This window comes from Notechis scutatus, chromosome 5 (genome assembly GCF_049901735.1).
Source record: "Notechis scutatus isolate UNSWTSFEM ecotype Mainland chromosome 5, rNotScu1.2, whole genome shotgun sequence".
Lineage (NCBI taxonomy): Eukaryota > Metazoa > Chordata > Lepidosauria > Squamata > Elapidae > Notechis > Notechis scutatus.
In genome coordinates, this window is record NC_142013.1 from 52,977,864 (window position 1) to 53,266,221 (window position 288,358).

At 36.2% G+C, this 288,358-nt stretch overlaps 6 protein-coding genes and 2 long non-coding RNA genes across 17 annotated transcripts; 4 read left to right on the forward strand and 4 right to left on the reverse strand.

Moving 5' to 3' along the window:
* Nucleotides 1-4,365: 4,365 nt before the first annotated feature.
* LOC148130478 (uncharacterized) lies at nucleotides 4,366-80,868 on the reverse strand. The gene is made up of 3 exons (XR_015749822.1): nucleotides 79,932-80,868; nucleotides 77,881-77,991; nucleotides 4,366-8,199 (listed from the first exon to the last, which is right to left on the reverse strand). It is a non-coding gene; the product is annotated as an uncharacterized LOC148130478 (long non-coding RNA).
* Nucleotides 64,981-72,147, reverse strand: LOC148130479 (uncharacterized). Its single transcript, XR_015749821.1, has 2 exons — nucleotides 70,285-72,147; nucleotides 64,981-68,737 (listed from the first exon to the last, which is right to left on the reverse strand). It is a non-coding gene; the product is annotated as an uncharacterized LOC148130479 (long non-coding RNA).
* Nucleotides 80,869-88,956: 8,088 nt separating the features above from the next.
* Nucleotides 88,957-119,222, reverse strand: SETD4 (SET domain containing 4). 6 transcript variants are annotated; one of them, XM_087966749.1, is made up of 12 exons: nucleotides 118,900-119,222; nucleotides 118,632-118,780; nucleotides 110,861-110,963; nucleotides 110,227-110,322; nucleotides 107,876-107,913; nucleotides 105,110-105,198; nucleotides 101,174-101,603; nucleotides 91,490-91,664; nucleotides 90,754-90,835; nucleotides 90,086-90,166; nucleotides 89,843-89,966; nucleotides 88,957-89,144 (listed from the first exon to the last, which is right to left on the reverse strand). In XM_087966749.1, exons 3-12 carry the CDS (start codon nucleotides 110,931-110,933, stop codon nucleotides 89,010-89,012), a joined length of 1,323 nt encoding a protein of 440 aa, XP_087822875.1. In that variant the 5' UTR covers nucleotides 110,934-110,963; nucleotides 118,632-118,780; nucleotides 118,900-119,222; the 3' UTR covers nucleotides 88,957-89,009. The 6 variants fall into 6 exon arrangements, with proteins under 6 accessions (XP_087822875.1, XP_087822876.1, XP_087822877.1 ...); XM_087966750.1 differs by having other exon boundaries at nucleotides 118,706-118,780; nucleotides 118,900-119,025; XM_087966751.1 differs by lacking the exon at nucleotides 118,632-118,780 and having other exon boundaries at nucleotides 118,900-119,000.
* On the forward strand, nucleotides 111,826-117,486 carry LOC113409903 (carbonyl reductase [NADPH] 1-like). The gene is made up of 4 exons (XM_087966753.1): nucleotides 111,826-111,912; nucleotides 113,083-113,373; nucleotides 115,264-115,371; nucleotides 116,622-117,486. The coding sequence occupies exons 2-4, from the start codon at nucleotides 113,088-113,090 to the stop codon at nucleotides 117,056-117,058; spliced, it is 831 nt and encodes a 276-aa protein (XP_087822879.1). The 5' UTR covers nucleotides 111,826-111,912; nucleotides 113,083-113,087; the 3' UTR covers nucleotides 117,059-117,486.
* On the forward strand, nucleotides 118,874-168,939 carry DOP1B (DOP1 leucine zipper like protein B). 5 transcript variants are annotated; one of them, XM_087966745.1, is made up of 38 exons: nucleotides 118,977-119,116; nucleotides 124,105-124,274; nucleotides 126,127-126,308; nucleotides 126,879-127,049; nucleotides 128,397-128,586; nucleotides 130,723-130,821; nucleotides 132,024-132,147; nucleotides 132,514-132,623; nucleotides 133,373-133,487; nucleotides 134,393-134,513; nucleotides 135,648-135,767; nucleotides 137,767-137,866; nucleotides 139,068-139,259; nucleotides 140,797-141,487; nucleotides 142,125-142,396; nucleotides 143,562-143,714; nucleotides 144,494-144,594; nucleotides 144,770-144,960; nucleotides 145,639-147,259; nucleotides 147,839-147,950; nucleotides 148,168-148,353; nucleotides 148,727-148,846; nucleotides 150,990-151,124; nucleotides 151,701-151,756; nucleotides 152,335-152,439; nucleotides 152,522-152,588; nucleotides 153,200-153,344; nucleotides 154,373-154,452; nucleotides 154,744-154,853; nucleotides 155,486-155,632; nucleotides 156,296-156,357; nucleotides 158,440-158,568; nucleotides 159,868-160,004; nucleotides 160,119-160,168; nucleotides 163,390-163,548; nucleotides 164,115-164,244; nucleotides 165,107-165,374; nucleotides 166,073-168,939. In XM_087966745.1, exons 2-37 carry the CDS (start codon nucleotides 124,137-124,139, stop codon nucleotides 165,371-165,373), a joined length of 6,888 nt encoding a protein of 2,295 aa, XP_087822871.1. In that variant the 5' UTR covers nucleotides 118,977-119,116; nucleotides 124,105-124,136; the 3' UTR covers nucleotide 165,374; nucleotides 166,073-168,939. The 5 variants fall into 5 exon arrangements, with proteins under 5 accessions (XP_026519997.1, XP_087822871.1, XP_026519998.1 ...); XM_026664212.2 differs by having other exon boundaries at nucleotides 118,874-119,008; nucleotides 165,107-168,939; XM_026664213.2 differs by having other exon boundaries at nucleotides 165,107-168,939.
* Nucleotides 168,940-171,381: 2,442 nt separating this feature from the next.
* Nucleotides 171,382-213,924, forward strand: MORC3 (MORC family CW-type zinc finger 3). Its single transcript, XM_026664217.2, has 17 exons — nucleotides 171,382-171,486; nucleotides 182,274-182,346; nucleotides 183,538-183,670; nucleotides 184,139-184,353; nucleotides 186,897-187,044; nucleotides 191,436-191,586; nucleotides 192,735-192,866; nucleotides 194,233-194,352; nucleotides 199,194-199,291; nucleotides 200,133-200,234; nucleotides 200,341-200,463; nucleotides 200,550-200,618; nucleotides 203,836-203,878; nucleotides 204,555-204,724; nucleotides 208,082-208,937; nucleotides 211,655-211,815; nucleotides 212,650-213,924. The coding sequence occupies exons 1-17, from the start codon at nucleotides 171,445-171,447 to the stop codon at nucleotides 212,801-212,803; spliced, it is 2,790 nt and encodes a 929-aa protein (XP_026520002.2). The 5' UTR covers nucleotides 171,382-171,444; the 3' UTR covers nucleotides 212,804-213,924.
* A 5,046-nt stretch (nucleotides 213,925-218,970) lies between these two features.
* On the forward strand, nucleotides 218,971-238,072 carry CHAF1B (chromatin assembly factor 1 subunit B). Its single transcript, XM_026663905.2, has 14 exons — nucleotides 218,971-219,054; nucleotides 221,103-221,229; nucleotides 221,551-221,683; nucleotides 222,946-223,066; nucleotides 223,660-223,763; nucleotides 225,425-225,521; nucleotides 226,855-226,939; nucleotides 228,217-228,310; nucleotides 228,563-228,632; nucleotides 228,723-228,814; nucleotides 229,495-229,651; nucleotides 231,415-231,819; nucleotides 237,170-237,234; nucleotides 237,439-238,072. The coding sequence occupies exons 2-14, from the start codon at nucleotides 221,104-221,106 to the stop codon at nucleotides 237,513-237,515; spliced, it is 1,626 nt and encodes a 541-aa protein (XP_026519690.1). The 5' UTR covers nucleotides 218,971-219,054; nucleotide 221,103; the 3' UTR covers nucleotides 237,516-238,072.
* Nucleotides 238,073-243,217: 5,145 nt separating this feature from the next.
* CLDN14 (claudin 14) lies at nucleotides 243,218-243,925 on the reverse strand. Its single transcript, XM_026663906.2, has one exon. The coding sequence runs from the start codon at nucleotides 243,923-243,925 to the stop codon at nucleotides 243,218-243,220; it is 708 nt and encodes a 235-aa protein (XP_026519691.2).
* Nucleotides 243,926-288,358: the final 44,433 nt, after the last annotated feature.

A 288,358-nucleotide genomic window follows, 5' to 3' on the forward strand; every position in this document is an offset into this window, starting at 1 on the left:
GAGGGGGGCATGCAGGCAGGGCATCCCATTTTTGGCCTGGACGGCTTCCTGCAGCACTCTGCAAGCCAAACAGGGCACAGCCGGCCCACGGAGAACTATAATGCTGAACCGGCCCTCAAAGAAATCCAGTTTGACACCCCTGCATTTGACAGTAATCAGGGTGGGAGGTGGCAAAAACAGATGATCCCTTCACCAGAATATCTTCTTCCAGGAAAGACCAGAAAGATTAACATCAGAACTGTGACATGTTTTATTTTCCAGGCTAGAAATTTCATGAATATTTTTGATGGGATAAATTTTTTAAAAAAATTTAAGAGTTAAATATATATTTTTAAAAATGTGACTGCATTGCAAATAGACTGTAAACATTAAGACAGGCAGGACCTCAGTGCTAGTTATCCTCTGGCTATAAAAAGGCTTTGTAACCTGGGGAAGGGGGGGGGAACTCCTCTAAATTTGCATCTTGAAAACAAGAGCAGAGGCAAGGACCAGATGCAGCAGTGGGCCTTTTCCAAATGAACTCTTTAAAAATCCAGTCTTCACAGCACTATCATGCAACCAGAATATGAAATATTTTTTTAATATGCTATATTTTTAGACAACTGATAATAGATTAAAAAAGAAGGAAATATGTCACCAAAAATGACATCCCATCTACAAAACATAAATTGGAATAATATAATATGAATTTAAAAATACATACATTAATTTGGAATATTCCTCATTACTGCACCCAAATAACCTTCTCATAACCCATATTCTCTTCTTATGGGTCTTTCTAGGCAAATATATCTTCAGATAGAAAACTATCCAAAAGGTTTTCAATAAAGTGAAAAACATGGGCAGGATAGGAAAAATGCCTAGAATGGGAACTGTCTATAATGCAGGTAGTTCTTGCTTAATGGCCATAATTGGGATTGGCAACTCCATCACTAAATGATGCTGTCATTAAGCTAGACATCACATGACTGCAACTTGCCATTTTACTGCCAGATTCTTCATTAACTCTGCTTGTCAGAAGTTGATTATGAACTGCTATGATGACATGACAATGGGATGCTGTGAAGGTCATATATATGATCATATATGCCTGCCAGTTGCAAGGCAACCAAATCTCGATCATGTGGCTATGAGGAGGATGCAACAGTTTTTAAGTGCAAGAACTAGTAATAAATTTACTTTTTTCAGTACTGATATAACTTCGAACAGTTGCTTAACACAGAATAGTTAAGTGAGGACTTGTCAGGGAGGCAGGCAGGAAAACCAGGACCACATGTGAAGTTCTAATTAAAGATTTATCATGTTTGTTCATAGAAATCTATCCAACGTATGGTTAGTGCTATATTATCATTAACAGAATTGAAGGGGGGTTGGACTTAGTTTTTCTTTATGGCTATGGAAAAGTTGTAGGCTGATTCCTCTTTTGACTCTGCCCTTAGGTTGTGCCACTCTTTCTTCTAGAGGACTACCTGCAGGGGTGGGCTGCTACTGATTCGCCCCCACTTTGGGTGAACCAGTAGCTAATTTTATCATTTTTAATTACCAGTTTGCCGAATTGGTAAATCCCAACCCTGGCTGGCCCCACCCTGCCACCCCTCCCAGGAGTCTCCATGCAGCCCAGTTTGGATGCCAGGTAAGTACAGGCCCTGCGCAGAGGCTCGGGGAGGGCAAAAAATGGGCCTCCCGGAAGTTCTGGAAGGCTGGAATTGGGCCCGTTTCCAGCCTCTAGAGGGCCTCTGGAAGCCAGGGAGACCATTTTCATCCTCCTGGAGGCTCAAGGAAAGCCTCCGGAGCACAGGGACGGTGAAAACACACACACACCGCCGCCATGGTACAGGAGGCCAACTAGGCCACACCTACCATGGCCACGCCCACCCAGCAACCAGGCAGAGAACCGGTTGCTGAAATTTTTGAAGCCCACCCCTGACTATCTGCATGCTCATATAATTTGTTTGGGGAGATGTTGATGTGAATGAATTATTCAGATCAATTTGCACATGAATACTTTTGAATATACCAAATCAACATAGCAGAAGCTCAGCACTCTCCACCAACATGACAGAAGAAAACAACACAACACAAACCCCTATATGGGTATCCCATGTTTTCTACTGACTACCTTTTAAACCTTGTTTGCTTTACTTTCCATTGTTTCCCTGTCACAGCTGTGATGGGTGCAAGTTTTGTTTCAATGATTGCATTTTTCTAAAAGCTTCTAATTCCCCATTTTTGTGTGGAAGCTGAATCCATCATAAATTTTTCTCTATCTTGTAATGGCCTGAGTGCCATTTCTTCTAAAAGAATTAAAAATGTAAATTTAATCTCATAATTGTGTAATATGATCAGCTTGGCAGGTCAATCAATACTCTCTCCCACTGTCAATAATAAGGCTATGATGTATGCTTGTCAGAACTGACCAATCTCACTTTATCACTGGCAATGTGGTCCAGCCCATCAATAAAAGACCACATTTTATTAGTGGCTCTTGTCAATCAGCTGCAACTGGATGCCCAGAAATTCCTTGCAAACTGGCAGCATTAGATAGCTCTTAGAGCCAGATAACAGAATTCTGCAGCCTTTGCCTTCACACCATCCCTTGAGCTATAGCCAATCTGGGATTGTTTCTGACAATAGTACACTAGGGTGTCTTCATTTTTGAGCCACAAATGACTGGGGTTAGCAGAAAAGGATGCAATCAGGAACTGCTGTGGTAAAGAAAATACCCAGATCAATATGAGAAATGTCCACCGGTGCTTATGCACTACTGCACATTTCTTTAAAGATTAATATAGTGTATTTTTATGCTGCTTCTACAAACAACCACTAATAAAGAGAATTTTTATCTTCTGAAATACTTTTACAAAAGTTGAACTGGAACCTCAACATTCAACACAGTAAGTACATGTTTATAAAATACCCTTTGAGCCTCCCCGCTACAGAATAAGAACTTGTCCAGTGGAAAATTCATGCAAAAGGAAAACAAACTGAATGCTTTTCAGGAGGGAAAAAGCAAGGGCACTTAATCCTCTTAGTATCAATGGATCAGCAGCCAGTTAAGTGTGCATGCTGGTGTGAAAATGAGCAGTGAAGTTGCGTAAATCTGCCAAGTTGAGCATTTTCCTCCAGATGTAGCTTAAATCAACCAGGACACTTTGCATCCTGCCAACAATTAGACTCAGATACTCACTGCATCTCAGGCAAGAGCAATCTTTTGGACTAGAAAAAGAAGTTGGGCATTCTAAGAGTTTCTCACTCCCAGCTATTTCTCCTTCTAGAGAAGTATCCAGCTAATAAGTGACCGTGATTCATTAATTTTGGAAAATCCCTAAAGAGAATCACCTTCTCTCCTTATCAGAGGACTTTTTGGAAGCTGTCCTAAGACCCATCTTTGCTGCAACCTCCCCACCCATATGAATTTCAAGTTCCCCTTGGCCAAGCATTCTAAAGTGAAACAAACCATCATCTTCACACTGTTGTACAGTCTTCTTAAGCTCAACCAGATGCCTAACTGCTACCCCCCTTTCCTCCTTTATCTCCCAGCATTCCCTCTTTGCTGCATTTTCTGTGCTGAACAAAAAAAAATCCTTCCCAGTTACAATCCAGTAAATAGCTGTTCAGTTGCAGGCCTTGAAATAAAGTCACCTTGAGCACCACTCAATATGGCTAAATGTTTGCACTGAGGACAATGGGCTGTGTATGTTTATTTATTTTATTTATTTTTATTTATTTGTCAAGATAATAGGTATAAGCATAAACATAGTTATGAATACATGAAATGGGTACATAGAAGAAAAATTTAAAAAAAATAGGACAGGGACGGGAAGCACGTTGGTGTGCTTATGCATGCCCCCTACCTCTCAGGAAAGGGGTGAGGTCAATAGTAGACAGTCTAAGGTTAAAGTTTTTGGGGTTTGGGGAAGAAACCACAGACTCAGGTAAGGTATTCCAGACATTGACCACTCTGTTGCTGAAGTTGTATTTCCTGCAATCTAGTCTGGTGATTAACCTTGAGTTTGTATCTATTGTTTGCTCTTGTGTTGTTATGATTGAAGCTGAAGTATTCATTGACAGGTAGGACATTGCAATGTATGATTTTATATACTATATTTAGATCGGACCGAAGGCGGCGTAGTTCTAGGTTTTCTAGGTCTAGAATTTCGAGTCTGATGGCATAAGGTATTCTGCAACGAGTAGGAGTGGAGAACTCTTCTTGTGAAATATTTCTGGACTTTCTCAACCGTGTTAATATCAGATACGTAATGTGGGTTCCAGACTGATGAGCTGTATTCAAGTACTGGTCTAGCAAATGTTTTATATGCTCTAGTTAGTAGTGTGATATTTCCAGAGAAAAAGCTACATCATCAACAAAGAGAATGCAGTTGCTCTTAATATGATCACAGTGATATGTTATGCTGTCCCTTTTTCGGCAGGCAAATAAAAGGAAGGGGTGCATAATTGTGTACAATGTTTCATACAAGTGTTATTCTAAAAGTTATTTGGTTGATTTTTTGACCCTTGGTGTGCATGTAAATTTTCTGCATACTTTTGGGTTTTGCTGAGGTTGAATTTTTGAATTAAACATGCAAAGGTTTGGGATGGTTTACTGAACTTAGTGGTATAGGTCTGCTCTGTGCATGGTTTTGGCCCTGTTGATGTTGTTGAGTTTTAAGCATGCCTTAAAAATACAACAACTGTTGCTTTTAGCTAATTTGTTGAGATTTAATGTATGGGTGCACATTGTATATACTCTTGTAACTTGTATGTTATTCTGCAATTAAGTAGTACCAACAGACCCTTTCCTGATTTTGGAGGGGCGGCAGAGGGCAGCCAAAACAAATATAAATATCAGCAAAAGTAAATTTAATGTTGTAGCATAATCTTGATATATGGCTTTGATATTAATGGTGTCTAAAGTAATGACTGTTTTTTTTTAATGTCACAATTAAGAATTTTTCTGGTAATAGAAAGAATTGCAACTTGAGCTTACCTGATGATTTTCAAATTCAGACAGTTGCTACCTGTAAGGAAGACTTAAGAGATTTGCTGTTTGCCCAGATATATTTTTGTTCAAAGTTTCTGAGTAAATAAATCAGCTAAAACAAAAACCTCTGTTGAAATAAAATGGAGAGGAATATTCTAAACTAAACTATTTTTCAGTTGGTAAAGGAAGGTTTGTATTTCCGTTATTCCCTATGGAAATTTAATTAATTTTTCCAAATTTTTTCTGAATATTGTACAGTTGGTCATATTTCTTCTGCAAGCACTAGCAATAGGGGTTGCTAGTACAACTACTATTTTGGCCCTACAGTAGAATGAAAAAAAAGCAAAAAGTTCTTATAAATTCCAATCTAGACAAATCAAAAACCCAGCTCTCAAAATATTTTGAGCTTTGTTTTGTCACAAAATGAAACACTTGATTGTTCTGATCTGTTAGAATTCAGTCAAGTGAAAACACTTTGATGAAATATTCCAAGCATAAAATAAAACACATTTTACATTTAATATCCATACATAGCTTCCCATTGGGCTACCTTCGCTGAGAGCCATATAAGCAGATTTTTTATAAAAATTAAATTTCAAAAGTTGTCATATTATATGGCTAAAGAAGGTCTTCCACTTCTGTTTTTTTTTTTTTAAAAAAAAAACAAGACATGATCAGAATAAAAAATACAATTGCTAAAAAAATACCGACTGATGGGCATTACTGAGGGATGAAACTGACCACATGAAAACTCCATGTAAAAGAGCTCCATATTTAAGCATTGTTTTTGTTAATGGACAATGCCAGTGGATTTGTGGTGCTGCATTTTAATCTGGTCTGAATTTTTTCGTGTAAGGTAAATGTCTCGTTATATAGGATTCTGTGTATAATTTTCAGAACTGCTGAGGCTTTCTTCATTCTTGGACTGCTGCCTTCAGTATCTTTGTCTCCAGCCCATTTATTCTGGAGAAGAGCATTACCAAACCTGACAGCATTGATTTTCAAATATATGATTGCTGGTGAAATATTAAGCCCTATTGATTTGAAATTCAGGATCAGTTTGCATGTTAGATACTCTGCATACTTGGGATGGACAGTTTCATTTATCAGCTCTTCTAACTGCAAGATAATTAGAATTCCATCAGGTTTCCAGTTTGAGATGTAAGGATTCATGTCAGATTTTCCCATTTGCATCCTTAAATAGAGTATATATATTACATTTACTAATCTATCAATTTATCTGCTTTTAGAAATCATCTAATTGAGTTAGATTTGTAAGAGAAAGATATCAATCTTTGGGGTGACTCCATTGTTCCAAAGGAGCAGGAATTACTGGGATAAATCCAAAACAGTATAACTACTAATATCTTGAAAGTATTCAAGAGAGCGAACACTGTGAAGCAAACATATATATTGTTATGCCAATATCAGACATGAACAGCTTTTTTCCACCATGGGGCTTTAGGGCAGTAATAGTTTGAGAGGGCAGGGCAAGCCTTGGTCTACATTTTCCACTTTATGGGTTTTGTAGGAAAATAAGTACATTGAACCTTCTAGAAACTTCATTTCTTTTATCTACAAGTAAAGAAAAAAAGACAAAATCAGTGCCCCCAAATGGTGACATTTTTCTGTTAAAATTCAGTGACATGATTGGAGAACATGGATACCATGGAAATGGAGCTAAGAAGTATGTTAGTTAACCCAGGTTTATGTGGAGCTCTTCCTGTACATGAAGCCCTCCATATTCATCTGAGTAACAAATCATGTTTTAATACACAGAGAAATGTGTTCAGACAAAACTTCTCCAACAAAATGAATGGATAAATATTTATAAATATGATATTTATGTATTTGTTTGTTTGTCAAGCATGCATGAGAAAACAAGTATAAGTATGAATATAACATATAAATATATAAGTATAAACAGATATAAGTATATACATAATAAATGAGTACGAATAAATGTATAAATGGGAACAGTAGCACCGGGACGGTAGGCATGCTGGTGCGCTTATGCACGCCCCCTTACAGACCTCTTAGGAATGGAGTGAGGTCCACGGTAGAAAGTTTAAGGTTAAAGTTTTGGGGGTTTGAGGATGTAACAATATATATACTTTTTGTATATATCAAATAGATTTTAATAATTGTATTCTTAACATACAGTGCATAGTTGTGATGACCCGGGGCGTGGCACAAAGGCAACAGAGTCAGATAATCAATAAGAGTCCCTTTATTATCTCCAACTTTGCCCCCAATGTCCATGTTACCTTCTGGCTGGAGGAAAAACTCTCCCAGAAACAGCATTTGACTGCAGAAAATTCAGTCCAAAACAGGGTAAACACAAACTGTAACTTAAAAGTCCAAACAAGCCAAATTGAAGTAATTAGTTTGGCAGGGCAGGAGCAAGAATTTCAGGCTTGAAAGTACAGCAAAACTCACACAGTTGGGAAGACGCCAGGAACACAAATAAGCTAGGACAATACAAGATAAAGTCATGTTTGCTCCCAACGGCCTGCTGCACGCAACTTGCCTTTGTTATAAACTGTGTTCCCAGTTGCAGCTAATGAAGGGAATCAGGGCCCTTTCCTCCCACAAGCCACGCAACTCACGTTGCTCTCTTCTCCGTTCCTTCCTGCGTGCCCTAGGATGAAGAGGGGGTGGGCCTGGGTCTTCCTCTGAATTCTCTCTCCCTTGTTCTACCTCTTCCCTGTTCTGTCCAGCCGGACTGTGCCCTTCCCCAGTTTCCTCCACAGCCAACAGAGCCAAACTCCCACTCCCTGTCAGCTGTTCGGCTTCCTTCTCGGATTCAGACTCCAACGGGCATGACAATAGTTTTGATAACATCAAAAGACTAAAACTTCAGCTAAAAGATTAAAATACTCCAGAAGCATGTGCCCAAACTGGGGAATTTTATAAGTTATGATAGCAATAGCAATAGACTTCTATACTATTTCATAGTGCCTGACTGCACTCTCTAAATGGTTTACAAAGTCAGCATATTGCTCCCAACAGTCTGAGTCCTCACTTTACTGACCTTGGAATGATGGAAAGCTGAGTCAATCTTGAGCTGGTCAGGATTGAGCTGGCAGTCAGCAGAATTAGCTTGCATTCTAACCACTGCACCATCACGCTCTTTATGATGGGATGGGAAACACTTTTTAATCTGGGGAATACATATGACCCTGGAATAGTTGATAATTGTAGACACTGTGATATCACTAGAATGGAAAGGAATGTCATTTTCAGTATATTTCTGTGGCTGCCTTGTTGCAATCTCTTGTTAGGGATTTGCAAAAACAACAAGTTTGTCCTTTGTAAAACCAATAAAGACACTTGACCTGCTCTTATGGTTTTGAAAAGATACAGTGGGTGGCCTTGAACTTCTACAACAATGTTTCTATGAAGCAATGAACAAACATGGAATACAAAAGCACTATACTTTCCATACAGGTGGAATCCGTTTGTTTAAAATATTTGCTATAAAATTATAAAACCTTACATGAAATGTCATGATAAAACCTAAATAATGAGTCTGCTTTTCAATACAACTAACTATCTCAAATTAGACCACGATATAATATAAATACTTCTTTGTATTTTATACATTAATAAAACAATTAAAAAATTAAAAAGAATCATGTGCCCCATATTAACTGGACAATTTTATAAGTTATGATGGGGTGGGAAACACTTTTTTTAGTTTGGGGAAAGCTTATGACTCTGAAATGGTTGATGGTTGTAGGCACTGTGACATCACTAGAGTGGGAAGGAATGGCATTTCTCAGCATGTTTCTACGTCTGTCTTGCTGCAATTTCCTTTTAGGGGTTTGAGAGCAGAACATTACCTTAGCAGAAGCTTAAGACAACCAATAAAGACAATTGACCTGCTGTTACGGGGAGATGGTTTTGAAAAGATACAATGGGTACCTTGAACTTCTACAACAATGTTTCTATGGAGCAATGAATAAACATGAAATGCAAGAGAATTATGCTTTCCATACAAGTGGAATCCATTTGTTTAAAACAATTGCTATAAAATTATAAAAACTTGCATGAAATGTCATAATAAAACCTAAGTAATGGGTGTCTGCTTTTCAATACAACTTAATATCATATGATCTGGTTTATAAATCACTTTTTTAAAAATTGGAGAGGAAACATTTCAAGATTTTAAAAGGAATTCTAAAGCTTTAGAAATAATTGACCAAAGACAAATGTAGGTAGAGCAATTTATCACTCATGATGTCATTTCTCTGTTTAGCTCTATAAAATATTAATGATTCCTTCTCAAGCTTGCTTTGCTAGATGCTGACAATAAACCTGTTCCCTGGCGTACAGAGAAGCTAAGCCTGTAAGACTGCAATCGGAATTCAGTCAATCCTTTACTTCAATGGATTTGATCTACTGTGCGAGAGAATGGGCTAGCAGATTAGTTATAATCAGGAATGGATGAATCAATCCATTTAACAAGAGTATACCTCTACAGTACAGACTAATGCCATCCTCTCTAAAACATGTGAAAAAGTAATACTGAAAAGAGACAGTAATTAGGCAACCACAGAATATGCTATCATATGAAATATTATTCTAAGAAACAAGCATTCAAACAAATGTTTGAAGAAAACTAGGTCAGGAATGCACTATTTCATCCAGCTATATATTTGATTATTTGATATACAAAGGCAAAGCACAAATAATAGATATCCTCAAAGATCTTCATTAGTATTTATTCTTTATTATTTATCACTCAGTTCATATATCAATATGTGCCATTGATAGTATTCATCTCCACTGTTAACTGAAACACAAGACAGTACAGAATTTAAGAAAGGAAGATTTTTTTAAAAAACTCTATAAAATAGTATTTAAAAGGTTGAACTTCATGTTGTATCTTAATGTTTTGGTCCCAGATTTTCATTAATGAGAATTAGCAAATTTATCAACCTGCTAAGTAGGAAATAATAATTCCATATTCCAAGTGGAAACTAGTTTAATTATTGTGTTAGTAACAACTTAGATGATCACGATAGTTTCAGGGAAAATATGGGTATCAGTTCCAAGAGATTGCCACCTTAATGTGATCAGAGATGTAGCTTCAATGATCTTAAAGAATGTCAGGGGTAATTCCTGGTAGGATCGATCTTGCTAGTGAGTTAAAAAGAAATGGGAGAAGCCTATAATAAGTAACAATGAGGACAGGTGATTTCTGCAGGTATGAGGGAACTCAATGCATCTACAAGTAGGAATTCTAGAAGTAGCAAGGGCAAATGCCTTTTGTACTGTTGTCAAGAGAAAGACTTTGATTGAGTAAAGATAATATTGCTAGAGATAGTTAATAGAGTTTGATTAATAATGCCCGTTCAGCAACATAAACACAGACTTTATACATGCTCTCCACTTGGAGGACAATACTATAATCAAATATAGTTTGTATTATGTTAGTAAAAAATATAAGATTGAGAAGGGGAATTAAATCATCTAGGATATTTTCAGATGCAAACTCCAGATGGAACAGATAGTATATAACTGACTAAATAAAATATATGGTTTAAACTTAGAAAATTAAAAAGAATAAATAGGTTACAAATGTATAACTTGGAAATATATAGTCAGGATAAAATCAATTGTAAGACTCAACTTGTATGAAAGTGAATCTGAAAAACTATAGAGATATGAGATATGAAAATTGAAAAGGGGAAAAAGCTAAAATAACATTAAGCCTGAAAAATCCAAATGCTTCAGTACAATCATTATGCTACCTGGTAAAATATGCAGTATGAAAGCCTTGCAATAAAAAGGATATGTGACGATTGAATACAAACTTTTATGCTGAGTAAGAAAGGATCAATGAGAGTGAAGATCATGAAATACAAAAACATTTCATGACAACAAAGAGCAAATAATGAACGTAATGATCTTTCCATTGATGTATGATTATGAAAACTGGATAAAGAAGTACTAGGAGAAAGTAGGTAGACACAGTGAAATTATGAATATTGAATATGATTGCTAAGAGTGCTATGAAGTGAACAATCTGACCAGTTTATCCCAGACCAAATTAAGGCTAACTACTAACTTGATGCAATGAACAACCAGCAGGAGCTCACACGTGATGCAAGCAGATAATGGATAGGAGAAAAGTTGATTAGGAAGCAATGAAGAAAGTGTTTTTTTAAAAGAGGAAAATAACAGGCAGGCTGACAGAGAGAATCAAAGAAACTACTGGGATGTCTTTATAACAGTAATAAGTTGCTATTGGAGGTAGGTCAAGGTGGTGAGCATTTGTCCATTCAGTCTCTAGGGATCAAGCCTGACTTAAGCGCACCAACGTGCCTACCATCCCTGTGCTATTGTTTCTTTTATTTTTCTTATATGTACCCATTTCATGTATTCATAACTATGTATATACTTATACCTATTATCTTGTAAGCAATTGACAAATCAAAATAAATAAATTAATACACTTAGCTAATAGAGCCAGGCTGGTGCTTTTGGCTTCGTGCTTGTGCGAGCGGAAGCACGAAGCCGAAAGCACCAGCCTGAAGATGGCGAGTGGGACCTCGTCGAAACATTGCCAAGATACTTTCTATCTTACATGGGAAAAGACCCGTACACGCCAAGACCTACACACACACACACACACACACACACACACACACACACACACATATATATATATATGTTTTCTTAAGTTTACACGGGTACTTACATGTATGGTATTCAGCTTTGTTCGGGTATTTTCCCACATCATTATAGTTGTGCTTTTAAAGTTGTAGCAAGGTTTCGCAGAATCTCATCTGCCATCATCAGGCTTCTGTATTGTGTTCGTCATGAGTCAGACTTTCACAGCCGTTTCAGTTTTAAATTTGGGGCTAGCCTACTGCTGTGTCAGAATGGTTTTTTCTTCATCCTGATTGGTTGGGAGTCTTGGTCTGTGTTTATTGGTCTTGGAGTTTGCTGCATTCTGCTTGATTGGTGTTTCTAATATCTTCTGTCTGTTTTGTGGCTTTTTTTGTCTTGATTGGCTGGCAACATTGTGTTCCTGTATTGGAGGCTTTTAGTGCAGCTTGGCTCCGAGTAAATGGACGGCTATCTTTTATTAGGAAGCTAGGTTTCATCTGGGTGCCTGGTTGGGGTGTGTTTGAGCTGGAGGTATCAGGGGGGATCCATTTGTGCCCAGGTGTTTGCCTGGCTTGTGGTGTGGAGATTCTTTTGTTTGAGAGTGCAGGCTTCCAGATAATTGACAGTCTGGTGGAATCATCTCTTCTGTTCATGCTTTCAGGTCTTTTTTCAATCTCCACACACACACACACACACACACACACACACAAAGAGGGACACACATACAATAAATACATCTTCTGGTTTATGAACTGCATAAACAGTTATAACTGCTATACAAATGTAAACCAACTTAGTGCAATACTGGGGAATTCTGCAGTGCTTTTCCCATATCATAACTTCTTTGTCAAAATTTTTAAAAATCCCTTTTAGAGGAGATGAATGTACTGACCTTGAGATCCATAAAGGTTAACCTACTCTGATTAACTTTTCCATGTTATTTCATTAAATAAAAACAGTTTTGACACCCAGAGACTAGGGCATCCTAGAGATAATACAATAATTGTAAGCAATCATTCCAAATTGAATTGCAATAATTCACTTAAGTGACCATATATATTTGTTATGTATAATATGAATCAGAGCCAAATAAAATCAATGGAAATGTTTCTTGTTAATGAAGATATACTGGACTGTTATATGTGAGTTTGGGGCTCGATACCACAGAATCAGTATTTCCATTCTATATTTCATGATCTCATGGGAGTTTTAAAACTGAAGCTAGCATTAGTTAAAGATGATATGGTTGGCCATCTGGAACATTATGTCATACATTTTATGTATGCTTTTGTGTCAATTTACAACCGGCACTTTATTCTAGGGTGGGAAGGGGTGCATGTTTTGTTCTGGGATGAGGGCCAGTGGGGAATACTGGATGAACTATCAAGAATACAAATTAATTTGCACATAACCACAACTCAGAGAGTTTACTGTGGAGCAACATACAGAGCATCCAAAGTAGGATGTTGCTCCAGCAAAGGTGTAGAGACAATATATCATCAGTGCGGGTATCCTGCATATATGTTGGGATTGTCACTTCTAGAATTTTTAAATCCATTGGTTTTTTGGTCATGCATGTTAGGAATTCTGGAAATTGCACTTTTTAACCAATGTTACATGGGATGACAGTCTACTATATATACACATTCCTAATATTGTGCTCTTTATTTTCAGCAAGTATTCTTTGAAATCTATTCTGCTCTAGCTTAGTAGAAATTCAGTTATTCAGAGCGTTGATTTAAGCAAAATATCTCAATATGTAATTTGTAAAGGAATTTAGAGCTGATTTTGGAGAAGATCTAAAGAGGGAAAGAAGGAACTAGCGGTTAGGGAGGAATTGGGGCAAAAAATTACATAGCCCAGCAGAAGTGGTATTCAGCAGGTGACCAGTTCTGGAAAATGGCAGCAGAAATTTTGAGTAGTTCAGACTCCAGAGAATTGGTGGTAACCTTCCCGCAGGAGTGGGTGGGAATGAAGATTTTGCAGTATCCTTCGCCTGCCATGCCCACCAATCCACACCCACCAAGCCATGCCATGCCCACCAAGCCACGCCCACAGAACTGGTAGTAAAAAATTTTTGAATCCCACCACTGTAGTCCAGTAAGAAAAGGAACAGCTGATTTTGTCTGATACTAACCCAAGTGCTTTCTCTTTGTAACAATGGTATATGAACATTCAGTTCCAAGATCCCATTGAAAGGTCACTTTTGAATCCCAAAATAGAATAACCTTTATAATTGGCACATTAATTTGAATCAAACCTTCAAATCAAATGTATCATTTTCTGCCCATTTCAGCACACTCAGAAAGACTCATTTCATATTGACTTTTCAAATATAGTTATAAAAATAATATGTTTGATTCAGAAATTGTTAAATTAATTAATGGGTTGTGTGATGGGCTTGCGAGTTCTTTTGTTGTGGTATCCTGGGTCCTGCGTTGTAATCTCCTGGGTCGTTTGTGTTTTGATCTCTTTTCCATTAGCCTCCTGTGTAGTAACGGCTTGGGTAATGGGTTGTGTGATGACCTTGTGAGATTTATTGCTGTGGTATCCTTGGTCTTGTGCTGTGATATCCTGGGTCATTTGCTGTGTTGCAAATTCTTGAGTTCTTGTGGTGTAATTTCCTGAGTTTTCTGATGTGATGTCCTGAGCGGGTGGCTGTGATTTAGCATTCTGGGTTTTAGTCTGGCTTCAATTTTGGGGTCTGGGTCTATGTTCTTGGCGTGTATCAGCTTGTTGGGTTTTGGGGTCGGGGGATGCGACAGCTGGCGAAGCAGCCGTGGTCTGTTTTCTGGATGGTGGTTGTCCTTCGTTTATAGGATGGGCTTGGGCCTGGGTCTGATGAGGGGGATTGGCGGTGGTGTCCCATGTTGTTTTGGGTCTGGTGTTGGTTTTTGTGGCTGGGACTTGTTTGTTGGTGAGGGCTAGCTTCCAGATGTCTGGTAGGCAGGAGGTATCATCCTGTCTATTCATGTTATGGGGGTGTTTCTCTATCTGGATGGCTTCCCTGATTATTCTCTTGCTGGAGTGTTCAGTGTTGGATATTAATTTGGTTCCTTCGAAATTAATTTCATGTCACACACCCCGACCCCAAAAACCAAACAAGCTGACACACGCCAAGAACACAGACCCAGACCCCAAACTCGAAGCCAGACTAAAACCCAGAATGCTACATCACAGCCACCTGCTCAGGACATCACATCAGAAAACTCAGGAAATTACACCACAAGAACTCAAGAATTTGCAACACAGCAAATGACCCAGGATATCACAGCACAAGACCAAGGATACCACAGCAATAAATCTCACAAGGTCATCACACAACTCATTACCCAAGCCGTTACTACACAGGAGGCTAATGGAAAAGAGATCAAAACACAAACGACCCAGGAGATTACAATGCAGGACTCAGGATACCACAACAAAAGAACTCGCAAGCTCATCACACAACCCATTACCCAAGCTGTTAAAACACGAGAGGCTAATGGAAAAAAGATCACTACAAAACAAACGACCCAGGAGATTACAGCATAAGATCCAGGATATCTCCACAACAAAACTCACAAGGCCATCACACAGCCCATTATACCAACATCAACTCCATCAACCAATCAAGAGGCAGCAGCGCAGCCAACCAGCCCAGCACACCAGCCCCCACCACCAGTATTTATAGAGAGACAGCAGCTCCGATCACACACTGCTTGCACTGGCACAAAGCCGAAAGCACCAGCCTGAGAATGGCGAGTGGGACCTCACCGAAACGTCGCCAAGATACTCTTAATCTTACACAGGAAAAGACCCGAACACACCTAGACCTACATACCTGTACCCATGAAAATCTATATATATGAAAACATATATATACATATATACATATACATATACATATACATATACATATATACATATATACATATACATATACATATACATATACATATACATACATACATACATACATACATACATACATCATACATACATACATATATATATATATATATATATATATATATATATATATATATATATATATATATATATATATATATATATATATTTGTTTTCTGAGGTTCTCATGGGTATTTGTATGTGGATCTTTGGTTATTCGGGTTTTCTCCCGCGTAAGATTCAAAGTATCTAGGCAACGCGTTTGGGCGAGGTCCCACTCGCCATCTTCAGGCTGGTGCTTTCGGCTTAGTGCCAGTGCAAGCAGTGTGTGACCGGAGCTGCCATCTCTATATATACAAGTGGTGGGGGATGGTGTGCTGGGCTGGTTGGCTGTGCTGCAGCCTCTTGATTGGTTGATGGAGTTGATGTTGGTATAATGGGCTGTGTAATGGCCTTTGTTGTAGAGATATCCTGGATCTTGTGCTGTCATCTCCTGGGTCGTTAGCCTCTTGTGTTTTAACGGCTTGGGTAATGGGTTGTGTGATGGGCTTGTGAGTTAAAAACCCAAAATGCTACATCACAGCCACCCGCTCAGGACATCACATCAGAAAACTCAAGAAATTACACCTCAAGAACTCAAGAAGTCACAACACAGCAAATGACCCAGGATATCACAGCACAAGACCAAGGATACCACAGCAATAAATCTCACAAGGTCATCACACAACCCATTACCCAAGCTGTTACTACACAGGAGGCTAATCGAAAAGAGATCAAAACACAAACGACCCAGGAGATTACAACGCAAGACCCAGGATACCACAACAAAAGAACTCACAAGCCCATCACACAACCCATTACCCAAGCTGTTAAAACACAAGAGGCTAATGGAAAAAGATCACTACAAAACAACGACCCAGGAGATTACAGCACAAGATCCAGGATATCTCTACAACAAAACTCACAAGGCCATTACACAGCCCATTATACCAACATCAACTCCATCAACCAATCAAGAGGCAGCAGCACAGCCAACCAGCCCAGCACACCAGCCCCCACCACTTGTATTTATAGAGAGATGGCAGCTCCGATCACACACTGCTTGCACTGGCACAAAGCCGAAAGCACCAGCCTGAAGATGGCGAGTGGGACCTCGCCGAAACGTCTCCAAGATACTCTTAATCTTACACGGGAAAAGACCCGAACACACCTAAGATCCTACATACCTGTACCCATAAAGTATATATATAACATATATATATATATATATATATATATATATTTCTTAAGTTTTCGCATATATATATACATACACACACACACAGTAGAATATAAGGAAATACAAGGAAAGTTCATGTTTTTAAAGATGTCTAAATCTTTTAACCTAATGTTTTCCTTAATATTGTGACAAATGTATTTTAATTATATTGAAATTGTGTTTTGAAATGAAACTTGATCAAAAAATATTTCTATTCTTAACACTCAATCTTTTAGAATTTATTTTGATGGATGTCTGCAAGTTAATGTCATTGTTACAAGATATAAAACAATAGTTCACTTTTCTTTGCTCTGCAGTTTTGTTGATTGGCCATGCATTGGACTGTATACACCCAACAGAAGTAGTTCTCCCATGTACCTTGGAGATTGCTGCAGAGAACTGAAAAGATAGTAACTCAATGAAAGACACACATACATAGTTTATACACACTCAAATACACATAGTTGAATAAGGACATATGGTAGCCATATTTAAAGTATGGAAGGCTGAATGAAATAAGCCCATTTTCTTTAGCTTTCTATTCAGCACTGGTACTATGCTGAACAGTTCCAGTTAACAAGCTGCTCTGAATCAGCCTTGATTAGATTTAAGATTTGAGAACAATCCAATTCAATGTGATTCAACTGCTGAGACTCCATATTCAGTAGAATTGTATTGATGGCTGGCAATTAGCTGTTGTTTCCTTGTGCTGCCAAGTTCTCGACTCCTAAGTACTTGATAAGCTGGTGGTAAATCAGCATTCCTGTTGACTGACAAGGAGCCCATTTCCCAGGCTTCAATCATTTCCCCGCACAGCCAACAATCTTCAATGTATGTCCTTGTGTCAGGATATGAAAAATTATGAGCTGGGATTAGTGGTGGTATCCTACTAGTTCAGCCTGGTTCAGGCGAATCAGGAGTAAAAATGTTACCTTTCGGCTGAATCAGTAGTAAAAAAACAGCTACTGGTTTGCCGAACTCGTATTTCTTTTTTTTTTTCCTCCCAATGATCAGCTGTTTCGAGGATCAGCTGTGCTGGGATCCCCCTCATTGTCCTACTGTTTCGCTCAGGAGGCTTCCCTGAGGCCCAGGGGGCAAAAAAACAGAGCATGGGGGGTGCTGTGCTCCATTTTTGGCTTCCTGGGCCTCAGGGAAGCCTCCTGGGAGGCCATTTTTGCTCCCAGGAGGCTTCCCTGAGACCCAGGAGGCAAAAAAATGGAGTGCAGAGAGGGGTGCTTCAAAAAAAAGAAGCCACGCCCACTCAGTCACATGACCGTGCCCACCTAGCCATGCCCACCTAGCCACACCCACAGAACCAATAGTAAAAATATAACAACATAGATATAAGAAGAAGTCAGCCAATGGGAACTGTTTGGTGACTAAGAAACAACACTTCTTGTGAGCCACGCCAGATGGCTTGGCGGCTGGGATTGGCTTAGAGTAACTGGTCTGTATAAATATAGAGCTTCTGAGTTCTGGTGATTCTGATTGCTTCTGCTTTGTGTTCTTGTACTTGCTGCCACGCTGCAAGAACTGCATGGGTATTGTATACATGCATCATGTTTTATATTATTGTATATAAACAAGTTTCTTCAATAAATGAATCCTGCTGAATTATTTACTTGTGTGCTGGTTGGATTGCTGCAAACTCTGACACTTTGTTCATTGCAATGTGAGGCTACCAATGAGTTCAAATCTCCTCTTCTGATTGCTCATTTGTGTTCTTGCTTCTTCCCCATCTGTCTACATAATCACAGGGAAAACCCATGCAGGGGATCTGGTAGATTTCATTAGAATTATCTCCTACCTCCAAGCGATCTTTGAAATGCATGATTTGTCCTCTAATGGTAGCCTCTGGGTTGGCTGTGATGCCCACTTGCAGATCAAAAATAACTTGAAGGCTATATGCATATAAGTGTGTATGTGTAGGCCATAGGAGAAATAGGGGTTCTTGAAACAGATGAACAGAGGTTGAACAGAGGTTTGTTCAACTTTGCTATAAGTAGACATTACATCATCAAATAGGGTCTGGGTAGAACAATGAAATGATGAGAACCTGAATATTTATAATCAGGTGTTCTTCAATCCATTTGTTGTTTTTCAGAATGTTAATTAATGTATGGACAGGATAGAAGAGGAAAGTTGAAAATTAAGGATTCAGGGATATATTATATATATTATATTGTATTAACTTTTTTTTAAAAAAAATAAACAGAATTAAAGGAGCAGTACATTAGAATATAAAGGTATTGTCTATGAATATCATGTCTGCAAACTACACTAAATGGAAAAGTCTGAAGTGTCTGTTGCAAAGCAGTTTGGAGCATTCATTTCCTCCTATGGTTTATCATTTGAAAGTCAACTACTATTGTGCTTCCTAATTTGACTGAGGCAGCAGGACAGGCAGTCTGACTGAAGTCATTGTAAGAGACAGCAATAACAGCTTACAACAAAATTGAATAAATTGGATTGCCATGAAGAATTGGCCAGTCTCAATATTTTATGTTCTGTGGCTCTCAGGGAAGTTATCTCATCTCTTTTTTTTTTTTCATTCTCTCATTCCATCCTCCATTTTAAAACAGATCATTGCTATTATTGGGGAAGGCACTAAGAATTAGACAATAAATGCAATGTGGCAAAAAATGGCAGAGTCAAAGGATTTGATGAAATCTAAATTTTTGCCTGTAGGATTTCTGGACTCCAATTATCAATGAAGCATCTACCTGGCCTTTGTAATAGTTAACTCCCCTTAGCAAGGAAGCAAATGCACAAGGAGATTTAATATTTTATAACTTTGTTCTACACAGCATCCAGAGTCACTTTTCACAAGATGGGTGGCCATATAAATTTGATAAATAAATAATATGTTAAGACTGCACCTCCCAGATTCTTTCTGAAAAACCTTCTGAAAAATCTATTAAAAATAAGTTTAGGGTTGGTTGTGTAGGAGATGACCAAGCTGAGTCCAAGGGTGGAGTCAAATGCATCAACAATTAGGAATCTCTACACCTCCATAAGAGTCCAAAGTCCAGCCTCCCTTGAAGTTGACTGTTTTCTGGCACCTTGACCTTTAGTAGTTCAGATTCTTGTGTATGGGTAGCATGAAATAAACTTGTAATACTTCTTCTATTGTATTTTACTTCTATTCTGGCTCCTGCACCTGACAGGTTATGATGGTAGTTAGATCAATGTAGGGTCATCTTAATTTATCTACTTTTAATAAGAATTACAAATCTCAACCATCAACTATTTTGATACTGACAATATAGTTTTGTCACAGATTCATTCAATAAAGATAACCCTTGTGCATTTGTTATAATTACCTTCCTTCAGTGATGGAATTCAACCACAAAAAGTAGATCTCTTTTAAAAGCTAGTAGAGCTATCAAAGGGGAAATTAAGAGTGTCCAAGTGAATAACAGGCAGTTTCCTCAATAAGTTCCTCTAATGAAGATTGGATCGTTTGTTTCACTTTCCCTCAGTACTGCCAGTGACTGATGTCTTTAGGTCTTCAGTAAATTAATTATTAATAGAATTAATAATTCATGTTAATCAGTACTATAAGCTACTTTCTCCAACATATGTGAGAAAATATCATAATTTGTTAACAACAAAGGAGAACTATATGGATGGGTGGTTGCAAGCAAACATACACACACATAATCAAGATGCAGATGTTTATCAATTATTATTATAATTTAGCCCATTCAAACTAAACCTGGAAATAGATATTACACTGCCATCCAGTATTATTCTTTTCCTTCTTTTCTGTTATTATGAAAACTTGTGAGATAGTTCTGCTGTTGAGTTTCCCCCAAATCCTGCAGATAAGAACCAATGCAAATGGAATGGCATGTTGACATACTACAAGGCCTGAAACATCCCTCCTCAAACAGCCATCATAGGCAGGGGAGGGAGTAGCATAATGAGTGCCAGCAACCATTTTCAGAAGGAATCAAATGGGCTCAAAATGGCTAACAGTCTGATTGAATGCCACTCTTGCTGCACATGATATAAGAGTAGATGTTGCCAGTAAAGCCAGAAACCTTCAGTTTCAGGGGCATCCATATGATTACTATATTCTCCTCTGCAGCCTCAACCTGTCATTTGACTAACCCTCTCCTTTTAAAAGAAAAGAGAGAAAGACACATAAGAGTTTGCAAATTTAGAGAGAGAGAGCACATTCTGGATGCAAATAAAGGTGCTGGCTACCACCTTTAAAGCTCTTCATAGCTCTCTTTATATTTATTTCTATCCATCCTAACCAGTCCAGAAGAGTGGATAGGCTCCAGGTCCCATCAACCAAGGAATGCCAGTTGCAGGCCTGCCTTTTTTTTTTTGCCATAGCACCCACTCTAGGAAATATTCTCCTCCAGAGATTAGGATGACTTCAACACTGCTGGCCTTCTGTGAGGACTTAAAGCTTTCCTTTGGTGCCCAAGCTGGGCCCTGAATGTGTAGAGACTTCCTCAGCAGCTATGCATTTTAAAGTTGTACTGTATTGTTGCTTGTAATTGTTGTTAATTTATTTGAATGTTATTCACCACCCAGAGTCACTTGTTGAAGTGGATGGCTAGGCAACTTGAATAAATATACCAGTGGTGGGATTCAATTTTTTTTTACTACCAGTTCTGTGGGCATGGCTTGGTGAGCGTGGCAGGGGAAGGATACTGTAAAAACTCCAGTCAGAGGGGGTATTTGCCAGTTCTCTGAACTACTCACAATTTCCGCTACCTGTTCTCCAGAACTGGTCAGAACCTGCTGAATACCACCTCTGGAATATACAAATAGGAGAATGATCAGGATCAGGAATTTTTTTAACTTCATATGGATCGACATAATTGTCCAATATCACAAAATTTCATCTCTGGCCCCAGAGATGGGCCATGGTATACTGAGATGCAGTATGATTAAACCATTGAAATATTAACATATCATAGCAATCAATTGTAGCCTTTCTTCCTCTTCCTATATATGGCTGGATATCTGTCTATATCTCAGATTGTTATTGTGTTATATAAAACATGTTTATTGTTTTACATTGTTATATATACAGTATGTTATTTCTTGGGATATAAAGCAATATTCTTCTAACAAACAGCTGTCTGATATTATCACCTTCAATTCAGAGACATTTCAATATATTGAAATCAGAGGTCAAGTTTGACAAAATAAGGCCTCTAGATGCCAAAGGATTTTGAGCATCATATGGAAAGAGGCATATTATGGATAAATAATTTAAGAAATTACAGTGATGATAAGCAGGAGGGAATATATGCACGAGAATGTGGGAAGGAGAAAAATAAAAACAAAAGCAAAAGAACAGTACATCTGTGATATAATGACTAGACAGAAGAATAATTAATATGAAAACAAGAGTGCCTTTCTAAATTAAATCAGTGATCCTGAGTTGGGACTTTTTGGTCCATCTCCAACACATAAAGCACAGGACTCAGACTTCAGGACAAAAGGCTATTTTGTTGCGTGCTCAAAGCTGGTGAATCTTCTTCCTATTACCATCATTTTTCAGTGCTTGTAATATTTGCCAGACTGTGCTTGATAGCTGGTTCAGTAGCAGAGATGAGTAGTCTCTGGTGCTCCATTTGCAGCAGGGAGGAAAGCAGAGCTAATAGGTTCATGTAACAGCCTGCTCTTGGCACCGGCTGCTGCTAATTTTCTTTGGCATGCTTTGACTACCTGACTGAAATAGTGCTACAGTGCAGGAAGGAAATTTTTCAAGAGATTAAACTATTATTGTTTCCTGTGTGGCTGTCTTTGCTGCGCATGAAAAAAAAAAAAAGCTTTAGGGGCCTGGAAAAGAGATTTGTTTGAACAGCAAAGTTGTTGTAATTCGTTTCCCCACTTCTTCCCCTCAGAGGAGCTAGATTTGGCCAATTTCCTCAGGAAAGTACTTGATTAAGGCCAGTGGATTTGTCTAAGGCCTATGTATAAGATGTCATAAAGGTGATTAATACTGAACTCACCATCAGAGGAAGTTGAAAGTTTACAAAAGCTATTTTAAGCATAAGGGAGGAACATAAGACATTTGTAATCTTGCCAGCATGTTTCAGTGTTTAAATGCTTCTTTGTAGCTGCTGGTAATTAATGTTTCTACCTATTAAAGGCTCTTATATTTTTCTGGCTTCACAATTTTGCTTGACAAATTAACTCTAGGTATTTCAGTGTTTAGACTCATAAAATGGTAAAACTAATAATACAGTAATAATAGTGATAGTAATTTCTTTTTCAAGACATAAAATATAAATATATTGCTTATACTGAACTGAAGCTTATCATGTAACTATTAATGTGAATGCTTGTTATTTTCACTAAAAATTTCCACTCTAAATTTTGGAATTGAATTATTAATATGATTACCTGTTCTGGACAACCACATGACAGCAAACAAAAAATTTTGTCCTTTTTTCTGCCACCTGGTGCTTATCTGGAGTTTTGAACCCAAATTTATAATTCTAATTGTTGGAGTTTAGAATTGTGTATTTCAGATTTCAATATAAAAAGAAAAGTAATGTAGCTGGACTTGGAATTAAATATCTCAAAGAGGAAACTTTCTCTTTGGTTCACCATTATTGGAGACACATTTGGCAGAAATATTAGACTTAGACTTAGAATAACTTTATTGTCACTTTGAATGTACTCTAATTGGCATCATTTACATGAAATTTAGTTGCATACAGCTCTCAAAGGGTCACCACCTCCAAGATACACTACATAAACATGATAAAATAAATACAAAATTAGGCATATGCTCACATATATTATATGACACAGAGAGGCAACATAGTCTAGTTCAGATGTATACATGCACATGGCAAGAAAAACAAATCTTGCAAGTTTAATGAGGACATTTTTGATGGATGCTTCAAGCATCTAGAAGTCCCAGCCCAGACTAGTTCTATCTGTATTCTCACTCCTAACAGGCAAATATAGTTTCCAACAGTTATTTTTAGCCTAGCTTGTTTTCTGAGGTAAATACTACCAAATTCCATTTTTCATGTTTTTAAAATGCACATGTTCACTGATTTTTCATGTTTTACCTATGTATTTTGTGGGATAAACTATTGTTTGCCAGATGTGGAACATAAATTAATCAATAATTTAGCAGTACGTGTGGAAAAAAAACAGCTTTGTAGTTGCAAAATCAACCTTATATGCATATATTTCACCACCTGTAGATACAGTACGATGCTTAGATAAATGTCTGTCTTTGTAGCTTTTTGACAGATCAGATTTTGACATGGTATAGCGGTCTCCAACATACATTATTTCATACATTTCGTCCACCTGTGACATGCCTAAATTGTTATGGAAAAGTGATGTTTCTGGTTCCATGGATGGCAGAGTACCATGCTTAGGTGCTCAATTGACTATCCAATTGGAAAATCTGCATTGCTTGACTGAAAATTGTATCTGCTATTTTGAAAAAATTAAATGCACATGTGAGCAATTTCAATAGAAACAAAATTTCTAAACACTTCTATTGGATTTATGTTAGACAGGCAGTATTAACAGCTATCAATCAGCATAATGTATGTCTTATGGACTTATGGCAAGTTTTACAACCTTTTAGCTATTTCAACTTGACTTATGTTTTATGGCTTCTGGCTCTTCAGTGAACTTCAAGATGAAATAATAAATGTGTGGAAAATATAACTACAGAGAGTCTATTTAGAATTTCTTGGCATGAAGCAAGTAAGGGAAGGGGCAGTGAGGGAAGAAAACGATATTTATATCGAGCAAGGATTTCCTTAGCACTACATGTGAAAACATTCTTTTTGTCAAGCTTAGTTAATGGGCATCCTGTCTTTACACAAAGAGTAGCTCTCAGTAGTATAGAATCAACAGGAAATGCCTGCCAAAGGTAGAGACCCAAACACATCAAAAATGTGTGAGCAGTGTAACAGCACAACTGATGCTTGATGAGGTTTATGAAGACTATGGTGAGAAAGAGTGGCAATTTGTACTATTAATATTTTTATGCAGATATGTCATCATCATACTTTCAGTAGGAAAATACAGTCCGTGATTCAGATAGGAAAGGCAAAACAAATCCCTGCCAGCTGGAATGAAAGAAGAGTCTAAAGAAACTCTTTCAATGTGACATGAGACAAAATATTACACATAAAACCTATAACAGAACAGAAAGCTTAGAGAGTGATATATTTCCTACCCAAAGCAATGACAAGTGAATGAAACTGTATAACTCTCTGGATAGTTTAGGATTCTGGCCTGAAAATGAAAAGCAATGAGATCACCCTCGAAATACGCAGAACTGTTAATAAGCAGAGTTATATAAGTAGGACATAATTTGGGCTAGAAAGGAGATTCAGGGAACACATGGACTGAAATTGTAGATTCCTTCAGGTCAGAGTGGCAGACTTGTTCTCCCAAAGAGGTACTGTTATGTCTCTTCTTCAGTACTGTCAATGAGAAGGCTGTGATAAAGTTTTGCAGTGCATTGAACAGATCATAGTGAATAAGTAATTTGGTGGCATCAATGGTTTCTTAGTCATGGTCTGAAAGTATTGATCAATGCATTCACCGGCTCTCCTGGAGAGCTCTATCAAGCATTCATTGTCAGATTGTGGTTCTCGCTCTTGATAGCCCCACGGTGACTAGAATTAGGAAGGCACTTCGTGTTAATAGTAATATATAGCTACTATAAGCAGTCACCATTGAAGGGCTGCCCAATAGAAACCTGAAGGCTATTTGTACTGAAATCCACTCTCAATTTGAAATACTGATTAACTGGAGCCTGTTTAAAGAAAAAAAGCATAGGAATGAAACTTTAAAGTTCTCTCTAAGCAGTTAGCATCTGCGCATTAGACTGGACTGGCATACAGATCACTTGCTCTGTCTTTCCTGTTACGGTTCAGTATATTGTTTTTAAATTTATATATAAAATAGTGGCAAAAATAATACTGCTATACTAACAATAATCAATACTTAATAACATAATCCTTTCTCTAAATATGTCTTCCTTCCCCACATACTCTAACATACTCTTCCTTCAGTTCTCTCAGGTCTGAGGGAACCCAGGAAGTGTGCCTTTTCTGTTACAATCCCTGTCTTCTGCAATTATGCTGCCCACCCAACATACAGTTGTCTTCAGTGCTATTTACCTTCAGAAAGTCATTAAAAATTTGCTGCTTCCCTCCAACATCAAGGCAGGATGAATGGAAGTCTGCCTGATCTGTGTAACCTTTTAACTGCAGCCGTTATTATTTCAATTAAATAGTACTTGCTTTCCTTTCCTTTTTCTTTTCTAAAGTACAATAGACAGGGCTGGCGTGTCTGAGTCAGGTAGCCATATACATTCATAAATAAGTAAGTAAATATAATTACTTAAATATTTTTTAAAATATTCCATGTACTGTGTAGCATATTGTATGCAAAGGTTATGTAATTTGGTGCTTTATTTTGAGGCGATTTGCAAGAATCTTTCTGCCTCTTAATGAAGATTGTATAAACCCAAGATTTGGTCCTGTTTTATTGCAGGTATATTCTCTGGTGCAATAATCTGGTGCAATTATAATATCTACACTGAAAAACTGAGAGAAAATTGTCTCCGTTAACACAAAGAAAGATTTACCAGTATAAGGGCATTTATATATTGTTTATTTATATAAGCATCTTCAATGTGCAATCCAAGTCTGAACAAAATAAGAGGAATAAAAAGACATAAAAGAAAGTGAATAGAATATTTAGAGTTATAGTATGTATGGAATGGATAGAGTTGGATATGAAAAGTAGAAGAAAAGCTTAGACTTTGAAAAGTGTTTTTAAGGAAGTAAGAAATTAAAAGTAATTAACATATTCTAGATCGTAGTTTTAAGTAAAAAAAAGTCCTATTTAGATAGTCAAAAATATGATATTTTCTTCATTTACAATTTACAATCCAGAAACTTCTGAAATTGAATGGTTTAGAAGTACAAAAATAAAATGAATGAGTGACAATTGTGGATTCTGGAATTGAAGGAATAAAGGAGGATTCTAAAAAAAAGAATAAAGTGAAAAATAAGTCCAAAAATGGCTTCAAAAATAAGAACAATGAGTTTGTATAGACTGTGGAATCAAAAATAAACCTATAGAGATTATGGATAGCATCACATGGTCAAAAAGATGGCAGCAGTAAAAGAATCAAAATGAAGAAATGAAACATCAGATTGGAACAGATTATAATGATTAGTTAAAGCAAAATATTTTTAATGGGAAAACTATTTTGAAAACATAGTTATATAACCAACGCCAGTTTACTCTAAAAACCAATACTCAGTGATGTTATCTTTAGAATAATACAACCAAATCAAATTGCGTATCTAGCTAAATACCAATGCATCCAAGCAGATCTAATAACTAGACTCATTGTCAGTTTAAACTATTTTTCTGACAATTTTATATGCATGGAATATAAATACGTGGTCACTCATCTAAGTTTCTTCTAAGGAGATCTTCAGAGTGAATATTATCAGAAATATCTGTTCCACATTTTTACTGCTATTGTTGCATATACAAATTTAAGAGACCTTTGCAATATTTAAAAGCTGCCTTCTTTGTTAATAAATATTTTGCTGAAATCACATTACATTAAATATCTTTTGAAAAGGGAACAACAATATTACATAATAATTAAATGGCTCTACTTTTGCTTAGTTCAAGTCTAGTTCAACCAGGTCAATAATTCCATGAGACAGAGTGGTCAACCATTTTCATTCATCTGTTTGTATGTGTGTGTATACTTGTGGTAATGCATACATACAGTGTTGGCTTTAGCACTCAGATAAAAATAGTACACAAAGATAAATGAATTATAGATATTATAAAAATATATATGGAAAGATAACTACATAAACTCTAGCTCCACATATATTGTAATTAATGACTTTCTCTACTCACCCAACCACTAGAAAAACCGAGAAGGAATTATTGAGTTAGTATTTGTTCTAAAATTCATAAGAGAATTTCAGCACCTATTCTAATATTTTTATTATTTTCTTTTCTTTATATAAATGAACTTGCTTTGAAAAGTAAAAAGGGTTCCAAAAAACCAAATAGTTTTCAAAGGAATGATGAATGAACAATTACAGTAACATTACAACGGGCTTCTAGTTCTTATTAATTACATACTTAGGGAGTAGTCTGATGATTGCTGGGTTCCTACTTTCCTTTAGTAAACCCTAATTAAGAAAATAGATATCATCAGGAGGAAGATCTCTGGCAGCTCTGAAGAAAAGCTACGTCTTCACTTCAGACATTATGAGAAAAAAGCTGCTCTTTGGTAATAAAAGATACAAGAGTGGTAGCACTTTTCCAGTTAACTAAATCCTTTCTTTCTTGGGTCTCCCTCTTCTTTATCTGATTCCACAATGGCAAAATATACAATCAAGTCAGCCAGAGCCAAGCCTGATTGTAACAAGCTCACTTCTTTTCAGTGATTTAGTGTACATCTAAACTAAGTTTCACAACACTGTTTCACAACACAACATTTGACACTTCTAAAGTTTATCAAGTCACTTTTGAATTTGGAAATGAAGAAAAGATTGCATCTGGTAAAGCACATACCCTGTTCAAATTGATTCATTGATAATTTCTTAAGATTGCTTTTATTGACTTTTAAAGGTAAGTAGATTTTTAAAATTTTATAATGACATGCTACTCCTGTATTAAACAATCTTTGGTTTTAATAACAAAGGTTATAGATATGTCAGGGGGGAAAATAAATACTCCCAAAGCTGATTTATTTTATTAGGCAACAATTATTAAATTTGCAGTTCATTTTTATTAGTAGGTACTTAAGTTCATAGTAAGTTTAACCATATGAATTTTTAATCAGTGATTTTGGCAGTAACCAAGTGCGTGAAGAATTAACAGTTATCAAATTATGGAGTGAAAAGTATTTCTATTAAAATAAATATCTTCCAGTGATCATATTCAATGTCAAAACATGAATGTCTTGCTGGTAGCCAATAACAACAGGAGATGTACCTTTGCAGTTGTACACAATGTCCTAGAAGGACTTCTAAATATGCAGTAAACAGATCACTATGGTGAACTTTTAATGACACATGCTAAAGCGGGGACCCAGAACAACTAATAAAAAGGGCTGTGCCAGTGGACATAGTAAGGACCCCCTCACATTTCCATTATGCTTCTTTAATACATGCATTAACCACCAACACAATTTTAACATATATCACACAAATACAAAAGAGGACTGATACATATGTATGGAAAATGGCAAAAAAACCCACAGTAGATAACTTTCTCCTGAATGCTATTTTCATTTCAATCATGTTCTCCCAGATTTCCAAACAGTATCTGCAGCACATTACAATGATGTCAAGTTGAGGATACATGTATATGAAATCATGTGAATGCTATTGTTGTATATATGCTTGTATCCTGATGTTTGATGCAACTTAGTTAGTTATAGAATTTTCACAATGATGTTATTTTGCATACGTACACGTTTGCTCTCCCTGATACTAACAGCAGAAGGACTAAGCATATAAGAATTAATGTCAGGACTTGGGTTAAAATACTAGTAGTTTTTCTTACATAGTACAGTAAGCAATAATGAAGCTGTCTTATGAAGGAATTTATTTATTTATTTATTTATTTATTTATTTATTTATTTATTTATTTATTTATTTATTTATTTGATTTGCCAATTGTTTACAAGATAATAAGTATAAGTGTATACATAGTTGTGAATACATGAAATGGGTACATATAAGAAAAATAAAAGAATAAGAGAAACAATAGGACAGGGACGGTAGGCACGATGGTGCGCTTATGCACGCCCCCTACAGACCTCTTAGGAAAGGGGTGAGGTCAATAGTAGACAGTCTAAGGTTAAAGTTTTTGGGGTTTGGGGAAGAGACTACAGAGTCGGGTAGAGTATTCCAGACATTGACCACTCTATTGCTGAAGTCGTATTTCCTGCAATCAAGTTTGGTGCGGTTTACTTTGAGTTTGTATCTATTGTGTGCTCTTGTGTTGTTATGGTTGAAGCTGAAGTATTCATTGACAGGTAGGACATTGCAATGTATGATTTTATATACCATGCTTAAGTCAGACCGAAGGCGGCGTAATTCAAGGTTTTCTAGTTTTAGAATTTCAAGTCTGGTGGCATAAGGTATTCTACAACGAGTAGAAGAGTGGAGAACTCTTCTTGTGAAATATTTCTGGACTTTCTCAATTGTGCTAATATCAGATACGTAATGAGGGTTCCAGACTGATGAACTGTATTCGAGTATTGGTCTAGCAAATGTTTTGTATGCTCTGGTTAGTAGTGTGATATTACCAGAGAAAAACTACGTAGGATTAGGTTAACAACTCTTAATGCCTTTTTGGCTATGTAGTTGCAGTGGGCTCTAGCACTTAGATCATTAGAGGTGAGTATTCCAAGGTCCTTTACAGAGCTTGGGTCATCAACAAGATCTTGACTATTCAGCTTGTATTTTATTTTATGATTTTTTTGCCAATATGTAAGACAGAGCATTTGTTTGTTGAGATTTGAAGTTGCCATTTGTTTGACCATTCAGATACATAGTCAAGATCTTTTTGTAGGGTAGCAGTATTGTCTGTGGTATTGAACAGCTTTACATCATCAGCGAAGAGAATGCAATTGCTCTTAATATGATCACAGAGGTCGTTTATGTAGAGTATGAAGAGAGTTGGTCCTAGAACACTGCCCTGGGGGACACCACTATTGACAGGTACTGGATTTGATAGGACGCTCGATTTTGACCATTTGTTGTCTGTTTGACAGGAATGCTTCTATCCAGTTATTCAGTTGTCCAGAGATACCATAGGATTTTATTTTTAGGAGTAGTTTGTCGTGTACCACTGAATCAAAGGCTTTACAGAAGTCTATGTAGATTGCGTCTATTGCTTTGCCCTGGTCGAGTTGTGTCGTCCATATGTTTTTGCAGTGTAAGAGTTGCAGATTACAGGATAGTTTTTTCTGAAACCAAATTGTTTATTGGAGAGTAGGTTGTTTGTCTCTAAGTGGAGGATGATGGATTGGTTAATAATTGATTCCATGACTTTACAGGTGACGCAGCATAAGGAGATTGGCCTGTAATTTTCAACTAGGCTTGGGTCTCCCTTTTTGAAGATGGGGATGACTGTGGCTTGTGACCATAGGTTAGGCAAGGAGCTGGTCCTGAAAGATTTTTCAAAGATTATGCTTAGAGGTTTGGCTATGGCAGTGGATAGCTTTCTTAAGAAGTAGGCACATATTCCATCCGGTCCAATAGATAGAGATGGTTTTAGATTGCGTAGTGATTTTTCGACATTGTCTTCTGTGAAATCGATATGTATTAGATCATTGTTGTTATCTGTGGTACGGCTAGGAAATACTGGGCATGATCCATTGCTGTTTACAAATACTGAGCCGAAGAATGTGTTAAAGATGTTGGCTTTAATGGTGTCGTCGTTGCAGTCTTTACCATCAGGTCCTATCAAGGGAGGGATGGACCTTGAGTCTTTTAGTTTGTTGTTTACAAAATTGTAAAAAGCTCGGGTGGAATTGGTGCTTAGAAGGTTTTCCTCTTGTTTAATGTGATAATTGGTGCATTCAGTCTTTATCTGGTGGCATAAATTTTTGTATCGGTTTTTGAAATTGGCAACGTGACCAGATTTGTTTTTCCGCCAGAGTGATCTCTTTTACCATGAATATTTTTTGAATCTCTTCTGTAACTGACAATCATGTACATATAAGCCCATATGCCAAATTGTGCATTTTTTTGTTAGTTATGTACTATACCCAGGGGTGGGATTCTACCAGTTCACACCTATTAGCTAGAACCGGTTGTTAACATTCTAAGCAGTTCGGAACACCGGTTGTTAGAAGAAATTACTGGCCTAATCCTGTAAGGAAGGCAGAAAGAAAACATTCTTGTGTTGCTTACAGAAACTGCCTCTCCATTAACCCTTATTACATTCTTGGCAGGACTAGACTTCCTGTCTCAGGAATGTCTCTGGAGTTTTTTTCCCCTCCTTTGCTCGTACTTTGCTTGTGTGGAGTGACCATTCAAAGTTACAATGGCACTGAAAAAAGTGACTTATGACCATTTTTCACACATGACTGTTGCAGCATCCCCAGTCATGAGAGGCCAGGAGAGGAGATGCATGCCTTGATGTGAGTGATATTGAGTTGGCCACACCCAGCCAATAACATGACCACCAAGCCATGTCCACCCAGTCACATGACCACCAAGCCACGCCCACCAACTAAGCCATGCCCACAGAACCGGTTAAAAATTTGAATCCCACCCCTGACTATACCTATTATTTTCTATAAATATTTTCCTCCTTTACTTTTATCTTTTCCTGAAAAAAGTAAATTGTTTTCAGAAGGCAAGTAATGTTCTACAGCAGTATTTCTCAATCTTGGCAACTTTAAAATGTGTTGACTTCAAGCTCCAGAATTCCCCAATCAACTCCCAGTTGCTGGCTGAGGAATTCTGAAGTTGAAGTCCACATATGTTAAAGTTGCCAAGGTTGAAAAGCACTGTTTTGCACATATTGTAGAATCTAAAGCCTCCAAGTTCATTTTAAAATACTGGGGAGGGACCTCAAAGAATCAAAGAAGGATTCCCTCACCTAGTGCTTGGAGATACATTGACCAGATTATACCAGCATTCTACATTCAATCTTCAATAAAATACTGTAAACTGAGATGTTACGGAAAATCTCATAGGTAAGGATGGTACTGGGAGTTGTAATGCAATTCATTTGATGAACATCAAACTTGGGAACATCAAAAATTCATTATGACTGTTAAAATCTCTTTTATTTTGATATTTAACAAAGACCTTTTATTATAGGTCAAAATCAAATTACAGATCGATGCAGATTTCCACTGGATTCTAGATTATGGCATTTGCCTATAAAATGTCATAGTAGAATCTTATTTTGTTGTCACTACCAATAATATGCAAGCAGTATAGAAATTATGTATTTGACTTTGTGTGCTTACTCTTCTACATTGTCTTCTAAACTGTCTCAACAGGAAGACTACACAGGATGATCCAATTAAATACAGTTTCAGAAAGAAGCAGAAACATCATCTTTGGCCATGATGAAAATATGGGTATTGGAAAGATCATTTTTATTTAAAACAATCCATATCAAAAAGTTTCATTTATAATTTTATGAGGTACCATTTATCAAAGTTTTGCCACAAGAAGCCACAGTTATTTCATTTTTGTGGATTTTTATTAAAATTATCAATATATGCGATTCCAGAGAGTCTCAACTTAGGAGAAGACAGAAATGGTCCATAATCATATATGAAGGGAACACTCACCACATTATAGAAAAGCACTATATAATGAGGGAGGACCTTTGGTTAAAACTGCATCCAAAGATCACAAGGCTGGAGAATACCATTTTGTGATAGTAGGATTTGATTATGAAGCCTCATCTCCACATGGCCTGAATAATTAGATTTATGCAGGATTTTGTTTGTTTGTCAGCTGAAGGGAACTTTTGCTTAATTTCTGCTGATCACAGACTTTAAATCAGTTTTCTCCTTTGTCCAGTCAACTTGGAAAATGCAAATAAGCATTCTGTCTTTCGATTCAAGCCACAGACAAAAGCCAAAACTGCCATGAAAACATTTTTCTTTTCCGAAAGCAGACTCAAGTAGGAACATTAATTTAATAAAACATAAAATCAATATAATTTTAATTTTAAGAAGTCAAAGCCACTGCCAAGCTGTCTTTTAAGAATCTTGATAAGAATTCATGACCCTCTTTTCCCTTGGTTATAAAAATAAAATTAATAACCAGAATTGATTTAATGATTCTTATCTTGGCTTGTTTAGTGGTTGGATATTTGATTCAGCATTCTTTGTTCCTAGTATCTTTGCTTTTATTCTTCCAATTTATATAATTATATGTAATAGATTTACTATTATTACTTTTTAATCTGAAACTGGCAGCAAACATTCTACAGTTTTGGTGGGAATAAAATCTTCCCCCTCAAAATATGCTTATAGGAAATGTTGTTCTTGAATGCAGTCTTTAAATTGTTTGCTCAAATGGTTTCTACAGAGTACTCCAGATTAGGTTAATTACTTAAGCTACAAACAGAATAGATTAATAGGTTACATGTGCATTACCTCAGTTCATAAATGAAAGGTGCAGAGCCATGTTTCTGGCCATTTTGTTAATTTAGAAATGAAATTATATTAATAACAAATAATACCTTTGAAAAATATAATATACAAAACAACCACAATTTAGAGACATCAAAAGTTGAAGCTTAGCTGAATAGTACAGGGGAAAAAGTTTTCCAGAACAGGAAGTACTTGTTTTCACCCACTTCAAACATTAACAGAGAAAATAAAAGCAAGGATTAAACATAAAGGCTGATTCTTAATTGATCTTATTCATTTTCCACAAATCTTCAACAAAACTACTTTGGGTACATGATTAAAACACTACAATAAACTCCAGGCTGAATTTTTCGCTCTAAGATTAGAAAGTAAGGAAACATGAAGACTATGGCTTCTGCAATTCTTTCCAATACACACACACACACACACACACACACACACACACACAGAGAGAGAGAGAGAGAGAGAGAATGTTCAGTCATCATTGTCATGTGAACTTTGGGGTTTGTTTCCCTCAAGAGTTTTTAAACTTCTACAGATCTCCAGGTTTCTATGTTTCTGTTTTCACCTTCTCCTTAAGCTGCTTTATTTGCCACTTCCAGGGAAGCAATGGCAGACTAAAATGGCTTCATATTTAGCATAGCTAATACTTGCAGTGCAAATGAAACTGATGAAGGAACTGGTTTCCCAAATTCCTCTCTGGATGAAGGAGAGGACTCCGAGTTGCCCAGACTGTTCCTTACAGATGCTCACCATGACAGGACTGTAAAATGACTTTCTCTCAATAGGTTTTATAGGTTTGGGAGTTGGAAGAGACAGTTTTGCCCAAGCTACAGTTCGGTGCTTTTCAAAAAAAAAAAAGCTGAGTTCACCTACTTCCCGTCTTATTTGAAATAGCTTGTAAATTTCCCAATGGACATTAAGAACCTCCAGAAGTACACATTTTATTATACTGGGTGATTTTCCTCCAACCGACAGTGTGAAAGAAGATTTATGTAAGTTTAAATTTTAAAGAAACCCTTTTTATACTTGGAAATAAGCAGCAAAAGGGTGATTAGAATGTTGATTTTGGAAACTTTTCAAACAGACTAAGGGATTGACTGGAAACAAGATGTTGAAAAGTTATAAGAATACTTCCTGTAATTTGTTTAAAATTTTATTTAAAATAAAAAAATTAAGTTTAAGTGTAAGAAATCTCTTCCTGGGAAATGTTCTGAAATGATAAAAACATGATAAGATAAGACCTTGAAGATTGGTTATTAGAGATAGCCATAAAAAAATTAAAATTAAATTACAGATTACAGTTAAAGGGGAATTCCCATTAGCAAACTAGAGAAAAATATTTAACACTGGAATTTGGCAATAAATGTACCCAGAATTTACTTTTTAGACTGATACAATAAAATGGGTTTAAAAGAAGTGATAGAAGAGGATATAACTGAAAATCAGGCTGTTTTGGATATAGATTTAAAATTAACAGGATACAAGAAGGAAACTGACTGAGATTTTAACAGTTAAAAGGGACACAAACAATAACTCAAAAGACTAAGTTGGATACATTGATTTTAACTTACAAAAATGAGTTGGACAATTTTCTTATTTTGGATTTACAAAAGAGATGCATTACACTTATGAAGGAATTCCTGGAAAAGAAAATGAGAGAAAAAATCAACCATCTTATTGTCAATTACTTCAAATTTAAGTAGCCTGAAAAAGCTCAACAGCTACATAGTTTACAACAACCAGTGTAGATTACAACAGCGTCCCAAGGGCTTCAGATTAGAATATGTCATAGCTAAATATTTAAGCACATGCTTTACATGTAGAATATGGCAGGTTTGGCTTCTGAATATATCAGGCTACGGAAAATATATTTCTCTTCCTAAAGTCCTGGAAACCAATATGGAATATCTATGTTAAACGTCTATCTGTAACTGAGACAGTGCCATACGTGCTGCTTTGCAGAGTACTTAAAAAGTAAAGACACACTCAAGGTGAGCATAACTCCCAGTGAGTATATTAAAACATTTATGTAGTTTTCTTGGCAACAATATAGAAGTGCCATTGCTTCTTTCAGGATGTTTTTTTTTTCCAATTTCCAAGTCTAGTCTACAGTCGTGGGATTTCATAGTGGTTTCCCATTCTAATACTAAGTCTGGTTCTGTTTAAGGTTTTTTGGAGGGGGGAGTGTAGTGATCACCCAATGTCATCAGCTGTGACTCAGAATAATTTCGGACTGGATTATAATAAAATGCTTTGAAGCAAAGCTTGGATAATGTATTCATCCATGTAGTCATTGTTCAAATTTACTTCCAAGAAAATGAACTTTTTAAACACATGCCCTGGATACAAAGAAACTGCTTTCATTTCTACCTCTGGAATATGTTATTATAGCAATTAAATGGAATTTTCTGGCTTCATCTAAAAACAGCTTCCTATCAACGTGTTTATTTTAGTGTAATGGGGAGTCTGTCGCTACAATTAGCCATAGTACAAGTAACAAAACTATAAATGCTTCTTTCACTTACTGGTCTTTCCCCAAATATTAACTCTTTTCTTGTATCAGTCATCCGCCATACCACATGTAAAGTTGGAGCAGAAATTTAACTTGAATGCTTATCAAAAACCTGCTCAGAATTACATCCTAATCACAAAGACTTATTTAAATATAAGTGAATTTAAATGCTATTGAATTATCATGAAAATGATGGCCTTATTAAATCTACCAGTAAGGAGTTTTCTTCCTGACTGACTATATAAATCTCATTTAAAGTAAGGCTTTTCAAAGATTCTCATGGACACAAGGAAGGCAACATTTTTCTAATTGCTTTTGATGTAAACTACTTAAATGTAGTTATATTTCTGCTCTTCCATTAGTTACTACACTATAGAATCAGCTTTTTGTATGTCTTATAAATAATTATACATTTATCCAATTGAATGTCCATGCAGCATGTTAATTACTAGAATTCTATTGCAGTTCATAAACAGCTTAATATATTGTTTGTATACTGTTAACAAAAGACTTTCACTGAATTATGTTCTTGAACTTATTGACACACAAACATGAGATTGTACAACTAAGACTGAATAACTGAATATGCAATCGTGTGTATTTACTAGGAATTTTTGTGCAGTTGTGCTTAAGCAACTAATTGGAGAATGCAAGGCTTAAGATGCAATCCAACAGACTAATCTTAAACAGAGAGAAGGGAGCATCCACATTGAGAGAAAAAGAGAGAGAGGATTCATTTATTTATCTGTGGCAGAATTGTTTATATTTCTAAAAACTGTGTGCATATACAAATGCTTTGAAAACCAACTTAATGAAGTAGTTAAGGCATCAAGCTAGAAACCGGGAAACTGTGAGACATGAAACGAGGTTGGTGATCCAATCACTGGGCCAATCATTCTTTCTCAACCTTAGGAAACAGACAATGGTAAACTGCAAGACGTGCCCAGGCAGTGGCCTGTAGTCAACAATGATTTGATCTCTCTCTCTCTATCTATCTCTCTATCTCTCTCTCTCTCTCTCTCTCTCTATCTCTCTGTTTATGTGTTTGTACACAGATGCACACAGACATGTGCATGTTTGGATTTTTCTTATACAAAGACTGACCAGTTAATGTTCTTCTACAATGATAAAATGATAAGATGCAGTAGATTTTAATTCTATTGCAGTCAACTGACTGAAAATTTTATCAAACTTTAAAAAAACTGGAAGATAAAATGACAGGCATTAGTCAAAATGCTGCCAAAGGATTTTTTTAAATTACTGTAAGATTGTAAATTTTAAACTACTGTACTACAATAATATTAAGCTTTATTATTCCAAGTTCAATTATTAGTGACACTGCTGAAAAACTGTGATTATCTGATTTTTGCATAAAATAAACAAAAAAAATGATGTAAACCAAAGGATAAAGTTAACAAAGCTAAAAGGGGAAAAACATACAAAATACAACCACCACAATTACCCTTTAAAATTGCAAACATTTCACCACTGTTCATGTTCTTGTTATCATAGTGTTATTATTCAACCTGCCCTTTCCAAATTATCACTCCTAATCTAGCCCAAGGATCTGATTGACACCAGCTTTTTAAAGCCATGGGCACAATTGTTCTTATCATCTATTAGTGACTGCATTACCAAACAATGCAAAGGTTATATGTACACACCCTATTTCCACATGGAGAAAAAATTATCTTGAAGAGAAATTATGTCTTTTTCAAGCAATAATACTTATAGTCCTAGTTACTTCATGAGGGCATTAAAACTATAGTCATGCCACCTTATAATTTTCACTTACAAGATTTATCTTGCCATTAAGAAAAACACTATAAAGCCCCCCACTAGATGTGGTAACATAAAGAGGTGTTTAAAAAGGAAGCTAGTAATATCCCTATATTTCTGCACAAATGTTCTTTTTAAAACCACATAACAGAAAGCTGAATATTGTGAGGAACCCACATTCTCATTTAGGATAGATAACTCTATAAAAATTAAAGATAAATTATTAAAATTATGGTGCTGGCACAAGATGAAAAAAGGTGGTTGTATTGTTGAAAGTGTTCCCATAGCCTTAGATTTTGCCTCATGACAAACTGTGGTTCACCTGAATAAATGGAAGCTATTTATTGTTTGAACATGGATTTTAATATAGAACTTCCCCTTCCTCCATTAAAAAAATCTCTTTCAGTGAAGTTAATACAAAATGACTCTCACACATATTAAAGTATTGGGAGGCAGGAAGTCCTCTGACTCTAGGAAGATCAAGCAGTCCCTCTGGGCCAGCTCCATTTCTCTGGAGGAGGATTCTGACCCTCTGTTATCTCACAATGCTCAGTCTAGTCATAGCTCACAGTTTTTCATCTCAGTGCAGGAAGAAGGAACAAAGGGGAGGTGAGGGTAGCACATAGTTTTAATCCTACATAAAATGTGGAAATAGAAACAAGCAGCAACAGTCAACTTAAATGCAGTCTTTCTTCCAATGGTCATTAATATATGAGACTAAAGCAGCAAAAGTAAGAGTGCTCAAGGAAAGTTAACCAGTAGTCTGTACAGCCTTGCATTCCATCATCCAGTCAGATTACACAGTCATTTTGTTAACAACAGAGCATGGTAGTATGTATGTACTGCTTAATTGCATATGAAGGGAAATAGTGTCTTACAATGATGCAGCCTATTTAAATTATAACTAAAAGTGCCTATTTTAGAGACTACTCATTAAATTGCAATCTGTTTGTGCTTATTAGAACATCATTCTTTGGAAATAAATCCCACCAAGTAATTGGGCAAAGAATTGCTTCCCCTTATTGTTAAGTTTGTATTTATTAGTTATTCTGGATTTGTAGTTATTTGGTACAATGTGAATAAACATTTGCTGTTCATTTTCAGCATTACTGTCACCTCAAAATCACTATTGTTGTAATTAATAGGAAGTAATTTCAAAACATTTGATTATCTGCAGACTGAAAATTTGAAGCACAGTATATTTGGTGATATTGTATGGGATACAGAGCAGCTGATATATGAAGGGTGTGCTGATGTTCAGTTATTGAGAATGTAAAAGTCTTTCTTGATAAGACTGAATGTGCCTTTGGTCCTGCATCTTGTTGGTCAGGTAGCCAACAAATATTTCCAGAGAATCTGCAGCATTGTTTCCATCAAGACAAAGAATTTATAAGCAAGTAGCATTATGGGGCAAACCACACTGGAGATATCATGCTTTAAAATAAGTGACTAATCTACAAATACCTCTTCTCTCCTTCTAAAAATATCAATATAATCACTACACAGAATAACAAAATGATGACTCTTATAAAAATTAATACAACACATTAATTATAAGTCCATAATTTGTTCATTGTAGGACCTATATTAAGGCACAATTTACTGTCGCAGTTAAAGTTAGCCTCCTAATTATAGTTAAGAATGAGCTTAAAACATTTAATTTAATCCAGTCTTTTATTATTAAAAAAAATTAAAGCTTTTGTTTGGTTTTTAAAAAGTTATTTATTGTCATATTGTTAAGTATCTTTAAGGGGTCTCAAAAGTGTAGCATCCTGTGTACAATTTAAAAGTAGATAAACGATCGGACAATTGTGACAATTCAACTATTTAATATAACAATTTACTTAATAATTTAAAATGGGTTGATTAAATAAATTAATCAACAAAATTCAGAGTACATTATATATTTTGTCTTTAAACTCAACTTTTCAAGAGAGCTTTGTTTTCTTCAGTAATTACAAAATGAAGGCAAATATATGTGTTCCGGAATTAGATCCTGCAGTAACTACAGTTGTTAATGTAGACACCTATATTATTCTGATACTCATCCCAAAGAGGCAGGACCAGTGTCTGTAGTTGCTGCAACAATTTTTTTCATCACTGCCCTCCCTTGCCTCACCCACCCCTCCTCACAGATGGTCCTTTGGCCAAGACATTTTTCTCCTAGAGGTGATGGAGACACCTCTTTAATAGATATAAGGTTTCCTAATGATAGATAGATTAAGATAGATGGATGGATGGATAGATAGATAGATAGATAGATAGATAGATAGATAGATAGATAGATAGATAGATAGATAGATAGATAGATAGATAGATAGATAGATAGATAGATAGATAGATAGATAGAGTCCTACCTTATGTACTATGCAATGTTAATTCAAGAATGATTAAAAGAAGTATATCCAATACAAGCAGATAACTAACTGAAAACATTCAATCTGACTTAAAATACACATTGGTCACATTTGAGGTTTGATTTATAACCTATTCTTTTAGCACTATAATATTTTCCTCCATAAACAATGGCAGACAAAAAGATGAGGCGTATCATCTTTACCCAGAATTAGGACCTAGGCAGCAGATAAGCAAAAAGGAGTTAAACGTCCTATGAAAACTAAAAGCCAATTAAAAATTTAAAGAGTAGGGGATCCATTCCAAGTGCAGTAATTATATGTCAAACAAGGGACAATGTAATTCTTAGCACTCAAATCCACTCTACAAGCTATCTAGTTACACTGTATCACTAGGGTGCCCATTAGCGCTTGTTCATGGTAACTAGCGAGTGGTCCTCCTCTTCCTTTTGCTCTGTCTCCTTGTTTGCTTTTTTTCACAAGGTGCAGGAGAAAAAGATTCAGATTTAGAACATACAATGGATTGCAAAAATGAACGTGAAGATTCGAGCATGTCACCTTGATGAAAATGCTTGAAATCATTACATTAGAGGACAACACTTGAACAAAGAAAAAATCTTAAATCCAAATTACCCACCCAGCCATTCCTTTTTATTTGTGGTCAGCATGTCTTTTGACTGTCTTCAGATTCTACCAGATCTTTTGTAAAATGTAGTTTGCTTACTTGATGGTACATTTCCTTTCCTTTCTTTCTTTCCTCAGTCATATATTCACACATAAAGCACCTTCTGCTTATGACAAAAAAAAAATGTAGCAAAAATTCTTGTCTTGATTGATTCCAGTTTTAAACTTTATATTTTGATAAACGGGTATCGATCAGATTTTCCTTTCACTGGCACCCATCTTCGTTGGGGAAGGAGTCTAATATACGGGTAAGGAAAGAATTTCCCCAAATATAAGCTACTATGTTGTATTCTCTGAAGTGATTTTGGAGTTACATTCTGAGACGTGTAAATGATTATGACCCACAAAATATAGCACTTTTGCAGTGAATTATTTATCACTATGGAAAAGCTGCATGAGCAGATGCAAGATTATTTCTTCTTCTTTTTTACTAAAATAAGTCTTTAAAGAGGTATATTTTCCCATACTAGATGGCTTTGCAAGTTTTCCTTTAAATAAATATTCAAAATATTTCCAGAAGTAACAGAATACCAGTTTCTTTTATTCTGTTTGTTGAACAACATCTTCATCTGAATTAGGTATGTTGGTCAGGAATGTTGAGAAGTGTCTTGACATATTTATGAAAATTGTCAGGAGGGGGAGAAAGGGGACATAATACTTAGTATATAGAATAAGAACTTCAAGAAAACTACTTGGTATAACTAACCTGGTACAAATGTATCTTAATATCATACACACTGTTAGGCTTTGCTAGAAGATGGCTTACTCTACATTCTTCAGTACCGGATATACTGCATTCTTTTCTTAGCATATACATCTGGTTTGTCACGGTAGTAAGAAAATTATATATAAACTCTTTCCTATTTCCTCATGTTTTTTCCATTATTAAATTCCACTTTGACATTTTTTTATTAGCCCTGCAGGATGAAGGTACCCAACTTATGTTTAAAAATTTATTAAGTTTTCTGTCCAATCAAATAGACTAAGACGTTTGGTGTAGAAACATTTCCTGAAGGCCTCTGATGGCGAAATGGAGGCTAGGGGAGCCACATGCATTAATCTGGAGCCTGTTTCTTGGCTGTCGAGGCCTTTCCTGAAGGCCTCTGACAGCGAAACGAAGGCTAGAAGCGACACACACAAGTGGCAGCAAGCAACTGCAAAAGAAGTGGGCCGGCAAGGTGAGGCAGGTGTCTGGGTATGCAAGGCCTGGCTGCAACTGTCCAAAGGTAAGTAGTAGCGCATTTCTACCACCCAATCCCCATCCTAGCTTGATTTTTACCCATGCGCCTCGCCCCATCCGGGTCTTAACTAAGGCTTATTTTGGAGATAGGACTTATATTGGGTGCATATGTAAAAATCAAACTAGGGTTTATTTTTGCGATAATCTTATTTTTGGGAAATACAGTAGTTAAAGAATATAGGACAGCCTACCTTACAGGGTTTCTTTTATAGAGAGAAAAATGAAAAGAGAATGCCATATACACCATACTGAACTTCCAGAGCAAAAACAGAAAATAATTTAATGGATACATTTAAACACATATACTCCATAAAGTAAAAGAATTGAAATAGAAATGGGCTGGTCACATAGCAAGAACAACTGATGGCATGAGGATCAAGGCAGTCATAGAATGGATCCCATTTGATAAAAAGCATCCATGAATGAGACCTAAAAGAAGATGGATCGACAATGTCAGCAAATATTGCGGGCCAATTGGCAAAAGAAAGCTCAGGACCAAATTGGTTAGAAACTTGCAGAAGAGGCCTTCATCCTGCAGTGGCTAGACAATGGCTAAAATGATGGTGATGATGATGATGATGACGACGACTCCATAAATAACACTCAAACTTTGAAAGAGAAAATTAAAATAAATCTGAAATACCTGCCCCAATATGTTGCCTAGATCAGCAGTCCCCAACCTTTGCAGCTTGGCAGCCTGGTGATGGGGGAGGGGGGAAACCAGACCGTGCGAGTGGCGGGTTGGCATGCACATGTGCACAGCTCAACTTGCATGCACAGTAAGCCAGTATGAACATGCATATGCATGCACCTCAACTTGTGCAAGTTGCGTTGCATGCACATATGCACATGCACCACCAACCCGCCGCTCACACAAGTTGATCTTTGCACACTGGCCCACCACTCATACACCCTGGTTGCAAATAGGCCACAGCCTGGTAGTGGACTGTGGCTTATGGGTTGGGGACCCCTGGCCTGGATGAAAGACTTCAGAACCACAAAAACTCCTGCCATCATACATTTCCTATTAACGCTAAAAGATATTGAGAAACCTTATTTATCACTGCCTTTTTTTCTGGAATTAAGCAAAAATGCCAAAATAAGTAGGACAATATTTTGAAATTAAATTCTAGTCTGAATGTTTGCATCTAAATTCCAGAATTGCTTGAAATTCAGAAGAGCTCTATATTTTAGTAGCCTAACGTTTTCCACTGCTGATTTAAGAGGAATTTAACTAGAACTCCAACCAAAAAAGAGAGAGAAAAGAACTGTAATCTAAAGCTATGCTGAAAAGGAAGTTTGTGCTGCAATCCTCTGACTCATCAGAAAATGATGCAGATGTGAAAGGAAATCGTTTTTCGCCTGGTTATATTTTTATTCTATTGGGAATCTAATGTTTGGAAACCCCTGCATTTTTTCCTTAGTACTCTTAATTGTTGGTGTAAAATGCTTCATGATGTATTCACTTAATGCACATTGTAAATGCTTATAATTTTACTAAATGTATTAACACACCTCTTATTTGCACTAGGTTGAATAAGGTCAGAATTCATTTGAAAAGACATAAAATACTGTGAGTTAGGTATCAAATGTTAAAATGAACTTGCATTCTTTATAAAAATATCTCTATAAGGAAAAAGTTGGCAAAGCTATTTGTTAAATACTTTATCTTGGTGGATGGATTTATATATTGTGTTAAGTCAAAATGTATGTTTGTACATTTAGATATTGGACAAACTCTTGATTCAAAACATGTTTTATACTTTAATATCTTATTTGATTCTGCCAATTATGGTTCATTTGATGAATCAAATAAACCACAATTGGCACAATAGTGCCATATTCTGCATACAAACCTATTAATTAAATATTTAATAAAGAGATCATTAATCAAGGCATTCAAAATAATATACCCTCTTACTTCCAATGAAACATTAAATAGCTTGTAAATTGACTTGAAAAAATAATATAACCAAAATCCACAGAGAAAAATAATGGAAGGGAGGTTGGTGTCTTGAACTCAGCTGAGTCATTTTTTATTGTTTTGTTGTTTCTGTTTAATTGTTATTGTTTTTATTATTATTATTGTACCAACACACCAAATATTTGAAATAAATATGCAACTCACAATGAGCTTTGACTTAACTTAAGCAAGACTGAGTAGCTTTGGGTATTCTAGCATGAAGCTAGAAACTTCAGTCACCATATAAAACTTGCTCTCTATATTACTTACACTTAGAAGGATCTGGAAGAAATGAAATATCTGAATCCTTTACATTTGGGATTCAGGCTTAAACATGGGTCAGAAATTACTTTGATGAACAATGGTGAGATCTTGATAGAGGAAGTACAAACTGTTGGTTCTGCTGGATATTTTGTTGGCTTTGAATACCACTTCAGAAAATGGTGTGTCTATTGATTTAGAAGGCAGCTGTCTGCAGGCAGGGGTGGGATTCTACCAGTTCGCACCTATTTGCTAGAACCGGTTGTTAACATTCTAAGCAGTTCGGAGAACCGGTTGTTAGAAGAAATTACTGGTCTAATCCTGTAAGAAAGGCAGGAAGGAACCATTCTGGTGTTGCTTACAGAAACTGCCTCTCCATTAACCCTTCTTACATTCTTGGCAGGACTAAACTTCCTGTCTCAGGAACGTCTCTGGAATTTTTTTCCCCTCCTTTGCTCGTACTTTGCTTGTGTGGAGTGACCATTCAAAGTTACAATGGCACTGAAAAAAGTGACTTATGACCATTTTTCACACTTATGACTATTGCAGCATCCCCAGTCATGAGAGGCCAGGAGAGGAGATGCATGCCTCGATGTGAGTGATATTGAGTTGGCCACACCCAGCCAATAACATGACTACCAAGTCATGTCCACCCAGTCACATGACCACCAAGCCACGCCCATCACCTAAGCCACACCCACAGAACCGGTTGTTAAAAAATTTGAATCCCACCCCTGTCTTCAGGACATTATCATCTTTAATTCTCAGTGACGTTGTGTTTCCCCATAGAGAGCTGGTGCATAATTTGACAGTTTTCAGGAATTCTCAGCTTCTTCTGGAACAGCATATGGAAACTATGGCTGTGGGAGCTTTCATTAGCTGTTTAGCTGTTCTGGAATCAGAGGAACTGGTAATGGTAATGATAATTCTGCCCTCATCACATTACGTGTTGAGTATGGTAATATAATGCCCTTGAAGATCACCCAGATACTTCAACTAGTGTAATTGCTCCAGCTCATATATTAATTGGAACACAATACTCCTATGTAACCCCAGCTCTAATGACAGCTGAAATGGTTGCTGGTTTGTTTTCCGTTATAATTCAAGGAGATGGTTATCACTGTAAAGTCCAACATGGCTTGAAAGCTGGCTATCCAAATATTTGCTTATTGCAAATGGAATCTACCCACCCAAAAGCTACCTGCAGAAAGTGCTTTGTAACAGTCCCTCCCCAATAACAAACAAAAGAGGTTTCAGAAATCAGGATTTTCTGCCAAAGTGCCCCTCCCACCATAAATAAGATCCATGCCCACTCTCAATATTTACAGATTTTGTTAAAACATGGTTATTACAAGTAGCATTGGGGATTTAGGCCTACAAGATTGGTTCTTGTTATTTGTGTGTGTGTGAATAACTTAGAATTAAAATTCATGAAGCAGTATAAAGGCACAATCAATCAATCAATATGAGCCTGTTGACATCCACATTCAAAATTTAATCAATGAACATAGCGCCCATTGAAACACAGGAATCATAAATTGTTTCTCGTTTGATTTTAATAGCGATTAAATTTAACTTAAATCTTGATCAACCTTATAAATTTAATCCCACACACATTAACTCAGAAGCTATTGCTTTGAGATAAATATGTACAATGTTACAGTTAAAATTATTTTAGCCTCTGTTGAATTATAATGAACACATAATACATATCTCACTGCAACTGTTTAAAGATTGTTGTTCTGTAAATAAATAAGCAAACACTCCTCCAACAGCAATGCTAAAAAGAGTAACCACCTCACGATTTAGGCCTGTGCTAATTTCTGTTGGCCCCTTATACTCTAATTCTAACCACAACTAGCAGAGTGGGAATTATATTTCCCACTTGGGAGTTCTCTACTTTATTTTCTTTCTTTTGGGAATTTGGGGAACAGGGAATTGCTATATTGCCATGCACTTTGCCTGTGCCTGCATTATGATATTTATCTTAGGTAGCACTAAGCAAGCTTGTATAATTGCTTTTCATTAGTCAAATTCAATATTGATAATCCTAAGGGCCCGTGGAATATATTCTCGCATTTTTCTTAAGTGCTTGTGACTGTGAAAGGCATGTAAACGTTGGAAATTTTTAAAACCTGATTGCCCATTGTTCATTATCAGCACAAGAGGTTAGTTTTATTTTTGTGATTTTTTTTAATGGATTTATCATCAATTGGAGATGTTCCATTTGCTTAAAAAAAAGCAAAAAACCATATGGTACACTTTTCAATAGGTTTTTTTTTTGCTGAATACAGGGAATTCCCAACTCTTATTTCTGGTTATTTTCACATCATTCCACTTCTTTTACTTCATATTTGTCCTTTTCTCTGGGGATGAAAATTTCTAGGTAGGTTTTATAGAAAGAGACAGTTTAGTGTAATGGTTAAAGGCACCAGGCTAGAAACCAGGAGATTGGAGTTCCAGTGTCATCTTAGGAACAAAGCCAACTGGGTGACCTTGGGTCAGTCACATTCTCTCAGTCCTAGGAAGGAGACAATGGCAAAACACATCTGCATGTTTTCTGCCAAGAAAACTGCAAGGATTTGTCTAAATAGTTGCCAGGTATCAAGACTGACTCAAAAGCACGCAACAAAGGTTTTATAGAAAAATTTCCTTTGATATAGAAAACAGTTGAATTTTCTGGCAAATTTACAACTGGTGTTTTTAAAAAATCTAGACAGGTTAAGACCACTATGGAAACAAATACATAATATACTGATTGTTAACAACATCACTCAATCTTTCCAAAATCCACTGCTAAATTGCATGTCTTCAGATCTCCTATCTCACACTTGGGAGTTTCACATTTTAGTTCATGGGAGTGTTAGGCAAAGACTGGTGCCTGCTGCAAGGCAGCAAGTTTGTTTGCCTTTCTTGCTGATTTTAGATAAATCCAATAAAATTATAGATCTTCTGTGTGTTGGAACAATAAGAAACAGATTCAGCAGGAGAGTTTTGTGCTGAAGATGTTTACATTCCCTTAGGAAACCATCAGTAATCCATAAAAAGTGTTTGAAAGGTAAAGCTGGAAGGAGCCCTTTGGCCATCAAATCCAATTCCCAGCTTAGTGCAAGAATCCAAACCAAGCCATATTGAAAGTATGAGTATTTAATTGTAACTGAACACATCCTGTGAAGGGGAGCTCAACACTTCTCTTAGTAATTGGTTTCATTACCAGACTCTTTATTGAAAACTATTCAGACAAGCAAAATAAAATCAATCTAACAAAAGAGGACTCTCCTTTTGCATGATATGCAGTAGTTCAGAAAATGTTAATTCTCGTACCTAGTTTAATTACCCTTGCACAAGGAGAATACAATATACAATACAATACACAATACAGGAGCACATAGCAGATACAAACTCAATGTAAACCGCTCCAAACTTGATTGCAGAAAGTACGAGTTCAGCAACAGAGTGGTCAATGCCTGGAATGCACTACCTGACTCTGTTGTTACAACCTCTAACCCTCACTCCTTTAACCTTAAACTATTCACTATTGACCTTACCCCATTCCTTAGAGGTCTGTAAGGGGCATGCATAAGTGCACAATCGTGCCTACCGTCCCTGTCCTATTGTCCCCATTTATTCGTACCTATTTCCTGTATTCTTACTCGTGTTTATACTTATATCTATTGTAATCAATTGACAAATCAAATAAATAAATAAATTTAAAAAATAAGAATTGTTCTATATGTTGATGGTACACAAATTCTTCATTTACACATTATTTTCTCAGCGATTTCTAGTCCAAAGAGGATCTATTAATTACTACACATATAAAAGAAATAAAGGAAGTACTGCAAGGCATAGACAGACTGCAAACCCTTGATTCTAGCATACGGTGCTACACATTAATTGCTTCCATCAATCCATAATTGTACACAGGCACTTCTGATGAAACCTATTGATCTGCACTTATCTGCAGATCTGCAATTTACTGGGCAACAGAAACAAATTTTGGTGCACTTTGAATTCAGGTAAATGTCCTCCTGATTCCTTGAGTTAGTCAACTAACATCAAGAAAACTGTTCTCAACTTCAAGAAAACCATTCTTTACTGCCTTCCACAAGAACTCTTTGTAGCCTTTTTCTTATGATATAATGGAAAACAAAAGTGAAACTACACTAATATAATTTGATTGATTTGTTCTTGAACAGTAATTATGTTAATTGCATCTGACACTAGTCAAGGACAGCAAAAGGCTCTTTTCTTCTATTTTGAGCTTATAACAAAAGAAGAATACAGGTACACAAGAGATTTACATTATTATATTATATCTGGCATGAGTCAAATGAAGTTCCACTAAAAGCTCTGTCTTCTGTCTGAACATTAGCCTTTTAAAAGCTCTACTGAAAATTAACTCTGCACTGAATATATATACAATGTATGCAAATGTTTAGAAGAAGCAAAACCAGTTTGCATTCTGCTAATATAGAAACATTCCTTGAATCCACCTGATTGTTTTCTCCATAGAGAAAACTATTAGGGATAATACAAAGGGGAAATTTTTAACCAATGAAACTTCTATATTCAGTGGCAGCAATGACTGTAAATAATATTTGCTATAGAGGAGCAGCAAAGTGCTATTGCTTGTAATAGTTTCAGATAAAAATGCATACCTTCTCCTTTAACTTGAAGCTGGCAGTAATTTTGATTATTCAATTAAATTTCATGACAGCATTGAACTTTTAAACTGTATTTCATCATCATACAAATGGAAGCTGTAATTCGGGGTACATGAAATGAGTTGCATTAGATTTTGGTTCTATATAGAGGAGCTCATAACTGTCAGAGAAAATAATATTAAATTAGCAGAATGTTATTTAACCTTCTTTTTATTCTCCTTGGACTCTGGACTGTTCACAACATTAAGTGTTTCACATAAAAATGAGCATGGAGTCATGCTCATGGTCACCATCTTTATATTTTTCTTATCTCACTCACAGAACCACTGAGACAGGTCTTCATCTTTTCTTGTATATTCTTCAGATTACAATTCCCTGTGTTCAGTCCAAAGGCCAAAAGAAGTCACCCAGAGTTTTGGTTGGCCTCTAAATTATATACATAAATAATATATTAAGCAAGTTAATTAATAAATTGTGCATGGATATACCCAAGTTTTGTAATACAGATCCTGCAGGGCTGTCTTAATGCATGGACCTGATGGGCATTTGCCCATGGGGCCCACGAGCATAGGGGCCCCATACTAATCTGTGTATGTTAACCCTTCAATGAACCTTGTATCATATAAATACAGCAACATATTTATTACATTTTACTGCATTTTTATTAATACTAACATGCAAATATATGTTTACTTTTATTGACCATTTACATTTCTATTCCTGTGAGTAGTTGTCGTAGGGGCCCCAGTTCACTGCTTTGCCCAGGGGGCCCAAATGCTGTTAAAATGGCCCTGAGTCCCTGACCTTCTTCTGAGTTGCCAGGTATTTTAGGTAAGTAAATCACAATTAAACAGTGTTTTTTAAAATAGAGTGGGAGATATTCATGGTCATTAAGAAAATTGGTTTTTTTTTAAGATTCTGGAATAATTCAGTTTGTGCTATTACCAGACCCATTTTTCTTAAATTGAGAAGGGAAAATTAAGGAAAAATAATTTGTCATTTTTTTTCCTCTCTTTTCATTCTATGTTCATTCTGTGTTTTATTTTCACAAACTTGTTTAATTTGATGATGTCTGCCAGATGAGCATAAAGATGCTCCTAAAGATATTACTTTTCTTTCCTCTGACAGACTTCGTTTATTCCACTCTGTGGTGGACTTTATTTGTGGGATCTATTCCATTGAGAAATATCCATTTCCTCCTCCTCCCCAAAATAAAGCAAAATAAATAAAAATGACTTTATTTACAGAATAGTTGACTTGCTGATTTAGTCGTTTTTCGAAACTCTCTAGAACTTAATATTATTTCCAGATTAATTTATATTCTCAGAGGAATTCTTGTTCAAAAATCTGGAATTTTTGACAAAAAAAATTTTTGTTTAGAAAATTGTATGATTCCTCAATTCTGGGAATATCTTTACAAAATTTCCAATTACTAATAAATGATAGAAGATTTAGTTTCTGAATCTGGAACTATATCATCAAGCTTATCAACTGTATGAAATACTGGAAGCCAACAGTTGGTGTTAAGTTTCCAATTTGTGAAATTTTGGAATACACATATATAGCACCTTTGGTTGGATGGATAGTATTAGGATTTAAATACAATAAAACTCTAATATCTCTGGAAATAATTATATCAGTTGGAAAGCTATGGAATAGAATGTCCAATAAAAACAGATTCAATCCTTTTTATCATGCTAAATTGACTTTATGGGGAAGTCCAAAAAATAAAAGTTGAAAAAAGATGGTGATATTGAAAAACTGGATGAAAGCAGGGATATTAACTCTGGATCAGTTGATAGACAGTGAGGATGAATCTTTACCATACATTGTGCTGAGATAAAAATATCCATTAGATGTAACCAGGGGTGGGATTCAAATTTTTAACAACCAGTTCTATGGGCATGGCTTAGGTGATGGGCGTGGTTTGGTGGTCATGTGACTGGGTGGACATGGCTTGGTGGTCATGATATTGGCTGGATATGGCCAACTCAAATCGAGGCATGCATCTCCTTGCCTGGCCTCTCATGACTGTGGGGATGCTGCAACAGTCATGTGAAAAATGGTCATGTCACTTTTTTCAGTGCCATTGTAACTTTGAATGGTCACTCCACACAAGCAAAGTACGAACAAAGGAGGGGAAAAAAACTCCAGAGAAGTTCCTGAGACAGGAAGTCTAGTCCTGCCAAGAATGTAATAAGGGTTAAATAAGGGCAGTTTCTGTAAGCAACACCAGAATGTTTCCTTCCTGCCTTCCTTACAGGATTAGGCCAGTAATTTCTTCTAACAACCGGTTATCCGAACTGCTTAGAATATTAACAACTGGTTCTAGCGAATAGGTGCGAACTGGTAGAATCCCACCCCTGGATGTAACTCAGTGGTAATATTTTCCCCTACATTTGTTAACTACATTGTTTGGACAAGCAGCATTTTCAGTTTCTGAGATACTTGAGATACTAGAACAATTGGTTAAACCTATCATTAGTTTCTATAGATATTTTTTGTTGTTGTTAGTTGCAAAGTCGTTTCCGACCCATCACGACCCCATCGACAGCATTCCTCCAGGCCTTCCTGTCCTCTATCATCCCCCAGAGTCCATTTAAGCTCATGCCTACTGCTTCAGTGACTCCATCCAGCCACTTCATTCTCTGCCATCCCCCTCTTCTTCTTTTGCCCTCAACCATTCCTAGCATTAGGATCTTCTCCAGTGAGTTCTTCCTTCTCATTAGGTAGCCAAAGTATTTGAGTTTCATCTTCAAGATCTGCCCTTCTAAAGAGCAGTCAGGTTTGATTTCCTCTAGGTCTGACCAGGTTGATCACCTTGCAGTCCAGGGGACTCGAAGGAGTTCAAAGGCCTCAATTCTTTGGCGTTCAGCCATCCTTATGGTCCAACTTTCACAGCCAAACATTGCAACTGGGAAAACCATAGCCTTGATTATACACACTTTTGTTGGCAGGGTGATGTCTCTGCTTTTTAATATGCTGTCTAGACTTGCCATAGCTTTCCTTCCCAGGAGCAAGCGTCTTTTAATTTCTTGACTACAGTCAAGAAATTAAAAGATGTTTGCTCCTGAGAAGCGGGGATCTTGGAGCCCAGGAAAATAAAATCTGTCACTACCTCCATTTCTTCCCTATCTATTTGCCAGGAATTGAGAGGGCCGGATGCCATGATCTTAGTTTTCTTAATGTTGAGTTTCAAGCCAACTTTTGCACTCTCCTTCTTCACCTGCGTCAAGAGGCTCTTTAGTGCCTCTTCACTTTCTGCCATTAGAGTGGTATCATCTGCATATCTGAGGTTGTTGATATTTCTCCCAACAATCTTAATTCCAATTTTTGATTCATCTAGCCCCACCTTTCTCATGATGTGCTCTGCATATAAGTTAAATAGGCAGGGCGGCCTTGCTGGACCACTTTCCCAATTTTGAACCAATTAGTGGTTCCATTTCCAGTTGTCACTGTTGCTTCTTGACCCTCATATAGGTTTCTCAAGAGACAAATAATATGGTCTGGTATTCCCATCTATTTAAGAACTTGCCACAATTTGTTGTGATCCACACAATCAAAGGCTTTAGCATAGTCAATGAAGCAGAAGCAGATGTTTTTCTGGAACTCCCTAGCTTTCTCCATAATCCAGTGTATGTTGGCAATTTGACCTCTAGTTCCTCTGCCTCTTTGAAATGCTGCCTGTACTTCTGGTAGTTCTTGGTCCACATACTGCTGGAGCCTAGCTTGTAGGATTTGGAGTATAACTTTGCTAGCATGTGAAATGAGTGCAATGGTGTGGTAGTTTGAACATTCTTTAGCATTGCCCTTCTTTGGAATTGGAATGTAAACTGAACATTTCCAATCCTGTGGCCACTGTTGAGTTTTCCAAATTTGCTGGGAAATTGAGTGTAGCACTTTTACTGCATTGTCTTTTAAGATTTTGAATAGCTCAACTGGAATACTGTCACCTCCACTAGCTTTGTTATTGCTCAGTCTTCCTAAGGCCCATTTGACTTCACATTCCAGGATGTCTGGCTTGAGGTCAGTGACCACCCCATCGTGGTTATCAGGGATATTAAGCTCGTTCTTGTGTAGTTCTTTTGTGTAATTTTGCCACTTCTTCTTAATCTTTTCTGCCTCTGTTAGGTCCCTGCCATTTTAGTCCTTTATCATGCCCATCTTTGCATGAAACTTTCCTTTTCTATCACCAATTTTCTTGAAGAGATCTCTGGTCCTCCCTATTCTATTGTTTTCTTCTATTTCTTTGCACTGTTTATTTAAGAAGGCATTCTTATCTCTTCTAGCTATTCTCTGGAATATTTGTTAAAAATCAATTTCATATGCAGGTATTAAGAAATGAGTGGAAAAAAGAAGTAGAAGTACCTTTATTGCCTAGACAATGAGAGGATATCTCAAGTTATGTAGCAAGAGTGTCAATGAACCTTAAACTATGATTTATACAACAAAAATATTTAGAATTTATTGGACTCCATTACACATGTATAGAAAAGGATTGCCTAAGACAGCATTTTGTTGGAAATGGAAAAAGGATAATGCTTCTTTAAAAAATTGCAACAAAGTAATAATATTTAAACTTTAAATAAATTAGTTACATGGAATGCATTGCAGAAGAATGGTGCATCAGGGGCAGATGGACCTTCCATACTGCTGCACAAAACCTAGCTACATGTGCTGTAATGAAAAGTAGTTCACCTATGAGCAGCATCTGGGCATAGGTTATTTCTGGGCAAGAGCCAGCTCTGATAACTTTCCAGCTTTAGGTGGGCAGACTTGTTCCATTGTCTGAATCATTCTCAAAGATGGTGTCTAGAAGCTCAAGACATATTAGTATCTTCCTCTTAATCATTGACCGTTTCCAATAATTTGCCACTGAAAGCAGTGCCAAGTATGAAGCTGCTTTAGCAACTATGCCAAAATCTTTGAATCGTTAGAAGAAAGCCTGCCTTCTTTTTCCTCTTGCCCCCGTTTCTTTTCTTCATGTATCTGCCGCCGCCATTTGTTAGCAACAATTTTAGCAGCTGATAAAGTGGCCTACACAAGAGAGGTGCTGCTCTTTAAATTGTGGAAAGCTGTCTTGTCAATGAAAATCCCTAACAAACCAGTGGGACATAAAGGAAGAAAAAAATAAGAAATTTAACTCTGCTGCTATCCAGCTTTATTACAACGATAAGTGTTGCTGGAAAAGTAAATGACGGGCGCCATGGCCTTGCTGCAGTATGACATAGGGAAGTCTCAACTTGCGTTCTGTTTCTATTCCTCACCCCTCAACAACCTGCTCCAAATAGGTTCCTTTGTTTCCATGCTCTCTAGGGATCATTGAATTATGCAGTTGCAGTAGAACCAACTAAGACCTTGACCATTTAGTTTTGATCTCCTTGAAAACCTGTGCTAAAACCAGGAAAGCAATTTCCAAGTCAGAAGGCTCCAAGCATATGAAAGCGTCTCCTCCCTTTGTGTTTTACCCTGTTGTACAGTTGCAAGTAAACATGGAGGATCCACTGAGCAGGCTCTCCTGTTCCTGATTTTCCTCCTGAGGTTTTGGATATCAAAAGCAGGCTATGATGAATGGTAGGCCTTTCTCATTACCATCATGGAGGGGAGGCAGAGGAAAATCACCCTTTGGCAGGAGCACCCTGCAGAACATCTACTGCTCCTGATCCTCAGTCCAGAAGAACCAGGAACCAGTTTGGGCTGCCAACCTTTCAGTCCCAATAATTGTAATCCAGTCTAAGATACACCTTTTGTGAGTTTGCAGGCTAAGAAGCACTTTCTTTCCTTAGATGTTGATTTAATCTATTCAACACTGGGCTTGAATGAAGTACAGCTGTTACAAGATCACTACATGTCTCAGGAGCACTGCAATTACTACAGGGGAGGGCCAGGATTCTGGACTTAGCAGAAGTCTGGCCTCAGGCCAGTCCTCTGATATTGACCAAAACTTCCTGGGTACTGCTAGTTAAATAGAAGACCTCATCATGTCTCTTCTTTTCTTCTTTAAGCCTGTGCCAGCTATATTGGTGTTCTGATCCTTACTTGAACCCTGAAGATTCTAATATTAGAATTTTCTCTCTGGTTTTCTCTGATTTGCCCAGGCAAAGGTGAAATTAATTTTGTCCAGCTCTAAATTTGACTTTAAAAACCTAGAGTTTCAAAAGCACTGACGAGAGGGGGAAGGGAAAAGGGAAGGACTCTATGGAGATTCTCAGTCATCCAGGTCATGGTTGTCCCAAAAGAGGCAATTGGACTTTCTGGTTTTTCTTTGAAGATGTTTCGCTTCTCATCCAAGAAACTTCTTGACCTTTGGTGAGGTGAAAAAGCTTCTTGGATGGAAGCGAAATGTCTTTTTAAACAAACAAAGCAGAAAGTCTTGAAACAGCACCTTTGGGACAAAGGAAAGAAAAACCTCATTTGTCAACCCAATTAGCATTTGCTACTGAATTGTGGGTGAAGGAAGAGAGAAACAACTGGAACAAATGCTGCATCTTGGTTTAATTTGCCCAATGGGGCTTGAACGTGCATCTCATTCCTGAGATGGGTGGAGACAAAGAGTTATTCCTTTCCGGCAAGAACACATGTCTCTAAATAATTCAAGCTTTTATCTCTTACTTAAAAACAGCAGTCACAATTTTATATTTAGGCTAATGGTTTCCTTCTTGTTTTGCTTTGAGTGGTAGAAGAGAATGGCACAAAGCTGTTCCTCCTTACAATAAAGAGGCATTAACTAATGTTAAATTATCTATTTAGTAGTTCTTTATTATTCTTAAATCCAGGATTTTATAATATCATCCCTCATAGCACTAATGCTACAAAAGGCATTTTCTACTTTAGCTGTAGTCTAAACACAGACAAATAGAAAGTACAAACTGAAAATAATAAAGTTTCAAGGTTCTTACTTTAGAAAGACAAAATCAATAGTTATTCCAGGCAAGGGCTGTAAAATACTTGGCCATTGTCAAAATAATTGCCAAAAACATTCAAACAAATGCCAGCAAACTTTCTACTGATGCCGGCTATGTCTGTGCAGTGAAAACATCCTAAAAATAAAAAATACTGAATGTAGTATTTCCCCTTAATCATCCCAAACAGATCCTTTCCAGCATTATTCTAGACACAATGGTTTCACTGCCAAGTTGAAAAAAGAAGGCTTGCTATCAAAGGGCTTCTTAACAGAAGTTCATGTATGTATTTTTTACATGCACATTAAATGTAAATATTCTTTTAATGTTACATTCTGTTTTAGTTTAGAATTTATGACTCTTTTTTGTTTTGCTTTGGTATTTTTTTAAAAGATGGGGTACAAATAATGGAATCCCATCAGATTACAGTCAATGTTGAAGGTCAGAGTGCTCCTGAAATGAGTTAAATGAGTCTGAAGGTACAAACCCCTTGCTGCCACTTGTAAATGTTTGTTCAATTAAAGCAGGTCCTTTCTAAATTTCTTTCTCTAACTATTATGCCACTGGGGCTCCTATCTCTTTTGTCTGATTGTTTCCTAGGCATAATCTCTTCTCCTTGTCCCCAAAAGTCATCCACACATTCATTCCATTACACAATCACAGAAGAAGACAAAGCAATTCAGGCAAAGTTATCCACTGGTGATGAAAAGAGTCCCATTATCTTTAAAGCAAAACATCTAGTGTTAAGTATGTCAATTAATACAGCTGGGAACAATAAGACCAACCATGAAAGATCATAATCCACTGTATGATTTAGAAATCATGTTTCTACTGTGTACTGGAGGCAATAGAATGGTCCTGTCAGCAACCAGAACAAAAAATGAAGCCAAATGAGGTAGAGTGGAGGTCACTATCAAACTTGATAAAATATAAATAATGCAGGCAGAACCAATGGTCAGAATCCAGAGGCAATATAGTCAAATCTAAGAATGGATCCCAAGAGAAGAAACCAAGGCAACAGACAAATCAGATAAAAATCTTGGCTTATACATCACAATTTCCACAAATGCTAACCTAGCTTAAGCACTACAAACAATATTTAAGATATTTATTTCCACATTTCCACTACTCAAGACAGATCTCCCTTCTACTTAAAGTAATTATGTATTACAAGACAGGAATCTCTAAATACCAGAAATCACTGGATTCTTGTAGAGATCTTCAGCAGATGGCAAATTTTGTAAGATGATGTGTTATTAATTAAACTACAACTTTATATATATGTTTTCTTTTTCAATTAAAAGCCTAACAGCTTTGTCACAAAAATATCTTGGAGATATTTTTGTGGCCAAGATTAGCCAACAAATCACCATGACAGATTGCTTTCTCACAGAACTCTACAGTTACCTTTACAGGCTCTGACTGTATGGGATTAGGATTTAGGGTTTCCTAAAACTTCTTTCAAGTAGGATTGATTTCGAAGCAGTCCATTACTATTTGGGATTTGTGCTTCATATAGAGTAGTACTAGAATAAAGTATTTTTCCAAGGAATGAGATGAATTTTGTATCAAATGTAAATCGCTGAGCTTCAGAAAAACAAGCTGTTTGGATACAAATTATTTTACATTCTTTTTTCAGTATTTATAGCTTTATTGCTAAAGGAAAATGATGTCATTTTCATGTATAATCGTCCCTTTTTTATGGATAAAAATAACAATTGGTGAAAGTTGCAGAAAGTGGAAAGCTATCTTGGGAATGAAAAATGCTTGGTCTATTTAAATGCATGAATTTTAAAGCTAGATTTATTTGTTTGTATATCTTTTGTAAGGATAATATATTTATATATTCTGTGGAGATAATTTCAGACAGGAGGGTTGAAGTGTTCTTGTGAAATAAATCGTAGCAAATATTTTTATTGGAAATGATCCTAAAATCCTCCAGTGTTTTTAATGGTCATTTCGCAATAAGCCACTGCCTTACAATGGGTATTTTGAACCATCTTTTTCATGTTCCTAATCATTGCAACAAGTAAAATATTACTTCAAAGTACACTGATTAGAAAATTCCTAATAATTGTTCCCTGTGATTAGGAGATAGTCTTTGTCTTTTGGCTAAATTCCTCCCTTTCCTATGATGGTATTTTATGAGAAAATGGAAAGTGTTACAGTGTCTGTCTGAATCACTACAACTGAATCACTCACAAAGCGTTGTGTGTGTGTGCATTCTACCATTTTATCATGTACAATTGCATTGGTCCTAAAACAGACTGTTGGGTTTAATCAAATTCAATATACACTCATAATTCAAATACTTTTAGTGCCTTCTTTTTTTAAAAGTGTCTGTTTCTGCTCTATATCTGCTATTCCTGTGGAATATTTCTGTATCTATGATAATTATGCAACTTACTTTCTGAAATTTATATTATTCCACTGCTAATTATAACAAAATAGTACCAGTTTAAGATATGGAAAGCTAAAAGCTGAAATACAAATCTATTGTTTGATGGAGCAGATGTCTTTTAAAAAAAGCATTGCTTTTGTTATCTTTTTCCAACTGGGATACAATGTGTTTTTATCTGCAAAGTTGGTACAGAGTAAGTGCCACTATCTTTTTATTTGGAGATGTCCATTTACTGACTATAATGTACCTTTTCTGGTACCCTTTCTGCTTTTATGAATTCTGCTTTACAGGTAGGTCTTCCACTTATGACCACATTGAGCCCTAAATTTATGTTGCTAAGTGAGACTTTTATTAAGTTTTGCCCCATTTACCTTTCTTGCCACTGTTGTTAAGTGAATCACTGTAGATCAGGGGTGTCCAACCTTGGCAACTTTAAGACTTGTGGACTTCAACTCCCAGAATTCCTCAGCCAGCTTTGTTGGCTGAGGAATTCTGGGAGTTGAAGTCCACAAGTCTTAAAGTTGCCAAGGTTGGACACCCCTGATGTAGATGTTAAGTTAGTAACACGGTTGTTAAGTGAATCTGGTTTCCCCATTGACTTTGCTTGTCAGAAGGTCACAAAAAGTGATCACATGACCCTGGGACACTGCAACCATCATAAATATGATTCACTTGACAAGCGTCTGAATTTTGATCATGTAGCCATGGGAAGTTGCAACAGTCATTAAGAATGAAAAATGGTCATAAGGCATGCTGTTGTAACTTTGATAGTCACTCAATGATTTTTTGTAAGTCGAGGACTACCAGGATTACTTTATTACTCATTGGAGGAATGTGAAACCATCTATGAGATTTTGGGCTCTCATAGTTAAGGGAACCAAAGATGTGAGTCCATCTTTGCTCTTTCTTGCTCTTAGCTCCCAAGTTCAATACAAAACCCTGAGCTTGATATAAGATGTTGATTTAAACTTGTCTTCAAAGCCAGTTTCTTCTAGACCAAACAGAAGGCTACTTGCTTCTTCTCATTGATCTACATGGCTAGTTATACTCTTGCTATTGGCCTTAACCCAAATATTCCCCATTGTGTATAAACTTTAGCCAGTTTGAGGGAACTGAGAATATAAGATATTAATAAATACATGTTTTGTGCACAGTTGTGGAGACGCAGTGCTATGAATCAGTATGAACAGATGATCAGGGAATATCCTCTTTTATTACTTTTTGCTCAAGAATTAGAAGGAAGATGGTTTTACAGGAAAATGTTTCATGGTAGTCACCAGAAGAATTGCTCTCAATAGAAAAAGTGTGCTCATCCTTTAATGGGTGGTGGAAATAAGTAAATAAATAAGCAGTAAGGACATTTTCTACTGCTGGGCCTAAGAGGATCCTTAAGAACTTTACAAGATTATTTCGACTGGCCCTTTCCCTACTTTTGCTATCCAGTATGCTCATTTTTCCCCACATTCTTTATGGACAATGTCTTCTATTCCTACAGTAAACCAATTGTAATAGTAAACAGTTTACTCTGACATATGAACAGCTTCAAGGGACTTCATTCAAATGAAAGATTTGTCTTTTGTCTAAATCCAGCAAGTTCAAGGACAGATAGTTAGGACACTGGATAATATTTCTCCCATTGCTAAATTATGAATGTTCTACAGGTCTCTTCCTAGTACCAAAAAACCTGCCACTTTAGAACAGTATGAAATCAAATCCTGGATTATTATGCCATTTTAATGGCCAGACTTGCATAAATTGATACTCTGCAGCCATCTATTCTGCTCATAATAAAGTGTAAAATTCCACTTTTCCATGCTTTTAATCACTCATAAAAGATTTGGTGTGTGAGTTATGTTTCCCTTTGCTTTGAAAAAGGAGTCAGGGTGGCTGTGCCTTCATTGCTTCTTGCAGGTAGTTGGTGCCAGCACTCTGATCTATATGCATGAACTGAAGTTACACATAAGAGCTTACAAAACAAACTGGACAGCGTCCCAGTGGGAACACTCAAAAATGTATTAATCAAAGTCAAACAGCAGAGCAAATTGAACCAGTTCATTAATTATGAAAATTGTCTTGCAAAGTGACATGTTGTTAACTGCTTGTGGAGACTTGACACAATTTCATTTGCAAAGTATTTAAATAATTCTTTGTCCCAATATAAAACCATTTATTTTGGAATGGATCTTTCTTCATCTATGGAATTCCTTTTCTGAAAACTTGTCTTCTCTTTATCAGATCCCCGTTTCACCAGAACAAATCCATTTTGCATCCTGCCCTACTGTGGCTATTTTTGCGGCATTTGGAATTCCACCACAAGCTTACTGAACTTCATAAACTGGAATGTACATGTTTCTATTGCCCATGGTCATTGGCAAATACCACTGTTAACTATAAGGACATTTAATTTCTCTCTTTCCTCCAGCTGTCTTCATTTTCCTTCTGTAAAATATTATGCAACTCCTGTATGGCTATTAGTATCTTAGTTGCTGAATGTTCTTTGGAATCTGCCTTGGACACCTTGAGACTGACTTTCAAAATTCACAATTCGAGATGACTTTATATAATGCCATTTATGATCTTATATATATATATGTGTGTGTGTGTGTGTGTGTGTGTGTGTGTGTGTATGTATGTATGTATGTATGTATGTATGTATGTATGGCATTTAGCTTTGTTCAGGTATTTTCCCACATCATTATAGTTGTGCTTTTAAAGTTGTAGCAACGTTTCGGCAGAATCTCATCTGCCATCATCAGGCTTCTGGTTGTGTCCGTCTGTGAGTCAGGCCCCCACAGTTGTTTCAGTTTTAAATTTGGGGCAGCCTATTGCTGTGCCAGAATGGTTTTTTTCTTCATCCTGATTGGTTGAAAAAACCATTGAAAAAACCATTGAACCAATGAAAAAAACATTCTGGCACAGCAATAGGCTGCCTCAAATTTAAAACTGAAACAACTGTGGGGGCCTGACTCACAGACGGACACAACCAGAAGCCTGATGATGGCAGATGAGATTCTGCCGAAACGTTGCTACAACTTTAAAAGCACAACTACAATGACGTGGGAAAATACCCGAACAAAGCTGAATGCCATACATGTAAGTACCCGCGAAAACTTAAGAAATATATACATACATACATACATACATACATACATATATATATATATATATATATATATATATATATATATATATATATATATATATATTATATATTTCTTATATATTTCATATATATATATATATATATATATATATATATATATATATATATATATATATATATATTTATCTGACACTCAAGAGAATTTCATATATAATAGCAAATGTGCTATTTTTATTTCATAGTATTTATTGTCAAACAAAATGGACCATAGCCAACCTACATTGTTTAATATTCAATGGTGTTTAGCTGTAATATTGGTTGATAGATGATATATGGTTACATTACTGTTTGATAATATTTGAGTTGGCAGCTTATGATCTTTCTTATTTGATGAGTACAATAATATATAGCAATTGTCAGCACCTGGACTACCTTGGCTGACCTCAAACAATAAGAGAATCTGTACCCTTGGAAAATCAGAAGGCCATCCATAGCTTCAGGCCAGACCTAGTCTGGAAGTCACAAAAGCTTCCCAGAAGAATGAAGTGACCAACAGCTTCTAATCTGTTGTATCCATCAAATCACCCATGGAAGCCTTTATTTTTATAATATAATAACAAATGCTAAGTCTTAGACTATAATTCATATTTTTCTTCTCACTATTTTTTTCTAGGAGTAAGTTACGTAATACATGATGGTAATAAAGTTTCAATCCCATAATACATGTTAAAGTAAATCCTGCCAAACAGTCAGTAATTCATTTTGAAATCTTTATGCATAATTAGACCCATAATATAATCTACATACTTCTGTAAAGATGAAGTTTCATGTCGAGAATTAGAAGTTGCATTTGACTCATATTTGATCCTTCAAAAACTAAGTAGTAAAATTAGTGAATCTGGAGATGATTCACATCTTTTTCAACTGTTGCAATGAATTTCATTTCTAGAACATTATGAGGAAAGATAAAAGTGAGAAACTAATGATATACCTTTGTTTTCACAAAGGTCACATCTATAGTTTTATTTGTTTTTATCAAAAATTGCAATAACTAATTTAGTGACAATTTTCCAAAATATCTGAGGCTACAGATTAGGTTTTAAAGCTATATTGGGCCCAAACTCTGCTGTAAACTTACACAGATCAATTCAGAAGTAGGGTCTATTCAGTTCACTAAGGTTTTGCCTATATGCAGAAGGATTGCAAACTAAAAAATATTCAAAGAACTCAACTCACTGTATTAATGATGAGCAGATGCCATATCAATAGAAATTTGTCAGTATTCATGACATCTCTGTACAATAATTCATGGAACATTATTGCACAATGTACAATCTAGTTCCTAAATTAACTAACGTTTAACAGAAAACATGTAGCCTGAATACACCATGGGGTGGTATATTGTTTCTTTCAAACCCGAATTGGAATTATTGGGTCAGCACGCATAGGTGACATTCTGTGACTCATCCACTTCCACATACCATCAAAATATCTGAATAAAAAGTAACTTGGCTATGATTATTAAAATGTTAGATAAATGGAACTAGTATACTGAAAGTAAATCTAAGTGGCATCATGGCATTCTTCCATCTTCGTCTCTCTTATTATGCAACAATATATAAAGACATGAAGTGGCAGTATTTCATGCATACATTCATACTTTGATGTAATTCATATTAGAAGTTTTCTGATTTGAGACACACACACCCCAAAATTGAAGTAAATATAATGTAATTAAGAAGTACTATAGTCTTTCTACAAACATAATTTTTACAACTAATTTGAGTTAGAAACATATCGGTTTAGGACTAGATGGATAGATTACGGGGCATGGTGCTTGAGTGATAAAAGACACTGAGCTTATCATCTGGAAAGATGACAGCTTGGGTTTGAGATCTGAGTACCGCGTAATGGGATGAACTCCTATTATTTGTTCCAGCTCCTGCTCACTTACAGTTCGAAAGCATGCAAATGCAAGTAGATAAATAGATACCATTTCGGTGGGAAGGTAACAGCATTCTGTGCACCTCAGCATATAGTCATGCAGGCACATGACCACAGAAATATATTGTTCAGTGACAATGATTTAGAAATCAGGTGTGATCAAAGGGTTAAATTGAACAGGACCAAAGAGGTTGTGTTAATTTATAGTGTGGGGAATACATTAAGTATATTAAAATATATATTGTGGCTTCAACAGTGGCCATTTAGATGCTTCCAAATGATCCAGAGATATGTGTTTATTGTGAAAGAGACTAGGGTGATGCCACACTGTAAATATCTTCCTGCTAACTTCAGAAGAACATTTCTCAAAAAAGCCAAACTGACACATTTTGATGCAAGTAGCCAAAGAAGAGCAGGCTGGTTCAGGTGACTCTATGGTTCCCATAGCTTGGTTTTTTAAGTCTTCCCATTCTTCAGCATCTCTCATCTCAAGTGGCAGCATAATAAGGCTGCATCTGCCACCATTGTTTCAGAGTTCCTTTAAACAGCTAGATTAATGGCAAAATATCTACTGAAAATGTTCACTTTAAAAAATCCTCCAGTTGGTAACCTGTGCCCATAGATTTAGCATACAATGTCACTTTCTCAAAACTGAAAGCACTGATGGTTTGTTTCTAAATAATCAAACAGTTTTAAATTTTGACCATGGGCTTTCCCCCATTAAATAGGGAATGCTGGGTTGGAAGCAATGTTTAATACAGATGTCTGCTGACATCTAGTGACAGTTTATGTAATAAAATAAAATTTCTCTTCCTGACTACAGAAGAGCAGGGCCACCTCATAATCACATGAAAATTTATTGATTTATTATTAGGCATCAGAAGAAGAAAAGAGGTCATTGAGGGTTGGCAACATTATTGTTTATCAGCTTCCAGGACTATCAGCTGTTCTCATTGGGGGATGGATGGAAAAGCTAGAACTGGAACTGTTGCTGGGACTCAAAGAAAATACACCTGTATGCAACTGTGAGCAATTTCAACAGCTGTTTAAGACTCAATCATGACTGACACTCACAGCTTAGTTGACTAAGACAGCTTATTATTTATTTAACGAATTGATATGCAACTCATTCCCTTAATTGCCTAAATTAAGTGTACATTTTTACACTACTTCTTCTTTACTAGAAATCTGAGATTATAAGAATTATAATGAAGAGATTGAGATCATACATGGGAAACAGCATTGAAAAGGAATGTCACGACAATTTTGTTACCATAACCAGGTCATCACTTCGTTTATTAAAGTGTCTCTTATATAACAATGTTTAACAAAATAGAAGTCATAAAAAAAAGAACAAGGAAAAATACTAAGTAATGAGAAAAGGAAAAGGAAAAAGGAAAAAAAAGAAAGTGGAAAAAGTTATAAAGAATTTCTTGACACAGTTACATTTACATTTTGCCCTCTCTAAAGTTATGTCATAGTTATCTTATTTCTGCATGCTGCCCTTTCTAACCTTTATACACATAAATTAAATGTTTGTTTTTATTTTTTCAGCAAATGTTCCCTAAAATGTTTTCACTGACTAATAAATATAGTTATTGATTTTTCAATAATTAAACAAGTTAATTCTGTCATCTCTGCCGCTTCTGACATCTTCACCAACTATTCCTCCATTGTGGGAATTTCAGTCTTTCCCAGCAGGTCATGTGTTGTCAAGACATATATTAAAATAATCTTTCATGGCTTTTTTCTGATTAACTATTCATTAATCTAATCCCCCACCCCCAAATCTGGTTTTAGTTAAATATTTTTCTTTAAAATTCTTTGTATCATTGGGTGCATTTGAACCCAGAATTGGCATTATTTATTATATTATGTAAATGGGAGATACCCAACACATGTTTCTTGGTTAGGAATGATCCCTGAAGTTTGTTGCTTTGAGAACCATTCTGTCCATAAATAAACATCACTTCATTTAAGGGCAAAGTGGCTTCATACCACTTAGAGGTAGAAAAACTACATAAATTAAGAGTTAATATATTTAAAAAGCAAATAAAAAACTTATCTCCATATGCAAACATCTGGCCACCACTAATGTTTGCATGACAGAGATCTGTGATTCTGTATGCTTCCCAATTCCCTCCCACCCAAAAAATGGGCCCTGAATGTTTGAAAATTTCTCAGTGATTTGTTACTTTTTTGATAGAACTTTTGCCTGTGAAAATATAGTATAGTATAAAGATCTTAATGACCTTTATAATTTGTACACTAAAAGGTGCTATATTCTGATCCACAATTGTACAATCTGTACAGTATCCAGTAAATGGATATAGAGGAATCATGCAGTTACTTCTGATTTAAAGTCAGTTTTTTACTTTGTCTCACTTAATTTACATTGAGCTCCTTAATAACATATCTTGAATTAGAAGCCTGCAGTTGACTAATTTGATTCAGGGCACAAAATTTGTCTCAATTGAATTTATTGCAGGCTTGGGCCCCTGCAATTTTTATTAGGAGAGATAAATGGGATCTTGATTTATGACTTAAGAAATGTTATTTCTATAGTCTCAAAAAAAAAGGCTTGATGACATTTTGGCTTCAAAGTCACAAAGTGGTTAATAATTAAGGAGGTACATTTCCTGCGAAAGAATTTCTTTGTTCATCAGAAATACAAATATACCATAGGTCACAAAGAATAATGTAAAATTATTTCTCATTTTCTGGAAGTTAAGGTGGACTTACCACAGATAGAGCAAATTACAGAATAGCAAACATGGGAATAGCAAACATGACAATTATGCAGATAACCAGAAATAATTTAGAAATAGTTGAACAAGTGGAAAAAAAGAACAGCAGATTTAATGATTCAAAGAGAAATGTTCTAGTGGTACTCCAAGCAATACAGAGGATCTCTTCAAAATATTACACAATTTTTATGTTATATTCCTTAGTATGAGCTACTCTAAGTGGCAGACATGCATTAAAAGGCTATATAATTGTGTATTCATAAAGTAATTAATACAGAAATAAATACAGCCTCCATTCTATAAGGGTAATGGCTTGTGTTTCTAAAATTCATTTCAAATTAAACCAATTGGATATGGTCATTCAACTGAATTGTTGAATTTGTCAGTTCTTCTTGGATTTCCAAGTATTTGGAAAATTCCATTTTTGTTCAGATGCAGAATCATTCTAAATTGTAAAAGTTGATTCAGAGAAATGCAATTTTATTTAAGCATTTGAACTGACCTTCCATTTTATCTTTGGAAAGTTAATTTGACATTGAGTCTAATTTTCTTCTGGATGTGTCTTTAACATGAATATTTGTTTGGGCCTTAAAATGAATATAATAATAATGAAAATGAGAAAAACACTTCCCATTTTATATTTAAGATCTACAGTAGAATATGGGAAGTGAAATTTAACACACATCTGAAAGCAAGGCTGATCTGTAATAGTTGTGCAGACACACTTCAGACATGCCTCATGAATCTTATATTTGTCTGTTTCCTGCCACACCCTGTAATGGAAGACTGCTTGGATCTTATTACAAACACCACCCAGATCCTACGGTGTTCTTCTAACAGCTTCAAAAGTCAAGCTCAGTTGATGTGAATGACATGGATGCCTTTGATTGAAGGACTGGTGATTACTGAATGAATTTCTGTCACACTCTGCTCATCTGAATTCTCTCTAAGGAATTCTCCACAGACAAACTACTCCAGAAAGCATGGCATATAGCCGACTTTCTTTTTGATATTACATGTGTTTTTGTTCTTTTGAAAGGCTTTTAGCCCTGAGGTAAGGATTAAGCAACAACTGAGCAGACTTAAAAGACTTCAGAAAAATAACTTGACAATCTTGAATTTAAAAAAAAAATGATTTGTTTTTCAAGACTATATCACTGTTTGTTGCTACCAACCATAACTGCAAAACAGAATCAGTTTTACAAATTGAGTTAAACTTAACAAAAATTGTGATAATACCTATTGCATTTGTTTGCCTTCTGGTAATTACAGAAACTTTCAAATATAGTAGTATAAATTATTGGAGAAAATAGAGCTGAATTCAGCTTAAACTACAACCACAAATGGGGTATTTTTCTAATATATCCTTTAGTAATAGTTAATATTAGTTATACAGCGGCAGAAAATAAAATAATTCACAATTATTTTGGGATTATATCAGGACTGGATGTCATCCAACCAATGACAATATCAAATACTGATATTGTATATTTGCATTATAAATTGTATCTGGTTCAAATAAATTCATGAGAAAATAAAAGTATGTGCATTCACTCAAATCTCTTCCTATTAGCTAAATTTCCATTCTCCATATTTTCCCAACTCTAAAGACAACTAGTCACTAGGACAGGTCTGCAATCTTAAACACTCAAAGAGCCATTTGGACCTGTTTCCCACAGAAAATAAAACACCGGGAGCCAATAATTTAACAACCAGTATAACTGGGTGGGCATGGCCAACTCGACATCACTCACTCTCACCCAGTCACCTCCTGCTCTGAAATATGGAGTGAGTCTCCATCCCCCGCCATTACCTCAGGCCAGGCGAGGAGTGACAGGGAGGAGAGGGGAGAGACCAGCCAGTGGTGGGATCAGCTGACAGGGAGCCACAGCAGAGGGACAAAAGAGCCGCATGTGGCTCCAGAGCTGCAGGTTACAGACCCCTGCACTAGGAAAAGAGACATGAGGTATATATAATAGAAGTGGGGGGGGGGGCACTGGTAGTGCTTCAGTCCTTCCTAAATTTATTCGTCAACCACTTCACTGAATATACAGAGGGATGGGCTGAGTTTGCAATCATGATGATATTAGTCATGCATCTCCTGGTTCTTACTTTTGTGTGGGTAGAAGTCTATCTGTGGCTGGAGCTCTTGCATATATTTGGAATCCAGAATCCTATGGAGTTGAAGAGGGATAGAACTTCTTTTATGCATATCCAAAATATCATATGGTCTAGCCTTTCACACTGTTGTGTTTCACATTCTTCACATGGAAGCTAAAAAAAGAAAATAGGCCTGTTATGATACTTATCATCATAAGTATGATAGTTACATTTTTACACTTTCTCTGTCAGTTGATTGGTCAGCCATTGTAATTCTCACTAAAATCTCACACATTAATATGTTAATCAGGTTTTTTAAATGGTTTGAAATAATCTTTCCATATATTAAACTATTTTATGTACAAAATTATAAAGTTGGATACTACATACAGTTGACATAAAATTTCCTTCTAAAATAGAACTGATCACAACCACTGAAGGCCACTGGGATTGCTGCCACCACTGCCTTCATCTCACATCTGGGTTACTGCAATGTGCTGTACATGGGACTATTCTAGAAATGCATTCAGAAGCTTTAGCTGGTTCAAGGCAGCAAGAGCAATCTTTGAAGCCCCTAAAATCGTCCATATTACATCTCTGCTCCTCGAACTACATTAGCTACCCGGCTGCTTATGGGTGCAATTCAAGGTGTTGATTATGACCTTTAAAGCCCTTAATGGGATAGGTCCAGAGTACCTGATGAACTGCCTCATCCCACTAATACAAGCCCAACCCACTCACACAAGCAGAAAGAGGCTACTGCAGATCCTGGCAGTCAAAGAACTTTTGACTATTGGGATCTCCACCTCATTCCCTGCTTCCCCACCCAACTGTCTTTTATTCTCATATCACTTAACACTTAACATTGTTTCTTTTTCATTGCTTATTTTATGCTTCCATGACTTTATTACTATTATGTTTACATTTCTTTTCATTTTTCCATTTTTATTGTTGTAAGCCACCTAGAGTAGCCCCAAGGCCAGATAGGCAGCAAATAAATTTAACAAACAAACAAACATAGGCCTCCATTTTCTGTTAACTGTATCACATAAGAACTCTTTAAGATCCTGTGGACTTATTTCCCCTGCTAAACTTTACTTGATTGAAAATTGGCCTAAATTATATTAGTACAGATCCTCCATTTTTCCACCGATAAAGTTTAATTATGGCAAATTTGACAGTGTCCAAGGCTGGATAAAAGTGCATATACTATAGAAACATAAACAATATTTAATACCAAACTAGTAGTCACCAGTTACAAGTGACTTCTATCCAATTACAGTACCCCAGATTATGCACAATAGATTAGAGCAATGTTTCTCAAGTTGGGCATATTTAAGATGCATTGATTTCAACCCCCAGAATTCCCCAGCCAGCATGGGAAATGGGAATTTCTGGGAATTGAAGTCCATACATCATTAAGTTGTCAAGCTTGAGAAACAATGCCTTAGATTATATACTCGTGTCACTTCTCAATCAAATCAAAACAAATCTTTATTATAGTCGTATAACAGCATAAGGAAGGTAGCGTACAATTACTAGAAAGCATAAAGGATATAGCAAGAATACAAATATAAAAAATTATGAAAAATTGGAAGAGAATTCAAAAATTCTTGAGAGATAGTGGGTTAGTGCATTATTACATGGTGATATTTTTATCTATCACTATTAACTTATTTTTAGATGAATAGAAAGAAAGGGAAACGGGATTTTTTTCTTACTTAGTTGAGTAATGAAATGTCTGCAAGCAAATATCCAAGCTCAGAGAACACTAAGAATTCCACTGTCTTTTTTGCCCCCAGACACCATTACTTCTCACTTTTTGTTCATCCCTATCAGCTGTAATTAGAAAGCCTCTTGTTAACAAATTGGCAGTCAACATATCTCTTCACATCAAAGATTATTTCTGTCTAATGGCACCATTTTGCAGCAAGATATCTTCAAGTCAACTTGATGCCTTCATGTCATTCAGTTCAAATTGTGAAATAGGTTATATTACTTATGGCTCTTCTAAGAGAAAGGCATAGTTTTATTTTTATTTTTTTCAAACTAGTTCATTCCTACAGTGAGCAAAAGATATCATAACTACAGCCTTGCATTGGAGATGAATTCCAAGCTTTTCTCCTCCTTTCTGATGAATGAATGAAAAGGGAACAATTGGTGCTTTTGTTCTACGAATAGGGATTAACTGCCTGCCGCAGTTCCCAGATGTTATGCCACCATAGGGATGGTGTTTTGATAAGGATATATAAAGGCAGGAATTCCACCCCAAATTTTAAATTTTCCATAGTTTCAGCATAACAATGCCTTTACACTCTTTTAATTATATATTTTTAATGGAAAATTGTGCAAGCCAGAGAGGGCGTGACAAGCAGCCCATTACTAATGAATAACTGAGTGCCGATTGAGTAGCAGTTCTTTATGCTCAGGTATTTACACAACTCTGTGAATCTTGGGAACTGTCAATCAGGCATTTCAACTTGCCTATTCTTTTCATGATTTGATATTCTCAAATATAAAGAAAGAGTCCCAAAAATCAAAATAGTTTCATCTTGGGGCAATTTTAAACTAGATTCCAAAGGCTGGGAGAAAGACTTGTCTGGAAGTGTCCGAAGAAACATATTTATATTTATTTGGGGATTCCCTTTGGGTTGAGAAAAAGGTTATGTGAATTTTAGACAATACAGGGCTTAATTTAAAAACAACAACTAGAAACAAGAGCAGTTTGTCAGCAAGCTGGGATTTTGTCAAAATGATGAAACTTATTATGTGATGCAGACTTTGTCCCTTTCTTGGTTTTGTGTGTGTGATGTTATTGTGTGTGATGTTATTGTGTGTGATGTCACAATACCAGTAAAACTGGGGCAAGGACAAGTTTACTTTGCAAAACTGTGACACACATTTTTTTCCATTTATCCCTCCCTATGGTCCCTATGCCTAGAAAACCAGGGACATTTGTACAATATAAATAAGGCCTCCTATAACATGAGCTTAGTAAATGTCAGAAAGCACATCTATGCAGCATATTCTGCCCTAGGAAAATTCAGTAGTACTTCAGTTTTATGAAAGCAGGTATTATACTTGTTACCAAACAACAAGTTGATGCAAGGTAAAACTGAAACTCATCAGCATTGGAACCGTGGTATGCTAAATATAGTGGGCAAATAAATAAAAAATTGCCTGTGATTAAGAAGCTTTCATAGGACAAAACAACTCAGACAGTATCATCACATTATCTTTATCATTTTGTCTTTGATTTATTAATCCAGGTGTCTACATAGGATTTATTTCAATACATACTTGGAGGAAAAATATGACACCTAGTCAAGTACTTAAACAGTGGTCCATTTAACTGTAATCCATGAGATTTTCTGAATGATCCTAAAAGCTTTAGAAAGCAAAACATTTACATTTCATCACTGCACTTTGTTTCTCTTTTTAGGACTTAAAAAGTAGAGCCTCAAAAGAACTTAAAAAGAGAAAATACAACTTAAAAAGAAAACTATCCTGCACTATTTTTAGAAACACAGGTATAAAATACCAGAATTCTCCTATAATAATATACTTACTTTAACCTGGAAGACCCATACTATTAATCTGGAACTAACTAATTTGAATTTGAATTGTTGTCTGTACAGTAATTCTCTCCTAAAATAACATGAAGTTGACAGAAGTGTTTGAAATTTACTTGGTAACCAGATCATTAGATGCTTCCTAAACTGACAAAAGCTGGACAATAATTGACAAAGTAGAATGCTTAAACATTATTGAAAATACATTTAATCATTTATAATGCAATCAGGGGCATAATTTATGAAGTTCATATCATTCCCATGCTTTATTTCAGATGTGCTTAATCTTTTACTAGGGACTAAATTAGGAAACCCTCTCAAGCATTCATTGCTACTAAAGCATGCAGAGTGAACTGATGGCAGCTGACTAAACATGGCAAGTGGGATTTTGCCCAAAGCATGCAAAAGTTCACATTTAAAGGCTCAGCTGATCTTTTTGTTGCTGTCCATGGGACCCACAACAGGAGTTAAAAAGCAAGATGGGGGCCAAAACCCTGTTACTCTTTAGATGCATTGCCTATGGACAAAGCATCTACTGTACAAAAGAGACAAGTCTTTGAATGTTCTGTCATGGTCACTATCTTGACTGTTTTTATCCTTCTGTGTCCAGGATAGGAGAGAAAGGAGTAATATGAGTCACCACTTCTATGAATATCAGTTAATCAACCAGCTTCCTTGAAGGAATTGTGCAACTAGAAAATTCATTTGTGAAGGCTAACATTTCCCACTCATAAAGCTCAACATCAGGTTCTTGGGAATTCCTGAAAACAACTTGCACCATCTTCATTTATTTAATTTGAACATTAGGCATTACAAAGCTACCTTGGAAGTTTGCACAAAATTAAAATAAAACTAGAGAAATGAATATCACCTGAGTTACTTCATTCAAAATGGAATGAGCCACCCAATTTATAAAAGACAAGTTCTCTCTAAAGTCTAAATCATACTTTCTGTGTGTACACAAAAAAGACTTAGTGGAAACCAGGCCTTTGTACGAATGGGAGTCTACTATTCACGTACAATTATTAATGACACTGAACTAATAATTAAAGGGAAACTGAAGTAAAAAATAAAATATGAGATTAATGCCTTCAGCATAGAAATTAGCAATCAAAGTATTAAATAGTAATAAAGTTATCAGCAAGATTTACAAGTAAGCGTTCATCCATGAAAGCCTTTCCCCCAACCTTGCCTGGCTTTGAATCAATAGATATAGAAATTTGCAGGAACCACCTACAGCAAACTTGGGTACAATGAAACTTTCATAAGCAACTGTTGATATTTGCTCAGGTATTCTTTCTGGCCACCTGTGCTGAATTTACAAAAGGGGTGTGTGACTCTTCTATCATTTGTGCTTCCTGCTTGCATTGCTGAGATACTACATCGCAGACTCCGGTAGTGAAAATAAACTTAATTATTTTCTCTGCTTTTGGAAACTAGACATCCTCAATCAGATTGTGCATTAAAGTGATGTTAATGAACTCTGTCCGTTAGAGCTCTTTTATGTTGTTTGTCTTAGATTGCCTCTGGAAGTAGTGCTGTCTGGAGGATGTTGTTATAAAGATTTTAAATAAACAGAAGAAACCCTGATTCATAAAGATGACCAGAGTTGTGGTCAATTCCCATGTTAACTTTGATGGCAATTTTATATCACATTTATAATAGATTCATACATTTCTTGCTAAGTTTGAAATCTTGGAAGAACATATAGGACATAGAATGCCAACCAAATATAAGGTTTCTAATATCCTCATTCTTAAGAGTACCTTGCCAAAACCTTTAGCATTCTGATATGCAACTACTTTTTGACATAGCTATTCTCTGCTCCAAAACTATTTGAAGATTGGGAACAAGTTGCTAATGGAAGAATTCTACATTTGCAATACAATATGCTTGGCTTGTGCTGTGGTTATAGATGTATTTATTTAAGAAGAAATGAACAACTGCATTCATAGCTCTCTTCCCTTATTTATATTCAGAATAGTCACTAATTATTGGCTACATGGTTTGCATTAAACTACAGTTCATTTTAATTTGTTGAGCAAGCCACAATGGCCTGACCAATGTCTACTAGTTAACCATAGTCCAGGATTTACAAACTTGATACATCAGCCTTATGAAAGAAATCAAAATATACTCATGCACTGTAGAAAAACTCAACATTCTCTATTCCAGAAAACTAAACAGATATAATGGGCAAACGTGCTAACTAAAATAACTAATAAATAGCATCAGCATCAAATATATATCTGCATGATTTTCATAGGTCAAACACCAAAAAAGAAAACTTTCTGAGGCAAACTGCACATTTATAATTCTAGGGATCTGACTTGGATGCATGGTGAAGGTTGCTCCTTTCATTAAAAGGCTTCTAGGCTTGGTTTTGCTAATCACAAAATGCCCACTTACCAGAAAATAAACTGGTAAATAAATGTTAGCCTTGGCAACCCTCTAGTATTTCCTTGGGTCTTGTCTTGTTCTTTTTCTGAATGTGGACGCTGTTTATAATTACCACTTTTGCTTATCACCAATCTTTAGCAAAAATCAAGATAATACTAGAGACTAGTATTTATTTTTCAAGTATGCCAGCTTTTTGTGTATTAATTTAATTAATATTGAGAAAGTAAAATAATTATAGAGTGCCAAATGTAAAAGAGTCCAAGCACAAGGACATTGACACACACAATATATGACATGTTACTTTTACCTTAGCTTAAGGATGCTTTGTTATTTATTGATTTATTACTTAAAAGATTTATAAATCTCCCCTCTCATAATTTATAATATAAATTTATAATTTCCAGGTAGCATGCAAAAGAGAAAAAGCAGAAACAAGAATAAATATAATGCAAAACTTGACACCAACAAAATCAAAAACATAATCAATACATAACTAATAATTTGGAAATAGAAATATCCTGTACATCATAGAATGGATTCTTCTAGCATCCTAATCCAATGCACAGAAGAGTCAGAACTTTCTGGCTCTATGCCAAGTCAATATGGTCATGCTATTTGAGTTTCAAAGGGACAGTTCAGTCCAAAAAGTAGGTACAGCAGCAGAGAAAGTACATCTGCTAGATCCCACTTGATGGCATGGTTTCGGACAAGGAACCTGGAGCTTATGAAACAGAAAGATAAGGGAGCCACTATCCCACAAGTAGTTTAGTTCTGTGCAAGTAGGACTTTATAGATGATAATCACCACCTTAAATTGCACCAAGAAGCCTACAAAGAGCTACTGCAACTTGTGGGACAGTGGTATTACTTGGACATTGCCAAAACATACCATTACTACTAACAGCCCAGAATTCTGGACCACTTCCATATGGAATTCAAGGACAGCTCCACATAGAGGAGATTGCAAAAATCCAATTAGAAGGCATGGGAGACCATAAGAAGAGCCTCCAGATTCAGAAATAGGTACAGCTGGTATGAGTCTGTAGAGATTCTCAGTCATCCAGGTCATGGTTGTCCCAAAGGTACTTTTTCAGGAGGCAACTGGACTTTCTTGTTTTTTTCTTTTGAAGATGTTTCACTTCTCATCCAGAAGCTTATTCAACTCTGACAGGATAGTGGGGAATGGAAGGATTTATATTCCTTGCAGACAGCTGGTAATTTGCATCCTTCTAGAGGGTCGCTGAAGCATCCGGAGGTCCATCCTTGTACCTAAGGTCACCAGAGCAGCACTCCCAGTCCCCGCAGTCTGCAATCCCTCCTCTGGAAATCCATTCCCACTTCCACACCACTCAAAGGGCATCCATCCCAAATTGTACATCCTTTAGAGCAGGGATCTCCAACCTTAGCAACTTTAAGACTAGCGGACTTCAACTCCCAGAGTTCCTCAGCCAGCTTTGCTGGCTGAGGAACTCTGGGAGTTGAAGTCCGCTAGTCTTAAAGTTGCCAAGGTTGGAGACCCCTGCTTTAGAGGGTCGTTGAAGCACTTGGAGGTTTGTCTGTGTTCTCGGGGTCACCTGGGTGGTGCTCCTGGTTCCTGTGGCCTACTGAAAAAGCTTCTTGGATGAGACATCTTCAAAAGAAAAATCAAGGAAGTCCAGTTGCCTCCTTAAAAAGCACTTTGGGGACTATAGCTGGTATGCAAAATCATCAACCAGCTTGAGGTTCGGCTCTGCCATTTACTTAGGGGGTCTGGCAATGATGGAGAGTTTTTACAATGGCTTTATTGAGCTTGATGCAAGGATGAATTTTGGCCAATAACTGTGGTTATTTTTGTTTTAAATTGGTTACTGAAGTTTATATGTTGGTTTTTAACTTGTGGATTGTTGTTTTAACTGTTGTAACCCACCACAGTCACTTAGATCAGGGATCCCCAACCTTTTTGGCGCGCGGCCCGGTTCCGGCGTCAGCTGGCGCCATGCGGCCCGGTTCCGCGTCAGCTGGCGCCGCCATCTTTTTGACGAAAAATCATTTCCGGTGACATCACCGGAAGTGATTTTCGTCAAATGCGGCGCCAGCGCTTCTGGTGAGCTTTTTCGGGTAGAAATGGCTTTCTACCGGAAAAGCTCACCAGCGCTGGCGCCGCCATCTTTTTGATGAAAAATTGCTTTTTTACCAAAAAGATGGCGGCGCCAGCAACCAGCGGCCCGGTAAGGCTTGTTCAGCGGCCCGGTACCGGTCCGCGGACCGGCGGTTGGGGACCCCTGACTTAGATGAAGGCATGCAAAAAAATTTAAAAAAATTTAAAAATGCAACCCTCATACATAAAAAAGATGGAAAATCTGCAGAACTGGATCCTGGAGGCGCCAAACCCACAGCCAGCCAGTCTTGCTAAGATTGTGTTAGAGTCTGTTTTTCTCCATCCAAAACCCTATAGCCGTGTTGGCAAACCTATGCTACGCATGCGGGAAGTGGCACGTAGAGCCATTTCTCCTGGCATGCGAGAGGTCACCCAGAAGAGCCCTACTGCGCATGCAGCTGATTGTCGGATATCTGGTGCGCGTGTGCAGGGTGTGGAGGGGGTGCGCAGGAGATGCTTGTACATGCGCAGGGACGTGCTGCGCGTGAGAGGATCGCACATGCATGCACAGATGCGCTGCGCACAAGGGGGGAATTGCACACGCATGCGCAGGGGGCGTGGGGTGCCCCAGCACGCATGGCCTTCTGGGAGCTGGCATGCGAGTGCACGCAAGTCGGCACAGGAGCCGAAAAAGGTTAGCCACTACTGCCCTATAGCATCCATACTCTGGGAAAGAACAGATACTAAAGGCAAAGTTGTATAACCAAGACTTGACCCTATGCTGAAGAATGACCATCTCAAAGTACAAGTTTTACCATATACTTAATTTGTGATCAATTTTCTTCATATCCCATTTACTCTGGTGGAAGTAAGGAAATGTTTCCTAGGCACTAATTAACATAGACCTGTTTATTTCTTTAAAAGTTGACTTTTCAATTTGGGTATGCCCTGTCTATGACATTTCATAAAACCTTTATGGAAGAATAATTGCATGGTGTGCTGTTCTGAACCTATTAATGTCTTACCACCCACAGTAATTTTCCTGAACTTTTTTTGAGTATGCAGCCAGCTCAAACAAAGATTCTGCCTAATGCTTGCTGTTATTCAGCACTTGGATGAAAATGGAAACATGGAATGAAAAAGGGCTGGCTGGCTGTTCCTGTTGTTTTCAACTTGCATGTTTCCTGTCTTCTTTTGTTCCTACTCTCCCAAGCACATTCTTTCACCAGGTTTATTTTCAAAATTCAAATAAATCCAACAAAGCTGTACCTATGCAGAAGTACGAGGAACAGGGAGACAGTCTTAACTTCCAGTCAGGGAAAGAGTTAAGCTGCCTCTTTCCGTCACGCAGAATGAAAGACTCACAAAATTCATTTTAACCTGCAGTTTAAGACAAAGGGAGAAAGAAATGTTAGCTAATTCTCATGACACAATGGGGCATGCTTTGTTTGCTTTGGAAGGTGTTCCATGTCTTAGCAGAAGCACAAAATAACTAATCAAAAACTTGTTCTAGGGAAAAGGTGGAGATATCATAACACTTAATAGTTGACAGGAATGCATCCAGAAGAACAAATTCAATACTAACTATACTAACTAAATATGTTTATGCACACAGATAGAAATCCCTCTATCAACCTCTCAAAGGTCAGCTCTTACAATTTGGTCCCTTTCTGCAAAATGAAATACTGTATATACAATCCTCACTGTGAGGGAATAGTCCTTTATGCCATAAACATTTGTAAATTATATAAAATAGTATTTTTCAGTCCTCTAAACTGTTTCTGAATTTTGAGAGAAGAATCATATATAAAATCATATAGAATCATTCAGGAGTAATTCACTTTTCACTTGAATTTTATTCCATTAATTTTAGGGCAGAAGCTCATTGGTTGAAACACAAGGAGAAAGCAAAAATCAGAGTGAATTAGAATGAGCTGTAGTAGAGGAGTGGCTGGAATGCAGTATTGCAGGCTAATTCTGCCCACTGCCAGGGGTTCAATCCTGATCAGCTCAAGGTTGACTCAGCCTTCCATCCTTTTGAAGTCGATCAAATGAGGACCCAGATTGTTGGGGGCAATATGCTAACTCTGTAAACCACTTACAGAGTGCTGTAAAGCATTATGGAATAGTATACAAGTCTAAATGCTATTGCTAATCATCCCACTTTCACTCTGTGAAGTCATGTTTCTGTAGGAGATTTATATATAACCTGGTAGCTAGTAAGAATAATTCAACAAGCAAAGTTGCCTTTTAAAAGCTGGCTTGGAAGGAATAAACAAACAAACAAAGAACTAACAAACTAACTAAGGAGTATAAGCTTGAATAGAAGTGACATGGAAATCAACAAAAATAATATACAGGGAAAGTCAGGAAAGCATTAATGGCTTTTGTGGAGTGCAACATTTTTCACCATAAGAAAATGACATATATTGGTTAAAGCCTTTTGTTATAATTTTTCCTTCCTGCCCAAACACGATAATGATGTGCCAACTGTATGTAATTCCATTTTATAAATTCAATTTGTATGCATCCCATAGCAATAACTTTAATAAGAACCATTACAATTCACATAATTATTAATTAGGAATAGATTGCATTCAATTTTTGTTTGATTCCTGTATGAAATGAAAAGACAAAGTTATAATTATTAATAGGTCACAAACATTGTCTGTGGCTTCAGCTCTCAGAAGTATACAAGAGAAAAGCTTCAGTCTACTTTCTAACATATCTCTATTGAGGTTTTGTGGTAAACCATGAAAAGTGTTCCTAAAGTTACACTATCTAACCACACTTCTGTTATCCAGCATGGCTGTGGTTTTGTCTTCAAACATTCCTGGAGGTAGGCAAGCACCGTCATATCTTGTTGACCCCCTTTCTTACGTAACAAAGGTAAACAATAGTTTAAAATATTGAATCATGTAATGTATTTTAGGCCTGAATCAGACTGTAATTCAAATAAATCTTTACAATGGTCAAAGATCAATACTGGAGATAATCACCTCTAGAATATGGCTTAGATCTGAAAAGAGTAGAATACTTTTGAGTCAAAGCAGGAAAGCAATGGGTACAGGGTGCACTTTTAATAGTCTGGAAAGAGGACAAGGTCATCTGTTCTTGCATTCAGGAAGCAATAAATGGCCTATACTGGTGATGGGCCAGTCAGAAAATGAGATATTCCCTAAGAAACTCAGGACAAATCTGAATATATTATTTGAAAACATATATTGTATATTATTCTAAAAAACAAATAATAATAAAATGGTCACTACATTTCCAGTGTAAAGAAAAGCACATTGGCATCAAACAATAAGGATAAATACCTTGAGGGCAAACCTGTCCACAGATGTTATAAGAACTTTAGCATTCTTCAAGCTCTCTAGGACAGAATGTTTTATGACCAAGTGGCTTCTGGTAAAATCTGAAACGTCGTATCTTCCTGCACAAAACAAATTATTCATTTAGGATCACATAAGAATGATGTCGTACTTTGAGTCAATAAACCTATACAGAATAAAGATATAATGGACTATATTGTAAGATAAACATGTTCCATATTTTTTCTTTAACATACTCCACATCAGTTTACCTTTAAGAAGACGGAGTCTGTTCTTAAGCATTTGACTGAAATAAGGATTTTACAATTTTAAACATTCTCTTTCCCTGAGTTATGTAAGTGTAAGGCCAGATGGCTTAAGACCATTATTTTAAAAAACATAATAGCTACATTTCCAGTAAACATTCCTCTTTTTCACTCTCTGAAACTAAATTAAGTTAGAATGCTTAACAATAGGGACTGGCTTCAAAACAACTCTAACACTTTAAATTCTTAATCACAAATACAATATTGCCCATTATTAATACATGCAAGTAATTACTAAAGTGCACAAGAGTTTCCAAACCTATCTCTAGACTAAAATAGATTGGAAGAGAGACACAACTGACTTCCAGAAAAACAGGAAAATTGAGGCGCATAGGTAGAAAATTTAGTTTCTGCCTTACTCCTAAATCATTCTTAAGATTATCTGGAGCGAAGAATATTCACATTTGGCCCTGATGGAAAGTGCTCCTTTAAGACAGTTTCAACCTATGTAACTAGGTACCCTGTTTCTCCAACAATATGGCCTCCCCCAATAGGAAGTCCCAGCATGTTTTATAGGCATGAAATGAAATTAAGCCCCTCCCCCCCAAATTAAGGCCTATATTAAAACATGTGAAGGGGGGGGGAAATGGCGGGGGGGCTTGCTGTTAGGAAGTACTTTTGTTGCACACCCGGATATGGTGCTGCCTGCGTTGACCCTGACACAAAGTGCCCCACCAACGCCGAGGTCAACATCCAAGCCGTCGCTGCCCGCCCTAAGATGCAAGTGGGGGGAATTAAGTCACACCCGAAAAGACGGCCTAGCCGTTTTTTCAGGGCTCAAAAAAAAAATAAGACCCGGCCTTATTATATGAGAAACACGTTATCAGGGTAGTGATGTCTGTCAAGCAAAAAGCCTTTTCACTCAAGAGTCCCATTTTTGCTACCTCCACCATGCTTATTCAGCTTCTAGCAGAGCCATCTTCTGGCAAGCCCCTAGCTTATTTGCTGCATGGTCTGATACAATATTATATGTATTATAATGAGATTAGAAAGGGACTTTGTTTAAAAAAAACCACAAAGTTGGCATAATTAAAAATTTAAAAAGGGGATAAATAATGGGTAATATAAATTAATATGAATGTATGAATGATTAGTTGAATTACATTATAAATTTGTTAAATATTGCAAATATGACAATTAATATAATAGTTATAACAAAGGAAGCAATGTTAAGAATACAGAGATTGACATAAAATAATATACAGGACCATTGGATGTTAAAAATATGTATTAATATCAAACTAGGTAAGAAAGCTAATAGTACCAATATGAACCATGGTCATGTTTATTGTCAAAATGTATAATAACCTGGAACCACACTGTTCACACAATGGTGTTTGTAGAAATAAAAAATGTATTAAAAAAGAAAAAAGGTTTGTAAAATGGGCCAAACTCACTTAACTATGTCACTTAGCAAAAGAAATTTTGAACTCAATTGTTGTAAGTCAAGGACTACCTGTAGAGTCACAGTCTACAGTCCTTGGCCACAAATGATGTTCAGATTCAACTTCTGATATTTCCTAAAACTGCAAAGAGTCTGGGAATAGTTCAAAAAAGGCTTCTTGCACCTGGCCATAACTTAAAAGAAAAACCAGTAGTCAGTATGCTTGATGTGTTGAAAGTCTTATACTGACCATTCATCTTTTGTCATTGCAGTACACAAGTGCAAAGATAGAGATGATTAAGTTGGATTCAATTTGTACGAGTAAATTAAAGGTGAGGTGATTAATTGCACAGAGGTCTTAGTGAGCAGCTCATTATTCAAATAGGAAACACCCAGGAAGAAATATGTGCTTCAATAATAATAATAAAGATGGGATGGAGGAGGGGGTTAACACAGTCACCACATAAAATATATTTTTCCATCTATTGGAAACCACAATAGAACAAAATCTTTTGAAGGAAAAAAAAAGCTCAGAAAAATAACTGCATGTACATTGTGGTTACTTTTCAGACAATATTGTACATTTCTGACAAAAAAACTACTTCCTGACATTTAAAAATGAGGACTCTTCAAGCTGTGGAATGCAGACATACATCATGTCTAAAAGATGGAGGGGGGGTGGTAACAGAGGAGGAAGAGATCAAATGTAATATTTTCTTTTAGCACAGACAACTGCTTTGAGATTTTCTACCCAGACAGCCTTGAAAACTGCCTGCAGCCTTTGCCAATTACTACTGACAAATACCACTTGGTCCTGAGTGATGTTTTAAGTGAAACAAAACAGTGAGGAAAACTGAACATGATGAAAGGAGTTCTTCTCTTCTCTTCCATTTTTTCTTCCTAAGAGGCGACTACAAAGTTATATATTCACAAGGTAAGGTATATGCTTCCTGTCCATGACAAATTCCATGTGAAGCTGAGAGCCGAAGCAAACTTTGTTTGACAGTAAGAGGACGGGAAGACAAAATTCATTTTCATGACTTCTAAAACATTTTTAAATGTTAAACAAAGAAAAAGAAGGTACTATAAGGCCCTGCTCAGCATCATTCTTCACAGTATCAGTAAACTAATGGAGAAAAATGATTCCTTCCCCTCTGTGCATACAAGATCCTTTCAACTCTTGACACCCGGGCCCAAAATGCACCATTCAGCATTACAAAATGCTTTTAGTACAATAGATTAGTTAACATTAAAAGAAAATTCGTTTTGTGATTATCTTAAATGAAGATACACAAACACACACACATACACACATGTATGTTATCATACAAGTATTACTGAATGAAGTGTACACTGTATTCTTGTCACCAAGAATTCATTTCTTTCCTTAACTAAAACAAAAAATTAAACTTTAATTGTCCTACCAATGGTTGTTGTGTCCAGATAAATGTCAGAACAATTTCAAAACTGTGGATTGTACTTCCCACAATGCCTTGTCTTTTAGCCATACTGCCTAGGGATCAATTGACACTGATGTTCAAAACATCTGAACGAAATCAAGTTACCAACTTGATCATCTCTATCATCTCTCCACATTCATACAAAACATGTTTGGAAAAAATAAGCAGGAGTGGAAGAGTTGGCTAGACTAGAAGAAACTAAGAAACAATTTTATATACTTCCTTTTTTTTTTCTTCACAGAATGTGGAGCAATACAAGTAGGCCTCAACATACAACTGTAATGGAGCTAGTCCACTATGGTTACATATCATGATGGCCATTAAGTGAGATGGCCTAGCTTAAGGACCCCCACCTCATTCTTCTTTATACAAGTGAGTGTGGCATGGGGAGCCTCAGAGGTGGGAGAGGCCCCAGGAGACTAACTTTATTGTCACTTTGAATATGCACTAATCGGCATACATTAAAATAAAATTTCATTGCATACAGCTCTCAAAGGGTCACCACCTCCAATATGCATTATATAAACACATAAGGCATAGCGCAGGTCCATCTCTGCCTCCCAGGCGTGCCCCATCTCCCTGAGATCCATTGCTTTGCTCCCTGCCCCTTGGGTCCCTGAATGCTTTTCTTCCCCACCCAGGTCCACGCAGATATTTCTTCTCCAAATGGGTCCCCACAGGCCTTCCCCTCCCCCAAGTCCCTTCCCACTACACGAGGCTGCATACCCTCCTCATTTACCTTTTGAAGCTGTCCAGAGCTGGAAGAGGTCACTTTGTCGGGTAGCCACTTGGCATGATTCCAGAAGCAGATGTCATTTTCCCAAGCCCACAATTCAATGCACGTAAATATCAGATAGCTTGAAAACTCTATGGTGGGTTTTCATAGGAAAGCTGGTATCCAGTTAGATGCACAAGTTGATTAGTGAAATATTGGTTTTCAAGTTGTGATCCTGGGAAACACAATATTTTTCAAAATATAGAAACTAGGTAACCACTATGATAAACGAGCTTTGAACTTTGAAATGAGCTTGCATATCAGCTTCATTTTCCTGAGAATGTAACTACTGCTTGAATTTGGGACATTTTCCTTAATTTACAAAGCCCTAGCTGTATGAGCTCAGAATACTTCCATACTATCTAATCACATGACCTCTATGGTAAGTAACATTAAATATTACCTGGAATGAAAATATCTTTAAGAGTGATTTTGCACACTACAGGATTCATAACAATTCTGTCTTGAGTTGCAGAAAACGATCGGGAAAAGGTCATTTTAAAGATAGCAAACAAATATATATTTAGGCATTAATTTTAATATTGTAGAAAAATTGCAGTACACCTGCACCCCCTAGTGTACACTTTGAAAACATTTGAGAAAATAATTTTCACATATTTTTGACTAATTTACGTTTGCACTGTTAGATCACAGCATAAACAAACTGAAATCAAGTACTTTAAAAAAAATTTTTTTTCCTGTTCTTAGAAACAAATCCCATTTTCTTTATAATAGAAAGCCCTTTTTTAAAAAACATACGTAGATATATTACTAACACCTGTGGTTTGGAGCCTGAATTTCACTTATTTCCTTTGCCTCCTGAACTTGTAAATGCTTTAGTTTTGTTAATTTTGTTTTGTTTTCATATTAATCGATGTTGCTAATACAGATGCATATGGAAAATATCAGAATAGATGCCAAGACTGAGAACTCAATTTAAGCAAGGGTGCCTGATATGTTATATTCCCAATATGATTTCTTCACTTCTGTGTAAAGCCAATTATTGTGTTTTAAAAGCCATGTGATAGTATTGTGAACTGGGCTACTTTAGTAAACTATGTTTAAACCATGTTTTAGCCTATACGGGCCTAAAAAAAAGATAAAATATACATATCAAAAATATTTCATATTTACAGTCTGTTCTATTGTGAATGTAATTTGTACCCCACGCCTTACCAAAGGTAACTCTAAATATGCCAATACCTCAGCTGTCTATAGAGTTGGAAGAATCCTTAGATTCTCTATTCCAGCCCCCAGTCATATTCCCCCAGTATCCAATTACTACAATAAATTCAGCAGATGAAAAACTATCACCCAGGGCTAAGGTTAAATCAGTAGGTAGACAGTAAAGGGTAGATCTCTGTCAACAGGAAAAGAATTCAATGACTAGTAGAAACTGGGAAACAATAAATTCTATCCTTCCTTAGTCAGCTAGGTCACTCCCTGAATCCTATGAAGAAGACAATGCCAAAGTACTTCTAAAAATCTTATCAAAAAATACCCTACTCTTGTTCATGTAGTCACCAGAATCAAAGCTTACTTGAAAGCATAAATGTACCTGTGTGCACACCCACATGTTACCTGGAATGATTTATCATCATGCATACAACTTTTGTTTAGGCTGAACCTTACATTCATTTTTCCTGCCCGCCCCCCCCATTTTACATCCACCCATAAGCTCAGGGATTCTTTTCAGTGTGTAAGAACATTTAAGTCAGAATCTACAGTATTTTTCAAACTATCTGTGATTCTCTTGACTATACCATAGCAATATTACAAATTTTTGTGTGCAATTTATGCAAAAGTGAGAGTGCTTTAGGGGAAGTAGCCTGTAACCTGTTTATAATCCTTGTGACAACATTAACTTAGTTTGCAGTTTAACAAGCTAGACAAGTTTTACTTTGCCATGTTAACTTTTTTATATCCTTTTATTCTCTTCATCTATATTCACCAATGCTGTATAATGGGAATTATTTCATATACTCTATGCTAAGAAAATGCCCGTTTCTTATACACAGCTTCATATTTTTAAAGATTCACTTCCAAAAACACCAAATCACTGTCCACATCACTTACAGATCTTTCCCCCTAGCGAGTGTCATCTTTTGACATTTCATTCATAATGCACTTAAAAGCTTTAATTAACTAAGTTTGAAAGTTGATACTATCTTATCTTTTCCTGAATGGACAGGTCTAAAAGCACTAACCCATGATGAATGATTACCCTATTTTATAGCTGAAACAGGGAAACTAAAAACCATTCTAATGATAGCTGTAAAATGATATCAAAGAACTTCTGAGATCACCCATATTCCTCTTTTCATGAGCATCATAGCCATAAGAGCTAAAAACACAAAGACTCACAAAATAGTTTCTACTGTCATAATATGTACAACAAATATATTCACTTTTCTATACTGTTATATACAATGTATTTTTTACAATTTATTGTAAATTTACATTTAAAATTAGCATCACTCCAAAAATATTCTTTGCACTTTTTAAAAAAGTTGAAAGCAAATACTAAATCACATAAAATATATTTAGCTTTGCCATATACAAAACTCTGCTCTCTAATCTCTTAGGTGTATATACTAAAATGATTGACATTAATTTCTGTAGAAAAACTTAAACAGCTATTTGTTAGGCTTCAGAAAAGAGGTAAAATCAGGCTGCTATTTTTTACAGCAGCATTAAACACAGTTGCGAATGATCTTCTCCAGTAGTTAAAATGCAAACTGTACATCTGAACTTAATGATGCCATTAACAAATTCAAAATTTATAAAATGTGCTGGCTAGAAGAGAAGAAAACATGTTTAAATATAAAAGTGGAGATGAAGCAGTCTTAGAATTGTGGCATTTTAGGAAACCAGAAATAAAAGTAATGAGTAGCACTCTAGTCTCAGCTGTGCAAACTGCAAAACAGATAGATATGCATGATTCACTAGTTCTAAAGTGTTTGCAGACATAAGCTATTTTTGATGCAGTTACATCTAGTGTTTTTCAAGAACCAAATGAAGGCTCCTAACAAACTTCATGTAATTATTTCTCTAGTCCATATCTCTCAAGAAGTCCAGTTTATCTACTCCAGGTCAACATGTATCAAAGGGATAGCCAGAATCTAAATCCATCAGCAGTCTAAAAGAAGTTAAAATTCAGATGACTTTCCTTAATAAGTAAACAAGCAGAGATAAAAAGATGGTGTTTCAGAGGGGAAGCAATTTCCATTATTTTCCATCAGCCTTTCATATTCCATCATTGCTGAAGAAATTTTAGCTCAGGGGTGTCAAACTCATGTCATCATGGCAGCGTCACATGACATATCGTGACTTTTGCTCCCCTTCGCTAAACCGGACGTGAACATGGCCTGTGTGATGCATCCGGCCCATGGGCCGCGAGTTTAACATCCCTGTTCTACTTCATGAAAATGAAATTGATTTCTCTGAAGAAAGGTGTTGTGATCCTAAGAGTTCTGGGAGTACCCCAAGACCGTCTTAGAGATCCACAAAAGCAATTTGCCAGCCTATTCTGAAAAAGAATATTAAAATCCCATTGACTAATTGTGAGAATAGGTAGCATCAGCAAATGCATCAATTTTAATTTTTAATATGGTGAACATTGGTAAATAATAGTCCATGCAAACAAAAACTTTTTGAGGACCTCTATATTTTTTTAAAAGTGGAAAGGTTAAGAAACATTGCTCTAAATCAGGGGTGTCCAACCTTTCACCTTCCCTGGGCCACATTAGAAGATGAAAATTTGGTTTGGGCTGCACATAATTAAATAATTAAATTAAATTAAATTAAATAATTAATAAAATAATAAAATAAAATAAAATTATTTTTATTATTTATTATTAATTATTTATTAAAAATTATTTATTTTTTATTTTATAATTTTCCAGCCAAATTTTGCGGGGTGGGGGGGAGGGGGAAGAAAGCTCACCCGCCTCGCGCCTACCTCTCCTCCTGCAAATTATTTATTTTTATTAATTTTCCGGCCAAATTTTGCGGGGTGGGGGGGGGGGAAGAAAGCTCGCCCGCCTCACGCCTACCTCTCCTCCTGCAAATGCAGCGGCAGCGGTGGCGGGGGCAGAAGCAGCAGCGGCGGCAGCGGCGACGGGGGCAGAAGCAGCAGCGGTGGCGGCAACAGCAGGTGGCGGGCGGGACTTTTGGGCTGTGGCTGCCCTTTTCTGTTGCTCACCTCACCCCTCCTCGCACCTACCTCTCCTCCTGCAAATGCAGCAGCGGTGGCAGCGGCGGCGGGGGCAGAAGCAGCATCAGCGGCGGTGGCGGGGACAGAAGCAGCAGCGGCGGCGGCAGCGGCGGCGGCAGAAGCAGCAGTGGTGGCGGCGGCAGCGGCAACAGCAGGAGGTGGCGGGGTGGGACTTTTGGGCTGTGGCTGCCCGCCTTTTCTGTTGCTCGCCTCGCCCCGCCTCGCGCCTACCTCTCCTCCTGCAAATGCAGCAGCGGTGGCGGCGGCGGCGGGGGCAGAAGCAGCAGCGGTGGTGGCGGCGGCAACAGCAGGAGGTGGCGGGGCGGGACTTTTGGGCTGCGGCTGCCCGCCTTTTCTGTTGCTCGCCTCGCCCCGCCTCGCGCCTACCTCTCCTCCTGCAAATGCAGCAGCGGTGGCGGCGGGGGCAGAAGCAGCAGCGGCGGCGGCGGGGGCAGAAGCAGCAGCGGCAGCAGCGGCGGCAGAAGCAGCAGCGGTGGCGGCGGCGGCAACAGCAGGAGGTGGTGGGGCTGGACTTTTGGGCTGCGGCTGCCCGCCTTTTCTGTTGCTCGCCTCGCCCCGCCTCGCGCCTGCCTCTCCTCCTCCTCCTCGCTGGATCTTTCATGAAGGTTGGGGTGGGCGTTGGGCCGCATTACGAGGCGACCTGGGCCGCATGCGGCCCATGGGCCGCGGGTTGGACAAGCCTGCTCTAAATCATCATATCCTTTTGGCCTCATTATTGCCCTTTTTAAAATGTTTTGGTCCAACGTTTTCTCTCTGATTAATGCAGTCTTACTTAAAGGACTTTAAAGATCTATGCATTCTTGGTTTGTTTGTTTTTTCTGTTTATATTTTACAAAATGTTCACGCTGAATATTAAGTTGTTTTATTGTTGCAGGGACTAGCACAATTTTGTTTTGGGAAAATTACATGGTTGTGGAGGATAAATGCTGAAGAATCTCATATGAAAGCTGCAGGATTCTTAGATTTTCTGTATGCAATGCTTCCACCAAATCCAGTTGATTCACAAGATGTTCATAATGATTTTTTAAAACTGAAACCTGGAAAGAAAAAACAAAATTATACTTTAAAGCTCTCTGGTTGTTAAATAAATTTACTCATAAAGTCAAATTTTCATTTATTATTTTAAAATATTTATATAATACAGTAATTGTTCAGAACACACAATAATAGTAAGTGTAGGATGGCAGATTCTACTTGATTTTAGAGAAAATTGTCCAACAGTATTTGTTGTTATGATAGTAGAACTAACCACAAACACTTTTATCTGGATTACTGTAATAGAAAAAAGTTGGACTCAATAGCTTTAAATAGTCATTTCCAGCTTTATTGTTGCAGTTGCATGCTGGCTGTGATAATGAAAAGCCTTACACCTCTAGTTTTGGGTGACACTGATCTATTTCAATTTATTTTACATCTCTAGAAAAATTGCTACAAAGTCTAACTTGTTAATCTACGATCTCTAATAATAACAAGTAATTCATCTATTCCATTATTATTAGGAGTGCAGTAAACCAACATTTTTAACTGCTGCACAGTTGAAGAGTTCTTTCTTCTTGAATATTTATCAGAGCCAAACATCTTCTTTATAAATTCCTGACCTTTACTGGCTAGAGATAAGCTGATATATGGCAAGACACTTTCGGCTCTAAGAGGAATCTCTTTTTTTTTTAATCTTAATAATTTAAAACATTCCACTCTCAAATTTTACATTGGAGCAGTTAAGTATTAAAAGTACCTTCTGAAGTACATGCTGAGTTTCTTCCATCAATGACATACATATTTTTGTTGCAAAAGCCACACTCTTTTCTTCATTCTTCGTTGAAGCAACATCTCCAAGCACTACTTTTTTCCATAAAGTACTAGAGTTATAAATTTTGAATATATTTGTATGTATCAGATATTCATACAAAGCAAGAAAATGACATTTCAAGTGACATTTTCTCAAATGAATCATTTTCAGCAAATGTTTGCAACTTACAATTCATCTGCTTCAAGACATAACAATTTAAGGGCTGTAAGAAGTGTCCAAGATGGTCCATCCCAGCCAAATGTCAGATCACTAGGAAAAAAAGTATTTTAAAAAAAATCTAAATTCAATTGATTTCATATCCTAAGAGAGAAAATACTGTCTTTCTCACTTCACCAACTGCCTCAATACTCCATAGTACTTTAAAAAAAGGAAAGGAAAGGAAAAACAATATACTAAATACATTTACTTAGAGAGCTACTATCCAACTATTGCTGGAAATTAATTCTTAATTACATGAACTCTTAATATGCATTTTCCTATAAAATTTCCATATATCCCATCCCTAAATCAAAAAGTAGCAGTCCATGATTTTATTATTGTGTTTATAGAAACAAATGTATATAAAATATTGACTAACTACAGTAAAATCTGTGTCAGGAACAGGATTATAAAGTACACAAATTTCTTAAGTTCCAAACCATGCATATTAGCACAATCTTCAACTAAGATACATTGTAGGATGTGTTCCAGTGTTAAGCAAAATTCCTGTGTTTAGTCAGGATCCATCCAGAAGCAACAAACCCTGCACAAATTTATTTTCATTACTTCAAATCCACAAACAAAGTTTAATGCGAAATCTTCTAAACTTATACTATAAAGATGTAAAGATGACTTACTCTAACAACTTGTGCTCTCGTAAAATGAAAAGTTTCATAGATTTCTGTTTGTCTTCTGAATAAACATATTTAAGCAATGTATCTAAAGAAAGTTAAAATAAAGTGTTTAAAACAAATAAAAGCATTAATACTTTTGCAACGCTGATATTTTAAGCATTCTGTACTAGTTAATATTATTAACATATCTATTAAATATTAAAGAAAAGTGGTGCAGTGGCCTGAAGATGGAGCTCTCGCCTCACAAATCAGGAAGCTGTGAGTTGGATCCTAGGTAGGGGCAGATATTTCTCTCTCTGGGTACAATGAGTAAATATCAGCTGCGAACCCTGCATTGGCGAAAGGAAGGGCATCTGGCCAGTAAACACTCAGCTCCATTCAGTTGTCCCGACTCCACCCCAATGCAAGAGATTACAGGGTCATTAAAGGATCTATTAGATATTAAAGAAATGAAAATATTCTGTACACGTATTCTTGTGGACACAAGTCATAACCCACAGTCTTGAGAACCCGTTTAAGAAATTTGTGAAGGTACATAAGGATATCACAGGAAAGGTTTGAACAAAAGCAATATCACCAAAAGGATTGTGGGCTAGCACTTTTTTTTTATTCCCCAGCATCTCATCCTAGTGTATCAGACTACTTGTAGGATTCAATTGTAGGGAACTGATAGTATCCAAAGGTCTAAGAGAAAGAGATGGGCTTTCATTGTTCTAAGATTTTCTAGCCATAGTCTTACCTGTACTAACATGCACACAGCTGTGGGGATTATCAGAAGCCACAAAACCATATTCTAGAAGTAGTCGCTGGTTGTCATGAGGGCCATAAGAAATATATACTTCTTTGTATTTCTGATAGCCTAGATGTGATTTTATTTCATAACATTTTGTATTTTCATTAAATGAAGCTTTCACCTGAGTATGAGAAAAATTAAGTTCAAGAGAAATATATCAATACATTCTCATTACTGAACACATGATCCTTGGATCAAACCCTACACTTTTAAAGGCACTGGGCCCGTTAGGCCCACAAAATAAATATAATTGGGGGGGAATTAAATGTATTTACTAATAAGGATGGAAGGGATCAATTTTATGTTAATTATATCAATTACACAATAGCTTGAAGCTTTCTTTCTCTTTCTATACTTGAACAAGAATGTTATATAGGTAGTCCTTGACTTACAACCGTTTGTTTAGTGACTGAAGTTACAACAGCACCGAAAAAAATGACTTATGACCGTTTTTCACACGGAAAAGGTATCCCAGTGAAGAAGCATCCCAGTTTTTCACATTGAAGAAGCATCTGATCAAAATTCAGGCACTTGGCAATTGGCATGTATTTATGAAAGTTGCATTGTTCCGGGGTCATGTGATCACCATTTGTAACCATCCAGCCAGCTTCTAACAAGCAAAGTCAATGCAGGAAACCAAACCAGATTCATATAATGACATGACTCATTTTAACAACAGCTGTGATTTGCTTAACTGTGATAACAAAGGTCGTAAAATGGGATCAACTCATTTGAAAACTAACTTGCTTAGCAATGAAATTTTGGGCTCAATTGTGATAAGTCAAGAACTACTCGTAATCAGAGTTTTAACTGGAGTATCAATTAAGAAACTATCTGTATATTCTGATCTACAGTATATGTTCTGTTGATCTGTTGATGTGCTTTTTTAAAAAAAGTTTTAAGATTAAAATTAGTATATATATATATATATATAGTATTCAGCTTTCTTCGGGTATTTTCCCACGTCATTATAGTTGTGCTTTTAAAGTTGTAGCAACGTTTCGGCAGAATCTCATCTGCCATCATCAGGCTTCTATATTATGTTCGTCTGACGATGATGATGAGCCTGATGATGACAGATGAGATTCTGCTGAAACGTTGTTACAACTTTAAAAGCACAACTATAATGACATGGGAAAATACCCAAACAAAGCTAAATACCATACATAAAAATACCCGCGAAAACTTAATGTATGTATGTATGTATGTATGTATTTTCGTAGATTTTCATGGGTACAGGTATGCAGGTCTTGGCGTGTTTGGGTCTTTTCCCGTGTAAGATTGAGAGCATCTTGGCAATGTTTCGACAAGGTCCCACTCGCCATCTTCAGGCTGGTGCTTCCAGGTCATCATACAGTCCATGACCCAGGTCATTACGACCCAGGAGATTACAGCACAAGACACAGGATGTCAAAACAATAGAACTCAAAAGGTCATCACACAGCCCATTACCCAGGTCGTTACAACACAAGAGGCTGATAGACACACAGCCAATACCTCAGTCACACATGTTCTTACGAAAAAGCCAGCCAATCTGCAAATATCAACTCCATCAACCAATCAAGAAATGACAACACAGCCGACCAGACCCTGGAGGGCGGAGCTGGCGTCACGACGATACGGCATGCGATCTTGGAGGTCTGAGATATCTTTGCTCCTGGACGGTCCATTTGGATCTAAACCGTCCCGAAGAGATGGTGAATGCAAAGAGCGCATCCTGTCGATCCCAGGGATACCGCAAAGTCCCTGGTAGATCCAGAAGCTCTTTTTGCCAGCGGCAAAGAGGCAGCCACTAAAGCTGCTGAAGTTGGGACAGCTCCGAAACGAAAGAGAACAGAAAGAGAAAGTGTGCCGGTTTGGTGAGAACTTTTTCTTTATTTTAAGATTTGAAAGGACACCCTAAGGAAAAGAAAGAATCTGTAAAAGTTTTGACAGAAGTGATTAAGCGGCGATTTTAAACAGGAATGTCAAAATAATATTTTTTTTCTTATTGCTGGATTTTCTACATACGATTTTATATTTTGAAACTGGACTGTTTTTTCTTCTTCTTCTTCCACTTACTCTTTCTCTTCTTTTTGATTTTATAATATTTTAGGCTAGAGACTCCCTTTTAGTTATCTTTTTTAATATCTTTTTCCCTTCTTAATTAATTTTCATTATATTTTGTTTGGAAAAGGAGGGGGGAAATGAAAGCAAAAGAAACTCCGTAACACTGCCAACTAGAGGCCTGGAAATATTTTATTTCTTTTTCTTAACCAGACAAAGCTGAGAAAGAACTGAGACTTCTTTTCAAGGACATCGCCTGCTTGATAAGATAGAGGGAAGAGCATGGGAGAGCATTATTGCAGATGCTCTTCTGGATTTCTATCAACAGCTGGAGTCTGGTGTTGAAGCTTATCGGGGGAAAAAAAGTGATAAGATTCTGAAGAAGAGAGTTATAAATCTTAACAAAAGCCTTGGACAATTTAACAAAGTGCAGTGTGCTCTTTTTATCCTTTTTTTAAGCTGGGCTATTTCTTACTTTAACAAACCCCCTCCTTTCTAGTTTACTTTTCGTAATAACTATTTGGATTTTTGGCCTTTTGGAACTTGATTTTTGTCTTTCCTTTTGTCTTTTGAAGTCAAATTTTTATGTTTGCATTTTATTTTAAAGGAAAAGCTTCAGTATTTGATTTCCCTCATTTTTTTTTTAAAGGGAGTAGTCTCTTTTCTTTTTTCTCTCTCCCTCCCTTGTATTTTTTTTTCTATTTACCTTACATATTCGTGTTTTCTTTATTTTTGTGGCTTTCTTTTTTTTCTTATGCATCCTTTTATACCTGAGACCTCTTAATTGGATTAAAGCGTTCAAGAACGTGAAGAACTTTTCTTTTCTCCTTTTTAGTTTTTTACCTTTTACTTTTCCGCCTTTTTTTTTCTTTTTTGTGTTTATGCTCTTTTCTTCCATTTTTGAGTTTTTACTGCTATCTAACCAATCGATTGGATTAAGGTATACAAGAACCTGAAGAATTTTTTTTTTTATTATTATTATTGCTACTATTTGGTTTCTTTTTTCCCACTATTTTTATTTGGAATTGCAATTGGTTATTTCACAAGTGGATTAAGGTCTAGAAGAACCTGAAGATTTTGAATTGTCTGAAATGAGTAGGAAACTAACAGCCCCTGGTTCCTCAACTTCTACTTCTTCCTCTTCACCATCGGGAGGACAACGTTCAATACAGACAATGTTACAGCAAGAAAAAGAACAGGAAAAAGTGACCCTGCAGATGATTATGCAAGGACTTCAAAATATACAAATAAGAACAGAGAATATCAAAAAGAGAACAGAGAACATTGAACAAACAACAGGGAAAACTGATGAAAAAGTGGAGAACATTCAACAAATGATGATGAAGTATGATGAGAGATTCCAAAAAAATGAAGAAGATAAACAAAGAGATAAGAAGATTGGAGACATTGATAGCAGATTAACTGTGGTTGAACAAGATAAAAGTGGGATGCTGAGATGGGAGATGGACAGATCAGAATTTTATCTTAGATTCCAAAATATAGAGGAAGAAAAAGGGACAAAATCTAGCTGAGATAATGATAGAAATATTGGCTGAAGCCTTGGAAATAACTGAAGAGAAGATGATGGATGGAATAGATGAGGTCTATCGAGTCTTCACAAGATATGCAATGAGAAATAGCTTACTAAGAGAAGTTCACATTAGATTTACAAAGAAAGCCATTAAAACGCAAATACTGCAAGTGGCAAGAGAGAAAACATTGAAATATAAAGACAAGGAGATTGCAGTTCTAAAACAAGTACCCAGAAGAGTGAGAGAGATGAGAAGAGAATACCGATTTCTGACCAAAATGTTACTTAAAAAAGAGGTGAATTATAGATGGCTGATTCCAGAAGGTTTAATGTTCACATGGCAAGAACAGAGACACAGAATTGACTCAATTGAGAAAGCTGAATCATTTTACACAGAATTTTTTGGAGGGAAAGAGGAAGAGGCAGAAAAAAAAATCTCACTAATTGAATTCCAAGAGGACTGCCAAATGGCGATTGAAAAAGAAGAAAGTGCAGCAGGTGGAAAGGTGGAAGCCAAAGAACAACGTGAACCAAGATCTACGAGAGCTGCTAAACCTAACTACAAAATATAACCATGGACGAGAAAAAACTGATTACAATTAATATAAATGGACTTAATTCAAATGTTATAAGGAAAACTTTCCATAAATTAGAGAAATTAAAATTTGATATAATCTGCCTACAAGAAGTACATATCAAAAAGCAACATGAACAATTGTTGATACAGCCAAAATTAGGGAAAATATTTACTTCTTTGACACATTGCAAGAAAAGAGGAGTGGCTTTATATATTATCCCAGCGAAATTAATGTATACTGATGACGATGGAAGAATACTAATGGTGGAAATAATGGACAATAGTATAAAAACACTCCTGATTGCAATCTATGCCCCGAATGACAAAAGAAGAATTTTATAGAAAATTACATATGAAAATAATTGAACTGGACTATGCTAATATAGTTATGATGGGAGACTTTAATGGAATTGTAGATAATAAATTGGACTATACAGCACAGAAAACAACAAAGCAAAACAGACAGACTCTCCTTAAATCTTTTTTTTAAATGATAGATGAAATAAATTTAAAAGATACATGGAGAGAAAGAAATGCTAAGACTAAACAATACACCTTCTATTCAAACAGACATTTATCATGGTCCAGAATAGATATGATATGGATGTCAACAGAATTGTTAGCTAATATTCAAGAAATAAATATTGAAACAAGTACTTGGGCAGATCACAATCCAATGACAATTAAACGGAAAGGACAAAGAAGAAGATCTAGATGGACGTTAAATAATACTATATTAAAGGAAAAAGACTTCATACAGTGGATGAAGAAAGAATTGGCTTTCTTCTTTAGAGAAAACAAAAAAGAAGATACATCAATGCAGAACATATGGGATACAATGAAGACATATGCCAGAGGCTTGATAATAGACTATACAAGGAAAAGAAATACCATGAAAAGACTAGCCTCTAAGGCATTAGAGCAGGGGTGGGCAAACTTTTTGGCTCGGGGGCCGCATTGACTTTTAAAATTTGACAGACGGGCCGGGTCAGCACAAGACTTTTTGGGAATCGCCCCCCCATCCTTCCCCCCCTCTTCTCCTCCTTCCCCTCCCCTCGGAGGCCCCCTGAGTCAGGAGCTGCTACCGCCGGCGCGGCTCCGCGCAGCTCCAGTCCCGCATTGCCTCGGGAAAGGCAAAAAGGAAGAGCCGCGGTGGTGCTTTGCAACGGGAGCAGCGGCACTGGAGGCTCAGGCTCAGCGGCTCCTGGTTTTGCCTTTTCCTTCCCAAGGCAACGCGGGACTGGAGCCGCGTGGAGCTGCGCCAGCGGTAGCAACTCCTGACAGCCCCAGCCGGACACCTGAGTGGAGCCCGGGCGGAACTGCCTGTTGCTGCTGCCGGAGCATCGCCGGGTCGCCTCCTCCAAGCAGCCCGCCCGCCCGCCGGGCTTCCCCTCCACCGCGCGGCTCGGGGCCAGGCACGAGCACCCGCGAGTTAAAAGGAAGCCGCAAGTTGCTGGGAAGTTGCTCGGGTGCTGGGAGCAGGCTTTTAAAGTGCCGCCCGAGCAAAGTTTAAGCAGCCCGCCCGCCGGGTGGAACCCTTCCCGCTCCTCGGCGGGAAGACGCTCCAGCCTGCAAACTTTGCCTTTGCAAAGTTTAAGCCTGGAAGCCCCGGAAAAAAAAAGGGGGATCGGCGGGGACTCACCTTCGGAGAGGTCTCACTCGAAGGTGATTTCGAGCTCCCAGCCGAGGCCTTTGCAAAGTTCTTTTCTTTCCTACCCCGAGAGCGCTCCGCACTGTTTTGCAGCTTTGGGGGCCACGCGGCACAGGGCAATACACCACGCCCAGCGATTTTTTTTCAGGGGCGGGCCGGATTGGACAGACCAACGGGCCGGGTGTGGCCCGCGGGCCGTAGTTTGCCCACCCCTGCATTAGAGGATGAGTATAAAGGACTTGAAAAAGAGCTACAGAAAAAGGACATTAAGTTAAAAATGGATATAATTAAACATAAAATGGGACTAATGGAAAAAGAAGAACTAGCACAGAAAATCAGAGGTGCGAAACAGAACTATTTTGAAGATGCAAATAAACCAGGTAGATGGTTAGCATATAAATTGAGAAAGGAGAAGGAATCAAGGAAAATATTGCAGTTAATAGATGACCAAGGCCAAGTTTGCTATGAGAGTAAAGACAAGAAGGAAATTATACGAGACTATTATGGGAAACTATACACATAAGAGAATATTGATGAGGAAAGAGCTAAACAGTACTTACAGAATGCTAATCTACCCCAGATACCTAAAGAGATTGAAACAATGTTAGAAAGCAATATAAAGATGATGGAGTTAACTGAAGCACTTAAGAAGCAAAACAATGGAAAGGCATCAGGCCCAGATGGACTTCTGGCAGAATTTTATAAAACACTACAAGAATCGTTGAACCTTCCATTGCTAGAAGTTATGAATGAAGTTATGTTAAAGAAGAAGATACCCAAATCATGGTCAGAAGCTTATGTTACATTTGCCCCAAAAAAGGAGGCCGATCCATTACAAATCAAGAACTATAGACCTATTTTCTTACTAAACACAGATTATAAAATTTTCTTCAATATTGGCAGAAAGACTTTAAAAATACCTACATAATTTTATCCACCCTGATCAAAATGGATTTCTGCCAAAGAGACAAATAAAAGACAATATGAGAGTAATCTTATGAGAGTAATCAATTATGAGAGTAATCTTGGACACTTTGGAATATTACGAGGCACACCCTGAAAAACAAATGGCTTTGATATTTTTAAATGCACAGAAGGCATTTGATAATGTGAATTGGCGATTCATGTTACTAGAGTTGGAACAGATGGGCTTTGGTAAAAAATTTATCCAAGCAATAGAAGCTATATATCATAACCAAACGGCAAAGGTAACAATAGAGGGAGAACTGACAGACTCTATTGATATAAGAAAAGGAACAAGACAAGGGTGCCCACTGTCACCTTTGTTATTTGTGTTAACCTTGGAAGTGTTAAACAGAAATATTAGAGAAGAAAGGGATATAAAAGGGATGAAAATTAAAAAGGAAGAATTTAAGTTGCAAGCATACGCAGATGATCTGGTTTTCATTTTAGAAGACCCACTAGAAATAGCATCAAAATTGATAGAAAAGATAGAGGTATATGGAAAGGTGGCTGGTTTGAAAATAAATAAAGATAAGACAAAGATCTTGACAAAGAATATGCTATCAAGCCAAAAGGAAGAACTGACAGATCTATTGAAAATTCAGGTCACGAATAAGATTAAGTACTTGGGGATACATTTGACAGCAAGATGTAGTACACTAAAAGTGAATAACTATATTAAACTTAAGCAGCAGATAGCGTTAGATTTGGCGAAACAGGAAAATTTACAGCTGTCATTAATAGGGAGAATATCAACAATCAAGATGAATATATTACCCAGAATTTTATATTTGTTCCAAACAATTCCAATTAGGCTTGGAAAAGATTACTTTGAAGATTTAAACAAAATTGTGTTGAAATATATATGGTAAGGTAAGAAAGCGAGAATAAAGCTAAAACTTTTGCAAGATGCTAGAATATGAGGAGGATTTGGTTTGCCTAATTGGGAATTGTATTACCAAGCTACAAATTTGATGTGGGTTAAGGAATGGATACCATTAAGAAATACTAGATTGTTGACATTAGAAGGACATGATCTGCTGTTGGGGTGGCATGCTTTTCTGTGGTATAAAGGAACTAAACCACAGGGGTATTTTAGAAGACATTATATACGGGAGTCTCTGTGGTTAAACTGGGAGAAGACTAAAAGACAATGTTATTTGAAAATTCCAGTCTGGCTATCGACTATTGAAGCATTTTCTTATCCTATAACGTATAAAAAGGAACAGTTAGATATGTTGAAATATTGAATGAAAAGGGTGAACTTAAATCTATACAAAAATTAGAGGAACAAGGTATAAAGATGAATTGGTTTTCATATGCGCAAATACATTCAAGGTATGATAAAGATTCTAAAACAGAAGGTTTCTATGATAAACTGACTGACTTAGATAAGATTTTGACAGGTACTGATGAAAAGGTGATTAAAAAATTGTATGGATATTTATTAGAAATTAAACTAGAAGAAGAACAAGTTAAAGAAACTATGATTGCTTGGGGGAAGAATTTTGGATATGGGATTGATCTAGAGAAATGGCAAAAAGTGTGGTCTCAAAATTATAAAATGACAGCATATAAAGAAAATTTTAGTAAGATGTTTTACAGGTGGCATTTTCCCCCGACAAGAATAGCAAGAATGTTCAAGAACAAATCTGAAAAATGTTAGAAATGTCATCAGATTCCTGGCTCATATTACCATATGTGGTGGACTTGTGCGGATATTAAAAAATATTGGACTAAAATCCACACGTGGTTGGAAAAAATGACAAAAAAGCATATAGATTTGAAACTAGAGATATTTTTTATTGGGAATTTTACCTGAAATATATTGAAATTGAAATACCTGATTGTAAATGTATTAACAGCGGCAAGGATTGTATTTGCTAAAAATTGGAAAAATGAGAAAATACCATCACCGGAGGAAATCATTAAGAAAATATTGGAATGTGCTGAAATGAGTAGATTGAAATTTGAAATCAGAGAAAAAGATGATAAACAATTTTATAAAATTTGGGATCTATTCTATCAATGGTTAGACAATAAAACATGGTAATGAAATATGTAGTTTCTTAGGAAAATAATAAATATATAAAGAGGTTTTCTCTTCTTATTACATCTACAAAATGATTGTAGGATAGATTTGAGATGCTAATATGAACTGTCATGAAACAATTTAAGTTAAATATGATTATTTCGTAAAACATGAATGAATAAAAGTATGGTCAAATGATTAACAATGATATTAATGTATTTAATACTTGATTGAAAATATGAGAATATATACAATTGTAATTGAAGACTATGAAATGGAAGCACAAAACAATTTGTAAACCAACTGGCACACTGTATGTATATATAGGGAAGATGGCTTTATGTTTTTATGTTTTGTTTGTCTATGTTCGTTTTAAAAACCAATAAAAATTTAAAAAAAAAAAGAATTGACAACACAGCCAACCTCCCCACCAGTATATATAGGGAGACGGCAGCTCCGATCACACCTTGCTTGCACAAGCACGAAGCCGAAAGCACCAGCCTGAAGATGGCAGGTGGGACCTCGTTGAAACGTTGCCAAGATGCTCTCAATCTTACATGGGAAAAGACCCGAACACGCCACGTCATTATAGTTGTGCTTTTAAAGTTGTAGCAACGTTTCAGCAGAATCTCATCTGCCAATCTCATCTGGCTGATGAGATTCTGCCAAAACGTTGCTACAACTTTAAAAACACAACTATAATGACGTGGGAAAATACCCGAACAAAGCTGAATACCATACATTTATATATATATATATATATATGACTTCCCTTTTCTTTTTTCTTTCTATAATTCATAAAATTAATATCACCATTATTATCATCTTACCTGGGCCTTTGGATTGTGATTTAGCAGATCCAGAAATGGAGCTAGAGCATAAATATCTGGTTCTCTGGAAAAACAGTCTTTCTGTGAATGTTTCATAAACACTGTTCTTGTATTTATAGTGCACCAAGCCCACTGGAAAGCACTGAAGTTAAAAATAATCTCCACATCTTCAGAAAATAAAGGCTGCAAAGAAGAGAAAAATCGCTTTGAAGAAGCAAAAAGGTCCTGGATCAATGATCGTTGCTCGAGAGCCTTTCTTCTCAAGGGCTCAGGGAAAAGGTTCAGTGTTTCTTGTTCCAAATAAACAGGACAGGTATATGTTTCAGGTAAGAGATCCAGGTATGGTTTCCACACAGATTTCCTATGGAACCACTTCTCTGCTATTAAAAAGGAACATAATGCTATCACAGGAGAAATTGGAGGCTTCCATCTATTGAAAAGGCAAAGGGAAGCATAGTAACTACATTTTGATAATCACAGTTCTTAACCAAATTTCTGAGTTTTATCATTATACATGAAGTAAAATCAGAAAGCTCTCACCCACATGGTATGAAATTGAAAGAAGAACAGCTTGAAAATTAAATGAATGGAATATTGGGGTCAATGGTCTAATCATACAGCACCCAACCAGAGATGCCTGGGATGCCACAAGCCATGAGCTTAACAGAAGTTCTCCAATAATTAAGTAAATAGTCTCTGATAATGGAAGTAATGCATACTCTTTTAGACACTTAAGACTCTTACTAAAGATTCTTCCAGGTTGAGCTCCATTCCTAGTGATTTAATGGACATAACTGCAGAAGGCAGTTTTCCTGTCATAACGTTCGGAGGTTTGCCACTCCTGGCCTTCTAGGGCTGAGAGAGAGCGACTAGTCACACAAGTGGTTTTATGCCTAAGGTGAGACTAGACTCTCCTAGTTTATAACCTGATGCCCTAATCACTACACCAACCTCACCATTTAAAGTAATGTTTTTTCTGTCTTGAATTTCACACTATTTGCCTTCACTGGATGACTCTGCACTGTCTATTTTGACAAAAAGAGAAAAAAAAGCTCCATATCCATTGCTGTCATGTCTTGTATCAGTATACCCATTCCTATCACATTCTGCTTATTCATCATTCTTCTAATCTAGAAAGCAACAAACACTGTAACCTTTCTGCCATAAATGTTTAACCATTTCAGTATCTTTTCCTCCATCTTTTTAGGTATACCAATTAGAAGATAGAGTAGTTCAATTTATTTAGTGACCATTTTCACTGTAGGTTTTCTACTTATTACATCATTTGACTTTCTTACATAAATACCATTTTAGTGCCCTGAGACACCGCTCACTGTTGATAAAATTATCACAAGGAATGACTGAAGCATGGGAAAGATATTCCCTGATGTTGCAGACAAAGTGTTAAGCCCTAATCTTGAGGAAATATGGGAACAGAAATATGTGCAGAGTTTATTTCTTTACATAGTACAAAGTACAACATATAGTACAAATAGATCTGTTTCTGTATAAAAAGAAAAGCGTACACAAAGCTTACATACAACAATATTCACAGATGGGAACAGAGAGCTCTCAGACTCCCAGAACATTCTGGCTCTGACTTAGAAGGTCATTCTTAAACAAAGGAAATATATAAACAGATTCTGATGTAAAAAAGCTATGCTATTATTCATCAAAAGATACAATGCTATCATTTGAGAACTGGAACTTTTTTTAACCACATGCACCACGGCTTTTCATAACAAAATATGTGCTGATCAGTTCAAAAATGCAAACATGCCTCTTATCATCCAGCAAACTACTGTGAATGCCCATTTTTGATGAAGAATTTGGATTCTCTATTTTTTTTTCTGACTTCAGAGTTTAATTCCTCACTTGCATGGGGATGGAATTTATAGGTGCGTATGATATCTGTGCAAAGAGATTACTAAATCAAGATAATGCTTTATTATACAATAAATATATCAGGGATTTTATTTGTTTTGAAGAAACACATGGCTAATTTGCAACTTATCTGGAAGATCTCTTATTTTATCCTTCTAAATCAGGGATGGGCAAACTTTTTGGCTCGGGGGCCGCATTGACTTTTAAAATTGACAGACGGGCTGGGTCAGCACAAGATTTTTGGGAATCGCCCCCACCCTTTCCCCCCTTCTCCTCCTTCCCCTCCCTCGGAGGCCCCGGAGTCAGGAGTTGCTACCGCTGGCGCGGCTCCGTGCGGCTCAGTCCCGCGTTGCCTCGGGAAGGAAAGGCAAAAAGGAAGAGGCGCGGCGGTGCTTTGCAAGGGCAGCAGCGGCACCGGAGGCTTCGGGCTTAGCGGCTCCTGGTTTTGCCTTTTCCTTCCCAAGGCAACACGGGACTGGGCGCAGCGAGCTGCGCCCGGCGTGCTCCTAACAGCCCAGCCGGACACCTGAGTGGAGCCGGGTGGAACTGCCTGTTGCTGCTGCCAGAGCACCACCGGGTCGCCTCCTCCAAGCAGCCCACCCGCCCGCCGGGCTTCCCCTCCGCTGTGCGGCTTGGGACCAGGCGTGAACGCCCACGAGTTAAAAGGAAGCCGAAAGTTGCTGGGAAGTTGCTCGGGTTTCCGGGGCTTCCAGGCTTAAACTTTGCACAGGCAAAGTTTGCAGGCGGGCGTCTTCCCGCCGAGGAGCAGGAAGGGTTCCGCCCGGCGGGCGGGCTGCTGAAGCGGGCTGCTTGGAGCCACCTAAAGCTAGGCCGCTGCTGGTGGAGCCTTGCCCTGCCTTGGTGCCCGTTTCCCAGCTCGGTGGTCCTGCTCGGGCGGCACTTTAAAAGCCTGCTCCCTGCACCCGAGCAACTTCCCAGCAACTTTCGGCTTCCTTTTAACTCGCGGGCGCTCACGCCTGGCCCCGAGCCGTGTGGTGGAGGAAGCCCGGCGGGCGGGCGGGCGGGCTGCTTGGAGGAGGCGACCCGGTGGCGCTCAGGGCTTCCCCTCCGTCGCGCAGCTCGGGGCCAGGTGCAAGCGCCCATGAGTTAAAGGAAGCCGAAAGTTGCTGGGAAGTTGCTCGGGTTCCGAGGCTTCCAGGCTTAAACTTTGCACAGGCAAAGTTTGCAGGCGGGAGCATCTTCCCACCGAGGAGCGGAAGGGTTCCACCCGGTGGGCGGGTGGGCGGGCTGCTTGGAGGAGCGACCCGGCGGTGCTCTGGGTTTCCCCTCAGCTGCGCGGCTCGGGGCCAGGCACGAGCGCCTGCAAGGAAAAAGGAAGCCGCAAGTTGCTGGGAAGTTGCTCGGGTGCTGGGAGCAGGCTTTTAAAGTGCCGAGCAGGACCGCCGAGCCGGGAACGGGGCACCAAGGCAGGGCAAGGCTCCACCAGCAGCGGCCTAGCTTTAGGTGGCTCCAAGCAGCCCGCTCCAAGCAGCCCTCCCACCCACTGGGCGGAACCCTTCCGCTCCTCGGCCGGAAGCCTTTGCAAAGTTTAAGCCTGGAAGCCCTGAAAAAAGGGATCGGCGGGGACTCACCTTCGGAGAGGTCGCATTCGAAGGTAATTTCGAACTCCCAGGCGAGGCCTTTGCAAAGTTCTTCTTTCTTTTCCTACCCGAGCGCTCCGCACTGTTTTGCAGCTTTGGGGGCCACGTGGCGCAGGGCAATACACACGCCCAGCGATTTTTTTCAGGAGTGGCCGGATTGAACAGACCAACGGGCCGGATGTGGCCAGCGGGCCGTAGTTTGCCCACCCCTGTTCTAAATCAATCACTCAACTACCTCTAATTCCCCAAACATTCTCTATTTTTTTAATCGTGAAGCTTAATTAATGACATCAATTCTAACAAAAATGCATACTGTACATAATTCCCCAATTGATCAATTTTGTTCAACGTAATGGAACTGTTCAGATTAGAAGTATAAGTTTAAGTGATAAGAGCTTTTGAAATGTCAATGTGCAAATTTGAGGATTTTATTAAGTGGTGACCAACTTACTTTAAAATGTATTCTCTGAGGTAACTGTTCAGCACAGTATTGGAAGTAAGCAAGCACTTTTCAGGCAAAGAAATAATCAATTCTTCAGCCTATGAAATGTTTAAAAAAAACAGAAGGAATATACTGGAAAAAAGTACTCAAATCATACTTTATTATGCACTAAAGTTAAAAAAAAAAAAAGAACACACTCGCTATATCCAACCAAGGCACTCTGCAATTAATTAATTAATTGCTACTTTTAAAATAAGCAGATTGCACATCAATTGCAGAGGAGGCACAAGTAAGGATTAGGTCATCTTATCTTTGATGATCCTTTGGAAATTCACTTTGGAAGCAACCCTGATCCCCACCAAAGACAGGCTAAGGAGAGTTAAGACAGAAGAGTACCATTCCTTGGCAGAAGCTCTAACAGTGTAATAACCCTGGTAATCCTGTGAGAAACTCTACAAGTGTGCACCTATTATTATATCTAACTCTCAAAAGTGAAATATACCAAAGAAAGTGAAAAAAATAGCTACGGAGTCAAAACATCCCAAATCCTTAATGTACCTAAATTGTACTGCAAATCTAGCACTAATTTACCACAGCACTAACTATAAATGAAGAGTAGAAGACAAAAAACATTCAGAAACATAAACTTTGCAATGAGAATAAAGTGCTTCACAAGTACATCTCCTGTTCTTGTAAATACCGTATTTGCCGGCGTATAAGACGACTTTTTTGCCCTAAAAAACATGCCTCCAACTGGGGGTGTCGTCTTATACGCCGGGTCGTCACGTGTGGCCAGTCAGGGCTCCTCCCTGCAACCGAAGCCCTGAGGAGACACTTGGCTTCAGGCGCTCCCGTCTTCCCTTTGCTTTCAAAGGTAAAGCGGGTATTTTACAAAGCCTCCCCTGCCCGAGAGGGCAGCCCAATAACGATGGGAAGCTAATTTCCCGGTGCCTCTTCCGTTCCTCCCGACCTCCCTACACTGCGCGCCTCTGACGCGCCGGTCCCTTCAGCCCAGCGACCTTTTCCACCTCAAAGAAAGGCCAGGCGGGAGCTGCTCCAGCGAAACAGCCACCATCCTTAGCCCGGCGCGGGAGAACGGGCGAGGTTAGCGCCCGCCAGCCCGTCCTTCCTGCCTTTGGAGGCACCTGCACGGAGCGCCTCCGCGGCTCAGTTTCCCCTACCGGCGGGTCCTCCTTTCATGCGGAGGGCTGCGGGGGAAGGCGCTCGCCCGAGAGGATCTCTCCCTCTCTCTCCCCGCAAGGTCAACATCTGCGCTGCAGAGGAGAGGGCTGCAGCCGGTTCCTCCTGCTTGCTGAGTGGTGGGGAAGCCGCGGCCCGCCCGTGCGAGATTTGGCAACGAGGGGCAGGAGGAGGCACGCACACACCGCGGCTCACTTTCCCAGCTCTGCCCAACCCTTATGGCTCTGGCGCGGCCCTGGCGGGCAGCGAGCACCTCCCGCTGGACCCTCCGCTCATCCTGCCAGGGCCGCGCCAGAGCCATAAGGGTTGGGCAGAGCTGGGAAAGTGAGCCGCGGGTGTGTGCGTGCTCCTCCTGCCCCTCGTTGCCAATCTCGCACGGGCGGGCGCCGCGGCTTCCCCACCACTCAGCAAGCAGGAGGAACCGGCTGCAGCCCTCTCCTCTGCAGCGCAGATGTTGACCTTGTGGGGAGAGAGGAGAGATCCTCTCGGGCGAGCGCCTTCCCCAGCCCTCCGCACGAAAGGAGGACCCGCGGTATGGGAAACCGAGCCGCGGGCACTCCTCGCAGGTGCCTCAAAGGCAGGAAGGACGGCTGGCGGGCGCTAACCTCGCCCGTTCTCCCTGCGTCGGGCTAAGGGTGGTGGCTGTTTCGCGCAGCGGCTCCCGCTTGGCCTTTCTTTGAGGTGGAAAAGGTCGCTGGGCTGAGGGACCGGCGCGTCAGAAGCAGCAGGGGAGGTCGGGAGGAACGGAAGAGGCACCGGAAATTAGCTGCCCCCACGTTGGGTGGCTGCCCTCTCGGGCAGGGGAGGCTTTAAAATAATTCGCTTTACCTTCTAAAGCAAAGGGAAGACGGCGGCAGCAAGGGAGAAGGAAAGCAACGGTGGAAGGTCTCCCGATATGAAGTTCCCCACCAACGCAGGCAGCACCATATCTGGGCATGCAACAAAAGTACTTCCTAAGAGGCCGGACTCGCTGGCACCGCCTCCAAGTGGGGGGTCGTCTTATACGGCAAGTATATAACAAACTCTATATTTTGAGCGGAAATGTTGGGGGTCGTCTTATACGCCCAGTCGTCTTATACGCCGGCAAATACGGTAACTGGATGGACACAGCAATGTATAGGTACAATGAAGTTCAGTTTACATTACAATAACACTGGGGATATTTTAAAAATTGCTGGGCCTACTCAAAACGCTAAACCAAAATTCTATAATACCAAAACAAAAGCCATATCTAACCTGGTGTTGTCCAAATATGTTAGATTGGAGAATCTTCATCCTATCATCTGGCAATCACAGGAATTTAAATCCCAAACCAACCAGGTTTTGGAAACGTAACTACAACCACATAAATCCAGCCTACCCACAGTCTCTGGAGTCCCTGCTCATAAGCCCTTCATCAAAACCTAGATACTAGCCTAAACCACTAGTATTAAATATAATTTATAAATTCAGCATAAAGTCAGAAGGAAAAATTAAATAATATACATTACATGAAAATACAGAATAATATAATTTCTCATATCCTCATTATGGTTACATAGTTTCATCTGTTTATTCATAGAAGTACTCACAAACCTGAAGTGTTTTTGTGGTCATCAATCCCCTTCCTGTTTCTAGAAGATATAGGAGGAAGAGGAAGATGCAATTAAGTATAGTACTGTTGGTTTCTTAGACAGTTATAATAGACTACTTAACATAAAAATATGGAGTGACGAATATAGAAATTATTTAAGTCAAAACTTTTTTTTAATCTTGCAACCCCTTTTGGAAGCTTGAGAGGAAGTACTGTTGTAGTCCCCCGAGAAATACAATTATGTTGTCAATTTACAATCTTCATAATGATATATATAATTATATTCAATATAATTCAATAAAATTCAGCATAACACATAGACATATCCAAGGGCAGAAATCAAGTATGGGATCTGATCAAGCATTTTTTTGTATAGATTCAAGCATTGAGAAGATTTTTTAAATCCACAAATGAGATCCTTACAGCTACAAGTTAAGAACTTTGGTTTTAAAAAGGCTAACGCTGTGATGGTGAACCTATGGTATGCGTGCCAGAAGTGGCACACGCAGGCATCTCTGACGGCATGCAAGCCGTCACCTCAGATCAGGTACACTGCACATGTGCACATGCCTCTCGCCAGCCAGCTGATCGTCAGGTATCTGCCGTGCATGTGCAGAGGGCGGGTTGCGCAGGGGAGTAGCGTGCACATGCGCAGGGGGGTCACACGCGCATTGCATTATGGGTTCAGGTACACTCACTTTCAGCACGCAATGACAAAAAGTTTAGCTATTACAGGGCTAACTATTGCTGGGACAAAGTTGCTTCCCTGACAAATTTTCTAGCAAAAGGAAACCGAGAAAGGAAAAGAGTTCATAGTTTTAAATTTCTAAGAACTCATATTTCCGACAACCTTACTTGGTGGGTCCACACTATGGCCACTGCAAAGAAGGCCCAACAGAGCTTGCACTTTCTGAAGCTGCTGAAAAAGAGTGGTCTGGGTGAGAAGTTGCTGGTTACTTTCTACCATTCAACCTTCAAGAGCATTTTGGCATACGGTGTAACAGTGTAGTATGCTGGATAAGAAGATGCTCCAGAGAGCACAAAAAATCATTGCTCTCTTTCTTCTTTGGAAAAGATTGCGAAGATTGTGAAGACCGGACTCCTCTCTAGAGCACTAAAAATCTCCAGACCGTTCTCATCCTGGTCATTCATATTTCGAACTGTTACCATCAGGGAGACGTTATAGGTGTCTTAAAATGAGGACTAATAGACTGAGAAACAGTTTCTTTTCCAAGGCAATGTCTTGAATCAAACGGCGCATTTATGATCTAGTCCTATGTATATAGTGGCATTTTAAACTATTTAACTTACTAAATGTTTTAGATAGGTTTTAGACTAGGTTTTTAATTATTATTATTTTAATTATTTTAATTTTTAAATACTTGTAGTGTGATTGTGATATGGTGTTTGGGGCACTGTGCTAGAGTACCTTTCAAATTTCATTGTATTCGTGGAATGCAATGACAATAAAGGTAAATTCTAATTCTAAATTCTAGATAAGAACTGGCCTGGCTGCATAAAAGCTACATCCCTACATAGCCAAAAGCAGACTGCTTTTGTGAATGATTAATCCCTTTCACCTTCCTTGCTTTTAATAGAAAAAACTGAACTAAACTCAGAGATCTGTCTAAAGGTCACTGCTCTTTAGATACTGTAGGAGCTAAAACAAGACTTTGCTACTTTCTTCAGCACTGGAAATGATACTGGCATTTCTGCTAAGATCCCTAATAAATGTGAAGTACATTCTGAATTAGCTGGCAATCCAAATAATGATATGGATTCCAGCTCATATACCTCCATTGATCAATCTCACTGCTTTACCAGCCAATCTGCCTAAAATGCACATCCCACTCAAATGAGTCTCTCCATTCTTACTGAATAATACTCTCTTAAGTTTTCTAATAAAGACTATGCACAAATCAAGAACATTCAACCTGATACCTCTTCCCCCAACAAGATGATCTAAAACTCTGCCATCGCATCCAAGTCAAAAGAAAGATGGGTTTTTAGGGGGTATTAATATCCCATTATTACACATTCAAAATGTGTCTATCTTTAAACATCCCTAACTAATGACAGTAGTCTCTAACCCAACTAATTCAGTTAAATTTCTTGTGATAAAAATCTATTTTACACTGAAATAACTATATTAACTGTATTCCTCATAACTCAGGAATCCTAGAATGGAAGGAAAAAGTAATCATTTGAAATTAAAGAAACCATTACTTATTAACATCACTTGTTAATAAATGTATGTGGCTTCTTTGTGGCTGTTCACATTGGGATAAAAAGTTATCACATTTCTTGCAAACTTTCACTAATAAAACTTCTAGAAAAGTTATTAGAACATTACCTGAAAACACTGCTGGAGTTAAATTATTATTCTTGTAGCCTTTTTCTTTCAACCACTTCTTGAGAATTATATATTCATTTTTATAACTCAAATTTACTAAACAGGAAAGAAAATAATCACATATCATATAAAAAAATAAATTTTGTATTAATACATCACTGAACTAGGAGTATCATATAAACTATAAAATTAACTATGGTAAAGGCAATCCAACATCAGTGCAACAAAACGAATACCTAATAGAAATGAGATATGATTTAAGGATAAATAAAATTAAAATAATTTAAATTTTATAGACGCAATCCTGTAGAAATCATTACTAAAAAAACAAAATATGTGCGTCTGTATGTTAGTAAGAGCCTGTTTTGCCTAAATGGTTAAGGTGCTGGCTTAGAAAGCAAGAGACTCTGAATTCTAGACCAGCCTTAGGCATAAAAGCCAACTGGATGGCTTTGGTCTAGTTATGCTCTCTTAGCCCAGCCCAGCCCAGCTCACAGGTTTGTTGTAGGGAAAATAGGAAGAAGGAGTATTATTTATGTTCACTGCCTTATATTAAAGGCAGGATAAAAATCAAATACAAACATACATGTATACATACCGGTACATAAGTAAATAAAATGGTTAATTATATTACCATTACTTGAAGAAAAAGCTGTAGATTGTTTTCTGTGTCTCTTTCGGTAAGTTCGACCTCTGCCTTTCTTCATTTTAAAATTATTTGGAAATTTGTGCAGAAACTGAAAATAGAAAAGCAAACTAAATTCTTAAATCAATTATTTCAATTGCAGAAATGTCATGCCTCATTTTTACAAGTATGTCAGTAAGACACTTGCATATGGTATATTCATATGTATATACTGTATTTAACACTTGGAAAATCAAAAATGCGAAGGAATAAGAACCAAAATATGTCCAACATAATATTTCGGACAGTCATAAAATGTCAGGCAGACATTAGGTTGCTGGTGAGGATATGTTTCTAGGGAGCAACATCAGAAGTACTCTCAGTCTCCAATATGTCTATGGATCCTCAATCTGTTTGACCACTGAAGGAAGCATTTTGCCAACTTTGGCTTAGTTTGCTGTAAAATAGGGTAAAACCTATGATACTGCAAGTATCTTCTAAACGATTCCTTTAGTCACATCTACCAAGAGTTGCATAGCTCTTAATATTATTAAATGTTATTTGTGGCTTAAACAGCAAGAATTACCGAAAATATAAACTTTTACTTAAAACAAAATATATTAAGATTCACATTTGGCTAACCACAATTCCAAATGGGCTCAGAGAGGCATTTCACTCAGTAAATCTATGGAGCATTATAATCTCTTTAGGAATAAACCATCCAGAATTTGATAGGAACAATTCTTGAGTATAAGAATTAGGAACGGGCTGCAAGGGCTACGCTACCTTCAACTCTCCCGCAGCCAATTCGCGCTTTAATATCCCCAAACTACAGCCACGTTTTTCCTTTCCGACTTCAACTATCTTGTACTTTCAAACCCAGAAGTCACCAGGCTTTACTCAGGCGGCAAGAAAGCGGAAAAGGCGGTCCTCAGCCAATTGCCGATTAAGAGAAAGCAAGGTGGGCGGGTAAGTAGGTTCCCCATTGGATGAAGAGCTCGCTCCTCTTCTCCTACTCTTCTGGCGAGAACTGCTGCCGCTCTTCACCGCGGCTGAGAAAGGTAGGGGAGAATTGTGGCTAAATTCTTTTAAAATGCTTTTTCTTCACTCCCTTCCCTTCTCAACCCGCCGCAGGATTTTATTCTTCAACGCGCATTTCTAACTAAATAGATTCTTGCTTTTAAAGAATCCAGTAGTAGGTAAAAGCTTTAAAATCTGATATACCATAATTCTGGTATGTGGTTGGTTTTTCAAAATTTTCTATCATCTGCTCAAGGATTCCGACTGTTTTATTCTTTATATACACCCTTGGTAATATAAGAAATGAATGAAACGGGAGGAGTGTTGTGTATAATTATATAACCTTGCAACCCAGGAGAGTCGAGTCTTCCTTGGTGATTGGGGCGTAGATCGAATTTGCACGCTTTTATAAATTTCCGACCTTCAGGACTTTTTTTATTCTGAATTTCTCGTTGTCTTGTGTGGCTTGAGTTTGACTGGGTAGTGGTTTATAAAACGTGTTTTAATGCTGAACACATTAAATGAGTTAATTTAATTGAACTGCACGATCGCCATGGAAAAAAATCTAGGAGTCGAAAATGACTTGTTAGCATATACTGTGATCAAAATGTTAAGTAATCCTCTCGACAATCCACTGGGTTGAAAGTTCTACTCTATCTAGTCTGCCCTTTAATATTGTTAGTGAAGAATAGTTTTTACTTTAGTTTTTAATTTCACCTTTATTATTTTTACAAATAATTCCAAGTGCTACTTGAGTTATAACTAATACTCCTTCCTCCTCCCCACAATAGCAACCCTGTTAGGTGAGTTGGGTTGAGAGTGTGACTGGCCCAAAGTTACTTAGCTGGCTTTCATATGTAAGCAAACTCACTCACCCCTGGTGCCTTAACCACTAGACCAGACTGGCTCTGTAATTGAAACAAATTCGCTCAGTTTGAATAATAGTCAAGTTTTATATTGTGCACCTAAGCTGTCCTAAAATACATTTGAAACATATTACATTAAAAGTACAGTCCTGATTATTTCTACAGTTGTCCTACACCACACCCCAGATACTACTAGGCTGAGTTTGAATTAGAAGCATGGCATTGAATATTAAAACAATGTTTAAAAACTATTTAAAAATAGCAAATTAAATCACTTAAGATTTTTTAGAAAAACTTCAATTTGTTAAGTGTTTTCTATTGATACATTTTGGCATTTAATCATAGGCAAAATGTCTAGTACAAAAGTAGCTGTGGTAACTGGATCCAACAAAGGCATTGGTCTGGCTATTGTGAGAGCCCTGTGCAAGCAGTTCTCTGGGGATGTGTATTTGACTGCTCGGAACCCTGAACGAGGCAAAGCAGCAGTGACACAACTGTCGGGAGAAGGATTAAAACCACTTTTCCACCAATTGGATATTACTGATCTGGAGAGTATCCAAACTCTCCGTGATTTCCTCAAGGAAAAATATGGAGGATTGGATGTGCTAATCAACAATGCTGGAATTGCTTTCAAAGGTAACCTAAATGTAAATCATTGAATGTTGAAATTGGGTGAACAACAAGGTCAAAGGTTTTGGCTACAACTCTGTAGAAAGTAAAATTGCAACTAATGTTTTTTGCAGGTTTTTCAGGTTTTTTTTCTGTTGGGAAGGTGAATGTGTAGCAAAAATATGCTACACATTTACTATTGGAGTTTATGCATTACAAGTAATAATAAACCATGTGATAGGACAGAAAGACTGAAAAGATGAAACAGATCTCTTCAAAAGAAGAGATGAAAATCAATCAGATTTTCTGGCATTCCCTAGTTTAGTGATATAAGTTACAAATTAAAACTTTAAATCTGTCATTTCAGCTTAAAATGTTTCTGTCCTGTAATTTTATTGGAGAGCAACCATCCCAGATGGGAGATGGGACAAATCAGCCTAGATTTACATAACATAACATAAGAGGGCTTGGTCTGATCCCCCACCCCCCAAACCAGGAACCCCCCCCCCTTTTTTCCCCCCCCCCCCCCCCCCCCCCCCCCCCCCCCCCCCCCCCCCCCCCCCCCCCCCCCCCCCCCCCCCCCCCCCCCCCCCCTCCTCACCTCTTGAATGCCTTAGAGTTTTTCCCAGGCAAAAGCTGTCAGTCTGGGGAGCTTCCTGAACAGGTAGTTCTTGTCTTACAACAGGTCATTTTGTGACCATTCAAAGTTACAACAGCATTGAAAAAAGTTACTTATGACAATTTTTCACACAATTGTTGCAACATTTCCATGGTCAGTGATCAAAATTGAGATGCTTGGCAATTGGTTCATATTTATGAATGTTGCTATGTCCCAAGGTCATGTGATTCCCTTTTGTGACCTTCTGACAAGCAAAGTTAATACGGAAGCCATTTAACTTATCTTACTACTTACAATACTTGCAGCAGTGATTCATTTAACAGCTGGGGAAAAGATCATAAAATGGGGCAAAATTCACTTAAATGTTTCATTTAGCAACAACCACTTGGGGCTCAGTTGTGGTCGTAAGTCGAGGACTATCTATTATAGGCAGAGAACAATAAAATAGCTAGTATAGATGTAGGTCTGATTATTCATGCCTAACATATATACGGTATCATTTAGTTGTCTTTCAATAGATCTCTATGTATTTAGCTTGGTTTCCATTTTCAACATTAGAATATCTAGCCTGTATTAGTTTATAGGGTCACATGCATATACAGCTTGTGAGTTCCAGTAGATAACTGGCACTTCAATTTCTACCACAATTTGCAGCTAGTCCTATGTCTGCATCTTTTTTCCTTGTCCAACTGGAAGGGTTGTTATTGTACACAAAACAGAAATATTTAAAATTGTATCTTAATATAATAAGAAAATCTGTAAACCATTATTTGAAACTGAATGGTTTAGGAATTTACTAGAGATTATTTTAAACTATAGTTTTATACTCGAATACAAATTACAAATGATGGAAGGTAAAATGCTTCATGGTTCTTTCTTTTTCCAGTTGTGTGAAGAAAAGAGAAAGTGTAAACCAATGTTTGCTTGTTTGTTTGAGTCATAGAGGTTTATACTGTAATTCTGAATCCTGGCTTAATCCTAGTGCAGTATACCTTAAATTAAGATCTGTTCAATTTTAAATATTTCTAGGAATATTTTCTGTTGATTTAAAATATCAGTACATCTTTTTCCTAATTATAATTAAGAGTCATTTTTCATTACAGTATAATATGCATTTTTATCTTGCATGCAGATAAAATAGCTGGTTAGGCTCTCCTAAGTATTCACTTCAATTTTTGCCAGCATCATTCCACTCATGTAATATTTAAACTTTACATCTCTTTGTTATACAATGTTTTCCTATTTTCCTATATATTAAGACTCTTAACTTCTGTTTTCTTCCATTTTGAAAAAAAAAGTTGAAGATACAACCCCATTTGCTGTACAAGCAGAAGTCACAATGAAAACAAACTTTATTGCAACCAGGAATGCTTGCACAGAACTCCTGCCACTATTGAAACCCAATGGTAAGCACACACTGGGGCAGAGTATATTAAAGATTAATCAAGGTTTTTGACAAGTAAAATGCTAAAAAGAAACAATAGCAGAAAAATACATACGCACAACTCTTCCTAAAGCTCAGCTTTTAAATTCAGTAAATGTCCATGTTTAAGTCATTGTGCTTCTAGAAATGTTATAGTTTATATCTCTGATACTAATCTCATTGAAATGAATGGGATTTCCAAATAAATATGTTTAGCTAGTTGATAAATGAAGACACATGAACAGAAAAGAACCTGAGGTGAAGGCTGAGCAAAAACAAAAAACTGTTCAAACCCACTACATGTTTATTCCTGTGAAATAAAATCATAGAAGAAATACAGTATATTCTGCAACAAACTGTAAATCATAATACTCGTAGATCTTTTTGAAATCATTTCTTAAGGAATGTCCTTCAGGTATGGTATGTTGCTACCCAGTACCATTTTTTGAATGGACTTCGAACTATTTTTAATTGGGCTTTTGCTGAATTTTGTTCTGCTTTATAATACTGAATTATTTCTAATCATTTAAATTATTTTATATACATATGACATCTATGTTAGATGATAGAGTTTGCATGCATCTGCCCTACAGAAAAATCTCTAGGATTCATTTCAATGGATATTGAAAATTCCAGTTTATCCTAAGCTTGGGTTGTCAATTTCTGTTTGGAGATATTTTTTTTCCTCCAGTAAATTTTCAAGAAATACATGCTTTAGTTAGCTATCATAGCTTGGTAGAAATAACAGTTACAGGGCAAAACAATCAAGATTGATTGAATTGCTGCTCATTAAAATTGTCTACAAATTAACTACACCATTTGGAAAGTTCAACTGAGTTTCATTTGCATATAGATGACAACCATTATCAGTCACACACGCACTTACAGCTATAATGAAAATCTTAATTGAGTAATCATAAATATATGCATGTTTACATTTATGTAAGCCTATTTATTCAGCATTATTCATTTTCCAGCATTGAAGAAAGATTCTGTCTATTGAACATTCCAATATTTCAGGATTTTCAGATCCAAAAAGAACACCCACAAGTAAAAAAAGGTGGCCCCACATTGTCTTATCTGTAGGATTCAAAATGGGATGGCAGAGCTAGCTGATTCACTGATAATGGAGAGAATAAACCCTCCTTTGTGGGCAAATATTATATATATGTTACAAAATAGAAAAAAAATAATTCTTATCCTGTTATATTATTTTTTTTTGTCTTGGCATAGGGAGAGTAGTCAATGTATCTAGCATGGTTTCAGTTTCAGCATTGTCCAGATGCAATCAGAATCTACAGCAGAAATTTCAGAGTGACACAATCACCGAAGAGGAGCTAGTGAAACTCATGGAAAAATTTGTGGAAGATACCAAGAAGGGAGTGCATGAGAAGGAAGGGTGGCCAAGTACTGCTTATGGAGTATCCAAAATTGGAGTGACAGTTTTATCAAGAATTCAGGCAAGGCTGTTGAATAAGACAAGAAAAAATGATGGTATTCTTCTGAATGCTTGTTGTCCTGGGTGGGTCAGAACCGATATGGCAGGTCCCAGAGCCACAAAAAGCCCAGAGGAGGGAGCTGAGACTCCAGTTTATTTAGCGCTTTTACCTCCTGGTGCTACTGAACCCCATGGCCAATTTGTTAGTGAAAAGAAAGTTCAGAAATGGTAACTATGCACCTGCATTACGCTTTTGTATATAAGCTCTGGAAGTTATAGATGCTACAAAGCTCTTTGCTACAAGTATATCCTCTAGCAAACGTGCCAAGCTCCTGTGCCATGGAGGTGAGAATCAACAAACAGCGGATTGAAGTAAAAAGCATCCAGTTGCTTAGTAAGATCACTGTATAATCTTCCTCTGAGGGTGACAATTAGTGCTGCATCTTAGTACCAGCCTTAGGGATTCTCACTCTTTTCTAGATACCTAAAAGGTAGCTTTTCAATATTGGCTTCTAAGATAATTCATTCTAAAGATTTTTCAAGCACACATGCATAATCTTTTCTTTTGGTTAATATTGTTTTCTGTAATGTATTAATTGTGTCATTTTGACAACAAATCTTGACTATATAAAACAGTAAATAAAATTGATGATTAAATAATTTGGCAGCTATTTATGATTTCTGTACAAATACATTTTCACCCCATTAATCACAAACAACTAGTGGCAGTGTTCTTTTCTAGACTCAATGGGCAGTGAATATACACTGGTTTTTTTAAGCACAGGTAGGGATCTCTGGTTTTCCAGTATAGACGAACTAAAGCTCCCAACAACAGTATAAGTGTGACAAATAGCAAGAAACTATGAGAATCTGATGCAGCAAAATCTGAAGAGTTACTTGCCACCCCGTCTAAAAAGTAGGAAAATTCAAATGTGAAAAACAACAATGCACATTGTATAGAAAGTTTAGGATATACACCTTCTCTCCCATCTTTTATATGGATAATCATTTATATCATAACAAACCATATATTCCTATATTTTTAAAAAAATATATTGTACTCAAAATTATCTCAAATATCCTGCCACCACAAGTATCAAGTTCTTTTCTAGCAGTCAAATTATGATCACAACTGAGCCCAGAATTTATGTTGCTAAGTGAGAAATTTGTCCCGTTTTATGACCTTTCTGGCTGTTGTAACTTTGAATGGTCACTAAATGAACTGTTATAAGTCGAGGACTACCAGTATTTAGAAGAAAATAAATATGCTCCACAAATACATTCAAAATACTATGATTGCATAGTATTGTTCTTGGCTTGGGAATTCTGGGAGTTGAAGTCCTCCAGGCTTAAAGTTACTAAGGTTGGAGACCCCTGTGCTATATGGTAGTTGCTGGGAGGGGAAAAATCAAGTGTTTTTCTATCCTAGTCTGCAACATAACTTGCTATTTATACAAGAGTTTATGTATTGATTTTATCATCTCTCTCTAAACTTAGAAGTCACGAGACTTCGAGTAACAAAATACAAAACGTAACGTTTCTGTCGCTGTTCAAGTCCGGAAGTAGATCGGCTGGGTTTAGGGAAGTCTATTTCGAATTATACAGGCCGATACTTTCAACCCTACCTATCGAGATCTGACCTCAACTACTACCGCAGTTCTATCAAAACAACTTTTCACAAATCTGTTGCAATCTCCAATTCCGACAGTAGATGGAACCTAACAACAACAACAACAAAAAAGCCCAGATACACGCTGTACGACTGTACCATCTTTGGGGGGCAAGGGTCGGCGCTTCTTTCTCACCAACTGCTAGCGAGTCGGTCTTCGCATCATTAAATTAGGACTCGAAACGATACACGTGTAAGACACTTCCTTACGACCTTTCAAAGATTCATCCGTTTGAATCACCATCGCGTTTTCCGCCCCTCCTGACAAATGGTATTTCCCCCAACCTGGCCGCGGAAGAAAAGAAAGAGAAGCGTGTGACGTCCCCAAATCCAGCCACCCTTGAGCCGCGCTGTTCCGTACTGTACTCCGCTTTTTCCTCCTCCTCCTCCTCCCTCCCACTTACAGTATTTTCTGGCTATTGCCTCAGTCCCGCCCAGTCGTGGGACACGTCGCCCCTGCAAAAGGAGCAGCTGTAGAAAGAGCCACAAACGGCGGCGATCCTTTTTCGGACGGTGAGTCGGAAAGAAAGCAGACCGGTTGCTTGACTTGAGGAAATGCAGAAGGTGCCATTTGCTCCTCTTCCTTCTTCTGCAAAGGCGGCTGCGGGATTTATTAGAGAGGTGAGAGACGGGGCTCTCCCCTCTCCTGTGCCTTTCACACAGTGAGAAAATCTCCCCCCGCTCTCGTTCTGGGAAAATACGTCGCCTTTCAGTTCAAGGCGTTACTTCCTCTTATGGGAGCAGATGTTATCTCACTCCTGGCCAGTTGCTCCAGAGGACAAAACAAATGGGCGAGGAAGGAGATCTGGGGCGTCCCTTTTCTAAATCTGAGCTCAAAAAAGCGTCCAGGTTATTGCGGCGCATATGTATAATAAACCCTTCCATGCCTTGCCTTTTGTTCTTTGGATATTTGGTGATTTCCAAGATTGGTGATTTCCAAGATTATGCAAGGTGCCTCTTTGACGCTGCTCTGGTACCAGCTGTTTGTGATCGGTTTGTCTATATTAACAGCTGTTGGGTTTTGTTTGCTTTCTAGGTAGCAGCAGTCTGTCAACAGCAAGGAGAGGAAAGCTCATCACAGGAGGGTTGTTTTTATCTTCTTTAGGTACACACCATTGTTAGCTGCATAATTTATTAGGCTGCCTTTAAAAATGGTTAAAGTCGTTTAAAGAAAAGAAAAAAACCCTGCTCAATTCAATTAAGCCAGCTCTTTGGAGGATGTGATTTTTGCAGGACTGTTTCCTGAGTGTAAGCAAAATGGACTAAAGTGGGCAAAGAAAATATATTGCAGTTCTACCTAGATGTTAAATTATTGGTCTGCTATTATTCATGAAATAGCACTTCTGCCCTTCAGCCAAAACCTCTATTTTAAAGCAGCATTCTATGTCTCTGTTTTTAAAAAAAAAAAAAAAACAGTTCAGTGTAGTCTTCCATTTCTTCTTAGTTTTTGCCATCATTAGATAGCTAAATCCAAGATGTGTATGTAGTAGGATGGACAAGTTGGAATTAATTTGTTTTTCCATCAGTCACGCAGAATAAGTGGCCCTGGGTAGTGTGCATCAATTCTCCAATTAAGCATTTTAATTGTGAAAATCAAAGAATACTATCAGTTGTGGCTTTTCATGTTATAGTGTTCAATTGCTAAAAAAGAATGAATATTAATTTGGAGGCATCTATTTAAAATTTAATATAAAAGGTAAGTTATGTTGCAAATAAATAGGGTAATACCGTCCTCATTTTCAAAGTTATAGTTGTGCTGAAAATGAGACTTTTGACCTGACTTCACACATATATTGTTGCAGCATCCCTGTGGCCACTTGATCTGGGTACTTGGCAACCAGAATGTATTTATTATGAGGGTTGTGGCATCTTAGGGTCACACCAGTGGTGCTATTTGACCAGTTCTAGAGAGCCAGTAGGAGCAATGAGCAGCGAATAATGAACCGATTCTCTCTGCTGCTCTAATGACTCTGCTGTTGGGCCCGCCGGCCTGCCCAGGCTCCCATATTCACCTTTATCTGCTGAATTTGAAGCACAGCTGCTTTGCGCAGCACAGAAGAGTGCTGCCCAGCAGCTGCTGAAGCAACTGGGATCATGCAGGCTTGCAGGTAGCAAATTAGAACGCCTCTGCGCCTGCGCAAACGCCTCTGTGCCTGCGCAAAGTGTGTGTTTGGTGCACGCATGCACGCGAAGTGTGCACGCATGCAAAGCACGCCCACCAAGCCATGCCCACCAAACCGGTGACAACAATATTTGAATCCCACCACTGCGTCACACCATCATCATTTGTGACCCTCCCAGTTGGTTTCTAACAAAGCCAATGGGGTAAACCAGATTTACTTAGTGGCCATGTGATTTGCTTAACAACCATGGCAAAAAGGATGCAAATTCAGTCACAGTCATATGATGATATACTTAATGAACAGATCACTTAGCGACAGAAATGCCAGTCCAATTGTCATAGGTTTTCAGCTCTGGTCCCTACTCTTATGTAAGAGCCGTTCCCACACTTCTGGACTTCCAGAAGAGCCTCAAAATTTGGGTCTGCCGCTTGGCCTGCTATGTTGGGAGTGACTGATAGGGTTTAGAAGTTTCTCACACATCCCCAATATGCCTATCATATTTTTATTTTAATTTTTTTTATTCTCACCACCCTCCAAGCTGCCCATCACCTTGCTTTTAATTTTATTTTATTTTTATTCTTAATTGTGTTTGGCACCTTTTAACTTTTTACTATATTGTAAGCTACCCAGAGCCACTGTATTAGTGAGATGGGCAGCATAGAAATTTAATAAATTTACCTGTCAATAGTGGTGTCCCCCAAGGCAGTGTTCTAGGACCAACTCTCTTCATACTCTACATAAATGACCTCTGTGATCATATTAAGAGCAACTGCGTTCTTTTCACTGATGATGTAAAGCTGTTCAATACCACAGACAATACTGCTACCCTTCAAAAAGATCTTGACTATGTATCAGAATGGTCAAACAAATGGCAACTTCAAATCTCAACAAATAAATGCTCTGTCTTACATATTGGCAAAAAAAAATCCGAAAATAAAATACAAGCTGAATAGTCAAGATCTTGTTGATGATCCAAGCTCTGTAAAGGACCTTGGAATACTCACCTCTAATGATCTAAGTGCTAGAGCCCACTGCAACTACATAGCCAAAAAGGCATTAAGAGTTGTTAACCTAATCCTACGTAGCTTTTTCTCTGGTAATATCACACTACTAACTAGAGCATACAAAACATTTGCTAGACCAATACTTGAATACAGCTCATCAGTCTGGAACCCACATTACGTATCTGATATTAGCACAATTGAGAAAGTCCAGAAATATTTCACAAGAAGAGTTCTCCACTCCTCTATTCGTTGTAGAATACCTTATGCCACCAGACTTGAAATTCTAGAACTAGAAAACCTTGAATTACGCCGTCTTCGGTCTGATTTAAGTATGGTATATAAAATCATACATTGCAATGTACTACCTGTCAATGAATACTTCAGCTTCAACCATAACAACACAAGAGCACACAATAGATACAAACTCAAGGTTAACCGCACCAAACTTGATTGCAGGAAATATGACTTCAGCAACAGAGTAGTCAATGTCTGGAATACTCTACCTGACTCTGTAGTTTCTTCCCCAAACCCCAAAAACTTTAACCTTAGACTGTCTACTATTGACCTCACCCCTTTCCTAAGAGGTCTCTAGGGGACGTGCATAAGCGCACCAACGTGCCTAACCGTCCCTGTCCTATTGTTTCTTTTATTTTTCTTTTATTTTTCTTATATGTACCCATTTCATGTATTCATAACTATGTATACACTTATACTTATTATCTTGTAAACAATTGACAAATCAAATAAATAAATAAAATAAAATAAATAAAATAAATAAATAAATACCGGTAACTTGAGGACTACCTGTGTGTTTACCAAGTATGTAGAGCTTTATTTTTTTAGAATGCAAGAAACTATCAATGTAATAAAGTAAGACTATCATATGTTTACAATAGCAGGATACTAATTAAATTAAAGGCAGGTTCCAAAATCGTTTCTCAAACTTTATGCTTTTAGGGGTTCATCAGGTGGACTGTACAGCTCTTTACTAGAGCACACGATCCTGCTTCCAGGACAGTGATAAGCCTATAGTTGATCACTCAGGCTTCCACGTACTAATTTATTATAGCCATCCCTCTTCATAAGGCTCTGAAAACTTTAAAATCTTAACTATTTTATTAGCTATATCATTTCTAACTCTGCTGTGTTCTGAGGCATGGTAATGATAGTGATAGCAGCTGATATGTAAAAAAATTACCTCATTGTTTCATAATAGTTACTGTGTTTAATAATAATATTGTGCAATTGCAATGTAAAAACCCTAATAAAACCAATTATTATCAAAAGAACAATCAGTTATATCCAAAGCAGATAAAAACAGCATTAAAAACCCACAGCTGATGAATGTCATCTCAAAGAGCCTGACCAAGCAGGATTGCCAATAGAAAAGAAAGACTTGGCCAGCTTCTCTAATATCCTGAATTATTAGCAGGTCATTCAGGCCTTAGATGAATATTCTTTATTATTTTCCTGTCAAGTAGAAAAAGAACAGCCTTTCCTGAAGAATATATTGGAAAAGTTATCCCTTCAACAAATTTCATTCCAGAATTTGATCTGGAAATCAACTGGCAACCAATGAAATTGTTATAACAAGGGAGCAGTATGTAGTAAATATTTTGCCCATAAGTGTCTGAATTCATAGAAGTTTTTGAAGTTATCCAGCTATTTAACACATTGTTGAAATCAATTGATATCACCAAACCTACGTATTCCATTTGTTTTTGTTTTTTTATAAAAGCACGGACAAACTGTAAATGTGTTTTCAGTCAACCACTTCAATTGTATTCCCTCATCCAGTCAAGTCTCAGTGCCATGCCTACTAGAACATGACCATAATTCACTCATGCATGAAAATAAATAAGAGGTTCTCCCTGATACATTGTATTGATTTAAAACATATTTTCCTAAAATTCACACGAGGAAGATGTAAATGATACTTTCTTAAATAATTACATGCTGTACTATCTTAATTTAAGATGTCAACTTTTGGTATTGACATTTCATGTGATTTTCTTTAAATCAATCATTAACTTGGTAATGCAGGAAGAAAATGTTTAATGCTTATATGTAATCCATGAAATAAAATATATTCAATTTAGTGAAAATTAGTTTACTAAAATCATTTCTTTCCTCTGGATATTTACAAAAATAACGCATAGCTAGAAAATAAAATATGCATTAATTTATATAAATATGTTTTCATGTTTATATAAATAAACATCAATTTAATATGTTATGGTCATTTTCAGTAAAATAATATATAAGTTGGTCTCAAATGTATAGTTTCATATGAAAGTAAAATGAACAATATTTATATTGAGTACTGTGAATATTGAACTACAGCATACCAAATCAATGGTCCTTGAGTGTTTTTTTATAAAGTTTAGCATTTTATGCTGAGCGTAAGTTAATTCTTTTAATTTCGATTTTCTATTTACAGCCCTATCTATAAGATATAAACTTATCAAAGCTTTGCTTTTAGTTCCTCAGAGCATTTTGATATGATCATTGAAAATGGATCCAGAAGAGCAGGAGTTGCTTGGTGATCATAGGTACAGAAATTATTCTTCAGCAATTGATAAAGCTTTGAGGAACTTTGAATCTTCAAGCGAATGGGCAGATCTCATATCTTCTCTTGGGAAACTCAACAAGGTGTGGTATCTGTCTTTTTAAATTATTTGTAAGGTTTTTTAATAAGATGTTAAGAAAGTAGCAATATCATCTGTCTAAGGTATTTTTAATGAATGAAGTCTGGATAGTGCAATATATTCCAATAGTAATGAATAGCTATGAGAGTTGGATCAAAAGAAAGTCACATTTTTTGAATTGTGGTGTTAGACTTCAAGGGGATCAAATCAGTCAATCCTAAAGGAAATCAACTCTGACTGTTCTTTGGAAGGATAGATACTAAAGCTGAAGCTCAAATATTTTGGCCACCTAATGAGAGAACTCATTAAAAATACCCTGATGTTGGGAAAGATTGAAGACAAAAGGAGAAGGAGATGACAGAGGATAAGATAGATAGTGTTATCAACACAAAGAACATGGATTTGGGCAAACTCGGAGAGATAGTGGAAGACAGGAGGGCCTAAGATGCTATAGTCTGTGGAGTCACAAAGAGTCCAACATGACTTAGCAACTGAACAAGTACAATACTAAAAATCTACAATAAAATATATCTTATAATGAATAATAATGAAGAGGCTAATAAGCTCTTCAAGTAGTTCAAAACAGAACATACACAAAAATCAGACCCCAGCTTTCTCTGTATTAGATTATTCCAAGTACAATGAAGGATTTTTTTTTCAAATACTTGAAACACTTTTTGTTTTTAGGAAGTCATGTGTGCATAAGAGAATGAAGTCTAAAAAGAGAGTGAAGTTTACCATTCATAAATGTTATTACTGGGCTATTGGGAAATTGTTGGTTTTTACTGTATATATGTGAGTGCTCCTTTCCAGTAGTAAGTACAGTGAGATTAAAGTGAGAACTGTCTTTTCTACCTCTTGAATGAGTATATTGGCTACACTCATTTAAAGGTCTTTTGATTTCTTCAATATTTTTAGGCTACACATAGACACCATACATATTTTATTTCAGATTTTGTTGTTTCATTATGAAAGAACAATTCATTGTACATTTTCCATATATGTTTATTATCTTCCAATGTAGTTGCAGTTCTAAAAATGAAGCTTTCTTATATACTGTATGACTGGTTTTTTTTTTCAAATTATATTTATTTTTGTTAGTGTTGCTGGTAAAAGAAATTCCTTGGGAAGATACTTTGTATGGGATTGTAATTGATTCTGTTGGTTTCTTTAGAAAATTAACAAGTCTAGGTGAATGCACTGCCCAGGTATAATGACAAGTTAGGTTCAAAATATATGCTGTCTTGGTACTTCTTTATATCTATATCAGTCATCAATATTTTAATACTTACTTGACTGAAGAACAGAATCATTATTTTAGTAACTATTAAAAGAGAGCTCTGTAAAATGGCTATTTATTTTTATAATAGTTTCAATGAAGTGTTTCCTACCCCTGCAGAGAAAGAAAACAACATTTTTTTGTCGTAGCTAGCCTGTTTGTGTTGTATTTTTTAAACCTTTCTCAACCCCTCCCATCCCACCTTTTTCAGATATGTCAGAGTAGCTATTTTCTGCAGGTTATTATGATATTTGAAAAATGTTATCTGCAGGCAGGTAAGCATTCCTGACAGTTGCAGTATTTGTTCTTGCTGGTTTATTTCACAAAAGTTAGTATTTCTAAATCTCATAATTGGTTTAGGGATTTAATCTGGTGAAGTGATATATTAAATAATAAATATAGAGATTGCCAAAACACATCTATGGGTTTTGTGATCAGTTTTTATAAAGATCCCAGGAAATCTGTTAAAGAAAATAGCTGAATTTTAATTATCTTACATAATAATATAGCTACAATTTTGTTCCTAATTCATATCAATGTAAATTTAATATCTAATTCTTATTTAATTATTTTACAGGCTCTTCAAAGTAATTTGAAGTATTCCCTTTTACCAAGACGCTTGATTATCAGTAAAAGATTGTCCCAGTGTTTGCACCCAGCATTACCTACTGGAGTGCATATAAAAGCACTGGAGTCCTATGAAGTAATATTTAAAATTATTGGAACAAAATGGCTTGCAAAGGACTTATTTCTCTACAGGTAAACTTTGGCGGTTTTTAAAGCTTGGTTTTATTGACATTCCTCTTTCTACTTATCTTCTAAGTAAGGTCTGGCTAGTGTTAATTGCTTTTAGGAATCTTTATTAATTAATTAGTATGTAAAGTTAAACCATGCTTAGTATGGAGGACTATACGTAGTGTAGCTTTAGAAATACAAACACCAATTGCCTCCCTTCCTTCAGATTTGGCTATTTAGAAAACACCAGATCTCTTTTAATTATAGCTTTGCTTGAATTTTAATGGTGATTAATATTAACTATGAGCTTGATGAAAAGGCCAACTTAACTATAGTATACTAGTTTTGAGAAATAGCACTAATGAACAATCATAAATTCCGTGGGTTTGTGGATGAGAACATTTTGTAATTAAAATATAATAAATCTACCTATCTAATATATTGTATATATTTTAATAACAAAACTTCCAGTATTCTCAAAAAGGGGAGGAGAGATTCATTGTAGTTTGCCCTCATAATATGCTTATAATTCAAATATCCAAGATAATACAGGCAGAGACTGATTTTTCCCTATCCCTCTCTGTGTTTTTCCAGTTCAGGCCTTTTCCCATTGCTTGGAGTTGCAGCACTATCAGTGAAACCCGTCTTGCTCGATTTGTATGAAAATTATTTTCTCCCACTCCAGAAATCTCTCCTACCCAGTCTTCAGGCCTTCTTAATTGGCCTTTTGCCTGGTTTGGAGGAAGGATCAGAATTCTATGACAGGTAAAGTATTTCTTTCACGTAAAAAAGTTAAAATAATAAATACATTTTAACTCTTTTCATTCCATACCTTCAGTAGGAATCAGTCCAGGGGAAGATGAGCTACCAAAAATAAAGCCAGGAATGCAGTATTACTTACTCTTCTTTTATTTGGTCAGGGCTATGTATTAAGCAGAAACTTCAGTGCAGACAATCAGGTTTTTCCTGGTACATGCTGGAAGAAAATTCTTGGAAGATGTCTTTCCACTAGAAAAGTTCTAGCCCAAACCAGAAAACATTTTCAGCTCAGCATTTATTATCATTCTCAAACAAGTATTTTATATTCCAAACCTTATATTCTGCCTTTTTGAAGAAAAACAACAACACAAAAAAGTTAAAAGTTATGCTAAGTTACATATGCAACAGATCATAAATTGCAGTCATGATGAAGAAAAATTCAAAATGGAACATTTTAAACACATAAACAGTATAAATATAAATAAATAAATATGATCTGTATTCACACTATGGTTTATAATCCACAGTGGCTAGATTCATTCAGTATGCTAACTCAACATCAAGCAAGTTATGACTAATCAATTAAAAGCTTCACTCAGCCAAAAAAAAAATCAGTAGGTTAAGATTCAATTCTGTTCCATGTATCTTTCAATACATAGAGTAGTTTAGGAGTTAAAATCCAATAGTAGAAACTGAGACCAGTAGATCCAAATATAGATGATCCTTCAACCTAAATCTAAGATTACTTCATCTATAAGGTTCATGAAGTTGTTGAATAGTTTAGTGAACAAAATGGAAGCCTATGGGTATAGGTATAAAGCAAAGAGATTATCTCCCTTCCTTGGAGCAAGAATAATTACACAATTTCCATCCCATAATAATATGGTCAATAACACTAAACAACTTTTAAGAGATCCAGAAAACTAAAAAAGTTATTATCCCCCCCCCCCCCCACCTGACCAGGCATCATTCTACACATCCATAACCACCTTGGCCATTTCAGATAGTTTCCATCATAATATTAGACTGAAACAAGCCTTATAAAGATCTACTTCATTTACATGAAATGTCTGTTTTCAGAGTTCTCAGAAAATCTTTAGCTTTTACTGGTATATTTTTCTATGTAAAGATCTTATAAATCAAAGTTAATTTTGAACTGAAAGCCTATATCTACAATGTGGAGCCACTATAGTTTAGAGATCTCTTTCCTTTTTTCTTAGGAATTTTTCTATTTTCTAAACATTGGCAAAAAATACCTTATTTAATATGTATAGTATAGATTTCAACATCAGCTTGTACCAAATTAGTTTACTTTAATTTTGTGGCTACATAATCTCTTTTCTTGCTTTATAGGACTGATGCTTTGCTTGTGAAGTTGTCCCTTGTAATTGGAAAAGAAGTGTTTTATTCTGCCTTGTGGGCCAGTGTCTTGGTTAGCCCTTCTGTAAGACTACCTGCTTCCCTTTTTGTTGTCAGTCATATCAATAGAGCAGTACCTGGAAAGCAGCAGAATTATATGATGGGGACTGATGCTAATTTTACAGTAGGTTAAGTAACAAATAATATTTGCTTTTATGTGATAAATAAGGAAGAAAAATGGAAAATTGCAGATAAAATCATATACTTTGGGAAGTAATATAACTTTCTTCAATTGTTGCATTTTCATCATTTTCTTAGCTAACTGTTAGTTGGCAGTAACATACCTATGTATAAATCAAGGTCACTGTTATGAGATGGATGGCTCTATAAATCATATAAATAAATAATTGCTTCCTCCTCTAACTGCTTTGAAAAGAAAGCCTTTTTTAAGGCAACTAATGCAACTGGAAGCAAATTTTCCATTTTCTGTGCAATGCATAGCAAATAGGTATTCATTAAAATTAAGTTTATTACTAAAGTTACAATGTGTATGTTCTGTCCATAACCATCATGCTAATTAGTTAGTTCCCTTGACTGCATTCCATGGAGGTTTGTGTAAAAATTAAATGTTAATTCAGTGCTTAATGATGAATTAACAAGGAAGCTTAGATGGAGAATGCATTCATATGCCCCTCATACTATTCCCTTTCTGTAAGCAACATCATGGGCAGCACAGAAAAGGAATAGTATATAATAAGCCAAAGAAATGTAGAAGAGGAAAAAGAGAAAAAAATATTACACTTAGTTTATATCAGCCTCATTCACTACATTTCTGAATATCCTTCCTTGTTGCTTCCACATCCATAGGTCACTTCATAAAAGATCCTTTTTATTGATTTCTCACTTTTCTCACTTCCACACAAGCACAACTTCCTTTGTCTGTCACTTCATTTATTTGTCTTGTGATTTGATTCTCATAGTTCTCTTCAAATAACCAAATCACTGCAGCATTCTTTGATAATGATAACTTAATTCTAAATTCATTCCATATTATTTCAGCATCCCTTCCTTTCTGACCCTAATTAAGACGCCCATGTTGTTAAAAACAAGAAGAAATAGCCATTCCTATTACAACTTATTATGTTTATCCTGCCATATTGATCTTTTATTTCCATGTAATATAGTGGGAGGAAATATGCTGTTATACACAACAATTTTAAGTTCACTCCTTGTTCTAATTACTCATTACATGCAATAAACCCCATACTGCTGTCATATTTCTGCCAGCATTTTTCACTTTAAAATTCCTCCATCCATTTTAACATTTTTAGTAAACATGTTAACAAAGAACACAACTTCATCTAGTTGGTCTTAATTTTCACATTTATGTGCCATTTGCGATTATTCAGTTCATTTTGTCTGTCAAACATTGGCTTTGACATATTAATTATACATTTCATATATTTTGTTGCATCATACAGTTTGTATAACATTTAAGTAAATCATTCAGGTTTTCAGCCAGCAACTTGATAATATTGCATATAGAAGCATCCATACATTGATATCTTCAGATAATTTCACCTTAATGTTACCACGTACATTCTTTATATATTTGCCAATAAGTGCATTAAACAAGCAAGGACCATAATGCATCCTTACCTTACTCCCTGCTCAGTGTTAAATCATTTGCCATTATGAATGCTTTGCTTCCATTATAATCTGTTTTTTCTTATACATTTGGCAATCAACCTTCTATCCATATTAATAGAAAACATCCCATAATTCAAGTTTATTCTTGATGAAACTTGACTTTTGAAATTTCTAATATGTGAACAAAGAGGTCCAAATTTGCTAATACTGTTGAGAATGTTGGATGTAACATACAACTTGGCTTATTTTTTATCTCCCCTTATTGTATACCAGCTTTTTTTAAAAAAAGTTGCTAACATATTTTGTCCTTATTGTTGAATAATTTAAAATAATCCTGAGTTTAAGGTTTATCCCTTTTCCCTGAGTTTGCATTATCCCTTTTCAATGGACATACTCCTCAAATAATTTAGGGAAGGGAGTCCACAAAAAAAATCCCTGCATCATTTCATTCTTGAATTGCTAAGAAAAGATTTCTCTCTTTTTTTCATTCAGAATGTAAGCTAGTCAATTTTCTGATTAGATATGGAAAGAGATTGAAGATTGAGAATTGCTGGGTTTTACAAATAAATTCCTACCACACTTTTGTTATGAAGTTCCAGTCTACAAAGCAAAAGGAAGTGATCAGTCTACTGGGAGTTCTTATATCAAATGTTATTTCACTTTTTTTTAGATACAGGCTATTTGTGTGTCGATGCTGGATTCAAATGTTCTTGTACAAAGAAACACTTTGGAAGTGGTTCTCTTCTTTTTCCCATTATATTCTTCTTTGGTAAGCAAATTATTTTTATTCAATTAGTTTTGGCCTTCCCAAAGGTGCTTTTCAAAAAAAAATTGGATTTTCTTGGGGTTTTTTCCTTGAAAATGTTTTGCTTCTGTAAATACGCGCTCTGCTTCAGGTGACCTTCAGGGTACAGATAAATCTCCAAGTGGCCTCAATGACTCAGAATGCTAATGACCTTCAGAGTGTTAATGATCAGATAACTGCAAAGAATATAAATTCTTTTATTCCCCAACATTCAGTCAGAACGGAAGAAGCTTCTTAAATGAGAAGTGAAATGTTTTCAAGGAAAAAAAATCAAGGCAGTTCAGTTGCCTTTGGAAAAGCACCTTTGGGACAACCATGACCTAAATGATTGAATATTTATCTCCACACATATTTTGCCTTTGTTTACAAAATATCATGGAAGATTCCTGGTATGGTTATTCCTATGTATATTTGTGTTCAGTAACTAGTTGTTTACTATTTAAGACAATCAAGGTATTAAGAACATATATTTGGAGAGACTTCACTGTAACAAATCACCAGGTTCTGGTGGTATCCACTTGAGATAGTCTTAATTCATTGTTATCTTTAAGTCAACAACAAGGGTAGCGTTTCTCCAAAGCCCAATTAAGAGAAATAATAGTGGGAGAGAGGAACCTATTGACTAGCTAACTATTGTGAAAAATGATAGGATTAAAATGAATCTTGGCCCAATCTAACAAGGTACCTTTTATTCTAATGAATAATTTTGTTTGGTTCTCATTTCCCAACCCGCCATCCCCACAGAAAATGAAAAATAATTTTTAAGAAACATTCTTTTTAATACATATCTTGTTGTCATGCATTTATTTTAACAACTTTTATTTTGTATTTCTAAACTGTTTCAAGATGTGGCTTCACGAGAAACAATATAGCAATATATTGGAAAAAAATCAATAGTAATGTATTGGGGGGGAAATTAGTAGCTTAATACAAAATAATGCAGATACAAAACAATAGCTTTTTGGCAACGTACTACTGTCTAATACAACCTTTAGACTTTTTTTAAAAAAATTGTGAATTATGTATAGGAGTATGAATTGTGTGAATGATAATATTCTTAATGTTGCTGGTGTTTTACTGCCATATTTACTTCTGCATTTTCAGCTGTGCTTTAGTTTTTGTTAAAAGACATGTGCTTTCAGCTGACTTGTTGGTTCTTTGTTTAGGACCCAAATGAGAGTGCTATTCCACTGCATAGGTCTGATGTGGTTCATCTTCTGTCAGCAGCTGCACAAACTCTCTTAAGAAGAGATATGTCACTAAACAGAAGGCTATATTCATGGTTGCTAGGTATGGTACCAAATATAGTTGTTAATATTTTTGCATTCTTTAATTATTCTGAATTATTTTTCAGAATAAGGTAGGGGTTGAGATATTAAATCTCAAATAGTGGTATGGTAATCTAATTTATATGATTACAAAGAAATATCTGCTATTCTCTGTCCTCGAAATACTTCACTGGAAGGGAAATACCATGTGCATATCAAATGCAACAGAGCTATGCTGAAGATAACTGATGCAATCCTAATGGCAAGAAATAGCAGTGGAGCAATAGGAAAAGAAATGTTCATCTTTTGCTGTGATTTCTTGTTTTATTAATTAAAACTATACTGCTATGTTGTACTTTTTGTCTAGTTAACAATAATTTTTTTTAAGGTTCCGATATCAAAGGAAGGGCTTCTGTTCCGGAGTTATCTATTAATACATCCTTAGAAGATTATGCCCACAGTTTTTTTGAAAAATACTCCAAAGAACTTTTAGTTGAGGTAGGTCCATATTATACTCTTTAAAGGATGACTTCATTAAGTGGTGACAGCTTAATATTAAATTAATAAATTGTTGTTGCTACTGGTTCTGGCTACTATTATATAATACCAGCTTTCAGAATCTTACATGGAAAAATAATGAAAATTCAGACACTTGGCAACTGACTCATATTTATGATAGTTGCAGTGTCTAATATGATTACTTTTTTGACTTTCTGACAAACTAAATCAATGGGGAAGCCACATTCACTTAATAGTCATGTTACTAACTTAGCAACTGCAGTGATTCACTTAACAATGGCATGAAAGGTTGTCAAATGGGGCAAAATTAACAAATGTCTCAGCAACTGAAAGGTTGGGCTTAATTGTGATGGTAAGTTGAGGATTATCTGTACAGTGGAATAGTGTTTGAAAAAGCAAGATCAAAAAGAAAACGATGAGAAATCTGGAAACAATGAAGTGTCTTCAATTGATTTTCTGATATGGGTTGAATTAACTACAATTGTCCTTTTTTCTTCGTAAAATCTTATTTCAGTTCAATTGAAATATAGTGTTTTCCCCTCCTACAGGAGTGCTATACTATTAATTAAATCATGGGTCATTTTGAGAATAGTGATGAATTTTTCAAATTTATTGGTTATTTTAATAATAAATAATTGCTAATAAAAATTAGCTAGAATTATTTAAAAGGCAGAGAATAACTAATTTCCATAGTTATCAATGTTTTTTCTTTGATTAATGATTAATAGGGTTTAATTGAAATACTACATCAGAAATTTTCAGAATCTGACTTGGAAGAACAGCACCATGCATATTTGAAGCCATTCCGCATCCTCATAAGCCTACTTGACAAGCCTGAAATAGGTAAGAGAAAGAGAGACTTTTCTTCAGGAATTAAATATGCTAAGTGACAGTACAGACAAAGACAGGTTTCTATTGAAAAGCATGTGATAGTTTATCCCTTGACATAGATGCTGGTCAATCATTTTAAATTAATATCTAAATACAATTTCAATGTTCTTCAATATTTCTTAAATTCATTATTAATTTGAATACATCATGGAAAGAATATACATCTCTCCATAGCTTGTTTTCTGATATTCCTTTCTTCATTCAGTATAATTCACATATCATACTTAATTATTGTTAAGTATCTGTCATTGTTTGAGAAAATGGTTTAGGCCAGGCAGCGCAAGCAGTTGGCGAGCATGTGTGCTTGCACAGCTCCACTTGCTCAAGCAGCAGGCACTCATGCATGAAGCTCCATTTTGCATGCACTCACACACGTGACAGCCGTTCATACAGAATCATCCCCCCCCCCCGGCCAGTCCACCAAGCTAGGAAGATTGGGGATCACTGGTTTAAGCCTAGGATCTTTCCAGTTGTTTAATTAAGAGAAGATAGACTATTTTCTTGATCTGAGAATAGACATAACAAATGAAAAAGTACATAGAAACCAGAAGTCTGATATTAAATTAATTTCCATCATGAAAGCATATAAATGAATACTTGCATAATTCAATCGATGTATCGACAGACTGCTGCTTCTGCAAAATATAGTTAACATAAAACTGATCTATGTGGAATATTGAGAATATGTGTGAAATCCCAACAAGGCTTTTAAGATGTACTGTAATAATAATAATAATAATAATACATTGAGCTGCAAAGAAGAAATAGTGTCAATATAACTTTATAGTAAGATTTTATTCACATATGTGTATATAAGTCTTTAAATATTGAATTCCTTTATATTTCCCTTATTGTAGGCCCACTAGTCATTGCGGACTTGTTTCTTGAAGTGATCAGAGCATTCTATAGATATTGCAAAGAAACATTGGGTTCTGATCTTAAACTTAATTATAGTCAAACTGGTAATGTTCTTACAAGGTATGGTTTGTTTTCTGTTTAAGTAGCTAAATAAATAATTTTTTTTCCTGGTTGCCGGATACTGCTGCTATATTTCTGATCATGATTACATGTTTTCATGTATCCAAATCTTCAAAACATGCCTTGAAAGTAATTTGAGCATTTTGCATGCTAAGGTAATGTCCTGTTTCTACTGCTAAAGGAGACTTGCTATGGAGCCTTTGCTAAATCAGTAATTGCAAGTCTGTCAGAAATATGAATTTGTCTGGGTTAACACAAAGCCAGTTTGTTACATTGGCTAAAGGCATTGGGATAGAAACTGGGAGACCGTGACCTCTAATTCTGTTTCAGTCATGAAGTCAGCTACCGTAGGTGGTTGGGGCCAGTCACTCTTTCTCAGTTCAAGGAAGAAAACAGTGGCAGTAACTGCTAAACATGTTACCAAACTGATTGGTTTTGTCCACGAAGTCTCCAAGAATGAATACTGACTTGAGGGCAAAAAAAAAGTAATAATGGCTTAACAAGTTTATCTGGACAGGTTCATCCATAAAGCTATTGTGGCTACTGCTACTGCACATGCTTAAAGCAATTTAATCAAAACAGAGTGTATCCCCAGTAGTCGTAATAAATTGAGAGTCTTTAATGCCCTGGAAAAATGCTATAGAATAGCAGTTAAAATGTTTATGGAGATTCTCAGTCATCCAGGTCATGCTTGTTCCAAAGGTGCTTTTTCAAGAGGCAACTGGACTTTTTTGAAGATGTTTCGCTTCTCATCCAAGAAGCTTCTTCCGTTCTTCTTGGTCATGCAAGAAGAGAAGCAAAACGTCTTAAAAGCAAAACCAGGAAGTCCAATTGCCTCTTGATAAAACACCTTTGAGACTATCGGTTAAAATGAAACCCCGTAAATGCTGCTTGAATGCAAAAAGAAGAATGGTTATGTTGGAAAGGAGTGGTGCTAAACTTGATTCATCCTATAACTTAGACTTAAATTTCAGGACAGGTATGAACTTAAGTTTCCAGTTTCATTTCTGAATACCTAGTTCCACGTTTTGTACCATTACCTTAAAAATATATTTATTATTAAAATAATATGCATTACTTTAAAAATATATTTCCTCTGCATTATTTACTAAATACTATTGATTCTCTTTTTAGTGTAATAAAAGAAAACAAGAATGCATCTGAGATTGTTAAAACAGCTAACATGTTGATCACATCCTTAAACACAGATTTTCTGTGGGATTACATGACTGGCTGTATTGAGGACTGCTTAAGGTAGTTACAGATCTTGTACTTTTGCTTTGGACATAAGAGAATAATAGGGGAACAGTAACAATTTATATTAAATTCAGAATACAAATGCCAGGCAACATCACTGCTCTGCAAGCCACATTGGCTTCCAATACATTTCAGAGTACCATCTCAGGCAACTACCTGTCTCTCATCTTTTTTGCTTGCCTCTGTCCCCTTTCTAAATCCTCAAGTCTTATCAGTGCAGTATAAAGTAGTACTAAAACTTCACATGACCTTGATACTATCTGTTAATGCAGCATTGGGTTAGAACTGCATTGGGTTTTTTTTGGCAGCTGCACCACACTACTGGTTCATATTTAAGTGGTTTTCCACTAGCACTCCTAGATCCCTCTCACAGTTACTGCTATCTCATCACTGAATTGCATTTTGATGAATAAGACCCAGTGTACAAGCCAGTCAAGATCCTTCTGGATCTTGAGCCTATCTTCTAAAGTAGGAGTCCCCAACCCCTGGTATGCAGACCAGTACTGAACCATGGCCCATTGGAAACTGTGCTACGCAAATGACAGATTCACATGTGAATCTATCACCAGACCCCCACCATCCCACTGCTGCTGTCGGTCTGCAGAGGCAGGAAGGTTGCAGATCATTGTTCTAAAGGGCTGGCTTTTCCCCTCAATTAGTATCATCTGCAAATTTGATGAATTCCCCTTCTATTCCAACATGTAAATCTTTTATGAAGATGTTGAAGAGTGCTGGCTAAGACAGAATTGCATGCTTGCCTCCCTGTAGAAGTAGTTACATTGAGAACTTCATGTTAAGTGTGGTTGGTCAATCAGTTACAAATCCATCTATTGGTGATGTTTTTCCCATTATTGTGAGATGTAGTCCATCCCTGCCAGAAGCCCCTCATGTAGGTATTGTAGATCTAGGATTCCAAAGTTCTCACAGTGGCACCATCTCCTAAGCCAGTGTTTTACTTCAGAAGTTCTGTGTTCCCTCATTGGATGCCTACCTTTCGCTGGGAGTAGAAGAAAACACCTGTGGCCCTATCTCCTTGGCTTTCATGCCTAGCTGCTAGTCTCTTGATATGGTTTCTAGGCTCTTTGTCATATCATTCATTCTCACATGAAAGAGGAGAAAGAGATAATAATCTGTGGATGGAATTATTTTAGTAAGCTTCTCAGTCACATCTTTGCTCTTTGCTCTTGAGAGATGGCAAACCTCCCTAGATTGATTGTCCGGTCTATAAACTGCTGGTTCATTTTGCCTGAGCATTAAGTCTTCTGTCAACCACACAGACCGTTTTTTCTTTAAGGAAGATCTTTTTTTCCTGCAATTGGTACACTTGGTGATGTCTCCTCTTTAGGTATCTGCATGCTTTTTTCCAAGGAGAGGTTATGAAATTGATTGTTTAGCTCCAGCAGAGCTAGACTGCATTGATTTTGAGGTTGTTTTTTTCTCCCTTTGCCATTGGTCTGTCTCTAAAGGTTCATTTTCTGTGCTAGGTTAATTGTTCCTTACTGTGTTCAGTTTGAATACAGGCTTCTTCTTTTGGTTGGAATTTCTTATTTTGTTGATTGAGAGGGAGAGAGAAAGGGAGGGAGAGAGGAGATTTTTGATGCTCTTGGCCAAATTCCCACAAGGAAACTCAATGAGGAAGCCAGCAGTAAGTCAGAAGTTGCTCCTCTACCCTCAGCCTTTTTGCCCACCATAATCATTCTTTTCTGTTTATATAAGTAAATATCTATAAAATAATGACCCAACAGAGCATACGGAACTCGATATTTACTAAAATATGCTTTCTACTATGTTTTACAAAATACAGTGCTTCATTTGAAAAATAAAATAATATCTAGAGAAGTTGGGTGTTAAAAAATGTCTTTGGAAGAGCCATATATAAAAATGTAAAAATGTATGTTTTATGTGCTACCTTTTAAATTGCATTTCTAATGAAAATTGCACTATGGTCAAACTTGAATGAAAAAGTTTTTTTTTAAAAAAGCATCTTTTTTTTCAGCGACAAAAATAAATCCACACAGACACAACTGCTAACTAATGGTGCAACAATTTCGGAACTCTGCACACTAACAGTGTTTCTTCTAGATGTGATACCACTGGTAAGTCAAAATGCTTAATTTTGTCACATAAGCCATTTGTGTAAATTATTTAATCAATATGTATAGATGTATTCTACTTGCTAAGGAAGTCTTCATGCAGGGGTATAAACATAATATATTTCTGTGCTATGTTTAATTGTAAAAAAACATTTCATGTCTCTCTACAAAACAAGCAGCAATCAGCAAAAAATAAAAAAACTACAAGACAATTCAGTTAAACCAAATCAACTTACAACATAAAACTTGAGAAAAGAAAGACCACTTACATCTAAAATGTATTCTACCGTTTGTAACCAATATTTTTAAAAAGCCTTATTCTCAAGAGAGATTTGTGCCATTACCAAGAATTACATTCTGCTTCAATTTTATAGCATTTCTAAATTGAATAATCTTTATGAATGTAGACATAAATTATTATAATTCATAATTTCATTTGTTGATTTATATTGTTTTGATCATAGTTGCTAATATTCATTGTTTCTTAGAAATTAATAGCAATTTTTTTAGCCTTTTGAAACAATATATTCAGTTATTCACAAGTAATGACAGGGAAAATGGCAGAAAAATTATATTCTCCATGACATCTGTAAACCCTTTGTTTATTGATATGTATTTAATTCTTATTTTTTCCAACTGCATCTTATTTGTTTATATGTATTCAATAAAAAAGAGAAAAATATAAGAAGGAAAAAAACTTATTTTCATTAGCCAAACAAGTGTGATTTTGCAAGCAGGAATAACTAGAAGGACTTTTAATATCCAGATGAACTCATGGGGAGACAGCCAAGCCCTATGTATATTGATTGGCTTGTGTATTCTGTAAAATATAAAGCTGACATGTTGAATTTAATTCCATAATAACGAATGCCTAGTAATGACTCTGGCTTTATTAATATAATATGATCATAATACCATGCCCAGGTTAGTTCCCAACTATTAACCAATTGAAGAACAGTCTTCCACAGGATCCCAAGATATAATATTATGATATGACTCAGCAAGGTCTGACTGCCTTCAGAACATTCCCAACTGACACACAATTACACAATTGTTACTTTTTTGCCACTGCTAAAGTGCTGCCAGATCTACTAAGCTGATGCAGTCCCACCATCATGGCTTAATTTTATTTTCTCATTTTATTTGGATTTAATTTCAAGTCTTTTTAAATTGCTTGCTTCCTTGAATCATCTTGTTTTTGTAGGAACTTTATTCTGAAGTACAGTCTCTGTATCTGCCACAAATGCTCAGCTATATGGTGCAAAGTCTTCTTGAAAACATGGAAGTACTAAGTTTATCAGAGCTCACATATGTGTTAAGAACATGTTTTAAAGTGCTTAGTAAAGTGCAAATGCCATCTGCCTACCTGAGTACTGACACTGGAAGCTCAGACTCTGTAAGTATTAACGTTTTTCTGATCCATTTTTGTATGAGTTTATTTCTTACTAAGGCCATACCATATATATTTGTATTTCAAAATCACCAGAATGATTCTGGTGGCTGTATTCTGATGGTTGGCATAAAATGAAAATTGAAATGTCGGTAGTTATGTTGTTGGTTTGAGCTCCGAACTAGGCAATTTGATTACAAACGTTTCGTCCTCATTCGAGAAGACATCTTCAGTGCGCTTTGGATTGTGCTTGTTTGGGGGAGTACTGGCCTTTAAATACCTTTCTGAGTCCTGGCCTGATTTCACGTTGTATGATTGGCTGACTGTAGTTGCTTGGTTTTAAGTACCATCAGGTGTGGTGTAAATTAGTGCTGCTGGTGTTGTTCAGATGTCTTATGATGATGTCATAGTCTGATTTCGAAGCTGAAACCAACAAAATGGAAATTGTTCATTTAGCTGTGAGAACTATTAGTTCTCCAAAACAACATTTATTTTATAATAATACTACAATTCCAATATCTATATAAGAAATTATAATACAGTGTGGACTAAAATTGTGAGGTATTATTTAAATACCTCATAGGGAAAGATGGCTTCAAAACAGATTTTTACTTCTTTCTTGGAGCAGGAATTTTTTTTATTTAAAAATAATAATTGATTCTTGTTTCTAAACTTCTGAGACTAAGAGATGTACATATTCATTTTTTCCTGTTCTATTTTTGGATTATTGTGTTCGTATATTTATGAACATAGGTACAGCTATTCATGCAATCTCATATTATGCTTTACTAAGGTTCTTATACTTAAGCAAATGCAATTGAACATTCTTGTATGGTGCAAAATATAAAGCATATTTGCTGTTACACAGCAGAAAATGCTTGTGGCTGTATTAATGAAAGTCAAAGAAAAAAAGAGGCAGGACCAACTGCCACTTTCAGCAGGAGCAGACCAAGTAGGACCAAGCAAGCATTTGGCACCCAAAGACAGCACTTAACCTTCTGAGGTGGAAACTGGAGTGGTGGGGCTGTATCACACATGGGTGAGAATGAGTTGGGAACAATTTGAGAGGTCCTCTTTGTTTCTTTTTTAAACATTAATAGGTCAATTTTAGGGCTCACATTATAAATTAATGTATTTTCTACCTCAAAATGACAAAGCTCCCATATTTTGGCAGTTATAGTCCCAGAAGGCTGCAGAAGGGTATCCAAGGCCATCTGGGGCTTTGGAACTGAAAGTTGCCAATGCAAGTTCAACTGAATACTTAAACAAGAATTTAAATGTTAACTTTTAATACATGTCTTCTTAACTCTAAAGCAGGGCTGTCAAAACTCGCAACCCATGGGCCAGATGCATCATGTGCTGGCCACGCCTGGTTTAGTGAAGGAGGAAAAAGTCACAATACGTCATGTGACGACGCCATGATGATCCGAGTTTGACAGCCCTGCTCTAAAGCATATATTTATTCTTACTTAAGGTTTTCTTTTGCTGGCATGTAAAATAAATACATTCTGATGTACTGGATATACTCATTGCAATATTGCAGAGTCCTATAAAGGAAGACAGCCAGGAAATAAGTTCAGAATCCAAGGTGCTAGAAGATGAAGAACACATTCCTTTACCGTCAATAAAATCTGAAGACAGCGGCATTGCTCTTAGTGCTTCATCTCCTGAACTGTTACAGCATTTGAGGATACCTAGGATAATCCCTGACAAAGATGATGTCTGGAAAAAGGGTGGAAGCATGCAGATGACTTTGCACTATATCCAGGAACTGGTTGCCAAATTTGCCAGTAAACATATATTTGAGATTCATTTACAGAATTCCAGTAATGACAATGTTTCAAAAGTCCATGTCAGTCAAGGAAATAACAAAGAGAGTAATTACCAAGTTACCGTAAATACTGGGGACAAAAGGCACTCTTATGAATCCAGGCAGATAGTGGTGCCACAGTTGAAGCAAATGCTATCAGATTTCTTCACCGTACGAGGATCACCCTTTAAACAGAAAGGTCTGAAGCCTTGCTCCCCTTCTGATGAATGTGATATTCCAAGGGATAAAGAAGAGAAAGATTGGGACCCTGATCAAGTTACATTTGATTTGGGAGCTACACGAGAGGATTGCAGAGAGGCCTTTTCAGCTCTGTGCTATCTCTTACTGGATTGCACTACATTCCCTGTCTATCTTTCTGAAGAAGAATCTGAACGGTTGTATTTGTCACTCTTTCAAGTGTCTGGTAAGAAGAACATTCTCATTCTAGCATTCTGATAATTTACATTGCAGAAGAATGCAAAATAAGGAGACTTTCAAAAGAAATTGTTCACAAATCCTAACCTAAAATCTATACGTCTATAAATATGATTAAGGAGTTAAATACATTGGATCCTACTATTCAGTAGTTGCTTAATTTAATAATTTGTTGAATAACATAATCAGCATATTATCAGGTAAAATGCCACCACTAGTAAAATTATACAATGCATGCACCGCTGGATTAGCATCAAAGTAAAGTTTTTGAAAAATTAAGAGTTATTGGCATGTTTTTCAATAATTGCAGAAACAGCTATTTCCACCATATGTGTGTAAGCAATAGTTCAAAGAGACTAAGCATTCTTAGTAGCTTTGGAATATTGAATGCCACTAGGAAAAGAAGTATTCATAAAATTATTGGACTGTCTATGAAAACTATCTATATACACTCCCAAACAGAAATACTGAGATTTAATAGATGAATATACACTAAAATACTTAATACACACTAAATATAAATTTAATAAACACAATTCAATATGGGAATGTTATTTTTATACTTTTCAAATCACCAGTTATTGATTACTTGAGTAATGCACCAAACTCTTTATCACTTTCATTAGGGGGCAGCGAATCCAGTTTTCCCTTGTGGCTCAAGTCCTTGATGACAATATGTTGCTGTGTTAATGACTGCTACATTCAGAATTTGACCATTTCTGTGCTGCTAGAAGTCATCAACCATTCCCAGTCACTGGCATTGGTTATTGAAGACAGAATTAAGCGATATAAAATTCCTGGGCAAAACCCCTTCTTTGGAGGACTGCAGATGGTCACAATTCCTCCTATTGCTCCTGGAAGCCTAAAGCTAATTTCAGAAAAAACTGATTTCTATCAGGTGCTGTACTTTTTTTCCCCACTTAAGATATTTATGCAAATGAGACAATGGGATATTTAGAACTCATATTATTGTCATTATTATTATTATTATTACCTGAAGATAGCCAATAGCATTTTTGTTACTTTCCTTACTTAAACTAAGCCAACAAAACAATAGAGCCACTTAAGCAAGTGTGGGATTAACCGGTTAAACAAATACTCTTTCTCTATATTTTTGTCTTTAAAATCATGCAAACTCACAGGTTTAGCAAATAATATCACGTTTATAGTTGCATTGCAACAGGCCTTGTCATCCTTTCTTTATTAAAGGTCTTACGAAATTACATTTTGTACAACATTTTACTCCATAATTACTATCCAAAATCAATGGCATAATAACAACTCTGAGCACAAACTTGATCAGCAACCGATTCAGTAGAAAACTATGGGTACTAAGGAGCTACAATTAAGTGACTCTCCAGCCCAGTTTAGATTTTTGTTGATATATTTCTTATTTGTACTATTTTTTTTTTAGATAACTGGTGTAAGGTTGTAATTCACAATAGATGTTGACTCATAGTAACTGTATTCAGGGCAACTTTGTCAGCCCCTATTTTAGTATTCATGTTGTTGCTTGTATTATTGTAGGCTTCAATGAATTAGTCGATTGGCTATGAATATGGAGAAGCAGGGGTTGAGTGGACAGGAGAAGCTTTCCTGTAATTATTTTGCCACTATTTTGCCAAGGATAACTGTTTGACAATCACTGAACTAAAGGCACTGTACTAGAGATATTAAAGGAGCAGAAAGAAAACAGTAATTTATAATAGCATGTGACAATGCCATCCAAGATAACCTACAATCAGTATCCTTTATTAAGGTAGTTAAGCATTGTAGTGGCCAGGATTGAAGATAGTAAGCAATTGTGAATAATTACGATAGAAAATAAGAACATAAACAATGTTGTTAATAGCTTATTTCTTTCCATATTAATTCTGAAAAGCATTCAAACTTCTTGATATATCCATAGGAAAAATATGTATTAAATATTGTAATACAATTTAACGTAGAGCTAATGAAAATTGAGACCAATATGTTTTTCATTAATATAGAACTTTCTTTACCCTGTGTTAAATCTTCCTAAAATGGATAATTTGATTTTTTTTTTTTTCAAATTACAACAGAGAGTTGCTCAAGTGCTTTGGAATCAGCTAAACAAGGAGACACGAGAACATCATAATACCTGCGTAGAACTGTTCTACCGTCTGCATTGTCTAGCTCCATCTGCTAATATCTGTGAAGATATTATCTGTCATGCGTTACTGGATCATGATAAAGTGAGGTTTTGTGTTTTGCAACCCTACCTAAATCAACTCATCAAAGTTTTATTTGGGCTTCTTGAACAGTATGCCAAGGTCAAACTTCAAAGTGGTTAAAATTCTCCATGACATATGAATAATTATAATTTCTGTTATGTAAAATTATAATTCAGCAATATTTAGAGGTCCTTAAGTTATATACCATTATTATAGAAGATGGTACATACTTAAATATAGTGCTACATATTGGGGAATTTCCAACATTATAATCGTATGCATAGTTGTGGAAAACGTGATGAACAAAACAGCATAAAAATTAAAAATTATTAGAAGTTTGACATCTTAAAAACAAGGATAAAGTAATCCTAGAGCGTTTTAACTTCCTAGGATATTATATCATAGATCTCAAAGTAACATTTTGGAAAAAAGAAGCTTTAACACCACAGTCAAGTAAGACATTGCTGAACTCACATACCAGGCTATTTCAAAAAGTCTCAATACAATGGCTTTTTAATATACTACAATGTTAATTGATAAGGTACGTGTGATCTGTCTCACATATAACCTGCGTCTGTATAATCAGCCTATCTTTTCCTCCCTCTCTTTCCCACGTCATTAAATCAGTCTAGACAGTAAATTATAAGCATAGTAAATATTACTAAGAACTGCTTCCCATATCAGCAAATTATTTCCATGTTTCTTAATTATCAAGAAGATTTGCAAATTTGAATGATAGAAATATGTGTATTTAAATATAGTACATTTAACTTTTTTTAATTTTATTTCTTTCCTGCAAGTGTATGAGACTGGAAGCACTGTTCAGATTCTCCATCATGTGGCATTTGACTAGAGAAATTCAGGGCAGTAGAACTACATCCCACAACCGATCTTTTGATAGGTATAACTATTTTGAATTGGTATATTTTAAAAAGCTTTAATGTGATCATGCACAATGATGTTTATTTTCATTTCATTATTACAGTATTGGGCTTTTGTGTGCTGTGTTGTAGTTTTCTCAGTACATTATCATTGATTCAATAGTTCTGCCTTCTATTATTATTATTTTCCTGTAGATCCCTATTTGTTGTCCTGGATAGTCTGAATTATTCAGATGGAGCAATTAGTGCTGCAGCACAGGGTTGGTTGATACGAGCACTCTCACTTAACGATGTTACAAGAATTCTTGAACCTGCTCTTCTCCTTTTATTACATCCTAAGACACAACGTATCTCCCTTCACTGTATCAAGCAGAAAAACTCAACAGGTAAGATTGTATTTAGGAAAATTCTTATTGGATCACACCAAGATATCATCTAGCCTAGAATGTCTTTTTCCCAGGATGATCATTCAGGTACACTTGGGAAGAATACAAACTGTAGTTCTCCTTTTGCTTCTCTCTGCCAATAACATATTTAATGGGATGATCTAGACTTTTGTTTAACAAGCACAGATAATATTTATATATAGCTGTCCTTCTGATGAGTAATTTTTTTTTTCAAGTTATTTTAGTTGTTGGCTATCACCATTCTTTGGTATATAGAATGTTATAGCTTATTTTGTCTCCTAAATGTACTAAGAGTTCATCTTATTGGAATACCAAGCTATATTGGAAAAGAATAATTGACCTCACTTAAATCGACTTATTATTTATAATTTTAAAAAAGTATTGCCAGTGTCACCATTAGTATTTTTTTCCTAAAGGGAGCCAAAAAAAAATACCCTTCAATTTTCTTACAATAATTCAAAAAGTTACAATTACACATTTCAGATTTGACAAAGTAACTGTGTCTGTGTGTGTATTATGATAGTGGTAATTCTGTTTTCAGTCTCTGTCCTCCTTAATATAGTATTTTCCTTTTGCATTGCTGCTATATGAGTGTTTGTATATGTATGTGCATGTGTTTATCAAACATACTTATTTTAAACTGTATGTTCTTTTTAGAAGACATGTCTTTATGCTATACAAAGAAAACCGTCTTTCAGGAATCAATGAAGTCTCGAGATCTGTGTGAAAGCAGTTCTGAAGAAACTTTGCCACTGAGCCAATTCACAGTTGTGGATAGAGAAGCTATATGGGCTGAAGTTGAAAAAGACCCAGAGAAATCTCTATTAAAAAATGAGCTCTCTGTAAATAAATCTTCTCTGTATGCTGAATCACTACTAGAAATGGGCAAAGATGAGAGTGAACACACTGAATCTGCTGATACCAGTACCGGGCCTTTGGATAGTGATAATACTTCATCATTTTCACCTTCTCTTGAACAGCAAGATCTGATCCATGAGGAGAATAATACTGCCTCAACGGATGGCAGGAACAGTATGAAACATACTGGTTCTTCCAATGTTTATCCTGCTGATAGTTCAAAATCAAGTGCTGTGATAAACTTAGTACGTACCGATTCTGATAGAACCCGGGCATCAGAATCTCTCTCAAGTGATGATGAAATGGATTTGGAACTTCAAGCACTTATAACTTCTAGATCACAAAAGCAACAGAAAGAAAAACAGGAGATGGTTGAAGCTCTCTTTAAACATGTTCTTTTATACATACAACCGTATGATTCAAAAAGGGTTCTGTATGCATTTTCTGTACTTGAAGGAGTACTTAAAACAAATCCTAAGGAGTTTATTGAAGCTGTAGCAAGCACTAGCATGGATACCAGTTCCACAGCTCATTTGAATTTAATCTACAATCTTTTAGCTCGCCACCAGGAATCACTTGTGGGACAGAGCTTCTATGGAAAACTTCAAATTCAGTCACCAACAATGTGTCCCCATTCATTATTAATAGAGTTGTTAATGTATCTATGTTTAAGTTTCCTGCGTTCTTATTATCCCTGTTATTTGAAGGTGACTCACAAAGATGTGCTTGGCAATAGAGATGTCCAAGTGAAAAGTGTTGAAGTATTGATCAGAATGGTGACTCAACTGACAACAATGGCCAAATCAACAGAGAACAAAAATATAGAATTCATACGCAACCTGCTTGAAAGATGTAAAATTCAAGAGTTTGTTCTTCTTTCTCTCTCTGCTTCTATGTATACTAGTCAGAAATGCTATGAACATATGTTAGCTAATAAGACTAATGGTTTAAGTGAACACTATATCCTTGAGGAAAGTCTTATCAACTTTGGTCATGATCAGATTTGGAGTGAACAGCCTTTACAAATTGAATTACTTAAACTTCTGCAAGTGTTAATAGTGTTGGAGCACCATCTTGGGCAGACTCAAGAGGAACAGGAAAATCAGCCAGCCCTGACTAAGGAATGGCAGAGGGCTCTTCGTTTTCAGGAAGCCATCAATGCTGTGCAATATGTGCATCCACACTCTATAACTTCTCAGGGGTTATTTGTGTCTGCAGTAGTTCGAGGCTTGCAACCAGAATACGGCTATGGCATGCATCCATCTTGGGTTGGCTTGGTTACATACTCTTTGCCATACTTTGGAAAATCGTTAGGATGGACAGTAGCCCCATTTATTGTACAGATATGCAAGAATCTGGATGAGCTTGTCAACCAATATGAGCATGAAGTGCTGAAGATGTCAACTAAAATATCAGCAAGGTAGGCAATACCTACTTGTAATCTTTATGTTTTGCTACTTTAGGCTTTTGCTTGGATGAGATAATCCACATTGCAAAGTAAAATGTTAATGTCTACAGTGTGCCTGATTTTTTTTTCTGTGGAAAAGAACAATATAAGATGTAGGAATATGTTTGTATATTTGCTCAGAATATTATGTTTCTAACACATCATCTAGGATGACTAGTGGCAATTAATGCTCATGTAGAGTTTTCTTCTAATGATTAAACTATCAGGAATTTGATATTGAGATCCTTTGGCCTATAAAGCATATGCATTACCATTCCATAGTTCCTTTCCTGAATTAGGTGGTTGCATCAAAATGAGCATGTAGATGTGGAAAAAGTATCATTTTTTAATCTTTGGTAGATTTCATCTCTACAGAAGATTTTGCTTTTGCTCCACCACCACCCTCAACTTTTTAGAGAAAACTTGTATGTTTGTTTTTATGGATAAAATATTCTTGGCTAAATACCCATAATATACATTCTCTCTGAGAAAAGAGTGAATTAAAATTTGTGGCTAATGGACAGTTACTTATTGAAACTTTCTTTCTTAAAGCATAAATTATAAAAGGGAGAATATTACACCAGATTATCCTTTAACTCTTTTGGAAGGACTTACAACCATTGGCCATTTTTGTCTTCTGGATCATCCAAACCAAACCAAAAAGGTATGTATATGCAACCAACTCATGGGAGAGCAAGAATGGTGAAGAAATCTAAGGAAGGTTTCTTTCTTTGAATATTGATTCATCTTAAAATGAGTAGTGATCTCACTTCGTAAATTTTAAGGACATGTGTATATTTGATGTTAAAAAGTTTGAGAATGTAATCAATTAATAAAAATTTTGCTCATTTTTTATATTACTGGTTTTTTTTTTCTTCTAGTCACGTTTCAATGCTGATCCAACAAGTCTAAAAAATGCTAGGAATGCCATTTTGGAAGAGCTTCCTCAAATCATTAACACCATGTCTCTCCTCTGGAATGTTATTAAAAAGGAAGATTCTCAAAAAAAACCGTCTGATTTCCTAGGCATAAAAGGCTGTTCATCAATTTATTTCAAAGCAACAAAAGTATGAATATTTCTGTAAGCTTTAATCTATAGGTGGGATTGGAGCATAACGGGATAATATTTTCTCATGTGGATTTTTTTACAGATAGTATGAAAGTGATTAACAGCTTTTCTAAAAGATTGCATTTGAAACTCAAAACATTAGTGTAAAATAATCTTAAACCGAACAATTATATTTCAGTTTTATTTTGCTAATATCAATTGCATAGACATAAAAGCAGATATTTTTTTTCAATAGCCATAAAGTTAAACCATAGCTTTGTTCACCGCAATTTCATCCAATTCGGGGTTGGAATCCCAGGAATATACAAACAAGCATTTGTCCATGAAGGAATAAAAATATAATTAGTATATTCTTTTCTTTTCTTAAACAGATATTAAAGAATAAAATCCTAGACTTCTTGAATCCCCTCACTGGACAACTTGGTGTACAACTAATAGCGGCAACAGCAGCAGTTTGGAGCAGTAAAAAGCCTTATAAATATCAAACAAAGGTAAAAAATGCAAAATGCCAGTGGATCATTCCACTGGCAAGATTAAGCTAGACCCGTTATATCCATGCATACAAATACATATTCCCTTTAGAGGTAAGCAGTGTTATGTCAATCACACAAAAGGTTTAGCAAAGAGCAACCCAAAGAAACTGAATGCATGCAAAATTAAGATAGTTTACAACAAACATATTTATCTCTATTTTTACAAATCATCCTTGTTTCTACCAAATCTACACAGTGCTTTATGAAATGCCTTTTTTAGTTTGAATTTCTCACTTCTTTTTCAGAATCTGATCTACTTTATCTCAGACAACTCTCTTGGTCTTTTTATTCTTTTTAACCTATTCACTCTTCCTTCCTTCCTCCTATATTTCTTTTGCAATTTGATACTCCTTCAGTGTTGATATGGAGCTAGTCTTCAGTTAACGACTGATTAACAATTTTTCAAACTGCAGAAAAGTAGTTTTACAAACAGTTCTCAAATGTATGACTGTTGTACCATCCCTGTGGCCAAACAGATGCCATTTTTGAGTTTGCCAGCTGACTTCCAACAAGCAAAGTCAATGGAGAAGCTGGCAGTAAGTTGTAAGTCACGGTCAGGTGATGTCGTACTTAACAACCTGCAGCGATTTACTGAACAACTGCAGCAGACCTGATATCATAATTACATGAAAATGAAATTAAATGAAACATCAATTATGTGATGTTTCATTTAATGATGGCATGACTTAGCAATAAGAATTGCTAGTCCCAATTGCAGTCATTAAGTGAGGACTACCTTTATGAAGAAATCGCCACCAGCGATTCATTCTTGATTCTTTCTTGTTTTATCCTGCATCCTTCTTAAATGCTTCATTTGTGCTCCATTCAAGTAATTTTTATTTCTCCAGACATATTCAGTTCTGTTTCCCACATAATCAAGTTGGCAGAAGCACACTTTTATATACAGACGTTTTCAGTTGTTATGATAAACATTTATTCCTTGCATGCTACTATTATCTTCCAAGCAGCATTTAAATGTCTTAAAATTTATTCATTCATTGTTCCATCTTTAGTAGCTTCTACCAAAATATAAGTATTCATTCACTTGCTGTAGTTTGTTTAAATAGTTTAACAATTGCTCCATCAGGTTTTCTTGTCAAATACAACTTAATTTTCTATTGAAAGTTTTAATGTCAGATCTTCTTGCATTATATAGTTTAACATTCATTGCAACATTCTTTTGAGTTCTGAGGCAATAACACAGCATTAGCTGCATCTTCATCCAAAATACTCCAACATCACCACAAGTATATTTTATATTTAAAAACGTTAAACAACCAAGAGGACATTTTTATCCCTACTTACTTCTGAGCATTCATTAAGTGTTGTATATCTGTATATCTGTTTTGACATATGCTTTACTTTCATCATATACTACTTCCATAACACTCAGTAGACAACTTTCAACACAAAGTATTCCTATTCACTGTATAATTAATTTTTTATTTATTCATTAAATTTGCCAGCCATCTTGCTGCAAGGAAGCTTTTAGTGGCTTACAATGTTAATTATGCTTTCTCATATGAACAGGGCCTATACATTAAAGTGCTTCATGTATTATGAGTTACATAGCTTGGTAGATGCTCATCAGTAAATTTTAGTGTTAAGTATTGAAAGTACTTTATGTATTTTAATCTTTCTAATCAGTGAGTATTCATTTACACCAGTTGTTCAAAAGACACATGGAGCCTGGCTTCCACGAAACATGGTTAATAAAATGAAGCTACTCCAAATTATAAAGCAAACATTGTTTAATCATGTTTCCTTCCTTAATTTCTGTTAGAAATGCCACTGAATTCCATCTCTTTAGAACCAGCTTCATCTGAATTGTTACTTTTAGGAAGTTACAGGTTATATGAAATTGAAATATAAAAATGTTCCTTCCAAGCCACTATTTTCTGGCAAACTAATATTAATGTCTTTTAGATGAAGTTCTTGGGGATTGAGGTGAGGTATGTAGAGGACTTCATGGACACAAACAGAAGAACTGTATGCATGGGACTGCATCCAATGCTGCTTGTGTGTTGAATATTTCTCATTCCTGTAGTAATTTTTTAAAAAAAATATGAGTAATACTTTCTTTGATTTTTTTTTCTTTCAGATGTCTCCTAAAGCTAATACATCACAGCTAATATTGGTTGATCTTATTTGTGCTCTCAGCACTCTGAAGACTGACATTATACTCCAGCTAATAAAAGAAGTTGTAAAGAAACCTTCTCAAATTAAAGGCGAAGAGGTAGAAGTATATTTAATAGAACAGTGTAACTAATCTAAATTGATGAACTAATATTTACTTGGAGTTTTTTTATGCAGGCAGAAAAAACAAGCTTTTTCATTAAAAGCTATATTTCTTAAGCGTTTAAGCGTTAACTGTTAGTGTTTATACAGTTTATACAGATAGTTCTCGACTTATAATCACGTCAAACATTTATGTTTGCTAAACAAGGCAATTATTAAGTGATTTTGTCCCATTTTATCACACTGTTGCCATAGTTGTTAAAGGAATCACTGCAGTTGTTCACTGAATTACGTGGTTAAATGAATCTGGCTTCTCCTATTGACTTTCCTTGTCAGAAGCCTGGGAAGATTACAGATGGTAATCACATGACCCAGTGCAGCTGTCATAACTACATTCCAATGGCCAAGTGCCTGAATTTTGATAATGTGACCATGGAGATGCTGCAACGGCTATAACTGTGAAAAATAGTCATAAGTCCCTTTTTTCAATGTCATTGTAACTTGAACAGTCGCTTACAAATGGTCATAAGTCAAGGACTACCTGTAGTATAATGCACTATATTTTCTTTCCCAGAAATCTGCCCTAGTGGATATACCAGTGCTCCAATTCTGCAATGCTTTCATTCAAAGGTAAATAGATTTCCTTGAACATATTCCAACTATTGATACATTTGGGTTTTCTGCATACCATAAAGCAGGGGTCTCCAACCTTGGCAACTTTAAGACTTGTGGACTTCAACCCCCAGAGTTCAAAGCTGGCTAAAGAACTCTGGGAGTTGAAGTCCACAAGTCTTAAAGTTGCCAAGGTTGGATACCCCTGCCATAAAGTATGTCTATTCCCTCCTATAGAATTTTTATTTCTGATGCTGCAAGGACACAAACATATTTCAGTTAAAATAGCTGCATACATGTTAAGATATAATCTCCATTAAATTTCTTATTAAGATTTATTCCCTTGTAGTGCAGCATTCTAGAAAAGAATCATATACATAACAATAATACATAACAATTGTATTATAAAGAAACACTGACAAGACTTGTGTACTTTAATGCTTGGGAGTTACACATACATGTATACATACATTTGCATTATTTGTAACTCATAACAACAATAATAGTTAAACATAGTTTTTTAATGGACTTTTTTTTGCAAATCTGTATACTCCGTTCAATATTTTCTAACTGAAATATAATCCTCCCACTCTCAGACTTCCAGTTTCAGCCCTGCAGGAGAACTTCCACTCATTATTAGGAGTGTTTAAGGAATCTGTGCAATTGAATTTAGCATCACCTGGTCATTTTTTGCTTCTCAGGTATGACAGTAGCAATCACTTTGGTACATATGCTAATAATCACAATTGATCATTTTGCTGAGTTTCGTTTATTTTTCCTCAGTACTCTGAATGACTTTGTGACGAGAACTCCAAACCAGGAGAATAAAAAGAATCAAAAAGACTTGCAGGTACTCCACAGCATCTCTGCGTTTAGATCTGGAACTGTACGTGTGTAAAATAGTATGTCATTTTCCAACCACGCAACAAGTTTGGCAAGCTACTTAAAATTGTACGAAAGATCAGTAATGAATCTCTCCTGCTATGGATGAGATTAAACTACAATGCTAAAACAGTTGCTTAAAAAATATTCATTGAATTGTTCCCACTTTCAGAGTATCATTGAAAACTTTTCCCAGGCCTTCAAGCAGAATGGTGGTTGTGGATTGTTTTATTGTAATCCAGAGCCTTCTGAATGTTTATTATTTTTTTCTTTTAATTGTTCTTACTTTTTAACACAAGCTGTCCAGAATCATGTAGAGTTGGGCAACATCTAAATTGTATGAATAACTGGAATTTTCAGAGTTTAGTAAATCTGTACATGGATTTGTCTCCAAAGCCCTGGCAAGCTGTCTGTGGACTCTACTGTGCACGCTTCCGAGACAACTGTCTCGGGCAGTCAATATTGAAGTTCATAAAAGAACAGCAATCTTGTATGCAAGGAAAGGAAAAGTTGTTGTTTTCCACCATTGTTTATAATCTATTTGTATGGATTGCTTTTCTTTCACTGTTTGACTTTCAGGATGTAACTCAGAAAATATTGGAAGCAGTGGGAAATGTTGCAGCTTCTTCTCTAGAACAAACTAGCTGGCTCAGCAGGAATCTGGAAGTGAAAGCTCAGTCTCAGATCTCTTTAGAAGAACCCAATGTGGAAAATAATCTGCATGGTAAGTAAACCAGAAACTGCATTCAGTAACAATCAAAGTAGGGAACACAAGTTTTCAACATATATAGTTCCTGAGCTAAATATTTGATGAAATGTAACTTTTGATAATAGGATATACCAGAGTACTGCCTGCAATATACCATACTTTTTAAATCATAAAATGGAGAAAAGTAGAAAATTAGTTTAAAGGTTATTTATTTAAAATCTATTTAACATTTAAAATCCCAGAACCATCTGTCATTAATGTGTCTGAGAGAGAGAGAATTGAAGCAGACACAAAACTATCCAAAATCTTAAAATATTTTTCACATAATTCAAACTTTCCAGGCCCAGTATTCTCAGGGTGTCTACTCTTTTACTCTGAACCTTTTTTCCCATGTCATAAAATGCAGGTTTAAGGTGTCTACTTTCTACAAAACCTCTAATGAGATTCCTGAATTGCCACTAGTCATGTATTAAAAGATCATTTTGAATCAAGATTTAAAAGTCTCTAAGGTAGCTTGCAGGCCATTCAAAATTATAACAGTCCATACAGATAACTGTCAATCTTCATTTGAACATAACCAATAAAACAAAACCTACAGTCTTGATTTAAGTATTAATTTTTTCTTAGTTATCAGGATCAGTGTTATGATTCAGAAGGTGAAAAACTTGTCTCATCTGAGTTTCAACCAACCTTTCCAAATTAGCTGAAGAGAATACACCTAAGAGACCATTGTGTTGGCTGGGTATCTGATGCAGCTGTCCTAGCTAGACAAGTTCTGAGCTTAGCAATATGTTGTAAATTAAGAAGACAAAAGCAAAGGAAGCCAGGATTTATTTAAATTTTTGCATATAATATATTTAGACTAGATGCTTTAGACAACAAAAGGATTTTCAGTTTGTGTAAGATTTATTTCATTTCCTGCAGAAATTATCAGCATGTATGGCAAATGAACACTTTACAAATGTACCTGTTTCAATAATTTGTAAAGAAATTTTCTAAAACAAAAAAAATTAAAGGGAAACACAATGCCATTGCATCCACAGATCATTCCACAGTATCGTCTGTTGTGTCTGCCTCTGCTCCATCAGTATACAGTGTTCAAGCTTTAACTCTCCTTGCAGAGGTGAGTCTCAGGTTTTGGTTATTGTAGTTGTTAGCAGAGCAGCTAGCACTTCTATCACTACTGCTTTTAACATATGTGTCTGTGTAAACACAGATGCAGGTTTTGCATGCTTCTAACTCCCTAATGATAAGCATAAAGTGCTTGACTTTTCTGAACCTTGAAGTACAAATGCATGACACAGCAAAATCAAGGTGCTATATGCCTCACAATAGCACACAATAGAAGTTGAGGGTATCCTGGATTTTCTGTACTGTTTTTCTACCCCAAAACATGTCCTGTTTGTTTTGGTAGGTTCTTGCTTCTCTTCTGGATATGGTTTATCAAAGTGATGAAAAAGAGAAAGCAGTCCCATTAATCTCACGCTTGCTCTACTATGTTTTTCCATACTTACGCAATCACAGGTAAACCCATTTGTCCTTGGATTATAGATATATGTAACTATATAAAGTACATTTTCTTGGATCATCCCAATTCTAGGTAGTTCTCAGTTAACAACCACAAATTCAGTGACCTTTCAAAGTTACAATGGGGCTAAACAAGGAGTTGTTACAACTGATCCTCAGAGTTCTGGCCATCCCAGCACTTCCACAGACATGTAACCACAATCTGGGCAGTTGGCAGCTGGCTTTCACTTATGACATGCAGAAGACTATCCCTCCTTTGTCTAACACTGAAAATATACTTGATAATAAATTGGCATTCTTTTATAACATCAAGTATGTACTGCTTCATATGGCAATTTACTTCAGCCCAGTTATACAATTAGTCCTGTTCCTCACAACACAACTTAAACCATTGCAGTAGTGTTGCTGTGTAATATGCTACTAAACTGTATTTTAAGCCACTGCAATTTAGTTTAGTTTTTTAGTTTGCATGCATGGTGTATTACTAAAAATTGAAAATCAAGTATAGTATAATAGTATAGTGGGAATACTATCTGATCAGCACTGCAGAATTTTGTATGAGGAGATATGCTGTGTAAGAATTGTATATGCGTACGTGATCTGCTCATTTTATTCCTATGTCTTTACAGTGCCTATAATCTTCCCAGTTTCCATGCTAGCACTCAATTGTTAAGTTCCTTAAGCGGCTACGCCTATACTAAACGAGCATGGAAGAAAGAAGTTTTAGATCTGTTTATGGATCCTGCTTTTTTTCAGATGGATACTTCATGCATTCAGTAAGATATACATTTAAAACAATCTTGTGACTTGTTTTTAATTGAACTAACTGGCAAATTACAACAGGTTATATAGATCAGCTGTAATTCTAAGTCGCACATGGAATCAATGCCAGTTAATTAAAATTCATTGGCCTTCATTAAAGGAAATAATGAATATCACATCACTGTGCAAAGAAAAAAATCTGAATACTATTTTCATCCTCTATTTTTTCTGAAGCGTGATGTTAAAGAAATGCAAGATTTGATATGTAACTTTAAATACAATTCTTGTGGCACCTGAAATTGAACCAATTTGTTATAGCATACATTTATGGATTATAATGCACAAAAGAGTGTTTTATGAAAACATTAGTCTTTAAGATGCCACAAGAATCTTGGAAGATTTTGCTGCAAAAAGGAAATGTAATTACCCTCCTCTGAATAGTAATTGAAATGATATTTTTATTAAAAAGTCAGCTTTATAGAAAAGTCAGCTTTAAAAAAAAGGTCAGCTTTATCAGTTATAAATTTTGACTTACCTATGACTTACCTAAGCTCTTATTACTTGTCATAAATGAAAAGCATATGCACCAGGTTTTATAGGCTATGTAAAATATTTGCAAAATTTTTATGATAACATGGTTTCCATTCCAGTTACACCAAACTTTACTTTTTTTTCAGTTGGCGAACCATTATCGATCACCTACTTACACATGAAAAAACTATGTTTAAAGATTTGATGAGTAAGCATTTTCTCATAATTGTTACTTAGCTAACTGCTAGAAAATATAGAATACAAATAGAGAATTGAAAAATTACAAAACCTATTTGTTCATTTACTAGATTTTATATAATGCTAGTGCCAAAGTTTTTGTCAATTTACATTCAGAAAAAGTTGAAAACTAAATGCCATTAACAATATAAAGCATGAATAAAGTTAGTAGCCTGGATAGTATGCATTTTAAGACATTGAAAAAGTTAAACTTTGTAGTTAGGACCCTAACTGTAAAGGTTAGTACAAACATAACTCATTGTTGGGTATCTGGAGTGGCTGCAGTAGCAGTAGCTAGAAATATTTCAGTTATATTGTTAAGAGAAAATGAATTCTACTTTGCTGGTTCATCAGTTAGAAATATTTGAAGTTCTTTTTTTAAAATAAAGTTTTATTTGGGTTTTCACACACAAAATACAAGTAAAACATCTTTTTTGAAAATAGCATGGTCCCGGGTTGAATTTCTTTATACAGACACAAAACTCAATTTCATGCTCCTTTTTGTATTCTATTCCATATCTTATACTATTTTACATTTTCTATATAGTTTTTCCCCTCTTTTAATTTTCTCAATTTTATTTTGATTATCTCATCTCAATTCAAATCATTATATTTATACTTTTGTCTGTTCTGTTTCAATTTCATATTATCTTTTCTCATTAAACAAATTTTCTCCTGTAGTTACTAATTGGAGTATGACACCTTTATATCTTTTAATTACATCCATTCAACTCTTATTTAAACTTCAATATATACCTTAAGTTTATGACCTTCAATATAATACATAATACATAATACTCTTATTTAAACTTCAATATATACCTTAAGTTTATGACCTTCAATATAATACATAATACATAACTTCCAATCGAATTCTGCTTGGTACATTCTTATAATACACACTATGTTCTTTAAAAAAAAAAGATTGTAAATATATGTAATTATAAACCCTCATTCCATTCCAGTTCAGTTCTATCATTAATAATCATTAAAATCTTAACATCTTTAACACTTCTTTTCAATTAAATATCATACTTCCTTAAAAACACATATAATCTCCATAATTAATTTTCCCTTATTTCTCTTCACATATGTTTTATAAATCGTTAAATATACCTTTTGTTACATTTATTTATTGACAAGCATTCCACTGAATTACAATAGCTATTTTATCAGACATTTTAAGCATACATTGTTTCATATTTTCTAAAATTATTTCTGCTTCTAATATAACCATACTATTTTATGTACCTTTGCAGAATCCCTTTTTCCATTAAGTTTTAACCTATTATCTCTAAATAGGCCCTGTTTCTCTATATTTTGCTTCTGTCCTTTTATAACTTCTTTTCCTTTCTTTCTTCCCTCTCATCTTCTCCCTCCCCTTTTTACCCCCTTGTCTCTCTAGTTCTAATTCTCTCTTCTGCATTTCCCTCTTCTGTTGCTTTCTGATTTTATACTTATTTTTCACTCTATTTTTTTTTTGGAGTTGTTTTTCCCAATCTCTTTCCATTCTCTTTCCCCCTTTTCCTTTTTTCCCCCCATCTAAGATTACTTGTTCATTAAAGGTGGCTTCTTCTTTGTCGCAATCTTCTTGTTCTGCAGGCTTTTCTTGTTGTTTCTCATAATTCCAAATCTCCATTTCTAAAAACTGAAATACGAAGCCAAAAGAACCTCTCCCTTGTGCATCTTCTTTGTACTTTTTAAGTTCCATTTTCAGTTCTTCTAAAAGTGGAGCCATTTTAAACAGTTTGAAACAACCACCTGATTGATTTTAGTCATTCAAAACAATAACCAAGAATCCAGAAATCATCAAATATTTGAAGTTCTATAAACGTCAGTAGATTGATGTCATAATAGCTGATCTTTAAACACTGACTGCAGTTGATCTGACAGTTTAATACAAGGTGTGAGCAGGTACCTCAAGAGGATAGGTAGCATATAAAGGACAGTATAACACCATATGATTCATATGCTTTTATTATAAATTTGATCCTTGTACCAGCTAAGACAACTTTTGGGATAGATATGTTAACATCTATTTTCTTAATTGTAGATATGCAGAGTAGTTCCTTAAAACTTTTTCCAAGTTTTGAACAAAAGGCAATGCTGTTAAAACGTCAAGCCTTTGCTGTTTTCAGTGGTGAAATTGATCAATATCATCTTTATCTTCCTTTGATACAAGGTGAGTTATAATTTGTTTATGTTATAAATAAAGGATGTGATATAACATTAACCAAAAAGGATAAAATAATTTTAAAGTGAAGTTAAAAAAGACTATGAGCAACAGTTTCTATATATGTGGCAGTAGAAGTGTGGAATTGTGCAGAGACACATTATTTTAATAACTAATTCAAGCATCATAGAGCTTATAAATTGATGATGGCTTGAATATCATTAGAGTAAAACAGTTTTTTCCAACTTGATCATTTTTGATAAATGCCATTTTCACTCACAATATCCTCCTAGCCATTATGGTAAATATAACATGCTTCGTAAACAGGAATTACCAAAAATGTCACTGGATGTCCTGATTTTTTCCCCACATTCAAAATCCACTAATTAGGAATCTGTCAAATCAAGATTCCACTTTATTCACACAAATACACAGATATACAAGTAGTCCTCAACTTACAATAGTTTGCTTAGTAACCATTCAAAGTTACAATGGCATTGAAAAAAATTGACTTATGACCATTTTTCACAGTTACGACATTTCCAGCATCCTCATGATCGTGGCCATTACTCAATAAATATTGCAACTTTTGTTTGTGTATCACTTGGCAACCCCATGACATCATCTGAGCCTTTCACTAAGACACAAAAAAATGAACTCTGTCAGACAGGTGTAGGCTGGCAAAAACGTGGGTGAGAATGACAAAGCAGGAAAACCATAACTCACACAACTTCATGAGATGGGCATGTAAAGGCAAAACCTGCATAACCTCCTTATACACATCTCATCATTTTGAAGAAATCTTTGTTTCTTCTGAATTACTATACCCCTGCTGCTCTAGTTTTGCTTATACAACTCTGCATCTTCATTAGGATTATTAATTTGAGTCTTTAAACTCACTTATCACTGATTCTTCTGGCAACATCAGTTTGTTGACATATTCGCTGCCAGCCCTATTCACAATTCAGTTTTTATCTTAGCTTGAAGGAATTTTGATTTTAAAAAGTTTCAGTGCTTGTTTGAAGAGAAAGGAGAGATACACACTAACTAATAAATCAGAATGATGGTAACCAAACTACTTACATTTCAGTACTTTTCTATTTCAGTACGCTTACTGGTTTTAATTAGGTAGAAATTATTGTCATTTGTAAGTACTAAGTTTTCATACTTGAGTTTTTAATAGTCTGGATATTTTTTTCTGTATTTCAGTAAGCCATCGTGATTTAAGAACATTCAACAGCATATAAAATAGATTACACTGTTAACTTAGCCTCTTTCTTTCTTTCTCTGTTGTAATTTTTTTCTAAGAGCGATTGACTGACAACCTACGTATTGGACACACTTCTTCAGTAGGTGCCCAGATGTTCCTTTTTTTCAGGGTACTTTTATTGAGAATTTCTCCTCAACATCTAACCTCCTTATGGCCAATCATGGTGACAGAACTGGTAAGAATAATAATTAATAGAATGATCATAATAGTAGAATGAGTGATATTTTAAAGAAATAAATATTTACTAATACATTTTTCTCTTTTCTCTGCCATTTCTCTGATCATCCAGATTCAAACATTTATACAGTTAGAGGAAGATCTAACGGATGAACCAGCAAAGTAAGTTTTTTTTTCAATACACTTAACAAAAAGAAACAAAAAATAAGTAAGATGAGCAAATCTGATCTTAATTAGTTAATAATGTGGTGGGGATTGTGATTGGAACTAGTTCTATTATTTTAGAATTAAACTACAGTTCAGCAGTAGTAGAATATAGGCCATGTAGAGGAATAATACACCACAGAAGAAACAATGTCTAATGCGTAGTTTCTGGATCAAGACTAGACTTCATTAACAATATTTATAGACTATGCAAAAGAGTCCCAGCCCCTAAAAGACACAAGCATCTTTCCACCGGCAATCAGCATCCAGATCAGCATAGATTAACTCCAAGGTTAACATCAGATCAACAATCAAGTAAACAATACCTCAATCAAGAAATTGGCAAAGAAGCCAACAGGAAACAGCCCAATTAAAGAATCTCTAAAACCATCCTGACCAACACTGACAGGCAAGCCACCAGAATATAAACTGGCAACAAACTGCACTCCTTACTAGCACTGATGATGTTACCTAGGTTGGATAATAAAACATCTGCAAGAAAACAGGCAAGCTCAGAAAGCATCAAAGACTGCTGGTCATCTTCCAGTTAAGCCCTCCTTGCTGACGGAGACCGTGACTGTCCGCGGCTTCGGTCCGTTCTCTTTCGTCGGAGAGCCCCAATCATTGTGATTAGGGTCTGAAGCTGCCTTGGAGGGGTGGTGGAGTAAGGGAAAGCTACCAGCCAGGTTGAGGGGAGCCGCATCCCCCCACCTTGGCATTTTTTCCCCCCGAAGACGACCGAGCAGTGGTCCAAAATGGTCACCCTGAAGAGGACGACTCAGCTGGACTAAGATTTGTGCAGGAGTGGAGAAGGAGGTAGACAACATAAGAACCGGGACAATTCAGCACAACAACTAAATAAAAGGTACCCCGGGATTGATGCTTTAAGAATTCTTAAGAAAGAAAAGAATGTGGCGGAATTAAAAAGGGAAGGGGAAAAAAAAAGAGAGAAAATAACTTTGACAGCTGAGTGAAGCTTCGAACTGGGAGAGGAAGAAGCCGGAACAAGAAACTTAAATAAATTGAATTAAAATACATTGGCAACAAACAGGCACAAACTAAAGCTGGATTTAAGAGTATTAAAAAGAAGGGGGAAATATACAAATTGGAGACTTGATTGTTTTGGAATATCGAGGGTTGGCTGGCAGCATGGGGAGAAGGGAAAGCAACGGTGGCGGAAGGTTTCCCGATACGAAGTGCCCCACCAATGCTGAGGTCAACATCCAAGCTGTCACCGCCCGCCCGCCTGAGGATGCAAGGGGGGGAATTAAGTCACCCCCAAAAAGACGGCCTAGCCGTTTTTTGGGGGGTCAAAAAAAAATAAGGCCTTATTTTGTGAGAAACACGGTACTAGATGCAAGAGGTGAATCATTTTGCTCAGTGTTAAAAGCCATGGAAATGGCAATTGAAGAACATGAAGAAGAAACTTCAGAGAAGGAGTTAGATCAAGAAGAAGCCATTTTAAATAGACAGTCAATGCAAAGAATACAACAAAGAGGAGGGAAAAGAAGGGGGTTAAAAATAGGAGATTTCAGAAAGTAACTAAAAAGGGGAATATCTGTAGAAGTGGGAAAGAGAGGAAGAAACAGCAGAAAAATAAAAGGGGGAAGGAAGATATAAAGAGGGAGAGGGATATAAATCAGGGAGAAAAGGATTGGGAAAATATAAGGGAAGAGAGGTAATGAGGAACAGGAACAGGAAAGAAAGATGGGAATTGTAAAATAATGGAAAAAATTGTTTATTTAGAATACATAGGGATAATGGTTAATGAATTAAGGGGATTCCGCATTGATATGAGGGATAATAATAATGTATTTGCAATTACAAGTTATTTAGACAATAGGGAAATATAGACCATTGAGAGAAGGAAGGGCACTGATATTTTTTTAATAAATGAATGTATGTTCTTTCTATTGTCACAAGAAAGGTTAATGTTTGTTATATATATATTGAAATAATTTAAATGAATTGCAATGAAGTTTTAAAATAAGATTAATATCAGTGACCAGGACTAGTTAAATGGATTAATTGTTTTTCTTTCTGCTATTTTTCTTTTCGTATGATAAATAAAACTCTGGAAGTAAAAGGGGAAAATATATTGCGGAATCTGACTGAAATGTACAATGCTATGTAGTTCTTTTTTTAGGGAATTATTATTATAACTAATTAAAATAAATGTATATTGGGAATTAAGATGAGGGAATTAAGGTATATTCAAACCACTGAGGTGACGTTTCCAAATTAGTAAAGGGGGAGGGGAAATCCATGTTTTATTTTGTGTATAAAAGCTTGTATAAATCTAGAATTTAGGGAAAGAATATGCAATAGAATTGCAAACCCAACAGGTAAAATAATTACAAGTTAACAAATATGAAGATATGGGAATTATTAGTGACTTAAATGAGAAAAGAGTATTATGGAAAAGGTCATGGTTAAAAGAAACGTTAATGTTTAAGAAATATTTGAAATAAATTGAAATGAACTGAGAAGATATTCAGAATGAAAGTAATATTAGTGAACAGGATTAATTTGTTTGTTCCTTTTCTTACGTAAAAGTTGGAGAATTAAGCTAAAAATGGATAAGATAGGAAGTTGAATGTAGAAAATAAATAGATAATTATTGTCATAGTTGCATGTAAAAGTTATATATAATAGTTGCATGTAAAAGTGGTGATCCGGAATTATGTTGTACACCGAAAAGAGCTTTTTTATTTCTCTTTGTTTTGGAAAAATTGAATAAAACTTGTTTAAAAAAAGAAAAAAGAAAGAATCAAGGACTGACTGCTCATGTCAACCCTGAGCTACAAATATTCTCCTTTATTAGTGCAAGAAATATTTTTGAAAGGCTGCTGACATGTAACAGTTAGGTCTAGTAGAACTATTCTGTTACTAGCCCCCTTGAAATTATGTGGAATATAATACCCATTTTGTTGGTTGGTTTGGAAAAGAAGGGAATGTTAAATTTAAAATAGAAATAGTAAAATTTAAAATAGACATTTCTTAGCTGTTTTAGCTAAGTAAAATTAACATTTTCTTCTTTTTGAAGTTGCAGATGCATTTGTATTTGTACTCTTGTATGAAAGGATTTAATTAATTGTTCAATTAGTGTTCACATTTTTTTAAAAAAGTTACCAGGTTTGTTCTGCAGTCTTTGATATTTCTTTTTATGAATCTCACAGAAACAACAAAAAAATGAGCAGACAGAAAGCATCATCAAATGGCAGTGCTCGATTTCTTGGTGACATACGTCAGAATGAATTAACCTTGTATTTATCAGCCTGTAAATTCTTAGACACAGCACTTTCTTTTCCATCTGACAAGATGCAGTTGTTTCAGATGTAAGTGTTATATTTTTATTCTTAGCAAAATAGTAGAGTATTTGAAGATTATCTCAATGTGATCTGATTGCGCCTCTCTTTCTACTGCATAGCTATGCCACTTCATTAGTTTATTAAATCTAATATTTTTCTGTCACTTTCAGAATGTGGGGAAACCTGTGCACTTAAATATGTATTTAAATGCATAAAATAAAATTCATAGATACAGATTATATTGCAAAAGAATTCAGTTAAGCTCAAATATAGTTATAAAAAAGTTAAAAATAACAAATATGTAATATAGCAATATATGTGGAAATAAAGTTATATTTTTGCCTCTTCAAGTTTGTAGCAGAGAATTTCTGGTTTTAAGAAAATGAAGGCAAAAATTGTTCCTGTAGGACTAAAATGACAAAAGTAACAAATATATTTAGACAAATTTAAAGAGCATTTAGGTTTAAAGATTTTGTGCTGTGTACCAAATGAGATAACCAACATTTTAGAACTAGATATTTTTTTCTGTTAATCGACATGATCACAAAATAAGACTATGTTAGATTTAGTACTTTACATAATGTCTGTTTTAGGTATAGGTGGGCCTTTGTTCCAGAGGTGGACATGCAGAGTTGCAGCATGATTTCAGATGTAATGGAAAGCCCCCAAGAATGCAAGCCTCATGTTGCTAGAATCATGGATTTATTGAAGCTAAAATATGGGGCAAGTACTATCTTTATCAAATGACTTTCATAGCCTGAAACTTCATAGTTTCCTTATCAAATAATATTTGTAAATCAATATTTATGCTGCTCAGGTGAACCCAAGACATTGTGAACAATATTCTCACATATTGAACAGAGCTGCTTCAATTCAGCAATATTGCTCAGCAATATTTGTATATATTTGGGAAGGCACAGTCTAGTAATTCTTCTATGGGACCCAATTCAAGTTAATTGACTAGTACATGATACAGTTAACATAGTGCATGTCCAATTCATATAAAATAATCAAAGTTATTCATACTTAATGCAAATTAGCATATTATATGCAGCCTGAGTTTGTATTCAAAAAAATATGGATTGTGCTAATTTGGATAATATTTTAACAAGACAGAGTCAGAAAACACTTTTTATTTTATTTTATTCTATTGTTTTCTAAAGGTTGCTTAGCTATTACTGATAGAAATGTATTTAATATTTCTACATACCGTACATATTTCAGGTTGTTGAGAGCTACACAGATTGCTTACACATTAGTGCTGGTTGTTATCTCAGATTGAGTGTAGTTTAAATTGTGGTTTATCCAACTTCATTCTTCCCCAACTTGGTTTTTCCTGTAATTGTGGAACATATCTGGCCATGCTTTTAGAGCCATCCTTGTGAATTCTCTTGTCATCCTACAATATTTTGAATCTCAAAAATATGGAAAATATTATCTATAACTTATAAAATAGACTGTTAAAAATGTCTATGTTCAAACAAAAAAGTGTGTGTGTGTGTGTGTGTGTATAATCACAATTGATAGTAAATACTTCCATGGAAATGCATATTAATAGTTCATTTTTTATTTTATTTTTTTCAAGGAACCAAATATCAATGATGAACCAACAAAAAAATGTGACTTTCCTCTTTTGGATCTTCATTCTATATCAAATATCACACAATTAATTCCATTCTTTAATACATTAAACTCTGCTTTTAAAACTCAAAGTGGCAGATTACTAAACACAGGCAACTTCAAGTCTTTTAAAAGCACCTATCCCACCAGCAGTGGAACAAGAATTTTGAAGCTATTGGAAGAATATGTTGAGCGTGATTTTATAGATAATATGGAAAACGAATCATTGTAAGGCATCTGTTCTGTTCTTAAAATCATCAGGTTTTATTTTACTAAAATGTGAAATGCTTGAAGCAACATGCAACTTTTCCTTTTTTTACCAAAACAAATTAGCTTAAGTTAAAATGAAGAATCATTATTTTTCAATTAAAATAATGTTTAATTGTTTATAAGTGCAGATTTGTTGACTTTCAGTGTAAAAAAATTCTCTTCTACCAGGGAATATAACATTCTATATTTCTCAAAAGATAAATTCTTCTAAAGTTAATTTAATTCTGCTCTAAACAATTTCTACATTGCAACTTACTAAAATAAATTGACAGAGTTACATTACACATGTTTTTCTGATCCCAAAGTAATAGTTCACACATTTGCAAAATTGATCAATCCTGTAGTTCAGGGTTGTCTTGCTGCCCGCAGGTTGGATGTGTCACACACTGGCCACACCCATGCCCGGTTTAGCAAAGTGGGGGAAATCACCATACGTCACCTGACGATGCCATGACAACGCGAATTTCACACCCCTACTCTAGGTGAACATGCCAAAAAATCAGTTCCACAGAATAGTGAAACTTCCTTTTTTTTTTTTTTTTTAATTAGCTATAATGGCAGAATCTTGCCAGTTAAATGGTTTTCTGCATTAGTTTGCCTGAGGTACTTCAAAACATTGTCTTATTTTGGCCTTAATAATGCTTCAGCTCCTTTTGCCCAGGCAACAGATCATGCATAATCTCCAGCAAGTTCATCCTCCTTACTCTCTATAGGTAGTTGACTCATACCCTATGGATCACAAGAAGTTTCCTCTATCCTATTGCAACCCCACATTGGCACAATCATTTCCAATTCAATGTTAGGCCTATGACTGTAAGCAAAAACAAATTTACTAGTAAGTGTGCTTCACCAAAACTAATGATACTTGCTTTTTCAGCAAATATTTTTAAGATTTGTCTTTATGTTTTCATGAAATTTATGAATAACCATTCTAAAACTGGGGGAAAAAATTACTTGGAAGTTTTAACTAATTTAAAGCCACTGTTGCCTTTTACAGTTTGCTGAAATGGTACTTAATTGTAATAGGCCAATAAGAATGTAAAAGAATGTATGTCTAAATTCCTATATAGACAAATATATAGCACTACTATGCTTCATTGTAAGTACCAACTTCCAAACCTATTCAGTTTTATGCTGAAACATTCTTGAGCAAAACTGTACATTTACTGAAAGTATTATAGAGGTAGTCCTCACCTATGACCTCAATTGGACCTAACATTTCTGTTGCTACGTGAGACATTTGTTAAGTGAATTTTGCCCCATTTTATGACCTTTCTTGTCTCCCGTTAAGTGAATTATGCAGTTGTTAAGTGGGTAACATAGTTAAGTGGATCTGGCTTCCCCATTGACTTTGTCAGAAGGTCGCAAAAGGTGATCACATGCTCCTGACACTGCAACCATCATAAATATGAGTCAGTGGCCAAGCGTCTAAATTTTGATCATGTGACTATGGGGATGCTGCAACGGTTGTAAATGTGAAAAACAGTCATAAATCACTTTTTTCAGTATCATAATTTTGAATGGTCACTAAGCAAACTGTTGTAAGTCAACGACTACCTGTATAACACTGGAAGCAAATCATTTTATAGTTAAAGGTTCCTTTTGAAAGCGAACGGCTCTTGTTCTAGCTAGGGTTTTGCACAAGATTTGTAATACATGAGCATAACCAAGGATAATTAGAAGGTAAAAGATGCCATGCAAGTAGAAAAACATAGATAACAAAGCAAAGAATGTGTATATTCAAAAACTACTACATTGTTTAAATGCATTTAGTATTTAATTGTACTTTTTAAGTTCAGATTTTTTTATGCAACTGTCCTTCTTTCTCCACCCGTGATGATTAGCACTTTGAGTTTCTCAAATAATATACACTGGGCAAAAAACAGCTCCAATGTGAATATTTCTGTTACCCATTTAGGTAAAAATTTAAATACCTTTGTTGAGTTAAGTTAAATGTCAGATAATAGATAATTGTTCATTTAATTTGTTTTCCTTTTCATTAAATGCCCACCCAGATCATAAACACCCGATGTATGATGTAAAGATGTACTTATTTTAATATTGTAAATTATTTATGTATTTTGTAAACTTAAACAAATATACTTTAATTAAACTTTCTTTATCATTATGAATGTATACTTATGCTTTTCTAAATGTTTTTGATCAAATATATATGTTCCGCTATATAACAGATACTGCTGTATAAATACTGTGTGTTTGCTGTCATGTGGAAATTTAAACATTTCCAAAATCTTTGACAACGTTGCTAGCTCTCAGGGAAAATAGACAGTCTTTGTTTGCAATTCCAGCTGTTTCACAGGAGAATCGGACATGTCCCTTGCTCTTTATTCTGAGGAAGTGCAGCTAATATTAGCTATTTTACAATACATATAATTCCCAGATCTAATTTAATCCTCTAACTTTGAAGTTTAGTATCCCAAATACCTTGTAACTTATTCTTCCGTTATATCTACCACAAAACTTTCTTTTCCTCTCTCCTGTTTTCTGCTCTATCCACCTTGAACTTAACTCAGGGGCTATATTTATGACTTTATTGTAACTTTCAATTTCATTTATAATACCCGTAATTGTTTATTAAGATAGATCACCTTCTCTATAAAATATATTGATGCTTGATGCCTGCAGGTTAATTGCTGCTACATTGTTGAATTTCATTCAGACTCGCAAACAGTATATTGCCTTTGTTTCTTCAGGCCCCATTTTCCCAGATCCTGTCAAACAAAATGTATTTCAAGTAGTTGAAAATGTACTTGACCAGTTGGATTTACCATCCTTGGGTCTCTATAATATTTCAGTAGATTTACTGTGCACAACTTGTAGCTGCACAGCAATGTGATATTGGTAGCACATTGAGAACCAGTTTGGTTTAGTGGTTAAAGCATCAGGCTAGAAAGCTGGAGACCATGAATTATAATTCCGCCTTAGCCATGAAAGCCAGTTGGGTGACCTTGGGCCAGTCACTCACTCTCAGCCCAACCACCTCACAGGGTTGTTGTTGTGAAGAAAATGGGATGAAAAAGGTATTGGGTATGTTCACTGCTTTGAGTTATTCGTAAAAATGATAAAGACAGGAATTTTTTTTTTCAGAATTTGAATTCAATATTATCTGGTTTGGAAAATTATTGAAATGCTCATTTTCCAAGTAATCATAATATAGATGATGTTTTGATTTGATACTATTGTTTTAAAATGACTGATAACTGAGTATCTTAGACAATGAATTATGGCAAAAAGAAACAGGATGTAATTACGTATTTAAAATGATTGGCAATAGAGAATGGAGTATTATGGTAAATAAGTGCTATATAAAGTTGTAATTAATATTGAATGTAATTCTCATAGTCAATGTTATTTCAAAACACCTTAAACATTAAATGTTTGTTTCTACCACTTATATTCATTTAGATTGGTCTTTCATACTGAATGTTTTATTTCTAAATCATAACCTTTTAAAACATCCACACACCTACAAAGGAACAGTTAAAAATAAATCATTTTAAAAACAAACTTTCAACTCTTGCAATTATTTTGATAATTTATTAATCTTTTTTGGAATGTAATTTATCATTGAGCATATGACAGACACTTTGATAGCATATACTGTATTTATAGAGATTCAATCTCTGAATCTAAGCACAAGCACAGTTTCCATATGGACAGTTGACATATCTATTGATTGTCATCCTTATGGGTCGCAGCCCAGTTTGTGCCAGGGTAAAAAACTGTCTGTGAAAAATGACTGCTGATGACTCTTCAGTTGTCTCAGAAGCATGCCTAGGCAAGAATCTTTTACAATCCTTTATCCATCAAGAGATTCAATGCTATTTCTCAAGGGCTATATAAATCAATGCATCTGCCACAGTATATAGTTAACTAGCTGATTAACACAGGAAGTTCTGGGTCACATCTTACTGCTGATTGGTTCATGGTTAACATCTAATGTAATTATTTCTTCCTCACTATTTCTCATTCACCCCTTCATAATAGTGATTGAAAGTAGATTGTCACTTTGCTTTAATTAAAAATATTGTTTTAAAGCCTAGCTACTGAAGCCCCCCCAATAGAAGAAGAAACCATGAGGTAGCAAATAATCCAAACACAGTACAAATAATTAAATCATAAAGGGAAGAAAACCCTGTCTGGCTCATTGGCAGAACTCAGGCAAGCTCACCTAACGACAAAAAACACAGCACTAGAATGTAGCAAAAGAACAAACATAGAAGCTGGTTAGACCAATTACCAGAACAAATAGACACATGAATTAGATTTCTCAACCTTGCTTCCTTTCAGGAACAGAGATTAACCTTCCTCTTTCCAGACAAAATTATTCCCATTAATAAACACAGGATTAAACATCACCAAGCACAGAATTAAACGTCACCAAAAATCAGTTTTAGACAAAAACTCAGAGGGTATGTAACAATCACTTTTGAATATCAGTCTTCCTAGCTAGCCAAGAAACTGCTGAATGTCACTTGTCTTGGTTTCTTGCCATTAAAAGACCTCTTTCCGGCAATTCTGCTTTGTTATTTCATTTATTCTTCAAAGTGTTGTTTCCCAGCTGGAAGAATCCTCATCAGGAGGCATTTTCCTCCCAACATTACAATTCCAAGATCCTATGAGAAAAGGGATACAGAGATATTACAAAGATATTTAAATGTACAGAATTTCCAGAACACATTGCTTATGGTTTCCATTTAGGTTGATCTCCTCCATTTTAATTGATAAGGGCTGGAAGTGTGCGAGAAGAATGCCCCTTAGTTTGAAAAAGTAAAGATTTCCTTTAATGCATTATTCCATTTGATTTAAATTAGCAATGATCAGTATATTTGTACTGTGAGATTGTGGCTAAGAAAAACCACCAGGATTCAAAGTTGATCCAAGGAAAAAGGTTTTATTGTAACATTTCTGCAGAAACGGGTTCCTGCCCTGGCAGGTGGGAGGAACGAAAGGCAAAGCTTAAAGGCTCTACTCTTATACCCAAAACTACCCACTACTACTCCCCCTCCCAGTATACAAATGGCTTGATTTACAATCTATCTTTCAGGATACAAGTTACATTTTATTATGGTACCTAGCTGTAACAGATACTTCCTTACTTATCTGGCATTTCAAAAACATTCCAAAATGTGTGATAGTTCCCAGCACTTCAAAAACATTCCAAGATCAGTCAACATTCTAATCAGTGTTTGATACTGCATTTCCTTACTTCAAAAGGAAACCTCCCTTTTTCATCTTGAGTTTTGAGTCATAAAATGAATACACTTCCCACAGTACAAAACACAATCCTTCTATGAAGCCCTTAAGAAAACGAATCGTAATATTTTCAGCAACTTTTGTTAGTTAAAAGTTTAAATAGTCAAATGACCAAAACTTTCTATATTCGATTGTTAGGTCACGTCCATAGCTTATATTCTGGAAAGTTCAGGACGTAACGTTCTCTATTTGTATCAATTTTCCTATCATTTTTTGCCAGATTCTAAGCTTGAAAGTTCGGCTCACTGCTAGCATTTCTAAGATGCTCTTGGGATTTCTTTGTCTTACTAAACTAGGGTTTCGAAATCAGGACAACCACTAGATGGCCATACACTTAAGGCCAGTCCAAAGTCTCCTTTTGCAAATAATGCTTCTTTTCGCTTTACCGAATGAGTAGACAGCGCACAAGACTGCGTCCCATCAGATGTATTAGGGAAAAGCTATTGGACGATAGTTCATTATCGAGCGATAGATTATCTAATGAGTGAAGCGCTTCCTTTGGTGACAGGCGGGAAAGAAGCACAGCTACAAAGGGAAATGCAAACAGTAGATATGAAAAATTCCATAGCCGATGCCTTCATTCTACAGGAGAGGAATTAAAAAGCTCCCTAACTCTCAGCATCGCAGCTCACAAAACAGAGAAGGAAAGCGAAGGAAAAACATACGTTTCCGCTTTCTCGGCCCCGCCCCGGAAGTACATTGGATTTGGGAAAGAGGAAGCTTTAGGTTGGCTGCGGCTTTTGTAGTGGAGTTAAAATGGCGGCGGTGCAGAAGCAGAGTGGGATTCTTCTTAGTGCGGTGAGAGACAGAATAGGATTTGGTTGTGTTTTATTTTGGGGGGGGAGTTGGCCAGGGGAAAGAAGGGGAGGCAAGGGTGGGGTTCCTTTTGACGCTGCCTGCCTTGCCAAGCCAAAGACTTGCAATGTAGGAATGAGTTTGCACCCTTTTTTTCCTTCCTCGAATTGCGGGTGGGGTGGAGGGAAGGTTTCTTCTCCAGCCTAGAATCCCGCTTTCTTTTCTGGTTTTATTGTTCGTGCTACGGATCTGGCTACGTTGAGAAGTGGAAGAGGGGTTGCTTGATTATGTTAACGGGTTTTTGCAACGAAGCCGCATTTAGTTTTCTGCTTTAGAGCCCAGGGTTCTGGAGAACGTTTTGATTCTTAAAAGTCTATGGAGATTCTCAATCATCCAGGTCAAGGTTGCCCCAGAGGTGCGTTTGTTTTCAAACGGCTACTGGAATTCCTTGATTTGTTGTTGTTTTTTTAAATACACATTTCGCTTTTCATCTGAACTGAAGCTTCTTGGATGAAAAGCGAAACATTTTCGAAGGGAAAAATAAAACCAAGAAAAGCCTTTTGGAAACGATGCCCTTGGGAAGTTTCATTCTTAAAGTTGTTATTGCTAATGGCTTAAATAATGTACATAGCTTTAAGAATGGTGTTAAAAGAGCAGATGAGGGCGATTTGAATTACTTCTTTGTAGATCGAAAAGAGGATAAAGTGCATGAAACTGAAATCGTATTTTCTGTTCAGATCTTTAAACGTACAGGAGTTTTATTGGAAGACTGTGGTTAAATGATTATACTAGGATTTTATAACAATTAGTATTCTTTCTCGTGGGAAATGTGATGGTATGACAAAAAAAAAACGAGTATCCCGAGGAAGTAACCTATTTAGATATTGGAAATAGCTTTCGGTTCTCCATAAAGTGAGGCGGAGTCTACAACCATGTGATCGTAAGGTTTTGTTTGTTAAATAATACCAGGATTGCAATCTTTGGTGTAAACACGTGCAGCTAGCTGCCTTATCCATTAGTGCAGCGTTTGGAATCTGACTGTTGTTGCAGTATCGAGGCAATGTTACATTGCCATGTTATCTAAGATCTTTTTAATTTTAATTTTTGTAATATTTTTGCCTCAGAAATATTTATTTAATGCCATGTGACTAAAGTATGAGTCAAAATCAGAGAGAAACCAGAAAGTTTCATTTGTGATAAAGCAGTAAAAGTGTAAGTGATAATACTGACAGAACTGAAACAAGCTGTGCAAAAGCAGAAAAATAATAAAACTCCAGGTTTTATGGGCTTCTGGGGGAAATATATAAAACTATGGGTGAACTGATAGAACCATTAATGCTGGAAGTGTACAGTGATGTATTGATGGAAGCAAGATTACCTGAATCTTGCAGGGAGGCATATATCTCTTTAATACCAAAAGAGGGGTACAAACAACAAACAAATTCAAAATTACAGGCCAATATCATTGTTGAATGATTCACAACTATAGTACAGGTAGCAGAAAGACTGAAAAAATTATTAAATGAATCTATATATTCAGACCAAAATGGATTTCTCCCAATAAGACAAATTAGGAACAATACAAGAACAGTAATAAACATATTGGAATATTACAAGGCTCATCCAGAAAAGCAAGCAGCGCTAGTTTTTCTGGGTGCACAAAAGGCTTTTGATAACCTTAATTGCCAGTTTATGATACAACAAATTAAATATATGAATTTAGGAAATAAACTTGAGACTATGATAGAGGTGATATATTCCACCCAAATATTATTAAATGGGGAGAATACAGAGACTTTTAAAATAACCAAAGGGTTGTCCATTGTCACCTCTACTTTTCATCCTGAAAAGCTAGAAATATTAATTTGAATTAGACAAAATCCAGATGTAAAAGGAACTAGAGTCAAAAAAGAGGATATAAAATTCAAGTTTTGCAGATCACCTGGTATTCTTCATAGAAGACCCATTGGACACAGGAAATATTTTAATATGAGAATTAGAAAAATATGGAAAAGTATCAGGTCTTAAAAATTAATAGAGAAAAGACTAAAATATTAACTAAAAATTTAACAGAAGAACAGAAAAGAGAATTAGAAAGGGTAATGTGACTCCAAATAATAAAGTCAAATACTTAGGAATATGGCTAACTGCGAGATGTTCATTGATAAAAGAAAATAACTATATAAAATTGCTGCAACAAACAAAGATTTGGAATTATGGGGAAAATTACAATTATCCTTATTAGGAAGAATTGCCACGATTAAAATGAATATTTTTCCCAAATTACTTATTTCAAACAATCCCCATAAAATTAGATAAGAACTTTTTTACAGAACTGAACAAAATAACAAAATTTATATGGTTAGGAAAGAAAGCTCAAATAAGATAAATAGTGTTACAGGATAGTAGAACTAGAGGTGGCTTTGGACTCCCAGAATGGGAATTTATTATAATGCTGCAGCATTGAGAAGGATCAAGGAATGGGTCAATTTGAGAAATAAAAGGATTTTAACTGGAGGATCATGATTTACAGATGGGGTGGCATGCCTTCCTATGGGAAAAGAAAAGTAAGAAACATACATATTTTTATAAACATCATATGAGGGATTCATTGATACAGATTTGGAATAAGATTAGGAAAAACATATGAAAATACCTGCCTGGCTATCCACCATGGAAGTGATGATATACCCCAATACAGGTGAAACTCAAAAAATTAGAATATCGTGCAAAAGTTCATTTATTTCAGTAATGCAACTTAAAAGGTGAACCTAATATATGAGATAGACTCATTACATGCAAAACAATGTTCAAGCCGTGATTTATGGCTTACAGCTCATGAAAAACCCAAATCCACAATCTCAGAAAATTAGAATATTGTGAAAAGGTTCAATATTGTAGGCTCAAAGTGTTCCACTCTAATCAGCTAATTAGGCCATAACACCTGCAAAGGGTTCCTGAGCCTTTAAATGGTCTCTCAGTCTGGTTCAGTAGGAATCACAATCATGGGAAAGACTGCTGACCTGACAGTTGTGCAGAAAACCCTCATTGACATCCTCCAAAACGAGGGAAAGCCTCAAAAGGTTATTGCAAAAGAAGTTGGATGTTCCCAAAGTGCTGTATCAAAGCACATTAATAGAAAGTTATGTGGAAGGGAAAAGTGTGGAAGAAAAAGGTGCACAAGCAGCAGGGATGACCGCAGTCTGGAGAGGATTGTCAGGAAAAGGCCATTCAAAAGTGTTGGGGACTTTCACAAGGAGTGGACTGAGGCTGGAGTCAGTGCATCAAGAGCCACCACACACAGATGGATCCTGGACATGGGCTTCAAATGTCGTATTGCTCTTGTCAAGCCGCTCCTGAACAACAAACAACATCAGAAGCCTCTTACCTGGGCTAAAGAAAAAAAGAACTGGTCTTGCTCAGTGGTCCAAAGTCCTCTTTTCTGATGAGAGCAACTTTTGCATCTCATTTGGAAACCAAGGACCCAGAGTCTGGAGGAAGAATGGAGAGACACACACTGTAAGATGCTTGAAGTTTCCACAATCTGTGTTGATTTGGGGAGCCATGTCATCATCTGATGTTGGTCCACTGTGCTTCGTTAGGTCCAGGGTCAACGCAGCCGTCTACCAGGAGATTTTGGAGCACTTCATGCTTCCTTCCGCAGACGAGCTTTATGGGGATGCTGACTTCATTTTCCAGCAGGACTTGGCACCTTCCCACACTGCCAAAAGCACCAAAACCTGGTTCAATGACCATGGGATTACTGTGCTTGATTGGCCAGCAAGCTCGCCTGACCTGAACCTGATAGAGAATCTATGGGGTATTGCCAAGAGAAAGATGAGACATGAGACCGAACAATGCAGAAGAGCTGAAGGTCGCTATTGAAGCATCCTGGTCTTCCATAACACCTCAGCAGTGCCACAGGCTGATAGCTTCCATGCCACGCCTCATTGAGTCAGTAATTGCTGCAAAAGGGGCCCAAACCAAGTACTGAATACATATGCATGCTTATACTTCTCAGAGGTCCGATATTGTTCAATGTACAATCCTTTTTTTATTGATTCCATGTAATATTCTAATTTTCTGAGATTGTGGATTTGGGGTTTTCATGAGCTGTAAACCATACCTCAATTATGGCAAATCACAGCTTGAACTATCTTGCTTTGCATGTAATGAGTCTATCTCATATATTAGTTTCACCTTTTACTTTGCATTACTGAAATAAATGAACTTTTGCACAATATTCTAATTTTTTGAGTTTCACCTGTACATTGAATTCAGGCAAAATGGTCAGATATAAAGAAATATTAGATATTCATGGAAAATAAAAAACAAATCAGGAATTAAAAGAGCAAGATATAATCATAGACTGGTGGCCATATCTCCAGCTGCAAAACAGATACAAAAAAGACACAGAAGAATTTGGAATTCATATTGAGCTACAACAATTAGATAAAATTTTAGTAGGCCCCGAGAAGAAATTCATAACAAGGATGTATAATTATTTATTAAAATTTGCTTTGGAAGAGGTAGTAAAAAGGTTGCATTATAACATGGGCAAAAAATATTGGACATAATATAGACTTAGCGGATTGGGGAAAAATTTGAAATAAAAATTATGCATTAACAACATCAGCAGCTTATAAAGAAAATATATACAAGATGTTTTACCGTTGACATCTGACACCAATGAGATTGGCCAAAATGTACCCTAATATGAACCCGAGATGCTGGAAATGCAAACAGAACCAAGGTACCTTCTACCATATGTGGTGGTTATGCCCGGAAGCCCAAAAGCACTGGCCCAAAATATTGAGTTAGATACAAAAAATAGTGGAAGATTGGATAGAGGTTTAAACCGGAATTGTTCTTCTTGGAAATAATTAAAGGGAAATATAGGGAAAAGATTAAATATATTCTACTACATATATTGACAGCAATGAGGATAGCATTTGCACAATGTTGGAAACAAAATAACACACCCTCAGAGGAATTAGTAATTCAAAAATTTTTAGATTGTGCTGAAATGGATAAACTTATGTTAAAATTAAAAGATAAAAAAGTTGGAGTATTACAAAGTTTGGGACAATTGGTATAAATGGTTGAACAATAGAAATAAGGATAATGGAGTTAAGAAATTATAGATAAATGTATATATATGTATATATATATATGAGATTGGTATATGTAATAATGATGTCACTGCACCATTAAGATTAAGATTAAGATTTGTAAAATGTGAAAAAAAATAATTAAAAAATAATCATCTCAGCTAGCTGCTGAGGAAAAAAAAGTGGAAGTGATAAAACAATAACCAAATAGTTAACAGCGTGAAAGTGTGAAAGCCACACTAATGAGATAAAAACAATGGCAGTGTTAATTGCTTGGGAAAATACGCATGAATCTTAAGTATACTACATATCTTTTGTTTGCTTGAATACTGAGCTGGCCACAGTATTTTCTGAAGATAGTTGCAAAATACAGGTAGTCCTCAACTTTATTTAGTGACCTAAGTTACACTGAAAAAAATGATTTATGACTTTTTCACATTTATGGCCGTTCCAACATCTCCATGGTCTTGTGATCAAAATTCAGACACTTGGTAACTGATTCATACTTATGAGGGTTGCAGTGTCCCAGGGTCATGTGATCACCTTCTGACAAGCAAAGTCAATGGGGAAGCCAGATTCATTTAACAACTGTGTGATTCACTTAACTGCAGTGATTCACTTAACAACTGTGGCAAGAAAGGTAGTATTTGAGCAAAACTCAAATGTATCATAGCAACAGAAATTTTGGGCTCAATTTTGGTCATAAGTTGTGGACTACCTGTATTTGATGCCTGGATCTCTTGTTTACATCTTCTCTGTCAGATAGATAGGCAGGCAGACAGTCCGGCCGGCCGACCGACCAACCAACTGACCATATCAATGTACAGGTTCAAATATATTACCAATAAAATTCCAAACAACAATTTAAATTTGGAGTAAGATAAAATACAGTAGCTACAGGATAAAATACAATAATTTAATACATAAATATGTAAAATAGAATAAAATGACATAGAATTATATTTCTGTATCACCCCTGCAACATATGCTGATCTCATCGGAAATTGTGCTGTATTAAATATCTTTTTCAGATTCTGGCCACACATGAGGTATGTTGTTTTAATGGGCCATACATTTACTATGTGGATCAAGGTACTTATCTCTCGCCCCCTTATACAAACAACAATCAAATAATATACAAGTCATATCTTCTACCTCTTCAGCTCCATAGATACATGTACATTTATTGTGAGGGGTAGAATGGAATCTCCCAAATCTAACCATTGTATTAAACTTTTTGAATCTTGCTCTGGTAAATGTCTCCCTGAGATGTTTTGGCAATTGTGATTTTAAATAGTTGTCCATTTGGAAGGTGTGTTTATATTTGCTCAGCCATTTCAAAGCTACCAACCTTACTAAGTGGCTATGTCATTTTGAGCTTCTGTATCCATGATTCTTTGGGCAGCTTTTTTGTTGTTGTTGTTCTGTTACACAGGGGGCAGGGAGACCACAGCTCTTTATATAATTTGTCAATTTAGTAATCCAGAGGGTTTGTGATTGCAATTTTATCTGTTCCAGCGGACATAGCTTAATAAGCATAGTATGAAAAACTTGGTATAATATCTTTTTTTTGTAAAGTTTTTTATTATTATTTTTTAAAAAATACATCATTTCGTGAACAGTGTGGTACTGAGTGTTGTAATTTTGATACAAAAGCAATAATAATATAGGAAAAAATTACTAAATCTGCTTTACATGGTCTAATGTTGTTATACATAACTGTATGGGTACTTAATCCTTTATTTTTCAATTATTATTTGCTACATTTTTCTAATAATTTTTATTTTTGAGCATACCTAGTAACCTCCTTTTTCACATTCTAATCTTAACCTTTTATATTCACTTTATATATATTGAATAAAAGTATGTATAACAATGATTCCTCATTTCTAAACTTTATATCTTTTCTCATTTTAAATATGGCCAATCTTACAAGTTACTACATTAATCTAATGTTGTTATACATAACTATGTCAACTCATAATTTTTCATTATTCCATTCAATATTTGCTACTTCCTTCTAGTAGTAATAGTATTCTTTTTGAGCATACCTAATAAAATCCTTTTTCAAACTCTGATCTCAACTTCTGATATTCACTTTAAATATTGTATTGGATAAAAAATGTATAACAATATTCCCCCTATTTCTACAGCTTATATCTAGTTTTAGGCTGGTTTCCTTTTTCTTTTTAAAAGAAAAATCCTTCCTATCCATCGGCTCCCACCCTCTCAGAAGTTACACTTCTCTTTGTAGCTTGCCTCCCATACTCCTCCCTTGGGTCTTTATCTATATCTTGCATATTCAACCAGAGCTTTATTCCCCTCCCCACTATTTTTTGCTGCCAGTCCACCCATATCCAAATCCTCTTTTTTCCAAAAATACCTTTCGGTTTATTCAGTTCCATTTTTTTTATTTCCTTGTATATATTCTCCCAACTTTATTTCACCCAACTTTATAATCTCCTTCTTTTCTTCCTGTTCTGTTTGCTGTATCATTTGTTCTATCTCATCCTCTGAGTTTACAGTTGTCTCCCTTGACTCCTGAATTTTATTATCTTACTTCATTAGTCCTTGTTGCACATTTTCAGTCTTTCCAGTTATACCATGTAGCAAATCTTTTATCTCCTTAGTATTCCCCATCATCGTATGGTAAATATTTTGCAATAGTCTCATAATTTCTTTTTGTGTCTCCAGTTCTTCCTGATGAACCATTTTGTCTTATTTTAAAAAGTCTTAAGTAGTATGCCAATAATCTGTCACCACTCCAGGGTCTATTCTTTTTGACTTCCCAAAGCCAGCAGATTATGTAGTCTTAATATTATTCATCAGGAGATGCCATAATTAAAGTTCCTTGTATCCCACAATTAATAGGTTTCATTTATGCAGTCCAGGGAATTTTCCAAGTAGTTCTTTAAATCCACTTTTTAGTTTATCAAATAGTTCCAGTATTCAAAAGTCATTTCATTAGACATCCTCCAGGTTTTTCAAGGTTGGCCTCTAGTCACTATAGAGTAGATAAGTAGGGAACAGTAAATAATGAAGCAGAGCAGACCTCCAGGTGTTATTTTCTCTCTTAAAAATTATCCAAGGCCATTTCCTTTTTGGAGTCTGGCTTAATAAAAATCCATTTACCAGTAGGTAGCGCCTCCAGCTTAAGAATCTGCATTAAAAGTCCGCTTTTAAAAATCAACTTTGAAAGTCCAGTTATTATTCTTTTTCATTAATTCAGACAAAATATCCAATAAACAGTCAGATATCCAGCACTCTGGAGTGCTTATTCAAAGTCCTATCAATAATATTTATACATACAACTTTTTTTTAGTTCTAAAGCTTTAGGGGTATAATTTTCCTTTATCCCTCTTTGATTGCCGCTTAAAAAATATTCCAAAGAGTCACTTTCATGGGTTAAATTTCTTTTGGGCAAGTTCTTGATATAGGTAACCTTACCCAGTTCCAATCACTGTCCACTCTCACCACTCCAGCACATTCTTAAGTTGCTTTGGCTGCCCCAGCTTTGTGGCGGCCCTGTTGGTTGCCTTACCTCCGTCTTGAGCAAAGAGGGAAGAAACCCTGGGTCTATCAGGAGAGCTGTCGCTCTCCGCGACCAACAGGGTGCCCCTCCTTGTTAGTCACCCCTACAGGGTGACTTTAGTCCCGGGGGGCCCCCTCCAACAAAGAGGATTAAGAGTGGGGATATGGAGCCCCACTCCCCTGCACTGATCACGCCGCAGACAATATATGCAAGGTGTGTCAACTAATATTCAATAGTTTATTGAGCATGCTCTGTTAGCTTGTTTTTGAGTTCTGGGATATTTTATGGCTTAGAACACTAGGTTCTTTCCTGTTCAGTTTTGGTTTGGCTTTCTTGTTTTTCAATTCAGTTTAGTTTTGTCTTTCCTGTTATCCAATTCTTTTAGTTTTGGCTTTCCTGTTATTTCATCTTACAATATTAAGTTTTGAAGGCCATTCACTTAATCTCATCATGAATTAATATTGTTTATATTATTGTTTGTATAAAAACATGTTTTTATACTTGCTGATGCTGCGCATTTTAGAAAAGGTGATACTGCATTTACAAAAAAATTACATTATAGTTTGAAAGGATTTTATCTAGGTGAAAGAATTTTATCTTGGCAAAGAATAAATGAATGGATGCAAGATAAGTCAAAGGGCTGTTGGGACATTTGACACCCAGAAGTGAATGAAAGTAAAATTTCTATTCAGACACAAGTCTATTTGTGTGTGCATATGGAACCAGAATGAATCTAAAAACAAGGTTTTGTTAGGATGATTAATAAATTAGCAATGTTGATACAGTTAGAAGTTCTGATTATGTCATAGACATAGAGAATAAACCATATGCTTTCTGAATGGGTTAGGACTCAGGAGTAAACAAGCATGTGTGGTGGTGCAGTATTGCAGTATTTCTTTTTGTTGTTGCCATCACATTCCATGAGGACCTCCTTTTTTCCATTTATTTATCTATTCTATGATTTATATCCTAATGCAATCATATATAGCAGGGGTCGCCAACTTTTGGACCTCAGGGACCAGAAAACTCATAATTTTAAATCCTGCGGACCAGAGATCCTGGGAAAATCCCCCCCAAAGTCTGAAGGAAAATTCCCCATCCCATTTTCCTACTGACCGATCATTCTTTATTTGGGATCACAGGATACCGTATCCAGCTCCATTCTCGGGGAGGGGGGGAGAGACATGTGGCTTCATGCAAGGAAAGAAGCAGAAGTCTTTCTCTCCCCCAAACTCCACCAAAAATAAGTCTTTGTGAGACTTGTTGCGCCGGCGTAGCCTCTTGGAGCAGGATGCCTTGCAGGATCCCAAAGACTCATTTCTGGCGGATTTTGGGGGAGAAAAAGAAAGACTTTTGCTGCTTTCCTTGCATGCAGCCAAAAGCAGAAGAAGAAAGAAGCAGCCCGGTGGCCAGGCCAGTTGAGTGGGGCAAGTTCCCCCCCTTGGCCCTTTCCCCTTTCCCCTCACTACCTCGTGTTGTTTGCAATGCGATGCAAGCCTTGTGTTCCTGCGGGCCATGTGGGTGGCGCAGCCTTGTGTTCCTGCAGCCTGGATTAATTGCTTTGGAGGGTGCTTTAGGGAGTGCTTTGGGGTGACATTTTTTTGTGGACCACCAAAATTTTCTTGCAGACCACCAGTAGTCCCCGGCCCACTGGTTGGCAACCACTGATATGTAGGCTCTCAGCAACTTTTTTACTTTAATCTCCATCAAATCGTTTAAATTATTTTAGTTGGTAGCTATGACCTCATATTGTAAAAGGTTACTCTATATTGTCCCAGCAAAAGCAGTTCCCTTGAAACTTGTATCCAAGACCAAGAAGAATATTCTAGAAGGAAGTGGGAAAAAAGTAAAAATATTGTCTTTGTCCTTCCTTCATAAGCAGTTTTTGGGTTATCTCATGTTATACAGATGTAAGCCAGCTAGCTATCACAGCTGGTTCATCATTATTTTAAAACCCTGAATATGCTTTGAGTAATAAAAGTATTACAACTTCCTGTTTTAAACTAGTTAACTACAAACAATGGTTAATAACTGCAATGTTATTTGTAGGTAAATCTTTGTAGATCTTGAGAGCAGGCAAAGTTTATATTGCAGAAAGATTTAAATGAAAAGTTTTGTGTTAACCATTAAATCTTTTTTCATTTCAGTTGTGTCCCAAATTTTTGCATACAAACTCAACCAGTCACACTTGGCCTTTCAGTGCTGTGGCTGAACTTATAGGTATGTGAACAGTATTCTGCCTACTCAATTGAAGCCTTTTTGTTACGTACAATGCATTTCTGTATGTAGTTCAATTATATCTGTTTTCAGACATCTTCGGAAGGCATGCTCTAGCTCAGGGATGTCAAACTCGATTTCATTGAGGGCCACATCAGGGTTGTGTTTGATCTCGGCAGGCCGGGTTTGGCATGGCCAGGGTGGGCATGGCCAGCTCGGCATCACTCATATCAGGGGGCACCTGTGGTGGCCCGAGCACTCTGCCAGCAAAAACAGGTTCCCGATCTCCGTTTTCAACTGCTTCCTGCAACCCTCTGCCAGCGAAAACGAAGCTCCAATTTCACTGGCAGAGGCATTGTGGACTGGTCCTTTGCTGTTCCAGGGCAGCCCTCTGGGCCAGATCTAAGCACCCTGCTGGCCAGATCTGACCCTGGACCTAGAGTTTGACACCCCTGATCTAGCTATTCTAACTTTAGAACTCATGATTGAGCTATTGTTTATTATATTGTAGATTTGATGTTAATTTCTACTGACCTAAACTATACGATAGAATTTTTAATGAATAATAATTATTAATAATTTCAGCAGGTGGTTTTATATTTTAAAGTAGGAGTATATATCACATTTATTTATTTGACAAATTTACATAACCACCCATCTAATCCAAAGAACTATGGGTGGCAAACTAAGATAAAACATAAAAGGTAAAATGTCTTTACAATCTAATTTGATTTGTGCAGACATGATATTATTCCGATTAAAATCGAATTCCGATATTTTGGGTGGCGCGGGCGGCGGCGTGAGCAGCGGGCGGGCGGCGTGAGCGGCGGGTGGGGGGTCTCTTTTGGCCGGCCCGATTTTTTTCAGAGGGAATATCATGCCTGTTTGTGGTGACTTGATAGACACAGTCATGCCTGTACTTGTGGAAACAATATATACGGTAAGTGGTTTGTCATTGCCTTTTCCCATTGTTTTCGTGATTTCTAGCTGCCTCTCCACCTAGATGATATCAGAAAGCTAAGAATTATAGTTTTTATTTGATTGTAGTGGTAGTGGTATTTTTTTGTTTACACAAAGTCTATTTTATGTTTACATTTCTAGCATTACAACAAACTGATGCATAGACAACTGGGGCGGAAAAATTATGTAAATTATAATGATAATCCTAATAATATTTATGCATTGTTCTTTTAGATAATGCATATGACCCTGATGTAAATGCTAAACAGATGTGGATTGACAAAACAATTATAAATGAGAATGTATGTTTAACGTTCATGGATAATGGGAATGGTATGAATGCAGATAAATTGCATAAGATGTTGAGGTAAGTGAGGTTTACTTCCTATTCATGCTGAACACATCTTAGAATTTAAAAATATGATTGTATACATTTTGTCCTCAACTTACAATCATTGACTTTGCTTGTCAAAAGGTTGCAAAAGGTGATCACATGACCCCTGCAAAAGAAGTGTGGTGATCTTTAAAATTGGAGGAAGGAGACAGAAGATGTGTAGCTTTATCCTGCTATATTTTGAGCCTTTGGTATAAATACAATATATAGTGTGGTCCTACTTTCTCAATTTCAGATTATATAATTTATAATGTACTATACAGGTCTAGCCATATTGTTATATATCAATTATACCAAAAAGTGCTTCTAAAATATATTTGTTAACCAGAATTAAAGTTGCTTTGTATTTCAGGTTAAGAGAAGAATATTCACTTGGATATTCAGTTCTTATATGAGCAAAGTAACATTAACATTCTTTTCATCTTTCCAAACCCATTTTAGTTTTGGCTTCAGTGACAAAGTTACACTGAATGGCCATGTTCCTGTTGGATTATATGGAAATGGATTTAAATCAGGATCTATGCGTCTGGGAAAAGATGCAATTGTTTTCACCAAGAATGGAGATGTCATGAGTGTGGGCATGTTATCACAGACTTTCTTGGAAATTACAAAGGCAGAACATGTAATAGTTCCCATCATATCTTTCAACAAGAACAATATCCTTTTGGCGGGTTTTTTTTCTAAAGGAAATCGATGATTTAAATCTGTATATGTCCAAGCAGATATACTTTTTTTACAAGCTCTTTAACTAAAAAAATGTTGCGTTGTGTTATATAAAATGTATATAGATAGTCATTCAAAAATTGGGTTTTCTCAAGAAAGGTAGCTAAGAAAGCATAGGTGCATATAGGGAGATGTTCGGTTTATTCTATAACAATACATAAAATTCCTCCTATTTTGATGTGGAGAGGCACACATTCAACTGGAAGTTACTTATGTTAATAGAAAAAAGAGGGTAGTGTTTCTATAATTATCTCTACATTTGATTATTTCCCACAATTCTTTGGAGGAAACGATAAATGTATTAACTATGGTCATGAGTGTATGTGTATTTATGTGAAAACAAATTCTAATTAAAATACTAAGTATTAGGTCTAAGAAAAGGGAGTAAAGAGTTAAGTTTCATCTTCAACATATCTATATCGCCATGAATTATTTGTTGCCTTGCAGAGTTGTTAGGAAAATAGAAGATGTGCTTATTTTATTCTTATTTTGCCTTCTCTTCATTATTTTTTTGTGATTTCTAATTCTGTACCTTAACATACCTGCAATCCTGTGACAATGGAAAACTCCTTTGCCCATATGAATGAGCAATCTGTTAGCTAAAGATACTTGGGTTTTTTTTCCAAAATGTAGGTTAAAGTAAGGAATGGGAAAGGAAAATTCCAAATCTGGAAGTTGTAGTCTGCCTGTTTGCGTAACATTGCCTAACATAGGTAATAAAAACAAGAGTTGCCAGAAGCAGCGCTTCATATTTTGATTTTTGTCATGCATGCATGTCTAGTAGCAACAGCTCCCGTAGCTTCTGGTGCAGTTGATTTCTCTAACAGTAGTCTTGATTTCACTAAACCAGCAAGGCTCAGGAACAGTTTTAGAGCTGTTTCATGGGCAATTCAGTAGAGCCAGGAAAGCATCTGCAGTTACTGCATATTTCAGGGTACAACCTTAAAAGTTGTTTTTGTGAAATAAGACATAGACTTCAAATGTATCAATATCATAATCTTTTAATACAAAAGGTTTGAATGTTATGTAGATGGATTTTGCCCGCAAGCAGGATATTTGTAAACATTCAACCTATAGTCTTCATTTTCAGAAGACATGATACCAAATGTAATAGAGGGGGCTGGTAGTATTTTCTCACCCATATAACATGAGATTTCAAATCTGACATTCAATTTTTGTCTTAAATTCACTGTATATACTAGTGAGATCAGTGCTGTATAATCTACTTTGTAGGCAAAAGTGTTTGGCAAAAAAAGATACAATTCTGTGTCCACATATTAGAAGCAAAATATCTAAATCTTCCCCTTTGAAGTTCAATGATTGCATCTGTGGAAAAGTTGAAAAACTGGGGCCAGGAAATGGCATGAAGTCTTAATAGAATGCCGAGCATAAACATTTCACAATAAAATGTATTATCTCATATCCAAAATTCTAGAAATATAATCTGACAAAAATGTGGTTGCAGGCCTGCTATTTGAGAGAAAACTGCAGTTATTATAGCTTTCCATTCTTATTTCATCTGATGGGCTTCTAAGGAACAAACAGGAGGAACCAGAAGTATAGAACAGGAATAGGCAAGTTAGAAAACAGAGCTGAAATTACAATTACTAGACTATTTTCTGGTTAAAAATTACATTATAAATGTATGATCTATGCGTACAGTTTTAAATATGTATGGTGCAGACCGTAATGCAAAAAGCAAAGAAAAATGTAGGTTTTGGTCTTGTATTGAATCAGAGATTTTCACCGTTACATTTCCTAGCTCTTCCAGAACATAAGATCAAAAGATGTCCAGATATCAGCAGAACTGAATCAGGGGTCCTTGGTGCTTTCTGAGCTTGCTTGTTTTCTTGAAGATGTTTCCTTATCCTAACTAGGTAACATCATCAGTACTAGTAAAGGACTGTTTGCTGTCAGTTTATATTCTGGTGTTTTGCCTGTGTGGGTGGGAGTTGTCCTAGAGCTGTGATAGTGAACCTATGGCACGCATGCCGTAAGTGGCATGCAGAGCCATCTCTGCAGGCACGCGAGTTGTCGCCCAGCTCAGTTCCACTGAGCATGCATGCGTGCCTCCTGCCAGCCAGCTGATTTTCAGATATCTGCCGTGCATGCATGGTGGGGTGGGATGCATGTGGAAGATTTGTGTGCAGGGGGTGGGGGGAGCACGGGGTGTCCTGCACACATGAACAGGGGGTCGCGGGTGCATTGCATTATGGGTGCAGGCATACTATTGTGCGTGCACGCACACACTTTCGGCACACGACAACAAAAAGGTTAGCCCTCACTGTCCTAGAGACTTTTTTATTCGGCAGTTTGCTGACGAATCTTTAGCAGAACTGAATCATTTTGATATTTGAGTTTTTTAAAAGTGCAGGAAATGCCCATCAATAGCTGTCTAAATTCAGAAATGATTCATCTGATTATAATAGACAAATTTTATAAAATTGATACGTATTACATCCTTAACACATTTTACGGAAAGTGATGAAACTAGATGAATCAACAGCCAGTTTGAAGGCTATTCTGGATCATTCCTTGTTTTCTACTGAAGAGGAGCTGCTTGCAGAACTTGATGCAATTATAGGGAAAAAAGGGACACGGATTATTATTTGGAACCTTCGAAGGTAAGAGGAAATTTTAACATTGATGATGCAATGATTGATATATATATATATATATATATATATATATATATATATATATATTCTGAGGTTCTCGTATTTGTATATTGTTTTCTGATCTGGTTCTGAAGTCTCATTCATCATTTGTGTCTTCCGCCTCTGAGAAGCACAGAGCGGAAGACACAGCCTGAGTGATGAATGAACTTCACAAGCTGTGGATCTTTATATATATAATATATATATATATATATATATATATATATATATATATATATATATATATATATATATATATTCTTACTTACATGTATGGTATTCAGCTTTGTTCGGGTATTTTCCCACGTCATTATAGTTGTGCTTTTAAAGTTGTAGCAACGTTTCGGCAGAATCTCATCTGCCATCATCAGGGTTCTGTATTGTGTTTCTTCTGTGAGTCAGACTTTCACAGCCGTTTCAGTTTTAAATTTGGGGCTAGCCTACTGCTGTGCCAGAATGGTTTTTTCTTCATCCTGATTGGTTGGGAGTCTTGGTCTGTGTTTATTGGTCTTGGAGTTTGCTATGTTCTGCTTGATTGGTGTTTCTAATATCTTCTGTCTGTTTTGTGGCTTTTTTTGTCTTGATTGGCTGGCAACATTGTGTTCCTGTATTGGAGACTGGTTATAATTTTCTTCTTGGTTATTTTTTTTTTTTACAATCTTTACAAACCAAGAAGAAAATTATAACCAGCCACATGAGCAAAGAGATACAACAGACGATCATCCCAAGAGAAAAATCTTCCAGATGCCCCAAACTATACGGCCTCCCAAAAATACACAAAGAAGGCATACCTCTCAGACCCATAGTCAGCTCCAGAGGAGCACCACTACAAAACCTAGCTAAACATTTAGCAAAGCAGCTACAGCCTCATGCTGAAGCAGCAGCTTCACATGTACATAACTCATACCACCTCTTGGAAATGATCAAAGATCTACACGTGGAATAAGAAGATCTGCTTGTAAGTTTCGATGTGGTTTCACTATTCATTCAAGTCCCGATAAAAGAAACTCTTGAAATCATCAAAAATAAATACCAACCAGCTAAACACCTCATGGAACTAGCAGAGCCCTAGCTAATGCCACCCACAAACCCAAACTATGGTTAAGATACATCGATGACACATTTGTGATTTGGCCCCATGGAAAAGAAAACCTAAACAATTTCCTAACACACCTAAACAGCACACACCCCAAAATCAAGTTCACCATGGAAACGGAAACAAACAACTACCATTCCTAGATGTACTAATCTACAAAAAAACAGATGGCACACTAGGACACACCATATACCAGAAGAAAACACACACCAATAGTTCAACGGTTCTTCCAATTAATTGCCCAATCCCATCACCATCTCCAGGTGGTGATGATTAGTTGACCTTGCTCCAGATAAAGGTTTGCAATGCCAAGAAAGATCTAAGCAGGCTGACAAACCCTCCCAGTTTATACAATATCAGTTATTAACACTTTCAACACTTTCACACCCACACACCGTTACTCATAGCCAGAAAGAAGCAAAGGAAAGGAGGAAGATCTTGAAGGCTGACACAAAACTTAAGAAAAGAGAGAGAGAGAGAGAGAGAGAGAGAGAGAGAGAGAGAGAGAGAGAGAGAGAGATGTAGATTGTGAGATTGTGGCTAAGAAAAACCACCAGGATTCAAAGTTGATCCAAGGAAAAAGGTTTTATTGTAACATTTCTGCAGAAACGGGGTTCCTGCCCTGGCAGGTGGGAGGAAGGAAAGGCAAAGCTTAAAGGCTCTACTCTTATACCCAAAACTACCCACTACTACTCCCCCCTCCCAGTATACAAATGGCTTGATTTACAATCTATCTTTCAGGATACAAGTTACATTTTATTATCTTTCATGGTACCTAGCTGTAACAGACACTTCCTTATCTGGTATCTGGCATTTCAAAAGCATTCCAGAATGTGTGATAGTTCCCAGCACTTCAAAAACATTCCAAGATCAGTTCTAATCAGTGCTTGAAACCGCATTTCCTTACTTCAAAAGGAAAACCTCCCATTTTCATCTTGAGTTTTGAGTCATAAAATGAATACACTTCCCACAAGATGTAGATATATAGATATATAGATATAGATATATGGTATTCAGTTTGTTGGTATTTTCCAACATCATTGTAGTTGTACTTTTAAAGTTGTGGCAATGTTTGGCAGAATCTCATCTGCCATCATCTGACGCGACACAATACAGAAGCCTGATGATGGCAGATGAGATTCTGCTGAAACATTGCTACAACTTTAAAGCACAACTATAACGACGTGGGAAAATACCCAAACAAAGCTGAATACCATACATATAAATACCATGAAAACTTAAGAATGAATATATATATATAAATATAAATATAAATATAAATATAAATATAAATATAAATATAAATATAAATAATATAAATATATAAATGAGATAATGCTATATAAAATAAGCGAATTTCTATTTACATGATAAATTAATGTGGAATTGGATTGTACTCAGATTAATCTCCAAATTAGGTGAAAGAATATTAAAACTCAGTGATTTGAGTTTACAATATTCCAAATTTAAAATTTCAAAGTTATATTTAAAAAAGCCATGAGTTAAGTTTTTATCCCAGCCACAAAACAAAACATAAGATTTGTTCTGAGCTTCAAACAAAATGCCCTGTTTTAGGAAACATTTTTTCAAGTTTTGAGAAATCTCAATTCCCATGATGGACTTATTGTTTTGAAAACAGTAATTGGCTTAGTTTTTGTTTTTGCCTCCAACATAAAGTAAGGATTGATTTCCAACTGTATCATCAGGAACTAGGTGAGAAAGAAGCAGTTACTTCATTATACAGTATATTCAGGTAGATGTATAGTTGCTGCTGGATTTCAACCACATCTGGTTCAGACTGGATGCTATGTCTATACGCAAATGCATGGAAAGAAAACACTTGTGTTTCGAAATCCTCCAAAAAGCAGGAAAAGTCTGAGAGGCAATTGTACCTCCAACAAATACAGCTGTCTTTACATTACAAACACTAATATTTGGGGGATTTTTCTGATCTACTTCTTAATTTATTGTTAATAATAATTTTTTTATAATGTAGAACATTTGCTGCATTTTTATAAGGAAGTGGGAAGATCAATATTGAGTAATATAACTAGAGCACTACCAGCCTGTGGCCTATTCAAAACTGGGCCCCGCAAGTGGCGGGCCAGTGCACACATGCATGCACACAGCTTAACTTGCACAAGTCAAGGTGCACATGCGCAATGGCCCAATACTTGCATGGCTGGGTTTCCCTTTTCTCCCCCTGCCAGGCTGCCAAGTCACAAAGGTTGGAGATTGCTGATCTAGAGTGATTCTGCTGCTTTGACATAGGTAGCTAAAGATTGTAAATAAGATCTGGGATATGGACTGCTAAGCTTACAACAGCCCTTCTATGCACTGCACTCAAGGATTTTCATCCAAAATTATGCACTGTGCTTTTAGCTAAGAATTTTAACGGGTCATGGGATGAGATTGTTTAATAAGGGGCTCTCTTGCTATAATAAAATTATAGTTGGTGTTAAATCTCTGCATTATGATTCATTTTACAGCATTAGCTATGCAAATACTGTGTGCTATGATAATTACACTGGTATTTCTGAAAGGGTTTTCAAGTTGTTTACTGTAAAATGCAAGTGTCATATTGATGGAACTTTTGGATGCATATAGTATACACCTACTAGTTGATGTTGAGTTTGCTTGCTCTATGCTTCATACAAAAGCAATCTAGCTTTAATTGTTTGCTGAAAGTCACCATTAAATGTTCATTGTCATTACACATTAAAAGTAAGAAGCTTCATTTCAATAGTTAATGAAGTGTATTTTTACTATTATTTCTTGGCTTATTTTTAAATTAATGCTCCTGTGATCTTTGTTGGTTTTCAGGGCTTCAGGAGCCATTAAATCATGCTTATACTGTTGCCTTCATTATTTGTTTGTTTATATTCTTTACAAATAATCACCTTCTTGACCACATTTTCTCTTAAGTTGTCTAAATGGCAGTATAGCATATAATACCACCCTATTTTTGTAGTTTATAGGATAAAAAAGAATGAAGCAAAGGCTTATTTCAACTAATTCCTGTGGATAGAAGACAAATTAGTTTCATTCTGAATTCTATTTGATCAGAACACCAACTACTACACAAAAATGATTTCCCATATTTTCTGCATATAGCTAATACATAATTACTTTATTAACGATTTGGTTAAGATTTCCAGGTGAAGGTATTGCATTGTGTATAATTAGTAATTCTTCTAAAGATTTTGTTTTTTAAGGATCAATATTATATACGGGCAAGTAATTCTTGTATTTTCTTTCACAGAGAGAAAAATGAACAAACAGAATTTGACTTTGATACAGATAAGTATGATATTAGAATTCCTGCAGATTTGGATGAGGTGACAGGAAAAAGAGGCTATAAAAAACAAGAGAGACAAGACCAGATCGTTCCTGAAAGTGATTATTCATTACGAGTACGTATATTCATAACTTGCAGTGCAATATTCCACAGTATATTTGTTACTTCTTGGTAATTGGCTGTATAAAATATTTGGCTTTTAGGTGGAATCCAGTTGACCTTTTAACAAAAGGATTCTTTCAAGAAGGAAATAAAAAATGAGATAAAAATTTTGCACAATCTTTTTTATCCAAAGCAAAATAACTATAATTATTCTGTTTCATAATTGTTGCTAATAAAATTTCTAAAATGCAAAATGAACAGATAAAACAAAAAAACTGATGTAAGTAATATAATAATACTTACAGCAATAGTGGCGCAGTAGTTAGAATGCAGTATTGCAGGCTAATTCTACTGACTGCCAGGGGTTCAATCTTCACCAGCTCTGGGTTGACTCAGCATTCCGTCTTTCTGAGTTTGGTAAAATGAGGACCCAGATTGTTGAGGGTAATATGCTAACTCTGTAAATTGCTTAGAGGGGGCTGTAAAGCAATGTGAAGCAATATACAGTATAGATCTTAAGTGCTATTACTATTGTAAGCCACTATTATTCCAAGATGGCTTTCTGCTGCTGGTGATTTGAAGAAATGGCAATTTGATTTCGGTGCCTTTCATATCAGAATAACTACCTCATTTTTATTCAGCATTTTTTATCCACATATGTAGATGAACATTTAATTATTGTCTGTTTCTATTACATTCTTACATTTTTATAGCTATATTTTACTGGTAGATTATAGTGGATTACAAGTATAGTCTTGTTCCACTTTATGGCTGAATGGATTTTAAATTGTCTGACAATTGTATATGTAGATTAATTAATTTGTTCCTAGAGCAGTGGTGTCAAACCTGATAACATAGTTGGATGTTTTTTGCCCTTGCAAAACCAGGGTGGGTGTGGCCTGTGTGGGCCATATCCGGCCATGGGCTGCCAGTTTGACATGCTCGTCCTAGAGTATCCGTCATGAGGCACACATAACTTTGTATTTAATTATTTGTGTAACAGATATCTGATTTATATAAATGCAAAAATCTAGACAGAATTTCAGTTACATGTTTTGTGAGCTTTCTAATTATGAATGGATTATTGTAAATTGCTCTGATTTCTTTCGAGATCTCAGTACTTGAGGAAAATATAACGATACACTTTAATTTGCTTTTCAGGCTTATTGCAGCATTTTATATTTAAAGCCAAGGATGCAGATCATTATAAGAGGACAAAAAGTACAAACACAGTTGGTTTCCAAAAGTCTTGCCCATATAGAACGTGATGTTTACAAGCCAAAATTTTTGGCTGTATCCTTTATGACTATGGGCTATTACATGTTGACTACGAAAAAATAATATGGAGCAAAATCTCAGTCTGTTTCTCTTTCTGTCCACTCTCAGGCATTATGATATTATTTCTGCAATGAATTTTGTCAGAAATGTTCTCTTTCATATGATTATATTAATTTTGTTCAAGTATATATTAAAATACCCATAGTATTCTGAATTGTTTATGTAGAATTTTAATCACAATCATGTTATTCTTCAAGAATTGGTATAATATGTAGCCCAATAATTTAAATTCCAGCAATCTTCGGACATGCAGAAATAATTTGATAAGAAAAGATCTTTGGAGGTTCTGGACATAAGAAAGCAATTTCCAAATGAGGAATTGGAAAATTGAGTTTGTTAATTATACTATAGTATAATTATAGTGATCAGAGAAAGGCAAATTGCTGAATAGCAATTTGTTATTCTTTTCTGAGCAAATAATTAAGGTGAACTGAATAGTGTAATAATGAAGTGGCTATATAGCTGGATCAATAATGGTATTCAGATTGGATGTTGGTATAGTCATATACCACAAGATTCAATACTAGGCCCACTTCAGTAATTGGACTTGGATCAAAAAATGGCCTTAATAATGCAGAGAAACTAGAAGTAACCAATTGAAATGTAAAAGAGACAAGTGCAAAGTTCTTAAATTAATAAACAAAAATAAAATATGCATATACGATGGGATAACTACCAATAGACATTGTGAAAAATATCTTTGAATAGCAGTAGGTTGCAGTCTGAATAAGATTATGAAGAGCAATATGGTTTGGGTACCAGACTAAAAATCAGGAGAGAGAAAGTTCTAGTCCTTCGGTAACCAAGTGGCTCACTCTTAGCTCAACTCATCTCACAGGGTATCACGTTCACTCCTACCATGAACCAGGATAAATGTTATGGCCAAATTAATCACTTCTAAGATTCTATTCAAAAAGCAGAACTTAAGTTTATGCATATTTATTATTAAAACAATGGTTTCAATCTCCTATAATTCATTTAGCTAAACTTTAAGCATCCTCTTATTCTGGACCCCTCGGTCTCCTATATATCTAGTAAATGTAGCAAATCAGAGATCTAAAAACAGAAATATTAGAATATGCTATTGTATAAAATCCTTTTATATATAATTCTAATTTCAAGGTTCTTAAAACTGCCTTGTAAAATAAGCTTTTTTCATTTACAATGCTTTGTATTAAGAGGAATTTTAAAGATTTTTTTTTATTAAAAATAGACTGCTTGCAAACTGATGAAGTTCTAATTTTATAAAACATTTACACTGATCATTTTCATCTAAGAAAAATTAGATTCACCTGTTTTTTTCTTAACATGCACAAATAAGCCCAAAACAGTACGAATTACTTTTGGATTCAACTGCCGAAACAAAGATCATTATGGGATGATGATGTACCATAGAAACAGGTTAATCAAAGCTTATGAAAGAGTTGGTTATCAGCTAAAGGTGAGACAGATGCATATAAAATGATTTATATGTATATTTTCAAATTGTCAATATAACAAGACTTTTGAGAAGAGAGTTGATACATAAATACAGCTAGTCCTCGACGTACAACAGTTCACAGTGACCATTTGAAGTTACAACGACACTGAAAAAAGTCACTTATGACCATTTTTCACACTTATGACCATTGCAGTATCCCCATGCTCATGTGATTTGCATTCGGATGCTTGACAACTGGTTCATATTTATGACTGGGTCATGTGATCCATTTTTGCAACCTGGCAAGCAAAGTCAATGTGGAAGCCAGATCTACTTAACTGTGTTATAATTTAATAACTGCAGTGATTCATTTAACAAATGTGGCAAGAAAAGTCATAAAATGGGGCAAAACTCACTGAACAAATTTTTACTTAGCAGCATAAATGTTGGGCTCAATTCTAGTCATAAGTCAAGGACTACCTGTCGTAGTATTAAAATCAATCTTGTTTTAAAACTTAAAATTTCTTTCAATTACTTGATAGTCCCTCCTCAATGAGCAAGTAGTAGTTGTGGCCTGGGGGGCCTTTGTACAACTTTGTCTTTGTTGTGCCAGTTCCTGGATTGGGAATCCCTGCTCAGTGCCTGTCATGCCCTAGTCACTCCTTAACTACTGCAGAACTTCTATCTCTTCATAATGCAGTAAGTCAGGTATTTAGGGGTGCAGTTTGGTGGGCAATCCCATATCTCTATATCACAAGCTATGATGGTGTCCTCTTAGCTTCTCCTTCAATTCAAGAAGCTTTTTACTTGTAATGACCTATATTGCATGGGACCAGATTATTTACAAGCTCATCTCTACTAAAGACATCTGCCCATCCCAGTCAGTCTAATAGGCTGAGTTCAACTAGTGCCTTTTAAATAGTGCCCCAAAGGTGACCCTTTTCTGTAGCAGCATCAGTCCTTTCGAATTGTTACCTTCTCCATCCCAGTGTTCGGATGCCTCAGCCCATTATAAATGTAACCATTTCCCCAGGTACTGCAGCTGGGATGAGTGAATTTCCACAACGGGAGGGCATGAATGTGAACCTGATCTCTTATTATTGTTTTTGACAGCTATTTTTAATCTTGTAAGCTGCCATTGTTGCATTGTTCGAATTAAATAAACAGATAAATATACAAGCTTTTACAAAGAGCAGGCAATATGGTGCTATTCCAGATATTTTGTACTTTTACCTTCTGTCAGCATGCCCAGTAGCAAAAAATCGTGCCAGTTGTAGGAACCAGGTTGCCTGCCCTAAATGATTAATGTATTTTACAAAACATACCTTTTAATAGAATATTTTCAGTACGTGGAAAGGTAATTTTCTGTTTTTCATTTTTCTGAATTGCAAATTATTCTGTCTTGGTTAAGTTTATCCTAACCAAGAAAAACAAGATAGCTATCAGTACAAAATATTTGCTAATCTTAAATTATGTGTACTTTTGCATTCATCTCAGTTTAAATAATTTGTAAGTAATTTTAGTCAGTCCATTTTTCACATATTATTTTGAAAATTGAGTTAAAAAATATAAGAACAGAATTATGCAAGATCAACCAATGGGTTGTCACGAATAATCTTATTAGTATAACATAGCACACAGGATGGCAAATTCTATATCCTGGAACATGAATACCAAAGCTTATGATGTTTGTTTCAATTCCATAGATGGCACTTAATTCTGCTTTATCTCACAATAATGACTTAAAATATATTGATAATTTAAACTGACTTTTAAAGAGACTAGGTGTTCTTTACTAGTTACAAAGTATTTCTGGAAACTCATTCTCTTTAAAAGTTAATTTTAGATTTAATAAATGGTTAGAAAATGAAAAATCAAAACACTTATAGTATCTGATAATGTATTTAAATATACAAATTAAATATTCTATAGTCTCTCAAGAATTATATGTCATTGTTCCTTTGCTTCTTTCCATTGCAGCCACATTCTGAAAACCTTGGTGCTCTCCCAAGTTTTCTGAGGTTAAAAAACTGATAAAGAGTTATTAAATGTGCCAATTGAATTCTTTGTTACTATTCACATTGTGGTGGCATCTGTTCAAGAACACCTTTCAATACCACTGTTTTAATCGAGCCTATATAGGCCCAAGATGTAGCTAGATGTATGAGGTTTATTGAAAATCATCTTGAGAGACAGGTTCTCTTGAATAAAATACAAACATTATAGGAAAATTTTCTGAGGTCAAATATTTGCTTTGTTTTATTTAAATTTAATTTCATTACAGGCAAAGCAATTTCCTTATCACATTTATATAAACAGGTCTAGATAAAAGAATACACTACCAAATCACTAATAATCCAAGAACCTTTGAAGATTAATATAGTAAGAATGATTTTTGTTTGTTTGTATGTGTGCATTTATGTATGTACTGTATATACTCGAGTATAAGTCTAGTTTTTCAGCCCATTTTTTGTGCTGAAAAAATCCCCTCGGCTTATACTCGAGTCAGATTCCCTCTGAAAAAAAATGGTGTGGAGTCGCGGCCTCCGGCGGCAGCGACTCCCAACAGCCCCAGCCGGGAAGGAAAGGCAAAAGCGCTTTGCCTTTCCTTCCCGAGCGGCGGGACTGGGGCCGCGCCGCGGTAGTGACTCCTGACTCAGGGGCCTCCGAGGAGGGGAAGAGAGTGACTCCTGCCTCCCGCTGTCATCATCATCTTCTTCTTTTGGGTTAGTGAATCAATTAAACCTTTCATGATAGTGAGATCGTTTCCCAAATTAATTATTTTTATTTTTGAAATTTACCAGTAGCTGCTGCATTTCCCACCTAACTTATACTCGAGTCAATAAGTTTTCCCAGTTTTTGTGTAAAATTAGGTGCCTCGGCTTATATTCGGTCGACTTATACTCGAGTATATACGGTATGTTTTGTCTGCTCAAATCCATAGACCCAATACAGCACACAGGAAAAAAGGAAAACAGAATTTTTCTAGAAAGAGGACTGAAATTAGGGATTAATAATATAACCTTTGTAAAATAGGACTGCTTTCATTCAATAATTTATACTTCCCTGATTCTTAGTACTAGTATCCTGAAATACTTACATGTTCTGTTTTAAAATACATTTCCAGAATCTCAGGCATTCAGTTTTATTACCCATTGTTCAAGATGTCTATTGTGTTGAAAAATAGATTACCCTTATCAAAAATATTTAATTTTTCTCCAAACAAATTGTGCTTGCTGGTCCGAGGATATTTGATTCTGTTAATTCTTGCCATTCTTTCCTAAAACAGTTGTCTGGTTCTCCCATAGTTTATGGTTTTACAACATGCATTTATAGTTTTATGACATCTAAGTTTTGACCTTCTATTTATGGTTTTATGGTTCCAAGGTTTTATGCCTTCTATAAAAAGGATTGTGAAGTCCTAGGCACAGAGAATTCTTTTTCTTTCAGTTGGATGGATTGGCCCTACTATAAATATTTGGTATACCATTCACTTGAATATATTAAGTTACTAAATTCTTTAATACATTCTGCTATTTCTCAGATCTTACAAAGTAAGATCATACTGGCAAAAAAATGCTTCACTGTAAATGCAGTCTTTAATTATAGAATCAAACAATAGCTGAACAAGCCTAAAATATGCATTATAATCATAAGTATATACTATATTTTAACCTGCAAGCTGTAGAAGCTGCAATATACTCAACCAGACAGTAAGTTGTAATATAAGTAGCAAGCAGTATTTGGGAGGTAGTCAGGATGTTTTACTTTGTTTGCAGCCATCTGTCCCCAACCTGGCATGAGCAACATGATTATATGGCAGGACTGTTCCCTTTAGGAGCATATCCAAAGGACAGTTTTGCTACATTACTGACTTCAAAGGGATCCTATGGTTTTCAACTTAAAATACTTTTATAAAAACAAGTACATAGGTGGAATCCTAATAGCATATTTCCCTCTGTGGAGTTACTATTCTTGATTTAGACAGATGTAATAAACATATTTTAATGGACTCAGAAATTAGACTTAAAAGTTAATAGAAGAGTTATGGAAGTGTCTGAAACCAACATTCCAATTAATGTAATGTATGTTAGCTATTTTGCAAAAATACTATTCTAGAGCTATGAACTCTAAAAACTTGATGGATATGGGTGGGTGGATGGGTAGACGGACAAACAGAGATGAAGAGACATTTTACACCTCCTAGGCATATCCGGCCCTTTGGGGCTGTCCCCATGTGAGGTCAGTTGGAAATGTGAAATCAAATGTAAATAAATGTTTGCCATGCATGCAATACAACTGCATTGTTTTTATTTTGAAGATGACTGCTATTTTTTTTTTCAATTTATGCGTGTGCGTGCCTATTCACCTTCACCTGTCCTGTTGGTTTGGCCCTCCACTACAATCTGTTTCTTATGTTACCCCTTAGAAAAATTAATTGCCTACTTCTGTTTAAAACATTGGTCTTGGGATTTCATCAGCCCATTTTTTTTCCTCATTGTGGCTAAACTAGTTTGTCTGCTCCCTGTCGCAATGTAAAATATTCAAATAGTATAAATATCCTTGTTTTCCATACTTTTAAAAGCTTGAGAATATTAACAGTTTCTCCCAGTTTCTCTACCATTTAAATCATACCTTGTTGCACTATTTACTGTTTAACTGTTGAAGTGAAAAACTGGAAATTATTTTAAAAACCATTTTTATTAAATTTACTAAATAAAGAATTCTTTGGAGATTTGTGTTTTACAGATAATTTGTGTAACACAGACCTTATTTAAGAGCATGAATGTTCAACCATAATGTTTTTGAGATATTTACGCATATAAACATATTTGCATTTTTCTTTTTTTTTTCTTCCACAGGCAAACAATATGGGTGTAGGTGTAATTGGTATAATTGAATGCAACTTTCTGAAACCAACCCATAATAAACAGGACTTTGATTATACCAATGAATATAGGTAAATGTTTATTTCATCAGTATAAAAGAGTTTTAGTGCATGTTGAATACTCTTACTTATAACACTAGGTATTATACCAAGCTGAATAAATTGAACCTCATGCCAGATGGGCCCTAGCTTCTCTGTGTTGAATAAAAAACCAAGGATGTGTTTATTTAACTTTCCACAAAAGTAAAAGAAGTCATGCAAATGGAAGCCTTGCTTTGTCAGGAATTTTGATACTTAACCAGATAAAAGCCCCCTTCCACTAGAAACAATTTCATGCCTTGCTTATGTATGTGGTAGTACTAAAAGGGGGACCAGCATACTGCATGTTTAACTTATTCAGATGTATTTGCACACTTGTATAAATGAGTATACATATTAAGAAAGGCTATTAGGGGAGGGGGGAAGCTTTGGACTTTTAACTAGAACCAGTTCTCAATAACCAGTTTGGCATAGTGGTTAAAGACACTGATAAGAAACCAGGAGACACTGAGTTCTAGCTTTGCCTTAGACATGAAGCCAACGGGCCAGTCATTCTCTCAGCCCTAGGAATAAAACAATGGCAAGCCACTTCCAGAAATGTTGCCCGGAAAACTACTTAGATGTGTCCAAGTCAAAACTGACTGAAAGGGACAAGAAAAAAAAGTATTATCTTGATGGTAAAACACGGATGGCCAAGGAATAAGAAAAAATGCCTCCTTTTCTCTGGGAAGATATTAAAGTCATCAAAGATATTAACTCATTGAGCATTTGAGTTCAAATCATTGCTTTCTTATTTGCTGTTTCTTTTCTGTGATAATTATATTTGCTGTTAAGTCATATTATGAATTTTAAAGTAGTCTTTCTTGTTTATTAGGCGTACAATACATGCCCTTGGTGAAAAACTGAATGATTATTGGAATGAGATGCAAGCAAAGAAAACAGAATATACTCTGGAAGTATTATTTGAAGATATACAGTAAGTTTTTATAAACATAAATCTTTCCATAATACTTTTTGGCTTGAATAATTATAAATTATAGTTGTACTTTTCTAGGTTTTATATAGCTGATAATTTATTACAGGAAACAGCCTGATCAGACCTGGGTTCAGTGTGATAGTTGCCTAAAATGGAGGAAGCTTCCAGATGGAATTGATCGCTTGCCAGAGAAGTGGTATTGTTCATATAACCCTGACCCTCAGTTCAGGTAAAATAGGTAGAAATGAATAACATTTTTAGGCATAATGTTAGCTATATCAAAATTAACAGTATCTTACTAATTTTTAAAATTAGAAATTGTAATGTGCCTGAAGAACCCGAAGATGATGATTTAATACCATATGAGAAAACACATAAAAAAAAGTGAGTACTCGACAACAATAAATTTGAAATATATTTTCAAGTATCTTAAAAGAACTTCTTAGAATGTGAAAAGATAAGGTCAGCATAAATTACATTCACTCTGCACAGATTAAAATTGGTTTATTTCATTTGCCTCCTTATCATAGATGTAGAGTTCAGGCAAATTATGTAAGGTTAACTATGCTTTAATGAAAGTGATCAAGACGATTATGTATGATTTTTTGAAAATTTTAATTATAGTGATTAAAACAAACTAAACTCAGAGAGAGAAAAGAAAGTAAAAGGTACAAAGAAACAAAAAGAAAAAATAAGAAAAGAAAAAAGTGGAAAAAAGTACAGATGGTTCTCAACTTAAGACTGCAAGTAGACTTGAAATGATGCAACTGTTGTCAGTACATGCCAGTAGCCAAATTCCCAACAGTAGTAAATGCAAGAACAGATTGCAAGTCACTTTTTTCAGAGCCATCCTAACTTTGAACAGTCATTAAATGAATGGTCATAAGTTATTTCTTGTAATAAAGAAGTACATAACTTCCAATCTTTTATCATAAATGTGATACTTCATAAACAAGTTTAATACTGATCACAAGTATACTATCTAAACAAGTTTGGTGGCTTTTCACCTTCTATAAGGTTACAAGTACACATAGTCCTTGACTTATAATAGTTGTCTTAGTGACTTTTCGAAATTGCAATGGCATTGAAAAAAGTGACTTAATGACCATTTTCCACACTTTGTCTGTTGCAGCATCCCCATGGTCATGTGATTTACATTTATGATTGTTGAAGTGTCCCAGGGTCATTGATCACCTTTTGCGACCTTCTGACAAGAGTCCATGGGGAAACAAGATTCACTTAACAACTGTGTTACTAATTTAACAGCTACAGTGATTCACTTAACAAATGTGGCAAGAAAAGTTGTAAAATGACTCACTTAACAAATTTCTCACATAACCACATAAATTTTGGGCTCAGTAAATTGAGGACTACCTGTAAACATCTCTTCTTCCCATAAATCATCCATTAAGACATCAACATTTTGGTAGTGTTAGCAAGAAGTCCATATAGATTTGAAAGAATTTTATAAAACTTGGCCTATTTTAAGCTTCACCAAATAAATCAACTTCATATTTCTTCTTTTTACTTCTGGAAACCTTAATCTTCAATTCATTTAAAATTGTCATAGAATTTAATATTTTTTTCAATTCTTTTTTGTCCCATCTCATAGACTTCTACAAGGCTTTAACAAGGCTCATTTATACATCCAATATAAAAGGGTTTTTTTTTCTTGGTTTATCATTTATATTTCCTCTGTAATTTTTAAAACTTCACTATACTTTTGTATAGTTAGTAAACTGTCCTTATTTGGGTCATTCTCTTGGCCCATCACTTATTTTCATTTCAAATGCCTTCTCTGTCAAGTAACCCACACTTTTAAAAATTCCACTATTTATAATTTCAATATTTCTGCATCAAGATTTGTTTTACATCTATTGAAATAACGGTCAAAAAATCCCTTTCCCTAAAAATTTAGTGTCTGTAAGGAAGTCTTATTTTAGCTTTGCAGACATTTTGCAGTCAGTTGCTAGAATATAAGCGGTAATGAAAATAACTTGATTAGTAAAACCTTCAGGAATGCTTGCTCTGATCAAACCACAAATGTAGTTATGGGATAAAGCAATTATAGAAAAAGGGAACTTGGGGGTAGCAAATGCTGGGAATTGTTTAAAATGATGATTATGCCACAGTTATATATATATGTTTTCTGAGGTTCTCGTGGGTATTTGTATGTGGATCTTTGGTTATTCGGGTTTTCTCCCACATAAAATTTTACGCGGGAGAAAATCCGAATAACCAAAGATCCATATACATACATACATACATACATACATATAAATAACATAAATAACATATATATGTATGTATGTATGTATGTATATATGTATGTATGTATATGTATATATATAATTTTATATATGTATATATATAATTTTATATATGTATAAAAATATATTATTTAAGGTGTAGCCTTCATACAGGCCTAGTGGGAGTGATCCCCCTGTATCCATCTGCACAGAATAAAGTCTTGTAATCTCCACCTTGGTGTGCATTTTCATTAGGTGCTGTACACTGGGCAGGACCAGCTTTCTGGGACAACACTATCATTCCTTTATTAACATCCTTCAGACATAGTCCATCCATAGAAGAATGTTAAAGATAACGTGGGTTTTTTTTTTGTTTACTTATTTGTAGCCATCCATCTCTAGTATATCCATAAAACTTAAAAACAAATTTAAAACAATTAAAACCATACTATATATATTTGGACTCCAGACCCAGACACACAATCTTACAAAAGGCCAACAGGATGGGGGTCATACAGATTTCTGAAAGGAGAATGTTTGAGAGGGAAGGAGCTACAGCAAGGAAGGCATGTCTCCTGGTCCCTGTCAGCCAACATTCCTTGGCTCACGGGACCTGTAATATGCCCAACCTGCTGAATGGATAGAAATTACTGGGAGAAGACACTTCCTTAGGTAACCCAGTCGCAAGCCATGAATTATTTTAAAGCTGATAACTAGTATCTTGAATTACTAGTACATTAGTGCTTGTGCATTGGCTACACACTAGTAGCTAATGCAGCTCGCATAGCAGTGGTGTTATTTACTTGAATTATCCAACACTCTTTACTACCTGTGCAGCCTTGCCATTTGAAGTTTCCAAATGCTCTTCAGGGGTAGCACTGTATAGAGCATGTTGCAGTAATCCAGATAAGAGCTCATGAATGACTTGTCAGCAAAGCCTTCCAGTCCAGGAGCGGATGCAACTGATGCATCTCCCTAAGGTGTTAATGGGTTCAGAAAAGAGGTGGACAAAATGACTCTAAGGGGCAGTTATCAATGATCAGGAAAAATCTTGCTCCACCACACCCCAGAGTAGCTATCTGGAATGAAGACATTTCTTTGCAACAAAATAAACTCAACAGGTGGACCAGGCAATACTGTTTGTACCAGCACAAGTCAGAAAACACTACTTTCAATGGAAATTGCCTATCCTTTGGTTAAGTCTTCCTACCTTTAAGAAATAATGGTTTGTACTTGTGCTGGGCAACCAGGTCAAGCAGATAAACCTCTCAAAATAGAACACAAGTTTCCTGCATCATAACGTTAAAAAGAGTATATTTGAGTGTATATAATAATATTTTTGTATCAAACAGAGACAGAGAGAAATTAAAGAAAAGGCTGGAATATAACCAACAGGTATGTAATTGACTACATTAAAATGTATGTGTGTTTACTTTTATTTTAAACAGTACCATCAATGAATATGTGCATTCAAAAAGGCAAGTTCTTCCTGCAGAAAGTTACTGACCAAAAAATTGGGCTGGATTCAGGGAAGGCATAAGGGGATGCATGAGAGGTTTGGTGCAGGGAGGATGCCAGAGAAGTGGGCTGGGGAAGTTGCGTGGGTGCACAACTGGCCAATGTGGTGAAGCGCATGGATGGGGAGTCCTCAGCAACTTGTGATCTTCCCTGCAAGTTTCTCCACTGATTTTCTGGGGAAGCCACAAGGAAAGTTGCAAATGGCAATAATGTGATTGTGGGGCATAGCAACCAGTCATGTGAACTGGTTGCCAAGTGCTCAGATCATGATCATGTGACCAGAAGATAATGGGACGGCCTGAACTCTGAGGATCTTCAGTGCTGTCATAACTTCAAATGGTCAAAGGTCATGGACTGTATATATGTATAAATATATTAATTGAATATTTTATGTTCTAGTTGACATGTAATTGAAACAGTTGTGAAGTAAAACATAAAGTAATTAACTTGGTATTATCATAGTGTTCTAGTTATATATCACCACTTTAAAGAGAAATACCTTGAGGAAAAGTGATTCCTCTCTAATTGTTATGAAATGATGCCTTTTCTACAGAAATATAATGAAATATATTGGCAAACAACACCTGTCTTGTCAAACACACCCCCAGCAATGGATGAAAGTATTTCAGGATTGCATGTAGAAACTTCAAATATACCTCTAAACAGGCCTCTAAATATATCAGATTCATCAGTATCTTCTCCACATTCAGATTCTGAAAAAAGGTCAGTACATTTATTTTTTAATTCAACTTTTATACCACTTCAATCATTTACTGGTTCTACACAATATATAACTGTATTAATACACCTCACACATATTTGAATACGATTTACAATTACAGCAGTCCTTGAGGTACAAGCCTGCCCATTAGGTTCGCAAGTCAAATAATTCATCAAATGATTCAGACTCAATTTTATGAATTTTTAAAATCAAATTCTTTAATTGAATCAAATGGATCATTAAATTAACAAAGATCTGACACTGTTTCCTTGGATTCATTAATTGATTGCTGCCATCGCTAACTGAGAGGTTTTCCTGCTGACCACCCATCAGCTGATTCCGATGCAGCCTTAGGCTGTGGAACTAAATTGCCTCCAAGGAAGCTTGCAGATTGCAGTTGCTTTAAAAAAAACAATTGGCTGCTAATCAGCTCAAGCTTCTTGGGGGAGGGGGGGGTAATTTACAGAACTCTCAGGTTGCAGTTGCTTAAAAAAAAAAAGCAACACTTGTCATTAATTAGCTTTAGCATCTCCAGCCAGGCATTGAGGGAGATGGGGGAGAGATTTACAGAACTTTCAGCTTGCAACAGTAACAGAGATGGAAGGGACCTTGATGTCATCTAGTCTAACCCACTGCTTTCACAAGAGAATATTTCTAATAAATGCCTATCCAGACTCTTAAAAGCTTCCAATGATGTGCACCCATAACTTCTGGAGGCAATTTAAATTTAAAATCTATGAACAGTAATATACACTAATCTCCAAAATAAAAGCAAGGAAACACAATTATATAATGCTTTGTTTAGATGCTTGCTAGCATTTCTACAAGCAGTTTCAAGGCAGACACAAACAAATTTTATCTTTGCAAAGTACTGTACTTACAAATACAATAGTTTGCAAAGTATAGTATTTAAAAAGCAGAGCAGTTCCCAAAATGCTTACAAACAGTACAGTACTATAGAATAACAAAAAAAGAATATTTTAAAATACTTAGAAGCAATTCTAGCACTAGTCCTCAAGCCCACACAGTACCCAAAAAACCAAACAAACTTGCCACCATCCGGGCTGCAAAAAATCACCGGATCCTGTTTGGCCATGTGACCAGGGACCAAAAAAACCCCAACTGCCAGCTTCATAACCCCAAACAGCACAGGCAAGTCACAGAGTTAGTAATGGCTGCCGTTGCAGCAGTCCCCTTACCCTATTAGTGTATGATTTGAGCCAAGTTTATTGTAGCTGTCCAGGCGAGGTAGGGATGGGGATACAAAGTTCTCCTACTAATAAGGCGTCAGAAGAAAGTTTAGTGATCTTGTTTACTTAAGAAAAAGCAGAATCCCTTAGTAACTATCCTTCCACCTAATAACCTGATTTCCCTTTTAATTATTAGTCTTGATTCTGTTAATTCAGCATTTGCAGCAATTTTAGAGGTCTTCTTGCTTGTTCTAATAGTTCCTAAGGTGTCCCTGTTGTGTTCTACAAGTTGTGTTAGCTTTTTTTTAAAAAAAAAAACACCTCTTCTTTAAGCATCAAGTCACTGTTTTAATGTCAGCCAAATTTATTTTTAAGCAAATTGTTCCTCTGCTGAGTTTGTCTTTCAAAGACCATGAGAGAAAAAGGCAGATTGTTCCAAAGTGGGAAGCCACCAAATAAATCTGCTTCTGTGGCCTCTCCCATCTAGCAAGGCACACATATTGGATAAGCGAGTTCGTCCTGGGATAGATAGTCCCAATGATACCCAGCTGCCCAATTGTTTTTATAGATAAAGTTACACAATAAGCATCCCCTAGCATTTACGAACAAATCCCGAAATTATGCATATTGCAGCACCATGAGAGTTTTTCATCCTTACAAGTGACACAGAGGCTCTGTGCAACATTTCCCCCCCCCCCCATTCCCCGGGGCCGGGTCTTTGCGGACACTTTGCTTGTGGAGACTGACTTACTTTGCAAAGATCTCTCTGTCGTGGTTTCTTTGTCTGCATTCGCAGAGAACAGAGGCCTAATATACCACGAGATCACACGATATCAGTCTTGTGTAATCTCACACTTTAGGCCTCTATTCTCTGCGAATTGATGCCTGGACATTTGCCATTTCGGTCCTAGTCTTCAGTCCTTAAGGCCTTCCCTCCGTTTGCCATTTCCTTAGCAAAGCCTGCAGGGAGATTGTGTTCCTGTAGGCTTCAGCAGTCCTTTGCAAAAAGCCTTCGTTGGCAACAGTGCAGCTGGGGAGAAACAGGCACGTCCCTCCAAAGCTCTGTTCCTACAGGCAAAGGCTTTATGCAAAGATCTGTCAAAGCTTACAGGGACGCAATCCTTAAGCGCTTTGCGGACAAGAAAACAGCCCGAGAGGCTGCGTGCAGCCTGTCAGGCTGCTTTCTCACCACCGATCAGCTTGACAAGGCCTCTCGGATTGCTTTTTTGGTGCTGAAGGCCTTGTCAAGCCCTTTGCTGACAAGAAAGAAGGGAGCAGGCAAAGAAACAGGCTGGAGAGGAGACAGATCTTCATAAGATAGGTCAACCGGCATGGCAGGATGGGGGGGAAGCAATTGTGGGGACCCCAGGGAAGGGAGAATGAGGTATCTATGGGTTGGGGGAGGTCTTGGGTGGTCTGAAGTAGGTGGCCTGTTCCCTCACTAGGCCCCCCATGGCCTTCCCCACCCTGAGATACCTTATGTTCACTTAACAAGCCACGCGTTTGCCATGCATTAAATTATCAAATGAGTGGGCGAAAGCAGGGAGTGATGTCATTCAGTGTACGAGATTCACTCTTACAAAATCTCGAGTTACAGATGGAGTAGGCAGGCTCCATTACGTTCGTAACTCAAGGACTACCTGTGCAGGTAGTACACAAGCTGTTATATTTTCCATTAATTGAAAGTTCTGGGTATTGTCAAGGCCATGTCATAGAAAGTAAATTATAGCAATCAACAGTAATTTTACAAGTGACAACTATCAGTGACTCTGCTCAGGCGATATTATCCAAGTTGTCACAGCTTTCATCTGCTCATCCGCAGGTCTATTCATTTGGGAGAAGCAAAGTTGCTACAGTTCTAGGGCTAGCAGGCTTCTGAATATGTACTCAATCTATTTTCCTTGACGTGAGTCTAGAAACCATGCCTCTTCAGTGCACAAATCAGCATATCTTTCCAGGCAACTGGCACCTATCCTACCCATAAAGAGGCATTAACTACCAATATCCAGCTGCTTATTCTTTCTGTAAGGGTGCAGGCTCACCAGTTGCAAGAACTTTTCAATTTATTATCTCTGTTTAAATGGACTTTCTATTTAGAAAGCAATACAAAAGAAACAATTTTATTTTTAAAAGTGTTGGTGTAATACACATCTCTTGCTGTTTCTGTAGGCTTAAACGAAAACGTTCTAATTCTGATTTACCACTACAAATTAAGATCACGCGGGTGACTAGCCAAGCATTTGAGAACAAAAAAAATGTTAATGAAGATGACAATGATGTAATCATTTTGGAGGAGAACAGTACTCCAAAGCCTGCAACAGAAGAATGTGACATCAAAATAGTAAAAGTTGAAGGTGGTGCCAATTTGGATTATATTGGTGATGATGGAGAAGATTCCAAAAGCAAAGATGCTTGTTCAGAAGGAGAATGTACAAAAGGAACTGCAGCTACACAAACAGAAGTAGAGTGGCTTGCAGTAAAGAAAGAAGAAGAAGATGTCAGTGTTGAAAAGAATCAGCTATCCAGACCGGAGCCTGAATTGACCATATCAGAACCTGCTGGCATTTCCAAGTCTGCTTTGGGGGATGTGGACAGCAAAATAAATGAATTAAATATTCAGTTGCAATTAGCCAAAAATGAAAAAGAACAATATGAAGAACAATATAAAGTGTTGTTCAAAAAAGTAAAGACATTAGAGCAAAAAATTGTGGAAATGAAGGATAAGCACATGAAAAAGGAAATGAGCCATCAGTCAACAGAAACAAATAGCACTCTGTCAGATGATGAACTAGAAAAAATTAAAGGAAAAAGTCCGGAGGAGATTTTGATTTTGTATGAGCAGGCATTGAATGAGATTAAATGGTTGAAAAAACAATGTACTACACTACAGAATTTAAAATCTGAATGCACTAAGTGTAGAAACAATGAAAGTAAAACTGAAGTTGATGAGATGGCTGTCCAGCTGGATGATGTTTTCAGACAGCTGGACAAGTGCAGTATTGAAAGAGATCAGTATAAAAATGAGGTAAGTTTTACAAATGCATATGTAATAAAGCCAAGTTGATTGTAATTATTTTTTTCTCAGTTTTTGCAGTTGTAATACTGCATTTTTAATTTTGTTCCACCAAATATTTCTGTGGTAGGATTGATGCATTGTAGCTTAATTTACTCTCAAGCTGCATTTGTCTAGATTTGTCCTGCGCCTTGTGTATAACACGTTTATTTTTCTGAAAATTCCATTACTAGTTGTAAATTCATAATTAAGTAGGGCTTGAGTCTAAATAAAAGTACATTATTTCTACTTCAGTGGGTTACCACATCTAATAAAAACAAAAAACTACCATGTTTCCCAGAAAATACAACCTACCCTGAAAACAAGCCCTAGCCCGATTTTCATGCATGGGCCTAAAATGAGCACTACCCAAAAAATAAGGCCTAGTTAAGCCCTTCTCACCATCTGGTTGTACTAGGTGGGGTGAGGCGCAGCTGTAAAAATCAAGCTGCTGGGGGTGCAGAGCTGCCCCACGCACCCTACACCAGCTTATCTGAGGGCCCTGTAGCCTGGCCGAAAGCAGCTCAAGGGCTTGAACACCACACTTTCAGCTGCTTTCAGCGCCACTTGGTTTCCTACTGCCAGGCTGGTGTGGTCTGGTGGGGGGGTTTGTCTTCCGTCTTCACTGTGCCACGCACCACTACACTATGGAAATCTCGGTGCTGCGCCACGAACAGGGATTGACCATCCCCCAAGCCTATGAAAGTAAAACCTGAGTGCTACAATGGACAGACAAAAAGTGCAGCTTGTATCTGAAGCAGGAGGAGGAGAAGCAGGGAGAAGAACGAGGGAAAGCAGCTGAGTGAAAAGCCTCCCGCCAGTCAATATCTCCCCCCCCCCCCCAGAGATGGGCATTTGATCAGATCGTTCTCTCGCCCCACCTATGCTCTTTTGGCACCTGCCTCCTGCTGCAGTCGGCCTCTGCATGGTTGCTGCCTCCTGTGCGCACTGGGGGGGTGGGGGGAGGGTGCCTGGCCTGGCCAGGCCTTGTGATGAAAAAGACCTCCCCGAAAATAAGCCCAAGTGCTTATTTTGGGGCCCAAAAGAAAATAAAACCTTGTTTTCTGGGAAACATGGTAGGTAAATAAAAAGTAGCCCACATTTTGATATAAAGGCAGTATTGATTGTTTAATCTAACTATCTACTACAAGGCATCAGCTTTGCAGTTCTTATTTCCTAAATAGAATTGAGTAGTCAACAATACATAAAATGAAGATTTTCATTCAGTCTTGATTCCTAGTGACTTCATGAACAATGTGTTTTCTTATTAACAATACGGGTGTTCTTTCAGCTTCCTTGTTTAGCCTAAAATCCCTAGTATTTCATCCAAGTACTATTAAGCAGGTCCATTTCTTCTTGGTTTTTTTGACATTAGATAAGATTGACTAGCTGCTAACACCTAGATTACCGATACTTTAAATGCTTACAGCCCAAAAGCTAGCGTTCACATTGAGGATCCAACAATTTGTCAAAAATCTGTACAATCCCACTTTCCAACGTCAAAAGTAGCAACAAAGGCATTAAGTGTTGAATTCATATATAAAATTCATATATAATTCATATATAAAATTCATATGATTTTTTCCAGTTCATATAGTCTCAAGTTAAGAATTGATTCTCCAAAATAGCAATTTGCATTTACAATAGTGAGCATATGAATTATATGTCTTCAATTTGATTTATTCCAGGTGTGCATAGGTTTGTGTTTATTTAAAACATTGGATTTTGTTAAAAATAGTTTTGTAATATTAATGGATTAAATCTTAGTTGCTTATATTTTGAATATTAAATTAAACTATTAGTGCTATAGACTGATATGGCAAGATTAATATTTTGGCCAAAATTCAAACAGCTCCTTATGGCTTCCTTCTTTTTTAAAAAAACAATAAATTTGATTCCATATTTCAGTCTGCATTTGTTTAACTTCTGAATGTTGGAAGAATAGCAGTCAACAAAAAAAGAGATTGTGTCTGTCTGTCAACCTATCTTTAACCTTTGAAAGGTCATCTGAATTCAGTATGCTGTACTGTATATTGTTCAGCAGTACAGCATATTAAAAGTTCAATATGCTGTACTGTATTGGATGATACTATATCAGTATATAGTATTATAGTCCAATACTTTTTACATTTATAACTACAACTCCCTTCAGCCTTAGTCAGGCCATGAAATACAGAATTGTTGAGAATACTTATTTTTTAAAAAATCTGGAGAGCACCTGGTTACTTGCTTCCATTCTTTATTTGGGCCTTGATATTTATATACAGTAGAAATTATTTGCTCTTCTTTAATGTAAATAATCAGAAGACTGTACGATAAAAATGTATTGAACATTATCATTTATTGTAGGGCCTTTGTTTTGCTTTGTTTTTGCATGGCATAACACTAACAACAATAATATATTAAACTTGCTTCACTAACTTATATGTGTTTAACTGTGTGAAGCCTTCAAAAAAGGTACTTCGTAATGTATAAGTAAATACTCTTTCTGAATTGTTAAAATAACTGCATTGTTTGCAAATCTTGCATGCAAACTTTCAGAAGCTGCTGCCATGAAAAAACCTAGAAGTCATCTATGCAGTCTTAAGCATTGCAAACCTTTTGAAGATTTTGCACAATCAGAAATATGCAGAATTTAAATACACAGTTGTAAATATTTTGAATGGAAAGTTTTGACCTATTTCTTTCAGATTGAACTCCTTGAAATGGAAAAAAACCAATTGAATTTTCAGTGTGAAGAACTAAAAGCAGAAATTGGACAGTTAAAAGCTTCTACTCCACAAATGGTTGCACGAACAAATGATTCTGTAGCGAGTAATCTTGAACCTGTAAATTATTCTGATGGGGAAAGGTAGATATTTTTTATATCCATGGAAAAACATATTAAAATCTTCATTAATACCTGAAACTTCTACTCCAGTGGTTCCAAATTCTATCTATAATTGTGGTTCTCAGACGCTCGGGGGACCATGATGTCAAACACGAGGTTCATGAAGGCATGAATAAATGTTACGGTTTAAATCTTAACATTTAAAGGCTAAGAAAAATTTGAGAACCACTGACTCCATTATGATTTTCACCTAAAATTTTACCTCCTTAATCTTTGCTGTATCTATCCATGTGTCTGCTAGGAGTGGGCAATATATTGTGAGTTAAAGCTTTTCAAATTCAGAATATCCAGCAATGGTTCTTATTTGAAACATTTTTTGACCATTTTTAAGTATTTTGAAAATAGTATAAACTAAAAATGTTTTGCACTGTACTATGATGAGTCAAAAGAAACATTAACAATTTGCATTGTGAGTTATGCTCTTAAGCATAGAAGTGGTTTAAGCAGGGCACTTCTCACAATTTTTGCCCTATGCAATTAAAAGTGTTAAACAAAACTCCTGGTACGCTTTGTCAAGATTTCTGGAATAGCTGAAACTTTGTTTTGAAGATCAGGGCCATTCTTATTTAGTTCAGAACAATTTTTTTTCAAAGCTCTTCTCTGTTCATCAACCACATTGCCAAGATGCACTTCAATGTCGGGTACTTTAATATATATTTTAGAATAAGTTATGAAAGAATAAAGGGAAAAATAAAATGCTCAGGAAATATATTAAGTGTTGAAGTTATACGTACAATTGTATGTAAAAGTTATATAACATTTTAACTAACGTACTCAATGTTGTCTCTTCTGTAGCCTGAAGTTGCGATCACTGCGAGTTAATGTGGGACTGCTACTGGCAACAATAATGCCCGATCTTGACCTGAAACAAGTGAACTACGACGTTGATGTGGTTGATGAAATTCTAGGACAAGTTGTAGAACATATGAATGAAATCAGTAGTGCTTAAATGTTTTCTCCACTGCCACATCCGTGCTATGCTCAAATTTATGAACTATTGTGAAGCTTCAAACCCGCAAATAAAATAAATCCAAATCATTTAAGGGTTTAAATATATTCTTGAAATGTTTCAGCTGGATTTTCAAAGTGTTAATAGTGCCACAAAAAGAGTGAATGTCTCCAGTGAAGACATCATGCAGGGATGGAAGGAACTTTTTCCTTACTCTTGTGGTTATGACAATAGCTGTGGCATATAGCAGCTCCTGAAAGCAAGGTCTGTGAAGGAACTATAGCCGATTTGCTTTCTAGGGTTTGTGGTGACAGAAGGATACTTGTCATGGCCAAATTGGAAAGGAAACTTGGGTTAATATTTTATTTAGCATACCTGATGAAAATCAAAATGTACATGTGTGGTACTATTAATAGAAAGACAGTCTTAACACCATGTCTAGTTTTTTCCTAATTTCAAGTGCTTCAAATGCCATTACAGGTTCATTCTACTACCCCTTTTGAATTTTCAGCATTTCTTATAGATTTAATTTTTATAACGCATTCAGAAATTAATCACAGATACTGTAAATTGAGTTAGATACCTTTTTAACTAACTTAAAAAAAAACACTGGCAATTTTGTCAAGTAGCATTTTCCCCAAATTATTAACATTTTATAGTGGCCTATGAGTATTTCTGAGTTTTGATACCTGATGATGTATTATAAATACTGATTAAAAGTATTGCATAATGATTGTTACACTATCAGATTATGTTTTGTTGAATAAATGATTGTTTTATCAAAATAAGTTTTAAGGGTTTATTTTTTCCACATTCTTTTTCTTAACTTTATAGTTATATGTTGTTCATTATTCATATTATTATTTGATAATTGAATGTACTGTAAAGTCTGAGTAAAATAAATCTTGTCTGTATGGAAAACATTATTTAAATTTATACTGTACATTTACATTTTGAAGAAAAGGAAATAAATGGAAATGACTTTTTATTTACAGGAAATAAATGAGAAATGTATATATTTTGTACTAAATGGTGAAAACATTCTCATGTTATGTATGACAGGAATAAATGTAAATAGACATACATTTTTTTTTTCTAATAATAAATCACACACATATTGACTTCTGTGTTTTTTTTTTTTTTTTAAAATAAATTTTATTAAATTTACAATTAAAAACATATCGACATTACATACACAAAGGAAAAAAACAAAAAAAGAACACTCGGTCTTACAAACTGGAAAGAAAGAGAAGAGGAGATGTAAAGAAAGAAAGAAACAAAGGAAGAGAAAGAGAAAAAAGAAAAAAAAGATGCGTTTAAAAACAGACAATATCCTTTTTGACAGTCTGCAAGATCCAATTCTCCTACCTTAATTTGAATACACACATCTTATCGATATCTATGCTTAAATTGCCCATTGTCCATTAAGCAGTTTATCTCTGGACTAACCAATTATACCAAGAGTTCCAATTATCGTAAAATGTTGAAGCCTCTTTGTTTTTAAGTGCTATAGTTAATTTATCCATTTCTGCACAATCACATATTTTCTGGATGACCATTTGTTCTGTAGGTGCATAGGGTGATTTCCAACACTGGGCAAACGCTAATCTGGCTGCAGTTAGGATATGAATTGTTACATATTTCATCTTTTTGGGTAAATGTTTATCAGAGATCCCTAGTAGGAAGAACTCTGGTTTGTATTCGATTTGTTCTTTGGTTATCTCCTCCAACCATTTTCTGATTTTTTGCCAATATTTCTGGGTTTCTTTGCAAGACCACCACATATGAAAGTAGGTTCCTTCTATGCTTTTACATTTCCAGCATTTTGGACTCGTGTTTTGGTTCATTTTCGCCAACCTCGAAGGGGCAAGTGCCATCTATAAAACATTTTGTATGTATTTTCTTTATATGCTGCCGATTTTGTAATCTTAATATTTCTGTTCCAAATCTTTTCCCATTCTGATAATGTAATACTTCTTCCGACATTCCTGCTCCAGGCTATCATGTTCCCTTTGACTATCTCTTGTTCTAATTCTACTTCCAGTAAGTATTTATAGAATTTGGATATGTTCTTTTGTTTGATCCTAGTAAAATTTTATCTAAATACTGCAGTTTGTTATAAATTCCAAAGTCTTTTATATCTTGTTTGTATCTGCTATGGATTTGTATATATAACCACTGATCAATTTTAAATCCCTGTTCCTGTAGTTCTTGTCGAGTTTTTAATTTCCCTTGCGGATCTAATAAATCTTTATATTTAATCATTTTTGTTATGTCCAAATTATTGGGATGTACCATTGCCTCCATTGTTGATAGCCAGATCGAATTTTTAGATAGTGTTTTTTGCATATTTTTTCCAATTAATTAATAATGAGTCCCTAATGAGGTGTCTATGAAAGTAAGACTGCTTGGGTTTCCCCACTTCCCATAAGAAGGCATGCCACCCTCTCTGGAGGTCATGCCCTTCTAATGCTAAAATTCTTTTGTTAAGTAAGTTCACCCAGTCTTTTATCCATAATAAGATAGCTGCCGAATAATATAATTCCCAATTTGGAAGGGCTAGACCCCTCTACTTTTCGCATCTTGTAAGGCCTTTACATTGATCCTGGGTTTTCCCCTGCCAAATAAATTTAAGTGTGATCTTATTTAATTCTTCAAAAATTTTTGACAACTTAATTGGGATTGTCTGGAATAAATAAAGAAATTTTGGTAATATATTCATTTTAATCGAGGCAATCCTGCCCAATAAGGAAAGCTGCAACTTATTCCAGGATTCTAAATCTTTCTTTGTTTGTTGAAGTAGTTTATCATAATTGTTCTCTTTGAGTGATTTACCTTGTGGTGTTAACCATATTCCTAAATATTTGACCCTTTTTGTTACCTGTATCCCCATCATTGTTTCTAATTCTTCCTTCTGGTTTTCTGTTAAATTTTTGGTCATTAATTTCGTCTTTTTCTATTAATTTTTAATCCTGCCACTGTGCCAAATTGTTCTAATTCTTTTATTAGATTATAACCTTTTCCATGGGTTCCTCCAAAAGAAAACCATATCGTCAGCAAACGCTTGTAGTTTATATTCTTCTGATTTGACCCTCACTCCTCTAATTTCAGAGTTTTGTCTAACCCGTGTTAAGAGTGATTCTAGGGCAAAAATGAAAAGAAGAGGTGAGAGAGGGCAGCCCTGTCTGACACCTTTTTCTATATTTATTGGATCTGTTTGTTCGCCATTGATTAGTATATTAGCCTGTTGTGTGTTGTAAATAGTTGTTATAATGTTTTCAAATTTGGTGCCAAGACTCATATTGTAAATTTTTGAATTAAAAGTGCCAATTTAAGTTATCAAATGCTTTCTCAGCATCTAAAAACATGAGTGCGGATTGTTTCTCGGGTGGGCTTCATAATATTCTAGGACATCGATAACGGTTCTTAAATTGTTCTTTATTTGTCGGGACGGAAGAAATCCATTTTGATCTTCGTGTATATGTGGATTTAAAGCTTGTTTTACTCTATTAGCTATGATAGAAGTAAACAATTTATAATCGGCATTTAAAAGTGAAATCGGTCTATAGTTGTTGATGTATCTATGATCTGCATCCTCCTTCGGGATTAGCGAAATCAGCGCCCCCTCCACGAGTCCGGCATCTTGGCTGCCAGAAGTACCTCATTAAACACTTCCAGCATCAGTGGTCCTACTAGTTCCAATATTGCTTTATATAGTTCTGCCGGAATCCCATCTGGTCCTGGAGATTTGTTATTACTTTGATTCTCCATTGCTGACTTCAATTCAGACCATGTAATATCTTTATTCAATAACTCTATCCATTCCTCTCCAATTACCTTGTCATTCGTCTCCTCTAAGTAAGTTCTTATTTTATCTTCATTAACTTCCTCCTTTTTATATAATCTTTGAAAATAGTTGTAAATGATATCTTTTTTTCTTCTCTATCTCATGTTGTAAGACATCTTTCTCATCCATTAGTTGGTGTATCAATCTCTTTTCTTTCACTTTTTTAAGTTTATGGGATAGCCATCTTCCTGGTTTATTTGCATGCTCAAAATAATTTTGTTTGGACCTTTTCAAGTTAATTTCTATTTTATCTTGTTCAAGTAAGTTCAATTTATGTTTAATTGTTATTAACTGATTTTGTGTTCTCTGGTTTTTAGGGGATTTTTGAAGTTGTATTTCTAATTCTTTAATTTGTTGTTGGAATTTATTTTGTTGGGCATGTATTCTTTTATTTCTCATGGCATTATAGGAGATTGTTGTTCCTCTTATAATTGCCTTCATTGTATCCCAAATATTTTGTTTTAGTGGTTGCTTCATTATTATTTTCTTTTAGAAAATAATTTAATTCCTCTTTCAGCTTCTTAATGTACTCTTCTTCGTTTATTAACTGAGTATTTAGTGTCCATCTTTTCTTTGTTTTTCTCCTATCTCTCCAAATTAGTTGTATTGGGTTGTGGTCGGCCCATTCATTTGGTAGGATTTTAATTTCTTTTATTTCATTGGCCAATTCCCCATCCATCCAGGCCATATCTATTCTGGTCCAGATTTTGTGTGGATTTGAATAATATGTGAACTGTTTCTCTTCTGGGTTTAGTTTTCTCCATAAGTCTATTAAGTTTAATTCTTTCATCATGTCCTTACAGGGCATAGAAAATTCTCTTTTCCCTTTCTTGTTCTTATTCACATTGAATGTACTGTAAAGTCTGAGTAAAATAAATCTTGTCTGTATGGAAAACATTATTTAAATTTATACTGTACATTTACATTTTGAAGAAAAGGAAATAAATGGAAATGACTTTTTATTTACAGGAAATAAATGAGAAATGTATATATTTTGTACTAAATGGTGAAAACATTCTCATGTTATGTATGACAGGAATAAATGTAAATAGACATACATTTTTTTTTTCTAATAATAAATCACACACATATTGACTTCTGTGTTTTTTATTCTATCCGATCCAATAAAAATTTGCAAAAAAAAAAAAAAACAGTTGTAAAAGAATTTAGGATTCTGCCAATAGGAAAACTTCCCAAAAAGAGAACAAGTTCAAATTTTGTGTTGAAGACATTTTCAGAAAGAGGATTGAATTGGAGAGCAGTGGAGAAAAACCAAGGAGAATTTCTCCAGCCATTCCAGAACTCTGCCAACTGCTTCATTCTGAAGCTTCCCTCCCTGCTTTGCCAGGGTACATGAGCAGCGCCAAACTGCTAAGCATTCTGGAAAAGTGTACAAGTCCTTGTTTAGGAACTACCATTGGTTCCAAAGAAATGTTCATTATCAATATTCTAGGATGCATTAACGGATAGAATCAAGATCACGTGAAGTGTTGATACCACTTTATAATGCCTTGGTAAGGCCACACTTTGAATACCGCATCCAGTTTTGGTCACTGTGATGTAAAAAAGATGTTGAGAGTGCAGAGAAGAGCAACGAAGATGATTACAGATGGTTGCTGTAATTTGGTATGTCTAACAATGAAAAAAAACTAGGGGTGACATCGCAGTGTTCCAATATCTCAGGGGTTGCTAGAACTAAGGAGAAACTTCCTGACAGAACAGTTAACCAGTGGAACAACTTGCCTCCAGAAGCTGTGAATTCTCCATCTCTGGAAGTTCCCCAGAAGAGATTGAACGACCATTTGACAAATGCTATATGGTTTCTTTCCTGCCTGAGCAGGGGGATTAGACTAGAAGACCTGTCCAAGGCCCCTTCCAACTCTGTTATTCTAACACAGTTGCTAAACAAACTACATAATAGAGTCTGGAAAGATCACTGGATGTTGCCATCTCATTCAGATAAAAGTTCTGTGTGTCACCTGTATCCCGCGACCCCCCCTCTTTTTGCCCACTCCTAGGATAGATTGCCTAAATACGCTATCTCTCAGCTGATATTTCCCCAGCACAGTTTTTCCTTTAAAAATGCGTTACGCTTCAAAAGGGTTAGGTATCAATTTATAGGGAAGCGCACAACCCCTGTAAATTCTGCTGCAATAAATTAACAAGGCTACCCTTTCAGTCAGGGGAAGCGGAAGAAAACCTAGTTGAGAGGAAAGCTGACGGACAGAAGAAGCGGGGCGCGTCCCGGACGCTAGGTGGCGTTCTTTCGACACCCCCCCCCCCCCAACCAGGAAAGCATCTGAGCGACCTGCTCCTCCCCATGACCCCAACGCGCAGACGCGAGCGCGGGAAGTTGAATTAGTTTTGAGGGGCAACTGGACCACTGTGCTGATTCTTTTTGCAGGTATGACCAGGGTGGCGGGTGGGGGTAAGAAACAGGCAGTCCCGAAAGGCAGGAACTGTAGGTCAGGAGCACGAAAGCACGGCTCTCTCCCTTGTGCGGAGAAGGGGTGGGAAAGCGGCTTGGGCGCAGTAGGAGGGAAACTCTTGTACGGAAACTGTCACAAAGGGATGCGTCCCTGGTTTGTGCTGCGTCGATAAGCTCGGGGGGAATTTTCCTTTTTTCTGGACAAAAGTGGGCACCTCTTGCCGTGGTTTAGGATGGCTTATTTTAGAGCAGGGGTCTCCAATCTTGACGACTTTAAGACTTGTGGACTTCAACTCCCAGCAAAGCTGACTGAGGAATTCTGGGAGTTTAAGTCCACAAATCTTAAAGTTGCCAAGGTTGGAGACCCCTGTTTTAGATTAAGTAAGAGTCCCAGTATGTAGCGCAAGAAAGTAGCTCTCCAAACTCAGACGGTGGCTGCTCTTCCTTGTGGCTTATAAAAAAGCAGGTTTATAAGTCGACACACAAGTCGCACTTTGGCTCCAGGATTAAAGGAAGGGGTTAAAGAGAGAAATGAATGAGTTGAGTGAAGGGCTTGCTAATTTAGCCAAGAAGATAGCATCCTCCACGAAACTTGGAGCCAGATCTTGACTCTCAAGAAGCGTTTATAAACAAGAGGAAGAGCATTTTCTTTGTGGGGTTTGTGGATCCTTTTCCCCTGCTCCCAATTCTAAAATTCCATGAATGAGGAGAATAATAACCAGCTTCAGTCATGAACAGGGGTGGGAAGATGGGTGGCAGGGGGTCTAGACAAGCTGCTGTGTTTCATCTTGCAGTGCGTGTATTGTAACCATAACCCTTATGTGCCTTAGGGATATTCAGATAATATAAGTTGAATGCTTTGAACACTTCTGAAAGAATAGCATTTCAAATGTTATATTTGCAAACCCAGATTTACTCTAGAGGCTTCCTTGAAGTTTCAGCAGCCCTGTTCTTGTTTTTCTTAGTAAAAGGTAAAGGATTTATACAATTTGAAGAGAAACCAGAGTGTGATGACCCAGAGCTTAACACAAAAGTAACAAAATCCAAAACGTAAATAAATGTCCTTTAATACCTCCAACTTGGCCCCACTGTTCAATAATACTCAGTTGGAGATAAAATGTACTCAAAAATAGTCTTCAAAAGAAAGCAATATAGTCTGAACTTAATGAGCGGATAGAGGTGAAATAAAAAACCAAACAAACTACAATGACGAAATTTCCACAACAAGCAAAATAAATATTTACCAAATTCAGGGAGATAACAAGGCACAGTCTGTTGGAAGGACACCAACCAAGTTAATTTCAGACCAAAATAAAACACGCTTTGTTTCCAGTGTTTGCCAGTATGCAGGTCCAAACTCTTATTCAGTTCTCACACCTGCAGCCCATGAAGACGATCAAGGCCCTCTCCTCCTGAGGAGACCATGTCTCTCCCTTATCCTCTCCTCCCTGCGTGCCCTAGGATGGATAGGGGATGGGCCTGGGTCCTCCTCTGACTATTCAGCCGGCCTCTGCCCCCAACCTCCGGAGCCACACTTCCACTCCCTGTCGGCTGTTCCTCCTCTCCCTCAGAGGCAGTCTCCACCAGGGGCATGACACTGAATTGCTATCTTATTGTTTTTAATAATGTATTTATTTGTATGCTTTTATTATATACAATTTAATTTTAATCTTATGGCCTCGTTGTCATTGTCTTCCTTTTGAAGAATCTTAATTCTTAACATATAGAATGGAATGCTCTTACTGAGGAAAGATAAATATGTGGGAAATGAGAGCATTCCTCTTACTTATCATAACATTTCTGGGGTTGTAACACTATCACTACATAACTAGCCACAGGGCACAATTCTTTGAAATATTTTCTATTGTTTAGGCTAGTATTTTTGAGAATGATAGGTCAGTTTTTGTTTAAGTTTAAAACCATCATAAATATACAGGACCAGTACAATGATAGCCATGTAGTGGGTGATACAAGTTTTCATCAAAATAAATTTGTCTTCAAAAAATTTTATCTGATTTTTACAGAATGAAAGTAATTACTTGTGAAATTGCATGGCACAACAAAGAGCCAGTATACAGTTTAGATTTCCAGCATGGAACTGATGGTAAAATCAATAGACTGGCCTCAGCTGGAGTAGACACAACTGTTCGTGTGAGTTAAATGTTGATGCTATTGCTATATTTTTACATGTTCTCTTGCAATATGAGAACTGTTATTTATGGAACTTGACAGTTTTATGTATATTTACTTAAGGATTTAGAAGTTTGGCCTTTGGATGGTCACAAAACAGCAAATATTTTATTTCTGTACTTACATTCAAATTGATCATGATAATGTTAAAATGTTTTATCATAACATTTTATATATAACACACTACTTTCAACTATGCTATCATTGGGATTGGGGGGGTTGGGTTTCAATGTTTTAGTTATTCTTATATTTTTTCTTTGGATGTTGTGTTTTTATAATCAGATATGGAAAGTAGAAAAAGGACCAGATGGGAAAGCAATTGTGGAATTCTTGTCCAATTTAGCTCGCCATACCAAAGCTGTGAATGTTGTACGTTTTGCTCCCAGTGGTGAAATTCTAGCATCTGGTGGTGATGGTATGTGTAAAGTTGGCGCTGAAATTTTGATTTTAATTTTAACATTTAGCAAGAAAATAAGTGTGTTTATTTTACATTCTGTATTTATACCTATTTATAAATGAACAGGGATGCAATGGCTCAGTGGTTAAAGATTCTGAGCTAGTCAGCTGAAAAGCTAACTGCCTGGATCTGAGACCAGAACGCCATACAACAGGCTGAGCTCCCATTGCTTTGCCTAGTTCCAGCCCACCTAGCAGTTCGAAAGCATGCAAATGCTTCAGTAGGAAAGTAACAGTGCACCTCGGTAACTGTGCATTTTGGCACATAGTCATGTTGGCCACATGACCACGGAAAATATCTTGGACAATGCTGGCTCTCTCACCTAACTAATGGAGAAAAGAACCACCCACTAGAGTCAGAAATGACCTGGGCCTTTATCTGTACCATTATAAAAGAACAGCTCAGTAGCATTTCTTGTAAAGCATTTATGGTTATTTTTCAATCTGATAATCTTTTAAGAGACAAATTATACTTTTAACATTAAAAATAATACTATAAAGTTCCCAGGTTATTTAGAGAAATGGAACTACAATAGTGATAACAATACCCTTAACTACTAATAATACTGATCTTATTCTTAATAGGCATGTAATTTTTCATTTGTTTCATAATTGTTGTATAAAGCATTGAGCTTTAAAAAGAATTTTCTACTGCGATTTTCACAGTACCATTGATGTAACAAGGAGAAAATACGATGTTTGAATGTTACAGATCTCACAATTTAAACAAAAGACCAGAAACAACTAAAGAAATCCAACTTTTACATAGTTTTAGTACTGTAGATGAGTCCTGCTTAGTTCAGACATTGTACTGTATATTACACATTAAATACAACAGATTTTATTCCAGATAGATTGCAATTCTATCTATGCTTAATTCTAATTTTCTAGTGGCTAGCCTTATAATAAAGAGCCAGAGTAGTGGTGGAATTAAGGCACCTTGCTGGAAACCAGGAGACATGAGTTCTAATCCTGTCTTAGGCACAAAGGTGACTTTGGGCCAGCCATTCTCTCTCAGCCCTAAAAAGAAGGCAATGGCAAACCATTTACAAAAAACTCTTCCCAAGAAAACTTTGAGGATTTGTCCAGGCAGTTACCAGGAGTCAAAAATCTAACCTGAAGGAATAAAAAGGAACAAAAAATGTAATATTATGTCATAATAAAATAATTGTTGGGAAAATTGCAAAAAAAAAAACAACTCAGTGAAATTAATCTTCACAGATGCTGCAATTTTGTTGTGGAAGTTGAATGACAACAAGGAGTTAGAAACAGCTATATTTCAAGATGATGAGGGTGATAACCAGCTGAACAAGGAAAACTGGACAGTAATCAAAACTTTAAGGTAGCTTTCTTAGCTTTACTTGAAATTTCACTGAATGAAATAGTATCTTGAACCAAGCTCCTAATATGACAAAATTGTAACAATATAAGATTGACTTGCTTGTGTACTTGAGCTCTACTTTAATAGCTGGAATATTTACCAACATCATGTCCTTAATCAGGGATCCCCAACCTTTTCGACGCCGCGGCCCGGTTCCGGCATCAGCTGGGCGCCGCGGCCCAGTACCGGTGTCAACTGGGCGCCGCCATCTTTTTATGACGAAAGCGCTTCCGGTGGCGTCACGAGCGCTTTCGTCAAAAAGATGGCGGCGCCAGCGCTTCGGTGAGCTTTTCGGGTAGAAATGGCTTTCTACCCGGAAAAGCTCACGAAGCTGCGCCGCCATCTTTTATGCGATAAGCGCTTCTGGTGAGCTTTCTACCGGAAAAGCTCACCGGAGCGCTTTTTACCAAAAAGATGGCGGCGCCCAGCAACCAGCGGCCCGGTAAGGCTTGTTCCGCGGCCCGGTACCGGTCCGCGGACCGGCGGTTGGGGACCCCTGTCCTTAATAACATACTTCATCTTTATCAGTTTCTTTTCACTGTGCTTCATTTAAGAGGTCACCTGGAAGATGTATATGACATTTGCTGGACTTCTGATGGAAATTATATGGCATCAGCCTCAGTTGACAATACAGCTATATTATGGGATGTCAGTAAAGGTAACTAATTGTTGAGGCTTAAATTGTATGTATACTATGAATATTTACACATATTACAACCTCTTTCATCGTAATCCTAAGGGCAAACTGGTGGGTCAGGTAAAGTAGCAATTTATTTGCCTAATGTATCAATAGAAAACAGGAATAATTCAGATGTGCATACATTGAATTTATATGCTGAGATATTTACAGGGAAAATTAGGAAGTATATCAATAATAACAATAACGGATCTACAAATTGGAAAATACTGTGAATCATAAAACTGTGTGTCCATTTTTTTATATCTGTAATACTTGTGAAATCAAATCTTGACTGTTAGGCCAGATAATGCTTGACAAGGCATTGTGTAACACATTGGATCTGCAACATGAAGCAGTCATAGTGTTGTGATGGCGTGGGACAGCTGGTGTCCAGCCTTTCCAAGGTTTTCTCCCTATATGTGTACATGTCCTGAAGCCACTTTCACAAGCTCTTCCAGATAATGGAATATTGCTGCTAACATAAACATTTGTCAAAAATAACCTTGGAAAAGCACTGAAGCAGCCATTCCAAGCCTTCAAGTAGCTATATCAGTTTTATATCTTTACTGTGTAAAAAACTAGAACAGTGGTTAAATTACACACAAAATATTTTGTCAAAGCATGTAGATCTAATATCCATGGCAAATAACATTAACTCAGTCTTAAATACCCTGTTTCTCCAACAATACGGCCTCCCCCAATAGGAAGTCCCAGCATGTTTTATAGGCATGAAATGAAATTAAGCCCCTCCCCAAATTAAGGCCTATATTAAAACATGCGAAATGGGGGAGAATGGTGGGGGCTTGCCATTAGGAAGTACTTTTGTTGCACACCCAGATATGGTGCTGCCTGCGTTGACCCCAATACGAAGTGCCCCACCAACGCCGAGGTCGACATCCAGGCGTCGCTGCCCGCCCAAAGATGCAAGGGGGGAATTAAGTCACCCCGAAAAGACAGCCTAGCCATTTTTGGGGCTCAAAAAAAATAAGACCCGGCCTTATTATATGAGAAACACGGTATCTATGGAGATTCTCAGTCATCCAGGTCATAGTTGTCCCAAAGGTACTTTTTTCCCCAAGTCAGAGCTGAAGAAGCTTCTTGGACGAGAAGCGAAACGTCTTCAAAGAAAAACCAGAAAATCCAGTTGCCTCTTTAAAAAAAGCACCTTTGGATCAGATTTAAATAGATTTGTAAATGGATTGAATACCAGTGATATGATACACCATGGCATCATTATAGAAAAGAATATTTCTAGATACGTTAAAAGGGACATTACTCATGGTTTCCTTTCTTCCCTTCAAAATTTTATTTTGTAACATTTGTAACTCTTTTTGGATATTAAATTTGCAACCAAAGAGCATTTCAAAATTATTAGATTGCTGACTCTCCTCTTTAAAACAGTAAAGTGCAATTTAATTGCTTATGATAAAAATGCCACATATTTTATAAATTCTTATGCTTTTACCAAAATACTAACTTCCTTTATCGTTAAAGAGTATCTTTATGTTGATTTTAATTGCATAGGCGTGTGGCTGTTTGTTGTACTTATTTTTCTAATTATTGCTTTATAAAATGGAAAGAAAAAATATAGACTTGTAAAAACTTGTCTCACTGTTTTGAAAATTAACTGTTGTTTCTAGGGCAAAAGGTTTCTATTTTTAATGAACACAAAAGTTATGTACAAGGTGTTACATGGGACCCTGTAGGACAGTATATTGCGACTCTTAGTTGTGATAGGTAAGTTTTTACTGCTTGAAATATGAGATGGTTATTTTTACTCATTCTGTAACTATTTAAAAGTATTTACAACATTTAGGCAAAATATCTAATTGTCCATAGTAAGGCAGACTAGGGGCCATAATTTTTGTTTTGTTTTATGTGTTGCTAAATTCTTTTCTAATATATTAAAAAAGTTACATGATATATATATATCATATGTTTATAAATATCAGTGTTTAAGGTTTACCAGCTCTATAAATGTTCTTTGATTGCTTTATAGTGAGAAATAATTTCCCCCAAAGCAAAAATAGCCGGACAGGCAAAGATACAAGGAATCTTCCTTTCACGTTCGATCATATCATAAACTATAAGACCTGAGCCTGCAATGCAGCAGTTTATATCCTTTTAGGAAATAAATAAATGTTGATTCAAATGTTGAATCATATTCTACTGTACACTGGAAATAACTGTAAAATATAATAGAGTAATCTTGTGCACCAATTTCTTTTAAATATTATATATGATTATCTTGATCCCAAACAAAAATTGATTAGAAAAGTTTCATTCAGATTAGTGATAAATGATATTGTAGCTATTAACATTGCACAAGGCTTCAGATTTGACTTAGCAGACCTGATTCAAAATGCACAGGAGCTATCTCCAACTTATTCAAACAACTTTGTCTTTCTCAGAATTGTTTAGAGACAAACTTCCACTGCAGCCATGTGAGCCTAGAATTATGACCAGTTTTAATGAGTCTAGTGCAGGAGTATCAAACTTGATTTCATTGAGGACTGCATCAGGGTTGTGTTTGACCTCGGAGGGGGGGCGGAGGAGAGTAGTCAGCATGACATCACTTGTGTCGGGGGTGCCTGTGAGGGCCCGAGCACTCTGATAGCAAAAAAGGGGCTCCCTAGCTACTCTTATAGCTGCAACACCTGCAACCCTGTGCCAGCGAAAACGGAGTTCAGCCGCACGTGGCCCCCGCGAGTTCTGTTTTCTGCTAGGACAGCCTCCTGCAACCCTCTGCCAGTGAAAATGGAGCTCCTTTTTCTCTGGTCAAGGCACTGTGGATCTTTGCTATTTCCAGGGTGGCCCCATAGGCCAGATCTAAGCACCCTTCGGGCCGGATCTGCCCCCCAGGCCTTGAGTTTAACATCCCTGGTTTGTTTATGCACAAAGTGCTATGTTTAATGTGCTTCCAAATTAAATCCAAATCAATGCATAAAGTGTGGTTCTAAAAAATTGAAATTAATGCAGGTGTTTTTTCCAGAAAGGTTTTAGAGCACATGTATTTTTATCACCATTCAGTCAGTTCAATGTTTGTAATTAATACTTTCCTTTTATATAGGATACTGAGGGTATATAACACACAGACCAAGAGAGTGGCATTCAATGTTACTAAAATGTTATCAGGAGGAGGATCTGAAGGAGAGGTCAGAATTAATTAAAATTCTTTCTAGCTATAGTTCTGAAATATGAAAAAATATTTAAATATTTTGCTAATATTTGCTAATATTTATATGATATATATATATATCAGTGTATTTATACTCTCTATCGCTGAAAATATACACTGAAGAATAAGAGAGCAGAAGTGGGGAGACCAAGAAGGAATGAGAATTTTCAAAGACTAGGTTTACTTTTTATTTTCTACGCTACATTGTCATCATTTCAGATAGTAATATAGCCTTCCAAAAGAAACTTCTTTACATTCTAAACCAGGAGTCCCCAACCCATGGGCTGGCACTGATCCGCAGCATGCCAGCAACCGGTCCGGTCAAATAAGCAAAGCCCCATCCTCAGTATGTAGCCAGCATGCAAAATAACACACCCTTCCAGTTCGTGGAAAAACCTTTCTCCATGAACCAGTCCCTGGTGCCCAAAAAGTTCAGGACATTGTTCTAAAATATTCCAGCTAGGCAATGACGTGGAGAGAGAACCCCAAACTGTTTTGAATGAAGTCACATTACTGGAGCCTGGCAGATTGCATCTCAGAATGCTAAAGGAACTGGTGAATTTCTTAGTACCACTGAGGGTAATCTTGCAGAAAATTGGCGATAAGCTGATATCTTTTTTAAGGGCAAAAACATTGACCCAGAAAGCTGCAGATCTATCAGTTTGACATCAGTTCTATAATTGGGAATATAAGTGCAGTTATATTGGTGCATTTAATTTTGTGAATAGCAAGATTTCCCAGCGGCCATCTTGTGAAAGTTCCCAAACATATTTTCTGTGAGAACCCCAGAATTGGTAAACTGGGTTTGCTTCATTTTGAAATATTTTAATACATGAAATTATCCACTGAACTAAATCAACTTTAAAAATACCAAAAATAGGAAGTTTAAACATTGAACAAGTTCTAAATCAGATTGTTTTTATAATTGTTATTTATTATATTTGTACCTTGTTTTCCTGTCTGACAAGGCATATCTATAGATTAAGTAAGCATAAATTAAAAATGCATAGATACATGTAAATAATAATTTCTTAAAGATTAAAACATTATTTGTATGTAAACCCCCAATATTACTGGATTGCAAGTCCTTTTTGATAGAACTGGAATTCAGCAGCAGATTGTGATCGCAGGTTGCCTTCCCTGTATAAGCTGGACTATGATTTTCTGAATAAAAATATCCCAAGTCACTGTCTTCATTTGTGAAGCAATTGGTATTAAACAACTACTTTATCATTGTCAAAAAAAAATAATCAGGTGAAAAGCTATAGAATGTTTCATGATGACAGCATGAAGTCCTTTTTCCGGAGATTGACTTTCACTCCTGATGGTTCTCTGCTTCTTGTTCCTGGTAGGCAGTTTTACTTTCGTTATTTTGTACGGCTCAGTAGAGGACATGGGTCTCTGAGCATTTTGTCCTAATAGTAAGATGTGCATTTCCAACTGTTGTTATGTGTTATAAACCATTTTAAGTATAATGTGAATATATACTAGTGATTTCATATTAGAAATTAGATTCTAAAGAAATTGTTTAAATTGACTGTTGATTACACTTGGCATTATGTAAAACTGACATTTTGGCATTGTTTTCATATTCTCTCAGCAGGCTGTGTGGAATCAGGTGAAAATGTAATGAACACTACTTATGTCTTCTCCAGAAAAAATCTGAAAAGGTGAGGGTCTGAATTAATTCCATATTTATGTACATATTAAATGTATTTTTAATTTCTATTTTTATTTTTAAAACTTGCTGTTATTTTTAGACCCATTGCTCATCTACCTTGTCCTGGGAAGGCAACATTAGCTGTTCGTTGCTGCCCTGTCTACTTTGAATTGAGATCTGCATGTAACAAAGGTATCTGAATCTGTTACATAATAGTTTATATTGCATAATTAAATATAATTAAACTAGTGACTATTCTGTTCTACATCATCCTCTTTTATAATTCAAAACCCTAAATCTTATTTGTCATCTCCAGCTCTCTGCTACATATTGTTACTGTGTTTTAAGCTGTTTCATTTTATTTAACTAAGTATATCACTAACCACTGAAGTCTACATTAGTTTACCTTAAAAGAATATTTAAAAGCTGGGCTTATTGGCTGGTTCGAGACCTGAGCACTACGCGTCATGCTGGCCACATGATCGTAAAAATGTCTGGAGTGCACTGGCCTTGAAACAGAGATTAGCACTGCCTCTTATAGTCAGCAACGATTAGCAGAGTAAATCAGCAGGGACTCCTTTACCTTTTTTAATATGCAGTATGTATGTATGCAAAAAGTTGTTACAATTCAATATTCTTTCAATTTTTCAATGCCAGTAAATTGTTTTCTATTTTAGGTAGTAATATTGAGAGTCTTCAAATCCCACACTGAACAAGAGCCACCTCTACTCAGTGAATAATAAACAGATTGAAAATAAAACTTTAATAATAAAATTTAGAATAATCAAATTCTGTCTTTAATCATTCTTAAATAAAAGAAAATCCTGCAATAATGTATAATCTTTTATAACAAACATTTTTGGTTATTATAGAAGAAACTTCTCAAAAGATTGGTCTAACAAATCTTCCTTATCGGTTGGTTTTTGCGGTTGCTTCAGAGGATTCTGTGCTCTTCTATGATACACAGCAAACTTTTCCTTTTGGTTATGTATCTAACATACATTACCATACTCTAAGTGACATTTCATGGTAAGTAATTTGATGTCTTCTAGAAATATTGACTTTCTTCAATCACTAATCATTATTAAAACTGTCTTAGTTTGCATACTTAATACTATTGAGTTCCTTATAACCTTTCTTCCACTGAACAAGAAAAATATTGTCTAATTTCACAGATTGATATTGGCAAAGATGCATGCATTTATAAGAGAAAGACAAACATAGCATTACTTTTGCAAATAGTTTGTTCTTAGAATAAACAATGCTAGTATGGCTTCAGGATGACTTCAGGACTCCAACTCCCAGTCTGCTGCCCAGTGCTGGGCCTCAGCCTGTTCGGAACCAAGCTGGTAGGCACACACGCACAAAGCTGTATTTGTCAAAGCGGCGTGAACGCACATGTACAAAGCCAATCTGCTGCCGCCAGTCCACCGAGCCAGAAAGATTGGGGACCACTGCCTTAAATAATATATTTAACTGAAAAAAGGTAACCTTAATTTGTCACCATTAGGTTCTCTACCATGTCAAATTCGTGTTGCCAACTCCAGCTGAAACATATCTTGACAGTTTTCTTCCCAGCCCAAAAAATGTCAGTGGGATGCATATACACACACATAACATGCACACTTATATGTTCCTGCTTCTTTGCCAGAAATGACATTTTAGAAAAGGACACAATAGATACAAAATATTGCATTAATAATTATTCAGTTTGGCTGCCTGTTAAATATATTCTATTTATAAATTGATCCCTATCTGCGTCTTTTGATCTGCGTCTTTTGCATAAAAATTCCAGAACACACAAACACTGAAACACCAATATGTTTTCCTTCCCTCCTTCCACCAGTAACAACAGAAAAGAAGAAAATGAAGGCATGATGGGATAAAAGGAAAATAAAATTAGAAGTTGAGATGAAAGCAAAATGTTAACTGGATGGGATACAAGAGAACAGAATCCTGGCTTAGATATTTCACAAACATCAAATAGGCTCCTATTGGCTCCCTAGAATCTTGGCTGATTTATTTTATTTTAAAAAAAACTTGATTAAATTCATTAAGCAAGCAGTCCCTTATTGCTAATCTTCAAAGGCTTTTCAGCAGTGAACTCTGAAGTTATTTCACTTCTTGCTCCTGGTTTTATCTTCAACAATTTCTGTTTTTATCAATATGTGTAATAGGACCCTTGTCAAGTAGTAGAGGTTGCTCATTTCCTATCAGATAAATATGATAATATGATCAAATATTTTACCACTTTAATAGCTCCAGTAAAATTGTGGAACTATTTTAACAGGTATCATCTGTCTTCAGCAGGAGTTTTTTTTTAAAAAAATAAACAGATCTAACAGACTAGTTAATGTATTTGGGTATTTTCTTTTGACTTTGCATAGCAGTGTATTTTATGTCCTGTGTGTCACTATTTAATACATTTTTTTTAAAAAAAAGTACAATTACTTTAAATGAAATTCCAGAGTATGTTATTGCAGTTACAGAAACTGCTATGACAAACATCGAATAAATTCAGACTCGTATCAGTTCTCCTATAATGTTGGACAATTTAGTTTATCTTTAGAAATGGATGAAATTCTATCAGAATTGCTGATTAGCCTCTTAGCACATACTTGAATGCTGAAGTTAACTATAATCCATTTATGCTTTCATTCTGAGTGGATCACTTGGCTACAAATATCAATTAAATTCAATTAATTTTTCAGAGTTTTATGTATATATTTTTGTTAGTTGAAAGTAATCAGGACTGAGTTTTAATCCACTTATTTCCTGTAAATAAATGCCAGGTCCAGTGATGGATCATTTCTTGCTATTTCTTCTACGGATGGATATTGTTCTTTTGTCACATTTGAAGAAGGTGAACTTGGAATCCCACTGAAAGAGAAGCCAGCCATTAATATCAAAACACCTAGCACAGCGGAAAAGAAAATTAAAAAGGGTCAGTCACCAACTGTTGTCTCTCCAGTTTCAAAACCAGTGGATGGCAGTCTTAATAAGTCTGGAGAACCATCAGCTGCATCCCAGACTCCAACCAATAGTAAAGACTTGAACTCCACACCTGTTGTGGTTAAAAACATCCCCATGTCATCTTCTGAAGATAAAAAAACTGTGCAGCCATCAATTAACACATCAAAAGTAAACCAACCCAGGAGGGTTACACTGAATACTCTACAAGCATGGAGTAAATCAAGGTAAGCTTATTATTACAATTTGGAATCAAGAAATAAACAGGTTTCCAGGAATGATAGCTCTAAGGTGGCCTTCAGAGTATGAATTGTATTGGCAAATTGACGCTGGGGTTAAGAGACAAAGGCATCACCATTGGAGTTTCATTGTGGTAGCAATAGTTATTAAGCTGCTACCCTAAGACAGGGAGGAAAGATCAGGATATGTAGTCAGAGACAATTTCAGGAAGAGGAAAGTTGATATCTGTACTGTTGCCATTTACAGATTCCACTGTGCCACTGCACTAATGGAGCCTTCGTATAGAATGGGTCTCAGAACTATGTCTTTTAACCCTAACCCTAACCTATTTTTGTAATAGGTTTTTATTTTATAACATACAAAGATTCCAATTTCAATTGAACAGTGTGTTGTCTGGGTACAAATCATTTTCGGAAATAATAATCACAGTATTTACAACATTCATTGTATTAATATCAATTATATTAATGTTAATAATCACAATCATACTATTTGTTTAACCAAGTTAACATATCTTCCTTATATCACTTATATCACTAATCCTGTTTCTAGCTCCTGTTTTTGTCAGTTAACCATTGATAAAATAAGTCCCAAGTCAAAAAATATTCAGTTTCTTCCTTTTCTTTAATTGTAAGTGTTAGCTTATCCATTTCTGCACATTCTGATATTTTTCTAATCACATCTTAATCTGTTGGGATCTCTTCACTTTTCCATTGTTGTGCAAATACTATTCTCACTGCAGTCAATACATGTAAAATCAGGTATACATTCCCTTTGTTATACCTGTCTGGTAGAATGCCCAGAAAAAATGTCTCTGGTTTCAAATCTATATGTTGTTATATCATTTTTTCAAGCCATGTATACATTTTTGTCCAATATTTTTTCTCTTTTTGACATGTCCACCACATATGATAGTATGAACCAGATATCTGGTGGCATTTCCAACATTTTGCAGATTTATCCTTAAAACATCTTTGCTAAACTTGAGGTGGGAAATGCCATCTATAAAACATTTTATAAAGATTTTCTTTGTATGCAGTAGCTTTATTAATTTATAATTTCTATCCCATAATTTCTGCCATTGATCTATCTCAATCAAATAGCCAAAGCCCATATTATCATTGTCTCTTTTACTTGTTCCTCTTCCGTCTTGATACTTAACAAATAGCTATATATTTTCTTTATTAATTTTTCATCTGTTCCTGTTAATATCTGATTAGTTCTGTTAAACCATACATTTTAACATATTTAACTTCTTTCATTTTAACTTCTCATATCTTGATTGTATCTGTACATATGACCACGATGTTGTCTCAATCTCTTGATTACTCAGTTCCTGTTTAGTTTTAAGTTCCCCCTTTTCATTTAAAATATCTTTATATCTGGTAACATTCTCTATATCAATAACGTTTGGATAAATCAGTGCCTCCATTGTGGAAAGCCAGATCAGTATTTTCAAATAATGTTGTTCTTTAATTTTCTGCATGCTAGTAATAATGCATTCCTAACATAGTGTCTTTGGAAGTAGCTATGTATTTTGCTTTTTCCATACCATAAAAAAGCATGCCAACCTAGTTTGAGATCATGTCCCTCCAAGGTCAGTAGTTTTTTGTTCCTCAATCCAATCCATTCTTTCACCCAAGTAAGTATCGAAGCCTGATAGTACAATTCCCAGTTTGGTGGCCCAAAACCACCTCTGTTTTTAGAACCTTGCAACATTTTCAAATTTATCCTTGCTTTATCCCCCTCACCAAATATATTTTAATATTGTTTTATTTAATTCTTCAAAATATTTTTTTCCAGTTTTATTGATATTGTTTGAAATAAATATAGTAATCTTGCAAGATATTCATTTTTATGGTGGCTACTCTTCCCATCAGTGATAGTTGTAGATTTTTCCAATTCCCCAAATCTGTTTTAATTTGTTGCGCCAATTTATAATAATTATCTTACTTAATCGTTACACACCTGGCCATTTGTTGGATTCCTAAATATTTAACTTTCTTGACTATCTGTATACCTATTTTCCTCATTAGTTCTTTTTTTCTGTAATGTCTGTAACATTTTTAACTATTATTTTGGTTTTTTTCTTTATTTATTTTCAGTCCTGCAACTTCACTATATTCTTCTATTTTCCTAATTAGTTTAAGTCCATTTTCTTGTGGGTCTTCCAAGATAAAGACCAAATCATCTACAAATGCATGTAGTTTATATTATTCCTTTTTTATTTCCATACCTTTTATTTCTATGTCTTGCCTAATATTTCTATTTAGCACTTCCAATGTCAATATGAATAGTAAAGGAGATAGTGGGCATCCTTGTCTTGTGTCTTTTTTATATTAAAATTCTCTGTTGTATCTCCATTTACCATCACCTTTGCCGTTTGTTTATGGTATATTGCCTTTATCATGTTCATAAATGTCTCACCAAAGTCCATAGATTTTAATTGTAACAACATAAATTGCCAATTTACATTATCAAATGCTTTCTGTGCATCTAAGAAGATCAATGCCATTTGTTTTTCAAGGTGTGCTTCATAATATTCTAATGCATTTAAAACCATTCTCATATTGTTTTTAATCTGTCTCTTAGTCATTTTGATCTGAATGTATAAATTCATTTAGGAATCTTTTAGTCTCTCTGCCATTATTGAGGCATATATTTTATAGTCAGCATTCAGTAAATATATGGGTCTATAGTTTTTTATCTGCATTAAATCTGAGTCTTTTTTGGAATCAAAGTAACATTTGTTTCCATCCACGAATTTGGTACCTTCACATCAATCAATACTTCATTATAGACTTCCAACATTGTAGGCCTAAAGTATCTTGTAAACATTTGTAAAGTTCAGCTGGCAGCCCATCTGGTCCTGGCGTTTTATTAATTCTTTTGTCTCTTGATCGCTTCTGACAGTTCCATCATTGATATTCGTTCATTTAACATAGCTTTTACTTTTTCTGGTACTTTAGGTAGTTCCGCTTTTTCCAAATATTCTTTTATTTTCTATTCTGAAACTTTCTTGCTCGTACAGCTTTTCAAAATAATCTTGAATTATTATTTTTTTATCCTCATTTTGGTAGCATAAAGTTCCTTTCTCATCTACCAGCCTATGTATCAATTTCTTCTCTTTCTCTGTTTTCAATTTATATGCCAACCATCTTCCTGGCTTATTTGTGTTTTCAAAAAGGTTCTGTTTAGCGTTTTTTATTTTTTGTGTAAATTTTTCTTTATCTAATAGATTTATTTTATGTTTTATTAGGTCCATTTGGTTTTTTAGAATCTTCTTGTTTGGTCCTTTCTGTAATTCTAACTCCAGTCTCCTGTGTTCTTCTGCTAACATCTTTTGATTTTCTTTCTTTTTCTTGTTTCCCCCCCACCCTATGTATGTTATAGCTAGTCCCTGAATATATGCCTTAGCAGTGTCCCATACATTTTGTAATGAAGTTTCTTCTTTTCTGTTCTCTTTGGAGAAAAAAGACCATTTCTTTTTTTTTTTTAAACAAGTTTTATTCAGTTTTCCACATGTTAACATCTCTTTTTAGTGAACAGCATGATTACAGGTTTCACATATTCATATAAATATGACCATAATTACATATTCAATTTTTGTATTCAATTTCTTAACAATGCTTTTATACATTTTCCATTTTGTTATATTATTACAAATGCTTGTCTCATTATTTAATTCACATATATTAACTTCATAATTATTATACTTTAGTACTTTTAAGTGTCACATTTGTATATTCCTCTTAAATTCTGATTAATAACACTCCTTCTATAAATTGGTTTCCCCCTAAAATATCAGTTTAAGTGTGCCACCTCTAAGTTACATATTCATTAATTATCTCCCCTTTTAAATCCCATTAAATGTTTAACATTTATTACCTAAAACATTAAAATTAATAATCCCATTTAAAACTACATAACATATATAAATCAGATTCTGCATTGTTTCCCCTTTTTAATTTCATAAGGTTTATCTACAATTTCAGGAAAAAAAGGACATCAGGGTTTAATCCTAAACCCTGATGTTAATTCCATTTCAGCTCTCCTCCTATATCATTTCATTTAGTTCACTATATTTAAAATATTTCAATATATTTAATAAACATATTCCATTATTTGTTACAATTATCTCTATGCATAAAGGAAAAGAGCATTGAATTCCATTGTCAAAAAATAGTTCTATTTTCCATTTTATCAATCTATATGTCCCCATTTCACAACTACAAATTTATTTATATTACACACACACACACCCCAGCACTTGCAGAATTTAGTCCAAATAGTGCCTTTAAAGTTAATTTCCAACAGTCAGCTTTTATTTTCTTCCTCTCAAATTTTAATCCTCACCTAATCCAATGCCAAATCCATATCAGAATCAACAATTAATCCAAGGGCAGAATCTTCCTGTTTCTTTCTTTGTTTCAATGTTTCAATTTTTCAAAGTTCTTGTTTTATTGTATCAATTTTCCTTACAGTTTTAAGAAACAGAGTCTTTTGAAGGAAAAACAAGTTAAACTCTGATGGCACTCTTTGTTCTGACAAGTCCACACCCCCTCTTTTCATTTTTCTTCCGAATTATTCAGAGCTTTTTAAACCACAATCTTCCAAAAAGGTCAAACCCAATTGATATTAAATTTTCTCTTTAACAATCTATAGTTCAGCTTTTTTAGAATTGCCTATATAGAATTAAAAAATACTTATCCAAGTTGATTAAATGATTCCTTCTCCAGTTTCTACCTTTCTGCTGTCAAAAGCAATTCACACCTTTTTTTCCTCTTTCTATTCGCCGCTTTAAGTCCTTTCTTGAAAATTCTTTGAAATGTTAATCCTGGGGGGTAACTTAAATTTAATTATATCATCCCGTTCCTCCTACTGCTTGCTTCTTTCTCTCTCTCCTGCACAAACTTATTCCAGTCTAATCTTCCCCTTCAGTGTGACCATTTTAGACCAACGCTTCAAGCGTCTTCGGGAGGGAGCAATTGCCAAGCTGGGGAGGGGATTTGTGACTCCCCTCTACCTGGCTAACGGTCTCACCTTCCTCCACCGACCCTATGAGGCGGCTTCTGCTCCAAATCTGGTCGTTTGGGACTCTCCCACGCCAAAGCACGGACCAAAGCCACGCATAGTCGCGGTGAGCGGTCCATCTTCGGGGAAGCTCAAAACTGGAAGCCAAGACCATTTATTAAGAGGGGAATCAAGAAGAGTCAGGAGAAACAAGAAGAAAAGGAAAGGAAAGTTGGAGGAGAAATGCATTACTAAAGAAAGCAGGCAGGAGGAAAACATACTTGCATATTTTCTAATGTGCCATGCTTTTGTTCTTGTTTTTAGGGGAGTTGCATTGATTCCTCCAAAAGCAGCTACTCCAGATTCTTCCAGAAATACAACTCAGCATGGTAAAATATTTATTGTTGATAATTTATTGATATGTTATTGTAAAACAGTTACTAACTAAATTGACTTTATCTCTATTGATCTTATTTTGATGCTGCTCATTCTGGTTGAACAACCCATTCAGGGATAGAATTATAAAGAATATATACATCATCAGGTTTTTAAAATACACACTAAAACGTTTATTGAATTCTTCAATATTTCAGAGAGACCATCACCACCTGATGACCAGTTACAAAATCCACCATCACCTAAGCGACTAAGAATGGATGAAACTCCATAATTGGATTTCCCGAAAATGAAAATAAAATATCCATTGAAATGCTTTATTACCTTTTTCTACAACATAGTTGCCATAACCTGTGAAAGATATTTACTCAGAGTGACATTTGCCTAAAACATGACTTTGTGGTGAGGAAGAAAATGCACCAGCATTTTTTAGACATTTTAAGCAAAGTATTGGCTATATGATAGACCAATAAGGGCTCAATTATGTGAGAAAGGCATAATTATTATGTTTTCTTGGCTCTGTATATGGTAGAGAAATCATTGCTTTTCAATTAGCATTTACTTAATTATTTATCTTGACAAGCGAATTGGCACAATATAAGATTTGTAAACTAAAAAATTCCTTCTCTCTTTCAAATCTGTAAAATGGGTAGTTGGTTATTTAGCTGCCTACTTTAGTTAAATAGAACTGTCAATAAATCTGAACATTTTACTTAACACGCCAAATAAATGTACCAGAGATCAGAAGTTGGATTTAAGTTTAAAAGCTTACACTACTTAATTTTCTACATTAATTGTATCCAAGCTCATTAAAAAGTCTTCAAATGTCAATTTGTTTATGTGTGGGCAATGGGTGCATTGTTTTAAAAAATACCGGATTTGTAATTTTAAAGATTATGTTGTAAGAAAACTATTACAACAACTGTCATAGTTACATAGAGCAGAATATTTAACATTAACATTCATACTTTTATCTGTATCTTCTGGTATTCATATTAGTCATTTGCTTTTTAAAAAATTGTTATCTCGGGTTTAATTTAAAACAAAGCAAGACGCTATGAGGAATCATAAAAAATAAAACAATCAACTTTCATTGAAAAATTAACGGAGATGTATAATATAATATTCAAATACATTATACTGCTGTCCAAATTCATATTTAAATGTTAAGGTTAATTCCTAAAAAAAATGTGAATTATTTTGCACCCAATTCCTGAAGTGCTGGACTATATTGTGACCAAAATATAGCAAAGCAGAGTTCTGCTCTTTCGGAGGCAAGCCTGAAATTCTATGCCTACTTGTCTAAAAGTAAGTCACATGATGCTTCAGGCCTTTTGCTTCCATGTAATTGTTCACAGAATGGAGCTAATTTCTGCTTCACACAAACACCAAGAGTCATTCAAGCTGAATGCAATTAATTCTGTGCGACCACAACTTTAGTGCAAGCTTTTCATTCATAACTGCTTTTCCCTGCTCATGCAAACTCCAAGGAGCTGAAAGATAAAAATGTGGATCTATGCATACATCAGCCACTAACAGTAGTGACTGCATGGATTCAGTTTCAAGAAACCTCATCTCTATTTCACTTCTTGCAATACTGAAGGATCAGTTTTCAAAAGCAAACTTACATTTATGAACTAAATTGGGAATATAAGATGTAGCTACAAATTATTTGGGCTAAGAACATGAATATAAATTAAGATGCACGTATCAATATAAAGCTCTGGAATGTTGATAAGTACTTCAAATTTTTAAAAACATATGAATCTAAGCTCTCCAAGTTCTTTTGTTTAACTTTAATAACAATATTTACAAACAGAAAAAGTATAGCAACATAGTATTCTCCCCTAGCCTTAATGTCTTCTTAGAATATATTTTATGTGGGGTTTATCATGTTAATATAAGTAAAAAGGTGTGTCTGGCATGTGCTGTGAAATATAGAGTGGGAAATAGAATAACATAGAATAACAGACTTGAAGGGATCTTGAAGGTCATCTAGTCCAACCTCTTCCTCAAGTAGAAGTCCTTGTATCATTTTGGACAAATGGTTGTCCAATCTCTTTTTGAAGACCTCCAGTGAAGCCGTTCCACTAATTAATTGTTCTCTCTGCCATGGAATTCCACTTAATTCTAGTTTGGATCTCTCTTTAATAATCTTCCACTGTTGCTTCTTGTCCTGCCCTCAGGTGCTTTGGAGAATAGGTGTGGATAAAATCTTAGAGCTATAGCTTTGTAGTAATCATACCATTTTGGTCAGAATTCTACTGAATCTAGGATGAATTGAAATATTTTTTTAAACCCACTTTTTATGTAATTGTCTTATTTTATATTTAAGCTAACTGGATCAGTATGAACAGAAGATAATTTTATCAGTTTATCTCCTTTCTAAGATCTCCATGCTGTCTCAAAAGAATCGTCCCTCCTTCAATCCTCTGGAACAGCTTCAAAAATTTTAGAGGAAACAAGGAATTCTGAAAATATAGCTTGATGTTGAATAAATTAAGGGGTTACCCAAAGTAAGTAGCTCTAATTAGGTTAATGTTTTCTAAGCTGTAAAAATGAAGCAAAAATAATACTTTAACAAATTATACTTCATAATCATTTAAACTGGTGGGTTTTGATAATTTAAATCAATTCATATTATTTTATCAGTGTCATTCCCAATATAAATTTCACTAGAAATCATTTTAGTTATTTAAACTGTCATGTGGAAATGTAAATGGCCTTAGAATATGAATAAAGTACAACCCTTCTGCTTGTACGGTGTGGGTGTGTGTAAATAATATTTGTTACCAAAATTATAGGAAATATGTAGTATTATCTTAGCTAAGATTCTTTTAAAAAAAATTCAGATACTGTATACCAGCAGCATAGTGTCATACATGAATTGGCCACATGATGTCACTGTTTTATAGTGTATCAAGTTTATTCTGGAGAAATTTGGAGTTTATAGATTTATTACTTTAGAAGGATAGTATAACCATTGTTTTATTAATATAAAATTATAAATGCCTCCACCAATACAACTTTAGCATATGCGATGGATTGCAATAAACTTGCTTTGAACCGTCCCTTTCCAATTTATTGTCCCTCCTCATGTTAGCAAGGCTATGTAAGCTAAGAGTTCTGTAACTTTTGATCTTTACACATCTAAATGTACCAGGTTAGGAAAAGCAGCTCTAAATAGAAAGCCATGTCTTTTATTTTGAAAATAAACTATAATAAGCACAGGACTTAACTATGTGAACTAATTTTGTTTCATACACAAAAAATATCAAGGGCTAAGAAGAAACAAAATGAGGCACAATAAGTACAGAACTGTTTATAACTTTTTAATTTCATGGTAACATTCAAGAGGGCAGGAAAGTATAACTATTTCCAGCCTCCCTTTTCTCTAGGAACAGAAACTGGTACAACTCAGAGAGCCTTAGAGAAAGTAGATTTGGATTTATGCTGCATATTGCAGGCCAGGATACAATAGGAAACTACATTTGACACCCGTCTTGACCTTTCAGTAGCTTTTGATACCTTCTACAAGGGTATCCTTTGGGACTGCCCCTAATGAGCTGGGGAGTGGCACTATCTTGCAGCAATTGTTCTTCCAGAAGAGGTGGCTCAAGTCAGGGAAAGGAGGAAAAATTCAACCAAAAACATTTACTTTTTAGAGTATCTTGGAAGTTTATCCAATTCTCAGCAACATACACACAAAACTGCCAGGGGGTGTCACTTTGCGGAGGGGGGATGAAACTGGTAATGTGGTAGAAAGAGCAACCCGGTGTCTGGAAACTGGCAGCGTTTGAAGAGAGAGAGAAACACTTAGACGGAAGCCTTTTCTACCACAGAGTGGCTTTGGTTGTGGGCTTTATAACTGATTAAATCTTTGACCCTTTAAAGAGTAAATTCCAATTTTCAGAAGTGGTTCACAACTTGGAGCATTTCCTAGACCCACAGCTCCTGCTTGATGAGCAGCTGAAAACTATGACTAGGAAGGCTTTTGCATAGAAGAGCCATTCCTGGATTAAGAGGTCCTGCTCATAGTAACTTCTGGCCTAACTATTTGGATTATTGTAATGCAATGTACAAGAAGCTGCCCTGAATAATATTTGGAAGATACGGTTGTATTCTGAGTGTGTTTGAGTGATTCCACTGCTTCATGAATTCCACTAGCTGCCAATTGGTTTATACATGTGGTTCAAGGTTCTGATCTTCACATTTAACCCTCTGGCCCAGTGGTGGGATTCAAATTTTTTTACTACCAGTTCTGTGGGCGTGTCTTGGTGGGCGTGTTGTGTCTTGGTGGGCATGGCAGGGGAAGGATACTGTAAAATCTCCATTCCCACCCCAGCCCACTAACCTGCTTTCCAGCTCCGTTCTCTTGTGCAGATCAACAAAAGAACACCCAGCCAATCAGCTGGGACTCAGGAGGCAGAGAATAGATGGGGGTGGGACCAGTCAGAGGTGGTATTTGCCAGTTCTCTGAACTACTCAAAATTTCTGCTACCGGTTCTCCAGAACTGGTCAGAACCTGCTGAATACCGCCTCTGCTCTGGCCCCAATGACTGTGAACCTAGTCATCTAAACGATTACTTTTCTCCACATCCATGTGCTTCAGTCAACCAGATCAAACATGGTCAACTCTCTTCAAGTCCCAATGATTGTTATTTGACAGAAGCAGGCTTTTATATATTAACCCTTAGATTTTAGAACTCCCTCCTGCTATCAGGGCGTAATTGTTTTAGCTTGCCAAAGAAGAGTATCTGCAAAAGCACATGACTTTTGTAATACTGGGGTTGTTTTACATTTTTTATTTTGATATTTTATGAATATCGAGGTTGTTGTGGATGTGATTTTATAAGTGGAGACTGGAGAGCATACAAAATCAATCACACTCTGCCTAATATGGTAATCAAAGTATTGTACTGCTAGAGGTTATCATGTCCAGTGACTAAAGACAAAAGTGAAGGAAAATATGTTTGGTAGAAAGAGATTGGTAGATATCATCATTTCTTACCAAAATTATAATTGGTTCATTGTGGTAAACAATAGGAAGGAACCTATTTTCCCATCAAGTCACCCTATCTTCTTCCTTTCCTTCCACCTCCTCTTTCTCACCATCTTGAATCAGTGACTACATTTACATGAACATAACTGTCTACTGTTCTTGGCAATCATACAGGTTTGTTACTGCATTCTTCCGGGTTGCTTTTTCAAGTTCCTAATATAATTTGAGGTGACATTCTCCCATATACTAACCATTGTACGTTGTTAATTATATGTAGAAGAGGCAGGTTTTCTCATTTACAAGGAAATGGAATCAAAAGGCAATTTACACTTTTAAATTCAATCCTGGTGATCAATGAGATGACTGATGTCATAGCCAGATTACTCTTAACATCCTCATTTCCTGCCTTACATTGCATGAATGATAGGAAACCAATACAAAGAACAGAGCTATTACACATCTTTGTTCTCTTTGTCAACATGTCTTAAAATCAGATACACACACACACACACACACGTCAAAATATCCTGTAAGTATACAATGAAGTACAAATACAAGATTTTCCATTTACATGATCAAAATACTTAGTATGAGACTTCTTTGAATGATCACTGCTAAAATAACAACACATCTGGGTCTTATTGCACCAGATGTGCCTTGATACACGGTCCCACAGTCTGGAACTCCTGTGCCTCGGCAGCATGTCTCTGAAATCACAAACCATTTTTTTGTAAATATTTGCAGTCTTTCTCCAGGAAAAGACTACTAATTCTAATTTCAAGCTTCAAAGCATCCTTTTCTAAAATTGCATTAATTATATAAAGAGTAAAATAGTAATAAACAGTATATGGAAATTATAGTACATTGATAACACCACAAACATCATAGATGTAATAACATAATTTGTATACATATATACAAACGTATTTAGAGAAACTGACAGCAACATACACACAAGAGAAGTCCCACAGAATTTATACATAATCATTTAACCTGTAACCATTGTAAGAAGCAGATGCTTGTGAAGGACTGTGATTTGACTTGTAAGCCATTGGTGGTCTGGAGGATAGAGCTAATCTTGTACTTCTTGATTGTTGTTGGGAATATATGTCATTCTCTACCTGCTGACATGAAGCACACAAGATTATTCCACCAATTATACTGAGCGAAGCACACACAAAGCCAAGGTAAAGGTCATGCCCAATCTCATATTTCATCCCATTGGGCAACATTGGGTTGTAGAAATTAGTCACCACATCGTTTGTTGTCCAAGAAACAGGGATGAGACACACAATTCCAGCCAGTATGAAAAGGATGCTGGCTAGGACAGCAAATATATTTTTGGTGGAGGATCCTTTGGCACATTGGGTACATTTCATGCCAATAACAGCAATTACACAGGTCAGAGTTGAAAGAAGGCAGGATATCACCATCATGACACGGGCTGCTTGAAGGTCACAAGGCAAAGCGAGAGGTGAATGGTGGAACTGACACTGGGAGATCCCAGTACTGTGCCAAACACATTCCATCCAGAGACCCTTTAAGTATGCCACGGCTGTGATGATATTGGTTCCCACGTAAGCATTGTTCCACCAGTGAGGCAGGATGATCGCAGTGATGGTTCCAACTAAGCCAAGAAGACTCCAGAAAAAGCCCAGCAGCTGAAATGCCATGCTTTCCATTTCAGTGTCTACAGTACCATAACAATTCTGTTGGGATCTTGGTTGGGGATTCTTCTGAAAATCAGACTTTCCTGGTACATATATGGCAATTTTGCTTTGACACGTCCTGAACGCCTAATAAAGAATAATTGCAGAAGAAGTTAAACATTACAGGAGTGTATTTCCCAGTGACCAATAGCATGCATTCCAAAGGTATATAGTGTGATGATTAGCATATTTCACAGACCTTAATGAATTCCATGAAAAAGGGGAGAAAGCTCATTATTATTTACATAATTCTGTCAACACCAAGAAGAAGACTATTGGAAACAAATTATGTTGTGAAACAATGTTTTCAAATGATTTCTTTTTAATCTTTCTTTTAATAGCAACAACAACATTAGAACATTCACTCAGGAGACAAGGAAGGATTTAGAAAGTATTTGCCTGAATGTTACTATGCAGAATAAAATGTCTGAAAAGTTCTGTAAGCTTGGAATTCCATCAACTTGTTCAAATGCATCTGGATTAAGAACAATAATAATAGTAATAATAATAGTAATAATTGCCGCCACCACCACCACAACTATAGCAATAAAAATAGCAAATAGGCCTTCCAAAAGAGTCTAACAAGTAATGAATTAAAACTTGTTTTTATCACTTTCCAGTATTTCTTGAGATTTATTTTAATAAAGGCGCTTGAAAGGAAATAATTTTCATCACCTCCAAGCAAGGGACAACATGTGAAATGGGAAGCCTAGCTATTGCTTCTGAAAGGCAGTGCCTTCAGAATTACTGAAAATGTTCCATGATGAATCCAAGCTGAAACCGTGCAAAAGAAGAACATTTTTTCCAACTGTACATCACACTTTCAGTGGTTCTTAATGGATTCTTTGCCAGATGCTTGCAATAGGGTAGCCTAGGTGCCTGGGTACCCTCACGTAGATTCACCCAACCTATCAGATCTGAGCTGCAAAAATCCAGATGATCATTCCAGAATGTTACCCAACCCCGCCAACCACCACTCCACAAAAATGTTTTACATTAAGTGAGACCAATCTGAGATAAAGAGGATGGCCTTTAATTATCTGTCCTGTCAATATTAAATATTTGAGGACTATAACTAACTTTGGTTAACTTTGGTTAAGAACGTTCATTTGCTATAAAATAAATACTTCTGTACGTTTGAAAAACTGTACTAGGTCACTAACTGTTCTGAACATATTTTAAAATAATACAGGTAGTCCTTGACTTACAACAGTTCACTTAGTGACTGTTCAAGGTTACAATGGCACCGAAAAAAGTGACACTTGTAGTGTCCTGTGGTCACATCATCGACATTACTAATTTAACACCTGCAGTGATTCACTTAAGAAATGTGACAAGAAAATGGGGCAAAACTGACTTAACAAATTTTTCACTTAGCCACAATAAATTTTGGACTCAACTGTAGTCTTAAATCAAAGGGTACCTGTACAATTCTAAGAAGCCTTTCTTATAGCTATGCACTCTTTGTCCAACACCCTGCTTATTCTGCTCTACACAAGATCATGGCTGGTAGGAATGAACAATTGGTTGGCATAATGGTATCAAGTTAGTCATATAAATGAGACATGTGAGCTAGATTGTCACTTGCCGGGTCTGTAAACTGTCAGTTGAATTACTTCAGTATGCATGAAGTTGTGTGTGCAACAATATTGACAATACCTACAATTTAGATAAAACCAACTCAGGTTTTTTTAAATGTATTTTTATTGAGTTTCTTTTATTACATCATAAAATATCATAATATCAAATATCAAAACCAACTCAGGTATTACATTATTCAATAGTTCTTACTAAGATTTTTTTAACCTATTACTGTGATAGACATCAGTATTTTGCATTTTGTTGAAATAGATACCTGCACAAAAGCTGTATATGCATGGCTTCTTAGTAGCAGCCCTCCACCTAAGTCATAACATATTCTTATGTCCCTTTAGCATGTTGTGCAGATTCCCCAACTATAATTTATGAAATAACTCATGTTTGAATAAATAAATCGTAGGTTAGTGATGGGCCACCAAAGAACTTTTAGTCGCAATGATTTGGAGTGAATATACTATAATGGAGACAACAGTTGTATTGTGCTCAATTTTTTTTAAAAAAATCTGTGTATTCTAGAAATTTAGAGTACAGGTATTTATATATACAGGTATTTGAAAGGAAAAACAGGTTTTGAAAGGAAACATACAAATACTATGAATAAATAATGCTTTATATTTGCTGCAAGCATGAAAGCAATAATCTGAAATAATTCTACTTTAAATCATGTAATAATATTCAGTAGTGCAGTACAAGAGAAAATGTAATTTAAGAAATCTAAACTTACATGAATAAATGAAGAATAATAAAATTTAAGAGGTGGACTTCCGGTTTGCAAGCTTTCGGCGGTGGCAGGGATTCACGACCGCGCGATCCCTGCTGTGTTCGCCGCCAAGGTTCCCCCGATCCATTTGGATCTGGGGGATATAGCTGCCCCGTAGAGGCAGCTGAAGACAGGGGGGATCCGGCAAGGGGTTTGGGGGTGTCGCAAACCCCCCTCCCCAGCCAGCTAAACCCCCTTTTCCCGAGGCGGAGGAACGGCGGTCAGTAATGGCCGCCACGAAGAAAGCTGCAGCCGGACAAGCAGGTGCAGGAGGGAGAAAGCTGGAAGAACAGTGAAAGTTGCTTCTAACCAGGACAAGACAAGAGAAAGTGACCTGGAAATTTGAAGGCTGCTAAGTATGTATTGTCCCTAGTGAGAGTTACAAGCTGCAAATACTTTACAAGGGAAAGTTTTTTCTTTGTTCTACTCTCCTTCCTAAAGTGACAGCGGAGAAAAAAAAACTTTTTTGGCTGTGAGTGGGAAGGGAGAGGGGAAAAAATTGGAGCAAAATTTGAAAATAAGGAGAAGATTGCCTAGAATTGCAAAGAGTTGTTAAACATTAAAAACTTCCAAAAAATATATTTGAAAAGGAACTTTGTGATTACTTTAACCCCAGAAAGAGAAAGTGAAGAAGAAGAAGGTATCTAAAAGAAATAGTCTGTTTGGATTGTTTGGTGATTTTGGAACCTTTGAGAATTACTTTTGATTAAAACATCTGGGTGGTTGTTTGGAAAAAACTTTTCTCTACACAATGGCATCATCTGTGGATGGATTGAAACTTATATATCAAAAATATGAAAGAGAAAAACAAGGAGGGAAAGATGGTCTTGGCACTATTTTTCAATACTTAGAAATAGCGGTTTATACTTATGTGAAGCAGAATGAACAACAGGATGATGGGGACAAAGAAGAAGAAGAAGCCATCTTTGATGAACAAATGACTTTGATTGGAGAAGGGGAAAAGCAAGAGAAAAAGGAAAAGAGGTCTTTAAGATCTGGAAAAACAGCCCAAAAAGGTGAAAGGGGGACATTATGTTAAGAAACAACAGAAAGGGGGAAAGCAGAATAAAAGGGAGGTGGAGAGACAAGGGGTTAAAGAGGACAAGGAGAAGAAGAAGCAAGGGAGAAAGGAAGGGATGAGAAGTTTTAATGGTGGGGAGCAAGATGTTAAGAAGCAAAAGTTTTTCAGAGATAATGGATAAATCTTATTGTTAAAGGGATTCTAGAAAGGTACATAAGACTGCATTTTTATACCTGTATTTAGAAGTAACCATGGAAAATTAGAAATAATGTGTAACTTAAAATGTGATAAAATATTTAACATAAACTAGTGAAATTTTTGTTAAGAAAAAGGGAGTACTGTAATGAAATATGATTTAAGATTGCGATCTGGGGGGGGGGGGGTAATAATTTTTGGAAAGTATAAGTGTTACCCACAAAGGCATGATATTTAATTGAAATGGATAAAATGTTTAAGATATAAATGATTGTTAATATTAATGATTAGAATATGGTATATTAGCGAATTTTTTTGTGAAATGAGAGGTTTGAAGTAGAAGAAGGAGGAACATTTTAATGAAATATTGAGCTATAATATGTGATGTGGGGGGGGGAATAATTATGGAAAATAGGGCTCCCATAAAAGTATGTGATTTAATTGAAAAGCAATGAGTTAAACGTTTAAGATATGAATGAATATCAATACTAATGAATAGATTTGTATTATTTTTGATAACATAGTATAATTTTAGAATGTACCAGACAGAATCCCAATGTATGTCATGTGTTTTATATTAAGTATTATAAATATAGGGGAAAGAGATAAAGGCATCATACTCCATATAGTGTACAGGAGAAGTCTTTCTTCTTTTTTTAAAGAAGAAAAATAAATGGTTGGCTGGAATAGAACAGACAAAGAATAATAAATATTATGATACGAATTGAGAGGAGATAAATAAAATAAAATAAAATAAAATTGAGAAAATTTAAAGGAGAGGAGAAGTCATATAGAAAATTGAAAATGTTAATAAGATATGAAATGGTATTTAAAAGGAATATGAATTTGAATTTGTGTCTGTACCAAGAGTTATAACCCGGGACTAAGCAACTTTCAGAAAAGAGATTTTTTATGCTTTTATGTTTTGTGTTTATGTGTATTTATGTATTGTCTGTCTTGAAAATAAAATTTGTTTTAAAAAAAAAAAAATAAGAGGCGGAAAATTTATGTCATGAAATATCAGACAATATATCTACCAACACATTCCTCAGCTGATTATTTTGATTTCAGAAACACCACATACTATTCAACACACATAGTTTATGAAACACCAACATGGCCTGATCAGTTGTTATTGAATTTTGCTTTCACATTTACTTTCATTTAACAAAGTACTAATTTTATTCTAAGCTGTCTATCTAAGATTCAGTGAAGGTACCATATGATGATACCAAGATGGGTAGCCAATAAATTTTGCAAGTAAATTCATAACCAACGTTAATAAACTCAGATTTAAAACAGGAGAATTGATGCAAATATAAATGAAGAATAAATATTGTTATAAATAGGAATGTCACTATTAAGTATACTGTCAATTGCAGGTTTTCAACCTTGGTTGATTGAAAAAGCTAAGTATTGTTGAACTTAGATCATTGGAGAGGATCCATCCCAGAGCGGTAGTCCAAGAAATTTAAAAAAAAAAATTCCAGAAGAAAACACCAACAAATCATTTCTACATCCAAGAACACCACATAGGTATCTATATATGAGTAGTCCCTTGACTTACAACAGCAGCTGTGACTGGAACTTCCATAGCTAAGCGATGCAGTTATTAAGTGAGTCACCACATGAACACACCCAATTTTATGATCTTTTTTCTCCTAAATATTAAGCAAATCTCATAGTCTGAGTCTGGCTTCTCCCACTGACTTGCTCCTTGGAGGCCAGTGGGAAGGTCACAAATTGTGATTACATGATCCTGGGCCACTGCAACCATCATAAATACATGCTGGTTGCCAAGTGCCTGAATTATGATCACCATGACTATAGTCATAAGTGCATAGACTGTCACAAATCACTTTTTCCGTGCCAATGTGATTTTGAACAATATAGCAATAGCACTTAAGACTTATATACCAATTCACAGGGCTTTACAGCCCTCTCTAAATGGTTTATAGATTCAGCGTATTGCCCCCAGCAATCTGGGTCCTCAGTTTAACCACCTTGGAAGGATGGAAGGATGAGTCAACCTTGAGCCGGTGAGACCTGAACTGCCAAACTGCTGGCAGTCAGTGATCAGCAGTAGCCTGCAGTACTGCATTCTAACCACTATGCCACCATGGCTCTTTAAATAGCTGTAAGGCAGGGGTCCCCAACCCCCCGGGTCCCTGGACCAGCATCAGTCTATGGCATGCCAGCAACCAGTCCAAACAAACAAGCAACGCCCCATCTGCGGGATGCAGGCAGTATGCAAAACCACACTTCTCTGATCTACGGAAAAAACCTTTCTCCACAGAATCAGTCCCTGGTGCCCCAACAGTTGGGGGCCACTGTTGTAAGGGACGATCTATATTAAGGAAACAATATGTACAGTATATTATGAAGTTCATGTATATTTATCTGCTTAAAGTAAATCCTACTGATTAAAGACTTAGCAACAACTGAGAATCTGTAAATTATTATTGATATACTGATGACTGAAAATATTATTGTTGATATTATTGTTGAAAATCTGAGTTCATTTGTGGATTTTTGTTTCCAACAAAATTATTCAGTGCTTGGCTTTATGTCATTATTCTTTGTGTTCCCACATCCTAGTACACACTTTGTTTTAATTTTTTCCAATTCAGTAAAAATATATGAAGTATATGTATGCTGTATGATATATAACATGGACACTTATAAGAAAACATTTCAAGGTCAGGCATAAAACCTCACTGCTAATCCCAAAGAGAACCGAATATAAAAATTACATGTGATTTATGCTACTAGTCACAGGAAACAGATTCCTGATTTAATGTAGGTCATGATACTCAATAACTAGGCAGTAACTATTTTTAGAAGTCATTAAGCTGTTGCTTTATTGACACTTGCTAATTTTGGAAACTGGGGTGTGATGGTCTCCCTTGCTTGACATCATGCTTTCTACATTCTATTCATTATATACTTTTCCAGCTACTGCTTTAACTACCCAAAGAATAATTGTTCACTTTCTATTTAATATTATCAAACTGCTGAAAATCACCACATGTATGTGGAAGAAATTTGGTGCCCTGAAAAACCACTGTTATTCAGTTATTTCCAAGCACTTGTGTTTTCAAAATCTCTGCCAAAATTGACACAAGTTATTAGCATTCATGTTGAACACCATTAACAAGTATCAATATAAACAAGTACGTGGAATTTATATAATGATTGATTTGATTCACAGCATGTCATAAAGCAACAAAAACAATACCTTCAAATTAGCATTCAGTCTTCAGCTCAATTATGTTTTAATGTTTAAAATGTAGAAAAATGTTTTCTACTTTTTACTAACAAAGAAACAAAGAACCATAATTTCAACTGAATCCTTTCTTAGTTCTAACAGAACTCTCATTTTTGTAGGTTTGGGGGGAATAAACCATTAGCAGTATGAAATCATTGCAAATATGATATAAGATATGTTATGAGATATGATATGATATAAGGGGTGCAGGTGACTCAGCAGATGCTGAGCTTATCAGCTGGAAACCCTGACAGCCTGGGGTTCAAGACCCAAGTGCTGTGGAATGGGGTGAGCTCCTGTTACTTGGCCCAGCTCCTGCCCAACTAGCAGTTCAAAAACATACAAATGTGAGTAGATAAATAATACCACTTCAGTGGGAAGGTAACAGCGTTCTGTGTGCCTCGGCCTACAGTCATGCTGGCCACATGGCCATGGAAATATCTTTGGACACTGCTGGCTCCCTCAGCTAAGAAACAGAGAAGAACATTGCCCCCTGGAATTCAAAATGACAGGACAGAGGAAACCGTTACCTTTAATGAAATAATATATGATTGTGGAAAATGGATCTGATATTTGCTTTATTACATTGGTATCATATCTGCAATGATATTAACAGAACGTTCCCATATTATGATGGATCTGTAACTGTTCTGTCATAGCTGATTTTTCTACAGGTGGAGCTGATACTATTCAGTGCAAAGCACAGAAATCATATTGTGTGTGTGTGTTTTGTGTGTGTGTGTGAAAGATCTGCAGTGGTTGCCACAAGCACTATTTAAAGTACTGATGTATTCTTTAAGCTCTAAACAGCCGGTTAAAGGGGGCAGTTATTCATCTTGTGATCTTGTTTGTCCATTAGAAGGTCTATGGAAGAGGCCCCTCTGATTTTGTCCCAACTGGTAGAGGCTCATTATCTATCACAAAGAAAAAACACTTTTGTTTTGTTCCCTTGTATCGAATAAACTTTTTCAGAACTTTTGTTTAGCACCTCCTTTCTCACACTTCAGAAGAGGAGCCCAAAATTTCATTGCTTTCCAAGGTAACTATTTACCCTTCAATTTCAATTTGTTATACTTTAACTCTATTTTTGTGTGTTCGTTAGTTTAACCTTCAGTGTTCTTTGCAGACAGAAAGTCAGCAGGGCATATGCCTGATATGACTATTCCTGGTTATTATGTCTAGTACTCTGTTCATCTTAATAACAATTGATATTCAGATGCCAAGTTTTGTGGTTGTAAATTGTCAGTATTTTTGTAAACATCTTGAAATTTCAATCATGTGCAAAGGTACTGTTTACATATTATCTAATTTCTATTTGAGGCTGTTAGTCTATGGCAGGGGTCTGCAACCTTAAACACTCAAAGAGCCATTTGGACCCATTTCCTACAGAAAGAAAAACACCAGGAGCCACAAAACCTGGTTGGGCATGGCCAACTCGATGTCACTCACTCCTACCCAATCACATGAGCCCCCTAGCCACGCTTAGCCACAAAACCCTTCTCTCTCCCCCCCTCTCTCCCTCTCTCCCTCTCCCCATCTCTCCCTCTCTCTCCCCCTTACCTTCTATTTCTATACTAAGTTTTGTGTCAAAGGCACCTCATGAAAACTCATCATTACAAAATTTCAGGACTATTGTCTAAATTCTTTATTTTATTAATGTATTCCAAATATTGGAGACTATCAGCACCATCCTTAGTCATATATCAACAGAGAGGAACTAACTTAAGGACTGGTCTAATGATGGCAATGTGAATCATTTTGATGGAAGTGAGTCACTCTTCATTGCCATTGGTAGTTTCTTCTGCAGACTGTTCATTGATAGAGGTAGTGTCAACTTGGATTCACCGACCAAATGGAAAGATGGGGAGAGGACAATGCTAATAGTGCCACAATTAAAATCCCACCCCATTTATAAATTTGCATAATATGTGGTCACAATGCCCTAATCTTTTGCTTGTCATTTTTGCACCCTTCTCTTCTTACAGATGCTATCGAACAGAAATGGGAAAGCACAATAAATACACTAGACATGAAAGAATCCTGAAGCCAGACCAACCCTATTCAATTGCAATAGCATAGCTCTCGGGTTCTTTTTGGATAAGGTGCTGAAGAGAAGGACAGCAAAGGAATAATGTTTTGCTTATCATGATCTGCATGTGTGTAATCTCCTTTCATTGGTGAATCAAGAAGAGTAAAATATGGTTCCACAATTGGGAAGTTGATTTCAGTGCAGCAGTTTTTTATTGATACAGGGATGAGTGGATTTAACAGTTGACAAAGGCTCGAAGTTTGCTTTAAATGACTTTGTCTGTGATATCAACTCCCTTAATTTGGGAGTATCAGATTTTCCGTAGCAATGTCAAAAATGTCTATGTCCAAAATTTTCCACATTTGTCAAATTTATTAATCTGTAATGTAGATATACGCCTGTAAAAAATACATTCAATAAAATTTGCATTTTTATTCCTCACATACAATGAAAATTTTCAATATTAAAAATAATAAATATCTTCTTGAATATTTTCTTTGTGTCAGCAGCCTAAAAGAAATAGAAAGTAAGACATGTTAATTTTTTTTAACCTACAGATATTGTGATTGTTAAGGTACAAACCTACTTACAGAATTCTTGGATGAGTTTCATTTCTTTTCCATCATCACACACATGTTTGAAGTAAATTGTTTGGAAAATCATCAAAATATAGAAAGTTTGTATACTTTAAAATTCTGCTGTTAGTGTTGAGTGTAAATAAGTGTTGGATAGCACTATGATTGAAGTTTGTTTATTTTGGCTGATGGTGATTTTTTTTTTAAAGTACAACAATAAAGACATACAAGTACTCATAATGGTTGCCAGAGCTACTATTTGCCTCAGGGACAAATGGGCCTGCATTGTATAACTTAGAAAATATCAGTTAACCCAAGTCCCAGAACAGATTGGACCAAGCACTAGGACCACTACCAGATGGATACTATTAGTATATCTTAAATATAGATTTTTCGCACCCTTCTGATAAAAGTCTTAACTTTCAAAATAAATGTTTAGATCATAGGCTTAAGAGTCCAAGAAAAGAACAAAACACTGCCCTTAATAAAATGTCAAGAACATTCATGGACAAATAAGACAGAACCTCAATATTCTGTCTTTCTAAACTTGATAAGCTAATTTTAAATAAAAGTATGCCAAAGAAATAAATTACTATACATTGAATTATTATATAATTATATAATAAATACATATGCTTGCATTATATTACTGGTAAAATCATTATGAAATAATATAATACTTCTAATGAATGAATTCTAATTCATTAATGATAAATGAATACATTTTTCTCACATTACTTTGAATTTCCATTTATCTTACCTTGAAGAAATAGAATGTATATATTAATGTCATCCGTCATAAATGAATTAATCTTTCCCAGAACACTTGTGAACACTGCCATTATTTAACTGCTTTCTCTCTCCTTTTGGCTTATGACTCTCATAAAACAGTTATTTAACTCTTCCTATTTTAGATCCAGCTGTGATTATTCAATCTAGTTCAGTCTTTTTTTTAAAGTAAACAAGGACTGGAAGAAATGACGATGAGCAATATAGTTCATTTACAAAGAGTGGGACTTTTACAATACAGACATACTGGAGCTCCTTGAATGTGCCTTATCTAAACATGCTTGTTTAAATTTTGTCATGGTAAGTGAAACTGAAGCATGGTGATTTGGAAAAAGTCATGCGTCTGGCTTAACATTATTACTTTTCATGTAGAGCATCTTATCAAATAGCTCTGTATTTTAATTCAGAGAAGCAACTTTTTTCTTTCTTTTAACAGTAGTTAACTTTGGCAGAAAGGAAAACACAAGAGCATTTTTTTTTCATCATAGACTATTTTGTTTCTGCAAGCTTAAAAAAAGAACATTTCACATATATTATCATACCACATTTGCTGATTTGATGTGAATTGTGGGGTTTTAAATTCTTTTTGTTGTTTTGATTTTAGAGGGACTGGTTCAAGTTTCTATCTGCATTGGGCTTGCATCCCATATAGGGATTCCCTTCATATCCATGATGGTTTTGAAAACATAATTCTAATATCTTTTTTAAAAATAATTTTAGTAAAGATTGTAATTACAACTAATGCAAGCTAAAAGAAATAATGCAAATAGGAAAAAAATTAAAAAGTGCAAAGAAAAAGAAGAAAGAAGAAAGAAAGAAGAAAGAAAGAAAAAAGAAAGAAGAAAGAAAGAAGAAAGAAAGTAGAAAAGAAATAATGTAATATAGCGGAGAAAAAGAAAAAAAATATGCAAAGAAGTGATTTCCAACCTTCATCACAATGAGTATTATTATTCATCCCTTAATTTACAACTAATGATCTCTTTATCCCATGTTCTACCCCTTATCTATAAATAAATAAAATTACCATTTCAATCCTAGTATCCATAAAAGTTAAAGTTTGCCAGAGATAACAATATATCAGTTTTAACTAAACCAACTTAATATTCTTTTCTTTTGCTTCTAACAATCTTAACCTTTAGTCCATTAAAGCAATGTAGTACAATATTCTTTTCATTCTTTTTTATTTTTTTAACAATATTTTTACAAGCTTTAAAAAATGTCTTTCATAAATCCAACATAAAAGAATTATTCAGATCACTCTATTATGTGTAATTCACTTCTGATTTTTTAAAGCATCATTTTTTTTATTTATGTAGCCTGTCATTTGTAATCTATTTTCAGTGCCAACTTGGTCTCTGTCTTGTTGGATAAAATTGTTTCTGCCATTTCATATAAAACATATTTTGTACAATCTATCCATAGAAGTAAAGAACACTATAAATGTTCTTGGTGTTAACTTCTGATTCCATTTTTCAAAACATCCTTCAGTATGTCCAATGAAATATAGTTAGGTCCTGAGATATGTTTATTATCATTATTTAGTGATGCAAATCAAAGAACAAAAAAATAAATATAAAACAGCTGATTCATGATGGCTGCAGCAAGGCTGATTATAACACAGTATAGAAAAATTCCAGAGCTCTATTACTAAGGCTCTAGTTTTAAAAAAAACTATGGAAAACTCCTTTATTATGGAACAATGAAGAAAAAGAAAAGATATTTTTAATTCAATTTGAGAAAAAGTAATCTTTTAACAATGCATATCAAATTCTATTTTTATTTACTCCAGTACGTGCAAACATTGGTTTTGGAATCTTACTTGTTTTTAGATTTTGTTGGTTTTTAAATTAAAAAATAATTATTTTTAAAAGAAATATTTTCACCATCAAGAGCCCTAGGGAGCAGTAGTTAGAATGCAATATTGCAGACTAACTCTGCCCACAGACTGGAGTTCTTCTGAGGTCAGTAAAATGAGGAGCCAGATTGTTGGGGCAATATGTTGACATTGTAAACTGCCCAGAGAATGCTGTAAAGCAGGGGTCTCCAACCTTGGCAACTTTAAGCCTGGCGGACTTCAACTCCCAGAATTCCCCAGCCAGCAGAGCTAGGGGGCGTGCATAAGCGCACCAACGTGCCTACCGTCCCTGTCCTATTGTTTCTCTTATTCTTTTATTTTTCTTATATGTACCCATTTCATGTATTCACAACTATGTATACACTTATACTCATTATCTTGTAAACAATTGGCAAATCAAATAAATAAATATAAATAAATAAATAAATGTATCAGAATGGTCAAACAAATGGCAACTTCAAATCTCAACAAATAAATGCTCTTTCCTACATAATGGCAAAAAAAATTCAAAAAATAAAATACAAGCTGAATAGTCAAGACCTTGTTGATGATCCAAGCTCTGTAAAGGACCTTGGAATACTCATCTCTAATGATCTAAGTGCTAGAGCCCACTGTAACTACATAGCCAAAAAGGCATTAAGAGTTGTTAACCTAAATCCTACGTAGCTTTTTCTCTGGTAATATCACACTACTAACTAGAGCATACAAAACGTTTGCTAGACCAATACTCAAATACAGCTCATCAGTCTGGGACCTACATCACGTATCTGATATTAGCACAGTTGAAAAAGTCCAGAAATATTTCACAAGAAGAGTTCTCCACTCCTCTACTCATTGCAGAATACCTTATGCCAATTACTTGAGTCTACAATTCCAAAGTTACTTTTAGGACTTGCAAATGCTTTTATTTAAGATACTACAGTTTGCTTTGCATGAATGGGAAAAATACATTCGCACAAGGAAGTTTCAGATGCCAGAAACAGTGCTTTTTTGACTGTTTCTATTTCATAGATTCCTTTAAAGTTCAGTGCTTTAGATATTATGTGTGTTATGGCCCTGATCCAGGAAAGCACTCAGTACTGACCTCATAGATATACACCTCACACACAGAATTATATTAATTCTGCTGCTTAGCTAGGCCTAGTCCAGGTTGTTCCAACTCATTCATAATTTCCTTCAGATATATTTGAAGTAGAGAAGCAAGTGGACTTGTTCTATTAGTAGTACATATAGGATTTGAACAGGTGTCTAATTAAATTTAATCACAGTCAGTGCTTTATTCTCCTTCCTCTTACCCAGCCAAAAAAAAACACAGAGCATACTATACTAGGATGTTTATAAAAGAAAAATAAAGTTGGCCCTCTGTTAAATGTTAACTTCAGTAGGTCACTCAGGGTCAAATGAGTACCTGAAGTTTGGTGGACAGTATTTTTCACATGTCCTTGAGTGAGTTTCACTTCTGTGCTGATGTATAAATTGTTTTATGTCCTCTAATTGACACTGGTAGGAAGTTTCAGTGGATACTATTGATTTCTGAAACTTCTATTTTTCATCATTACTTTCCAATAAAAGCAATAGAATCATTGACACTTAAAAGGGACTTCCTTTAGCAAAAGTTGTCATGTGTGTTTGAATGATAATAAACTTGCTATAGACATAAAGGGATCTCAAGAATCTTTATTATTAAGGTGACCAACTTTTTTACAATGAGAAGGAGGACACAAATAAATTGAAGAAGAAAAAAGCCACTTGTGCTCAGTGCACTCTCAAAACAATTCTCCTGTGTGGAGAGCATGCATCTCATAATCGCATCTCACCGCACTGTACCGAGCCTTGATGAATCGTCATGTCAAATACAAATATGTCACATCACACAGAATGGATTGGCTTGACATCGATCAAATACGGAGATTTACAGATTAGTCTTTAAGAGAGGACAGAACTTACAAAATGAGGACTTCCTCCCTAAAGGAGGATAGTTGGTCACCTTATTATTATCATGCTATTTTCTGGCAGCAGAGGTAGAGCCATTTTGCTTTTAGCTCTTGACTGTTTTCTGACTCTTTGGGGCTGTTGTTCTATTACACATAAACTCTTTGTCATTTAATTCAGAGAAAGTAATTTGATATTGATTATTGTCCAAAATAGACTGGACGAAAAGGAACAAATTGAAATAGACTTCAGGCAAGATTATAATGCTATTTCCTAGCTGAAAGCCTCACTCAGGAATTAAGATTCAAGGTGGAGGAATTGTATTTGTTCTGAAAGATGATATTTGTATGTTTGGATTGACTCTGTGGTGCTCTTTAATCTTTGCACAGCACTGGAAGCAAGAAATGTGTTTGTCCCAGCTACAACTTTTTCTTGACCCTAACTGATCTGGCAATGACAGTCATGGGCATTCTGATTACATTACTTTATCAATGTGTTCTATTATGCTGAAAAATGCTTAGAAACTTCAGTTGGTATAAAGTACTTAAGTCTGTCCCCACATTGTGTGAGGGGGTAGGACTGTATGATCACACAAGGTCTTAGTTTCTGTACCACTTGGGAAGATGAACTTCATATTACTTACCATACATTAGAGAAAATGCATGCAGAATTAGTTTTATTCTGCAGAAAAGCTGCAGAGTCAGTTTTTTCCTTGGCTTGAATTTCAGGGGTTTCCCACACTCTATCTAGCCAAGGTGTTATCATCATCCTCATTCCCACCCTCTGCCTGATCTAGCTGCTCTGAAGTTTCAACTATACAGCTGCTGGTTGATGGTTAATGGTTTTGTCATACACAACACTTCTTTTCCACCCTTCCAGTGGTCAGCTGGAACAATGACTGACAAGCAACAGAGCAGAAAAGAGGGCAGCAATCTTGATCTTGATTGATGTTGATGTTGATGTTGATGTTGATGATCTTTATGTTTTGATTTCAACCCAGCTCTATTTAGCTCAAGAAATAATAAAGAGAATTGGGGTGATGGAGGGTTGGGACACTCTTGTCTCATCATTCATATCATATCTCATTTGGATTATTATAATGTGCTCTACATGGGGCTGCACCTGACGATCACTCAGAAACCACCACTGGTCCAGAATGCAATAGTGTGAGTACCTAGGAGCAAGTCTTGTTTTGCCCATGCAACATTTCTCTTTGCAAACTATATTAGTTACTGGTTGGCTTCTAGGTGCAATTCAAGGTGATAATTGTTACCTATAAAACCCTTTGTAGGTTCGGAACTTGAATATCTGTAGAACTAATTTTCTCTTATTTTTTTTCTGATTGTTCAGTAAGATCGAGCAGAGTTGCATGCTACAAGTCTTATCAATGAAGCAATACTACCTTATGGGACTCCGAAGACATGTCTTCTCTATGGCCATCTCTACCTCTGGAATATGACTCCCTTTGAAGTCCAGTAGCTCCAACTTTGAGGATATTTAGCACAACCTTGAAGATCTGGGTTTGTTTGTTTTTTAGCAGGCCCTGGTTCAGAGAGTTTTATGATTCCACTCATGACATTGGTTTGTAGACTCAAAATTGATACTGTCGGTTCCTCAAAGTGAGTTGTTCCTTTTCCTTTCTTATTGCTGAATAATTTCTGTTTATTGTTGTATTGTTTTTAAATTATATCATTGTACATCATCTAGAATTGCTACAGAGTTTAGCTTGAGGAAGCCAATAAATAAAATAAATTGAAAAAAATAACAACTTTGAACAAGTACCCAATTCAGTTCCACAGTAGGAATGTTCCTTACATTCACAGCTAGCCTCAAGTTCAAATTGTATTGCCTGAAACTTTTTAGGTTGCCTTTCAGGTTGTGCCAAAGTGTCTCACTAGTCCTTAAAAGTCGTTTATAGAAGATGTACTGCAAAAGGAAGGACAAATCACATAATGGGTCTCCCTCCATTCTCCCTCCAGAAGAAGAGAGAACTTTAACTAAGCAGTAATTGGATCCAGTTCAGTATTTAATAGAAGTTTCAGATCCCTTTTTTAAAAAACTTAGTATTTTCCAGTATACATGTACAGTTGGCAAAGTATTATGAGTGCACCTGGCTGGAAGGGTTAGCTATTCAGAAAAGCCTAATTGTTAACAGTCACATCCTAGTTACCCTAATTGATACATGCAAAGCACAGCAAACTTCTCTTGACAAAGCAGCTTTTCATTACTCAGAAATTTTCCCATCCCTTCTGTCTCACTGCAACTGAGGAAAGCCATCAAGCGCTAAACCAGCATATCCTGAAACCATTTGTTAAACTTCAGGAACCACATACACTTTCCACTCCAAGCAAAGTTGTTAACTCTATTAAATCACCTGCACAGGTTCAAGCAGAGATGGTTGCCATTAAAAGCCAGTAACATTTTAAAGGATTCTCTGTTTGGGATTATAAAAAGAATTGGCCCTTGTGGAAAGAGGACTTTTTCAAAGGACTTAGTGCAGTTCATGAAAAAAAATGATTCATGCTGCTTCCAGTTTGGCTCTGAAAATATATACAGTGACAGGAGTATTTATTTATTTTGGAAAGTTTCTGATAACTTAAGCCCTTTTTCTTGAATGTGCATCTCCTCAAACCGTATGCCAATGCATTTTTCATGACTTGATGAATGTATCCAGTTAAGGTGCAGATGGAAACAGGAGACACTTTTACTCTATTCCACTAAATGGGGAAAATATGATTTCTTGCATTTATTTTCATTAATTTAAGTAAAGCCCACTTGATTGCCGTGGGTGCTTCTATAAATATTTCCAGTGAAGGAGGAATCTTGGAGGCGAACAACTGATATACCATTCTCAGCCAATAGTAACACACAGGGTATTCTGTATCCATTTCCCTTTTTGAATTAGTCACGTGGTGGAGATTGTTGAGGGTTAGTTGCTAAAAAAAAAAAAAAAGCCAGATGTCTTAAATGTCCATTTTACCTTTTTCAGATATTTTTCATTCCCACAGAATGAAAGTGTTGTTTATATAGCAAATAGAACAATGGAGCTTTTTCTTATAACTCAGGAGAAGGTAAGAAGAGGATATTGATGAAAATTCATTTTCCTTTTTTAACTTTCCTTCTTCTGAGGTGCCCTAAAAATAACTGGACCCAGTGGCTCAGTTTGTTTTTTTGCTTTGTTTCCAAATAGAAGCAATCAAGCAATCCCTCTCTTCTCTCTATCTCAGCCTCTGAAAAATGTTCAAACTTGCATTTGAATTATATAGAATCCTGTTATTGGCTTTCCTTGATGGATGAACTTGGTGCTCATACATACTGAAACATAAAAGTTAGTTGAAAGGAAGATTTATTTTGTTTTAGTTTCCCAGAGTGGCACAAATGGAAATTTCTTTTCCTTCTAAATTTAAAGGTTGGAGCGGTACATTTCTTTTTAGCATTATGTGAAAATACAAACATTATTTGAGACCTATAAGCAAGAATGATATTAAAATAACATAATACGCAGTTCCAAAGAATCATCACCTATGAGGGTTTGTAGGAATCATCTCATGCATCATTGATCTGCACATCATGCCAATTTGGATGACATGAATATCAACCCACCTCTAATCAGTCATAGAGGCAGCTTCTACACCTCTTTTTTTTTTGCTCCACATCAAAAGCACCATTTTGCAATATCTACTGGATTAAAGAGTGCTGTAGATCTGTCTGCTGCACTTCATTTCATTGCATACAATGCCTTTGCTCCAACTAGCTAGTGTCTGCTATGTATGTACCATTCATTCCCTTCCATCATCGGTTGCTGCTTTTCACAATCATTTTTCCTTGGGATGTTGAGCTCATGAAACAGTAAAGCAAGCTCTCTCTCTCTCTCTCTCTCTCTCTCTCTCTCTCTCTCTCTCTCTCTCTCTCTCTCTCTCTCTCTCCAGCCCCCCTCCTTTAAAAAAAAAGTCCATTGATAATCACCATTTGGACAAAACACTTGCCACGTTTTGGAATAAGGAGAGAAATTTCTAAACCAGCTATATTTCAGCCAGTAGCAACACAGAATACAAGCAGCCTGAGCTAGCTATGCATAATTTCAGTCATCCATCTACCAATATAAGTTGCCACACAGCCTTTGTTTTAAATATTTCCAGTGAAAGAAAATCCTTCCCGCTTCCAAGCAGTATGTCCCATTGTTGAGTGCTCTTAATGTTAGGAAATTCTTCCTGACTAAATTCTGCTTTCCTTTCATTTATTTCTATTGGTTCTTGCCCTCTCTTCAGACACAAGTTTGAATACTTCTACACTGCCTTCTGCATTACAGCCCTTCAAATACTTGAAGACAGCCCTGTGGTCTCCTAGATTCCAGATAAACATGCATAGTACCTCAACTATCCCTCTTACGTTTTCCCACATTGTGATCTTGGTTGCTCTCCTCTGAGGATACTCTAGCCAATTTTCAGAATATTCTACAATTTTCAGCCAATTGAGCTCATAATAACTGATTTGTGGTTCAATATCTTCATTTCCTCTTTTTTGTCTTTCTCTAGTACTATTCAGTTAACTTCTAATTTTATCGTTGCTTCCTAGGTGTATAATCTAAACTGGGTATAAATCATTATTCAGTAGTGGTGTGCAGGTTGTGTGGAAAGCTCCATGGGATCCCAGTTGAAAAGAACAAAGAATTCCCAACAAGAGTGTTTTGAGAATTGTTAAATGCTGTTATAGTTGGTATTATTGCTTTTATATAACAAACTGATCTTCCAGGGACTTATAACTACTCAATAAATTAGCAGAAAAAATCCCATATCATACATATCCCATTTCTATGAAACAGGACTGTGTTTTCCACAGCGATTAGCCTACTGAAGGTACTCTTGCAAAACTAACTACAGATGTGAAAGCAGTAGACAGTCTGGCTCCAAAACGTTACAACTGTATCAATTGTTCATATATAGCCTGACCAGAAACACAACATATCACTGCACCAACAGGTTTCATGAAATAAAAAAGCTTCTCAATTCATACTATGTGATTAAGAGAAATAAGGGAACAATGTTACAGAATGGGGATGTGAAACATGGAAAAGAACTGATAAATGCTTCCTGGAAATCACTTAATCCTGTTTTATATTTGCTTAAGAACTTTGAATCCGGAGAAAATAACAACAGCTGCTCCTTGGCTGGGCTCAAGGAGCAGTAAAAATAATATGTGTGTGATGTATATTAGATTTTTCTTAATACTTTTGTGTAAAAGAATTCCAATAATAGTTATCTATTATCATAAAATATTTTCTTTTTGGGAAGTTTGATATAAAAAGTTAATGAAAGTAATGAATGGATGCTACTTACTTAAAAGTAAGATTTTTCATTGTATATTAAATGGCATTTATATGTTTAATTCATTCAGTAGTTATTAACTGGCACTTTGACCTGAATCATTTTATGATTCCTCTCAAACTTCTTGCCTTTATCAAACTCAAAATGACATTCTGGATCCATGGTATGTTATTTAACCTGATTATCTTTAAAAACATTGTGGTGTATGTCTCATTTCAATTCACGTTAAATATTATGTTCATTTGGGTAAATTCCCCATCCAAACAACTATGCCAACTGATGCTATACGTCCATTGATTCATGCTGAGTATTCGAAATAATTTTTAAGCCCATAAATTGAATGCAAAGTCTTATAAAAAAAAATCAAGTGATTAAGTGATGTTTTCTCTTCTAAACATTTCAAATATAGTTTTTTAAAAAGTTTATATTAGATTATTTCATTGTATACAGGAAATAAAATTAATAAATGGTGGGATATCAAGTATACTTAGCAGAAAGGAGAATACTTTAAATGAAATAGCTTACAATCTTAGTTGAAATTGAAAAATTTAAAAGAATAGACTGCATAGCAGGTGTTTTTTCAAAAATTTAGTATTCCAAACCACTTGGAAAAAAAATTTATTAGACAAATTTCGGCCTGTTAACATTTGCTAGCAATGTCCACTTCAGTATTCATGACAATTTCAGCATATTCCTATCATACCCTAAAGTATCAAAACCATCTTTGTTCAGAGTAATTATGGGATGAATAAAACATACCATTACAACCCCAGTTTAAGGGGAGGTATCAATTAAAACTGACTAGGAATCAGTTTTAGGGGGTTTCCTCTACAATTTATTTTTACCTAAACAGTCTTCTAGTACAAGTTTTGTTTTGCAGTGTTCATTAATTGATCAATTAATCATTCAGCACTTAAATTTTGTCCTTTAGTGGGGAAATGATATATTTCCAAGAAAACTGATAATTCGAAAGAATTATCAAATTCAAAACCATAATTACAAATCAAATTCTGTAACCACATAGCATTTATAAAAGACAATTAAAACAATTAAAAACATTAGAATCAATAAAACCAGTTCATTAATTCAGTGAGTAAATTTATGCAAGCTATTCATTATGAATCTAAAATATAAGTATTTGCAATCTGTAGCTCAGGTGTAGGATGAGCTACTCAAAGTAGCTATAAACTGTATTTTAATGCAAAAAAGCATCAGAGCAATGAGAGCAGCTGCCATAACATCTTTATTACCGTGCCTTGTTTTTCCTTCTAGGGATTTGAAAAATGAGTCATAGTCTACTTAAATTAACAGTTTGGTTTCAAAAGGAACAACACAGAGAATGTATGTATAATGTCTTACTGAATGACTTCAGTTTTGTAACTTGATTTTATATCCTGAGGCAAATGCACAGTAGGACCAGATGAAGGCTTTTACATAGGATATAAAAATGTTTGAGCGTCTGTTTGTATTTAAGTGAAGAGAAATCCATGTTTATATGAAAAAGCACAGGTAATTTCTGGCCAGCATACAGTATACAGATTTGACAAACAAACTTGCTAAATGAGATTTTAATCAGTTTCCAGTTATAACACTAAATAGGTGAGAGAAAGACAGAGATTTGTCATGTTCTAGCCATTTTCTGCTCCTTAGTTCTGTATGAAAACTAGCGGGTTTTTCCAGAGGTGGTATTCAGCAGGTTCTGATCAGTTCTGGAGAACTGGTAGTGGAAATTTTGAGTAGTTTGGAGAACCGGCAAATACCACCTCTGACTGGAGATTTTACAGTATCCTTCCCCTGCCACGCCCACCAAGCCACGCCCACAGAACCGGTAGTAAAAAATATTTGAATCCCACCACTGGATTTTGCAATGTATTAAGTGGAGTTACACCCAGGTTTCAGCTCAGTTTTGACTATAGTTAGGTAGTAAAACATTTCCTAAGAGAGAACAGATGCTACCAGCATCTGTTCTTTACTTGAATAGAAGTGGGCCAATAGTGCTTCAATGATATGGGATATTTTAGATTCTGACAGTGTAATCCAGTGTAACCCTAAATAGGTGGTTTGAGATATAGGAACCAACTTCCTCTCGTTTATTTCAATTGGTAGGGGAGAAATTAAAAATTAGTTTCATCAATTTTGTTACCGGGATGTTACTGAATATTCTGTATGAAAATTTGTCACCACTTCAATGTCTCTTTTGGAGACTTCATTACCAAATATTTTGGGTAGATTTGTCATTTAATTTTCCCACATGCTTTGCTAGAACATCCAAAGTGAATAAATGTTCTTGATAGTGGAATTGTTTTCCAATCTATCCGAAATTCTTTCAGAAAAGCAGTTGAAGGAATGAGGCCATTATACATTAAATATGTTGTTGCTTGTTGTGTGTGTGGATTTAAAAACAGCCCATCTTTTGCTCAAAGTCTGACTTCATAAATCACACTAAACCATAATATTTTTCGTCTAGGATTTTCAACTGTTTTATACTGTATATTCACAAATGCTACCATTTAAGATGCTCAGTCAGATTTCAGTTCTTGTAGTCTGAAATCAGAGAGAAAATAACTTACTATAATCTTTTTATGAATATGTAAAAAAAGTATACACCACATTTTTTCAAGATTGGAACAATTCTTCAACTGATCACTAGATGCCACTCTCATCTTACAACAACTATATTTTGCATTTTGGTTCTGTATTAAAACTTCCTTAATTTCAGATGTCTGTCACTATGCACTTCATTATTAAACAGTTATTAATTCTGCTCTGAAATTATTTTGAAGATGTGTGTTTCAGACCTCTAAACGAGCCAGAGACTATTGTCTCGTAGTTTCCTCTTGAGGAGCGTATTCATCACTCAAGGGTAATCTCAAATGTTGTCCTTGTCCAGAGAACAATCATGAAACATATCTTGCCGGCTCTTCATTCTGCCACAGTTGTTGGCCATCTTCAGTTTGCCATTTCTTCCCTAAAAAAATCCAAGAACCATGCAAGTCTTTGATGTTACTATTTGTAAACAACTATTAATGTTAAGGAAGATGCAGCCATAGATAAAAAATGCTTTTTTATCCTAATGAATAATTATCCAAAATGTTTAAAACAGCATGCACATGGAAGAGATTTTAATAGAGCCCCAAATTGGCTTGCATTCTACTTGCTCAGTTGCCTCAGCTGTAATGAAGGAGCAAAACAGGAAATACTATGGCAATTGGGCATTAAATAGATCTAATGGGTTACTTCTTCTAATCATAGATTGGTGTTCCCCACTCACTTCTGTGTGGTAGAAACACATAACATCAGAAAATGGTTCAAATCAGGGGTCCCCAATCCCTAGGCTGTAGCCCACTACCAGGCCTTGAGTCTTTTGAAACTGGGCCATGGAAGTGGCAGGTGAGCACGCATGTGCATGCACTCGTGTGAGCAGATGGTAAGCGTGTGTGTGCCTACCACTCCCAAAAATGGAGTTGTGCGCGCACACGAACGCTTGCCCACTGCTTGCATGGAACACGTAAAATACATAACTATTTGTTGTTCAGTATTTTTAAAAAGGTATTTCTGAATAGTTATTTTGTAGGAACTGTTCATTTTAGTTTTACTTTCCATCATTAGAGAGTATAGCAGAAACTAAAGCTTCACAAAAATGTAGAAGAGACTCAAAAATAGAGTGGAATGGAGAATAGAGTCTCACATCTTGAATATAAATGTAAGCATCTAGATATAAAATATATAATAAATATATTTATATATAAATTGGATACATGAAGCTTTTATACTTTGGATTAAATTATAGTACAATGCATTGTGTAGCACTAGGTGGCACTAGCATAGGACGTGTTTACATTGAAACAGCTGCTCCAGATAATCTTTTTTCAAAATGTCAAAATACTGTACTATATTCACTCCTCCAACTTCTCCACCTCAAACTGTGAAGATTTTTTAGTAGTAAGAATGAGTATAATTTCAAAAGCAATGAAGAAAGTGTTCATGTTTAAATGAAGTTTGATTGCATAGTTAAATACATTGAATTATATATCCAGATTTGGTTACAAGTAAAATCAATGATAAAGCAGCAACATTAAATCTGAAACCATCTAATTTCCTTGTATTCCTTTAAAAAAAATTTTATCATGGTTTGTTCTATAAATAGTGCCTTTTAATATTACTATTTCAAAATCAGCCTTGGTTTTCTCTGATTTCCTCCTGAAATTCCTGAAAGAGATCTACCAGCCAATCCATTTATTAGATACATGTAAGTTATTGAAATACTATGTTTGAAATACTATGTTTGAAAACCAGTCAGCTGATATTCACTAAATAAGAGAAGATCAATCTCTTTATTAATAAAAGGAATGTGTACAATATAACCAGAAAGTACCACCAACATTTTAAGTGAGATGATAAATTTTAATATGTGAAGACAACGTTGGCTATAAATCACAAATTCAATCCATTTCTTTGATTTTTGACTACCTGATTTTGACTACCAATTTTAAAATATTATTGTTGAAACGTATTAAAAATGCCAACTTCAGATTGACCTTTTGATTTATGTCCCTTTCTTTTGAAATTAATTAGTTTAGTTTCTTTTATTACCTAGAATGAAACGGTAGCTATTTTAAAAATACTTATACATGGTTTCACTGCAAATGAGATCATTTTAAAGGGTTTTGTTTGGTTGTTACCCTAATAATTGTACATTATTATTATCTTCCCACTGTGCAAGAAGTACATGCTTCCAGAAAGCTAAATAGTTATTTAAAAAAAATTTTTTTAAAAAAATCTCTGGTTTCAAGTTTATATGCTTTTTTGTCATTTTTTCCAACCACGTGTGGATTTTAGTCCAATATTATTTGGCATCCGCACAAGTCTACCACATATGGTAATATGAGCCAGGTATCTGATGACATTTCCAACATTTTTCAGATTTGTTCTTGAACATTCTTGCTATTCTTGTTGGGGGAAAATGCCACCTGTAAAACATACAAATTTTCTTTATATGCTGTTGACATTGTCATTTTATAATTTTGATACCACAGTTTTTGCCATTTCTCTAGATCAATCCCATATCCAAAATTCTTCCCCCAAGCATTCATAGTTTCTTTAACTTGTTCTTCTTCTAGTTTAATTTCTAATAAATATCCACACAATTTTTTAATCACCTTTTCATCAGTACCTGTCAAAATCTTATCTAAATCAGTCAGTTTATCATAGAAACCTTCTGTTTTAGAATCTTTATCATACCTTGAATGTATTTGCGCATATGAAAACCAATTCATCTTTATACCTTGTTCCTCTAATTTTTGCATAGATTTAAGTTCACCCTTTTCATTCAATTTCACCGTATCTAACTTTTTGTTCCTTTTTATATATTATAGGATAAGAAAATGCTTCAATAGTCGATAACCAGACTGGAATTTTCAAATAACATTGCCTTTTAGTCTTCTCCCAGTTTAACCATATATAATGTCTTCTAAAATACCCCTGTGTTTAGACTTCTGGTTTGATCCTCTTCGCAGACAGACCGAAACCATGATTGTGCGCAGTTTCGACCTGTGCTCGCCGCTGGAGCGCCTCGAGCCGGCTGGTTTCAGGGCTAAGCCACCCCGTAGAGGTGGTGAAGAGGGGGGAGACTGCCACCAGGGTTGAGGAGAGCTGCATCTCTCCTCCTCAGCTGGCCATTACTCCCTTTTCCGAAGGCAGTTGCAGTGGTGGTCAGAAATGGCCACCTCAAAGAAGAACTCGACCGGAAAAGAATGTGCAAGAGGAAGATAAAAAAAGAAAATCTTGGCTGACCGGGTCAAACTGCAAAAGCAACAACTAAGGTACCCTGGAATTTAAACTTAAAAAAAAAATAACATTGTTCCCAAAGAAGACTTTGAAGCAGCGAAGGAGAGTGAAAAGGGAAAGGATTTGGTTTTTTTTCTTCTTCTCTCCCTTTCCCTATATTGACAGATAAGAGATCTAAATAAGAAATTGAAAAAAAAAATCCACTTTGACATCAATAGGCATTTAAGCTGAAAATAAAATGTCAAAGGGATAATAAAGATTTCTGGATACTTAAAAGCTTTTAAAAGCAGGAAAGAAGAGAAAAAGAATAAAAGGGCAGGATCTGGAAAAAAGGGAGGAGACTGCCTCCCTTTGTACCATAAAAAGCATGCCACCCCAACAACAGATCATGTCCTTCTAATGTCAACAATCTAGTATTTCTTAATGTTTTCCATTCCTTAACCCACATCAAATTTGTAGATTGGTAATACAACTCCCAATTAGGCAAACCAAATCCTCCTCTTATTCTAGCATCTTGCAAAAGTTTTAACTTTATTCTCGCTTTCTTACTTTGCCATATATATTTCAACACAATTTTATTTAAATATTCAAAATAATCTTTTTCAAGCCTAACTGGAATTGTTTGGAACAAATATAAAATTCTGGGTATTATATTCATCTTGATTGTTGATATTCTCCCTATTAATGACAGCTGTAAATTTTCCCATTTCTCCAAATCTAGCACTATCTGCTGCTTAAGTTTAATATAGTTATTCTCTTTTAGTGTACTACATCTTGCTGTCAAATGTATCCTCAAGTACTTGATCTTATTCGTGACCTGGATTTTCAATACATCCGCCAGTTCTTCCTTTTGTCTTGATAGCATATTCTTTGTCAAAATCTTTGTCTTATCTTTATTTATTTTCAAACCAGCCACCTTTCCATATACCTCTATCTTTTCTATCAATTTTGATGCTATTTCTAGTGGGTCTTCTAAAATGAAAACCAGATCATCTGCGAATGCTTGCAACTTAAATTCTTCCTTTTTAATTTTCATCCCTTTTATATCCCTTTCTTCTCTAATATTTCTGTTTAACACTTCCAAGGTTAACACAAACAACAGAGGTGATAGTGGGCACCCTTGTCTTGTTCCTTTTCTTATATTAATAGAGTCTGTCAGTTCTCCCTCTATTGTTACCTTTGCCGTTTGGTTATGATATATAGCTTCTATTACTTGGATAATTTTTTTACCAAAGCCCATCTGTTCCAACTCTAGTAACATGAATCGCCAATTCACATTATCAAATGCCTTCTGTGCATCTAAAAATATCAAAGCCATTTGTTTTTCAGGGTGTGCCTCGTAATATTCCGAAGTGTACAAGATTACTCTCATATTGTCTTTTATTTGTCTCTTTGGCAGAAATCCATTTTGATCTGGGTGGATAAAATTATGTAGGTATTTTTTAAGTCTTTCTGCCAATATTGAAGAAAATTTTATAATCTGCATTTAGTAAGGAAATAGGTCTATAGTTCTTGATTTGTAATGGATCGGCCTCCTCTTTTGGGATAAGTGTAATATAAGCTTCTGACCATGATTTAGGTATCTTCTTCTTTAACATAACTTCATTCATAACTTCTAGCAATGGAAGGTTCAACGATTCTTGTAGTGTTTTGTCAAATTCTGCCGGAAGTCCATCTGGGCCTGGTGCCTTTCCATTGTTTTGCTTCTTAAGTGCTTCAGTTAACTCCACCATCGTTACATTGCTTTCTAACATTGTTTCAATCTCTTTGGGTATCTGGGGTAGATTAGCATTCTGTAAGTACTGTCTAACTCTTTCCTCATCAATATTCTCTTGTGTGTATAGTTTCCCATAATAGTCTCATATAATTTCCTTCTTCTCTTTACTTCCATAGCAAACTTGGCCTTGATCATCTATTAATTGCAATATTTTCCTTGATTCTTTCTACTTTCTCAATTTATATGCTAACCATCTACCTGGTTTATTTGCATCTTCAAAATAGTTCTGTTTCACACCTCTGATTTTCTGTGCTAGTTCTTCTTTTTCCATTAGTCCCATTTTATGTTTAATTATATCCATTTTTAACTTAATGTCCTTTTTCTGTGGCATTTTCTGTAGCTCTTCTTCAAGTCCTTTATACTCATCCTCTCATGTCTTAGAGGCTAGTCTTTTTGTGGTATTTCTTTTCCTTGTATAGTCTATTATCAAGCCTCTGGCATATGCCTTCATTGTATCCCATACGTTCTGCATTGATGTGTCTCGTTTTTTATTTTCTCTAAAGAAAAAGGCCAGTTCTTTCTCCATCCTCTGTATGAAGTCATTTTCCTTTAATATAGTATTATTTAACGTCCATCTAGATCTTCTTCTTTGTCCTTTCCATTTAATTGTCATTGGATTGTGATCTGCACAAGTACTTGTTTCAATATTTATTTCTTGGATATTGGCTAACAATTTTGTGACATCCATGTCATATCTATTTTGGACCATGATAAATGTCTGTTTGAATAGAAGGTGTATTGTTTAGTCTTAGCATTTCTTTTTCTCCATGTATCTTTTAAATTTATTTCATCTATCATTTTTAAAAAAGATTTAAGGAGAGTCTGTTTTGCTTTGTTGTTTTCTGTGCTGTATAGTCCAATTTATTATCTACAATTCCATTAAAATCTCCCACCATAACTATATTAGCATAGTCCAGTTCGATTATTTTCATATGTAGTTTTCTATAAAATTCTTCTTGATTGTCATTCGGGGAATAGATTGCAATCAGCAGTGTTTTCATATTATTGTCCATTATTCCCACCATTAGTAATCTTCCATTGTCGTCGGTATAGATCAATTTCACTGGGATAATATCTTTAACGTATAAAACCACTCCTCTTTTCTTGCATTGTGTCAAAGAAGTAAATATTTTCCCTAATTTTGGCTGTATCAACAGTTGTTCATGTTGCTTTTTAATATGTACTTCTTGTAGGCAGATTATATCAATTTTTAATTTCTCTAATTTATGGAAAGTTTTTCTTCTTTTAACAGCTGAGTTAAGTCCATTTATGTTAATTGTAATCATTTTTTTCTCTTCCATGATTATATTTTATAGGTAGGTTTAGCAGCTCTCGTAGATCTTAGTTCACGTTGCTCTTTAACTTCTACCTTTCTGCCTACTGCACCTTCTTTTTTAGAAAGCTAAATAGTTATTGTGATAATAAATTTTATATAAGGCAACTTCCTATGTTTTCTGAACTCCTTTTCATTACAAGTGGGGTAGATACAATCAAGAAAACTATACGGTCAATTTTGGAGCTCCACTTAGGAAGTGTTGTACTCAATGGCACTAATTTGGGCATTCTTTGGAACCTCAATAGTTCCACATAAAAACCATACTTGTAAATTATTATTTTATGTTCTATGTTCAGATTGCTCTTCAGACCAGAATGCCACTGTTTGTATAATAATATGGCTAATCCTATAAAAGGTAAACCTATAAAATATTTAGAAGTCATTCATAGAAATCTCATTCTTTTTCTCTTTGTAATATAAATATATAATTATACTTAACATTTTGGGCGTTTGGGATGCAAGTGTTACTAGTAATGATGATGTTGTATACTTTGGTAATAAAATGTCTGCAAGGAAGCCACTAAGCTCAGACCGCACCACGGATCATACAGTATGTAAAAATCACTGCTTATACATCTAAAATGGCAAGAGGAAGACAACAGTAAAAGAGTTTGCAAGCAAAAGCAACTCAAAATGCCACCAACAAAAATACTAAATGAAAATGGACTGTGTTTATTGACGTTAAAAACTGCAAAGGGCAAACATGGAATCAGTAAAAGAACAAAGTACACAATGCCGCCCAAGTTATTCTATGTGGGTTGGGCGGCTATATAAATTTGTTTTGAAAATAACTGAGCCAATTGAGATGATACAACAGTCAGGCTGGATTAGAATAGGAAAAAAGGCTAATATTGCATATCTCAGAAAGTGTTTTAATCCGAATCTCTCTGAAGATTGTTGAATAACTTTGGCTTATTTAGTGTGGATTGAAATTGAGCTGTAAGAATTTCCTATTGGAAACTTTCAATTAGTACCCAATTATTGTCAAGGAGAGCTGAATGCTTTCTATCAATAAAAGAGGCTGCTAGAAGAGTTCAGCAGATCTCAAAGCATGGCAAATCAATATGGGAAGAGGCACTCTTTCAATGTTTAATGTCCCAACTCATTTAAGGTTTTGGATGTCTATGTACAAACACTTTGTGTATTGAACCCAGAAGTAAATAGGCAGCCAGTGAAACTCTAAGAACAGATATTGTATGTATAAGCCTAGCTGTACCATTGCAGCAGATGTATTCTGCGCCAGCTGAATTTTTAAAATCACCTTTAAGGAGAGACAATCACTAATATGATGTATGAATCCAATTTGAAATTTACCAGAACATCTGGATTGCCGTGGACAAATTATCCCTATCCCCAAAACAGTGCAGCTGATAAGAGTAACCAAAAGTACCCCAGGGAACTCAAGTCTACCAAAATCATCTGCATTTCTGTAATATATACCAGATTTTGGATAATGGATGTCTTACTATAGATAGATAGAATTTGGGGGTTATTCTGATTCCAGATTGCAAGTGAACATTTTTCAATGTTCTATTGTTAAAAAAAATAGCAGCAGAGAGATGCTCAGGCTAGAATCATTTTCCATTATATTCTGTTATTTATACAAAGAGGAAAAAGAAATGATTGTCATAAAGTTTGATATTAATTCTGCAATTTATTGTTGTGAATTCATCTTTCCAGAATTCCAATATCCAAGACTTATCTGGCTTATCCAATTCCAAAGCTTATCTGGCACTAATATGCTATGGTTTGTTTAGTTTTAAGCACTGATAATCATTTTCAATTTTCTTTAACATTACGTAATATTATCTATTATCTGCAAGAGACGGATTATTAAACAAATAGGGAATGCAGTATTTGGGGCTGCATGGGAATGCAGAAGGAATAAAGGTGAAGACAAACAGACATGGAGGAAAGATCCCAATCAGGCACTGAGTAATTAGAGAAGAAAGATATTGACATCCAAGATGCAATCTTATTATTTTCATAGCTTGACTTATTCCTGCTGAAAACCAAACTTGCTTTTTTATTTTTTCAGAGCATTCAGAGCTGCTTTGGCAAGAACAAGAAAACACTATGACCTCCTTCTCACATGGAAGATATAATACCTATGAGCAGGAAGGAGCTGGCAAGTCACATTAATCATGTAGGCAGGAATTTTTTATTATTATTCATAAATTGTTCTACTAAATCCAAAGAGCATTCATCACATGCCTAGCTGATAAAAGCATTTTATAACATGGAATGTAAACATTTATTTTATTTTTCTAATGTATTAAATATTTTAAATGTGGTGGAAGGATAGCAATCTGTGTAAGATTATGACAGTTTAAAAAAAAATTCGGTTTTCATAATATTTGCAAAATGGAGCATCTCAATGCCTATTAATGACTAGTAGTCAAACTGTAAATGTTTCCTCAAATTTATAATTTTTCTTTCAACTTTTCTAATGTTGACTTAATAAGGAAAGATTCTATAAACACTTTCATATCAAGAGAAGAGAAGAGAATACATAACACACTTATTGTCAAATAGCATTTTTAACAAAGTTTCTCAGGAATAGTCCATTCACTAAAGAGCAACATTTCAATCCACCCCAGTAGCATCTGGAACCACTGGGATGGTTAGTTTTTTCAAAATGTGTTCATTTGCCTACCTCTTGCTTTTAAGCAGCACGTTTTATTGTTACACTTCATGTTTGTTGATTTATATCAATGTGATATTACTTGGCCTATTGTCTGTAATGTTTTTGTGGTTTTTGGTAACATGGTTGTTCAGTATGAATAGAAAGTAACCACCTAACTATTTCAGCAAATAAAATAACTGCCATGCTCAGTGTTAAGTCACGGGAATGAGACTCAGGACAGTAGCATGATTTCAATTGTTTTTACTTCCTTCTAGGACTGAGCGTGGAAGAAACCGCGGCAGCCCTTTTTATAGTCGGGCTGCTCGCGGCTGTGGCCAGTGATGGCTCTTCAAATTTCCTGCCGCCACGGACTGATCAATTACAGGTAAATATGCTAATACATAACAATCCTCTCCACCTGGTCCGATTCAACCAATCGGAGCCTTGCCTACCATACGTAATCACGTAGGTAGGCAGGGCTTTTATGGGTTCTACTGGACCTGCGCAGCTCAGTCTCTGTTTGACTCCTGGACTGCTCAGACAGATCTGTTGTTCCTCCCGTCCATCCTCTTGGAATGTCCTGGAAGGTTGAGTCGGCCATGCCACTCCCACCAGGAATTTCCTGGCTGGTTGAGTCGAGCCAGACACTCCCGCTAGGGCCTGTTTCCCCACTCTCCCTCTGGACCTGTTCCTGTCTTCCCGATCTGTCTTCTTCCCTGGTCTCAGGCACATGTTCACGTTTCCCAACTGGGGCTAGTGTTAGTAGTGGTTGTTGCGTAGTTGTCAGGGTTTGTTCTGTTATTTCTCTTGCTAGTGGAGGGTCTCCCCCTCCCTTCCTACTTATGTTTTGTCTGTTTGAGGGGTCTCCCCCCTCTTCTCTGGTTGAGTTTTGCTTGTTTGAGGGGTCCCCCCCTCCCCTATGGTTATTTTTGAGGGATCTCCCCCTCCTTCCTTGGTTTGGTTTTGTTTGTTTGAGGGGTCACCCCCTCTTCTGTGGGTCTGTTTGGGTCACCCTTTGTTACTCTAGATCTGAGCTCTTCTATGTGCCTCCTCCAGCTTCTCCCATCCACGGTGTCTACCCTGTACAAAGAGGGTCCCGTTGTCTGGGTTACTTTTGCTGGTATCCACAGTGGTTCTCCTGTGAGATTTTTTGCGTATACTGGGTTCCCTGTTTGAAATGTGCAGCAATTATTGGAGGAGTCTGCTGGTTTTTCTGGGCTATATGTGGGGTGTAGTCTGTCTAGGTATAATCTTAGTTTCCTTCCCATTAGTAACTCTGCTGGGCTTTTATTTGTTGTGGCACTGGGTGTCATGTGTTGAATACTTAGTAGCTTATCTATCTTTTCTTGTGTGTCCCCAAGCCCCAGCTTTTGTAATGTTTCCTTCGTGTAACATATCATGCGTTCTGCCTGTCCATTCATGGCTGGGTGTCCCGGCGCTGTCAGTGCATGCCTTACCCCCTGTTGTGCTAGAAATCCCTTGAATGTTGTTGCCGTGAATTGTGGCCCGTTGTCGGGTACAATTAAATCTGGCAATCCATGTGTTGCAAAAAGTTTCCTGAGCTGTCTAATGATGTCTTCTGTTGTTGTGGAGTGCATGATGCTTACCTCGAGCCATTTGGAGTAAGCGTCTACAACTATTAGAAATGTGTGTCCTTTGGTTGGGCCTGCAAAATCAATGTGTAATCTTGACCACAGTCCCTTTGGTGTTTCCAATTCGTGTTTTGGTGCTGTGGGGGGGTCTTGGCCTCGATTCCTGGCAGCTTTTACATGCTGCCACCCAATTCTCTATTTTCTTATCCATCCCTGGCCACCATACATAACTCCTTGCCAGGGATTTCATTTTTACAATACCCGGGTGTCCCTCATGTAGCAATTCTAGTATGTGTTTCCTTAATTTATCCGGTATGACCACCCAATCCCCCCATAGTATGCACCCCTTAAGCATTGAGAGTTCTGTTTGTCTGTTCCAGAACAGTTTGATGGTCTTGTTGATCTCAGTCTCTGCCCATCCTTTTCCTACCCAATTTAAAATCCACGCCAGTTTTTTTGTCTCTGTTTCCCTAGTGATGTCTGCTGCTGTTATGGATAAGTTTTCTGATGTCTCTATTTGAAGGATCGATGTGGTTGGTGCTGGGTCATCTTCTATGTCAGGTAGAGGGCTAAGCATGTCAGCATGATTTATTTCCTTTCCGGGTCGGTAGGTTAATTTATAGTTGTAGACAGCCAGGAATTCCGACCACTGCGTCATTCATGGTGACAGTATATTAGGTGTAGCCTTGTTTCCTGCAATGATGCCCAGGAGTGGCTTGTGGTCTGTGACTAGTGTGAAAGTTCTCCCATAGATATATTCATGGAAATGCTTAATTCCGATGACAGCGGCCAATGCCACTTTGTCTAGTTGACTATAGTTCCGCTCCGGTTTTGACAGAGTCTTTGAATAGAATGCTATGGGTGCTTCTTTCCCATCTGGTAATACGTGGCTGAGTATAGCGCTGACGCTGAAAGGTGATGCATCGCAGGTTAGCGTTATTGGAAGTGATTCACTGTATTGTATTAGTATGTGGTCTGATGTGATCAAGTTTTTTATCTCCTGGAATGCCATTTCTTCCCATCACCCCCAGGCCCAGGTTGCTTTCTTGTCAAGCAACCTGTGTAGTGGTTCCGCAATGGTTGCTTTCTGTGGTAGGAATATATTATAAAAGTTAATGAGTCATAAGAAATCTTGCAGTTCAGTTTTATTTGTGGGTCTGGGGGCTTCCTTGATTGCTCTGACTTTATTTTCAGTGGGGTGAATTCCTTCACTGTCTATAAGGTATCTTAGGAATTCAACTTTGTCGGCGGCGAATTGGCACTTCTCCTTTTTTACTTTTAGTCCCGCCTCCTTGAATTTGCCTAGGACTTCCCTTAGGCGGTCATGCAGTTGTTCTTTGTACTTGACTGATACCAGGACATCGTCAAAGTATGGTACCACCCCTTTTATCTCTTGCAATAGGCATTCCATTAAGCTCTGGAACACCCCTAGGGCTACGCTGATGCCGAATTTTAGTCTGTTGCATTTGAATGCCCCCCTGTGCATCACGATTGTCTGGGCCTCTGCTGTTTCAGGGTCAACGGGTAACTGGCAAGGGAATGTAATAGATGCTGTACCACTGGAACTGGGTATGTGCTTTGTTGGAGTGCGTCGTTAAGGGTTGCTTTGTAGTCCCAGCAGATGCGCACTTACCCATCAGGTTTAATTGGTGTAACAATTGGGGTTTCCCACTTTGCCTGGTCAATTGGTTCTAAAACCCCTTGTGCGATGAGTTTATCCAATTGCTCAATTTTTGGTTTTAGTGCGAAAGGAACCTGCCTCGCATTTAGTCTTATAGGGGCTATATTTGGGTTTAGACTAAAGGAAATTGGGGGCCCCTGGTACTTGCCCAGTTTTCCGTTGAACACGTGCCGGAATTCTTCCACCAGGTCATCTTCCCACTCTATCTTGGTGATGCTGTTTATCCCTGTGACTTAGATTCCTAATGGTGCAAACCATTCGAGTCCCAATAGGCTAGGTCGATTCCAGTCGACTATAGTTAGTGGAAGGACTCTGGTGTATTTTTTGAATGTTACTTTGAATTGTCCGGTACCTACGATGGGGATTTTGTTCCCCTGGTAGTCTTTCAGCGTTAGTGTTTGTCTTTCGAGTCCTTCCTGGCTTATGTCTGGTATCAGTCTTGTTATGGTGTCCCACGATACCTTTGATAAGTATGAGCCTGAGTCCACTTCCATCCGGCACGGCTGGCCTTCTATGGTGACCTGGACATATACTTTCCTGGCGTTTGTTGTGTTAGAGTGTCCAATGATCACCGTCTGGTGTGTTTCATCTCTTCTGTTGCTTGTCTCTTTCCCTCGCCTGTTTCTGTTGTCTTGGGTCCAACAGCTCCCTGTTTGTTTCTCCCTCTATCGGGGTGGGGGGTGTTCCATCTTTATCTAGGGCCATAGTTTTTTCTTGCTCAGCATGCCCTAGCAATATGTTCCCGCCGTTCACAATGTTTGCAGATTGCATCTAGGAAATGGCACTCAGAATGTGGATGGTTCCCTTTGCAACCGGCACAACGAAATTCCTTCCTTTTTCCGTTTCGGTCCCTTCTGCCCTGTTCCGACCGGAGTTGATTTACTCCTGCTTCTTCCTCGTCATCTTCTGATAGGGACTCGATGCCCTTGTGGTGGGTTGTGGGGGTGTTTTTTAGGATTTCCAGTGGCACCTTGTTCATTTTCCACATGGCGGCTGCCGATTTCTGTGTTGCTTCTGCTGTGGTAGCTTCTTCTGTTGCCTCTTGAAGTGTTATTTTTGGTTTGGTTAATAATCGGCCCTGGAGTGTAAGATCTCTTAGTCCCAGGACCATTTGGTCTCTCATGGCTTCATCCATGTTTAGAAATTTGCACGCTCCTGCGATGTCCCTCAGCATTGCAATGAAGTCGCTGATGCTCTTGCCTTCTTTTTGGTCGCACTGATAAAATTCATGTCTTTTGATGAGGCAGGAAACGGATGGTGTGTAGTGAGCCCTCAGTATTCTTTCCAGGTCCAACCAGGCCATCATTTTCACATCAGTGGGTGCCGCTAGCACTTTGGCCATCTTAAGTACCACAGGACCGCAATGTGTGAGGAAGACGGCTCTCTTCCTGTGTTCGGATATATTACAACGGTCGCTCCCTTCGAGGAACATGAGGAATTGGTTGATGTACAATTCCCAGTCTTTACTTGCTGGATCGAACAGTGTGAGTGGCGTGTTGTTTCCGGCCACTTCGTGTCAATGTGTTGCCGGTGTTCGTCGGTCGCCACATGCTCGTTGGTCCCTTTGTCTCAGTATCCTACCTTCGTTGCCAGTGTTAAGTCGCGGGAATGAGACTCAGGACACCAGCATGATTTCAATTGTTTTTACTTCCTTCTAGGACTGAGTGTGGAAGAAACTGCGGCAGCCCTTTTTATAGTCGGGCTGCTCATGGCTGTGGCCAGTGACGGCTCTTCAAATTTCCCGCCACCACGGACCGACCAATTTCAGGTAAGCATGCTAATACATAACACTCAATATTAGCTTAACTTTTTAAAGTCCATCCTCTTGCTTTATTAATATAACCCTAACCTCTGAGACAATTGAATTGTTTGATAGAACTATGCATCTCTTTGTATTGAAAGAATACTATTCATATTACAGTATACTAATTGAATGTTTTTATGTATACAGCTATTAATTATACACATATCTATGTAGTTTCTATTGAATCTCAAGCCAATTGCAAAAACATTGTTTCCAATCTCAATGTGCTTTGAGAGGATTGTAAAAGTAAATTGATATTTCAGCACTTCTGATGCATTTTGTGACCACGAATCTGAAACAGCATCAGTACTATGATTTTCTAATAATGAAACACAAATTAATGTGAAATGTTTGCACTCAATTTTCCATTCAGTGAATAACAGTGGTTAACATTATTCTTCAAGTATGTGGAATTCTACATTGTCAATCCCCTTAAGCCCCAAAGGCTTTCAAAGCACAGCAGATGTACATGCCAAAATAAAAATACAGAAAGGGAAATAATTCCTTTTGAAAAACTCCAATCTTTATGAGATGTTATGGTTTGAAGAAACACTATAGATCAGGGGTTCAAACTCAATTTCATGGAGTGCTGCATCAAGGTTGTGTTTTACCTGGGGGGGGCAGGGGGCATGGCCGGGGGGGGGGCATGGCCAGCCTGATATCACTAGTGTCGGGGCAACTGTGGTGGCCTGAGCAGGGCTGGGGGGATCCATTGTCTCCAGTGGAGGAAAGCTAGACCAGGGAGAGCACCAAATTCTTGTCCTCCAGAGGAGCCTGCTGGTGGCCAAGTGCTAAGGTAGGACTTCCCTCCCTCTCTCCCACCCTTCCTCCTTTTTCCTCCCTTCCTTCCTTTTCTTCTTTTCCTTTCCCTCTTCATTCTCCATTGTTCTCACAGCCCAAAGCCCATCCCCTCTTTCCTTCTTTTTCCTTCCTTGCTCTCTTCCCATCTTTCCTTCTTTTAATTTGTCTTTCCTCTTTCCCTTTTTCCTTTCCTGTCCCTTCTTCGGTGCCCAAATGCAAAACATTTCTCCTTTTGCTTTGCTTTGCTTTTAGTTTGTTTTGCTAGGCGTCTGCCATAGAAAATGCCTCCCCCACCCCTGAGCACAACATTCCCAAGCTCCATTTTCGCTGGCAGAGGCCTCACGGGCCACTCTATTTCCATGGCTGCCCTGAGGGCCAGCTCTAAGCACCCCATGGGCCAGATCTGGCCAGCGGGCCTTGAGTTTGACAGCCCTTCTATAGATAATCCTTTGAAGCATATTCTGAATATGGTGTTATCCCTCTGCTTCATCATGAATATGTTGCATGTCATACCAGTTTGGGGAATAAATTTTTTTCCACACATCCAGATACTTATGTACTTTGGGTAGGAAAGTTTCATAGAGGTATTTCAATACGTTGTTTACAAAACTACAGCATGAGCTACGAATCCTTTTTCCTCACATCTATAATACTGAATTTTTTTAGGTTATTTATTTACCTTGAGAACTCCACATGCATGCCATTTTATAGACCTTAGTCTTAAAAACAAGAGAAATGTCTGAATGGTTATTTATAGTAGCCAAAAATAAACTAAAATCAAATTGGTCAAATAACTTGAAAGCATAATAATAGGTGTTTAAGTTAAAATTTTATTTGGATGGTGAATTGCCTTGTTCTTTGTAGACTCCAAGAATATTTATATTCTTCACCAGCTGAAATGGAGAGTAAATGTTTTAAAATATTCTATTTAAATTTCTGAATCAAATAACTGTCCAAAAAGAGTCAGCAAACTTGGCTAAAGAGATGTTAAGTGCTTTAAATTGAGCAAGATATATATGGTATTGAAATATGAATGAAGAAATGAATGTTTCTTCAGAAGGGCTTATCAGTGTTATAGTACATGAAATATACTGCAGATTTTCCAGATTAAACACATTTTTATACAGGAAATTGAGAGGGAAAACATGATTAGGTTGTTCTCAGGCACTCTGTAGTCAGCATTTCAGATGAGGCAATAAACACCAAAGTCCAAATAAGCCAGTAAGAGTTTTATTCCTTCACAGTTGTAATGACATCAAGAAGCAGAGAGAATATCCAATTAAAGTCACCTCTGCAAACCTGCTGTTTCAGAGCCCCATTTATCCTTATCTGCAACTGCCCTTCTTCCAATATCCGGCAACTCCACCCCATAGAAGTTAACTTCCCATTTGCCCCACATTCCCATTCAAAATATGTGTCCACCAGCACATAAACAATCCAACAATCCATTATCACCCTCCACCAGTTTTGTCGCTACCTGCCACAGTGACCTCCGGATGTTCACAGCCTTCATCTCACAGCCCAAAGCCTTGGTTTTTGATAATCAGCTGGACATCGCATCATGGTTATATAGCCAACGCCCAGCTGACGTATATCAGTCGCGCCTGCTGCCTCTGCCACACAAACAGTCCAGGCGTTCAGTCTAGGCTTGCAAGCGACCCAGAAAGTCCATGGCTGGAGTTCATGGTGGTGTCATGCATGGCTCAAGCCAAGTATGACAGGTGGCCCCCTCTATCAGGAGTCTGCCTGGAAAATAAGGAACAATGGTTACTTATAAACAAGTGTACCCATTTCCCCCAGGCCTATTGGGATATTGTCTGTGAAAATGCCATCTTAGTTTGTCCACACTCATATCCTTTTCCTTCACCCAAGAAGCTTCCAACTCTGGGTAATCCTTTCATCGCACCAGATACTGGAGAGACCCCCGCCTTAAATGGGAATCAAGTATTTTATTAATCTCCACCCACAGGACCTGGCTGTTTTGTTGTCGGTGGTGTATGAGCTGGGTCAATGGGTTTTAACAACCTTGCATGGAATATGGGATGCACTCTCTCCAACATTGCTGGCAGATTCAATTGAACCATTACCCATGTTATTGGGAAGGAGCCTATATACTTAGGCCCCAGGTTTTTGCTAACCAATCTCATTCTTATGTATTTGGTTGAGAGGTACACTCGATCCCCAATCATGAATAGTTTGTGATCATGACTTTTCTTATTGGCTTGCATTTTGTAATCTTCTGATATTTTAGTTAATGCTTTTTTCACATTTTCCCAACAACCTTGAACCATCTGAGTCCATGTTTGCAAGCTAACAGGCTCACAAACATCACATTGTAGTTCTGGAATAGGAATGAATACTATTCCGTTTACTACGTGGAAGGAGCTGTAGCCCGTGCTATCATGAACCGCAGTGCTGTATGCCACTTCCGTGAATGGGAGCAAATCAGCCCAATCCCTCTCCTAGTATGAAATGTAGGATCTCAGATAGTGTTCTATCATTGCGTTTGGTCTTTTAGTGATCCCGTTTGTGCTGGGATGATAGGCAGAACTGAGGCCCTGAGATGATCCTAATAGGTGAACAAATGCACGCCAGAACCTGGCGGTGAATTGAACTCGATCTGAGATTATTCGTCACGGCACTCCATGGACTCTATATACATGTCTCAGGAATAGACTTGCTAATTTTCAGGCCAACAGCAATCCTGAACACAGAACAAAGTGAACCTATTTAGAAAATAAATCAATGATTGCCCATATAACCGTATACTCCTTACTATTGGGCAACTCAACAATAAAATCCATTGCGATGTCCTGCCATGGGTGACAGGGCTCGGACACTGGTGTAGCAGTCCCAGTGGTCTCCCAGTCTGCGACTTAAATATAGCACAAGTATGACATTTTTTACATACTGTTCAATGTCTGAATGCATGTTGGGCCACCAAAATTGTCTCCTGACTAAATGTAATGTTTTTAAAAATCCAAAGTGTCCAGCTTGCTTTACATCATGGCATTTGGACAATATTGAGACTCAGAGTGTTACAGGCACATACATTTTGTCCCCTTTCAGTCCAGGCGTTCTCCTTCCTGTCGGCTTGCAAGCGACCCAGTAAGTCCATGGCTGGAATCCGTGGTGGTGTTGTGCATGGCTCAAGCCGAGCATGACAGTTGTAACATGCCACGATAATGGATGCAGATAGCATGTTGCTCTATCTACATATTGGTTTCTCATTATTCTTACATAAATATCTTCCATTTGTAAAACCTTTAAAAAGTAAATACTTTAACATTTTTCTTTTACTATGAAGATAACTTAAAAGTTAGTTAACCCTAACTGATCCAGGAATTAATTTATATGAATACAATAAATAAATAAATCCTTGAGAAAATGCTCACTGGGGCTTACTTATGGGCAGACAAGTATAGTATGGAATTACAGTACAACAGATTTCCCTACTGTCTCCATCCAATATAAAAGTCAGAAAATATACACCTTGATTATGTTTTCCCAAGTCCTTTCATTCTTTTGTCAGTTTTTATTTCTCATGGTTTCTAGCTCCCTCAATGGCTTTTCTAGTCCTTGATGTATACTTATTTTGAAATATTGTCTATGAAATGATGTTCAGTTTAAAACAGAAACTTTCTCAGACTCTTTGTCCTCCTATGCTCTATAATGAATAGCTCTCCAAGGCTAAGGTATAAATCTTTCTTACCATCTAGGAAGCAATTGAACTTGGGACCTTCGCTATATCAGAATGAACAAAGATTTTTGCTGTAGCATTCTGGCTTTACAGTCTTAATTGAGTTGTTCCTTGCTTTGGAATGATTAATGAATGGAAATATGGGATACCCACAACGAAAAAAAAAAACAGTAGGTCTTTATACTTCAATGGATACTTGCCATAACTAAAGAAAAATATCTAAAGGACCCATAGCTTTCTTGTACTTGCATGTCATCGATGACAAGCACATAGAAGCAAGACAAGCAAAACAATATATAATACCGTCTTGAGAATGCATCTGCCAGCAATTCATGATGTGCAAAATGAAAGAGCCCGCCCCATGTCAGCCCCCAAATCATTAAACCACTTGTTCAGATACAGTTGGTGCTGTAGCCATTTAAGCCAGTATGGAATTGTGGAGTCCCCAACTGCTTGTTTTTTCTAAGGCACAGAAGACCATTTATTTTTGGTGGCCCCTTTTTATTATTTATGTTTGCTCATTTATATGGAATATTTTATTGGGGTTGGTGTTCTATATTAACATTCTCCAAATCCTAAAATCTGATTGGTCCTCACGGACCCCAACCTGATTGGCTAACTGAGCGGCCATGATTGGTGCACTAAGAATCTACCGCGATTGACCGAGCCAATCGCGGGAGATTCAAAGCGATGTCATTGGCCGCCGAGCCGCGAGCCGGCTCTATATGAAGAGCTGCCGCGAATCGCAGGTCTTGTACAGAACTGTATATTCAATAAAGAGCTGACTGTTCACTTTGGTCTTGCGTCTCAATGGAACCGATCTACCCAATCTAACAGTTGGGACTTTATTACTTGGTTTCTTACTATTGTAAATCACCCAGACTTCACCACAGAGTTATATAGAAATGTTTGTCTAAATAAATAAAGCATAAATCCAAATGACAGAACCAGCATGATAAAGGCTTGCAGCTATATCTACTTTCTATTCCTAATCAATTAAGTCATCAAGAAACAGTTTTTTATTATCTGATAAACATCTCACTGTAGAATGAGGGAATTCTGCCGACAGAATTCCTTCTTATATAGTATTCCTAAATATTTTTTTCTCAGAACTTCCATTGGTTCTATAGAATTATTCCTTTTATTTTACCTTGCTTATCAAGAAGTAAGCTTACATGAATTAAGTGAGATAATACTGTTTCCCTTGCCCTAAAGCTCAATTGATTTAAAATGCAAATTAGGCAAGGGATTCATTGTGGGCCATTGGACTTATACCTCCATTGTTAATTCAACTAAGCCCATTCTTGGATGGCTTCAATCTAGCTACTGTTGTCAACACATCAGCAATCTTACATTTTTATTACTATAAAACATTTTAATTAGGGCTATCTGACATCTGTTTGAAAGCTACAGTTAGAATAGAAGGTGACCAGGTTGCTGAATGGGATATCTGGCTATATATACATTGTACCTTTCATAGTTATGTAGTTCACATTGTAGTTCATATTCATAATATGGAGTTTAACTGTGACTTAAACATGGGAGAATGACCTTTGCTGATCATTTATATATATTAATTTGACTTTCCAGTTTTGCTTGGGGTGTGGTTGCATCCTTAATAGTTCCTTGATAATCATTATACTATTCTTTCTTCCCAGGCTGTATATAGAGTGTTGTTTCCTGTTGATCTAGGCATTGGTTGATGAAAGCAATGTGTGTGAGTTATTTGTTTCCTTCTTCAACTGTTGGTTAATATTTGTAAAATTTTGTACAAGCAACAGTTTAAAACTAGAATAGAACAGAACAGAACAGAACAGAACAGAACAGAATAACAGAGTTGGAAGGGACCTTGAAGGTCTTGTAATCCAACCCACTCCTTAAGCAGGAAACCCTACACCACTTCAGACAAATAGTTATCCAATCTCTTTTTAAAAACTTTCAGTGTTGGAGCATTCCAACACCGATTAATTGTTCTAACTGCCAGGAAATTTCTCCTTAATTCTAGGTTGCTTCTCTCCTTGATTAGTTTCCACCCATTGCTTCTTGTCCTGCCCTCAGGTCCTTTGGAGAATAACTTGACTCTCCCTACTTTGTGGCAGCCAGAGATATTGGAAGAGTGCTATCATGTCATCCCTAGTTCTTCTTTTCATCAGACTAGAAATACCCAGTTCCAACAACCGTTCTTCAAATGCTTTAGCCTACACGTCCCCTAATCATCTTTGTTGCACTCTCCTTCCTGCATCCTGCATTCTTTCTACAGCAAGGGTCTTCAAACTTAGCAAGTTTAAGACTGGTGGACTTCAACTCCCAGAATTCCTGAGCCAACATGACTGAAGGAAGAATTCTGGGAGTTGAAGTCCACCAGTTTTAAAGCTTCAAGTTTGAAGACCCATGTTCTAGAGTCTCAACATTTTTTTTACATCACGGTGACCAAAACTGGATGCAGTATTCCAAGTGTGGCCTTACCAAAGCATTATAAAGTAGTATTAACACTTCATGTGGTCTTGATTCTATCCTTCTGTTTATGCAGCTTAGAACTGTGTTGGCTTTTTTGGCAGCTGCAACACACTGCTGGCTCTTATTTAAAGGATTGTCCACTAGGACTCCAAGATCCCTCTGTTAGTAACAACAGATAGCTTTGAGATTCTTAAGAGTGCATGTCATATTCTGCTGAAAAGATATAGATTCACAATTATTCTTTACCAACATTCAGACAAATTATTATATTAAGAGTCTTCTCATTTTACATACAACATACATAACTGAATATATGAATTGTACTGTTGGTCACACTCTTCCACAATTTTGTATTATTAAAAAATAATCTGTATTTATATGAGGAAAGTTCTTCTGTTTGCCATGTTCTCAGTGACTTGAGAGTTTAATATACTATCCTGGAAAATGTAAAGCAAAATTGAAGCATGACAGATCACTTCTCCTTTGATGCTAAACATATTTTGTGGTATTCCAGTGAAACAGGACACTTTCACTCCAGTGGCAAATAAAGTCACATAGAAAAGAAAGCAGTATGTGAGCAATTTTTTTTTAAATTTTCACAGGATAGTTGGAATTTCAAACTTTCCAAGTTTTATTATTAGAGTTTATTTGTAATTTTATGTATCTGGTTTTATTAAATGATTTAGATAATTTTAACTTGATCTTTTCCAAATATTTGCACAGTATTGATCAATATACCAAAGTATTTTGATATTCTCACTTTCATATGGCCAGGACTTTGAAATCTAGATGAGGCCACTTAAGCGCTTTGTATAACTTTTTCCTCTAACTAGAGAAGCCACGTTTAGCCTGGCCTCAGCAACCTTTCTGAGCAGATTATAAATGAGGGGGTCTTATGTGCAAGAGTCGGAAAGTCGGAAGACATATGTCTGCCATAAGGAAAAGGGGGTTATTGGAACTACTAACTGACTAAGAGCTATTAACCTCTTGGGAGTGTGAAGGTTAGGACAAAAGGAAATAGAGAATATTAAAGAAGCAGGAACTACATTTTCCAGAGCATATATTCCTATCACTGTGAACTGCAGAGAAGCTCTGGATAACATCATGGACAATAATAACTCTTCTTCAGCAAACACGGAAACATTTTGGAATCACATTGATTCTATATTTGATTGCTTAGATGATAAATAGACAGATCTACTTAAGATAATTTAATTTAACAGGAAGGATACATTGTAAAAAAAAAACAAGACTTACAGAGCAAAAGATTATTTTTACCATAATTTTTCTCAAACATAGATTTTAATATAAAGAATCTCTTCTGGGATAAAGGTAGATGTTTGTGTACTGCCAGGACCAGATGAATGCCATGAAAATAATTATAAAAAAATATCAGTACATTATTATAGATATGCACATATATCAACTGATACTGTTTATTTCTAAATCTTAAAAAGTTACACCCTTAATTGTTTTTTACTTCAGGGTTACATCATTA

Bases quoted from the DNA above. Each gene is read 5' to 3' on its own strand.
- CLDN14 (XM_026663906.2), bottom strand. From the start codon at position 243,925: ATGGAAAGCATGGCATTTCAGCTGCTGGGCTTTTTCTGGAGTCTTCTT.
- MORC3 (XM_026664217.2), top strand. From the start codon at position 171,445: ATGGCGGCGGTGCAGAAGCAGAGTGGGATTCTTCTTAGTGCG. The intron at 171,487-182,273 runs GTGAGAGACAGA...TTTTCATTTCAG, and splicing joins GTGGGATTCTTCTTAGTGCG to TTGTGTCCCAAATTTTTGCA. The intron at 191,587-192,734 runs GTACGTATATTC...TTTGCTTTTCAG, and splicing joins AAAGTGATTATTCATTACGA to GCTTATTGCAGCATTTTATA.
- DOP1B (XM_026664212.2), top strand. From the start codon at position 124,137: ATGGATCCAGAAGAGCAGGAGTTGCTTGGTGATCATAGGTACAGAAAT. The intron at 126,309-126,878 runs GTAAACTTTGGC...GTGTTTTTCCAG, and splicing joins AAGGACTTATTTCTCTACAG to TTCAGGCCTTTTCCCATTGC. The intron at 143,715-144,493 runs GTGAGGTTTTGT...CTTTCCTGCAAG, and splicing joins CGTTACTGGATCATGATAAA to TGTATGAGACTGGAAGCACT.
- SETD4 (XM_087966749.1), bottom strand. From the start codon at position 110,933: ATGAAGAAAGGCAGAGGTCGAACTTACCGAAAGAGACACAGAAAACAA. The intron at 89,967-90,085 runs GTAAGTTGCAAA...TTATAACTCTAG, and splicing joins TGTCTTGAAGCAGATGAATT to TACTTTATGGAAAAAAGTAG. The intron at 89,145-89,842 runs GTACTTTTAATA...TTTTCTTTCCAG, and splicing joins CTCAGCATGTACTTCAGAAG to GTTTCAGTTTTAAAAAATCA.
- LOC113409903 (XM_087966753.1), top strand. From the start codon at position 113,088: ATGTCTAGTACAAAAGTAGCTGTGGTAACTGGATCCAACAAAGGCATT. The intron at 113,374-115,263 runs GTAACCTAAATG...TGAAAAAAAAAG, and splicing joins TGCTGGAATTGCTTTCAAAG to TTGAAGATACAACCCCATTT. The intron at 115,372-116,621 runs GTAAGCACACAC...GTCTTGGCATAG, and splicing joins GCCACTATTGAAACCCAATG to GGAGAGTAGTCAATGTATCT.
- CHAF1B (XM_026663905.2), top strand. From the start codon at position 221,104: ATGAAAGTAATTACTTGTGAAATTGCATGGCACAACAAAGAGCCAGTA. The intron at 226,940-228,216 runs GTCAGAATTAAT...AAAAATAATCAG, and splicing joins GAGGAGGATCTGAAGGAGAG to GTGAAAAGCTATAGAATGTT. The intron at 229,652-231,414 runs GTAAGTAATTTG...AATAAATGCCAG, and splicing joins ACTCTAAGTGACATTTCATG to GTCCAGTGATGGATCATTTC.